Here is a 288,358-nt window from a genome sequence, read left to right on the forward strand (position 1 = left end):
ACCTTCTATCCAACTTCATGTGAAATAGACTGACCTTCATGGAAGATGTGAAATAGTAAAGCTATGGAAAGGAAAATAATCAGAGAGAAAAATTACCCCACCAGTTGGGGAAATATCCCAGGAAAGACCTGCAGGACAACTCCAAGGAAAACAGAAAAGGGAGGGTTGGCTGGTATTCCAGGAGCTACAGAAGGTGAGCCTGGTGCTTATCTCTAGGCCCAGATGTGAGGCAAAGAGAAGTTCTGAGCTGTGCCATGAACCTGCCTCCAGTGTCGATGATGTCAGGTGTAAAACTCCCTTTGTTCATTCTCTGGAGAGAACAGATCAAGGCTCTCCAAGGACTATGGCAAAACCCACTCCTTTCTTCTTCCACTCAGAAGGTTTACTTGTCACCTACTGCCTAGGCTTCTTTGGCATAAGGGCTGCAAAACTTAACCAGCAATATCATTACCTCTAGTGATTTCTCACTGTGTCCAGGAGTTCTGGGCCTGGCAAGGACTAAGAACCAAGACTGAAGATGGCCCCCAAGGCCTTAAACGATCAGGAGCCAGCCCTGAAGTCCAGTCACCTTGGCCAAGCCTCAGTGGCATCAGAGTGTCCCAGCTCATCCACAGGCCAGCAGATGATTCTCATGTACCTCCTCCTGGTAGGTAAGAGAAGAATAGGCCAAAAGGACCTGGGCCACAGAGACTGTCCCCTTAAGTTGTTGTTATTGACTCCCCAAAGTCTATCATAAGATAAATTTCTCCGTGAGGGCTGGATGAGCATTGCCAGACAGTTAAAAGAGTATATTTATCAACATGAGGGTTATTTATGATAAACAACACTGCATGGTATCACTTTTATGCATTTTCTTTATTTTTTGAAAATTCAACTTGTGATCCCAACGGTAAAGATAGTAAAAAAAAAAAAAAAAAAAAAATTCTTAGGTCAATACTAAATTTATTATAGTTATTATTCCAATAATTATCCATTGCATTAAAGCTATTTCCAAACCAGTTTTTGACATAGTAATATTGATAGTTTTTCCTATCAAATGAACATCATCTCCAAGACACTGACTTTTTCACCATTTAGATGAAATTCTTTTTGCGTGACGACAGAATCCAGATTTGAATTTATCAAAGAAAGGCAATTTCTCTAATTCACCAAACTCAAAGCTTTCAGATAATGATAAAATCATTTCTTCAAATATCTGAAGATATTTATATTCAGGGCTTCAGAGATGAGCTGATGGGCTAAATAAACTGGTAGATAAACCTTCTAGAAACAAGTTTTACCTTCATCTCTAAAAAGTAATTATTTTTAAATATGTTTTTCCCACAGGAATCTTAGAACTAAATTAAAATCTTTGTCTAAAATAAAGTTTTCAAATGAAAAAGCACACTGGAAAGTGCAGGCAAGATAAGAACCCAATAAGGGAGAGCATTGCCGAAAAGCACATTTCTTAAAGGGAAACAAATGCCCGCCCCCCGCCTGCGTGTCTACAGACTCAGATTGAAACCCTGCCGAGGGCTCATTGGTCTGAGGACCCAGTGAGGCTCACGGACTTTCTTAGACAACCAGCGAGTTTGTGTTATGGCCCAACATTATGGTCGATATTTTTAAGTTTTGTTTTCTGAATGGAAAGAGGGAATGCATAAATGTTTTACTGAGAATAAGACCCACACAGCCCTGGGCCCGGCTCCCTGGAGAGAAAAAGGGTGTCTCAGCTACTATATAAGATGGAATAGGAGCAGCTACATGCTATTTTCCAATTTAGAACTCCGGGGGTTGAAAGTACTTCAACCGAAGGAAATATTTTTCTAAAATATATATTGTTTTACTTTGTTCTCTGCAACGCTGGTGTCACACATCTTGAACAGCACTGGCAGGTTTTGAAAGGATTGTATTTGAGTAAAATTAGCAAGAAGACATTTAAACTTGGCCTTCTGGTGTTTTCCACACTTGAAATGCACAGGAAGCTGCCTGCCTGTCCTGCTGCGGTGGGTCCCGGCCCTAACTAGTGCTGTTCACACCTGCTGACCTTTCACAGCAGCTCCCTGGCCTGCTGAGACTCCATTCTTCCACTTAGCAGCTTCAACAAGCCCTCTGGGGCTTTGGGTCAAGATAACACCATTTTGGCAGCAACTGCCACTTGGCTTTGAGTCTCCCCACTCTCAAAGGTGGTCCTTTTGTTCCCCCCAAATTCAAAACAGAGGAGAATGTATCTCTGTCACCAAACAGAATAAGAACGAGGACAACCACTGAGTATACGTGCAGGGGAGTGGGGGAAAACGTCATCTAGAGCCATCCCAAATGCAGTATTCTTAATTTTCTTCTACGTTTCAAAGTTTATTGATTTTGAATTTTTAGGGGACATAAAAATGGAATTTCAAAAACATAAAACAGTGGACTCAGAGGAAATCCTAAGGGTATGTCTGTGACTTTAAAGAGTTACATAAAACCAGAAAAGTTTAGTAAATTATTCAAACACTTCTTATATCTGGTAGACCAAATATTGACATTTGGCTGAGTGGCTCCATTAGGTCCACTTTCCCAGGCCGTGTAAAAGCAGCTGTCACGGGTGCCTTCTTAAAGACTGTTACCAGGCATGAAGCCTCAGTGGGACCCACTGCCCCTAAGTAGGCCCTGTCTGGCTTGGAAGAGAAGAGCAGACTCAGGAAACCCCAGCGGAGTTGTCAAGTCTTCTGAGGCTTCCATGGGGAGGCCAGGTCCTTGTGGAAGAAGGGTTTATGTAAATAAGGGGAGAACTCATGACCTTCTCTGACTCCAGAGGACAAGGCAAAATCACTGCTTTGGGAAAGGCAGATTTCAGGCTGGAAGCTGTACTTATACAGGGGTTAAGGACCAGGAAGGAAGAATAACTAAACTTTTACCCACCACTTGAAACTATTCTAGTGCATGATCTCACTGCTTTGGGTTTTAATCATAAAACATTTGGCCTGTCCCATAGACAGAAGCAGTGGTACAGACCAGCTGGCCCTAGAAGATGCAGAAGGAACTCAAACCAGTTCCCTCCAGGCAGAGTGCTGGTTGCAGACAGTCCTGCCTGTGGGGCTGAGGATCTGTTCTGTCACTGACCAAGCCTGTAACCTCCAGACCTCACCTTTCTGGTGGGGCCTCACACTCCTGGCCCTCAGGGGTCCCTGCCCAGACCCTCGTCAGTCCCCAGTGCACCAGATCACAAGCACACCTGCGGGAGAAGAGCAGTGCACCTGTGACTGTACTTGGCTACCACTCTTCTGGGCTTAAGTGGACTTTGGCAATCCCCCAAAGAGCTCAAGTGCACACCAAAAGTGTGGCCGTGACGAGCCCTGCCTTGAACTTTCTGCCTTGCTCCAGCCTCTCACTGATTGTGTGTGTGTGTGTGTGTGTGTGTGTGTGTGTGTGTGTGGAAGATTGGCCCTGAGCTTGATGCGGGTTCGGTGAGCCAAGGAGTCGAAAGAAAGATTTCTTAGACTCTTAAGATCTGGCAGTAGTGCTCTTTTATTTAGGGAATAGTATAGAATAGCATGGGGACAGGACCCATGGGCAGTCAGGACTGCTGCTTGGGGACAGGACCCGCGGGCAGTCAGAGATGCTGCTGGCATGGCGAGCTGCTGCTGCCCCCGCTACTGCTGCCGCTGGCATGGGGAGCTGCTGCTGCTGCCGGCATGGGGACAGGACCCATGGGCAGTCAGAGCTGCTGCGTGGGGACAGGACCCATGGGCAGGAGGAGCTGCTGCTGCTGCGGTTTCTGCTGCCGCAAACATGGGTGGAGAGTAAGGCTAAATTTAAGGCATAGGTATGTGAGTTATCTCTTTACAAGACAAAAAAAAGCTAAAATGGTACCCCTGCCAGTAGGGTCTGGCCATTGGGCAGTCCCACAACTTTTAGATAAGAATCAAACCGGATTGAGTAAATGGCAGAAGCCACCGCTTAAATATTATCCTCAGCTAAAGACAAAGGAGGATTTTGGGGTGGGGGGTCGGTTACATGAGGTTGCCAGACAGTAAACAACTTAAGTTCTCGCCTTCCCATTAAGAGTTTCCAGAGATAAGGCCATCCCCTCTTCCTCCTGGCGCAGAAAGGGAGGCATGGAGATTTCCTTCACAAATGCAACTGTCTCTGATCAAAGGGCAAGCAAATTCCACTCCTCGGAGCCTGCTTCTCATCTGCATTTTAAAATTAACCAGCCTAAAATCCTCATCAAGCTAACGTCTGTTGCCAATCTTCCTTTGTTTTATGTGGGGTGCCACCACAGCATGGCTTGACGAGCAGTGTTATGTCCATGCCGGGGGTCTGAATCTGTGGATCCTGGACCACCAGAGCAGAGCATGCAAACCTAACCACTACACCACTGGACCAGCCCCCTCAATGATTTTTACTTCATGGTTCTTGGCATCCCCAGGTCACTGCAAACACACAAGCACAAATGCCATTATTGTGCAGGAGCAGCTCAGAAGAGGCTAGGGCAGGCCTTCATGTCTCTTCTAGGCAGAGAAAAATGATTGAGGAGAGCATGGCCCCATGCAGAGCTGGGAGACTTGACCCAGCACGTCTCTTTGCAGCAAGGTGCTCTCTGGGTCTTACCAAAATCGCTGCACGGGAATACCGGAGATAAGGCAAGGCTTCGTGAGTGCACCTGCCCACCTAGCACAAGTAGCCTAGTTCTCTCAAAACCTTCTATCTCCTTGGATACCCATGGCCCTCAGTCATGGAAGCCTCGTCCTCTCATTTTATGCAAGATTCTACATGACACTCACCTCTACAACCCTGTCTGCAGACAGGAAAAGGCATCACTAAGAGTGATCCCGCTTCTCCAGGGCCATGATATGTTGGTTCAAGAAAGGATGGTGTCAGAGACTACAGCATCATGTGTAGGGTTTGTCAGGGCTGCCATTTTTGGTGAAAGGTTGCCATTCACATAGTATTTGTAACTGGATTACTAGCCTGAGGAACATCGAGCAAAGACCAAGATGCAGCATGGGGTAACGGAGAGAGCCGAGGACTGGGGCTGGGGCCCAGAGTTCTGCTCCTGTCTCTGGGGCTGAGGCCACACCTGTGGCTCCCAGATTCTTCTCACATGAGGGAAGTTGGTCCAATGTCTTCTGTGCTCTTCCACTTCTGATATCTGAGTGTGTCTGAGTTGAAGGAACTGCTTGTGCACTAAAAAAGCTGTCTAGCTGGGGTGGGGCCTGGGCATTCCTAGACTGCTATTGCCCAGAAACCCAAATGCAAACTAACCCTGGAGGAAGGTTATGATTTCCAGAGGACATTGGCTCTCTCCTCACCCCTTCTATTTTTTCTCAGTTCCCTTTTCCATGGGTTTCCATTTTTAACAAATGATCTAAGAGGAATTTGATTTTGAGAATTTCCTAAATCTGTTTTAACGATCAATGATGTCTAGTGTGGCCAGGACTGGCACTCTCGAAGCAGAGGAAATTCCATTTGGGATTAAATATCAGTACAGATTCTCTCAATATAGCCTCAAAGAGCTCATCATGGTCCTGCAAGTAAGCTGGAGGGAGAGAGGGCAAAGAGAGCTCTCTGTGAAGAAGTAGGTGTAAGATGAAGAAAAGAGAGAAAGGCAGTCTGTGTGGTTGGTTCATAGACAGGGGCGGGAAGGGAGGATGCTGAGAGCCACCTTCTCTGGCCTAACTTCTTCAAGCAACAGCCTATAATCCCTAGCCTCAGGCTACAGGAGAAATCTTTATCCTGGCAAGCTCACTGATTTGTCCATGGCTCATGCCGGCTCAGCCCTGTGCTCCTGATAACATCAGGACAGAGGTGTCTGAAGAGCCTCTGCCCTCTAGTGGCTAAGGCTCAAACAAATATTTTACAAGAAATTGACTCAACGTTTGGGCCTGGAACATTGAGCTGATAACACCCAAGCAGGCACTCTCTGAGGACAGCAGGTAACCCCTCAGCTTTAAGGGGTGGGGCTCTGTTCTCTGTGGGCTCAATGTTCATAGGTCTCTGCAGAACTCTCTGGGGAACCTGTGCAGCAGAGACAAAGATAGGTCCCATGCTGGGGAAGACACCGAGCCTGTGTAAGAGCCAACTTTCCCACATGTGCTGACCAGCCCCACCCCTGGGGCCTACTTAGGAAGGAGTCCTGTGCGGGTGACTGTCCGGCAACATAATGTCATCTCCTGGCCAGCAAGTCTTCTCCAGCCGCAGCCACACCTTTTACACCAACAGAAGACACTAATCATGGCCATTTATCCCCATCAGTGTGGCTCATTAACCCGTCTCCCCTCTGTAGTCTGTCCACCCTCTACTCCCAAACCCTCCCCAAGCTGAGTGAATATCAGCAATACTTCAGAAGCTTTTGGCAGAAATGTGGTTTCCAAGTACTGTAGGAACAAACTCTGAATAGGCCATCTGAGCGCAACCAGCCACACCTGGCTTGTCCGGCATTTGACTAGTGTCAGGTAGGACCAGATATTGGCCTCCAGGGAGAATCAATTCCTAGGTAAGCCCCAGTGGGTTTCAAAAGCCAAACTAGAATGATCACAATGGCAGGTTTTGAGAGTTCTAGGGACTCTCTGGTGCGCATGGTTTTTATTTCAAAGGGCACACTGAGGCTATGACTGTTCCACCAGGCGAATGCTGGGCAGGCAGCTGTCGGTCCAGGGGCTGCGGGGAGACAGAGCCTGGCTCTTTGCTTCAGGCAGGGAACAGCACCACTGCCAGCCACTTGAGAGGATTCTGGCCAGAAGGCGTTTCTAGTACAGCACTGGGGAGTTGGAGGAGGACGGCCAGAACTGAGAAGACTGTGCACTGAGTAGACTCAGGCCAAGGGTGAGGGAGGAGGGTAGGAAGAGGTGAATGGGGGCGAAAGGAGCATCGTGGGATCTTCTCACTCATGTCAAATTATGGCGTTATTGATAAATGGAAAGGTTGGTGACACAGCAAAGGGTGTGTGGAGTCAAAAAGTAGCTAAAGTGTATCCAACAATGGTTGGCGATATCACAAGCATTTATATATGACTGTCATTTTTTTTGTTACATTTATGGGGACTTCTGGGGGTTCTCTTCTGACTCCCTATATTCTCACACAAATCTCTAAAGGTTTTAAAATGATTCCCCAAATATCTCATTAACCACTCAAAAAATAGAAACTTGCTTCAATAACCTCTTACCAAAAAATTCTCAGTCAGAAAACTCTTCTTAGTATCTAATTTAAATCTCTTCTACAATACGACTATTCCTTTTTATTACATCCTGAAACACCATTTAGTCCTCATGGAATTCCACAGACCACTCCCTATGGCTTCACTCCTACCTCCTTCTTTTCCATATAATCCAAAGATTTGAAAAGACGAGAGGAGCAAATTAATAAGAAAATCAATACATTGAGGGGAAAATTACACTACCTAGGAAAGGAGACTATTTCAAGTCCCCTGAGCACTTCGTGTTCACATACAAGCAACCCCGATCCTCACAACTGGATTCTCTTATATTGCTCTCTAGTTGTGTGGGATGTGTGTGTGTGTGTGTGTGTGTGAGTGTGAGTTCTGGTACATTATAAGCTCCTCGAGGGCAGGGCCATATCCTCTTATTTTTGCAGCACATTGGCTCAAGACTTCCATAAAGACATGGTAGCCATCACTTGGCACACTTATAAACTCTTCTTATTCTTTTCTAGCACTAAAACCAGTCTCCTAAAGAGTCTAGCTTTGGTTTTCCCATGTATTGAAAGGTACTAGCCTTGACTTTTTTTAACAATTACTTTGGTATTTCAGGCCCCCTTCTTCATTCGGTGCCCCTCCCCTACCCAAAGTGGTCCAAATTTTCGAGGTTTGATTATCCTTGCAAAGTTCTCCCTGGACACCCACCGTGGAGGCTGGAGGGTTCAGGTTTCTTTGGCTATCTCTCTGGGTCGGGGAAAGGTGGAAAGGAAGATGGTTTCCTCCTTGAAATGTGGAACGGCCTCTAGGACTTCATGGGGATGAAAATATGCTCACTATTCAGGGAAGATGAATTCTTTATAGCCTAAGAAAAAACAAGACAACCCTCAGACCCTGAAAAGTCCTTCCTAACCTTCTCTGCCTGTTAAAACTGTCCTTTCCTTGGGGTAACTTTGGGGCAAATCCCAGTGGGGGTGGGGGTTGCAGACAATGTTGGGGAAACCCTCAGAGATGGAGAGAACAGAGTGACATTTCCAAGACAGGGTGAAGTCTGTCCTCCACCCCTGGTCTGTCTGAGCAGGTCCCAAAGGACTCTTCTACTGGGGTCACTGGGGTGGGGTGCCCCTACACACTGTTGAGGCCCATGAACCTAGAGGACAGGGTTCCAGGAGCCATGGTCTGGGATGGTGCTGCAGATTGAAATCAGAATAATGAGCCCAAATTAAGTTACAGATGCTATTGCAGAGGCCAGCCAGGACAAGTTATTGCAACATGTCAGGATCCCAGGAGAGGCGGAGACACAGAGCAGCTGAGTAATACAATTAGGAGGCACCTCAGCTAATTTCGGAAGCCTGAGTCTAAATTTAACTATTTCACATGCTACGAAACGCCATGAGAATAAGTCTGTTTTTTAAAAAAGGATTGGATGGGGACAGAGAGGAGAAGGGAAAGTGTCAGAGAAAATATAAAAAGCAGATCCAAGAACTAAAATCTCTAGCTGTCCTCACCTGGTAAGTACCAAGGTGAATAGCTCTACGTACTTTAATAATCTCTGTGAGATCCCTGGACACAATACAATAGCTAATCTTCATAATGTCACCTTATGTCATTAAGAAAATAATAAATGTCTTTAAAAAGTAAAGTTCAAAATGAGAAGATTTCCATGAAAATATTTAAGGTTAAAAAAATGTTTTGACATTTTCCAGCAGAAAATTTGTGTTTTCTGAAAATTTGTTCATGAAGAATATCTCATTCTCTAGCAATAATAGAGAAATAAAGGGTCATGTCCAGAGCTCTGCATACCCTGTAAATCTGACACTTTTGAGGACGTGGTCTTCACAGGCATGGGGGATATGTTGAACCACAGTGAAATGACCTCACACATGTCCAGCTCGCTAAGGCTGGAGGGCATGAGCCCTTCAAAATACTGTAAGAGTTCAGGCCAATGCTACAATCCGCTAAGTGGGCCTTTCCAATGGAGCCGAGGTTCTTACATCATCCATGCCAAATTCCAAGTGTCTTTCAGAGAAGCTGTCAGGTGATTTGTCCAGGTGGCAAGGTAGGAGCATGATTTAGGTAACGGACAAGTTCTGGAGGCAAATATGAGCCCAGACCAGGAGGAAAGGTGCCATCATTTCAGGAGTTCATATAGGCAAGAGTGTGTGTCCAAACACGGTGCTGCGAACTGAGGGGGAGACATGTAGCAAAGACAAGCAGAGTAAGCGGAGTAGCAGAGGTTGGGTCCAAAGAAAGCTGCTCAATTCTGAGAAGCAGCCTTGCCAGCCAGAGGTACGCTTAACTTAAACTGCTGTCAGTGTGCCTGCCTCTCCATCGGGACTGTTTCTCGCACACCCCCTGCTCCTTTGCCTACCTTTGTTCATGCTATATAGATCTTAATTTAGATGGAACTTACTTGCAAATCCTTCTCTGAGCCTGAGGAATTTAGACTGTACTGGGGAGGAATTGGCAATCAAGACTTCTAAGCAAAGCTATGTATGTTACTCACTTACTTGAAACTCTCTAATTGTTCTTACTATAACACCTAAAATGTTTGGCACACCCTACAAACTTGGCGAGGTCTGGCCTCTGCTTATCCTGCTGAAGTAGATGCTGTGGCATGTTGCCCAAGTCTATCTTTTGGGACAAGGACACTCATTCACCAAGTTGTGTGAGTGTTGCCATTAACAGCTCACAGCTGAGTACCTCTCCAGGCATTGTCCTCGGCCAAAGGAAGCTGCCTCACCCAAGATTGAATATACACCCTTCCTCCTCAGGAACAGCCCTCATCCAAAGACTGCAAGATGTGGGAGTGCCAAGGTGTGGTCCCCTTGCCTCAGTTCTCGACATATCCAAAGGCCCTCCTAGTTCCAGAGTTTCTTGTGGGATCAATTGAGTCCTGTGTTACAACTACATCGCAGTGTAGTCTCTCTCTTTGCCCAATCATGCTTCATTCACCCCTCCTCAGGTACTGCTCCAGAGAGTACACCCCAAGAAAAGTCTTGCAGGCAAGTTGGTCTCAGAGTCTGTTTCCTGGGGATCCTGACCTGCAATACTCTCCTAGCCCCATCATTCAGTCATTGGAAGTTCATACAGAACTTTCGTCTGTTGCCTCAGGTCCACTAAGGTCTCATTTATGTGTCTTTGCACGTGCTATTGCTTCTGCCTAGAGCCTTTCCCACTTTGCCTTCCTGCTATCCACTTTATAGAGCTAATTCCTACTCATCCCTCAAGTCTCAGGAAGATATCACCTCCTTGGGGAAGTCTTCCCTGATTCACAGAGCTCAGGTGCTCCACCTTCATGCTGTCATGGCATTCAGTGTACTACCCCCATCACTGAAAAATTAAAATAATTATAAGCCAGTACAACTATGCATCTACGTGATTGTCTCCCCTACATCCTTTATGAGGGCACGGACTGTGTCTATCGTGTCTGTCATTTTATCCCTAGTGCACAGTCCAATACTTGCAACACAGCAGGTACCCCAAAATACTTGTTGAATAAATGAATAAAAAGTAGAAAATAAAGAAGCCCTAAGAAAGTAGAAGTAGGATAAAAGGATGAAAGAGAAGGGGACATAATGGATATATATTTAGGTGTTAAAGTTAATAGGTCTAGGGGCCGGCCCCATGGCCGAGTGGTTAAGTTCGTGAGCTCCGCTGCGGCGGCCCAGGGTTTCGCTGGTTTGGATCCTGGGCACAGACATGGAACCACTCATCAGGCCACGTTGAGGCAGCGTCCCACGTACTACAACTAGACAGACCCACAACTAAAATATACAACTATATACTGGGGGGATTTGGGGAGAAAAAGCAGAAAGAAAAAAAAAAGAAGATTGGCAACAGTTGTTAGCTCAGGTGCCAGTCCTAAAACAAAATAAATTAATTAAATAAAATTAATAGGTCTAGGTGACTAATTGAATAAACATAAGATTAAGAGAAAGAAAGAGTCTAGAATAATTCCTACCTTTCTGCATTTAGAAGTAGGTAGATGATGGTGCTATTTGCTGAGAGAGAACATACAGAAGGAAGTTTAAGTAGAAAGATAAATAGAAATAGCCCAAGTTTGAGTTGTCTATTCTATATCAAAGTACAAATGTCCAGTAGGCGGGTGGAAATAGGGTTTGGAGCTCAAGCCTCAGGCCTGGACTTGGAAATCACTGGTCTATCACCCAAGAAATTCCCTTATCAATTTACCTCTTGCCAGGGACATCTGCAGACCCCCACTGGAGTGTCTCCCCATTTTGTCCCATGTTGCCTCCTTCTGCAACTCAGTGGGTGCTCATGTGTTTGCTGGGCCAGCCATATCAAAGGACGACAGACTTGGTGGCCTAAACAGCAGAAATTCATTTCTCACACTCCTGGAGGCCAGAGGACCAAGATCAAAGCATCAACAGGTTTGGTTTCTTCTGAGTCTTCTCCCCTTGGCTTGCAGATGGCTGCCTCCTTGCTGTGTCCTCACATGGTCTTTTCTCTGTACACGCACATTGCTGGGATCTCTATGTGTGTCCAAATTTCCTCTTTTTATAAGGACACCAGTCAGTTTAGATTAGGGGCCCCCTCTTTCAGCCTCATTCTAACTTAATCACCTTTTAAAAGGCCCTATCTCCATAAACAGTCACATTCTGAGGGACTGGAGGTTAGGACTTCACCATATGAATTGAATGCAAGTGACACAATTCAGCCCATATCAAGGTTCCACTTCTTCTCATCCTCATTCCACACAGCTGCCCCAGAAGAAGCCAGCCCACCTCTCCACCACAGCACCAATGTCCAGTTGAGCCTTCCCCTCAAATTTCCAAGATCCGGACTTCAACGTGTTATGAAAATAGAGGAAAGAGAGGGTGATTCTGCCTGGGATGGAGGTAAGGAGGTGAAAGGAAGACCTGAAGGATGACTAAGAGTTCACTAGTTACAAAAGGGAGAGACACCCAGGCTGAGGGACCTGCATAAGCAAAGATACCATGATGTTAAATTTTATAGGGAGTTTGGGGACAATTAGGTGTGGCTCTTGTGGAGGTTGAATGTGGGGAATGGTAAGAGCTGAAGCAAGTGGGGTTGTCTGAGGTCACATTGTAAAGAGCTTTTCTTCTGGCATAAAATCAGCCAATGTTTTATCTAAAGAGACATAGGCAGGGAATTTGAGGCTGCTCTAATCACTCAGGCAGTAAACAATGCAATTTCTTGTAAAATGTTGTAAGACTGGAGGATGACATTAAGGCAAAGAGCTATTGGGGCTGGGGGTGGGGGCGGGAGTGGTGAATAAAAGATAAAATGAAAAAGCTGGAGAAAGAGTGGAGAAGAAAAAAGAGAAGGAGACATTGTGTTCTGATCTAAATGATGAATTCTAGTGTCCCAGATGGGACTCTGTTGAGCTGGGCTCTGCCTCCTCAAGAAGGCAGAGTCTCCTCCTCACAGACTTTTCAGAGTTGGCCAGCATCTCTTAGTAAAATGGAGGCTACTGGGAGCAGAGAAGGCTCTAGAAGTCAGGGGGTCAGTTAATATGGGGGCACAGCAGTAAAAGGAGCTGCCAGTGATTAAGGTGGGAGAATTCTAAGAGGACGTGGAAAGCTGGATGAGATCAGCCCCGATGGACTGACTGGTCTTGGCATTGATGTGTCCTGTTCTGACTGGTCATTCAGGGAAAAGAGTCAACACAGAGTTGGGCTTGCAGATCAAGGACTAGTGACCTAGATCCAACCACTCTGAGGAAGTAGTGGTGGCTGTCAAAGGGCTTAAGTTTCCTCTCTCAGGACACTAGGACAGGAAAGCAGAAGGGTCAGGCACTTGCTAGGGAGAAAAAGGAGGTCACTGTACTTGGCCTCTGTCCTCACTAGTGAGCTTACAGCAATGGTCAAGGCCAGAGGTTAAATGTAAGGAAGGCAAAGAGCCAAGCAAATGATTTTATCCCAACTGTAGACTAAGGTGCAACAAGCCATCTTTTTCATCCTCGCAACACAGCACCCATTGAGTAAGGCCTGCCCTGAAGAAGATGGCCACAGTTGGCTGCTGTATGTCAGTCAAAGCTGTGACTACTTCCAAAGTGATTTAATTTCTGTTTAGGAAACCTCTGGTGGCAAGAATGTGAGGGCTTCCACTTGGAGCCTGCAGGATGGCTCATCAATCCTAATGGGTTAGGGGAGCCAGCTGTGGGCTCTGCCATCTTTGGGATCAGAAAAGTAAAGTTAGTCAACTAAGAGCAGGTGTGGGCGGTTAGAGCAGAGAGGCCAGGCTTGTCCCTACGAAGCTGGTGACTGAAGAGACGGCGGTATGGGGCCTGAGTCACTAGGGGGTGGAGAGGGAACGCCTCCTAGGACTGGACTGAAGGGCTCTGAGGCCAAGCTCTTTGAAGTCCACTCCAGAGACATGGGGGCAACGACAGCCCTGGAAGCAGCCCGAAGACTTGTGCTGCTACGGAGACCTCCCACCGCATTCTCACTGACGCTCCAATGATTCTTTAGACTTCATTCGTATTGAATGTGTATTTCACTGTAAAAATAACGTAAACATGCTGTAGAAAACCAAGAAAAGGATTACCCACGATGCCACCTGCCAAAAGTTAATTGTGATGCAATCAGAGTTTTCCTCCACTTGACCTTATCCGTTTTAGTTCATACTCTCAAAGTTAGGACCTGAGGTGCTCGAGGAAGAAAATCAACCAGAGTACCTTTGGCATAAGACTTTGCTCTAAATCACCAGGCACAAGAAGTTTCCAAAAGAGCATTCTCACTTGGGGAAAGAGGATGAGTCAGGCAGTACTTTTTATGAGGATTTAAGAGGAGGGATTAGCTGAAGTTCAGCCAGTTTGGGAAATAGTTCAAAGATGGTTCTTGGAAACAGGAGGACTTATTCTTAAGGATGAGGAGCCATTGTTTGTGATTTTTGCCAAGGGAATAGGGAGGAACCATTAGGGACTAAGGTCACGTGGAAGAGAGGTAGAGAGGAACATCTAATGGGGACAAGGGTGTGCAAGGGCCACACAGTCTTTTAGTGTCTCTTGCAGGGACCAAATGCAAACCCAGATCTTCTGACCCATGGCCAGAGTTCTTCCCACATCCCATAGATGCCCCAACCTTCCCCACTTTGGTAGGTGATTGGGAAAGAACCCTGGGTATCCTGGGCCCACCCATGGAAGGAGAGGTTGAGTAAAGGCCTGGACAGCAAAGGCAAAAAATGGGAAGATTTCCCACGTTGCCCTAGGGATGTGATTTACCTTCATCTGGACCAGGCCTGCGGGAATTGAGTCCTATGTATTGCTGACCTACAGCTACAAGTGAAGGGAATTTTGCCACTGGGGACTGAGAACCTCAAGGACTTCCTTACACGGGTGTCCTATTTCCTGATGGATTGGCTCTGGAAGCATCCATAGCTGTTGCTGTGCCTCTTAACAAAACTCTTCTGAGCTCCGTCTTCAGATTTTTCAGCTATCAGCGCTGGGTGACCAGGCCTGTAGCCTATTGTACTTCTCTCCCCAAAGGGCAATCAGCCCTGTGCACTGGCTGTTCAGAGGCAGGGGTGTATCAGAGCTTTCATTTTTCCTTACTGTGCCTTTAAGAGCTGCAGGAATGCAAAGAGACTCTGGAGGAGGGGTGGGGTCTCCTCCCAACAGGACTTCTGGGAAAACGATCCTGGGAAATTTTGCCAGAGATGAAACTGAGATTCCAACTCTGAGAAGTTGGGGGTGGTGTGTGTTGGGTCAGGCCTGTGATTGGACTGCAGAGTCCACTAGGGAGAAAGAAAGCAAAAGGAAAAAAGAAAGAGCTGGGGAGAGGGGAGAAGCCCTCCTCGCCCCCACCCCAGTGAACACTCACCCGGGCCTGGAATAGGGTACCACCACTAGGCTTGGGAGGGCCAGTGTGTGTCAAAGGTGATGCCCACGGATGGACCGAGGGAGCTCTCTATCCCAAGTCGGCCTGCAAGGCCTCCAGGGACCAGCTTGCCAACAGCTGGACTTGATCACCAGCTTGCAAAGTGAGATCACGCATCTGGTAGAATAACAAGCGGACTCTGCTCTCCGGCAGTTTTTAGAGGATTTGTTACGGCAGCGTCTAGAAAGCAGGAGACCACCACTTGGACACTGGAGTCTTCTTCAAGAAGCACAGCCTAGAAGATTCCACCTCGAGTGGTTTCCAGGATGATGCTGTCCCTTCAGCGAGCTTCTGCCTTCCTGATTCTGTTCCTCGTGGCTTTTCTGCCCCCGCCACAGTGTGCCCAGGACCCGGGCATGGTGCACTACATCTACCAGCGCTTCCGAGTCTTGGAGGTAGGTGGCATCTGTGCACCTAATCCAGGGAACCTGCCTCCTGGAAGTCGCTTTACCTTATCCACGCTTCCCTATCTACTGGGATACATTTTTCCCGATAGTGAATGCTAGTTACATTGCTAAAGTTACACTTGAAATTTTTTATAGTCTCATGGTGTAGAGCACCAGCTCCAGAGCCCAGATTGCCCCACTCCCAGGCCCTGAGCGGGTCTTCCCTTTGAGCTCTGATCCGGCAGTTTTTCTCATCTGTAAAATGGAATGGTAATAGAATTTATTTCCCATGGCTATTCTAAACATTTAGTAAATTAATCCAGATTTAGAACACTGCTTGGCATGGAGATAAATGTCCAAAATGTTATTATTTGATAGTTCAATTTTTAAAATATGAAAATTAAAAATTTTGGTCACTTATGTTTTACTGTATCAGGATGATAGAGGATGTTAGCTTTTCTTTTCATCTTTTTATGATAAACCATTAGGTTACTGTAAAAAGTCATGATATTGTTGTACCCAGAGGCCACGTCTCAGCTTCTTTCGCTGAACTGGACTTGGATTTAGGAATGAGCCGATTTCAGCAGTGTGAAAACAGAGAAAGTGTTGGGGGCCTCCTCTCCAGATGTTACAGCTGCCAGTTCATTAAAACTTGCAAACCCAACATTTTTGCAGCACAGACAGGCTCCCAGGGACAACTGTAACCCTCCACCTCAGCCTTTGACATACCTCTGGTGTTGACTTTGACTACTTCATGCTTAATGCCTTGGTTTTGTACAAATTAAATGTTGATGAATTATCTTCTTTCAAAGACATTCTGGTCTTCAATACTTATTTTCAACATTTTCCTGAGAAATCTTCAAGTCCAAATTGTTTGGCTATCTAGTTACAGTCAGGATAAAATAATTCCTCAGAGCAGGCTAAGCACATTTCCTATGTAGGGGAGGAAGACATTTCCTCTTCCCAAATGGGGGTTCGTCTGGCCGGAGAACGAATTAAATTCACATGAGACAGAATAGCAAGAGAAAATTAAACAAAGCTTTATGAGGACCATGGCCTGTGGCCTTTCTTCCCGAAGGAAGAAAGGGCACGGAAGAAGTGGGGTGAACAGAGTGGTTATATACCCCCAAACAGGGTGTTTCACATATGATTGAAATGTCCCTTTTACAATAGTCATGAGGCTGCTCTGTCAGCACAGCTCTTGATGGAAATGGCAGATAGGTCTGCTGTCTCAGTGAACGCGGCAGGGTGGCAGGTGTGTTGCCTCGGGCTGGCGTGGGCGGGGGGGGGGGGGAGGGGGGTGTCACATATGAGCGCTGCAATCGGTTCCCAGCCTAAAGAAAGATGCTTAATCTTTAAGGAGATGCCAACTTTGGGAGGGTAAGGGAAGTCAGTTACAGGAGGTTACCAGACAAGCACAATAAAATGCAGATTTAAGTGCTTGGCTTTGGTATTGATTAAGAGTTTCTAGAGAGAAGGTCATCTCCTTTCTTCTTCCTGGTACAGAGAGGGAGGCACCTTTTACAGATAGAGATTTACCCTACAAATATAAACGTGTCCTCAGAGCCTCCTTCCCTGTCCCAGTTTATCAAAAGCAGTCAGCTTCAAATAATCGTGATGCCAAAGAGACATATCTTGGGGTGGCCAATTTCAGGTCCCTACACCTAACGTTGTCCAGCCAGCAGGCCGAGGCCTGGACGCAGTGCATGAGATGTTGCCAGGCCAGCGGCCTCTTACCGCTGCGTTACATGTTGTCTCCTGAGACACCTCATTTCCAGGCTCACCTCCTTACAAGTGCCAGCATTATGCTCAACCATGGGCCCTCTGCATTTAGCACCAACGTGCCCTGGGATTAGGGCCTGCAACTTTTCCTCACTACCTGAAGAGTTTGTCTGCAGACAAGGGTATAAAGTACAGACTAATACTTTCACAGCTGTGAACATGGATTTGAAAAAGATAGGGATGTGATTTGTACGGATCTTCCCACGCTGGTGGCGGTGCCCTGGAGGGGAAGCCAAGTCCCGGGAAGCACTCACTGTTGGCCAGTGTGGACACTTAGCAACAAAGTGATACTGTCTCCACCCTGAGGGATTTGTATCAGAGGGGTGAGAAAAAAGAGGATAGATTTAGGGAATTATTTTCTCTCTTTCTCTCTCATTCCCTGTCTCCAGCTCTCTCTCTTTCCCTCCTGTCCTTCCTCCCTCTCACCCCTCCTCTCGTCTCTCCCCTCACCCCTCTCTCACTCGCTCTTCTTCCTTTCAAAATGAACGGTCTTACATACTGCTGTTTGGAGTATACATTTTTACAATTTTTGTCGAAAGCATTTTCCTAAACTGTCAAATAAGTTTTATATATACATATTCTTCCACTCAGCAATCCCATCTCCATCCTTCATTCATTTATCCTTTCATTCAGTAAGTATTTATTGAGTACTACTGTGTGGTAGGTCCTGTGCCAGGTGCTGGGGATGGAGCTTACTTCTAGAAACCTAAGAAAGTAACCAGATAAGTACACGGAGATGTAAACACAAAGATTTTTTTAGCATTGTTTAAATGCCAAAAAATTGAAAACTACATAAACATCCATCAAAAAGAGTCTAATAGAATAAATAATGGGATATCAGTTCAGTGGAATTCTGTATCATTAAAATTATGGTATAGCTATGTATTAATTGGTATTGAAATAATGTTCACAATACATCAGCAAGTTAAGAATGTGTTATAGGGCCGGCCCGATGGCACAGTGGTTAAGTACGCACGTTCTGCTTCTCAGTGGCCCTGGGTTCGCTGGTTTGGATCCCGGGTGCGGACATGGCACCACTTGGCAAAAAGCCATGTTGTGGTAGGCGTCCCTCATATAAAGTAGAGGAAGATGGGCATGGATATTAGCTCAGGGCCACTCTTCCTCAGCAAAAGGAGGAGGATTGGCAGTAGTTAGCTCAGGGCTAATCTTCCTCAAAAATAAATAAATAAATAAAATTAAAAAAATAAAAATGTGTTATAAAAGATACATATAGTGAAATCACAATTTAAAATATGTATTTATATATGCATGACTATAGTCTATATGTATAACTATATATAGCAAGAGAAAACTGAAAATTTGGTAAAATATCAATAGTACTTTGAATTAAAGAATTATGGGTGATTTTTATTTTCCCCCTTTTTAATTGTTTGTATTTTTTAAAATCTTTTTCTATGAATGATAGCTACTTATATTATTTGGGCAATTTAAATACCTAGCAATAATTTGGGAATTTATTTTCTGACTGAAGCAAGGACTGGAAAAATGTACTGAAGCAACGAGGGCATACATTCAAGACTTCCAAGAGTTCTCCAAGAATATATCTGCTCTGCTGGGAAGGTGTCAGACCTACACAAGTGAGTATAAGAGTGCGGTGCATAACCTGGCACTGAGAGTTGAGCGTGCCCAACGGGAGGTTGACTACCTAGAGTACCTGCGGGAAGAGGACGGGTGCAGAGAGTCAGAGGACAAGACGCTGGCAGAAGAGCTAGTCCAAGAAGCTGAAGAAGAGAAAATGATCCGGACTCTCCTGAATGCAAGTAAGAGAACTGCCTCTTTTCCTACCCCTTCTCGGGAATCTCACACTCAGAGACACAGACTCAGCACACGTAGGGGTCTGACCGAGTATGAAAGTGAGACCTGGATGTGTGCTCTTGTGTGCATGTGCTGGGAGAGAAACCTTAGCAGGGAACAGGTGTCTGAAGGACAATCCATTCTCAGAAAGCAGCTTTCCTTTCACAGGATGTTCCTAAAGGCCCCACAGAAGGTCAGGGCTACAGTGCCAGGGGTCAGCCCAGGAAAGGCATCTCCTGCTAGACCTTGGTTTGGTGGGGCTGTATGGTCCCAGATCCTCCCAAGGAGAGTGGCAGATTGGATTCTCCCAGTGCCCTGGAGTAGGGAGCAGCTGCAAATGTGCCAGGCAATAGTCTGAAAGTGGAAATGGCAATAACAAACCTCAGGGCTGGGGACTGCAGTGAATTATTACTGTGTGTGCTGTCAGGAGAGTGGTGATATCCAGGGGATTTGTCTCCTGTCTTGTGATCTATCAGAATCACTTTCAAGCCATTAAAAATAGTGGTTATGAAGTGGCACAGTGGTTGAGTTCACACGTTCCACTTTGGCAGCCCAGGGTTCACCAGTTCGGATCCCGGGTGTAGACCAACGCACCTCTTGTCACGCCATGCTGTGGCAGGCGTCCCACATATAAAGTAGAGGAAGATGGGCACAGATGTTAGCTCAGGACCAGTCTTCCTCAGCAAAAAGAGGAGGATTGGCAGCAGATGTTAGCTCAGGGCTAATCTTCCTCAAAAAAAATAATAATAATGGTTAGGAGATCAAGTTATAATAAAAGTATCAAGCAACAGAAACATAAATGAAAAGGAAAATCTCCTGTGAATGAATCATTTTATTAAAACTAGGAGGAAGACAGCTCCCCCACCTCAGAGTCTATATTCTGAGATGGTTTCATTGCAAATAGGGAAACTTTATTTATATGCTAATTTTGTCTGCCTCAAATGAGAGAAACTCAATCAGGGAAACAAGACATAAACTGAGTGCCATCATTGTGCTGTGTGGTTTCACATATCTTCTCATTGTAATCCTTGTAAGAACTCCATGGGTCATTAGAAGAAGGGTCTTCCTAAATGAAGTGAGACTTGATCTGAGTTTTGAACAAAGATATCAGAGGATGAGCCAAGGGGAGAGCCAGTGAAGGTACAACATAACAAAGGCATGAGAGCACGTAACACTTGGACATGTCAAGCTGCAGATATGGTTGAGTGAAAGCTGTATGGGGCAGGTGAGTGTAGAGAAACAAGATTAAAGAGTTCAGCAGGACCCAGATAAGGAAAGACCTTGCGTGCTAAGCTAAGGAGGTTGAACTTGCCTGGAGAAACTAGAGAACCATTAGATAATTTTAAGCAGGGGTATGATGTGAAGGAAGAGGGCGTGACTGGACGAGAGACCAGTCATGGAAATACTGCTGTAAACTGGGCAAGAAGTGACGATGTCTGCACTCTGTGTCAGTGAGATGGAGAACAGATGGATCTGAGAGCCATTGAAAGTTGGAATCCACATGGCTTGGTGACTGACAATTAAAAGTGAAAAATGAATGAGAAAGATGAGTCCAGGATGCTTGCTGGGTTTTTGGCTTAGGTCATTGGGTGGTTGGTCTGAAATATGTTGAGATAAGAAACCCATGAGGAGTTGTGGAACAGTTACCTATTACTTACTATTTCCTTTTTTTTTTGAGGAAGATCAGCCCTGAGCTAACATCTGCCAATCTTCCTCTTTTTGCTGAGGAAGACTAGCCCTGAGCTAACTAACATCCATGCCCATCTTCCTCTACTTTATATGTGGGACGCCTACCACAGCATGGCTGGTGAGCAGTGCCATGTCCGCACCCGGGATCTGAACCAGTGAACCCCAGGCCACTGAAGCGGAATGTGTGCGCTTAACCACTGCGCCACTGGACTGGTCCCTACTCTACTATTTCTTCTGGGGGTGGGGAAGAGCACTTATTACTCTGAAATCTTCTAGTTCACTTATTTGCTCACTGCTTATTTTATTCCTCTCTATCTAGAAAGTCAGCCCTCTGGGAGCCTGGATCCTGCATTTTGCATTCAATGCCTTGTCCTAGTGCCTAGAATAGTGTCTATGTTCTACAAATATTTGTCAGTGGATAACTAAGTGAACAAATGAATGAATGGATGGAAGGATGTCAGCACAGACAGAGGGGTTATTAGGTTTTGATAGAAAAAAGAACATCTTATCTCTGATTCAGAAGACAGTCAGGAGAGTGCCGTATTTATAATATGAAGTAGTTAATTATCAAGTTGGTCAAATGGGTGATCCTTTTTAGCCCTGACATTATCTTGAGATGAACCATCCTCTGAGAGGGAGCAACTAAGGGTAAGCATGAAGTGAGGGAAGGGAGGAGAAGGGCAAGGATGAGGCAGTAGATGAATAGAGGCTGCCTAAAAAACTGATGGGTAGGTTTGGGTGCTAATACGGCCTGAGCTAGAATGTGCCTGAACTTTAGTGCCAGGGCTCAGGACCCCAAGCCTGAATAGTGGTGCTGAATTGGATCCCTGAGCTGCTCCTGATCCCTGGACTCCTTAAGCCCCTCAGGCCTTGAGGTTGCCCTTTCCACTTCAGCTAGAGTTCAGCAGAGGTTTTTTGGGGTTTTTTTTTGTTTTTTAAGATTGGCACCTGGGCTAACAACTGTTGCCAATCTTTTTTTTTTCTACTTTATCTCCCCAACACCCCCCCCCCCCGCCCCCGTACATAGTTGTATATCTTAGTTGCAGGTCCTTCTAGTTGTGGGATGTGGGATGCCACCTCAACATGGCCTGACAAGCGGTGCCATGTCCGCGCCCCGGATCCGAACCCTGGGCCGCCACAGCGGAGCGCGTGAACTTAACCACTCGGCCACGGAGCCTTCCCCTTAGCAGAGGTTTTGAGTCTGGACTTGCTGCTTATTCAACCCTCATCCTCTCCCTCATTGCTCAGACCTGGAAGGCCTGAAATATTTGCTCTCCCAGCTCCATGGTGAGTGAAAACTTTTCTTTTAACTTTCGTAGATTGTGGCTTCTATGCCTGTCGCCTCTGGAGCCCTCATTTGATGACTTATCAGTTTATGATTCAACAAACTCTTTTTGCCCTGTGCTGTAGGATGGGCCGTCGGCTACACAGTAGGGATAGAGGAATGAGTAGAACATGTCCACATCTTGCACGAGCTCTCTTGCTGCTTCTCTTGCCTCTGGTCTTGCCTCCCACAGTCTACCTGCTGTCACACAGACCTTCCCACAACACAAAATGGATCGTATTAGTCCTCTGTGTAGAACTTTTTTGTCATTTGCCATCAATTATCAACAACAAAAACATCCATTCAAATCTCTTAACCTTTTGTATGGGAAGGTCCTTCACAAAGTGGCCCAAGCTGAGCTCTAGCTGCTTCTTCTCTATAACTTACCTACATGCAGTTGCATTTAAAATGTATATATACTGTTTTTCCTACCTACCCTTTATGTCTCAAAAATGCCGTGGATACTCTGTGAATGCCCCCTGCCAGGCAGAGTGCTTCTGGAGTCCCTCATTCAGTCCTCTAAGGGAGCACTGACACTCTCTTCTGTGTGGATTTGACTCCTCAACCAGACCATGAACATGTTGATGTCTTCATTTCTGTGTTCACAGATCCTGGGTCAGGGCTTCCCATGGAGGAGGCTGTAAAAATTGCCTGTAGAAGAAATACTGATGGCAGAGGCCCCTCTGAGCCTAGTTTAGGGGAAGACAAACGTGCAAACAATCACACTTGTGATTAGCACTCCCCTGACCTACTATTTTCAGAGGTTCTCTGCCCAAGGATAGACTTTGGAATGCCAATTTACTCCCCAGCCATGCACGGATTTGTATTTTACATACTGTGCCCCCCACACACACTTTTTTGGCCATTTCTGTTAACAACCATTCCTATCTTAGTTTTCTAATGTTGTGTATCAAATCACCACAGATTTAGCAGCTTAAAACAGCTTACACGTTTATTATCTCAGAGTTTCTGTGGATTAAGAGTCCAGAGGCAATTTAGCCAGATCCTTTGTTCAGAGTCTCATGAGGGTACAGTCAAGGTGTTGATTGGACTACATTCTCACCTGGAGCTCAGGGTCCTCTTCCAAGCTCACTGAAGGCTTTGGCAGAACTCACTTTCTTGTGGTTTTAGGACTGAGGCCCTCAGCTTCTAGAGGCTGCTCATCTCTGCAGGCTGCTCACAATGTGGCTGTTGCTTCTTCAAGACTAGGAAGAGAGTCCCTCTCTTCAGGAATTGCTCAGTCTTTCTTTTAAGAGTTTTTATCTGATTTAAGTCAGGCCTGACCATAATAATCTTCCCTTTGATTAACTCAAAATCAGTTGATTTTGGACCTTAATTATATCTGCAAAATCCCTTTAGCTTTATCTTATAATGTAACCTAGTCATGGGGTGCTATCCTATCATATTGCCAGGTCCTGCCCTCATTCAAGGGAATGGGATTATGTAGAGCATGTCCAGCAGGTATTGGGCATTTTAGAGGCCATCTTAAAATTCTGCTGGGCCCAGCTGGTGCAACTCATTACCTGTACCCACCTTCGTCCTATAAGCTTCCTATCTTCCTATCTTCTAACCTTAGCCTCAGGGACTGAGCTAGCTATGAAACTTTCACTAAAATCCTTAAGACTCAAGTCAGCACCCTTGTATGGGCAAATGCCTTGGGATTATGGGTTAGGAATGGGTCGCCAGAGGTTACATCACAGAGTTTCATTCATACATACATGCTATCTTAGAAAGAGAGTTTCTTTGGAAAACCTGTACGGAAAGGATGATGGAACTTCCTTGGAAAAGTCAACCTTGGCGCCGGCCCTGTGGCTGAGTGGTCAAGTTCGTGCACTCTACTACTGCGGCCCAGGGTTTCCCCGGTTCGGATCCCAGGTGCAGACATGGCATCACTCATCAGGCCACACTGAGGTAGCCTCCCACACACCACAACTAGAAGGACCCACAACTAAAATATACAACTATGTACTGGGGGGATGTGGGGAGAAAAAGTAGAAAAAAAACAAAGAACATTGGCAACAGTTGTTAGCTCAGGTTCCAATCTTTAAAAGATAAAAGGAAAAAAAGAAAAAAGTCAACCTTATTGTCACTGCACAAAAATGGGGTTCTCCTACCCAATGCACATTAAAAAAGCCAATTATTACAACATCCGCTTTTGGGAAAAGAAATCAGCTTTATTGCTAGGTCCATCTGCAAGGAGACAGGAGGCATCAGATCTCAGATCTGTCTCTTCAATCCAGGTATTGGGGCAAAATTTATGGGATGAAGGACAGGGTGTTCTAAAGTGAGGAGATAGGTGATTGGAAGTAAGAAGAAGTGAGGTAATTGATGATCTGTGCAAGTGTAGTCAAGCTTCACGCCTCTCCACAGGATGCACGTTCACAAAATGGTGGTGTTAGTATGATCTGAGGGTGGAATTTTCAGCCCTTTGATGTCGGAAAGATCACTTAACAGGCATTTGCGGAGGCCCAGTTGATGTGTTGGTGGTCTCAACTGGCCTGAACTGGACGAAGGGTCTCAGTTCCTGAAAAACCACTCTTAATTACTCTGTTGGTAAGACGGGATCAGTTGAACTGGTCCTAGAGAGCCCGTGGTTACATTATGTCTAAGAAGACTTCCAGAAAATTCTAACATCAGTCTAAATGGTTCTCATTTATTCTTAGAATATTTCTCAGACAACTACAAACAGCCAAATACCAGGAATAATAAATAGAGTTGCTCTGTAATTAAGTCACTTCCTATAGAGCTGTTCTCAAATATTTAGCCTTTTTCTAGAGGTGATCCTCAAATGATGCTCATGTGGTGAAGGCCACAATCCCAGGGATGTTTTGGGGTTAGATAAAATTCTTAGAATCTTAACTCTAATACACACACTCTCTCTCTTTCTCTCCCCCGACTCTTTCTCTTTCACAAACACACAGCATAGAATGAAGTGAGTGAAAGTTACTTGAAAACAATCTAACTTATATTTAAAAATCATTCCAAGTCTTTGACTCTGCAACTTTTACTAGGAAAAAGAAATTTTGCATTGCCCTTGGCAATTTATGGCAAAGCATCATTACCTCTGATACCCAGATTGAGGATTTATCCAACTCATAGTCTTTGGCAGATTCCACAGGCTGCATTCTTGTGTGGATAGGAGTATTAACCTCTGTTTAACTTGTAAATAGCTTGTGAAGAACATTTCTCAAGGTAGTGAAAACAAGCCATTACAGCATATTTTATATTATTTCCTGTTTTAGTCCAGCTCGTTTTATTGCAAGGCTGAATGCAAGTTACCTCAAGTAACCCTCTCCCTGCTGAATTAAATAACTCATATCTTTTGTTAGATCATGTTTCAAAGAAGAAAGTCTGTTGCTGCAAATTTAAATGCCTGAGGGATCCGTTCAGGTAGTGTCGATGATGTGCAGGTCCCATATTCAAAGCCATTAAAAACAAACAAAACAAAATCCAAAACAAATAAGTGAACAAAGAAACCACTGGAAGCCAAATAAAACCTATCTGTGAGCCAGCTCCCAGGGTCCATTAGTCTGTGATGAGTGGAACAAAACATTAAGAGATGTAAAACTCTAATTTGCAACAGATGTATTTACCACAAAGGAGGGGCATGAGGGTTTACACACAGGTGTAAATGCAGGAGACTGTGACAGTGCTGGTGTGTGTGTGGCTTTAAGCATTTGGTATATCCTATTGGATTATATCATCTAACTCTCATAACAACCCTGTGAGATAGGTATTATAATTCTCTCCCATTTTATAGATGAGGAAATCAGTAACTGAGAGGATAAACAATTTGTGCAAAGTCACACCGCTAATTGATGCCAGAGCTGGGATTCAAACCAAGCCAGGCTGACTCCTACACACACTAACCTCTCTCCATCATGCCATTCTGCTTACTAGTGGGAAGCATGAGAGTGTCAGTCCTCACATGAAGGATTTAGGAAGGTCAATCTGGCCACAGTGTACAGAATAGACTAGCAGTAGGAGAGGTTGAGTGTGCGTAGGAGGGGGAGACTGGAGCCAGGCAGGCCATCTCCAGGGCTGTCACAGAGGCACTCCTGGTAGAAGCCCCTGTTCTGAAACTAGTTGCCTGGGCCCAGAAGTCTCAGTTCTTTCTGAGCTCTCTGTGGGACACACATGAAGACCATACCAGTCTCTTGATTGCTTTTTTATGATGATTCCTACTCATGAACAGTTTGGTTTAAATCATTATTTCAAATCCTGGCCAATAAGGGTCCGTTTTCTTCTTCCGCCTCCTTAGTTTTTAATTCTCTGCCTTTTCTCCATTTACTTTTAAACAATAATACTCCTCCATTTCCTCCCCTAGTCTCTCAGTTAACAGAAGGGTTCCACACACACTTTTCTGTGCTAGAAATCTCAGGAGCATCCCTTTGGCCCTCATGTGACCATTCATCACATCCAGTAGATTCTTCCTTCTGAATATCTTCTAAATTTATTCTTTCTATCTGCACTACTCTCTCATCATCTCTAGTCTTGATTACTGCAAGAGCCTCCTAACTGATCTTCCCATAATCAGTCTCTCCCTTTTTCAGGGCTTTATCTGATATTGCCACCATGGTTATGTTGATAGTGTTAACACGTCATTGCTTTATGAACTTTGATGGCAACAGCAACCTAGAGGGCAAAGCAAACCCCATGAAATAACGTAAAGAAAGACCTTTACAACCTGACCCCAACCTAGCTTTATTTAAATGATTTGTTTTATTTTTCTTTATGAAAGTAATACTTGTTAATTAAATAAAAACTATAAATATTATATGTACTCTATATATTGTATTTACTTTTATCGTAAAAGTAGATATCGAGCTAACAATTGGACACAGCATATTTGAACGTGTCTCAGCTCTGTCTTGTGCCACTACTGTCTGTCCCCATCTGCCTGATGCTCTCTGCTGTACCTGATCTGCTATTCTGGAAACATAAAATATACTTCATGCATCCGGTATTATTCGTGCTGTGTTCCCCAAGTTTACACAGTGCCTGGAACAGAGTAGAGATCAATATTTTCTGACCTTGTGGAGAAGTTTCTTAGAAAGTGGAGGCAACTATTTGCCAGGGATTGCATTAAGCCCTTTTGTCTGTCACCTTGTCCAATGCCCATGACAACCCTGATAGGTAGATACTATTATGACTTCTTTTCAGATGAAGAAACTGTGGCTCAGAATGTTTCATGCAGCACTGTCTTCTTCCCACATTCCTGCTGCATCCAGGACTACGCACCATCCTCTAGACACACTCAAGTCATCTCAGCCTTTGTATCTGCTCACAATACCCTCCCCCACATCCTGTATCATTTATCCAATTATCTGTTGCCACAACAATGCTGCATAACAAACCACTCTGAAACTTAGTGGGTTAGAACAACAATCATTGATAATTTCTCAGGAGTCTAGAGGGCGGCTGAGCAGATCTGTTGGTCTGGGCCAGGCTTGGCTACTCTTGGCAGGCTCCCTCATACATCTGCAATTAGTGGCTCATTGCCTAGGGGATGGCTGGTTGAGGATAACCTTGGCTGGGAGGGCTCGGCTCTCCTCCATGTGGCCTCTGATGTTTCAATAGGCGAAGTTGGGCCATTATGATGGAGGCAGATGCCTGAGAATAAGAGGGCACAAGCATACCATGGTCTGGTCATTTTACCACATTCTTTTGGCCAAAGCAGTTCCAAATCTGGCTCTGGAGCCCACCCTTCCACTAGAACCTCTAATGGCATCCATTTAAGGCTATTAGTCTTGACACTCCTGGAAATGGGCAGTAATCGAGATTGGTTTTTAAGTATGCAAATTTCTGTATGCAGTGGATTGGGCATTAGTGTGACTGATTGTTTTAAGGAAAGAATGAAGAACCACTGAGAAGGCCACTGCAAAGTTCAGGTTGAGGCAAGCAGACCCTAGCCTGTCACACTTTGAGAAAGGATGAAGAGAACAGGATGAAGTGAGATTTATCTCACAGGAAGAATCCATGGCGAAATGTCAAAATGATTGTTTTCTAACCAGGCAAATGGAAGAATGGCAGTACCATGCCTAGACATTGAGAACATTTCCATCCTTTTTATTTTGGTAAGAATATTACGGGAAAACAAACAAACAAAAACCAGTTCAGTCTTTAAATGAAAAATAAATAAAAGCAAAAAGTTCATAATTATAACCTTGGAATGCTTAAGATGTTGCAACAGTCAGATAATTGATGCAAAACACAGGCTGTTTGATCAGAAATTCCCCAGACGACTGCCCAGTTCATGCTTCACTTCACACGAGTGTTGACCAGCCTGGATTCTCTAGGATAGCAGTTCTCCAAATTTTGGTCTCAGGAACCCTTTACATCTTTAAAAATTATTCAGGATCCCAAAGAGTTTTTGTTGATGCAGGTTATATCTGTTGATATTTACCATATTCATAATTAAAACAGAAAAAATTGTAATATGTGCCAGGTGCTGTTCTAGGACAGGACACACAACAGGAATGTAAGAGATTAGATAAAGCCCTGCCCTCACGGGGCTTACGTTCTATTGAAGGGATTCAGACAATAAATATGTTAACAGATACACTTACAATATGTCAGATAGAAGATAAATACTATGGAAGAAAATCAACTATGGGAAGAGGTTTATGGAAAGCTGGCCTCCTCTGTAGGATGCATCTGAAGGAGGTTGACTGTGTTGGACTCCAAGCTGCTGGACTGCACCTGTAGAGACCCCATAGTGGACGCAGGCTGGACTCACACATCTTCCAGCTTCCATGCACGCCAGTGAAATTCTCAGCTCGATGTTGTTGAGCAACACACAGCCATGCCTTAAGTCTGTGCTTTTCCCCACGATCTATTGCTAATCACCAACAAGGGAAGCTGTCAGGGCTCTGTACTGGGTGCCACGGAATACTTTGAATTTAGTATTGGGAAGTTAGAAAAGCCTTTGATAGGATTTACTAAAGAGTTCTGTGGGACTCACCAAAACGTATACAGCACTTATTGTATGCCAGGCCCTGTGTACACCCTCCCCCTGGATTCATAGCCCTTCTGCAAAGCCAAATCCTCCCATGGCTTCCTGAGTACCATTTCATATAAGCTGGCCTTCCTGCCTTTCTGCCTTCAGCCACCCAGGCTCTTGGACAGTAAAATAGCACTTGCTAATGTCCATATGTACCTCTTGCTATCTGATTTCTAAGTTGGCATAGCATGAATTGGGATAGCAAGTTTGGATACTGACTAATACTGCATTATCTGAATCCAACCAATTCCTGAGTTTGGAGAGTAAGCAGTAAGAGTTGAATAGTGAGGGGGGATATGTGTTGTGTCCCAGGCACTGTGGATAAAAATACAAGTATGACACAGCTCCTGTCTAAAGTGCTTGCAGGGAAACAAAGTGAATATGCAGTTCCAATTCAGCCCTATAACTGCCATGGATGAGGGTAGCACAGAATGTTCTGGACACATAAGAAAGAGCAATTAACAGCTCTGCAGAAGTCAGAGAATTTTGCTTTGAAGGATGAGTAGACATAGCCCAAGTTAGCAAAGGTGAGCTAAGGAAAAGTATGGGCAAAGTCTAAAACTTGTGAGAGGCCATGGCAAATTTGATGACTAGCCATCAGTCCAGTGTGGAGGGCAAGTGACAAAGGAGGTCAGATTAGGGACCTGGGGTGCCATGCTGAGATATCTAAAACTTATACTGTGTGCAAAAAGTATGAAACGACCCTAATTTCTAGAACAAAGTCCACATTGACAATTTTGTCGTAATTTCTTGAAGCTTTATAATTGATTACTCACATTGACACAAAATAATCAATAAACCCTTCTATAGATAAGAGAAATAAGGCGAGTTTACTTGAGCCAGAGTGAGGATTATAACCTGGGAAAGCCTTAGAAAGTGGTCCGGAGAAGCATAGTTTCAGTACAGTTTTATAAGCTTTTAGAAGAAATAACATACACTAAACACACCCGGGATACATTCTCATCAAAATTTCAAAGAGCTATTCAGTTGCAAATTAGCAGGTCAGGAAAGGGACTGATCCTGGTGTTACCAATAGGGCTTAGGAGGAGAAGTCTGCATTCTTATTTTAAGAGAGTGCATTCTTTACTTAATGGTTGAGCAGATGTACAATGTATGTTTGATAGGCCATAAATCAGGCTTTTAGCTCAAACCTAATCAGTTTTGAACTAGAATAGTTACCCCATGAACCTCAACATGTGAAAATCTCTTGTCACTCATCTAAGAGGTGTCATCTTTGTCATCCCAGTGTGTAACGTCGTACCTGTCACTTGACAGGTATTGACAAATATTTATTAACATGAATACAATTCAGGTGGTTGAAAAAGTCAAGGTTTATAACAGAGAATTTCAAGAAGCAGTCAAACATACTCATGGTTTTATAGGAATTCTCTTCTTTTTAATGAATTCATCACTCTTCTTCCCAAGCAAACCTGCTCTTCCTTCCTTGTTGCTATTTCATGCATTCTGTCAACCCAATCTGGAGTCCAGTTTGTCACTCAGCTCCCTCAATCTAATCAGTTAACAAAACCTGACCTCTGTTTTTCTATTTCATGAATCCATACCCATTTTTTCATGCCCATCACTACTTGGATATCTCCCATCTAGATTATACTTACAGACTCTCTACCTGTCTCCCTGTCACCCACTCCTCCACCTCTAACCCCCTGTCCATTTTCTACCAACATCCAGAAGGAGGGGTCACTCCCCTACACAGGGACAGGTCTCACCAAGTCTAGAGAGTGCTGCTATTAAATAAGGGAAAAGTACTAAAAAGAATCAAATAAGTGATATTTGTATATGAATTCACTGCGAGGCCTTGGGCCAAATTCTGTCCTAATTGCTTGTCTGCAATTCTGCCTGAGGAGGAAATCGCAGATTTTCATTCTCTGGTTTGCAAAATGTCATTGTCTCTGTTAAATGCTTTGCATCTTGGCTGGACTCAGAGATTTTAAATTTATTTCCTATCATTCCTCTGCTTTTTCCTCCTGCTAATTATCTCTTTCAAGAGAAGCACAGCATGGAGTTTTAACTTACCCTTTTACTCAAACACTGTAAGTATATTCTCCCCAAATTCCAAAAGAAGCAGAATTTATAAGAATTATAGAATATCTGCCCTGAAAACACTATAGAAAGCATCCAGCCTAAACCCCTTGTTTCATGGCTGGGAAAGCTAAGGCCGGATTGACAAATGGACTTTTAGGGAGACACATAGAGAAAAAGAGACCTAGTACAGACCACTCAGGTCTCTGACTCCCAGTCCCAGGTTCCATCTACAAAGGAGAGGATAGGAGAAGCAGAGGGGAGCACAAGGGAAAATTCTCTGCTTCTCTCGTCCCGGAACTGTGTTTCCTTGATCCAAACCATCTATCAACATTCTCTTATTTTGCTATTTCTCCAAGGGTTCTGCATTACAAAGGAGGAGTAAAAGGAGAAAGAAGAATGTTTGTGTTAGTTTCTGCTGTATTTTAAATGAACATTTTCTCATGGGTAAGGCATTGAATGTGTCTGTTCTTAGACATAGTCCCTCTGTAGCTGGGCTGCAAGCCTGCTGACTTTCCTCCCAGAGGGATGGACAGGCTGGGGGCTTCCTAGTCAAGGCAGATTTCATATCACCCTGTGATTAGGTCCCAGGGAGTCCATTGCTCTCACCCATCCCTCTCACCCATCCCTCTCCAGGCACACCCAGACTCACACACTCTCCACCCCTTCCCACTCATACACCCATCCACCTTGACCCTGGCGCTAACTGCAAGTATCCTAACTGGCCCTGCCTCCAAGCTCACACTGAGCTCAGAGGATCCCAGAGCTATGTGGCCCATGCAAGTAACTTAACCTTGTCCTTAATTTTTTTTTTCACTTGAAAAATGGAGATTAAAATACCTACCACTTAGGCTTATTGTAAGAACTAGATAAGTTAATGTAAATAAAGTACCTATCATAGTACCAAGAATATTATACATATCTGCAGATATTTATTAACTTCTTGAAACTTTGCACTCATTCTGCAACAGGGAACAGTTTCTGAGCTTCTCTAATGTCCCATGGAACCCCCACCCTCTTCCCCACTAAAGGTATCTATGATCACATACAGGCTTAAACCCTCATTCATTCATTCTCTGTGATCACCAGCGAATGCAGGAAAAGCAGAGCATTCATATGAGACAGATTCAGTTTATGAAATGAAAAAAGATATCCTGGGCCCTGGTAAACAGGGCACCCCACTCCTCCCTCTTCCACATCATAGCCCATAGCCCCCAAAGCTCAGCGTGGAGGGGGATCCTTCTGTTAGCTCCTCCTGCCATGTGGATGAAGGACCTTGAGTGCCATGCTGAGATATTGGAAACTTATTCTAAGGGTGCCAGCTATCCCAGGTTTCTCTGCCTTCCCCAGGGGTTCACTTCCTATAATCCAGGTCAACCAGGATAAAGTTGACCCAGAGGCCACAGGGAAGCAATCCCTGAGTCTGGCAAAGCATGTCAACACGGGGATATGATGGCAACTGATGGCTGAGAGACTTCAACAACTGGCCCCAAAGTTTGGCCCTGGCCACACTGTGGGCCAGTCAAGGCCACCGGGAGCAGTCAATGAAGACATGCCCACTAAAATGACTTTTCCTGGGACTCAGCTCTTCTCAGCTAAGCTTGCTCCCCAACCCCACTCCTGCCGTATGTTCCCTTGTTGAGAGCCTTGTATTAGATTTTTAAATGAAATAATGGATTTGAAAGTATCTTAAAAGCTTTAAATTGCTTTACAAATTATTATTTAGTTAAGATAGGCCTGTGGTCAGAACTCTGGATGTGCAGCACTATTTAGACCCTAGAAAAACATCTGCTTGAATGAAGCTATTTTCCTCATTAATTCAATAGATATGTATGAACCCACAGGCCCTGAGTTAAGCAGTAGATACAACAGTCAATAGGAAGACAGGCCCTGCTTTTGCGGAGCTCATAGTCTAGTTGGGGAGAAGGACAAGAGCTAGTAAAAACAGATAAGATAGTTATAGAATGTGCTAAGTGACCTCAAGGAAATCAGAAAGATGCTATAGTAGGTCATTTTAAATTTAGATACAGTAGTCACGGGAAGCATCTAAAGGAGATGATATTGAAATTGAGATGTGCAGGATGAGTGGGAGCAGACGTGAGGAGATCAAGCAAAAAGCATTCCAGGTAGAAAGAATTCCACATGCAAGAGCCCTGAGGCGGAAATGAACTTGACATGCTCCCAGGATAGCAAGAAAGCCAATGAAATCACAACACTGTGAGCAAGAGGAGGAAAGGAAAGGAGAAAGTCCCAGAGACAGGGAAGAGCCATAGCATGGTGGTCCTTCAGGCTCAAGTAAGGGATTAGAATTTTATTCCAAGAGTGATGGGAGAAAGGGTTTGGCAGGTCAGTCACATAATTTATGTTTTTAAACAGATCCCTCCTGCAGCTTTGTGGAGAACATGCTGTAGGTAAACAAGAGTCAAATCAGGGAGACAAATTAGAGATTATTTTAGTGTCTAGGCAGGCGGTGAGGCTTCACCGAGTGTAGGGGAAGAAGAGGTGAGGAGAGGAGGAGAGTGATGTATTTGACGATTTTAATTTAAACATAACATCATATTTTAAAGGTAGGTTTTACTATCAGAACTTGCTAGTGATGGGGAGATGGAAGGAAAGGAACCAAGGATGACTTCTAGGCAAGAAACTTGGTTGATGGTTCTTGCCTGAAATGAGAAGAGTAGGGAGAAAGAGAATTTGGGGATAAAAGCAAGAGTTCTTCTCTAGAGGTTAAGTTTGAAAAGATCCAAGTAGGACATTGAGTAGGCAGTTGGATACATGAGTTCCGGGCTAAGTAGACATCCAGATAGGATGTCATTCCAGATACCAATTTTGAATTCATCAATATTTAGAATTCACAGGATTTTCAGAGCCATGAGATAGAATGAGGAGATTTGGAAAGTGACTGTGGTTAGAGAAAAGAAAAGGTCTGAGGACAGAACACTTCAAGGTAGAAGATGAGAAGGAACCAGCAGCAGATGCCAAGAAAAAAAAACCCAGACAGATGCGAGGGACAAACAAGGGGAGGGGTGTTCCAGAATCAAGAAAAGAAAGAGTTTCAAGGGGAGATAGTGATCAAGTAATCAAATTTTGCTGAGAAGTTGATTAGGATGAAGACTGAGAATTGACCCTTGGATTTGGCTACATGGAGGATGTTGGTGACTTTGACAAAAACTGATTCAGTGGAGTGGGCAGGGAAGTTTAGACCAGCAGAGAACTGAAGCTGCTTAGAGCAGTTTAGGGGATAATTGGAGGTGAGGAAACTCCTCTTTGAAGGAGTTTTATTATAAAGTGGAACCTAGGATTGGGGTCACACTAGAAAGATTTTCCAGGATGGATGATCTTACAGCCTGTTTGTTTACTGAGGAGAATGATTCAGTAGGGAGGGAGAGACTATTGAGGCAGGAGAAGGGAGATAATTTCAGGTATGAGGTCTGTGAGTAGGTGAGAAGGGACAAGAACCACAGCAAAATTCAAGGGAGCAGGAGGGAAGGAAGAGAAAATGGGTTCAGGTACAACTGGCTGTTAGATTTAGTGGTTGAAAAGTCATTCGTTCACTCATTTGTTCATTCATCAGCAAACTATGGCCTATGATGTGCCAGTTGCTATCCTGGGGGCAAGATATACAGTAATAAATGAAACAGATAAGACAAAGCTCATGCCCTCATGGAGTTTACATTCTATTGAGGGGAGTCAAGCAATAAATATGTTAACAGGTGAATTCATAATATGTCAGATAGAAGATAATAAGCACTATGGAGAACAATGAACTAGGTTAAGGAGGTTATGGAGAGCTGGAGAAGGGGGTTGCCATTTTTCATAGGGTGGTCAGAAAAGACTTTAATGATCAGAGGACATTTGAGAACAGACCTAGAGGAAGTGAGGGAGGAAGTCATGCAGATATCTTGGGGAGGATGGTTCCAAGCAGAGGGAACCAAGAGTGCCAATTTCTTGAGGCAGAGTATGCCTGGCACAATTTGAGGAATAGCAAGGATGCCAGTAGTGATGTGGGCTCGGCGAGCCAAGGAGTTGAAAGAAAGATTTCTTGGGCTCTCAAGGTCTTGTACTAGTGCTCCTTTATTCAGAGAATAGCATGGGGACAGGCAGTGAAGAGCTGCAGCATGAGGACATGACCCATGGGCAGTAAAGAACTACAAGCATGGGGACAGCACCCACGGACAGTGAAGAGCTGCAATGGTTGAGGGTAGGGGTAAATTTATAAGGCATAGGTATGTGAGTTATTTCTTTACAAGACAAAGGAAAGATCATGTAAAAAAGTCATTAAAATGGTATCAGTATAGGTGGGGTCTTGTTATCCGGTGGTCCTATAACTTTGGATACAAATCAGATTGAATGAGGTCAGGATGTCTTATACTTCCTGGAAGATGATATAGATTGGCATGTAGGCCAGGATGCCTTGGGCTTCTCTCTCTGGAGCAGCCTTGATCCACATCTGTATGGCTAAATAAAATGAACAAGGTGAGGGAGTTGTAGGAGACAAGGCCAGAGAGGCAGTGTGGGGACAGCCCATATATGGCCTGGAAGGTAAATACTTGAGCTTGACTCTGATTGAGACGGGAAGTCGCTGGTTTTGAGCAGACATGTGACATGATATGACTTACATTTTAAGAAGATCCTTTTGGCTGCTGCAGGAAGTGGACTGTGGGAGTCAAGGATGGAAGTGTGGCCACCATGTAGGAGACTATTGAAGTGATTCAGGAGATGATAAAGTTCTCTGATTGCTTCTATATTCTCAGAGAAATAAGAGGCAAGATCATATGAGAATGAGGTGGGTATGGTGGAGGCTTGAGGAGACAAGAAAAGGTAGGATAGTAGTGGGTGCTGAATTCATTAAGGAACTTAGGTAGAACTGCTACTCAAAACACTGGCAGTAACAAGCAGTTTGCTAAAATGTGTACTAACCTCAGAACCTCTGAAACTTCTCTGGCTGCTCACCTTTCTTCTTTGTGTCCCATTTCTCTCTCTTCACCCTGTTTCTTGTTCGCTGACTCTAGCTGGCCTCCAGTTCGCCTAGAAAACCCAAGCATTTATTAAGAAGAAAATGACAACTCACTGGCACTTCCAGCTTCTTACACCAAAGCCTTTGGAAGGACTTGAGGGAGGCCCCCAGAGTGCTCAGTTCTCCTTGAGAGACTGTTATATACCTGACATCATTCCACCACCTCACTGTGCAGTAGTCAATGAGGGAGGCCCACAGAGTTCCCAGCTCTTATTAAGACCATTCTCTCCTACCCATGATACAGACTTTGGTGGGATTTGAGGGAGACCCACAGGGTTCCTCAAGCTTCTAGTAAAGCCACCACTCCCTGCCTCCATGACGCTGCTCACCTCACAATTGACTGTCTAACAAGCAGTCTCAACAAGTCCATAATTAGAACTGATGACCCACTTTTCCCAAAATGACCAGTAGAACTAATTTCATCTTGACCTATATCCTCCTTAACTTGGTCACCATGAGAATTTCAAGACTCTAAGGTCATCTTGAAGATAGAATATTTAAGGGCCAGGTGGAAATGGCTTATACCATTTCTATCCACATCCCATTAGACAGAACCCAGGTTGATGGGTGCAGCCTAACTACAACGGAGGCTGTGAATGCGTTACTAGGGAAGAGGAAAATGAAATGACATTTGTTGAACACAGACATTGTCTCTGCCATAAGCTGTCAGAGAAGAAACAGGTAGGAGGCACAGACAGAGATAGTGGTGACACAAAGATCCAGGGAAAAGAAATCTTCAAGAAGGAGGAACTGATCAATACTGTCATGCTACAGAAAGGTCAAGTGAGATATGAACACAAAAGTTCTGAGTTTTCAGTTAAGAAGCCCCTGGTAACATTATGAAGGGTAGTTTCTGGAAAGTTATGGTGAAGTGAAAGAATGGGAGATGAAGAAGTAGATATAGAGAGTATAGACTTCTGTAGGAGAATCTGCTGTACAAAATGTCGGAAAGAGTGAAATAACTAGAAAAGGGTGCCTAATTGAGAAAGAATTATTTTTTTAATATAAGCAAGATGTTTACAAGCAAAGAACTAGTAGTGAAGGAGAAATCCAAGATAATAGAAAGGGGATAATTCATGGAGGAAGTCTAGAAGAAGCCGGAAGAGGATGAGACCAGAGCACAAGTGAATGTATTTGTTTTGGACAGGAGGAATGGCAAGGTCTCTTCTGAGATGTGTGGGAGGATAGCAAGGTTAGGAACAACTGAGGAAAGTTTATAAATGAGGAACAGGAAGTGGAGGGTATTTATTTTTTCAAAGGAGTTAATTTGCTGTTATGAAGGGAGTGGTTGGGTGGGGGGAGATTTAAGATAGCTGCTCTGTGGAAGATGGGGGGCTAACCATGGAAAGCAGTACAGTATGTACTACACAGGGCTCAGCTGAGGTTGGAGACTCCTGTGTGTAGTGGCACTAATATGCACCATTGTGAGATTTTCTCCACCAACACACAACTCTCCAAGGCGGAGGCAGATGTTCGAACCGATCCAGGACCGGGGATTTTTGTAGAGTGGATATTGTAGAATAACTAGGGGTTGGTGGGTGACGGTGTTGGTGAGAGAGCTATTGGGTGAGAGGGCTGACAGCCTGGGAGAAAGCAGAGGTCAAGGGACTGGAGGGCATGAGGAAATGGAAGAGCAGAGGAGGTGAGAGCAAAGGAGTAAGAAATAGAAGGATAAGATGTTGTTGTAGAGAGTAGGATATTAGAGTTCTAGATTTCTAATACAGAACAGTTCTGAGGGATGGGGGGACCCAGAGTATGGCCATGGGAGGGGGTTGCTAAAGTGGTTTGAAAGTAAGTTGTCATGGAGTTGAAGAGGTTGAAGTGCTCAGGCTTTTGATGCATATGGAGTAGTGTCCTGGACTACAGTCAATGGTTTAGGCTAGAAGGAACTGATAGTCTGAGATACAAAGCAGGAAGGATTTTTGCGTGAAAGTGGAAGAATAATAGTCTGAAGTGGCAGTGAGGAGCTAAAAAAATGTAAACCTCTTCTTTTCGCTTCATCTTCCTCCACCTAGTTTAGACCTTTATCATCCTGTTTGGATTATAGAAAGGCCCTCCCTATTGGTCTCTTTCCCATATATCCATCACATGTGTGACTGCCAGCTTAATGAATCTTGTAGAGCAGCCTTGACTATGTTTCACTCTTGCTCAAAAACTTCAATAGCTCCCTACCTGCCTATAGAATAAAATCCATATTCCTTAGCCTCACCCTCAATGTTCCAGGCACAGAGCTGGTTTCAATTTACTACTTTGTTTTAAGCACATAGTTTGAGGCAATATCAAGTATTTAGCTTGCATTGGTTGAAACTCTACACTACTTTACTAACTCTAATCTTGGAGGACTTTCCCAAGTGTAGTTTTGTTAACTGTCAGGAATGTTCTTCCCACAGGTCTCATAATCCTTTAAGGGCCAATTCAAATGCAGATTCTCCCCTGCCTCAAGTGACATCTCCCTTTTCTGTCCTTCTTTTGTAAAAATTTCACGTTAAGCTTTATATTCTAGTCAGTCATGCACCTATTAAGCAAGAAGCATTTCTAATTTATTATTGCACCCCCAGCTCATGACACGTAGCTCAGGATCTTCCCCTTTGTAGGTATCCCATGTCTGCTGACTAGATGCATGCATGCATTCATGAATAAATAAATGAATGGTTGAGTAGAACTCTTAGAATGTTCTGGTAGTGTTAAGGACCAGAAGCCATCATTAGAAGATGATCTTTTCAAGGTATAAGGTTGGTATTATATTTTTCATTCTTAATACTTAGCACTGTTCCAGGAAAGCATTGTAAGCTAAGTATACAGTAGATACCCAATAAAATCTTGGTAAATGGAATTGAATTAGGTGGATTCACACCTAAGTTATTGTCACTGTGTCAACCCCAATGCTCTAGAGGGTGACAGAGTCTCTGACCCAGCCAATAGCTGTTTCTATCACTTTGAAGAAAGTGCTCACTCTTATAACTGGATGGCAACTCCCTGAACAGAGATCCATTTATTCATTTAATTCTTTGATTCATTGAATCCTACAATAAATTATGATTGATCTTTGTGTGATAATTCTTTTTTTCGAAGAGAAGAATAGCCCTGAGCTAACATCTGCCAATCTTCGTCTTTTGGCTGAGGAAGACTGGCCCTGAGTTAACATTCGTGCCCATCTTCCTCTACTTTATATGTGGGATGCCTACCACAGCATGGCTTGCCAAGTGGTGCCATGTCCGCACCTGGGATCCGAACCAGCAGACTCTGGGCCACCGAAGCGGAACGTGTGCACTTAACAGCTGTGCCACCGGGCCGGCCCTCTGTGTGATAATTTTATTGTAGACACTAAAGGGGAAAAAAAAGCAATCTGTGAGAAAAGCAAACATCACATGTTTATAAAGTAACCTGTCCTTTTTCTCCTGTTTGGCTAGGCTGTGACAACATGCTAATGGGCATAAAGTCTCTGAAAATAGTGAAGAAGACTACGGACACAGATGGCTCCTGGATGAAAGATGCTGTCAGCGACTCTCCAAAGGTTTATTTCTTCATTGGATCCAGAGGCAACACTTTTTGGGAATTTGCAAACATACGGGCATTCGTGGAGGACAGCACCAAGCCAGCCCCCCGGAAGCTAATCCTAACACAATCCTGGCAGGGAACAGGCCAAGTGATCTACAAAGGTTTTCTATTTTTTCACAACCAAGGGACTCCCAATGAGATAATCAAATATAATCTGCAGAAGAGGACAGTGGAAGATCGAATGCTGCTCCCAGGAGGGGCAGGCCGAGCACTGGTTTACCAGCACTCCCCCTCGACTTACATTGACCTGGCTGTGGATGAGCATGGGCTCTGGGCCATCCACTCAGGGCCAGGCATCCAAGGGCATTTGGTTATCACAAAAATTGAGCCTGGCACACTGGGAGTGGAACACTCATGGGACACTCCATGCAGAAGCCAGGATGCCGAAGCCTCGTTCCTCTTGTGTGGGGTTCTCTATGTGGTTTATAGTTCTGGTGGCCATGGCCCCCATCGCATCAACTGTGTCTATGATCCACTGGGCACTATCAATGAGGAGGATCTGCCCAAATTGTTCTTCCCCAGGCGGCCGAGAAGTCACTCCATGATCCATTACAACCCCAGAGATAAGCAGCTCTATGCCTGGAATGATGGAAACCAGATCATTTACAAAGTCCAGACAAAGAGAAAGCAGCCTCTGGAGTAATGCCTTACAGCTGAGATGGACAGCACCACAGCCACGGATGCTGCTTTCCAGGACATTGAGGCCACAACCTTTTTGCAATATAGTGTCCCTCCAATCACATACAAGGATAGGGTCCAGAAGTGGGAATGCATATGCATCCTTTCCCAGATGTTATGGCCTTAGGGATCTTCCAAAAGCTTAGATGAGAGTCTATCATTCAGAAATTTTTCAACAACTTCCATTAACCATCCAAACCTCCTGGCTCTCAAGGCCTTCCACATTCTGATCCTGTTACTTCCAGCCTTTTCTTTTACTAGCGTTTACTTTAACTCTCGCCCTTCCTTAGCAATTAGAAATGTAGACCAGCCCCTAATACTCCTGGGTTTTCTCTCCTCTGGCCTTTTTGCTGAAGCTCTTTCTTCTTTCACAAATGCTTATTGATATTCTTCCATTTTTTCTTTGCCCAATGAAAGTACTATTTCTTATTGATGTTTAAGCTCCATTTCCCCTAGCTTTGCCCCTCCGCCAAGGTAGGTAGATAAAATAATAACATAGGAACGTTACCAGTTGAACACCACTTTCCAGTTACAAAGTGTTTGCCCCCACATCACGGCATTTAATTCTCATCTCACTCATGTGAGATATGCAGAACAATTCTTTATAATTCCCATTTAAAGATGAGGAGAGTTTAGATGAACCATTCAAAGTAACAGCTACAAAATGAAAGATGGAACTAGAAAATACTGCAAAGCTCATAGTCTTCCCATTGCCCAATGAAGTATCAAATTTGTATATTTCTTTGTTCAACCTTTTACAAGCAATACGTTCATTATTTCAGGCTAAAAATAATGATCTGTCCTTTTCGCCTGTTTTCATGTCTGCACAAGACCTTTGAAAAGGCCTTTCAAAAGCTACTTCTTCCAGAAAACCAGCCTAAGCGTGAAGACCCCACCTCTACCCTCATCTTGTCTTACTTTCCCCCGCTTTTCTTCTTCCTTGAAATACAATAAAACTGACACTCAGCAAATAAACCTCAGCAGGTTATATTTGCCTAGAAACCCTCAGCATCGATGTTTCAGGGAGGGCTGCCTATGCTTGGGTTTACTGTGAACCATTCCCAACACACAGAGGCCCCTGGTAAATATTCTGGAATCTGGATGGAAGCCAGATAGCAGGCAAGTGACTCCCTGCCACGGCAGGCGTGCCATGTGGCGCAGGGGACAGAAGGCAGCTGTGCCTGTCCAGAGGGGCTTCTTCAAAATCTTTCCCACGCGTCTGTTTAATCAGCCTGTTTGGGTCACAAGTGCAGGCTGTGGTGCCAGTCTGTATCATGTGCCAAGGCCTCTGTCCTTCCAGGTTGGTCACATGAGAGGGTTTGCTTTGTGCATTTGCAGCTGTTTTCGCAACTCTGCCAAGCCCAGCCTGGGACCACAGGCAGTGAAGAGAGTTCGTTTGTTTTTTCCCCGTAGCATTTGAGTAGATCTTTGGCAGAATGGAATTACTCACCCCGTGGATACAGCACAATTGCCCACAGTTCTAATAAAGTGATACGGAAAGCCCAAGTCCGTTGTGGAATGAGGCAGGTATGAATAAATAAACATGGTGATATTACCCACTCCATGGGTTTGGGGACATTACCTGCCCCACGGGTAAAATAGCATTACCTATTTCACAGGGAAAAAGGCATGTGGGCTGCCTCACAGAGGAGGGCGGTGTGGAATCATCAGCGAGTGGAATTACGTGCAGTTTCTGCACACAGACTTCCTTCGGAGGCTAGAGGAGAGGTTGCCTGTAACATGCAGTCTGCCTCTCATCAGTGGTATGCTTTCATTTGACAGTTCTGCAGGGCGTACCTGCCATTAGTAACCCACTCTGGTGCCTTAGATTCCTGCAGCTAGAATCACTCTTTTAGGTCAAGACATTTTCTCTCTGGGAAGCTCCAGTTAATGTGCCACTTTGTTTCCTGCGAACCAGAGCTGGCCAGCATGCAGGCCTGTGAACACTTCCTTGGGCTTCTCTCAGGTGAACTTTTCAGCTCCCCACGGATTTTAGAGAGCGTTGAAGTCCCTATGACCTATACCAGTGGTTTTTAAACTTTACTGCACATAAGAATCACCTGAGTGGCATTTAAAAATCCTAATGCCAGGCCACCCCCCAGACCATTAAATCTGAACCTCTGGAGGTGGGACCCAGGCAGTATTTTTCAAGTCCCCTCTCCCAAGGTGGTTACAAAGTGTCAATAAGCTTGAAAGCCAGTTACACTATTTTTTAAAGTAATATTTTGAAAGTAATTGTATAGTTTTAAGAACAGACTAGGGGCCGGGGTCAGGGAAGTGGGTTCACTGGGACAATAACATGTGCGACTTGGAAACACCCATGAACCCGTGTGAACTGTGACAGCCTCAGTCAACAAAGGCCTCTCTGCTGCTATTTTAAGGAAGTGAAAGAACTGAAGTGTGTCCTGTTGTAACACAACTCCTGTGGGCCCCAGCCTTCCTCTGCTGGCTTCGCCCTGGGTCTGCTTCTGGACGGGTTCCTGTGGTGACCAGAGTCTCATATTTGCCAGTGTGGCTTAAATTTTGTTCACAGGTAAAAGTCTTCTGGGCACCCTGGTAACTTCAGACCACCAGAGCAATTTGAAAGATGTGTCTTGTGGGATTTGTCAACACTCCAGCCTGTAGAAATTTAGATAAAAACTGAGGCCAGGACGCTAGTGACTCCTGCCAGAGCTGGGGACTATGCCAGAGTCCCTGGTGTCAATGCCATCTGAGGCCCACAGGGATTTTAATCAGGTGAACTGAGCAACTAGCCCTCGGAGGCCCAGGCAGGGCAACAACCTAGCAGTACAACCAAATGGGATTCAGGCCATACAGTGGGGAAAGGCATTGAACTGGGTCCCCAGGGCCCAGTCCTACCTTGATTCTAGAATTCATTCCTGTGGTCAGACATCGCCAAAGCTTTTCTTGAGCCTACGGAACCCCACCTTGGTGCTGGGCACAGGGGAGTGTTTCTTGCCCTCGGCTGTTCACAAGAATGGGCTCCAGTGTCTGTGGTTGGCACCGACCGCTAGAGGGACCTCCACGCCAGGTCGCGTGGTTCAAGCGACCGGACCCTAGGGTGTGACTCAGTTTTCCAAACTGAGGGGGTCACAGAGACAAGGAATGAGGCTGCCCTCGGGCCCACCTCAATTTGAACGGGATCGTAGGGGTCTGGGGAAGTCCGAACACCTTTGGGCTGCTGCGCTGCGTGTGCCTCTAATACGTTTTTTCCACGGCTTCTCTACTTGTAATTGTCGATTCAAGTTCCCTTTCTGCTTCCTCGCTTCCATTCTCTGAGACCGAGGAGCGGTACCGAAGGGCTAGAGAAGCCCAGGGGACTGGGAGGTGGAACCGCCTGGTGGCCTCCCCGTGGAAGGTGGCCCGGAAGGGTGCAGGAGGGGGAGGTGACAGGAGCGGGGAGGGCTCCAGGGAGTGGGCGTAGCCTCCCGAGAGAGGCGGGGCTTGAGAGACTCGGAGCACTGCCCAGGGGGCGGGGGCGGGGTCAGGGTCAGGGTAGGGGTCGAAGCCGGGGCGGGATAGGGGCTGAAGTAGGTTCAAAGAGGCGTGATTGTAAGGCCGGTCCCTACCGGCCGCAACGGTGCCCAAGAGAGAGGAGGAGTGGCCGAGGGGCCGTCCCAGAGGGGGTGGGGGAGCGGGCTCTCCGGGACGAGCCTCCCGCGGGTCCCCGCCCCCGTCACGTGGGCTCCAGACCCGGCCGCTGCCGGTCGGTCCGCTGGTTGGTGGGTCAGTTGGTCGGTGGGTCAGTGGCCTGCAGCTCGGTTCTCGGCCCTCATGTTCGGAGGTGGGAGGGACACGGGAGCGGCCCGCACACCTGAGCCGCGCGGAGAGGAGCCCTGCACCCAGGTCAGTGGGCTCTCCCCACACCCCCAGGCCCGCTGCGCTGTCCGGACTGGGAGTCCCCGCAGGGGCATTGCCTGGGGAACAGAGAGCCCCCAGATCCAAGAACCACTTGGGGCGTGCGGGTCAGTGCCGGTATGGGTCCCGGAGTGTGTCCTAGGCTCGAGGACGGGGACCCTCCCCCCCTTCTCTGGCTAGAAGATGGGAGGAGGGTATAACTCCTGTGGATTTGCTCCGAATCTCCAGCCAACCCTGCCCGGGATCTAGGGACAGTTCGCGGCCCTACAGGTGCCAGGATGCCCCGGAGATGCGCAGGGTGGTCGGTCAGCTCAGTTCTGTGTGGTATGATAGAGCTCTGGAGCAGCCGCATAATCTAGAGAGGCCAAGGTGGTGGGGAAGCTTACCGTCTGTTTGCCCAAGCAAATGTGTTTGCCAGAGCGTATGTCCAGACACAGGGCCTTGGCTGAGACCAACTCTACATTGTAATTGCGAAAATCCAACATGCCTGTCAAAATCTCAGGCCACTGCGTCCCTCTAGACTGCAAGGGGGGATGGTCCTGTTTGAAAGTGGGCTCCTCTCCCTCAGGACATCCTGTCTCCAGACCCCTGGCTTTTCCTCAGGTAAAAATAAGATTACGTATTTTAAGACCAGAACTTCCAAGTTTGGGTAGGATTGAAAGAGTCGTTCTAGCCAGTGTTTAATCCTCTTACAAAACAAATTTTATTTATATTTTTCGAGCAGCTGGATATTTGGTATAGATCCATCTCCCTTTCCATATTTTGGTCTACTTCCTGTCTCTTTCTTCATGTCTCCTCCCAGTTCCTTAATTGATTATGATACAGATCCGAAGTGTTTCCAAATTCTCTGTGTTTCCAAATAACACAAAATGTTATTTGATTTAGAGATTATTTCTCTTGGGTTTAAGAGAGGCAGCCCATTTGTATTCTGTTTAAATTGATGTTTAAACGACTTTGAAGTGGACGATGAGGGAGATTGGTGACTTTTTCACTTACTGCATTCATCCATGATTTTATTTAGTACATTATTATTATTATTACTTTGAGGTTCGTGGATGTGCCAGTTATTAGCTTTTTGCTACTGAGGAAACAGACTGAGAATCCTGGTCTCTTTTTTACTAGTAGGGTAGCTATGGCAGGTGCACTGATGTTAAGACTGCGTAGAATCAGATAAAGGCTATGAAGGAGGTAAGAGCAAAGAATTGTGGGCATTCCTGTCTTTCATCTGAGCAGGGAAAAGCTGGGATAATTTCAAGAAGCGGGTGATGTGTGTGTGATAGACCTCAAAGGATTTCTCCTGGGTTTCTCCAGGCAGAGGTGGGTGGAGGGTGACCTGGGTTGTGGGAGCTGTGTAGGCAGTCAAGCACTGGCTAGGCTAGCCATGAGAAGTGGCAAATGGTCCAGCTTGGCTCCTCTGGTGAGTGGTCGACAATAAAGCTGGTGAGAGGGATGAAATGTGGCCCCAGAGGGCCATGAAGGCCAGGTGCAGAAGTCTGGACTTTGAAAGCATGGGAATCAATAATGGGTTTCAAGCAGGGGTCGACTGATGGTTCTGTGAGTTTAAAGTCAGGGACCTTGGCTCTTGACCCTCCCAACCTCCCAAGGCTTAGTCTGAAATGGGGAAAATCCAGTAAATGTTTGTGGAATGAATGGTCAGGCAACACTTTAGAGCAGTGCTTCTCAGCCTTTAACAAGCTTAAGAATTGCCTGAGGATCTTGTTCAAATGCAGATTCTGATTCCTAGGTCAGGGGTGGGACCTGACATTCCGCATTTCTGCGAAGTTCCCAGTGGTGAGATCCCTTGACTGTGGATAGCCAGCATTAAGAGCAGTAAGTTTGCAAACCTAGCTATGCCTCAGAATCACCTGGGGAGCTTTTAAACTCTTCCAATAAAGTTACTCTGGGGATGTTTTTATGAAGTTCCCCCAGGTAATTCGGCTGAAGGCCAGGTGGGAACTGCCGTCCTGAACTCTGGCAGTGCGGGCAGCAAGGACCAGAGGGAAAAGACACTTGGGGGTGGAGAGGCCAGTTAGGACACTGGAAGGTCAATCCGGATAGAAGTGGTGAGGCCTTATGTTGGGCCTGAGAGGGTGGGACAGGTAGGAGAGACTCCAGAGAGATAGAATCAGTGGGCCAGAGCCCCAGGGAGTGGGCGGTGTCAGTTTCTAGACCCACTGGACAATGGAGACGTGAGGAGGAAGGAACAATTCTGGGAAAATTCGTGTTTGGACAAGGAATGGCCTGCCCTTTAGACTGTAACATTTGGGGTAAAATTTGGAAGTTGTTTTTCAGTCAGCCATCGGAAATTTTTTTTTCCTGAAATACAAATCTGTTGATGATGCTCCCCTGTTAAAATCCTCTGGTGGATTCCCGATTCCAAAATGTGAGAAGGAAGAGCTAAAGTGGACACAACCGATGAGGCATTTAAACGTTTGTTAAGTTTCCAGGCTGTGCACCCCCATTCAAGAGGTGACACTCAGGAAAGAAAAAAAAAAAGACGTGACACTGTCACCACTTGGTGTGGGCACAACCAGGCTGAAACGCTTGGCAGCTGTGTGTGTGTGTTTCCGAGTCACTATCTTTCCTGCTTCCTCGGAGCAGTTCCACCTTATGCTTCCTGGCATCATTCTTTGGTTTCAACACTTGATGGCACCGATGGGTCTCAATTTTCACAGAATCCACAGGTAGTCTCAGAAGGGTGGGCTGTATCATTTGTATACTCTGAAAGCCAGGTCTTGTTTGATCTTGGGGATCTTCACTAGGCCATTCTTAACTCACACACCTGGTAAATAATCTAGGAGGCGCTGTCCTAGAGCAATCTGTTTTGTTTTAGACCCAGAGCTTTTCGAGGACTTTTGAGGTTCAGGGGGCTGCTGATACTCAGCTTTGTCTTCAGGAAATTTATGATTTCTGTTTAGTGCTCCTGGGTAATTCTTGCTTGGGTGCTCCTCGTTAATTCTCGCTTTCATTTCCTCTCTCTGTCACATACACATTTATGCACACTGAGAACTGAGCATTCATTGTGCACGATGCTTTTAATCGCCATGTTCCATGTCGTGTAGTAATCTTGGCCTCTGTAACGCATGTGTGGATGGAAGGTCTTGACAAGATGGGTTAGGATTGCCTCTCTGAAAGGATAAAGTTTAAGATCCTTGTTTGGCATTCAAGGCTTTGCAGAGGCAGGCAATCATTTAGTTCCCCAGCTGTTTCCAGTGTTCCCCAAACTGAGTGGCTCAACAATTTCTAGGCTTTCTGCCTTTCTGCCTTTGCATACGCTATTTCCTCTTCCTGGAAAGCCCCTTAATCTCTGCTCTGTGAGATGAATGGACTCTTATTTTATTTATTTATTTTTATTTTATTGAGGTCGTATTGGTTTTTAACTGTGTAATTTCAGGTGTACATTATTATATATCAGTTTCTGTATAGACTGCAACATGCTTGCCACCAATAGTCTAAGTTTTATCCGTCACCATACATATGCACCCCTTTACCCCTGTCACCCACCCCCCAGCCCCCTTCCTCTCTGGTAACCACTCATCTGTTCTCTTTATCCGTGTGTTTGTTTATCTTCCGTGTATGGTGTTTGTCTTTCTCTGTCTGGCTTATTTCGCTTAACATGATACCCTCAAGGTCCATCCATGTTGTTGCAAATGGCACGATTTTGTCTTTTTTATGGCTGAGTAGTATTCCATTGTACATATATACTGCATCTTCTTTATCCAATCATCAGTTGATGGGCACTTGGGTTGCTTCTACGTGAATGAACTCATTAATCCTTCAGGATGCAGATGAAACTCTTTTTTTTTTTTTTAAAGATTTTATTTTTCCTTTTTCTCCCCAAAGCCCCCCGGTACATAGTTGTATATTTTTAATTGTGGGTCCTTCTAGTTGTGGCATGTGGGATGCCGCCTCAGCATGGCTTGATGAGTGGTGCCATGCCTGCGCCCAAGATCCGAACTGGTGAAACCCTGGGCCACCAAAGCAGAGCACGTGAACTTAACCACTCGGCCACGGGGCCGGCCCCCAGATCAAACTCTTGAAACACGTCTCCTCTCTCCACCCCTAAATCATTTTCACTCTGCTCTGTAATACTATGTTTGTATAGCATCAAATATAGATCTCTGCTCTGGTGCTTAGACACTTTATTTGCATGTCTGTCCGTACCCCCTCCAAACTCTTAGTTCCTCTAGGGCTGCATCAGCCTTTGTGTGTAGCCCTACACTTAGCAGAATTCCAGGAAGAGTTTGTGGTGGACATGGGCCTTGAGCTGACTGGCTTTGCAGTGTTTGCCTCAGTAAAGGGGGAATGGGGCAGGTTATTTTGTGCCAGAGATGAGGGAAGGAACAAGAGCAGAACCTGAAAGACTAGGACAAGCCCAACCAGGCGTGGCCCACATGGCTAGAGTCATAATGTGGCTTGGGGAGGGGACATTGGGAGAGGTGAGGCTGGAGTCTCAGGCTGGGGAGAGATCATGGAAGGCCTTGAAAGTGGAGCTAAAGAATTTAAATTTAATTCTGATGACATTGAAGGGGTATGGAAAAGACAGTGAAAGCTGTGCTTTCAGGGCTGGGAAGGACAGGTTGGAGGGACAGGAAGAAACTTGTGAGAATGCACTGTTGGAATAACCCATTGGGGTAGATTAGGACCTAAATTAAAGCAATCCAGTAGGGATGGAGAGGAGGAAATAGGCGAGTGAGCTTGCCAAGAAACCCTGCAGGATTTGGGGACTGATTGGATTTGAGGGAGAGAGAAAAGAGTCAAATTGGACACTGACATTTTGTGCTAGTTTGCTGGGGGAAGAATGAGGCAATTGTTAGCAGCATGAGAGCATGGAGGAGCTTCTTGGAAGGGGGAAGGGAAATGAGGGTGGTTGATTCCTTTGGAATCAGGAGAGAGCCTTGGGTAGTTTCTTGCATGCCCCTTATATTTTTACCCATGAGGATGGTGACGCCCAAAGAAACCTACCCAGGGTCACCCAGCTTCTGGTGCAAAACCCAGGCCACCTGGCCCTCTAGCCTGGGGCTCTACCCTTTGTAGCACAGTGGGTTTGGCCAGAGGAGAGCTGCCAGAAGGTCCAGATGGAGATTCCGTTAGGCAAGAAAAATGGGAAAAAGACCAGGTTTGGGAGGAATTCAGTCTGCAGAACAGATAAGGCTGGAGTCTTATAGGTCAAGGACTCAGAGGGGAAGTGTCTACTGGCAGCCATTGCCAATGGGGGTGTGAAGGCTCCTGAGTCCTTTCTGTCCTGTGGCCTACTGTACGTGGGCTGATGGGAAGTAGGGAGTGCTTTTATGGTATCGGCACGCTTACACTTGTTAGTGTTCAGGGTGGGTACGTGTGTATTAAATGGTTTTTCTGGGAGTGCAACTACCAATCTGTCAGCTCCATGTCAAGATGTATTCCAAGACTAAAACACCTTTTTTTTTTTTTTCCCAGACAAACTTTTAGGGACACGTCCAACCAGTCACAAGAAGTTGCCTGTGTAGTTCGGGAGTGGGGGTGGTGGTGAGAGCTAATCTGGGGAAGGCAACCAGGCGTGAGGACCTTTTCCAAGCGGAGACCTGGGTGTTGGGCCGGTGTCAGGGATCCAGATGGTTGAGTGAGGGCCACAGCTGTCAGATGAGAAGACAGGACCATATCTAGGATCTGCCCTGCTGCCAAGAGACTCAGTGGCCCTGAGGGTGGATTTCCTCCCCTCCTCACTCCTCCCTTTCACACCTTTCTGCCTGGCCAGGCTCTTCAGCCTCCTGCCTCGCAGGATGACTTCTGCCTTTGCCATGGCCTTTGCCGTGGCAGCTCTCCTTTGCTAAGGAGAGCTGGGTGCTAAGCAGAGCTGGGTGAAACATTTAGATCATTGCCTGGCATGTGGTAATTATCAAATGAAAACAAAGACACAAGGAATGCTGGGATTCAACTTTGAGGGGAAACTTGTCAAGCCTCTTAGCTCTTTTGAGCTGTGTATCTGGGTCTGGCAAGCTTCTACCTCATTTTGTTTTGAGTTTTCGTCTTTTGATTTTTTACTGCTCAGCCACAGTAAAGTATCAGGGTCAGCCATAGATTGCAGACTTGAGATTTGGTTGTCCATGTCTCAGAAACAACTTAAGCAGGAGCGAATGGGGACAGTCTACTAATAAATCTCTAGGAAGAGATTGTTAACCCAGATGAGGCTATGGGGAATGGGTCCTATCATGGCCTCCCAGCCCCTCCCAGCCTATAGCTGCTGTGACATTCTTAGGTGGCTCTGCTTTTGGTATCTCTGTTTCCTCCTGCTGGTGAGGACAGCCATAGGGGAGGAGGCAATTCAAATCCCAGGGCTGCTTCGCCTGCTTGGGGATAGCCAGTGCTTGCTGGTCACTGGGAGTGTTCTGCGGGCATAGTCAGAACTCCTGCTCTGACTCCCGGGTAAAGACATAAATCCACAGTGACTTGTGTGTGTGGTTGGAATGTACCACTCAGATGTAGCTGGGCCTTTCGGCTGGGCAGGGCCACTCCTGTGACTGTACTGGGGTGTCCCAAGAAGTCTTAGCAAACTTCTCTAAGAGAGGTAGAGAGAGAGTCTGTTGTAGGGATTAAGGGGACAGAGAAGGGCAGAGCCACAGCTCAGACTAGGTAGACCAAACATGGGTTACCTCTGTTCTCTGCATGCATACGTGGCAACTCCTCTCTTCAGGGCCAACAGTTTCCTTCCACCAGCGCAAGACCTTGTTTTCCCTGAATCAAAGATGTTTTCGCATGAATAGCTAGCTCGCTGGACTGCTTCGTGGAGGCAACAGAGGCGTAGCGGACTGGCCCCACAGAAAGCTGCCTCCAGAGAGAAGGATAGGGTGGAACTTTCGGCTTTGGTGGGTTTTACAAAGGGTTTGTCTCATGACGTGGGTAGTGTTATTCTCATTTTATGAGAGGGAAACAGGTGCCAGAGAAGTAAAGCGATATATGTTTCTTTTAAGATTCCAGAATATTAGATTTAATTTATTGTCCAAACTGGGACACTTTTGAGAGTGAAAGTTGGCGGACAAATGCTCAACTGGAGGGGATCCTGGGATGGCAGGACTATCTCGGGCCTACTGGGGCATGTGGTATCAAACTCCAAATGCAATAAGCAACCAGGGGTGGGTAGGGGTGCGGGGAATTGGGGAAAGAGGATGACAGTAGGGGGATGGGAGAAGTTAGAACTTGAATTTGGGTGGGAAAGGCAGATTTTTCCAATTCAACATTTTACTAAAGCAAAGAAATAGTTCTTGGCTCTGACACTTGACCTTGACGGGATGTCATGAAAAAGTTATATTACATAAGCTCTGCTTGCGACCGGCCAAGACATCTGGTTCTTTGATGCAATGCTGCTCACCCGGTAACAACAACAAGTGTCCTGTGTGTCTGTCTAGGTTTTCGCTGCCCAGCTCACTGGAGCTGCACAATGCCTCAGGCGGGGATTATTGTCCTGCTTCTGGAGAGGAGGAAACTGACTCCTCCTGCCCACCCCCGCTCCTTCCAGCATGGAAGGCAGTGGTTTCTCCACCATGAGGACTTAGCCTCCCTGATCTCTGAGGACTCTGGTAGCTCTAGAATGTGTACTTGGAATCAGACAGGCCTCCATTTAAATCCCGGCTCTACACAGACTAGCTCTTGCTACTTTGAGCAAGTCTCTACCTTTCTGAGCTTTAAGTTCCTTAGCTGTTAAATGGGAACAATAATAAGCTTATTTCCTTTGGTTCTTGTGAAGGTTAAATGAGATGATGCATATAAAATGTTGGCTACAGTGCTTAACACATCGACAGTGGTCAATAAATGGTAATATTATTGTTATCATCCTCATCTCAGGAAGCCTGGCAAAAATACTTTGTCAAGAGGATTGATTTACATCATCCAGAGGGCTTATTCTGAAATTTCAGTGGGGAGGTAACACGTTCTGAGCCTCCAGGTGTGACACAGAAAGGTGTCACACAGCCATGGTGAAGGTGAGCGGGAGGTCCAGGAAGCAGAAGTGCACAGCAGAGTGGGGAACAGCCTGGTTTCAGATGGCTGGTCACCAACGTACAGGATAAGGGTGACAAACAGAGCTCAGAGCCCAGACCAGCTTGATGAGACGTGGCAGGGTAAGCGCAAAGTCCTGCCCTCAGGCTCCAAAAATCAATTGGTGTGTCTCCTACCCGACCATGTGGAAAAACCCACATAAATTGGCTTAGCCTGGCTGCATTATTAGAAGTCCTGAGTTTAGACTTTGCTGGGGGATCATCCTACTTTTCCCTGCACTGGCCCAAACTGGCTATATCTGGAGGTTGTACCCTGGGCGCCACACTTTGGAAGCAGGTGGAGGAAGGACCCTTACTGCTGCAAAGCTGGAGCCCCTGTCCTGCAAGCTTTGGAAGGACCTGGGACAGACAGGAAGACAACAGGCTGTGATTGCAGTTTTCAGATGGGTAAGGGAGCTACCATGTTCTGTGTTACTCAGAGGGGGCAGAGTTGAGGGTCCATGGTGGTGACGATAGAGGGAATTAAAGAGAAGGCATATTTCAGCTTGATGTGATGTAAGAAATTCCAAATAACTGAAGCGTACCTCTAGGGCCAGGCAGCTGTTTTGGAGTGTGTATTGGAGTCTGCCTGAAGAGGGTATTGTCCAAGTGGTATTGACAAGAGAGGAGTTTGTGAAATAACAGGGGAGGCAGGGTTTGCTCAAAGGTAATAGGTCTAACTCAAAGTGCTGTAGGATTTTAGGGGGATAAATGGTGGCTTCTGAGCAGAGAGGTGACTTGCAGCAAATGTAAGGTGGAAGGAGGGTGGAAGGCTGGGGAAGGGCAGCTGTAAAGCTGGGCAGAAGCTTCTCTAGCTCAAGTTCCAGGCTGAAGTCCCACTCAGTAACGGGTTGTGGGAGAGAAAGGCTCTGAGGAAATGCCTTTGTGGGCTGAAACTCTGAGGCTATGATCCCGAAGAAGTGATTGTGCTGTGTGTGTTCTCTGCTCATGCCTACTTTGGCCCCGCCACTTGACGAGGGCATGAAGGCTTTGACAGACTCATGGGACACCTCCTGAAGAGTTTAAGAACACAGCGTCCTGGAGAACCAGAGCCATGTGGTCTGAGACACTGGGCTCACAGCAACCAAGAGGCGATGGTGAGTGTAGGAGGGAGTCAGCCAGGAGGGCATTGGGCACAACACTAGGAAGTCTGACTGTCTGTCTGTAGCCTGGGCCACAGAACAAGCTTCCAGCCCCAGGAGGAGGCAGGGAAGAGCTGTGGGCAGCAGAGCCTTGTTCAAGTAGGTTGAGGTTTTGGGTGGGGTGTGGATGGGAGGATGGAGAGTGCTGTGGTTAAGCAACATGGATGCCTGAGGGGCACACAATCCTGGCCTGGGTGGCAGGGAGGAGAGTCTGGCAAGGTGGTAGGAAGGGAGGCCATGGAAACCCCAAAGTCAGAATTGGCCCACTGGATCTAGAGAAACGCACCCTTTTAGGAGCAGAGGTAGAGCATAATTCTTAAGTATTCTAGAGTAAACAGACTTGTGACCTCATTTATTATTTCAGTCCCCAAATGATTTTTGAGCATCCTCTGTGCTGAGAACTTTGATGATGGGAACATGAGATGAGTAAGACATTCCTTGCTTGGGTGGAATTTAAGGAATGTACCCCTTACTCAAAATAGACAGTAATAACCACAGAGGAAACAGTGAAAATTCAGAGAAAGGAGAGGTTGGGGCACCAGGCGTGCTGAGGAGGTGGCATTTGAGGTGTGTCTTGAAGGAAAGACAGGGACCTGAGACACCCATTCCTATGGGATGAAGAGCATTTCTAGCAGAGGGAACAGCAAGGCCTAAAGAAAGGCATGGGATGGTAAATTAAGCAGCATGTGTGGAAAACAGCCAGTGGTTTGGTTTGGCTTGAACTGAAGAGTAAGTGAGGTTAAATGGGGAACAGGGATTGGAAATCATCATTTATTAAGTACCCGCTATGCATTAGGCACTGAGCACAAGAGTCATCTGTGCTTGCTTACATCTCATGGGAGCCTTTTAGGACTTTAACCAAGAAGGAAACTGGTTCAGGATAAGTGACTTTCCCAGGGTTCCCTAGCTGGTGAGTGGCTGAAATGAGATTTATGCCCAGCCTACTTGATCCCCAGACTCATATTGTTCTGTCTCTTGCCACCATGTTGAGAGTCCAGCTTATTCAGTCTTAAATTTACTACAAAGACCAGCTCCTCATGTTGAGGCAGGAAGATGGTCAGTCTTCATGTGTCAGATGACATTAACCTGTGAGAAGCACTTGGTGGATGTGGCCAGATTGTCATGATACACAGCCCCAGTAAATATTTATGTGTACACACACATACATATTTAGGAAGTAAATCTCTAAAATAGTTGGAAGTTGCACAGTTGTTCCTGGTGTTAAAGAAACTGTTACTTGCTGAGCGCTATAGGCAATTGCTGATTTCATGGCTAGAATCCTCTATTTTCTCTCCCTCTCAATAAATTATATTAGAATGGGGCAAGATAACCCTGAATCTTCTCTAACTTATACAAAAAGAGTTTTGGCTTTAGTTGCTTTATCATTAGGGACAAGTTACTTGCAACCCACCACACCTGTTGGGGAGCCCAGGGAGTCAGCCTTAGAGGGATGTTAAGCAAGATGGTGCTCTAGAGTGGGTTGGAAGGGTGGGGTGAGGGATGAGAGTCAGAGAACCTTGGGCAGTAACCCAGGTGGGGCTGTGGGGGTGGAAAGGAGGGGCTGGCACAGTTCAAGAAGCTTTTGCTTGGAGCCTGCCTGTGCAGGAGTGTGGAGTGGGTGCTGGGGTACCTGTGTGAAAGGAAAGCATTGTTTCCACAGTGGCATGTCAGGCTCTGAGCAGGTGGGTGCTGGTGGTGGCTATCTGCTGAAATTGGAGTTATTTCTTATCTTGTAGAGCTAGCCAGTCCTTATTGCTGATCAGGTCTGCCCAGGGCCCCATCCTCTGTCCAGCTTGGCCTCCCTTCTAGAGCTTAGGACCCACATCTAGCCTTGGCACCTGCTTCTGTCCTCAGGGTGGACCTGGGATCCTTCATGCTTCCTAGTGGGAAGGTTTCCCTCAGCCCAAAGAGAAAGCCTGAGGAGACCGCCTAGGAAGGTCATGGTGCCAGATAGGGTAGCATCTGGACTACGGTAACTTGGGACCTCATGTTAATAGAGGACTTCAGGTGGGATGAAGCTCTACCCCCATGTCCTGCTTACTAATCACAAGCACTTTGAGAACTGTTAAGGGGTGCTCCAGGGTCACAAATCTAGTCCTTAAATAAACCTAGTGACAAGTGAATGAGGAGTGGTGTTCATGAGGAGGATCCTACATGCTACCTGAGACATGCTTCTCGTGGCATCACTGTTACACACTGTGCATGGAAACCTTTCTTAAGTACCTCCAGGAGTCAGTGCCTGCTTGGCTCTAGGTGTTCTGTAAGAGTGTGGTGTCCACTAGGAGTAATTTCTGGCCTCTCTGGGACACAAGTACAACTTGGTCGTCTTCTGTTAAGGCCACCTCTGAGTTAATAAGGGATCTCCCGATGTCAGTGACCTGGGACCGGGAACCTCCTGCTTCAAGGCTGAAACCAGCTACGAATGTGGTCAGAATTTGGCCCTTCCTCTCCCCCACCCCCAGAGCCCAGCTTCAGCCTCCGTGTTTGGGGTCTCCCAAATCCATCTCCCAAGCTGTGACTTTTCTGCCAGGTGCCTGCCCCCAGGTACCCAAATGGCACATGAGCATCATAAACTCTGCCTGCTTGCTGACCCTAAATGGGGTGCCTGGTGAGACTCTGGCAGAATGGCTGAGGAAGGCGCCAAGGGGCTGTAAGAGCAGTCATGTGATCGACAGGAAACTTCTGCTCTGGGCAGCCTAGTGGCCCTGGCCATCCTGTCAGATACTGGAGGGTCACAGAAATCTCAGAGCAGGTGCACTGTGTTTGTACCCACAGCGTCCACCTAACTGAGGCTCAGCTCCCAGAGATTTGGCAGCTTCTCAAGGGGAGTCAATGTCATATTTTTCCCTGATCCTAACATTTAGGCCCTCATAAAGGGACCCTGATTAGGGTGTTAGCTAAATGTGTCTCTGTAATACTGCATGTTCTCTGAGAGGGGAGAGGCCGGGTGTCACATATTTACTGAGCTGCGTGGTTTCCTCTGTCCTCTTTCCTAACCCTCTGACCAGCCCTGTGTGAGGCAGGTGGTATTATCTTCATTACGTAATAACCTGAGAGGTTAATGCATGTTACTCAAGGTCAAAACTAACCCAGCTTGGGCCTGGCCCGGTGGCACAGCAGTTAAGTTCGTATGTTCTGCTTCTCGGTGGCCTGGGGTTCGCCGGTTCGAATCCTGGGTGTGGACATGGCACCCTTGACATGTCATACTGTGGTAGGTGTCCTGCATATAAAGTAGAGGAAGATGGGCACGGATGTTAGCTCAGGGCCAGGCTTCCTCAGCAAAAAGAGGAGGACTGGCAGTAGTTAGCTCAGGGCTAATCTTCCTCAAAAAAAAAAAAAAAAAACTAACCCAGCTTTACGTAGTAGAGCCAGGATTTAAACAAAAGTCAGTCTGACTCCAAAGTTTGGACTGTTCTATTGCATCTAGTTCCTCTCCTTTCTCAGGGAAATGAGAAAGGAGTGACAGAAGGCTCAGGGATGGACTGGGCTGAGGTGTGGGGACTCTGGTGTTGGCACTGCCTTCCGCTTCTGTGGCCCTTTTGAATCACACAGACTTCTACACCTTTCACTTTGAGGCTGAGGAAATGTTCGGGTATCTCCTGTGGGAACATAATGGCCCTGCACTGTGGAAAAGAAGAGATGAGAAAGATGGGAGAGAGGCACCCAGGAGCTTTTGCAGATGCTCCCACTCCCCGGGGGTCAGACTGACAGACTTTCAGAACAAGAGCTCTGGGCGCCCAGGAAGGGGAGACTAATGCAGTCTCCAGCTGGCTTGTCTTTGGTCTGCAGGACTGTGTGTGCAGATGGGGGATTCCTGGATCACTTTTCTTAGGAAAGTCCCTTAACCACTCTCTGGCTTAAGTGCTCTTAGGTGAGGGAAGTGATCCGAGTGGCAAGTGTCTTGTGACTGGTGACCTGAGGTTAGGGGCCCCAGCTCTGTCTCTCCCTCCCCCGTCGTAAGCTGGAGTTGTTGAATTGGGTTGAAGAGAAGAGGGCTGGGCCCAGGGCTCTTGGCTCCTTGAATGCAGCTTGACAGCTGGTCAGGCTGCGGGGTCTTGGGGTTTCCTCCTTGTAGTGTACCAAAGTCTGGCCTCACTAAATGGTCTTGGTGTCCAGGTGCGGCTGACTTAGAAAGAATATAGATAAAGGACCATTAGGAACTGTCCTTACCTGGTTGTTGTTTAAGGTCTGAAGATGTGAAGCAGTCTCCCTTAGACTGAGAGGGAAGGGAGATGCCAGTGGATGAGAGCAGAGGCCCAAGCCTATGGAGAAGAGGCTGCCTTCCTCCGATAAGCTTGCCCAGCCTGCCCAGCCATGTGTCCAGGATCAGACAGGGGTGTATATTAGTTTGCTAGGGCTGCCACAGCTAAGTACCACAGACTGGGTGAATTAAACAACAGAAATTTATTTTCTCACAATTCTGCAAGCTACACATCCAAGATCAAGGTGTTGGTAGGGTTTGTTTTTTTCTGAGCCGTGTCTCCAAGGCTTTTAGATGGTCCTCTTCTCCCTCTGTCTTCACATGGTCTTCCCTCTGTATCTGTCTGTGCCCTTATAAGGATACCGGTCAGATTGATTAGGGCCCACCTAATGACCTCATTTTAACTTAATTACTTCTTTAAAGAGCTTATTTCTAAATAGTCACATTCTGAGGTACTGGGGTTTAGGATTTCAACATGTGAATTTGAGGGCAGGGGGACGCAATTCAGCCCATGACAGGATCTTTCCAAAATCTTTAGTGGACAAGGTTCAATGTCATGGTGAGGGATGGAGAGGCACTTGCTGCTGGTCCTGCCAAGCGACCAGGAGAGAGGAAGGTAGAAGCGGCCCAGCTGGTGGAGGAAGCTTGATTGGCCTTGTCCAAAGGCTCAGCCCAGAAAAGTCCTGTCTGAGCTGTTGCCTTGTAGTCTGGACACTCTGGCAGCAATGGGTTCTGTGCAGTGTCTTCATCTGACTCCCGTGTGGCCCTCAGCCGTCCAGTGAAGACTGAGCTGCTAATTCCCTGCTAATACGCTCCTGCCCAGGCCTGCAGAGGAAGCCCGCTTCTCCTCTGACAGAGGCCGGGGCCAGGCTGTTGTTGCCAGTGCACACAGCCTGTCCTGAAGGAAATTCTTTGGTCTCTTACTGGTTTAAACTTTTTAATGCAAAGGGAAAACTGTTGCATTGATTCAAAATTAAACTGTTCAACAAATGTTGAAGTGAAGGTTCAAACTACAGAATAAATTTTGATTAATTCAATTAGTATTTACCCAGAGCCTGCCAAATTCTAGGGCCTGTGCTCCTCCCTAGGCAGCTTGGGAGGCTCGCAGAAGGTAGCTGGCTGCAGGCTAAAGCTATGCAGGGGGTCCCCGAACACTCTAGATGATAGAGAAAACTTGCCAATTCAGATCTGTGTTTTTTCTTGTTGCTTAGCATTCTAAAATAATAGAATGAGGAGAAATGCCTGGTTTTATCATCTGTTAGGGAAAGCTACATCCTCTTCTCCTGTTGGTCTTTTGGGAACATAATTACATTCATCAATTATGTCTCTTGCTCAGGCCAGGCCAAGCATGGCCAAACTCTGCTTATGGCAGAGCTGCCTTTGCCTCTAACTGTCAGGCTGCTAGAAAGGGGCCTCAGGTATGGAGAAAGCGAGACAGGAGAGGCTGTTGTGGACCACTCCCTACCTTATTCAGAAAGCTGGCTAAGCTCTATCTCTCTCACATGTCTCTTCTCCCTTTGCTTTCCACTCAGGTATACACACATTTCACATTTTGTGTCAGCCAACATTTATTGAGTGTCTACCTGTGTCAGGTTCGTTGCTGGGCTCTGAGGATAGACAGGTGAACAGAACGTACTCCTTACTCTCCGGCATCTTTTTTAGAAGGAGAGACAGACATACTGAGGAATCATATAAACAGAGCTGTAAGTGAGATGATAAAGGTGGGTACCAAGTGTGACAGGAGCAGAGTGGAGGCATCCAGTACCTTCAGGCACTGGAGGTAGTGGTGTCAGGAAAATTTGCTGGCATTGATGCATTTGGAGAAAGCCTTAGAATGGGTGGGATTTGAAAGTATAGATGGACAAAAGCATCCCAAACAGAGGAAATAGAGAAAACAGGAAAATCCTTCTGGATATAGAGAGTTGGAAGGCCTAGTGTGGCTGGACCTGAGAGTATGGTGGGAAGTCCAGCTGGCAGGGTGGATCTTACTGGAGGACTTTGATGGCTGAGCTACAGAATGTGGCTTTGTTCTTGAAACAGTGGGGAGCTATGGAGGGTTTGGGAGTGGAGGAGTAATGTCATGAGCTTTATGGAACATATCCTGCCTGCACTGGGAAAGATGGGTTGAAGAAGGGTCAGCTAGAAGTAGGCAGCCTAGAGGAGGCAGCTTTGGCAATCCAGGTGAGAGATGATGAGGATCTGAACGACAATGAGATGAGAGTTTGGTCAGATGTTAGGACCTTCAGAGAGTCTGAATGGCACTGTAGACAGCACCATATGAGACATCAAGAATTTAGCTTCAAATCTCTGTTCTGCTGGTCCCCAGCAAGGGAAGGTAGAAGCCTGTGTTCCCCTCTGGAAAAGCCCAGATTCTTAAGTAGTGGGGTTTAAAAAAAATCTTTTATTATAAAAAAAAAGTCAAAGATACACAAAAGTAGAAGGAATAGTATAATGGCTCTCCTTACCTATCACCCAGCTTCAACAATGACCCCTTGCCTGTTGTAGTTTTTAGGCAGTGCTTTTGAGATGAAGCTTTTTGGAATTATTCAGGTTCAGGTTGCATCTGAAGCATTTCTCTGACTCTGTCTATCCTCAGGTTGAGGCAGTGAATGACTTGATGTCCATTTATTCCTCCCTGGAGGTAAATTTGTGTGCGTGTGCATGCATGTGTTCTCTGCTGTGAGAAGGAGAATGAGGGTAGCTTTCATTGAAGGATGTGTTCTGGGGTTGAGGAAACACAGTGCCAGCAGGTTCCTGTCAGTGCAGTAAGGTCTGTGTGCCATGGGTGCAGGCGGGGTGTGGACAGGGGAGAGAGTGGAGGTGAGGATTCCTTAGGGGTGCTGTTTGCAGGGTCAGACACCCTCATTATCCATTCACTGAAGGGTGCTTGTGGCCTGGGGCCTGATTCATGCTGACCAAACTGACTAGGCTAGTCTATAAACCAGACACCAATGGGCTAATTTACTTTGGCAGGCGTTGTCCAGCAGCCACAACACAAATGCCTGCCTTCCCAGACTGCCTTCCTGGCATTTCCCTACCTGGGAAAGTGAATTACAGGGTCATTTGCAGGTTGCTGGGGAGCCAGGATCCCAAACGGAGGGTGCCATGTGGATGGTAGTGATGTCACCCCAGGATGATATGGGCCTTCTTGCCAGTGATCAGTACTCATACCCTCAGAGACAGTGTTTCAGTCACCAGAGTGCCACACAGACCGACACTGACCAGTCCTTCACTGAGAGTAACTCAGGATGGCTTGGCGATGTGGTGATTGTTTGTACTACTTATATACTCTTTGAATTTGGCAACAATTGAAAAATAAGACCCGGAGTCACACAGATGGAGACAAGATTTCATGTCTAGGGCTAGTCAAGGTGCTTAGAGAATGTGGCCAATAGGGTTCCCAATGCATCCTGTTGCTGAATTAGCATCCCTCCCTCTATCAGGGACCTGGATGAATGCAGGCTTCCTCTTGGGGCAGGCCACTTCCGTCTGGCAGGGCGGCTTTGGACAGAGAGGGAAGGATGGGGCTAAGCTGCACATGCTCAGTTCCTTCTCTCATTCTCACCAGTTAGATACTTAGCTGCCCCCAGGTGAGGAGGTCCTGGAGAGAGAGAATGTCAGTGTGCTCCCATTGGGTACTCCCATGGCAATATGAAACAAACTAAATGAAGGTGTGAGCAGTGCTGTGGGTCTCAGCAAAGGTCTCTTGGACGGGGAGGGGTGGGGATGCTGTCATAGAGGAAGGAGAATTATCTGGGCCTTGAAAAGTTAGTTTGGATGGGCAGAGACTGGAGAAGGGACCTTTAACTTGAGGGGACAGCATGAAGAAGGCACAGTAAAATGAGAATGCTCTCTGGCTGGAGTATCAGGAACCCAGAAGAATGCGGTTGGAGGTAACCAGGTGTGGTGAGGCAGTGTTGCTGGTTGGTTTGGAGCATAACTTTGGAGTCAGACAGTCTGGGTTCAAATCTCGTCTCTACTGCTTCCTGGATGTGTGATTTGACCAAGTGCTTAACCTCTCCAAGCTTCAGTTTCCTTGTCTGTACAATTTGGATAATAACAGTGATAATATCAAGATATGAGATGCATATAAATGCTTAACTCAGTGCACAGTGAGTGCTTAATAAATGTCAGCCATTATTATTACCACCATGTGTCCAGGACAATTTGGGGTCAGCTAAGTAATGCCTTGGATGCCGGACTCGTGAGTTTGGACTGCTGTAGGGGAGGCGAGGGGTTGCTCAGGTGAGAGGAGGCTCTCACTGCCTTGGTTCTCTATACCTGACCACAGGCTGGGGCAGCTGGAGTGGGAAGGGTGGGATGGAGAGTAGCGTCCCTCCCCATCCACAGGGACCTCTCTGCTGTTTGAAGGTGAAGGAGGGGTCAGGGAAGGGTCACAGGGGAATGCAGGGTATGTAGTTCAAGGAGGCGAGGAGCTGCCAAGCGAGGGCGGGATCATGCTGAGAGAGTTTCTGATCACGCTGAATCTCAGGGGCTGCCAGTATGCCGATGAATATTTGGATATTTTGGTCTGGAGCTTACAAAAGCAGTCTCTTTTATGAGTCATGAAGATGGAGATGAAATGTGGATTGTCCAGGGAGAGACTGTAGAAAGAAAAAAGACTGATCACAGAATCTGCCTCTGGGTAGTGAGTGGAAGCTGAGAGAGGACATTTAATGAAGGAGGAGGACCTGGAAGAACCCAGAGAGCACTTTGTCCCAATTGCTAAAGGAGGAGAGTATCTCAGGGGTGTTGGCACAGATGAGATGCCGAAGAAAGCAATCCACGCCGACAGTGATTGCGGGTCTTGGTGCTTTACTTGTATTAACTAATTTGACCTTCACAACCACGCTTTAAAATAGGTACTGTTATTATTCTCATCTTACAGAAGAGGAAACTGAGACACAGAGGGTATGCATCTTGCCCTAGGACACACAGCGAATGATGTCAGAAATAGGGCTCTAAGTGGGCGGGAGGAGGACGAAGGGGGTAAGTGGGTACGTGTGCACTGTGACGGATGGCAACTAGACTGCTGGTGGTGAACTCGATGCAGTCTATACAGAAGGCAAAATATGATGATGTACACCTAAAATGTATATAATGTTATAAACCAATGTGACCTCAACAACAACTAAAAAGAAATGGGGTTCTAACCCAGGCAGTCTGACTCTCCAGCTTACACTATGTTGCCCTGCAAAGACTAGAGCTGAGGTAGCTTGATAGATGAGAGCGCCGCATCAGTGCCCAGAAATGGGAGTCTCATCAACAGAAGGTGTCAGAGAGAATGGGAGGTGGCGCTCTGGCAGTGAAGCTAAGGAGAAATATGAGATGGTAGCCATGGGGGATGCAGGGACAAAGGAAGTGTTTTATGATAGCAGAGGCTTTGATATTTGTGGTTTTAGAGGAAGGAGCAGGATAGGCGGAGAGATGCAGATGCAGCTTAGAGAAGGAATGATTGAGAGGGTGGACCTCAGTGATGATAGATTAGAGGATCCAAGGGCAGAGGGGAGTTTTGAGGTGGAGAGAAAGGGAATTGAGGGATTCCAGTTCTCACCAAAGAAAGATGCATGGTAGCTTGCTGAGGAGGAGTCTGAGAGGAAGGAAACACGAGGTTAAAGATCTGGGTGCACGAGTGTCTGATGGTGCTGTATGCGTTGGTTAGCATCCTGGAGCAGGAGGAGGAAGAGACACCTGAACTTGCCTCCCCAGGCAGGGGGAGAGTCAGGGCAAGTCCTGACCAGAGAGGCAGAGCGAGCTGGGGAGCAGGTTCAGTGCAAGCTGCGGGGGTGGTTAGAGAGAGAGAGGTGGAGTTTCAGGTGATGATCCTGTGTACTGACTGCTGACATGCAGTAGAGCTGATGGACCTGGAGTAGGGAGACCCCATCCTTACTGTCCAGAATGAGGGGTTGGTGAGAGGGGAAACTGAGTTAGAGAAGTGTGGGAAGGGTGCCGGAGGGTTCCTGAGGTGGGCAGTTGGAGAGGTCAGGCTGCCATAGCCTGGTTATACACAGGGAGAGGGAATCTAGAGAGCCCGGCCAGGTCATCTGAGAAGAATCCCTCCCTCAGGTCCTTGCATCCTTCTACATTATTGCTGCAGGACAGTGGTGGCTTCCAGGTAGCTCCCTTTGGTGGTTCCCATTGCCTGATGGATAAAGCCAAGTTCTACGGGTGAGATTAGGTGAGAGACCCTTCACAAGCTGGTCTAAGCCTCATTTGCTGCCAGTCTTTCCCCGTTCTCTGGACACACAGAGCTCTATGCACCACCCCTGCTCCCCTCTAGATTCTTTCATACTTTGGGTATACTCTTTATTCCTCTTGCAATGCATTTGGATTTCTGCCTGCTGCCCATCTGGAGAAATCTCACTTGCTCTGTGAAGCCTTCTGGCATTTCCCACCCTTCACTGTCACTCATTCCTCCTCCTTCCACACCCTGAACGTGCTGAGCTTCCCTCTCTTGGGAATGAACCTCAGGCTGTGTTGTTGGGGTACGTGTGTCTCTCTCTCGGAATCCCCAGGCCTTTGTGGTGCCAGGCACCTATAATCTTCCCCTTGAATGTTCATCTACTGAATGAATGGATGAAGAGGTGAGTCTTATTGTCCATAAAATGATCAGCAAATGGTCAAGTTTTGAAACTCAGCTTGTCTTTGAAACTAACTTCCACGTGATGTTTTATGTATTACTTGCCCATTGAGCTGGTGACATCGTAGACTTGACATTAGCAGATAATTGCCATCTGAATTTAATTTAGAGTTGTTGGGGAGTTCAGGGAAATGATGTTTTTCTTCTCACAAAGGAATACCATGACTGCTTTAAAATTAGACTGTTAATTAATCTATGAATTTCTGAAGTCCAAACTGGCAAAAGCCAAAGTTCATTGGCTTTGATTCATGGATCCCAGATAGAGGCCCAATTCTACATGTGACCTTCAGATTCTAGTTGATGTGGATGAGAGACGAAAGATTTTTGGCTCTTGGTAGATAAATAACTTAGTCTTAGCATTCGTTTTTTTCCTCACAGCATCTACCACAGAGTTTTGCAGATAATAGGGGGCAAATAGTATTTGAAATGAATAAACAAATCTAAAAAATATGTATGTTGTTTTTTGTGGGTCGGGTATTTTTATGACAATTATTTTCTGTTAGGTGTATCTTTTTTCAAGTAAAATATCATCTTGTAAGAGATGAAAGGAGTTGGCAGTGGGCAGCGTCCCTATGAAGATAAGCTACGCAGGAGAGAGGTTTTAGCAAAGTCTCTTGGCTCCAGGAGTTTTGAGCTCTGTTTGGTTTGGACATGGAAACCAGCTTCCCTACACACAGCTCTTCACTGCTTTGGGCAAATCTGAAGGGCAAGGCAGTGTGTAGGGGAGAGCAAGCAGGGACCTAGGTGTCACACAGACTGGACTCCACGCGAGGACTTCAGCAGCTATGTGACTTTGGGCGATATCTTAACATCTTTGTGTCTTAATTACCTCTTTTGTAAATGGGGCTGATAATTACAATATATCCCTCACAGGATGGCCAGGAAGACTAAATGAGATAGAGAGGACAAAGTTAAGGTCCATGGCCCTGGTTATGGATTGTTGTGGCCTCTTTACCACAGTGAGCCCTTGAGTTGAACAAAAGGACCTGCTTGGGGACAGAATGTCAAGAGCAGAAATGGGAGGTGAGAATAGTCAGAGGAAGGTAAAGCACGTGTTTAAAAATACTAAGCAAAGACATTGTGGGAAACTCGACATCAGCTCTTCAGTGCTACTCAAGCCCAGGTCAGATGTGCTGTGTGGGTGTGAGCCGTGACAGCCTCAGACTCTCTCACACCCGTTTCCTGGCCAGACCCTGTGCTCCTCCTTGTGGGCTGGGCTCGCGGTGTCTCATGCTCCTGTCTTTGGAGTGGTGTTTCTCTTAAGAAGCCTGCATTTCAAGTAGGAGGGAGGATGTCGCTCCTGCTCCTGAGTCTGGGGCTCAGCTAAGCTGGGAGGGAGGCCGGCCCCACGGCACCTGGAGGTGAGGTGTCAGTATCTGGTGCTATTCGTTCATTCTTTAGCGAATGGTGTTCAGCTCTGTGATGCGTCCCCTGCTGTTATTACATGTTGGTGGAACTGCCGTTGGGGATCATGGAATCCTGTTTAAAGGTCTGTGGTTTGGTGAGAAAGGCCTGAGCTTTTTGGGTCAATGCTTAAGTGGAAGCATCTGGGTTTGGATGTGCCAAATGAGGCTGGTGGAGGAGCAGTGACATGTGACAGGAGCTGGCTGGGTTTTAAATGGAAGGTCCAAAAAGCAAAAGGACTCCTTCCAGCAGGTTCGGTAGAGCTGGGTTCCAGCACAAGTGTTCTTAGGGATCTTTTGGAACTTGTCCAACAGGGAGTGGCTGGGAATGCCCAGTGCGCACGACTCACTAACCTGCCACAGCGGGTAAAAGACGCTAAGCAAGAAATATTGCATTCGTCCCCTGCCACCACCCAGCACTGCCAGCCTGCACCTGGGCTCAGGGCCCTTTCAGCAGTTCTGATGGATCGCGGCCCTTCTGGTCTCAGCTGAACTGGCTGACTAATCAGAACGGCCTGATCCGGGATGTTTAGGTGGGAATGAGAAGCCTTGTGTGTGAAAAATATTTTGAAGCCAAAGCTTTAAACAAATGTTTATTATTGGGAGTTACTGATGCTGTGATTAGACAGGGACAAGTTAAGCGTGCTTGTTCCCCTTCCATGGCTTTCTTTTATTTTCTCCTGTGCAGTTTTTCTTAGGCTACTTAAGCTTCTATTCAGTGACAAAAGAAATCAAGGCTCCACCTCTTCGCTGTTATTCAAGTCAGGTATTCACTAAAGGCACTCAGCAGTTCTGATAGCAGCTTTCTCAGCATCTTGGGCCCTCTGTCCTGCTAGGACTCTCCATGGTCGTGAAAGGATGTCTCTCTGTGTCTGGCCCCTCTGACCCGATGACAGGTAATGCCTGTGGTCTTGTCCTTCAGTCCTGAGACAAAGTCAGTGTCTGTGGGCCCTGCCATTGCTCTCAGGCCAGGTGTGCTGCTTCTCTTCACCCCTGGGAGCCTCTCAGCTTCTAGTTTAGACCAGTGGCCTCATTATTTCTTCCATTTTCTCCCTTCTGAAATGGGAATGTCTATCATGTGTCTGTCCCATTGTAGATAGGTGGTTCTTTTCATCCATTCAACATACCTGAGCTGACAGCCTTCTCTGTGCCGGGTCCTGGGCTAAGCACTGGGCTCAGAGAAGTGGCCCTGCCCATGAGGAGCTTACCACTCAGACAAAGGAGTCACCCACATCAGTGGCCAGTGCTCTAGAGAGTTCTGGGTGCTGCAGGAGAAGTCTGTCATGGAAGGGGGGCAGTCACTTCCATCTGGGAGCTGGGAGAGGATCCCTGGAATCATGATGCTGGAATTGAGGAGTGGGAATTGAGCAGATGGAGTGGAGGTTTGGGCTAAAATATTGCATACTAACCTAGGCTTAGAATAAAATCAAGTGATGTGCAAATAGCTTGACTGTTGCATCTAATGGTTGGTGCTCAGGGTGGGGCCAGATTGGGTGAGGGAACTGTAACTGCCATGGTTATGAACTCTCACCAGTTATGTACAAAGGACTTCTACGTACACTGTCTCATTGAATGCCCACAATCCCACAATGTGTGTATCTTCCCCTACATTTTATAAATGGGGAAAATGAAGCTCAGCGATGCTAAGGAACTTGTCCAGGGGCATAGCCCATGCTGGGAAGAACCTGGATCCAAATGGCAGGCCTGACTACAGAGTATACAGTCTTGAGTGTCTCCTCGGCCCTTAACTTCCTCTCTGGGTCGTTTCCTGGGTGACAGGAAGCTGGTGAAGGGTTGGACAAGTACTGGGGTGCCTTGATGAGATTTGTGAAATAGACCTGTGGTCCTGGCAGCAGTGTGAGGATGAGGGGTGTGTGTGGGTGTGAAGCTGCAGGCAGGAAAACCAGCTCAGAAGCCACTGCAGTCACTCTGATGGGCCTGAAGCAGGACAGTTTAAGATGAGGGGACAGATCTGAGAGGGGGTGAGGACCGAGACTTTACTGGACATGGTGACCAATTGGATGTGGGTGAGAGAAGGGAAGGCCTGGATGACTCCCAGGTTTCTGGCTTGGGAACTGTGGTGGCATCACTGATGCGGAATAGAGAGCAGTTTGGGGGGACCATCTGTTGGGGTGCTGAATGTGAGGACATGGAGAGGGAGGTGGATGTTAGGTGTGTGGGGGTAATAGGGCACCCCCTGCTGCCACCTCCCCTGCCCAGCGCCCACTGTTTCAAGCTTTAGTTTCCCACTGACAATGGATAGTTTTATTTTACCGGTTAATCTGTAAAAGTTTCTTCACGGCTTTCAGAATGGATGCCCTCAGGCTCTCAGACACAGGGAAGGGTTGCAGGAGTTTTCTGCAAGTTTAAAGAGATACAGAGACCACAGGTAGGTGGGCAGGATCAAGTACGGCTTCCTGGAAGAACTGGCTTGAAGAGAAGATGGGAATTTAGCAGGGAAAGCTGCTGGTGTGGGCAAAACGCAGAGAAGCAACTGGTTCAGTCAAGTAACTAACAGAATCTGTCCACTGATGATAAGACATTTGGGATGGGGCAGAGGTTTGCCAGAGGGTTTGATGGAAGTTAAAGTTGGAACCGAGTAGATTGAGTCCATCCGGTAAAAGGCATGAACTCTACCCTGAGACTTTCCAAGCAGAAGAGTACCAGTTGGGGAGCTGTGTTTGCATTCATTCTGACTTCAGTTGGGCCTCTGTGCTTCATTAGCTAGCTCTCCAAGTGATTCTCATACACACCAAGGTGTGAGGACCATTGAGTCAGGCTAATCTTTACTGCAGGGTGAATGGAGAGGGCTGCCTGGAGGTGGGGCTACTGGTTAGGAGGCTGCTGCAGTCTCTCGGATGAGGTAACGCAGGGACAGGTGAGACTGTGGGAGCAGATGAAGTCACCAGCAGCGAGTGTGAAGAGAAGACAGTCTCTGGTCTGACTCAGCAGCACTTGGCACCCCTGGTTGCGTCCTCCATCCTGAACCTCTCAGTCGTTTCTAGGGCACCACCTTCTCAGTTCTCCTGGCTGCTGCTTCTCAGTCTCGTTTGTCGGTTCTTCTCCCTGACAGCTGCATGTTGGAATATTCTAAAGAGTCCTGGGACCTCTTCCTTTTTTTTGGTCTGTACTACTTAAGTTGCTTCCTGCAGTTGTTTAGTTGTTTTAAATACCATCTTTATGCAGAAGGCTCCCAAATTGTTATCTTCTAGCCTAGACCTCTCTCTCTGAACGTCAGACTCGGATTTCCAAATGCCTACTCAGCATGTCTTCCTAGGTGTCCCTAGATATCTTAAACTAAACATTTCCAAAACCAGTCTCCTGATTTCATCACCCCAACCCCCAGCCCACATTCTTGCTCCTGCGGTCCTCCCCACTCTCCCAGATAGAGGCTCAGGGTGAAAACCACACAGCCGTGTTTGACTCCTCTCTCGTATGTACATGTCCAATCTATCAGTATAGCTTACTGGTTTTCCCTCGATATATATCAAGGATTAGAACATCTCCCACTGTCATTCTGTTCTGGTCCATACTACCTTCATCTCTTGCCTGGTTTTCCTGTGTCACTGCTGTGTATACCTCCCTACCCCAACCTTGGGTCCATTTTAAAAGGTAAATTAGATCTTCAGGCAAATTGCCTAATCTCTTTGCTCATCTGGAAGTGGGGGGGATAATTCCTAAGTGGTGTGTGGGGATTAAGGGAGATAATGTTGGATAAACTTTTTTTTTTTTGAGGAAGATTAGCCCTGAGCTAACATCTGCTGCCAGTCCTCCTCTTTTTGCTGAGGAAGGCTGGCCCTGAGCTAACATCCGTGCCCATCTTCCTCTACTTTATATGTGGGATGCCTACCACAGCATGGCTTGACAAGCAGTGTCATGTCCACACCTGGGATCTGAACCAGTGAACCCCAGGCCACCGAAGCGGAAAGTGTGAACTTAACTGCTGCACCACAGGCCCGCCCCTGGATAAACTCTTAGCTAGCAGCTAACAGATACCTGCCCAAGAAGAGAAAGGGGCACCCATGAATTGAATCTCTACTCTATGCTGGGCGCGCCACACATATGATCTCTTTTAATCTTTTTGATTGTTTTTATTTTTATTACTACTATATATCTACACAATTGAGTCAAATAATTGTGTACCATTTGTTAAAACACCCGGCTCCCCACCTACCCATCGCCTGTGTCCTTCCGCAGATGCAGCCACTTAAAATTCTTTTAGTATTTTTTTAATCCATATCGCTGAAAAAAATGCTTGTTCTGCTACTTTATTATTTTTTTTCAGTAGTCCTTATCTAGTGACGTATGCGTGCCCACTCTGGAAGAGGAATCAGCTCTGTTTCCAGTGCTACCCCCACTTCTCACAAGCACTTTTCCGTCCCCCATTCTGAATGCCAGTACAGTTCAGGTTAGATCAGAGTGTGGTGTTTCATTGTGAGGTCTGTGATGACTCTTTTTGGTTTCGGTGGAGTCCTTTTGTCATTTGCCTGGTTTTCTATTTTCTTATCATTGAATTAAACAAATTCTTCACCAGTTATATAAACCTGTTAAGATGTTCAGATGCATCAGGTGTTGTGTTAATTTCATGTGATGGCAGAACTCTGTCCCAGAGCTCTTGGAAGCGCTCCAACGCGGACCGGCTGCCCTTCTACTCTTGCTGCATAGCTGTTGCCTTGGCATCTCCCTGATGTCCTATCACATTCTCCATGTCCTTGTGGGTTTATGTCTTTCAAAATAAATTCCTCTACTGTAGTTCCAGTGGGTAGCTAAATTAGATGTTTGGATTCAGTATGCTGTATTTACCTGAGGTCTATCTTGTTTACTTTCTCCCATAACAGTTTGATTAGTTTTATACTGATTGTATAGATGAGACGATTGAGGCTCAGAGAGGTTAAATAACTTGTCTGAAGACCCACAGTCATTATGCATGAGCAGAGCCCAGGTTTTAACTCAAGATTGCCTGGCTATAAACCTATGTGCTTTCTTCTTTGTCCTTTAAAAAGAAAGTTGTTATTGGTTGATATGGGATGTGATTGAGAATTTAGGCACTGCCATCAATTTCCTTTGTCTTTCTCCATCCGTTTTTTTTTTTTTTTAAATTCTGGAAATGGCTTGTTGGTCCCAAAGAAGTAAGTTTCCTATATCCTTTTGTGAGGCTGTCTACAAAGCTTAGGGATGGATAGCAAGAGCTATTTCTTAAAATAACCATTTAAGGGCAGCTGTGGTTTATGGGCGACCTGTAAATTATGGGGAAAAGGTTTTGGTTGTTGTGATATGGTGAGACTCTACCACCCATTGGCCGTTTAGGGAAGGGAATGGTCTGAGATGTTTGGTGATGGTGGGTTCATGGCTGAGGGTTCCCTCCTGGGCCTTGCCTTCTACTGGGGGACACTGGCCCCCAGCTGGATGCAGCTGCTGAGGCCCAGCTCTGGCACAGGAGACCCTGGAGGAGCAGGGGTGCTGGGGACTTTGATCTGTTCCTCATTCTTTCCTCCCTCCAGAGGGTGAAACTGCCCAAAGCACTTGCAACCCTAAACATTTTTACTGAGAGAAAAGTAGTTTATAAAGTGGAATGGAAGCTTATAATTTATTATGGGTGGGATAAGTTAAGGCTTACTTGGCCATGACTTATCTTAATCAGTGGTTCCTGCCTACTCCTGCTTTTCCTTTGCTGAACACAAGAGTATGATACAGTATCTAAATCCCTGCTTGCCTCAGAGTGCAGCAGGTGATGGGCAGCTAACTGTGCCTTATTTTCTACTTCAGAACACGTACAGATCCTGCACCCTGATCAAACTTAATGTGCCAAACTGGCCTTTGTGGGGTGCAGTTCATGTTGGCCATGACATCTATCACCAGACACTGTCATCCTGAAACCTGGCTGTTGCTTCTTCATTGACTGGTCTCAACAGCCACGGGGTCATTTTCCCCCTGGCTGGTAGCAAAGAGGAGGGTAAAGTCCTGTATTAGGGGGAGCCCCAGCCTCAGACACTGTCACAGATAGGAAGATGACAGCACCTAGAGAGGCCTGTGGGTGGAGGGAAGGATGAATGATGAGCAGACCACACCTTTTCTTAAACAACATTCCCTGCCTTATCTTTGTAGCGAGAGATGAGCCAGTTTCTTGGTATGAGAGCCTGCCTGCTCATCAAGCTCAAACTGTTACTAGTCTAAGTGTCCAGAGAGAATAAAAATGCTCTCAGCCAATATAACAGCTGTCACTACTGAGCACTTTAAGAGCAGCGGCCTCCTCTGCCTGCTCCTCTCCTTCTTGGGCTGGTGGGCACCCCTCCTTCAAGGCCGCGGGGCCCAGTGCCTATCCTCTGTCCTCCAGGCTGTGTCAGGCCCCTAGGCTGCTGCTCTAGCTCCTCTCTCATAGATCGGGAACATGGTTTCAGTTTCACTCCCACCACCTGCTTCGAGGTTGCCCTGCATTTTGCTTGTCTGGTTGGAGTTCGCCAGGGATTCTGGCTCTTTCCCAGTAGCTTTGGGTTCTTGGATCTTCCGGATGTGCACTCTGGCCTCTTCACCTCACTTCCCTCCAGGAGGCCTCCTGGCACAAGCTTCTGGAGCTTCGTGCACTTAAGCCCTACATCCCTGATGAACCCAGGCTCCTGAGGGAGGTGCTGTGTCTCTGTGGGGATGAAGAGACATGGAAGACACTAGACACACTGAATGCTGCCAGAGGACACATTTTCCTCTGAGACCCCACGTTCCTGGAGGGCAGGGATTGTCCCATCGTGTGTTACTGACGGGGAGCTCTAACCTCAACAGTGGGGAGGGAAGAAAATAGCTTTAGCTGCCAGAATGGGAATGGTTGGTGACCTCGCAGCTTTCCTGTTCCAATAAGAGTGTCCGTGTTCACAGAGGGAGAGGAGGTGTCACCCCCATGGTATATTTGCTCCTTCTGTACCCCACTGACGCCTCACAGTCACCTTGTAACAGAGGCTGGCAAGGCCCGTTCTTAGCCAGGTGTCCTATCATTGCCTCAGATTCAGCTGGTGTAGAACTGAGCTCATCAGTTGCCCAAAGCAGGTTCCCTACTCCCAAGTGCTCCCAATCTTACCAGCCCCAGGCTCCTGGGTTGTAAATATGATACACCCTTGACTCATATTTCTCTTTATGCCAGCTCCCACGGGTCCACCCAGCTTGCTGTTCGCCAGGTACAAACTCATCACTGGGCCGAGGGCCCATGGGCCATCATTTATGGCCCTTCTGTTGCAGGAGATACAGCCTGGGCAGTCTGGGCTTGGCACCTTCTAACTGCATTCCCACTTTCACCCTGGTGGTAAGGCTCCAGATGGGGCCAGTCTGCGGACATATGAGATCTTTCTTTCTAAAATCTCTGTTGTGTTTACATCTGAGGCCAGTTGATTTGTTGTGCACTGGTACCCAGACCCCTGAAGTAGTGGGTGTGATTCCCAAGCTCCTCTCATTAATTGCCCTTGTCAGGCTTATGTGAATCCCGTGGAAGGTTTTGACTCATCTGGAGCAGCTGGATGCTCCTGTATAATCTTGTCAACCAATCCTGCCCTTACATGCTTCTCTCCCTTTCCTGCACCGCCCCCTCTGCTTGGAATAGCCTTCTCCCCTTATCTCCTGAGAAAGCTGCTACTCATCCTTCAAGACCCAAGGAAACTGCATACCTGCCTCTTTCAGCACACCTCACCCTGTGTCATAATTGTTTGTTCATACTTCTGTCTTCTGCACTGGACTGTGTGGTCCATGGGACAGGGACTAGGTCTGATTTATCAATATCCCCCCAGGGCCCAGTACAGCAGGGTTCAGGGAATGTTGGCTTTATGGATTCATCATTTTATTCACAAGTGTTTCCTCATCAGCTTCCTTTTGCCAGGCACCCTGCTAGGTCCTGGAGACACAGGGATAAACAAGGCAGACAGGGCCCCCTGCCTCCATGGAGAGGGTTAGCAAGGCCAGTTAGCAGGAAACAAATATATGGATGAGAGACATTGGAATTGCTGTGCTGTGAAGGACCTGCTTTAGATCAGGGTGTGCAAGGAAGGCCTCTCTGAGAAGATACTTTGCAGGTGAGACTTGAATGATGAGAATAAATCAGTCATACAGAGACCTGGGGAAGTGAGCTCAGGGCGGAGGGGATGGCAGGTGTAAACTTGCAGAGGAGGAAAGGGTCCCTCTGTGCTGGGGGGCGGACAGGGGACCAGTGCTGCTGACGCATGAGGAGCAGTGGGGAGGGCCATGTGGGCTTGGCCTAGCCTGATCCTACTGCACCTCTTTCGTGGGTTATGATAAGGAGTTTGGAAATTTTCCTGGGAGTGATGGGAAGTCCTCAGAGGGAAGTATTCCCAGCTTTTAAGATCCCAGGTGGCTGAACAGGTGTGAATGTGCTGAATATGGCCCTGCTTGGCTCCCTCCCCCTTTCCTGCCACCTCTTCTTTCGTCTCCAGCAGGCTTGCTTCCGTTTAGACCCCAAGATTTGTATTGCTCCCCTCGTTTGCTCCGCAGCCGTCTGGGCTGCCCACCTCACTGCTGAGCAGCTCTGTTCCCCGTTGTCACCTTGCCTGGCTCCTGCCACAGTCCTGACGTGCCAGTGAGGCTCCCACCCATCCGCAAGCTCTGTTCTCATGCCCCTGAGCTGATTGTGCAATGGCTCTCGGCCTGCTGAGGCTCAGTGCCCTTTCCTGGCCCTTCCTCGGCCTTTGCACCTGTGAGTCCCTGCCCTCCCCCTCCTCAGTTGCTTAACTCAGTTGCTTATCTCTTTGCGTGCCTGCCTCCTCCAGGGGAGCCAACCTCCTGGGCTTAGCTGGGTTCACTCTCCTGAGCCTACCCCATTTTAAAGTCTCTCATCCAGTGAGCTCTCTTGGCACAAATGCATCCTGAGATTATCTCCTCACTTACAAACAGAAATAGCTAACATATATTGAGCTCTTACTATGTGCAAGAGAATGTACTGAGCATTTTCTACAAAATATTAATTACTCATTTAGTCATGACATCAACCCTGTGAGTTAGGCTCTCTTACTGTCCCCATTCTACAGATGGGGAAACTGAGGCTCAGCTCACACAGTAAACGGCAGAGCTGGGTTTGAACCTGGCCTATTTAACTGCTACTGTCTGATACAGTCCAGTGGGGTTCTTTATTGTCCTAAGATCCTTATCTAGAGCATCTCCAAAGCCACTTTTCTGTGGCTGATCACTTTCCTCTCTTCACTCTGAAGGTGCAAATTCACAGGGAAAATGAGCCGAGAGCCTCAGGACCTTATTTCCTGACCTGTGCTATTCTTGCTTGTGGGAGCTGGGCCTCTGTTCTCCGTAGCACCTATGCCCGTTGGGCACTCGCATAGGTGTTGCTGAATGAGTATAGACGTGAGTTAAGTCTTTTAGGATTACAAGTCCTGTTGTAAGTCCTCCCTGCCACCCAGGGAGGGGGTGGGAAGCAAGAAACTTGAGAAGAGGCTACAGGATGACAGTTTAGCTTAAAGACCTTTCTTAGAAGCAGAGTTGTCCAGAAATGGAACTAATTGCCGTCTCTCCGAGCAGAGGGGAGATTCAGTATGAGTGGCTGGACTCTGTATCCTGGGAGAAGTTTTCCAGGCTAATAAGGTAGGATTCTGCACCTTGAATGGTGCTGGGTAGAGTAGAACTAAAATAATAAGAGACAGTGCTCCTGGTTCCTGGGACAGTACTTGCCCTGCGACAGTGTGCCCACAGCCTTCCTAGGCCAGGCACATTTGACCATTTGAGAAGTAGAAGTGGCAGTTGAGGCCTCTCAGCCTGGATCTCAGCCCAGGGAAAGTGTTGCAGACGTGGGACAAATGCAGATATAAGACAGTTAAATGTGTGCTGGACCATCCTGATCCCCACTGCTGCACAGCACACCCTGATAGAGTCCTCGTTGGCAGTGCCGCTTCCCCCACATGACATGTAGGGGAGCCTTCCCCAATGGTGGCTGGAGCTTCTGGAGCCTGGGACTATAATGATGACAAGGAGTGGCATTCGCCGTCTTGCTGCTACAGGTCACTCTGGAGAGCCCTAGTGGCTTCTAATTACAGAAGTGAATGGAATCATGTACTAAAGATTTGTGGAAAAAGAGCACTCATGCCAGGAGGGAGAGGCCAGAGATGGCAGAAACCACAGGCTGGCTACTAGGATTCTTAGGAGAATGCGCTGTATGATGATGGAATAAGAGGGTTTTGCGGTCTTGTGTGCATAATGTGGAACTCTCTGTAATTTTTCCTTTGTTCTGTATCTGAATTTTCAGTAGGAGAAGGAAGATACTGAACGGGCAAAAGGAGTCATGGCTTCTGATGCTAGTCATGCGCTGGAAGCTGCCCTGGAACAGATGGACGGGATCATTGCAGGTATGGTCAGGGAATCCGAATGACTGACGCCTCGTCCTCCACACTTGAGAAACTGTTTTCTCTCATTTGCCTTTTCTTTCTTAGCACAGAGAGAAGCTCCTCGTTAGACTTATTTTATTGTGCATGCCATCTCTTTTTTAAGAGAACAAACTCGTAGAATCTTTGATGTCTAGCATGAGTTTAGGTCTCTGTTGAGACGGTGTGGATGTCCCCTATGTTAGCATGTCTGTAGCTCTGTTGCAGTTTGGATCCTGGCTGCCTGGCAATTTGGGTGCAGTGAGATTGATTTTATTGTAAGTTTTTCAGAGCTCATCATGGCTGATCACAGTCGAGTTGAAACTTGAAGTCTAGCAGACTTTGCTACCTGGTGCAGGTGTCAGCTCACTTCCCTAGGTGGGCTCGGTGCGTTTGGGAATCAGGAGGCAGTTTTGTATTAATTCAACTCATCACCTAAAGAATGTTCTTTATGCCATATTGTTTTGCATCCATCTCAACTGTTTGGCTTCATGTTTGCATTAGCCAGTTAGGAACATTCTCTAGAAAAGATCCAGCAAAATTGGTTAATTGGAAAAGACTGCCAGTGGGCAGTTCTGGCTGATTAACTCCTTGATGGGAGCAACTGTAGCCAGGATTGGTTAGAACAAACCTGGCATTGAAAATCTTTCCCAAAGGACACAGGTCTTTCTGTCCTTACCTGACACAGGTCAGTGGCCTTATTTGCTGACTCGTGTGTGTTTTCGGGACTTTGCCTTCATTGTGTGGAGCTACACCTGGAGGAGGAAGGTTTGGACCAAGTGCGGCCAGAACCCCAGACGTGCATGGTGTACCCGATGCTACCTCTTATCAGGCATTTGCTTTTCCTGCCATCCTGCAGAATACATCTGACTCACTGAGGGTTCTGGGTGTTCGCGTCTGCGGTTGGGGAAGTTGTCTGTGTGTTGAAGCTTCTTCATGTTATTGGTGGCATTATAACATGTTGTAGCTGTCATCCGTCAGGCTCTTAATTTCTCAGTGGACAGAAGGGAACTCTGGAGCCTTGACTAATGTCTCGCTTTTCAGAAGCTCCATAGATTGGGATGTCCTTATTGAGAGGAAACAGTCAAGAGCATGGATTTCCAGCAATCTTTTTAGAAGCTCCGAGGGGCTCATGTGCATCAAGATCAGAGCCACAGGGTCAAGACTCTTAGACTGGCTCAGGTCGTCAGCACTTCTGAGTCCCCATCCAAGGAGCAATGTGGAGACTCTGAGAGAGCCCCTGGCAGAGCACAGAGCTCTTAGATGGCTGTGAGGGATGAATGAGATACCTCCTAAAGAAGGCAGCCTTGTGCAGGGTCAGTCCTTCTGCCTGCCTCCTAATTTCTCTACACAGGCATTCCTAAAATGATGCTTCTGGCAAATCCCCTTTGATTTTGAGAGAGGATTACATGGCTGGATCCTCAGGGCCTTGCCTTGGCCCAGGATCTGCTGTGAGGATCTGTGATGGATTTAGAGGGAGGGGCCCTGGATGTGGGTGTGTGGAAGCCAGGGGACTCATCCTACCTTTCCAGCACAAAATTCTTCCTCCTTCTTCCATTTTCTTAGTCCTCCATCCTGGCAGGTTCTTTCTGGAAGGGCTCCCTGGGCTGGTCTGTCTGGAACAGGTGCAAGAGTTTTGTAAAGAGGCAGTCTAAGACATTCCAAGGCATTCTTTGCATATTGGTCGGGAGGAGCACCAGTCAGACTGCGTGGGTCAAATCTGAGTTCTACAACAAGTTTTTTGCATGATCTGGGCCTCAGTTTCCTCATATTTCAAATGGGAATAATAATAGTACTCTCCTTAGAGGGTTGCTGTGCTTATACTTATAAGGTGCTGAGTACGGTGCTCGCATGTAGTAAGCACTATGAAACATTAGCTCTTGATAAATTAATGAGGGACAAAAATCTTTATCATGTTATGTCTTCTCTAGGGACACAATGAAGTTCTTATTTATTCAGGCCCTTGTTTCACCCATTTGAGTTTTGTGGCTTTCATGAAAGGCTTGTGCATGCTCGCTAGACTTGCCTGGCGTCTACAAGATTAAGACATCATATTCCAAGTGGTCTCTGCTCTGCTTTTGCCCCTTATAGAGTATCTTCCACAGAATAATCCTTAAAACATCCATCAAATCATATCACTCCTCTCCCCAAAACTCTTCTATGGCTTCCCACCTCAGGATAAAATCTGAAGTCTGTGTCACAGCTAGCAATGTCCTAAGTGATTCGGCCTTTGGCTGCCTTTATGGCTGCATCTCCTACCACTTTCCTCCTGGCTTATGTCTCTTCTTCCACATGCACTGGTTGTCTTAGGGCCTTTGTGCTTGCTGTCCCCTCTGCTGGAATGCTGTCCTCCAGATTCACTCAGATCAGATCTCAGCTGAAATGTCTCCTTATCAGAGAGGCCTTCCCCGACCCTCTCTAATATAGCATTCCTCCACATTGCTCTCTGTCCTTGTCCCCTGTTTATATTCGTTTATAGCACTTATCACCCGTTGACCTACTGCATCCATATTTATCTCTTTGTTTAATCTCTGCCTCCTGCACCAGAATGTAAGTTCCATGAGGACAGGGGCTCTGCCGCTCCGTCTCCAGGGCCTCGATTGTCTGCAGCACATAATAGGTGTTTAATAAATATTTGTCACATTTATATTTTATTTACTTTTGTGAATAGGTTCACTTCAAGGGTTAGGAGGCAGTTACTGGTTTCTATTCATATCCTCTATGTGGCTGCAGACTAAACTTCATTTATTATTTTCTCTGTGTGTGCCTTTGTTTGGCTTATTCTTTTGGAATAACAAATCACTAATTTTTTTGAAGACTTGGTGGTTGCCATGTCCTGTGAACCATCTCTTAAGTAGTAATTGCCTCACACAGATGTTTGACAGGAGATATTTGACAGATAATTCAACCTTGAGGTTGTTAGAGAGTATCTGGGAGGCGTATGTTCTAGGCTATTCACGATGAAAAGAGTGATAATTATTGAATGCCTTTGAGCAGGACACTTTCCCTCAAGATGATTAATACCATCCTCACTTTTGAGATGGTTGGGCCAAACTGGACCAACGAGTTTAGGAATTTTTATGGTTGTTAATGTGGACTATGGAGTTAGACTGCTGGGGTTTGAATCCCAGCTCAGCCACTTACTGCTGGCTGTGGGATATTTGGGCAAATTCCTTGACCCCTCTGGGACTCAGTTTCTTCACATATAAGAGAGTGGTGATAATAGTTATTGGGAGGATTAAATTAATGCAAATAAGGCACTCAGTCAGTGCTCAACTGGTGTAAGCTATTGTGTGTTTTGTTGATATTAGTATTGACATTATTGTTTTTACCACCAAGGTCATAGTGCTGGTAAATGGCAGAATTAAGATTTGAGTCCAGGGCCATCCAAGTCTCTTCTGGGCTTCTTTCATTCCTGCCTTGTTTGTTTGTTTTTTTTTTTAAAGATTGGCACCTGAGCTAACAACTGTTGCCAATCTTTTTTGTTTTTCCTGCTTTTTCCTCCCCAAATCCCCCCAGTACATAGTTGTATACTTTAGTTGTGGGTCCTTCTAATTGTGGCATGGGGACGCTGTTTCAGCATGGCCCGACAAGCGGTGCCAGGTCTGCACCCAGCATCTGAAACCGGAGCGCGCAAACTTAACCATTCGGCCACGGGCAGGCCCCCTGCCTTGGTTTTATGATGATGTGTACTAGAGCCCTGGGGGCTCTGTGGGGCTATCTATGGAAGAAAAGAGTTCATTGGGAATAGGGTCCAGTTCTGTTCTTGCGCCCTATCCCTTAGCCAGAGTGGCTTTGCTCTCCTTTCTCTTACATGTCCCAAGAAAGGTTTCTTTTGCTTAAAGAGTGCCACAGCTAAAAGAAAGTTTTTTTGTTTTGTTTTTTGAGAAAGATTAGCCCTGAGCTAACATCTGCTGCCAATCCTCCTCTTTTTGCTGAGGAAGGCTGGCCCTGAGCTAACATCCGTGCCCATCTTCCTCTGCTTTATATGTGGGACGCCTGCCACAGCATGGCTTGCCAAGCGGTGCACTGTCCGCGCTCAGGATCCGAACCAGTGAACCCTGGGCTGGCAAAGCGGAACATGCAGACTCAACCACTGTGCTACCAGGCAGCCCCCTAAAAGAAAGTTTGAAAACTGTGGCACCACATCATAATACCACAGATCCTGCAGAAATTACGTTATTGTGTGAACGTTTAAATCGTCCTGTCCTTATTTCTATTCTCTAATTACAGTCACGCACCTCATAACAACATTTTGGTCAAAGACGGACTGCATATAGGACGATAGTCCCATAGGATAGTACCATATAGCCTAGATGTGTAGTAGGCTATACCGTTTAGGTTTGTGTAGGTTCACACAACGACAAAATGGCCTAAGGACACATTCCTGTTGTTAAGTGATGCATGAGTATAATTTGAAGTCCAACGTCGTCAAGTAGTGCCAACACCACTACCATACTACAGTTGCTTTTGCATCTGTTAAAGTACTCAAATGAGTACCCAAGGACTGTATTCTCTCACTATGAAAACACAATTACCACTTATTTCAATGGAAGAAATTTTAACGGGCTTCCTGCATGCCCCAAATAGCAACTTTTTATGCAAAAACAACCTGGATTCCTACTAAAACAGACATAAGTCCTTCAGTAATGATTATTCATAATCATAACACTGCATAACAAGCTATTTCCCTTTATTGATTACTCTATAGTATGATAGGCTCCTGTTCACTTTCCAAAACTCTTTCCGTAAAGAGTATCCTTTGGACATGTGACATTAATGTTTGTGTAATTAAACCTTTAATGCAAAAATGTATCCTTCTCCTCCAATCACTGTAAACAGTGTGGACAATACAGGAGATTATCACTCCCGTAAGCAATCAGCCCAGAAATACTCAGAGGGGACATCGTGGTGCCCAAGTGTCAAACATGCACCTCAGGAGCCTCAGTGTGGTGACTCTCATCTCAAGGCGCTCAGCGGCTCTGGGGTGTGAGAAACAGAAATGCCTTGTAAGCAGAAATAGGACCATTACATGAAACTTCTTGTAAAGTTGAATTCTTGAAACCTGAGTGGGTGTATCCCAGGTGTGACTGTACTTGACTGGAACCCTAGAATTTTATGCTAGAAAGTTGGGAAGAAGTGATTGTTAAAAACCTCAGGATCCTTGTAAAAAATGATTGTTTCTGGTACAAAAGACCATTGTAGCTTCCAGTAGGATATTAACCTTTGATCTGGTCTTTCTCCTGGTTAACCCCTGTGATGCAGCCTACAAATAATACCATAATTGAATTATATTGTTGACAATTGAAATTGAACTATGCATTGCCTAATTACATCTCTCTGGATGACCCAGAGCAACTGCCACATACGCTAATTTTGTATAGGCCTTGATTTGTGGGCTGCTCTGTGAGGCCACTGCTGTAATAGGACCAGAGAACCCCCTGGTCACAACACACTAGGCCACTTATTCTTCCTTCTTTGCTGTGGCAGGAGGTTACTTCTGTGGTTATCTGCAAGCTGTACCCAACAATGAGAAATAGTTAAAAGGAGTCTGTTTTAAGACAGTTAAAAAAGAGGTGGCTCTGTCTGGGCCTTTCTGCCAACTTTGATTAATGTCTGGGATTTCGTTTTTTTTTTTTTTTTTAAAGATTTAAAGATTGGGGGCAGAGAAAGTTCTAGTCAAGACTGAGATGATTCACCTTGGCCTATGAATGATTTCAGCTGTGACGTTAAAGGCTGGTGATGAGTCCATGCTCTGAACAGTTAATTGGTCTTGTTCACGTCCTCTCTGAGGGGTGTGAGCATATAGCAGTCATCAGTAACGAAGTGGCAGAACCTTAACTTGCCTGTTTCCCGTTCAGGATTCAGGTTGAAAGTTCCCTGCTATGACTTTGGCCCGAAGAGAGTGAGAGTGGAAGTTTGGAGGCGTCTAGTAGGGCTGAGATGTCAGACTGCCCTTTGTGTAAAAAGGTCGAAGTGGCCCATGGTGGCAAGCATTGTTCAACAGCCATCATTCTATTTTTGTTTTTTTTCTTGCTAGCAGAGCTCCCTCCCCCTGCCCCGACTCCTTTATGGCTGTATAGCCTTATTTTGTATTCTTTCACAGAGTTGGAGTAAAATTGTAAATATCATCTGTTCCTTAAATACTCGCTATGTTGTGGGTCTAGGAACTGACCTGTAAAACCTTGTGGTCCTAGTATTTTCCTGTTGGGAGATTTTCTTTGTTTTCAATAGTTATGGACAGTCAGGTTTTAATTTCTTCTCAATTGAGCTTTGGCAAGTTATATATTTCTAGAAATTTGTGCATTTTACTGAGGTTTTCAATTTGTTAGCATAAAGTTGGCTATCGTATTTTATCTTTTTAAGATCTGCTATACTTGTTATCTCTGTTTTTATTCCTAATACGGCTTAACCATGACTTCTATTTTTGGATCAATCTTGCAAGAGATTATCTTTTTTATCATTATTTCCAAAGAACTGGCTTTTGCCTTTGCTGGTCAGTCTCCGTTGTGTGTTTGTGTATATTATTTATTCTGTAAATAGATAAATATGTGTATGTAGTACTCTGGATTTTCCAGAGAAACAGAACCAATAAGGGTGTGTGTGTGTTTGTATGAATGCACTCACACGTAGAGCTCTGAGAGAGGGACTGACTGATGGGTTTTAAGCAATTGGCTCATGTGATGACGGGAGCTGGCAAGTCTGAAGTATAGAGAGGGTAGGCTGGCAGGCTGGAGATCTAGAGAAGAGCCACTGTTGCAGTTCATGTCCAAAGGAATCTGGTGGCAGAATTCCCTCTTCTTCCAGCGAGATCTGTCTTTTTCTATTAAGGCCTCGCACTGATTAGATGAGGCCCACCTACATTATGGAGGGCAATCCGCTTTTCTCAAAGTCTACTGATTTAAATGTTAATCTTATCTAAAAAATACCTTCACAGAAACATCAAGAATAATGTTTGACTACTGGGTACCATGGCCTAGCCAAGTTGACACATAAAATTAACCATCACAGTGTATATAGATAAATATGCATTATGTATCTATTTAACTTATTTGAACATCTGTTCTTTATCATTTTCTTCTCTACTTACTTGAATGTATCTGTTCTCTTTCAAAACCCAAACTGAAAAAACTATCAACAACGTATATTTTAAGTTGACTGCTAACTTAATTGTGTTGTGGTTGAAGAGGTCTCTGATACTTATTCTTTGGAATTTATTGATACTTGCTTTATGGCCTCGACTACAACATTGTCAGTATTTACTGATGTTCCGTGTGTTCTCAGAAGGTATGTGCTTTTTTCCAGTTGTCAGGTACAATGTTCTATATTTGTTCATCATCTCTAGCTTTTTTGCATCTTATCTATCATTACTGATTTTTTTTGTCTGCTTGATCTTAGTTTCTTAGAAATGTATGTTAAAATTATTCTACTAGATATTGGATTTTGTCTCCTTATAATTCTAGCTGTTTTGCTCTATATTTTTGAAGCTGTATTTTTTATTAGATGATATGCTTTTAGAATTATATCTTCCTGGTGAATGCTTTTATCATCATATAATAACCCTCATCATCTCTAGCAATGCTTTTTGCTTTAAAGAGTATTCTGCCTTAATGTTAATCTGTCTGATCCAACTTTCTTTTGGTTATTATTTTCTTGATATTATCATCTTCCATCCTTTTTCTCCCAACTTTTCAATGTACCTTTGCTTCAGGTGTATCTTTTGCCAGTGGAATATAGATACACTTTTACTTTTTAACTAATTTGACAATATCTGTCTTTTAACTGGCCAGTTTAGTCTGTATACATTTTTGATGATTAATTTATCTGACCATTCGTCAACTATTTTATTTTTTGATTTCTACTTGTCTCACTCTTTCTGTGCTTCCCTCACCTCTCTTTTATTGTTTTAAAACGTAGAATTGTTTGTGGGTTCCTATCCCAGATTCAAGGCCAAGTGTCCTTCTATGGGGTGGGTTTTTCTAGTTTACTGAGAGTATGGCCATTTTGCATCCTGCCTTTATGCAGACGTCTCCACCTGATCTCTCTCTTTGCTCAGGCCTTAAGCTTTGTCTCCTGTCCCCCTCAAGTGGCCCACTGCAGGCCAGGCATTAGGCCATCAGAATCGGCAGTGGCCTACAGGGCAAACACCAGCCCAATGCTCTCTTAGCCCTGAAGTTCTGTGCTCTGAAGATTTCTTTCAGTTCAGTTGCTTAAAAAAGTGTGTATGCGTGTGTTTGTATTTTTGGGTATTCTTGGAGGGTTTTCTCTGTACAGCTACTCTGCCACTGCCTGCCCTATTGCTGCTATAATGCTGTCACCTTCCTGGGCTCACAGTCCCCTTCCTCCATCTTCAAAGTCAGCAATGGCAGGTCAAGTCCTCACGTCACGTCTCTCTGAGCAAGTCCTCTGCTTTCCTCTTCTTAAGAGTTCATGTGATTAGTAACCCAGGATAACCTCCTCATCTCAAAATTCTTAACCTTAATCACATCTATAAAGCCCTTTTGCCATGTAAGATAACACATTCATAGATTCCAGGTTTAGGATGTGGACCTCTTTGTAGTGAGGTGTCATTATTCTGTTTACCACAATAATCAATATATAGCATCCCTTTATTCCCCTCCTTAGTTTTAAACCACTTGAGGAACAAAAGGGTCAGACAGAAGGAGACTAAAATATCAGCTTTATCATTAGTTCTGCTGATTAGGAAAGTTAGCGTCACCTGAAGCCACAATCAGGATCTTGAATATACCACCCATCCTACACACACACTTACACCCAAAATGGAACTTAATCCCAAACTACAGAGTTCCACCTTGCTGAGGCAGAGCTGGTCTCAGAAAGCTTCCTTGGAGGACAATGCTTGCATCCAGGGACAGGCAGCTCCGGAGAAAATCCCTTCTTTCAGCTCTGTCATCAGAAGAGGCCTTCCTCCACTGGGGAAAAATTGAGTGAGAGGAGGCAGGTGGAAACCACCCTCCCCTCTCACGGAAATATGGAGACAGGAATAGTACCCCCAATAACAATTCTTGATTTTTTTTTTTTTGAGGAAGATTGGCCCTGAGCTAGCTACTGCCAATCTTCCTCTTTTTGCTGAGGAAGACCGGCCCTGAGGTAACATCTATGCCCATCTTCCTTTACTTTATACATGGGATGCCTACCTCAGCATGGCTTTGCCAAGCAATGCCATGTCCACACCCGGGATCCGAACTGGCGAACCCTGGGCTGCCGAAGCAGAAAGTGCACATTTAACTGCTCTGCCACCAGGCAGGCCCCACAATTCTTGATTTTTGTTGAGACGTCCTGTATGGCCTCCTCAGGCGTCAGTTTTGAAAAAATGCTTTATGTGTGCTTGAACACGACTTGCCATCTCTAGTTGTTTGGGGCGTAGTTCTCTGTATGTTCTTTGTTGCTCTGATATATCATTACTTTATTTTTTATTCCCTGTTTGGGGCTCTTTGATCTGTCATTTCCCAAGGGAGGTGGTCACAGTGTGTTACCTTTTTTACGCACTGTGGGATTTGGTTTTGTAAATTCATGCTTAGGATTTGTATATTTAAGTTCATCACTGAGAAGGCCTATAATTTCTGTCTGTAGTACCCAGGACTGCTAAGTTGCACAATCCCAGGGGGCGCCATTCACACTCTGATCTACAAGTTGTACTGGCAGGCTTTCCTGATTGAGTGAGCTATGAGCCTTCCCTCCTTTACTATACTGAACAACTTGTAATTTTTCCACAGAAGCTAATCATCTACAGGGAATGTGTGTGGAATGTGGAATTGAGTCTTCTGGGCAATTTTTGCCTTTGCTAATGCTGGGCCTTAGGAGTTTCACCATTCTGGACCGTTTTTTGAACCTGTGTTGATATAAATTGCAAAGAAATAGAAATTAAAGTCTTTTATGTATACACACATTGCATGTAAAAATAGGCACAGATACACATGCACTCATACACATGTACACACATACACACACCATTTGAACGGTAGGGAAGAATCTCAAGGCTTTAGGTCTGGGAGGGGCCCAAAGAAAGGAAGAGACTTGTCCAAGGCCACAGAGCGATAAAAAGTTAGTGAAAATCTCAGTCTTTCCATCTACCCCTGGCCTGACTTATCCTACATTTATAAATGTGTGTGTGTGTGTGTGTGTGTGTATTGGAATGTGTCCAGGATGGAGAAAGATTGCTCAGCCATTATTTGGAGATTGGGAGTCTTGCTCTGCTTCTGTCTATTTTCTTCCCTGCAATTTGGCTGTGGCCCTTCCTAGTCAATCCTAAATTGGATTTGTAGGAGCCAGAATTGCTGAGCACACATCAAAGTATGGGTCATCGGGCAGTTTCCTAGCTCCCTAGAGTCACGGACTTGTTTGTGGGTTGTGAGCCATGATTCCCTCTATCCTCCACTTTCAGAAAGCAAACCAGCAATCAAACTGTAATTGTTTCCTTCTGTGTGGGTCTCTCATTCCAAAGACTGCCGTGGCAAGTAGGAAATTGGCTCTTAGAAGAATGGAGGGACTGGGAATTAGATGGCAGGCCGGCAGGGTAACCATGGATGTGGTGGCCCTACAGCCCACATTTTCCAGCAGTGGCCTGATTTCAAATATTTTATCCTGTTTGCCTTATAAACAAACCAGATGCCCTAGAAATTCCACCGGCTAAACCATATTTTCTAAAATGTTTCTAATTGCTGAAAGAGGCACAGAAATCCTTTGTCAGACTGTGTTGCCCCAGTTTTGGTTTGAAAAATATATTACTGTACTTATGCAAAGAAGACTTTTTTTAAGAAGTAGGGGTGGGGTTTAGAAAGGCAAAAAGAGTCCTATTTGGAACATATCAAATTAGAAAGAGCTGCCCCAATATCCCAGATCTCTGAGGCAATCTGAGCACTCTTCCTCTTAGCTCTTCATCCAAGCATATGTGCAGACATTCAGTCAGATTCCCCCTCAACATCTGGGCAAGGGGCATGATGCTCAGAACTCGGCTGACTGTGACCGGGACTCTGCCTGCAGAGACTTCACAGCCCATAATGGGTAGAGGCGATGAGGCTGTACATAGTAATTAATACAGGCTAAAGGGAATATAGAGATCTTCCAGCTGGGAGGATCCAGACAGATTCCAATTCACTAGACCGTCACCAGAACTGGCACGGTGTCACCTCCACTGCATTCTGTTGACCAGAGCGTCTCTAGGCTAGCCCAGAATCCGGAACCACCCCATGATGAGAGGAATGGAATGCACATAGAAAGATGGGAGGAAGTTTTGGTGGCCATCTGTGCAGACGGTCCACCACATTAACTTAAAAGAAAGCAGGTTTATTAATCCAAAAGCTGAAGAATGGCATCTCATTGTTTTAGCTAGCGTGTTTTTGGTCACGGGTGAGGCCTGGCTATATTTTCTCAGTTGTGTGAGGGTGGGAGCTTCCATATATCAGTTCCAATGGGCACAGTTATCCACCTCTGACAGGTCTCTTCCTATCATGCCCAGCCCAGGATTAAAGATGAGTTCTGCAAAGTTCACTTTGTAAGTGATTCTGCTGAGACAGAGGTGGTCTTCTAATCCATCCTTTCCCCCTCTTCTTTCATTACCTTTGTTGTTCACCAGTTCCTTGCCCATGGCATCCACCCTTCTCATGAGGTTCCTGCATCTCTCTTGTTCCAGGCACTAAAACAGGTGCAGATATTAGCGATGGTACCTGTGAGCCTGGACTGGCCTCCCCGGCCTCCTACATGAACCCCTTCCCAGTGCTCCATCTCGTCGAGGACTTGAGGCTGGCCCTGGAGATGCTGGACCATCCTCAGGAGAGAGCATCCCTCCTAAGCCAGATCCCAGGCCCCACAGCTGCCTACATAAAGGAGTGGTTCGAGGACAGCTTGGTAAGTAGGCCCATGGCCTGTTTGGGGAACCACTGGGGAATGTAATCATGGATCCTATGGAATGCCACTGCTGCCTGGGGCTGTTACTTCACGGGCGCACCTTCTAGCCTTTTCTGGCCTCCCATCCTGCTTTGGCCAACCCCCACTAGTGGTCTTTCCCAGCAGGAGGGTGGAGCCCAGTCCAGCAACTTAAACTACACAGTCAGCCCGCCTGTGCGCCCAGTCATTCTCTCCTGAGAAGGGGAAATTCTGGGCCACAGAAGAGCAAATATGAAGATTTTTCCCCCAGGATTATATGTATAACATACAACATTGGAGTTATATATATATATATATATATATATAAAATTTATAATTGGAGCTTGGCTGTACCCCCTACTCCTTGTTTGTTACAACAAACTAGAACAAACTAGAACCTTGTCACCTCATTCATTCCTTTACTGCTGCACCTACTCTTTAGACCTCCTTGCTCTAGAAATGCTTCGTGTCTCTAAAGTGGAATGCAAAACTGTAAGATAGTACATTTGTGTTGTTATAAGCCACTAAGGTTGTGGTAATTTGTTAAGGCAGCACTGGGAAACTAATAGAACCAGATGCTGCCCAGAGAGGATGGTGGAGAAGGTTGCTGGATGGGTCTCAGGTGGGTCTGGTAGTTTAGGCTTGAAAACCTGCTCCTCATCTCTTCCCCGGTGAAGACAGCCCTTGGTGGTCCTCTCAGACTTGTGCTGATAACAGACTGAGTCCTCATCTGCCCTTCTGCTCACTTTTAAGCATGATTGGGAGTTGCAGTGGGGGGTCACCTCAGTAGTTTAGTTTTCTCTTTCTCTTTCCCACAGCAGAGAGTTCCTCTTTGCCTCCCTCGCGTTCCATCAGGAACTCTCTAGCTGTTACTGTACTTCCAGCTTTACGATGCTGATCCTGGCCTCTCTCCAATCATCTCTGACCTTCTTTGCCCACCTCTCTGGCCAGCTGCAGCTTTCTACAGCCCACTTTACCCCAGGCAGGGACGCTGATCCCTCCTTCCATTCCTGCTCACTCTACTGACTCAGGCTGCAGTGTTTAAAGAAAATTTTATGAAGCCTCAAGAAAATTACAGGTCCATAGTCCCTCAATCTGAAACCATTGGGTCCAGATGGGTTTTAGAACTCAGAACTTACTAAACTTTAGGGAGGTGAGACAGTGCATGTGTATCATATAATATATACCTTCTCTAACAGCTACAGGGTAGGAGACACATTAACATTTTTTTCAGCAAAACTTATGAATATTTGCATGAAGTGAGATAAAGACTATAAATATTCTCCTGCCAGTTCAAGTCAGGTTTTGCTGCCAAATAAGTTAGACACCGACATTATTTTTTAATAAAACGAAAAAAGAAAACTTTTGGTTTTTAGAGCTTTTTTGTGTGTCAGAATTGCAGGTAAAGGATGGTGAACTTATATGAGGAATATTCCAATGCAATAAACAAAACTTAAAACCCAATATTGGATACCGGATGTCACACTCCTGATGTCCATCAGCCGTAATCCCTTTCTGAGAGTCACTTGTTGACTGTCTCTGTCCTGGGCTGGCCTGTCACCATGTGCCTGGGGCCCCTTGGAAACTCCCAGACAGAGCCTTCTCCACTGTTCCCTGAACCTTTTATCAGGCTGCAGAGCAGTTTAACACCTTCTTAATTTAAATGCCTTCTCTCACCTCTGCCCAGGACCTTACCATCACAGAACCAAGAGATTCACTGAAGTATATTCCCCAACAAAAGCCCAATCTGCCCAAAGTACAGAAAACGGCTCACTTTTATTCTTCTCTGTATAGTTTACAATGACTATGGGCTTTTACTTTGTGTGGATGTGCCTGGGTTTATGTGACCATTTCTTTAATACTGACATTTAAGTTATTTTTAATCTTTCACTAATATATGGCATTACTGCAGAGAATGTCTTTGTCCAGAAATTTGTCTTTATCTCTAGATATGTCCTTAGAATAAAGTCCTAAAAATAGAATTATAGAGTTAAAGTAGGATTAACAGACAGAATACAAGATGCTCAGTTAAATTGAGTTTTAGATAAGTAATGAATAATTTTTATAAGTATGTCTGACGCGGTTGATAAATCTGGCAAATCTAATCCAAAAGTATTAATCTCTTTAAGCCTTTTGATACATTTTTTTCCAAACCACTTTTCAGAAAGATTTTACTCGTTTATATTTTCACTGGCAGGGTTTGAGGTACATTGTGATCAACAACAATCACTAAGATTAAAAAAAACAGCTTTACTGGGGGCTGGCCCTGTGGCCTAGTGGTTAAGATTCTGCACGCTATGCTTCAGTGGCCTGGGTTCGAGGGTTCGAATCCCAGGCACAGACCTACTCTTCTTATCAGCTGTGCTGTGGCGGCACCCTGATATAAAATAGAGGAAGATTGGCACAGATGTTAGCTCAGGGCTAATCTTCCTCAAGGGAAACAAAAGAGAAAAATTGGCAGCGTATGCTAGCTCAGGGTGAATCTTCTTTACCAAAAGAACCAAAAAACCAGCTTAACTAATTCCATAGGAAAAATGTTTTCTTTTTATCATTTTTGTATTTCCTTGTTTAGTAGGAATGTTAAACATTTTTTTTCATCAGTTTATTAGTACTTATTCTTCAGTATGATCTCTAAAATTTTTTTTTTTTTTAAAGATTTTATTTTTTCCTTTTTCTCCCCAAAGCCCCCCGGTACATAGTTGTGTATTCTTCGGTGTGGGTTCTTCTAGTTGTGGCATGTGGGACGCTGCCTCAGCGTGGTCTGATGAGCAGTGCCATGTCCGCGCCCAGGATTCGAACTAACGAAACACTGGGCCGCCTGCTGCGGAGTGCGTGAACTTAACAACTCGGCCACGGGGCCAGCCCCATGATCTCTAAACTTTTGATCTCATACCCCTATCTGAAAAAAAATTCATCCTCCCTATATATATATTCACATACACAGTATTGTCCTCATATATGTAAATTACAAACCATAGTCCCAAATAGAGACTTTTAAAGGACAGGTTAAAAAATAGTTCTAACATTTTCTCCCCATACACCTCAGAGATCACTGTGGGTTCCTTGGGTCTGCCTACCCCACCCTGGGTTATTCATATTCTGTAATTTTTTTCTATTAGGATTGTAGTGCTTTTTAATATATATTTAAATTAGCCCTTTGCTTTATTTGTGGCATTTGTTTTCCTCACTTTGTTTTAAAATGTTGTTTATGGTGCTTCTTGAGATAGGGACTTTGAAAGGATTATAATGAGCTCTATCAGTCTTTTTTGTCTGGGTTTCTTCTTTTTCTTTCATCTCTAGAGAGGCCTTTCCCAACCTCAGATCAAATAATATTCAGCTGTAACTTCCTCCAGTAGGTTTATTGTTTGATTTTGTATCTCATGGTTAACTCGAATTCATCTGCAAGAATTTTTAGTGTGTGGCTTGAAATATGGATCTAACTTTTATAATTTACTGGAAAAAGATTCTTAAAAAATATTTTTGATCCAAAGGCAGTCAACTTGGTTGTTGGTTTTTGCAAGACGCATTGCAGAAAACAGCTTGCCTTCAGATTTGCAGGTCTGTTTGGGGGCTATTTACAATGATTAGGAGAATGCCTTCCTTGGGAGAGATTTTCCCAACAGTTTGTTGCATTCATGAATCTTTTAGAGTAATTATGGCCATCAGCAACCTATGCCTGGTGTACTTTTGAGGGGTCAAAAGTTCATATAAACATTCCAGGATCCCAGGGCTGGAAGTTAAGGTTTTGATTCTGGACAGAGAAGTCTGTGTGTATTTTGGGTCTTGCAGACCTGAAGTCGTTTTACAATCTGGGTGCACTCACATTCCTTAGGAGGTCTTATCTGTATGGAAATAGAATCCAGAGCAGTGAACAAACCGACTGGTATTTTTTAGATTGGCTTTAGATTGGGACTTTTAGTTAGAATCCCTTGCTACTCACATTATAGTCTACCAGCAGCTTTGGCATCCCTTGGTAGCTTGTTTAAAAAATAAAATTTGAAAAAATGAAAAATATGGACCCCCCCCCCCCACCCTTCACCCACTGAGCCTTCTATAGGTGATTCATATGCACAATAAAAAGTTTGAGGAGCACTTCTTTGAACCACTGAGACTCACTTGAATTACTTAAAAAATAAGCCAGGTGGCTTAGAGTTGGAACTGACACTAGTAAGAGAGCTTGAGGGATGAGGCAGGCAGTCCTGTGCTTTTTCATTCAAAATACCTGTGTATCCCTCATGTGTTTGCGCTATTCTCCTCTATAGACACTGGCTTTGCCATATACCTCAGAGTTACTGCTATGTCATACATTGGTCTGACATGGTCCAACTCTGCCTTGTGACATATCTGTCAGATTTTTTCTCCAGTAAAGTAACAAACAATAGGAGGTTTATATGTTGCTAACAAGATATCCAGAGGATGGTGGGGGGTGGGGTCCCAGGGTTAAATCAGTGGCTCTGGGATGACCTCAAGGGCTCTGGCTCGTCCCATCTTTCTGCCCCACCATCCTCAGGGGATTGGTTTTTCCCTAGGTGTGTCACCTAATAGTTGCAAGATGGCTACTGGAGCTCCAGGCAACGTGTCCTTGCACAGATACAACCATGTACAGAGGTAGGACATGTTGGTTTTCTTTCCTTAGGAAGGAAAATCTTTCTCAAAATCCTCCAGCCAACTTCTCGTATGGTCCCAGTGGTCAGCATTTGTTCGCATGTGCATACCCTAGGTGCAAGGGAGGCTGGGAAACCAGTATTGGCACTTTTATTCACCATAATGGGAGGTGGCCTCTGTCAGGAAGGACCCATGATGAAGTGGGGGAAATGAATTACCCTTAGGAAGATAACTCAGAGCAACTGCCACATGTCCTTGAGGTTTGATTCTTGTTGACTGACAAATTCTTTTTGTGTTTTCTCCTTGTGTGTGTGTGTTAACTCAAATTCCTGAAGGAGAGAATCTGATTCACCTAGCTCATAATTTTTGAGCTAAGCCCTCCAGGCCTATGAAGAAATGTTAAGTGCAAAGAAACAGAAATTAAAGACTTTTGATTTATGCACAGCTATGTATCAGCTGCCCTCAGGTCAGGTGTCCACCCAAAGGCCAGTCAGCTGTGGTGAGAGGGGAGGATCGTTGGTACGAAACAGAATCCTCTCCTGTTGCCGTTCATCAAGGACTTTAGTTCTTCAGGCACAGGTGCTGGCATCTGTGGTAGACACACACGCACACACACACACTCACACACACACACACACACACACACACACACGGGCTGCTGGAGAGGCAGCGGTGGGTGTCGGGGAGAGGTTGGTGTTAGAATAGAACAACTAGCAGTCAGGCTAGTTCTGAACCCTCATCTTTAGGTCTTAAATGGAGAGGGAGTTCCTGGTTCCTAGTGCATCATAGTCAGAAAGACTGTAGGCAGCTGTGTTCCTTTACAGTGGGTCTAGTTTCTTCTCTCCTGGGTGCTGGCAAGGCTGGGCACAGAATGGTTGGCAGCAGCAAGGACTCTGCCTAGAGATAGTTATAAACAGACCAAACTCATCCTGTAGACCAAGTAGAGGAGACCTGCCCAGGATTCAGTGGCACTAGGTTGTGAGTGAATTTCCAGGGCTCTGGGCCTAAAACGGGGTCCTGCCTTCCTTGGCCACCAGGAGAATGGGGAAAGGTGGGCTCCAGGCCTGGAAGGATATGTGTGGGTCTCTCTGAGCTGAGGACACCCTCTGGGGCTTCTCTGAGGAAAGCAACAAGGAGCCTCAATTTCCTTGTTCTAGGAGCAGTATCTTACTTGAATTCTGGGCCCATCCCCAGAAGGTCTGGTGGAGCACCAGGGAACTCTAGATGAGGTTCTTGTATAGGGAAAGTTTCCTGGAGTTCAAGGCAGACTGGGGCCTTGCCTGCAGAGAAGCATCAGTGAGGCTGTCCTCTGCTGTGGTACAGCAGAACAGTGTGACCCGCGGGATGAAAATTTGGTGCTTTCATGTTTGGCAGTCAGGGCCAAGCTCAGGATCAGTACTCATAGCGGATGGAGCTGAGGCCCAGGCTGGATGGCTGAGGCATCTCTCCTGTGATAGGAATGGAGCCAAGTTCCAGAAAGTGGCAGCCTCCTTCCCCTCCCTCCCTGTGGCTGCCTCCTAGACCTCTGGTGAAGTGTGGAATGATGCCCTCAAGGAGAGAGTAGCAGTTTCTGGTCAAGAACCCCTGAATCCCACCAGATGGTCCTGAAGGCTGGAAAGGAGAAAGATGCTCATCAGTGGCCCTGACAGACAAGAAGGGGCTGGTGGCACTTTGACCACTTCCAGGAATCTGGCTGTCCCTTGAGTGGGGCTTTTTCTTGGCCTGGAAGTGGTGTCACTGCTCCTCCACTCCTGCTTGGCTTGGCTGAGTGGATGCCGGTTGGGTACATCCATGGCTGAGCTGGAGGGTGAAGCCCATAGAGTGGCTAGTCTGCCAGCTTCCAGTGGGCCCTGCAGGGTTGGGGACAGCCAGCTAGTGAGGGGGAGTGGACCCAGTGATGCAGGTCTCTGGGCGATGCCCAAAAGATACCAGAGCCAGCAGAGTCTCCAGATGGAGCAGCTCTCGGTGCTTCTCTAATGGTCTCACACATAGACCCCTCACCTCCTACAAGGCGCCAGTCTGTCCTGCTATTTAGTAGCTTTGGATGTGGGTCAGGGGGCTCCTTGGTGAGGACCTGAGGCTTCAGGGGCTCAGGATGAAGTCCAAGGCAAGGCAGGCAAACTCAGCAGCAGCAGCGTGAGGGCAAGTCAGGGCAGAGCCCAGGCTCCAGGGTAGGAGAGGGGTTAGCAGAGAACCTGCAGAGGGGCTGCACTCTGGGCCTCTGTTTGGAAGTTGGGCTCATGGAGCAGCCTTGGCCACCCAGCAGGAACCCGTGCTTTTCTCTGCGAGGTTGCAGGTGTCCTGGTCATTGTGCCTGGGCGGATGGAAGTGCACTGAGCCGGGGTGAGGCAGTGTGGGAGGTAGGAATGAGTTAAAAGGCCAGCGCTCTGCCACTGGTATGTGTGGCTTTGGGTGAACCTCTTCTTCCCTCCTCTGGGACTCAATTTTCTTACTGGAAATGACAGCTGGTTTGACAATCTGTCTGCAAGAGCTGGCCAAGCATTCCAGTCCTGTCATTTGTGTAGGGGCTATTTTGAGCACCCTCCTGGTAGGCACCAGCCTCTGCCTTCCTCAGTCTAGACCTTTAGGTTTCCAAAGTGGAGACAGGTTAGGGAGCCTCTCTAGGTGCAGCTGCCTGTGTCAGGGTTCAGTGGAGGCCGACATCGCAGGAGCAGTGGAACAGGATGTCCTCAATGGGCAGCCTCTGCTGGGCCTGGCTGGGCTGGGAGATGAGGCCCCATCTAGGATATATGCTCATCTCTGACATCCTCCATAGGTTCAGGTGACCTAAGTTACCTTCTTAACTAGTCTCTTAAGAAACAAAGAAAGAGACCCAGGCCCAGGCGGCCCACGGCCACTCCCCTCATCAGTTCAAGCACCTTGTCACATATGGCGGCTTCTTCAGCTCCCAGCTCCTCAGACAAAGTACCTGTGTTCCTGCCAGATTCAGCCTCCACGCTTTCACTCTGGCCAAAGAAGCAAATCTGTTTACCATATTGAAAAGCCAGAGGAGTTGCAAAAAAGGTGGGGAGAGAAAGCTGTTTTATGAATTATAAACTGTGAGCTTGAGTTTCTCTTGCCATGTGATTCGTCTCTGGATCTCCATTCTCCACCCAGGACCTGGAACAAAAGACAGGGCAGGATATGTGCATGTTGAACATATTCCTTTTGAAAAGTTACAGAAAGGGATTTATAGGAAAATGTTTTTCTCTGGATGTTAGAAGAGAGAAGGGGAAATTTGGTGCTTATTTTTCAAGAAAAAAAAATTGAGCCTATATGAGCCAATTTCCAGTGTTTTTCACCCTCTCCCTATAGGTGTGAACAGGAATGAGAGCTCAGAATGTCTTAGGTGTCAGAGCTTTCCTTCCTGTGCTTCCCTCCAGATGGACTCACGCCCTGGGTGGGGCTGGGGCTGGGTGGGGTTCTTTGTGTCTGTGCAGTACTGGAAGAAGCCACTAGGTGGGAGCCAGGGACAAATTCTGGGAAGTCTAAATCCCAAGGGAGAAGGTATGGGCTTTACAGGAGAAAAATAGCTTTATTTAATTTAATTGGAAAGATGACATAAACACCTCCCACTAGTGAAGCTGCTAGACAGTATACCTGGGTCAGCTGGCAAAGAGAGTTCTTTCCCATTTTTCTTGGAACCCACTGGACAAAGGCTAGGCCTGGAGGCCCCACTGTTTCTGGTCAGGGAGGAAGACCAGAGGGCTGAGGGCTGGTTCTGGGAGCAAGGCCTGGTGTACTGTTGTTAAAGGTGAGAAGACCTCCCCCAACCCCTTAATTCTAGTGCCTTTCGAGGGATGATATTAGGACGGCTCCCTCCTTCCAGGAGGCGTTTCTTGACCCCCCAACCCCCACCCCTAGCTGCCGGGCCCTGCCCTAGAGAAGCCTCCTGTACTTTGGGAGATTTTGAATACATTTTTCCTGACACAGCATCCAAGATTGGGGGCATTTAGCTACTGTAAACTTAGCAGTTTTAATTTTCCTGGATTTTGGCTTTCCCCCACCCCCCACAGTAAATTGTACCCTACTAAGATCTAGAGATCTGGCTCCTTTCAGACCTGACTTGAGACTATTTCAGTCCCTAAGAACCAATGTTTATAAATGACCAAGTATGTGCAAACACTGGTGAATGAGCAAATAAATCCTTCCCCACTAAATTTCCTGCTCAGGCCCAGGGGACATGGGGGTGATGTTGCCAGGTTAGCATAACTTGAGGTCTGAGCATGTAGACACCCACCCACTCTCCACCCGCAACGAAGGCCTGCCAGAGCCACACCACCAGGAGCCTTCTGCCCTTTCAGGCACCCGCTAGTAGGTAGGCAGGCTCCAGAGGATTCGTGCTTCCAGGCAAACTTGCTCAGTACCCTTGTGCTTCAAGAAACTTCTGAAAGTGGTTTCCCAACCTCTTACTACTCAAATGTGGTCCTGAGACCAGCAGAATGAGCATCACCAGGGATCTTATTAGTGATGCCCAATTTCAGGCTCCATTCCCAACCTGCTGGGTCAGAATCTGCATTTTTACAAGAGTGCCTTCCAGCCCAGGAGATTCATTATAGATGGGGAAGCATTGTCCTAACCCAGGGGTCAGCAATCTATGGGCTGTGTTTGGCCCGCTGCCTATTTCTTATGCTCCATGAGCTAAGAATGATTTTTATGTTTATCAATGATTGATAAGAAATCACAAGAAGAATATTGTGTGATGTGAAAATGATATAAAATTCTAATTTCAGTGTCCACAAATAAAGTGTTACTGGAACACAGTCACGCTCATTGGTTTACGTGTTGGGTGTGGCTGCTTTTGCAGAGTTGAGAGTATGACAGAGACCATGTGGCCCACAAAGCGTAAAACATTTGCCATTGAGGCCTTTACAGGGCAAGTCTGCTGACTCTTGTTCTAGCCCATTTTGGAGGTGGGTTCTTGTGCTTGTGCACCATGGGGACTTGGGCTGTGGGGGCCAGGATGCCTTTTCACAAGTGGGTCTTGCTTGCCAGCCCAGAGTAGCAGTGTCCTCAGGCTGGGCTCTTCCCTTCCCAGCTCCGCGCCCAGAGGCAGACCCACTGCACAGTGCAGCTACTGAAGGACACAAGCCTATATCTCACTTACCAGGGGTGTCCTGGCTCTTTTCACTGTGGCTCAGAGGCCAGGGCTCAGGATGCAGGTGATAGGTTGGTAGAATGGCATGTGACCCACCAGACACCTCTCAGTCCACAGTTTGGCCCTATTAGATGCTGCTGATCCTGGCAGCCAGCAAGAGGAGCAAAACCCTTTTTGCTTGGGAACCCCACTCCCAGTCATTCCCACACATACATGGGATTCCAGCCAGGTGGGTGACTCTCCTGGGTTTCCCTTCTAGGCCCTGGGATGAGGAGGAGGGCAAGCTGCATGACTTCCCCTGTCCAAACTCTCCCATTGTGGCCTCTTAGCTGCATTTTGACCCCCCAAATGCTGAGTCTCCCAGTCTCCTGCCCTTTGCCCTCAGCTGGCTGCCTCATATTCCAGATAGTAATGACTTATGTCTGGTTGCCGGTGAGTGGGCTGCTTTGGGGTAGGCCCCGAGGGCTGTCAGAGTGGCTGTAATGATCCCTGGTTGTCTACCCTGTGTGGTTCTTGGGGACTTCTCTCTTCAGCAATGGATCCGGGGAATCCCTGAGACTCTACCTTACGGGAGCGGTATGATGGAGGCAGGAACCCCCCGACCCTCTGCCTTAATAAGGGCAGCCTAAACCTTTCAGAGAAACTGCTTAGGCCAGATAAAACCCAGGCTTCCAATCTTTTGGGAGTTATGGATCATTTTGATAATCTGATGAAAACTTGCTGAGAGAAATAGCGATTTTATACATACAAATAGTACTTTGTATATATTTTATGAACATATTCAGAGGCCTATATGATCCCCTGAAGCCCATCTGTGGACCACTGTGAGGTGCCCCTGGCTGGCTGACCTTCTGAGTGGGGTGGCATAGTCATCAGTTTGCCTCGCCAGCATGGTGATGGAGCTGCCTGGGCCAGCTGCCCCCTGGGGGTTAGCGAGTGAAAAGATGCCTGTTGCTCCTGTCTCTGTCGCGTCTCACTTAGCCCACCAGCCACTCACACATGCCCTGCTCCTGGGTCTTTTGGAGTGTTATTTTGTGGATTTTTGAGTTGAATTACAATATAAATAAAATGTACTTTGGTATTTTTTTAAAAAAAGGGCTGAGGTAAGAATTGCTACTTGAGGATACTATAAAAATATGTCAAGAATTTGGCTGCAACTTGGCCAGATTCCTCCCTCCCTCCTTCCTCTCTCCCTCCTCTCCTCCCTCTCCTGCCCAGTCGTCCTGCAGGAGTTGAGCTAATAGATGAAACTGGCCTTGTCCTTTCCTCTTTGAGTCGAGCATCTTTACTCTGGGGAAACAGGCCTTCAAGACTCATTTTCTCCAAGTAGAATTTTGGTCTTGTCTTGCCAGTCTTACCATTTGAGCCTCATTCTTTCATTCAGAGAATGTTTAAGTTCTTACTATGTGCCAAGAATTGTGCTAGGCATGGAAGTTAGGGCAGTGAATCAGGGCTCAGACGCAGTCCTCCAGTCTGGTGCAGAGGACAGACATGGAAACAGCTGTGGTTCAGTACAACAGGGAGGGGGCGAAGTGGAGAGGAACGTGGGTGCTGGGGAGGAATAAGAGGAGGGTCTGCCCCTGAGCTGCTCCCCATGGGCAGGTAGGAGTTAGCAAGGCTGAGAAGCAGCCATGTTGATGCCTTGTCACCTCTTTCCTTCTCTAGCACTGGAACCTACCAGAGGGTACTGAGCCCCCTCCAAGGGGAGCAGTGGCTGGGACTGTGCCCCACCTCTCCCAGTCCAGCTCCCAAGTCAGCTCTCCTGCCTCTTCTCCCTGGAGCCCCAGAAACACCTTTACCACATACCACGTGGTAATTCTTTGTTTGCCTGGGGCAGGAAGTCAGTTTCATTTGCCTTGGATGTTGGGCAAATGTGTATTGACCGAATGAATTCTTCATTTGACTTTCCCAGGCTTTTAGACAGAAGAAACTAAAAAGGCCCACCTACTCCTGCAACCTCAGAGGTATTCTCCGTGAACATATCCTATCATAGTTCTGGGGAGGGAACCCTGGCTGGGTGGAGCTGGGCCAGAGGTGGGAAGAAGGGTCTAGAGCTCAGGGCATGTGCAGCAGAGCTTGCGGTTCCTTTCTGGCCTCTGATCTGGGTGTGTCTCTGGGAATTTACTCCTCCTTTCATGCCAGCTGTTAGCCGGAGCTCTCCTCCTGCTGCCTCTGTGATCTCTGTGGGCTAGCCAGGCCAGCCTGTCAGGGACTGTGCTGCCAGACGTGTTTCTGCTGTCTCGGCCGGCCATGCTTCTGGGCCATGGTGGTAGATGTTGATGCCTTGCCGAGGGGTATGCTGACAGCCTTCTCTTCAGGCTGGGAGTTCCTGGTGACCCCCAAGGGCACTGGGAAGGCCCACACAATCACAAGATGTGCGTCTGCAAGTCATTTATGGCAGCAGAGCTCAGAACCCTTGCATGTAACCACAGTTCCCACTGCGCCCACATCAAAGATCGCTTTCATAATCACTCATAGCCAAAGGCCGCATGTTAAGGGCTGGGCAAGGGAGAAACACTGTTTTTAGGGGAGCTCACAAAAGAGGTAGGGGGCAGCATCTGGGAAGTGCTGGTGAGGCCACCCTGGAAAGCCCGCATGTGACCTGCCAAAAGGAAAACAGACACAGCTCCCTGTCTGCCAGCTACTGCCTTCCCAAGGCTCCTGCTTGGAGCTCTCCTTAAGTCTCAGGGACACACACACATGAAGTGGCCGTACCCTTTCCCTCTTCCTGGCTTGTGAAGCAGCTGGTCTGGAGTAGGGGACAGCCAGCGAGGCAGGTCTGGGACTTGATAGAAGCTGTACCCCATCTCGGCACAGAGTGCGGCCCCAGGAAGCCCTGTGGTGGTGGCTTACAGCAGCTCTGAGCCAGACTCCCCCTTGTGGGCGAGTGGCAGAGGTCTCCGAGGTTGCGGCAGTCTGTCTCTGGGGATAATGCCACCAGCGCCAAGGACGACAAACCCCCAGCAGTGACAAGAACCCAGACTGGAGCTGGTTCCGAGTCTGTTCCGTTTTGGAAACAACAGGCTTTCCTCAGGGCACAGCCTGACGCCGGCCTGGAAAAGGGGTAGGCGTGGGCTTCGGGGTGGGGGTCAGGCTGTGTGTGGGAACCAGCGGCTCCTCCAAGAGCAGCGCTTATTTTTAGTCTTCTCCCCAGTCCCAAATAAACTGAGAGCAGCTGGGAGCCTGTGAGTAAATGCAGAATGGAGCAGAGACAGGAAATCGGGGTCTCTTGGTAATGAGTTCCAGCCACTCCAGAAAGGGGAAGCCAGACAAGGAATTTTCTTCAAGACTGTTTCCCTCTGGCAGCCTCTGGTATTATCACCGAAAAGAATGTTCCTGTGTGTGTGTGTGTGTGTGTGTGGTGTGTTTACAACTCCTGTCCAAGTCTCTTTTTTTCCTACCTTTTTGCTGGGTCTGATTGCTCCGCAGACTCTGAATCCCAGAGCTGGTGCCCGTGTGTGCCTGTGGGGGCGGTGGGGGAGGATACTGGAGCAGCACAGGCTGGTCTGAGCTGCTGTGTATCTGAAACTGTTTAGGGAAAGGCTGAAGGACGCAGGCCAGGGAAGTGGGGAAATTTGAACACAGCTTGACGTTCTGAGGGGGAGGGGGCAGAGGCAAGGAAGAGGAGAGAGTTTGGTCTCGAGCCAGAAAAAGGGCTTTTTCAACCAAGGAATCTAACTGCTGAAATGGGTGCCCAGCATGGATGGGGACATTGACGTTTACAAGCATTTTGCGTGGCTGAAGAGGGTAAGTGACTGGCTGCTTTGTCTGGGTCTCCGTGGAGATGAGTGAGGGGTGAGATACTTTGTGGGGAGGTGACGTGGGGGGAGGTATTTGTCCGGCAAAGCCCTGTTGTGGCCAAGTTCTCCATGAGAATCTAATTATAGACACTGGGGAGAAAACAGTCAGCTGTCTTTGTTTCTCCTCTGATATTCTGCTGAATGAGCCTCTGTACAGAAAGGCAAGAATGGAGTGAGGAAAGTTAGTTATTTTAGCTTTGGCACTTAAACCGTTGGAGGCTCCAAGCACCGTGACCAGAACAAGGTGTCCCCTGCTTTTCAATTTGAGGACACAGAGAGGAAGCTGCTGCCATTCAAATGCACTGAATTCAGAAGTTGTTGAGCTGATTCTCTGTCCTGATGTTATCCAGTGTGGACAGTGGTTGGCTGTCAGCTGAAAGAGCTTCTGTCTCCAGGGGAAGGCTCTCGGGGAGTTCTCTTCTGAAGGCTCTGAGGCCGGGGGTTTAGGTTGCAAGTTCCTCGTGCCCCTTCTTTAGGGGATGAGCATGAGCGTGTGGTGTGAGCGAGCGATGAAAGCATGTTGGGCTCTGGAGTAGCATCTGTACCCACAGAACTCAGGCTCCTTCCTCTTCTGTGACCGTCTTTAAACTGGCTCTGATGGGTCTCCATCTATTTTCACACTGAGGCTGAATGTTTTTCAGAGGCAGGAAGGGCACAAGCAGCTGACAGATAAGAGGTTTGACATTGTAACTGGGGAAGAACAAGAGAGACAGGAAGTGTCCAGCTCTGGACGTCCCCAACCGCGATAACCAAACACTGGGCCTGCTGGCTTTTGTGTGTGCCCTGTGCAGCGCTCATTCAGCAAGTATTTATTGAGTTCTGGGTACTAGGTGTCCAGTGGTGAGCAAAGTAGAACCAGTGTCTGCTCTTGGGCATCTCCCATCTATTGCAGGAGATGAAGGTTAAACAGTCCCAGTAAATAGACTCGAAATTACAAATTGCTAAGTGCAGAGAGGAACAACGGAAGGCCCACGAGGGCTATTGAAGATTGAGAAGGAGCGGTCAGGGAGCATTCTTTGAGGAAGTAACACTTGACTGAAATCTGAAAGAGAAGTAGGAGTGAGTGAGGTGAAGAACATTCCAGACAAAGGGGATAGTATGTGCAAAGGTCCTAAAGCAACAGGGAGCCACGCAGTTTCAAGACTAAGAGAATGCCAGTGTGGCTGAGCTCAGTGACGGAGGGGAGACGCAGGCGGATGCCAGATCACACAGGACAGCAAAGGCTGTGGTAAAGGGTTTCTGGGAATGTGGTTTGTATAAGGGGGACTTGTAGCAGGGAAGTGACATGGGATATGTTGGGAGATCCAATTTGTATTTTAAGAAAATTACTGTAGCTGTGATGTGGTGTATGGGAAGCTGTGTTGTAAAAAGTGAGGCAGCTGAACAAAGGTAGAGAGGTTGAGGGCTTGTCAGGATCAACTAGCACAAACTCCTCCTTTAACAAAGCCCGGGAGAGGCTAAGAAGCTCATGGTTATTAGTCTTACAGCTATTAGCGGTGCAGCCTGATCTTGAACCTGTTCTCTCTCTCCCAGTCCAGTTCTCTTTCCTCATATCTTCTGCCAAATAGGTAGGCAATTATTGGTTTAGAACCCAGCAGAAATCCTGTCTGTGCTCAGCCCCTGCTCAGCTTTGGAATGGGGCATCGCAGCTCCGAGACAGCACGCTGAGGTGACCAGACGTTCTGGCAGAAGTTTCCATCCATCATCTTAAGCGTTTAAAAAGTTTCATTGAGGAGATACTGGGGGGATATAGGTAAGAACTGCGTTTCCCATCACTTAGTCTTAATTTTCCTGTATCCAAAATGAAGCTTTTTAACGAGGTGGTCTTCCAGCTGAGATGTGCCTGGGATCGTTTGTGCCGTGTCCCAGCCACTGGGGCAAATGTAACTCTGTACCTTGTGCAGAAGTTCTGTCTGTGCGGGGACTGACTCTGCCTGTGATGCAATGTAAGAAGGCTCTTTCTGTCCCAAGACCCAGGCTGTGAGCTCTGGCTCCTTTGGACAGTTGGAAGTCTGCGAAGGGAAGCTCTGAGCAAGGAGACTTCAGACCCCCCCCCCCACCCCCACCCCGAGGATGAGTCATAGCAAAACAAATATTTTTCTTCTACTTTTAGAATTTTAAGGAGCATTAAAAGAAAACAAAGCACAAAGTATCAGATATGTCCTAGGCAGTATAATCAGAATCTTTCCTATTCTCTGCCCGAAACACTCCTGCCAGATTCTTCTTTTTAAAATCTTCTTCAAAAAAGAAATCCCTTTTCTCTTGCGACCCTGATCATAAGTCCCCAGCCCCTGCCCTTAGTCTGGAAGAGAAAACCCAGGCTCTTCCGCCTGCTGGCCTTTGAGACCTTTTGCAACCCCCTGAACACTTAGCTGTTTAATTTCATCGTTTACTCATTTATATCTACTTTGACCTCCCAAGTATACCCCCTCCCTTTTCTCAGCTTATTCCCCAATGTCCTCCTTCTCCCTAATTCCCACCCACTCAGCTGACTCCATCAAGGCCCTCTTTTCCCTCAGTCATCATCTCTGTAGTGGGCTCCTGCAGCCTGGGTCTTCAGGATTTCCTGTCCGCCCCGCTCACCCACCCCTTCTCAAATGCTTCCTCAAGCCGAGGTGGCCTAGAGAGCAGGTTTCTCTCAGCCCAGGCTTGTGAAAGTGGAATCACTGTCTCCTTCATTTTCCCGGGCAGGGGTGGTTCTAGAAGAAGAGGTGGCTGGATGAGGTGTGACCTGGCACACAGGCCAGGAGCCTTTACCCTTTGACTGGTCCAAGAGGGCAATGCCTCAGAGCAAGACAGAGTCTTTGAATTTGGGGGCAATGAGGGCGATGCCTATAGCCAAGGAGGCACAGAGCTAGAGGGGAAGCATTTGCACAGAAAAGAGACCTTGTTCTGTGGCCTTTGGGAGATTGGATACTATGTGCTATTATAATTAAGAACATGCAGTTTGAGATAAGGCCAGGGTTGGAATCTTGGTTTTGCCGCACTTACTAGCTATGTGATCTTAGGTAGATTACCTCAAACCCTGGACTTCTTCGTCTGTAAAATAAGGAATAATGGTGCCTGCCACATATAGGTTTTGTGAGGATCAAGTAAGACGATGTATGTAAAATGCTTAGTGTAGTACCACACACACAGGGAACATTCAGTGAATGTTAACTGCTACTGGCCATTACAGGAAGGGAAAATTGAAAAGGAACAGGTGGGACCAGTTTGGTTTTCTCCTAGCAATGCATCTCAGGCCATTCATTCCTTCACCTCTAGGCCCCTTTCCATGTTCTAGGTCAAGGTCTCAAACCAAATATCTAGAAGAGGCAGCTGTGACCTGGTCCACCGTGAGTAACCAGAGGCTCCTGTGGCTGCTGGTTCTGGCCAGCTTGGCTGTGGCTAAGAGTGAAGGCTGACCAGGGCTGGTCCTCCAGCTCCTTCCCCAACAGACAAAGCCCAGGGACAAGGTAATCTTCTGTCACAAACATCCAGAGGGTCTTTGCCTCTCAGCTGTTTGGTTCCTGACTAACTCACAAACAGCTCACCCCTGCCCTGCTTTGAGATCAGTGGATCCAACCCACATGGTCGGGAAAGAGTCTCTAAAAATAGTTCCAGGCAGGGTCTGTGGGGCCCACCCATGCCCTCCGAGCTGGAGTTTATTTTCTCAGGAACAGAAATCCCAGCACTGTCAGCATCTTCACACTACTGCTGGCTTCTAGCACTCTCAGTGTTTAAGCCAAATTGCAACCCAAAGTCACAGAGAAAATAGAATCACCATGGATCCTCCATGCAATTGGCTTGGGTTCTGCAGTAGAATGTGAAATTAACTCAAGCTGCTAATGTGAGACTTTATTCTGTGTCATCTGGTGCTCAAATGGTTGGTCCAGTAGGTTGGCCGCTTGGGCCAGAAGAGCTGCAATGACAAATAGACACACAGGGATCCCAGCTACAGATATTGACTTGCCTTGCCTTCAAGTCGGACTGCAGTGAAAGCTAGAGAAGTAGGCAGCAGCTTCTGTGAAAGCTGTTCCTGCTGGCTTAGAGCACAAATCCTGGATCCAACTCCCTGGGTTCATATCAAGCTCCATGTGACCTTGGACAATTGATTTAACCTCCCTGGAGTTCAATTTCCTTGACTATAAAATATGGATAAATAATTCAATATATGTAAAGTGCTTAGAAAATGCACCATAAGTGTTAGTTATGTTAGTGTTAGTTAGTGTTATGATGACCTCGACCACAACTAACAGCCTCTGGTTACTTGAGAGCCATGTGCCCAACCTTGGATTCTGGGCAGAGAGATTTTTTAAGACCACGAGGAGAATGACAGTGGGTATGGTTACTCAAGGCTTTTAGCTGTCCGTAATTTCCTATAGGTAACTCCCGTTTTTAGCCAATGCACTCAACATGCCCACCCATCATATTCCCCATTATAATTTAGGAAGTAGAATTTTGTCATCTCTGACCTCTAGCACCTGTGACTCCTGTCTGCCAGCTCCTTGGAGAGGTCTTCAGGCCTCTTTCCCAGCAGGGTTTAACAAAGCGGCATTATACCAGGGTCATTTGCTGCCAGGTTGTGGATCCTCCAGAGCAGCACAGCCGTTGGTGGTTCTGAGGGCTGGCAGCAGTGCTTGGGGATCCCTGGCCTCGTCCCTGCATTCTTTCCTCTCCCATTCTCTGTAGCAGCTCTTTCACACCTTTCCATTTGTCCCCAGACTTACATCCCTCTCAACTATTGTCACTGCCTACTTCATTGAAAGAAAATAGCCACAAATAGATGAATCCCTCGTCTTCCCTCCCCTTCACCACAAAGTGTAACTGTTCATAGCCATCATTTTTCAACTTCCTTCTGTTTCATGGGCCAGGATCCTTTCTCTTGGCCAAGGCTATCCCAGTATCCTGTCCTCCTGACCCAATCCTCTTCCACCTCCTCTTGTTCCTCTGTTTCTTCTTTCAACTCTGCCCTGCCCACTTCTCCCTTGTCTTTGGCAGAAAATACTTCTTCTCGATTCCTAGGAAAAAACAAATCAAAACTATCTTTGACCCTGTACTTGCCTCTCCATGCTGCCTTATAACTTACCTTCCTTTCACCATCAGGAATCTTGAAAGAGCAGGCTAAAAACTTACCATCTCTACTCCTTCCTAGTCACTCCCAAACCTGCTGCATGCTGGCTTTGTCCCTAAAGGGCAGCTTTCAAATTCATTCTATAATGTTGTTCTTACTGCCCCTAGTTCCCAAGCAGCCTTTCCCGTCCATTTTTGTTGGAATTCATTCCCATTTGGGAATCTCGTAGGGTTAATGGCACTGTTGTGACCATAGGACCAGCTCCTCCTTTTGGCCCTCACCTAATCCCATATTTTCCACCTATGAATCTTTCTCTCATCCCTATTTGATTGTTGACTCCTCAGAGAGACGGTCTAGGCAGTCCAAGAGAAACTGGTCAGTTTACTTCTGATGCCTTCAGGTGAACTAAAACAGTCTCAGCGCCCCCTCCACCCTCAACCCCAGCACCTGATGCTGCCCCTCTGTCTCCGAAGGTGTTTTTAACAATAATGAGTCAATGTGTCTATTGAAGTTGGCAAGATGAGGAAAAAGCATCCCTCAAAGAGCCTCCTGCTTTTACTCTCCTCCTGGCTTTAATATCATCCTTTCACAAGCTACCAGCACACTTCAAATACCTACTTCTCCTATAGCCCAGGGCTGTAGGTCCCTTATGCATCCAGCCACCTGATCAAGAGAATTTAGCAGGGACAAAGGTTATCCAAGGCTGTAATTTTGGAGCAAGATCTTGGTAAATCAAATGCATTTCTCTCACTTCAAATCCTGCTCCCCAGGGTGATGACTCAGGAGCCCTCATGTGCATCACACCAGCTCCTCGGTTGGAGAGCTTATAGATAGACTGTCTTCAAGGTATCCTTTGTTTTCTGTGTTAGTTCTGGGAAATCAGAATGTCTGAAGGATAGTGATGTGGCTTCATGGATAGACTATCTGTATTGGGAAGACTCGTTCCAAAGATGCTATTCTCCCCTTCTCCTGGGGGAATACTTTCATAGCTTTCAAGACTCAATCATTCAAGTGGTGACTCTACTAAAAAGCTTCTCCTCTCCCTTTAAGGTGTAGTCCGTTTGTCCCCTATGCCACTGCTGCTGGCTTATATACAATTCTATGACAATGCATATCACATCTCATTGTAAGACTACAGAGCTTTTTGAGAGCAGGGACTAAATCATTCACTTAGCACAGAGAGTGGTACCTAGTAGGTGTTCAAGAATTGAGTCATTGAATAGATGAATGAAGCGTGATTACATGAACACTGTTCAACTAAGCTGTTTCATTTGCTATTTATGAACTTTGCTTTGCTCTTCCCTAAAGGTGGACATTTAGATAATTTGATAATGGCAACCTCACTTCCCCTTATATATACTTGAAACCAAGAGGTGGAGGGCAAAAGGAGGTCAAGGTCAGGATAGGATCTCTTGTTGGACTCCTGGTAGCTAAGGATCTGATTGCACTCTACTCTGCATTTGGAAGAAACTTCTTTAACTCTGTGCCAAAAATAGTAGATTAGCTTGACTATTCCTCTCCTAGAAAAAGTGGAACTGGTTCCGGGAACAACTGGTTTTATAATAACTGCTGGAAAGCCCTTAAACTCCTTAACCAAAGAATCTAGTGAAGGTTTTTCTATTTATAAGCACTCCTACTGCTTGGTCCTCTTATTTTTAAGGTCTACATTTTCTAGGTTTCTAAAAAGCTTGGTATGTGAGTGGCGCTTTTGAACTTAAAGTATAATCTTAGTGACTTTGACATCTGCCCTGTGCCCAGAAGCCATGGCTCACTTGAAATTGGTTTTTTGGATTTGATAAGATCCCTTGACCAGGCAGCCTGGAAATACTACATATTTTCTTTTGTTTTCTTTTTTAGCTGAAACACATGTCATCTATGTTTTTAGTGACTAAAGAAGAGGGAACCATCCCAAGACTTATTCAGGGCCAAGGCTTATCCACTGTGTTGTGTTCAAAATCTCAGTGTATTTACAGGCGAGGAGCCATCATATAATTTAACATGATCTGATCAGTTGGGACAGTGTTTATACTGTGGCCAAGATCCTGAGGGAACTGGAATCCATAGCTTATTAGAAGCACTGAAGGAAATGTGACTCTACCTGGTGAAGCCTGCAGACTTCGATATCAGAAAAAGGAGAGCAGCTGTGTTTTGAGGACCCCAAGGTAGGAGTTCTGAGAAGCAGCTCTTGGCTCTGAATAACATGATGGCTAGAGCTGTCACACTGGGAAGCTGACTGTCTTAGGTTTTTCTCACACTCCATGCTTGCATACCAAATGACACCCCCATGTCATCTGCCCCTCTTGACTGTTCTGGAATCAGTTCTTTCCCTGTGTTCAGTGAAGTTCAATGCTGACGAGGTCTCCCGGGATATGCCAGCCAGGGAATGCTGCAGAATTACCCTCACCCAGCATCCCTAAGAGTGTTCCAGAGTGTATGTGGAGGCCGTGTTCTCTTGGCACATGCTGGCCAGGCGGTGAAGGAGTCATACTCCTGGGGATTCTCCATGGCCCCTAGTCATGGCATCAAGTGCTGACAGCATCCAGAACTCTGTGGAGACCTAATATGACTGTCTCTTGGCCAAGCTACAATGGAGGGGCCAGGCCAAGAGTGAGCAGGCATCGTGGAATCTGACCAGCCACTAGAGTCAGAGAGTGATGGCTCTGAGGAGGCTGCCCGGGTGATTTGGCAGGAAGGCTCATGTTTAACCTAAAGTTGACCTGAGTTCCAGATTGGAACAAAAATGAAAATTCAGCTTTTTATGATTGGTCATTACTAGCTATTGAAAGTCTCTCTGTGCTCATAATAAACATGTTTGTAGCACATAGTACTTATAGTACGTAGTAAAATGCTCGTAAGGAGGAAAAAATTGTGGCCATTTAGATGTGACTCAAAACATGGCATCTTTTCAGGGACAATGGAAAAGCGAACACGTCCTCAGCTGTTTGTGCCACAGGCCTGATTCCAGGGCTCTTAGCTAACAGTGGGTTCTATGTGTCGCTCAGACATTTTTTTTCTTTCCAGCCTGAAAGTATTTTGGTATCGTTCCCTTGGGTTATTTGTACAGATCTTCACAGATGCTTCATAGGTGTCCTGATCAGAAACGTTGCTTCTTTTTGTTCTCTTGCACAAAAAGAATGACTTAATTAAAACTGTCAGTACAAGGGATGAACAGCTTCTAACTGTGATTTGGTCTTTTAGCTTAAACAAAGCCATTTAAATGATTTCCGTATTTCCACAATCATTCAAAAACTGTTTATATCACACAGAGGAAATGTTAGAGCATCCTGCTATAAAGAGCTTCCTGCACCTTTATTCCCACACGTTTTTGAGTTTAATTACCTGACTGACCCTCTGTGTCTCTCTGTGAGGTATCATTTTCTCTATTTAAAGCATGTGAAGCCCCAGCTGAGTTGGCCTACCTGAGATGGCACCTGGTTAGTGCAGCCCCGCCTCCTAATCATTCCGCGTTCTCATTCTCCAGCGAGCGTGGTGCCTTGCAGAGGAGGAGGCTGTAGGAATTCTGTACATGAATATGGAAGCCCTTCAACAAAGTCCCCAGGGATCTGCTGCCTTGAGGTCCAGCTGGGCAAAGGATGGGAAAAGGGAACCTGCAGCTTCCGGCCTCTCAGCTCCCAGGCCTGGCATTTGTACAGCTCTGTAGGACATGTTATTCTTTCAACATAACTTCTTAAACGGTAGTTTGTTTTCATGTTCTTATTATCCTTTATGTATTCATATCCCATTCACCCTTACATCTTTTAGCCCTACTTCAGCTTCCTATTTATTTTATTGTGTTTTAACTTATTTTTCTTTATCCCCCCTGCACACACACCCCTAGTTGATGCCCATGGGCTTCTTGCATCTTCTATCATTCCCTGTCTTAACCTTCTTGCTGTATGTGTGAAATAAGAATGGAGGCCAACAGGTGGTGGATAGAAAGCCATCCATTCCACACACAAAGGAGATAGTGTGCCTTTTTTATCCCAGTACATCCCACACAGACACACCCTAGGTCACAAAGGATATCCCCATTCGCCCTTGATAATCCTGGTTTTAAATATGGTTGGCTCAGAACTGACAATTCTGTCTTAAAAATTGTCAGTTCAAGCAAACCCAGCAACAGTAGGCAGAATTCCTTTGTAATTCAGTACTACATCCAAATAGCAGGGAGTTCTTTCTGGTAAGTCTGTTTCCAAAGGAGTAAATTTTAGTCGATTGATCACCCTTTGAGACAAATGCTTTAGCCAGGGCTTTGGTTGCAAGTAACAGAAACTCCATTTAAACCTGTGCAGGCCAAGAGGGGACCAATAAGAAGGGCAGGGATATATTGCTACTTTTAGAGAGCATGAACCAGGGATGAGAATGCTACCAGTGTCTCTATTTCTTGGCTTTCATTTGTGTTTCTATGCATATTGGCTTCATAGCTAACTCCTGCTGCAAACCAACTTCCTCTACAAGGAAGAGGACATGGTCACTGACAACATCAGAACCTCCTAGCACAACCATTACCATTTTATGTTCCTAAGTTTAAAAATTGAGAGGAAGGATTCCAGCCATCAAGGCTTTGATCAGGTGGCTGGGAGGGGTGAGAATATCTCTAAGAAGATGGCAGCCCTCACTTGTGCCACATGGTTATAGTAAAGGTGATGATCCCAGTCTATTCTGGACAGTTAGACAATAGATTCCAGGGTTCAGGAAAATTCTCTGTCTGTATTGGTATTCTCCATTCCCTTTCCTTAGCAAGAGAGCAAGGGTAAAAAGTTAAAACCTAGTCTGAGTTTTTTAAAAAATAGTGATAAAGTTTCTTTTCTCAGCCTTAAGTATCCCCTAATAATCTCATCCCTCATTAAAATGCAATGTTCCCCAAGATATTGAAAACCTACTTTACTTCTTGAATCTGCTAGCATCCAGCTCTTTGTGCATGAGGAACTTACCAAGAGTAAACTCCTTATTCACTGACCTGTGGGAGAGGTAGGGGCAGGACTCAGTTTAGATTGGCTGGTGTCCTTAGATAGCCTAAACTGACCTTTATGTAGAGACACTATCCATGCTGCAATCTTTTTGGTCAGTCCTGTCCTTCCTGGACACACACAGTCCTGTCCCCATCCTCTCACTGCCCTCCTAATTTCTGAGGCTGATTAACTATCATGACCAACTCCATGACCCCCAACCATGGAACACGCTGCGTGGTTGCTACGTCATCCTAAAGCTTCTCTCTTCCACTTAGGGATGGCTAAGAAAGTAGTCCCACCTTAGGCTGTTGATTGCTGGAGCTGTATATTAGGCCTGCTGAGCACCAGTAGCAATAGCATTTTGGGTCTTCTAGAAACAGATCCATAACCTGTAAGGGTCAAGGTGCTGTGTTGTCTCTGTTCCTGAGGATTCCCAGCAACATCATTCTCAAGGCTTGGGGAAGACTTTGATCTCACAATTCTGGGCTGTGTTTTATATTTGCCTGCAAGAGATCTGGGTCTTAGAGGATGGATTACTGCATCCAAGACTTTGCCCAGCCTCTTGAGAGCAAAGCTTTGATGGAGCAAAGTTGGTTTGGCTTCAGTAATCTTGGGTAAAATTTCTGAGTTATGATATATATACAAGAAGAACTCCCCATCCTGCTTTGGTTCTGTGATACAAGAGAAGGAGTACGTTTCACTGTGGAATTCTTCAGATGCAAGAGGACATGGAAATGGCAATCTGTAGTTGCCATTTTATCTCCACAGAGTACACAGATCGCTTGGTCCCTCATAATATACCAGGTAACTAACCTGAATTACAGATTCAGGAACAGCTCTGACTAAGGATAGTTTGGATGAGAAGATTCATTTTGCCCCTGTCACATTTGTAGAAATAACCATCAAAATAGAAGAGGAGAAAGTTTGACCAAATCTACGTATATCATACCATAGCACATCATTAGTCCATTGGACAGGTCTAGCCTAGGGGCTAACATCATTAGTTGAGTAAAGAGGACCTCTTTCTTATTTATAGTCATCAATAGGATGAGCATGCTTCATAGGGTAGAAGTCTCCTTTAAATTCACTTGCCATTCCAGAATGGGGAGGAATAGAAATTTAGCATCCTTCATAATTGCATTTGACCTCCTTTTCCTCAGCAGAAGCTGGCATGGTTCTCTCACTCTGACTTCATGCGTGGAGAGCTGGGCAACCGCTCTCACTGATTTACCTAGTAGAGAAGATGGATAAGACTTTTCAGAGATTGTCAAACCTGAATCACTCAGGCATCCTGATGTATGATCTCATCATGCATCAAAGCCTTCTATTACAATTCCATTCTTAGGATTATGGAAACAGGTGTACCTTCTGACAGAACAAGCTCTTTTTTAAAGTAAGACAGAACAGAGCTGTGTCCCAACTCTCTTTTTAGACACATTTCTAAATAATTGGAATGACATTTTCATAACCATGTGGCCTTTTATGCCCTGATGATACAGCCATTTTATAATCCAAGAATGACATTGGGAAGTCATTTGAACCTGTTGCCCAATTACTGGAATAAGGAGAATACATTTTTTCACCCAAACCCTCACCTTTGGCTGATGAATGTTGGCATTCAGCATGATGATTCTAAAATATTCTTCTTGACCCTGTTCACAGATGCTTTCGGGTTCTTCTCCAAGTGGAGGTGACATTTTATCCTGGTCAGTCCCCTGCTAAGGGACTGCAGTTTTCTTGAGAAGATGTCAATCTTATCTAGATTGTAAAAACATACGACTCTACACTTCACCAAAAGCAAAGGATGGTGATACTGCAGACTTCTGTCTGGGACATTATCTTCATTTCACTGCTGTGTAATACCTTTCAAAAGCTTGCTAGAGGACAACAGTGATTTTGGTAGACTGAGAGGAAGATGCTTTGTTATTCTACAACAGTGATTTGGGGAAAGAGAAGGACCCTTTCTGCCATGAGCATCACTGTTATGTGGGCCAGTGTGACTGCTGGGAGAGGAGGTGTCCTCAAGTCTGTTGTGGGAGGCAAATGTACAAGGAACCACTGTTCTAGGAACTCAGTGCTTCTAGATTTTAAAATGTATTTTAATTATTTAGGAAAATGTTTTTATAAGTAGCTCAAATATTATGGTTAAAGTAAAAGCTCACCTTGACCAAACCTCCCACCCACAACTTTTTGTAGCCCAGACATTTCCCCAGAAGAGAGCACTGGTAAGTGTTGTTATGTAACCTTCCAGACACTGGATCTATTTATTCTCATACTTTTATCAATACCTATGGAGTTGTAGAGTTTTGTTTTCTGTTATCACCCCGTATGATTCTTTGGATCTGGCTGTTATCACTATCCAGGATGCCTATTATTTCTGTGATGGTCCATAAATATCTACCCCATGTTTTAAAATGCTACAAATTGTCCATAGTATTGATGAACCGTAGTTTATTTAGCCACTCCTCTGTTAATGGACACTGAGGTTCAGACAGCGGTTTCAAACCTTATTTTAAGTGAATTTTCATACAATCCCAATATATAAAACAAAATTTGTACTGATCTGCTCCTCAATTAAGTTATAACAACACAGAGTTTACTAATTTAGTACACAGTAACTTGGGCAAGGTGGTCTAGTGGTTAATATTTGGTGCTCTCACTGCTGCGGCCTTGGCTCCCTTCCCGGTGAGGGAACCACACCACCTGTCTGTCGGCTGTCATACTGTGGTGGCTGTGTGTTGCCGTGATGCTGAAAGCTATCCCACCAGTATTTCAAATACCAGTGGGGTCCCTTATGGTGGGCAGGTTTCAGCAGAATTTCCAGACTAAGACAGACTAGGAAGAAGGACCTGGACGCTTCTGAAAAAAAAATGGCCATGAAAGCCCTATGAATGACAGCGGAGCATTGTCTCATACAGTGCCAGATGGTGAGAGGATGGTACAAAAATGCTGGGCAGGGTTCTGAGCTGCTATACACAGGATCACTGGGAGTCAGAATCGACTCGGCATTAACAACAAAACTTGTGCAAATTATCCGTTTGTACCTTGTTCATACACTTTGTGCCTCAGTTCCTTTATCTGTAAAATGGTAATAAAAATAGTACCCATCTAATGGGATTGTGGGAAAGATTAAATGAGTTAATGCATGTGAAGTGCTCTAAATAGTGCCTGGCACATGTGAGTGCTACATAAGTGCTTCCTGTGTATTTACAGCACTGTGCTGGGACCACATTGAGTTGGTCTCCATAGAATTGCTTTGGCCCTTGGCTCTGGTTCTCCATTAGCCTTTGACCTACTTTGAGGGCATCACAGGAAAGCAGTGAGTTCTACTGGGCTCTGTTTACTGTGAGGATATCATCATGGATGTTGTTTATCCTGTTACACAGAGTCTGTGAAAACAACGCAAGTTCTTCCCCTCCATAGGAAGAGTTCTGCTTCTCCTAGGCAAGCAATTGATTTTGCCATACTGATCTCTGCATCTTTTCCCTCACTGTGCTTCCCTTTTTCCATTGGCTGCTAGAGGGGATCCAGATTTTGCAGTCTACTTCTAGTATGTGTTATAGACTCAATGGCATGCATTTTGTGTATTAACTGAGCTTATGATGTCAACTTACTTTCTTACAGGAGTTTTGTGGGTTTTTTTGGTCAACTAGTAAAAGTAGCCACCTCTCTGGGTGGTTGTGTGGGTAGATCTTTTATTATAATGAGGAGCACACTGCGCTCCTTGACTGAGGCACAGTTGGTGTGGTGGCTTTCTGGAGTCTTGTGGAAGGAGTTTTCCCTTTGATCTTCTCTTCTTCAGCTTCACTGGCAGAAGTGGCAGCTGCCAGTGCTGAGTGCCACATGCACATGCTGACTCTGGCACTGGGTTTGGACATGCAGAGCTTCACATGGGTGCCTGAGTCCTTTTCTATCTTCTTTATCCCCTGAAAATCACCCTCGTGAGGTTTTGGTCAGAAGAATTATTTTCTTCTCTTTTCTTGTCAGGTTCTGAGAAAATGTAGGTTATAATTATATCCTCGCATACTAATCAGAGTTTGACCATGGGAGGACTGGAATATTAATTAATGTAACAACTATAAACTGCCATCAACACAAAGAGCCATCTGTGATTGTTAAGGCCTTTGTCTATGGTATGAAAGAGCTTCCATAACAATGAACAAGATGCAGACTGGAGAGAGGCTGGATTAAAAGGCAGTGGTATGGCAAGGTGCTGTGTCCTATCTAGCTTGTGCCTGGCACAGCCACCCTGGGAAATGGCCATTGTGCTCACCCTCCCCCTGCACCTTCAACAAACAGCCAGTGCTTCTCTCACAAGTGAGACTCCAGGTTTGGATGGAGAATGCTGGGACCAAGACTGGCTCTGCCACCCGCCCTCACCTGGGCAGTATACTGGGGAGGAGGTGAGACAAGGGAAGGAAGGAGGTGCCCTTTCTTAATAGGGAGGGGTTGGAAAGCCCATCTTAAATGTTGGAATGTGGGGAATGGACTCAGGAGAAGGGGACCACCCTTGGGCCCCTGTGCTTGGGCTCCTCTCTGACCCCCTTGTTTGCACAATCATGATTTTCCTTTGGAGTGGAAGATACCTGCTTCATGAACATTGAAACATCAGTTTCCCTGGACTAGCTCAGATTATTATGATTGTCACTTCCCCATTTAGCAGTAAGGTCTACTTTTTCAGACTGCCAGGTCCCTGGATGGTCTATGGTGGGCATTCCATTTAGCATGGAAGAAGGGAGTGTTGGTAGTGTTGGGCCAGCTCAGTTCTGTTAGCAGCTACCTCCCTTCTCCATTCCTGCAACCAGGTCAGACACACCCAGAAAGTGACAGCAGCTCCTGTCTCCAGCTCAGGACATGTTATAAGATCCTGCCTCTTACCTGCCATTTTAAATCTTCTCCTTTTCCTCTGTTTTCCATAGTTCTGGGTACTTTCCATTTCCTGTGTTTTCCCCCTGCTTAGCCCTTTGAGATCCCTCTGGCTGTCGTTTGGGTTCTTCTCAAGACGTTTCATCTCAGCTTTCTCAGCTTGCTTCTCTCAGCTCTAGCTCTGCAGAAACACAGCATGCCAGCCTGGCTGCCAGAGCCCTTACTGGGGGTGGAATTGGCCACTTCTGGAAGGGACGAGTGAGTAGCTGAAGGGCTGTGCAGGTGGCCTCCCCTACCCTCCATGTGTGAGCCATGTTCTGACAGGCCTCTGTGCTGTAAGGTGTGCCTTGGTTCTGGAGAACCCTGGCGTGAGAGTTAGGGGATACCAAGATCTGTGCAGGAGTTGTTCCCACATAGATCCTTGGTGAATGGTACCCGCTCCCCAGTCTCTCAAAGAGTAGACCCTTATTGCTGTTGGTACCTCTGGCAGGTTGTGCCTCCAGCTAAACCAGACCCAACGTGTCCAGTCAAGTCAAGCACCACTGGTTCTGAAGCTACATCAAGACCTTCCTGGCCAAGGGTGAGGTCATCCAGGGGGTGGTTTTGTGGTTTTGCCAACTTTCAAGACACACCTATCAATGGCATCTGGTCTGGTCCACCTTGTAGTAGTTTTGAAATCTTGTGGTTTCCTATTTAGGTGGGTGGTTTTGTACACATAATCAGTGAAACCATCCTCACAAATTGCATACTTCATTTGGAAGTTGGTAAGATGTTTTTCCAACCTTTTAAGTGTATTTTTTTTCTTCCCTTTAGTCCCAGGTAAATCACCACGGTGCTGCTAGTAATGAAACGTACCAGGAACGCTTGGCACGTCTAGAAGGAGATAAGGAGTCCCTCATATTACAGGTGGGTCTTTTTTGGTGGGAACCAGCTTATCCAGTTAGCTCCCATTCTGTAGCTGCCCTAAATAGGAGGGAAGTGCAAGGGGTTTTCTCTGTTGAATTTATCCTGCTCCCATAGTATATGTTTTTCCCCAAAGCCCCAGTATATAGTTGTACATCCTAGTTGTAAGTCATTCTATTTCTTCTATGTGGGATGCCACCATAGCATGGCTTGATAAGTGATGTGTAGGTCTGCACCCAGGATCTGAACCCGTGAACCCCAGGCTGCCAAGGCAGAATGTGCAAACTTCACCACTCAGCCGTGGGGCTGGCCCCTACTATATGTTTTTAAAAAGACTTCCTGAGACAAAGCAGAAAGCAGCTAGGGGCACAGTTTAACTCTGGACTTGGCTTTTGGGAGCCATGAATGCATTCATTTATTTATCATGGACACCGAGCTCTTGCTTCTATACACTGGAAGCTCTGTGGCCAGGCTGATTAATGAGACCCTGTCCTTCAGGAGCCCAGGAGTCTTACAAGGGAGATAAGATGTGTCCTTCTAATAAAACAGAACCATGAGCAATTTAGGCCTAAGGGTGGATACTAATGGGATCAGGCCCAAATCATCTGGAGCTGGATGTAGACTGATCTCTTGCAAATCCCCTGGAGCTGGTAACATGGGCTAATAAGCCTTTGATGACTCCTTTGCTTTGAAGGGAAGAACTCCAAAACTTCCCACGGAGAATGATAGTCAAAGGAACATTTTCAGTTCTGAAAACTTGCATTCCTTGGTAGGACATAAAGTTGAGCATTCTTATGGGAGAACTTTTGCTGAAGTAGGGGCTCTTTGCTGTGTTAGCTCTCACCTGCATCAGTCAAGCATCAATATCTGGTATGCATCAGACACTGTGATTGACGATTTGGAGAATAGTAAGGCTAACATCCCAATCCTAGCTCCTTAAAAAGCTTGCAGGGTGGGGACCGGCCCCATGGCTGAGTGTTTAGTCCGCACGCTCCGCTTGGGCAGCCCAGGGTTTCGCTGGTTTGGATCCTGCGTGTGGACATGGCACCACTTGGCAGGCCACGTTGAGGCGGCATCCCACATGATACAACTAGAAGGACCCACAACTAAAATATACAACTATATATTGGGGGATTTGGGGAGAAAAAGCAGGAAAAAAAAAAAGCTTGAAGGGTTTTGGACAAGACTGGTAGTAGAATGGAGGAGGAGGCAGGTAGGGTTCTGGAACTTTCGAGCACCAGAGTTAGCACTAGAGTTAAGAGGCTACAGTGTGTTTGTTTTTTTCCTTCTATTTTACCTTATTTCTTTTATTCATTTCACTTCATTTTATGACTATAAGAGAAATAAATGATAATTTTAGAAACTTTGAAAAGGTAAAAAAGTTTAACATTTTGGCCTTTTTCTCTATCCTTTTTTTTCCCCGTCCTGCCCCTATTTTAAATAATTAGGCTCAGACCAAATATATAATTATACAATTTTGCATCCTAGTTTTTTTTTTGCTTCACTTTGTTGATTTTGTTCATCATAAAATATTTGAGTGCCTACAACTTGGTGGACACTGGTTTTAGGTGCTAGGGATGCAGCAGTGAAGAAAACAGGCAAACTTCCTAAACCCTTATTCTCTAGTTTCCGTTTGTGTGGGTGTGGGTGTGGATAATAAACAAACCAATACACAAAATATTTCAGGCGGCGATAAATACTATGAAGGGAAATAAAGCAGGATACGGATTGTGTAGTCAGGGCAGACCTCCCTCATAGGATGAGACCTGAAGGATGCTAGGGAGAGAGCCACGTGGACACCTGGAGAAGCACATTCCAGGCAGAGGAGGTGGTCGGTCCAGCACACACCCTGAAGGAGGAGTGTGCTTGGTTTGTGGGAAGAACAGGAAGGGGCCCTGTGGCTGGAGTTGGTGATCTCAAAGAAGCCTGGTGGGAACTGCCTTCAGAGAGGAAGCAGGTGCCAGATTACATCTACAGCACAGTATAGCGCAGCCATTTTGAGGGATGTGTAATTTGAAACTCTACCCCAATGACATGATTGATGAAAGAGGGTCCAATTTAGAATTTGGCAGCAAGCAGTATGAAATTGCAAACTTTTGAACCAGGAAACTTCCTGGCTAAAATAACATTCCTATTTAGAGGATTGAGATTTAATGAAGTCCTATGTGATCATTTCTTTGACTCATTGTTTTCTAAAATTCCTAATTCTTGAATAATTCTTATTTAAATAATCCTAACACAATTGGGAAGCTATTTATCAGACAAATCAGAAGTGGATCCTAGTGGTTTCTTTTCTGCCAGGAGCTTGTGGACAGACTTTCAGAGTTGCTCTCATGTGATCACTGCTATTTCACGGTGGCCCCATGGAGCTGGTTAGACAGACCCTCAGCGTGGCAGAACCTCTTACTTAATTCACAAGGCAGCTCAGCTAGACTGAATTAATTGGAGCCCTTGGCCCAGAATGTTTTCCTGGGTTTGCTTGTGAAAGAACAAGGGAAATCACACACAACAAAATACTTTATTTCCAGGATTTGGTAAAACCAATTAAAACCAAAATCTTTTATATCATCATTAGTCTGTAACTTCTTAAGGCAAGGATCGTATGGTTTGTTTTCACTTCTGTATCCCCCCCATACTTCTGTATGCTGAGCATAATTTTAGAGGCTCCAAAAAATTTGTTTTTATTGAATGAAGGTCACATTCTAAGATCTTTAATATTTTGTCCCAATTTTCTACAACTCTGCATTCATAATGCTTAGGGTAAGTATCAAGGTTCATAAGGACCTTACCGCCCTGTGTTTCTTAAGTCTTAGGCCAGGCTGAGCTCCAAGCTATAGAATGCTAGAGATCACATATTATTGCTCTGGGTCCTGCCAGCGCGTGGCCCCAAGGCGTGGTGCAGACTATGCAAGTGTTAATCCTCATAATAGGATTAACCATAACACATCCTTCCCAAACAGAAACTTGGGAACCTGGGGAGCAATGGCTGCCCCCGGAATCCTGCCCTTTTGAAAGGAAAGTTAGTAGTTGAAAAGGCTAGTACTGCTGATAGTGTTGGGCAACAAGGAATAAAAAATGAAAAACCATAAAAGGTTTGTGTTCAAGATGGGCCTAGTTAACAGGTGTCCATTTTCAGATTATAATTGAAATGCTAGCACAGCATGCATCAACTCCGGGAATGTTTCAATAGTTCATTAATCACATGAGAACATAAAAATGGAAAGCTTAAAGTAGCCATATTAATTTAGGTTGGTTCCTCTGTAAAGGGGAGCTTTATAATTCATAAAGTTTATTTAAACACTCATAGCTGAGTTCATATTAACTCATGCTCCAGCTATCATTCCTTTATAGACTGAGAAAAAATTTATGATAATCTATATTTAAATGACAATGACTCAACCATTGGTTAAAAACCGAGTCCAAAGACTCTCAATTTACCAGTCATTGATTTCTTTATTTTTTGGAGGCCACCCATTTACTTTCTTCATCTTCCTACTTTTTCTTTAATAAAGAAAAAGAAAAAGGATCGTAGACAGTTCGCTAATACAGAAGGCTGTGATAATCCTCTCAGTATATATTTAGGGTATAATTTAAATGACATTGTAAATGAATTTTTATTAATAATTCCAATAGATATCCTCAGAGTTCTTCAGAAAGATGACTTTCTTCCTGCCACTGTATGTGCAACGCGGCTTGTGTATGTTTATGACTTAGAGTCATGTTTTGGCCTGTGAAGCACAAAAACCTTTCTGGAGCCAAGTTTTGTCAGTGCTAATACATGCCCTTTACGTCCCGCATTCCTTAATTGCTTCAGAACACTCGCCTGATAGGTGAGCAGTCCTCACAGCCTTATGAGAGAGGTAAGGTCATTGGTTAGTTTCCACAGAAGTTTGGATTGCTCTTCCACATGAGGTGGCAGAAGCCCTGGCAAGCCAGCTGAGGTATGCCTTGAGGTCGGGGCTGCCTGACTGAGCTGTAGAAGAGGAATAAGGAGCAAGAGTCCAGCCCGGAGGCAGCTCTCATGGCTGTTGGGTGTTTTTCTCTTGAGTCTGTCAAGAGCAGGAAATGTGACCAACGTCATTAAGGCGGTGACTGAGACTCCCTGGCAAGGTAAGAAAACAGCTGGAGTTTCCTTCATCCAGGACTCTTTCCCTACCTGCTACCCACCAAAAAGAAAAGCCATTCTTCTTCTATGAGAATCAGTGGTGTGGTTTCACGGCTCACCTCCAGCGGGGAGCCATTCCTGCTCCTCCACCATTGCTTTATTTCCTGGAACAGGTGAGTGTCCTCACAGACCAAGTGGAAGCCCAAGGAGAGAAAATTCGGGACCTGGAAGTGTGTCTGGAAGGACACCAGGTGAAACTCAATGCTGCTGAAGAGATGCTTCAACAGGTAAGGCCTGGTGGGGCTGCAGGTCCTTGGGTTCTACAGCAGCTCATACGTTAAAGCCCGTTTCTGCGTCCAGGGCAGCTCTCACTGCTTACTTTCGCATTCCGCCTGGGGGTAGGATTGACTGCTCACTGTGTTGTTTATACAGCAGGTGAAACCAGCCTGAACATTGAGAGTTACAGAGCAGGGAGGGTGGGGAAGGGCTGGCCTGAGACCTGAGATGAATAACCTGTTGGGCTGGTTAGACAGATTCCCAGGTGGCACTTTCTCTAGGCCTGGCTCAGAGAAGGAGCGCTCTTCTGGCGCTGTCACCCTCATCTTCTCACATGAACCACAGTTTGACTGTGGGTGGCATCTGGGGTTTTAGAAAGTCAATCAGCTTATTTTGTGCCCCTTTCTTCCCTCTCACTCTTCCCCTCTGACTCTGTGTAATTTTCTTTGATAAAACTTATTACATAATAATATTTTAATATAATTTAATACATATCAAAATGAAAAAACAACTAGCTGCTCTCCTACCATTCAAAAAAAAAAAAAAGAATCTCTTAAATGTCTTCTGCTCTTTCCTTCCCGTCTTCCTTGTTATGTGTACATATAATTTGCAAAGCTCTATTCACACCAGAGGTACAATTTAGTCCTCAGATTTTGTATGCTTAACATCAGAGAGTGAGGTTTTTTTCATTTTTAAATTTTCCTGTATAGTTGTCTTTACTCTTATTTATAGATTTTTTTTTGAGTGAATCATAATTGACTCTTCTACTCTTGAACAATTTTACCCTATTGTAAATAATGAGCTGCAATTTTTAGGGAGGGGTGTCAAGTTTTTATCAAAAGTCTTTTTAGAATCTGTTGAGAAGCTAATTAGAAATTTTATTTTATGAAATCTATTTTAATATATATCTAATTAATAGGTTTCCTTTACTTGCATCATTCTTGCATTTTCAGCTATTTTGAAAAATAAACCGTGACTGAAGTGGATGTGTGTGTGCTCTGTAGCACCTCGTACAGCACTTGACACAGAAAAGGTGCTCACTATTTAGGAACAAGTTAGTTCCTTAAAAATGAGTGGGTCCAATTAGATGACTTCTTATCATCTTTCCCCCAAGCTCTAACTTTTTTTTATTGCAGTGATCCAACGTAAAATTCAGATTGTTTCTCCACAGAATAGTAATGAACACAGGCTTTGAATTTGACCTTTGGTCTCAGAATAAATGCCTTAGTTTCCAGGTGTTTCTTAGTTTTGTTTGAGTGCATTTGAAGAACAAAAAAAAAAGTAAGCCAGTATTTTTATGCAAATATTTATAAAAACTAGTTCCAACAGCTCGGAAGCTGTTATTAGTTCATTATCTTTTCACTGCTGAATAATAAGTTACCACTTTCTTGGGTCCGTTTGATTTTCTATTTAAATCATGTGCCATTTCTCTTGCTCATCGTATGCCCTGAAAATCTGGAGTTGCAATAGAAGTTGAGTCTGTCTGTCTTTTTATTTATTTATTAAAGTTGATCTTCCTTTTGAAGACCCAGGAAAGAAATTAGCCTGATGGAAAAAATCTCAAATAGGAGGAGAGCATTTTCACCTGGAGTGCATAGGACGCCCACTAGACTGTATTTTAAAGGCTGCACGAGGTGTGGTTTTGAGGTGGGCGTGAGGGGGGAAGATGATGGAGTGTTACGAGAAAACTGAGAAAGAGACCAGGAAAATTTGCATGTGGAAGGGAACAAGTCAGAAAAATGTCAGAAAGTTGATGTTTCAGGAAGACAGTGCCTGGCGAGTGACCGTGTCATCAGAGGTCAGAGAATGGCTGCGTTGTAGTGCTGAGTTCTCTGACCACCCACCATGACTGCTTTTCCGGGACTGCCCTGGACCCATCTCCATGGCAGTGTTTCCACTCTCTTTTCAGAGTCTCTGTGCCAAGGAGTCTGATGTTGGTTCCCAGCACCACCTGGGGGAGGCTGTGTTGTCCTTCTGAGCATTATCCCTTGGACTGGATTTTAGACTTTTGAAAAAATCTTAAGCTCAGTTACCCTTTATATCTTGTTTATTCTCAATCTTCTTTCTTATGTGCTTTGGGTGAGGTAGCGGGCATGTGGTTTGCATGTACCATAGAGGTGGATGCCTTGGCTTGGTATATCTTGCAATGTGGTAGCTCTTATTTGCCACCTCTGGAGTTTAAAGATCTTCTTAAACTTAACCAAGTTGTTTTTATGCCCATAACTTTCACTGTGTTCTCTCAGTCTTTCACGGGTAAAATGAAAGGCATGGGGAATACTCCTGTCTTGGCAAATTCAGAGATCATGTCATAGGATGCATTTGATCCTCAGCTCCCACTCATGTGTTTACTGGGCTTGGTGGTGTCTGAGCCTGAGATCTTTGGGTTCCCAGCTCCAAATCCCAAGTTGAATGTTTCTGCTGTCCATGTTAATACTTTCCTGAAATCTTCTTGATGATGTTTGAAAAAACACTTAATTCTTGCACCACGGCGTCCATGCGATGCTATCTGTGGCTTGGATTACGTATGTGTCCTCTGAACTGGGGGCAGGCAGAGACTTGCCTGGTTTCACTGTGATATCCTGGACTTGAGGGCTCTTGGCTTCTCGTGGTGGGAGTAAAAATGACTCATGACCTTGAGGCAGAAAATGGAGGCAAAGGATTGCTTCTTTCCACCAGCTCTCAGAGACCATTTTTGCCCTGAGAAAATCCTGGCCTCCTGTTCAAAGGCTCGAGGAGCTCTGAAGAGGTCCTTTCACTGTCTCAACGTAGGACTTTCTGACTGCCCATTGATACTGCTTCCCTCGGGTGTGCTGCTCCTGCTGACGCTGTACACTGAAGGCCTGCTGTCTAAAGGAGGCAGCCACTACCAACTCTAGCTAACTGCCCATGTAGGCCCAGTGTTGCTAGATATTCCCATTTTTTGCAAGAAGCTAGAAATCCAGATTTAAGATGTCTTTCTTTTTTAAAGACGTTGGCAACTAATTTAAATAAAAAAAAATACTGTGTGACCCACATGATACACACCTTCAGGCCAAACCTGGTCCACAGACCTCTAATCTGCAGCCTCCAGTCTATACTCGGCCCCTCTGTGGCTGGAATAGCGCTAGGGAGACTGAAAGAAACCCAAACCCAACCAGCATAGCCCAACTCTGTGCTTCCATGGGCTCCAAACCCCACTGAGCTGTGTCTCCCACCAGCTGCTCTCCTGACCAGTGTTGGCCTCCCTCCAGGAGCCCAAGAGGGAGGGAGTTAGTTCTCCACCCAACTCATGAGCCACACACCCCCAAGCCTGGCTTCGCCCGGCCTCTGCTAAGCACTGATCTCTCAGCTCCATCTGTTTTCTTCTATATATTAACCCATCCAGTCTCTAGAAAGAGAGAGCATGAAGACCCTTGGAGTAGACAGGAAAACCAGAACCAAACAGAATCAGCACGCAGGTAGGTCCATATGAGTGGCCCATAGTTTATGGACACATTTGAGGGCAAAATATTTCTTGTCTGCAGCCCACTGCAGGATGCAGGTTGGGAAGGGGCAGCTAAGAGCATCTCTTGGGGCTGCCTATGGGAGCACCTACTCAGATATGGTCTCAGTCTCACTGAGCATGTCTGAATTCCCCAGGGAACCTTCCCCATTAGGAAGAGACATTTCCCAGGTAATGTACAAGTGGATCGTCAAAGGGCCAGAGCCAGAGTCAGTTTTCACTAGTCTGGGATAGTCTGAGCCACTGATGTGGGTCTAGAGCTCACAGGGCTGAGCCTTGCCCCTTGTTCCTTAAGCAGATCAAGGCATTGCCCAGCTACCCAGCTGCATCTTTGAGGGCTGCACACTAAGCTGTCCAAGCCCAGGGCCTAGAATAGCACCCCAGGAACACAGGCATGGACCAGCATCCTCCTTGTTGTGACTGGCTAAGACCATGTTGGCAACAAAATCTCTTGTCACAGGGAAGGTTCCCCATGGTCTGTTGCTGTATTTGAAGTCCCTGGTGGCTTTTACTAAAGTGGCCTCCGTGGGCTCTGTGGTGTTTAGTAGGTTCCTGCACAGCCAGCTCCTCTGCTCCTGATCACTGACCCTTCTCCAGAGGGTGACGGTTTCAGGGAAGAAGCTGATGCTCTTAGTGGATAAGGAGTTTTAGACAGGGCTGGCAGCCAAATGGAGCACTTTCCAGAGACTGGTTACTTACAGTGTGATCAATGTCAACAGCAGAAACAATCTTCAGTGCCAAAGAGTAGACAAGATGCAAACCTTCTTGTGAGGACACAACTCAGCTTTTGGGAAGCCTCGAAGGACACCAGGTACTATTTCAGTCCTCCTACCTGACCTAGAGCTCCGGCTGTTGGGTAGCCTCCTTCTTTTGGCTACCTTTTAGCTGAGGTGTGGAGAGTGACAAATTTAGGGGATTTGGAGTCAGTGGACATGACTTTCTATAGATTCACTACTTGCTGTTGATCTGGGAAAGCCAATGAACCTGTGTTCTTTTTTATAGAGAATAGAGATGACAATGTGGATTCTACATTGCCCGCCTCTTAAAGCTGTAGTACATTCATTCCAGTTTGGTTAAAATTGAACTATTGCACAAATGGCCAGTGTAAGTCAAGACACTGAGCAGGAGGATACAGACCTAAGACACAGGCCCACTTTCTGCCCCTGAGTTGAGTGAGGGAACAATGGGCCCAGATGTGTGAACTCGACAGAGCGTCATCAGCACCCAGCTGATAAATTTCCCAAGAGTACCTTTAAGGAGGTATTTCTGTCTCAAAAAGAATATTAAACAGAGCTATGCACACAGTCCTGTGGGAGCACAGATCTGTCTAAGGAGGCGAGACACTTGAGTCATGAGTGAAGAAAACAGGGATTTGTCAGTTATTCCCTAAAACTCCTCCTGGGAGATTTATAAGGCAGAAATAACTTCTTTCCTCAAGTGTATCTCATTTGGTGTTGGATCTCCAGACCACACTGTGAAGTAGCATGCTTTCCCCTTCTTACAGATAAGGGGACTGAGGTTCAGAGACATGATTTATTAATGGGGACTGAGTCTGGACTCAAACCCAGGTTGATTACAAGCCCCTCTGTCTGCAAAGAGTTATTCATGAAAGAGGCTTCGCAGTAAGGCCTAGGCCTCTTACTTCAAAGGGCAAAGGGACACATTTTTCCTTTCATGTCTTTCCATGGCACATTCTTTCATTCTGGTTTCAGATTGCCAGTCTGGCTCCGGTCCTCTGTCATTGGCCAGTAACTCCCTGGGTTATGTTCCACACTTAAAGATGGAGGTAATTGCTTCAAGATGTGGCCCTTTAAGGAGAGAATAAGTTGAAAGGCAAATTCTTTTTATCGGCTCCAGTCAGAGACTGAGCTTTGGAAAAAGGAAATGATGGTTCTCTCTCAGACGTAAGCTTTTTTTCATGTATTTGTCCTTCTGGAAGAGATTATTGGTAGTGGTAAAGTGAGAGGGGTAAGTGATAATTTTATTCATTGTTTTTTTTCCTAAATTTTCATTACCTAGTTTCATGGTCATTCATAGTAAGAGAAACAAACCACCCACCTCCCATGCCACCCTCTCCTAATCCCTTCCCCTCTCTCATTTGTATAGGCAACCTTGAAACACTTGGGACAGCAGTTATGCTATTATGCTCTCATGCTTTTATGAACCCTTTGCCGCTTTTCTCCAGCCCCCTGCCTCCCCACATATTATGGTAGCCGTATAATTCCGAGAGATTCCAGCAGGATCCCTCCCTACAGGTCTGAGGAGGGGCCAAGCCTTGCCTTGGTGCTCCAGATAAACAGGCTGGATCCAGAGATAACTCCAGTCTTGGTGATGAGAGCTAGGCATCCAAGAATGCTTTTCTTAAGGGTAGACAGAATAAAGGAAGCCAGCAAAGGAGATGGAAAACAAAAAAGAAAGGTCAGGAAAACCGAAAGGCAAGATGGGGTGGCAAGGAGTAGCTTATACTGCTGAGTGGATGAAGGGTGAGTCGGTTGAGAGCTGAGAAGTGTAAGTTGCATCTGAATGTTTGGACTTTGGTCCCTAGAGCTATTTCTGTGCCCTGGCTGGTGAAGTTAGAAGCTGGGTTGCAGACATACAGATGTCTTGTTGAGAAGTGACAGGAAGGTAAGGAAGAAGAGGCACCAGGGTTCAATTATTCCGTCTGGAGCTTGGCTGTGGAGGGGAAAGGAGGGGATAGAGAGAGCCAGCATTCACACACACGATGCACAGAGCACGCAGTTGCCTAGTGAGAGCACAGAGAGTTGATGGTGGTCATTTGAGGCGTAGGCAAAGTCAGGAGGGAAGGTTCTTTAGAATGTCAGAAATTTGATCATGTTTATAGCCTGAGGAATGGGAGCTGATGGTGAGGGAGAGATTAAATGCCTGTCAGAGTGGATGATTAATGGTCCTCCCCTGAAGCAGCACAGACTCGGTGGGAACTTCCTCAAAGGCAGGACAGAGGTGAGGGAAAGCCTAGGACCATGTGAGTAAGCGTCATTGAGTTACCAGTTAGTGGGAGAAACAGGACCAGAACTCAGAGAACAAAGCTAAACGCTAATGGTTAACCAGGGAGGTAACCTGAGGTTTCATCAAGCTGTGTGAGGATGGCGTGAAGAGTCTAGAGACAGAAATGGTCAACAACAGGAAGGTGAGTCAGATGGGGCAATTCAGGAGCAAACTCTAGAATCACTGTGTTCTCTAACGTATGCTTTTTATGTGCAACCTGGAAACTTACTGGGCTAGGCAACAGGCTAGGCAACAGTTCTTAAAGGGGAAAGAACCTGACAGAGAAGGTGGCCATGTGCAGTTGTGTCAGACTGACCTTGGGAAGGAGACGTGGGCTTGCTTTCTCTCGGATGTGGATTTCAGAGATATTAATGAGAGACAATTCCGGAAAACTATGAAATAGAAAGGATATAATTTCGAGTAATGATCAGATGATTTAAAGAAATCTTTTCAGTAAATCTGTGAGGTTATTTGAGGAGAGCAGAGGGATAGGGTGGCATTTAAGACTTGAGGAGTATGGAAAAGATTTGGAACAATCTCTGAAAGGAACCAGCCAGAGATGGATGCAAGTTTTGCCAGGCGGTATTAGAAGATCAGCTGTAACTAGATAGCGTAAATTTGTATGGAAACCAATTGGCATCATTAAGTGACTTTTACCAGCAATTCTCGGGCCATGGGGAGTAGAAACATAGGGAAAAGACTGAGGTTTGGCATGGATTGGGCTCTGGTAAAACAAATGCACTTTAGGTCTAGGGCAGGGATGAGTTGGATGAGGGATTTTCTGGTGCAGATATGATACAATTGAAATGACTAACCTCGAGGTATTGAGTGGATAAGGAGGCAAATATTGCTTAAAGGAAGTTGATAAACTAGGAAAATAGGGGTTTATTAAGTAACTAGTGACCACAGAAGAAGAAATTAAAGATTATTTGAGTGAGTAAACGGGACAGTTGAAAAGTGAGAGGATTGTGGCCAGAGGAGAGAATTTGAGTGGAAGATTTTAGAAGAGCAAATGCATTCTGGATAAAGATGAGGGCCACATTATGGCCATCCTGTGAAGAAGCTGAAATGAAGTAGAAGCAAAGCCTGTTGGTGGTGAGGTCAAGAAACATGAAGCCAGAGTGGATACTGAGTGAAACATTGATTAACAAGGATGTTGAAGCTACTGAGGAGATGGAATGCACCCAAAGTAAGAAGAGAATCTGTTGACCAAAAGACAAAAGCCTCAAGGAAAGTGGGAGACTGTCTTGAGTTCTGGATATTCGGGGAGAGTGTGATATAACTGAATGAGGAGGGCAGACGTAGACGATCAATAGGGACAAATAATGGTCTGGAAGCAATCTTGAAACAGGGAGAAAGGTGTTCTGTAGTAAGTTGTTGTTGGAGTAAGTTGGGTTGTTGGAGCAGAGTGATCTCCACTTGAGATGACTGAGAAGGATGTGTTGTATCATACAAAAGTCAAAATTCAGTTTATGCTGGAATTAGAAGGAGCAGTTGAGAATGTAGGGTAGTTAAATCCCACTAGGACACATATGATAGAGGTTACAGTACATAATACTGGCTGGAGGCCATGCCAGGCCTGGGGATGGGAAAGTGGAACTGGACTGGCGTAATCTTGTTGATGGCTGGTTTTGAGTTCAGGGAGTAGGACAGTACTTATTAATGACAAGGATGAGGGGTAATGATAATGAAATGTAAAGGCACATGCTAATAGATATAAGCTAGGAGAAAGTAGGTAAAAGTTTTGTTATCGGTGGACTATATGAAATTAAGCTTAAAACTTTGGTGTGTCCAACTGGAATGTCCACTTGGAATATTAGTGTAACCAATTGGAACCCTGGCATGACCGATTGGAATGGCTATTGGAACTTTAGTGCAACCAAGTAGAATATTATCCTGGTCAGCTGCAACATGGTGTGATCAATTATAGCCCAGCAGTTAAAGCAGCTAGAGGGGTTTTGGCAATAGTGGAAGTTGAGTAGATTCTTAGCTTTCAGGAGGGATAGATTCTGAGGCTTTTTTGAACCCCATGAAGGCAGTGACTTGAATGCTGGTCTGTAGACAAACTGCATGAATATTGTCTTAAGATACTCAGGCACTCAACAGGGGCTGTGTTTTTGTCATATCCCTAGGCCTTGGCATCTGGTAGATATTTAAAACATATTTGTTGAATAAATGATTGAAGTCTCATGCAAGCATATCTTCTCAGTTCTCAGTACTCCAAAGCAATTGTTATTATCTCATGGACCTTGATTTGTAGAATTGCTCCTTTTTCCCTTTGCACTGGTGGCTGGGAAGCTCGCATACACATTGTAGTCTATCTCTAGCTGTGTATAGAACTTTAGGGTGTGAGTTTTATACCAACTGAACTTTGGCTTCAACTTCTTTTCCTACCTGCTTTAGTTTTTATGATTTGTTTTTTAGCTTGAATTGTCTATTTTGCAAACTGCCTCCTCAGATCATTTTTGGAACAAAGCAGGTAGATGAAAGGATGGAGAGATAAACATAGAATGAAGTGGTGGAGGCAGAGAGGAAGGTGGGGAAGAGAAAGAAGGCGGTGGGAATGAGTGGGTGGTATCAGGGATTATATCTTAAGATACTCAAGACCCAGAAATTATCTTCTTCACCCAAGGAAGAACATTTTAGGGTCTTTTATAATCTGCATAGCCTTAGGACCAGGCCCTAGTAGATAGTATGTGCTCAACAAAATCTTGATCATTTGAGTGGCTATTTCCTGGGCCCAGTGAGTATTTGTTCATTGGCTTTTCTTGGCGTGTATTTTTGATTACCCTTAAAGTTGGGACTTCTTCCTCTGTTTGGAAAACAATGTGATGCATTAGACAGAAATGAGTTTTGGAATCAAACAAAGCTTGGTTTGAAAACTAACTCTGCTGTTGACTGACATGTGTCTGTGGCCAAGACAGGCTAATCTCTGTGTCTGTTTCCTCATTTGTAAAATCGAGAAGAACTATTTCCTATCGAATCACTGAGTGGGTTTATTCACAGGATGTAGGTAAAATACCCCACAGTGTCTGGCACTGAGGAGGCGCTCGGTGAATTGATGTCCTCCCCTCTCCATTATATTGGACACACTTATCTGGCTGACTCCTCGTGACCAAGTAGCCCACAGTTCTGGCTGGCAATGCTGCTGCCTCTGCTCTTTATGCCAGCTTCAAGTCTGCCTGGCCCAGGAAGAGCTGTCCTCCTCAGCCCAGTGCTCAGTGAGCTCATTTTGCTGAACTGGTGACTTCTAGATACTCATCCCCTCAGATTAGCAGATGGACGGTGTGTAGCCTGGATTTCTGAGGTACTGAGGGTCTTTGGCCTGGGGAATCATGTATTCCAAGTTAAAATCTCTGTCCTACTTGGTTTGGTTTATGATCTGAAGACTGCTCAGAATATGTGAAATCACAGCTATTGGGTCAGAATGTTGAGACCACCACTCTTGTGCTAGGGTTGGGTTGCCCAAGATGGTACAGAATGTTCAGACCATGGCAGGATATTGTATCTTTTCTATCTGCTCATTTGCCTGATTACTCTCCCAGTTGCCATATTATAGTCTCTTTGCTAGGATCTGTGTATCCAGTGTCTACCATGTGTCAGGATTTTGGAGCTCATGGAACATTGCCTTTTGCCAATGGAGAAACGTTGCCCCTGGACTTTGGGAAATGCTCCTGGTTTCTGAGGTCTTTCATAATTCCTGGTAGTTCTGAGCAGGTGTTTTGCCTTTCACCTTTATTTTTTGTCTTATTAAGTGTATATATTAATGGCAGGTTGTGGTCTACTACTGTTCAAGTGGTGGCAGGACTACTAATGACCTCTCCTGGTCCGTCCTCACAGTAAGGAAAGAATAATTTCTTGCTTACATCCCATAGTGGCCGGGAAAGATCCATATCACATAAACAGAATTCTAATATAATCATTCAGTAAATACTCATTGCATATCTACTGTATGCTCCAGCTCCCTTCTGGGTTCATTGCAGTGAGGTCTTACACTGGGATGTGTTGAAGACTGGGCTGAGCACTGATTTAGCCCAGGAGGTGATATGGAAATTTTGGTTTTGAAAAATATATTGTTAACATAACATGTAATATAAGATATATATTATGTTATGTTAACATAATATGCTGTTAACATAAGCTTGTTTTTTTGTTTGTTCTGGTGGAGAGCACCTGCTGCTTTGCCTTAAAAATAGAGATGGAGAAATTTAGCTCTTTGACTAGACCCCTCCATTTTTCTCTGCTAGGAAATAAAGAATAATGGTTTCTATGGACAAATGTGTTTTTTGAGAAATGTAGCTCCCATTGTCTCTCAGAGCACAGTGGATAGTAGCAGGGGCTGTGCTACCCATGAGTGACCCAGTATCAGCCCAGGCCTGTCCCTAATAGCCTTGTGGCTCATATGCAGCAATCTCAACTCTGTGTTGTCCAACACACAACTTAGAGATTGCCTTAGGCTGTGTGGCTGGAGCTAGCATTGTCCTTGTTGCCATGGAGGTTTATGACTTTGATATCTGTTTTTTGCTTGCAGGAGCTGCTAAGTCGTACATCTCTTGAGACCCAGAAGCTTGATCTGATGACTGAAGTGTCTGAGCTGAAGCTCAAGCTAGTTGGCATGGAGAAGGAACAGAGAGAGCAGGAGGAGAAGCAGAGAAAGGCAGAGGTGAGTGTGATGTACCAAATTCTCCAGGGACCCATACTATACTAAGCTGAGACCAGGCAACACTCCCCTAATGTGGACGTGGGCCATCTGGTCAACGCTAAGCCTGGCAACTGCTGGGTGCCAGAAACATGTAGTAGAGATGCAATGATCTGTTAATACCAAGTTATCAGGTTTTGCTGTGGCTGCAGATTTCAGCAGTACCCAAACCACCCAGTTTTGGCTCTAAAGCTTTATCCTCCCTCAAGCTGCTGACAAGGATAGAAAGAGAATCAGTAGTGGGGGAAGCATCAGACAAGATGTGGAGGGACACAAGATGTCTTCCGTGAGAGCCAAGGTAAGGACGGTGTACTTGGATGAAGTCAGCTGCCCAGCAGGCCACTGCCACTATATCCAAGGAGTTTGGAGACATTCTTTGATATGCATTTCGTTGACCCAGATGGAACCCTTAGATGATGTGTTTCTTTTCTCCTGATAGGCCATATGGTTGAGCCCATGCACAGGCCTTCTCTAAGAGAATGTTTTCCTATATCGTTTTTGTTTTCAGGTTCCATATGCCCTTCCATCTGTCTAGAGCATGCCAGACTTCTTTTTTGGATAAATATTTGGATGAATTTTAGGCTCAGAGGTCCCTTATTTGAGAGAGAACTCCCTGCTTTAACCTTAGATAGCCACCTTCCGTGTGCCTCTACCTACAAGTCCCTGTATTCGCACCTGGCCATGTGAGATGTGGAAAGAAGATAGGCTTTAGGGTGACAAACAGCTTTGCTCAATTATTGACCTAACTGCTTAATAGCTCTTTGAACTTTAACAAGTTAGCTACTTAATCTCTTTGGACTTCAATTTCTTTCTCTATAAAATGGGTAACTGTGTGGTAGAGTCCAAATAAAATTCAAAAGTTAAGTCCCTATCATAGTATCTGCATTTGGTAGGTACTTGGTTTATCTTCATTCCCTTCCTCCATTTAGGCATCTTCAAAATCTAAAGATGGGTATTGTTTCTTTCTATTAAGTGCTAACGTTGTGTACTGAAACCTATCATATTTCTGTGTTTACTGGGTAAACACTGGTGATTGAGGCATTTTTAATGTGTAGGCCATATGCCTTGCATTACTTTTGAGAACATGTTCATTAGTGAGAAGTATCGTTGCCAAAAGAAAGTATCTCCATTAAACAGAGGACAATATCATCTAGTTATTAAGAGTGCAGGCTCTTGAATCAGATTTCCTGGCTGTAATCCAAGCTCAGCTACCCAGTAGCTTTGTGATCTTAGGCAAATAATTTAACCTCCCAGACCTCTGTTTCTTCTTCTGTAAAATGGAGATAGTAATACTTTCTTGTTAAGCATGCTGGAAATGGAAATGTAGACTTACATACATTATTTGCATATAGCAAAGGTCATGCAGACTGAAAACTTATCTGTGTGAAGTATTAGTTGAATAGACTCTGCTTATTAAATGTTGAGAAAGAAGCAATTGAATTTTCTCCAGGTTTAGAGTTACTTTACCAATGTTTTAAGATGTGTGATTACATGTGAACATACATTAAGGCTTTGTGGGCAGAATTCAGTAAACTCTGTGAGAAGGCTTAAAGTGATAGTGACAACACAAAACCACTTAAATTAAAAGAAAAAAAAAAGGATCGAGGGTTATTAGATCACACAACTTGAATAATCCAGGATTTTGAAAGTCCAGTATTACTAGATCCAGGTGACCTCACGATGTCATTAGAAATCAGCCTCAGTGTATCACTTGGTTCTGTTTTAGACTTATTCTCAGGAAGGTTCTCCCCTTTGGTGACAGAGATGGCCATTAGCTTTAGATTTTACCAGCCTGGCAACCCTTGCAGAGAGATAGAGTTTCTCTTTCTCAAAGATTCCAGAAAAATCCCCAGGGTTGTGTCTGATTGGGCCAATTTGGGTCATGTGCCTGGTTCTGAACCAGTCACTATAGGGAGCATGGACCACACATGTGGGTGTGTGAGTGTGAAAGTCAATCCATCTGTGGAAGAGAGCAGCGTTAGTACCAAGCTGGGGCAGCTCAGTTTCTTTCTAGGAAAGATGAGAAGGAAGGACAGCTCCCACTTCTGGGCCAAGTATAGCTAAAGCAGTCATTTTGCTGTTTGCTTTATTTCTGTCTTTTCTGAAGGATTGTTTTTCAATCTGAGTTTTTGGTTTTTGTTTTCCATTAGGCTGTTCATGCATGAGGCAACATGGACCCTGAGCTGCTAGCCTCAGTCCTACCAGATAACAGCCCTTCCCAGTTGCTAATACAAACATTAGGTTTCCATGCAGAGGAATTTTTTAGACTGTTCAAACCTGTGATAATCAGTGAACAGCCACATGACCTGAAACAAATTTCTCGTGCTTGTAATTGAACATAATCTTTGCTGGTATGCCCAGAGCCTCCACCACCGTTTGTAACTATCTGGAGCAGCAGAGGCTTAAAACCACGCAGAGTGCTGCTTAAGCTGCACTTTTCTCACGTGCACAGAGATGTTTATTTTGAGGGAGACATTTAGCTAGCTAAGGTCACTAGAGGTTGTAGCTCCATGAATAAAGGGAATGCTGCCTCTACACTGCTCCTGGTTTTTCTAGTGAATGTGTTTAGCCTGAGGCCTGATTCCTTGTGGTTTGGAAAAGGCAGGACCTGTTTTGTTTTTTTTTTAAGGTAGGCAAATCTGAAATAAACTTCCTCCATGTAGCTCAGGCTTTATCCTCAAATTCCATTTTATGTTTCAATAAAAAAAGGATGCTGTTAAGAGCATGCAGACTGCTCTTTCTGTCTGGTTCTGATCTCAGGCTAAGCCAATCTCCTGCTGCTTGTTCTAAGTTGTGGAAGTGATTACGGATGGTTGTCTATAAACCTGAGGACTTTAACGTGCAGATTTCTTGTCAAATAGAGACAATCCTGACAGCCAGCCTTGCTCAGGAGTCAGTTAGTGGCACCCAAATGAGATATGGTGAATACTGGATTTCCTATGTACCTTTCTCTTGTGAGTGTTTTGCAGTGGTTCTGGGTCATTTCAGGGGACCCAAGAGTGGTTCACTTAGGTTTACTACTGAAAAGCAGGACTGCAGAAGAGTGACTGACATGGAAAGTAAATACCAGAATTAGGAGGATAGAACATGAAAGAAAGAGATCCAGAGGCAAAGGAAAACTTCTGAGTGGTGTGCCATATCAAAGGTGTGTCCCTAGGAGGGCTCTTCCTTGGTGAAGGGAGTCTGGCTTCCCTGAGCGCCGGGAATGCAGCAAAGCCTGTGACAGGATCCCTTTGTGAGATCCAAAGGGTTCGGCACGCACGCACGTAGCACCAGAGCAGCCTGTAAAGAGACAGCAACGATCCAGCATGTGCTGGGAAGTGAAGTCAGCCTAATTGATCAGGGAAATACACAAACATGAAGAGAACCAGAAAGAATCTTTAGGATTTTCTGGTAGAAAATATCTTAGAGCTCGGGTAGTGTTATCATCCCTTCTTTCTTCCAATTGTTAGGGAAGAATTGGAAGGGAGGGATTCTGATTTCTGAACCGGGGCGACCAGAACGATAAACTTGGAGTACAGACCAAGGGCTGGAAAGATTGTATTTGCTCAGAGGAGAGCTGGCCTGACTAGGGGAGTTTTTATATTTTGTGTTCTTATTTTATTTTATTTATTCATTTTTATTAGCATAGGAAGTATACTTCAACAATTCAAAAATCAAGAGTTCTAAAAGGTGTATACAGCAGAGTCTCCTTCCACGCCTGTCCCCCAGCCAGCAATCAGGAACGAATGTTATCAGTTTTTGTATCCTTCTAGAGGTATCTTATGCATGGACAAGCAAATTTTATGTGGAGACACATGCACGCGCGTGCGCGCATACACACACATAAGTATTCTTTCCCCCATTTTTGCACAAATGCACACTATTCTAGACCTTTTCTTTTTTTCAACTTAGCAGTCTTGGAAGTTGTTTCATACCAATTACATTAAAAAAGCCTCCTCATTTGTATTTATGTCTGCGTATTATTCCACTCTCTGACTATGCCCTTATTTAACCAGTCCTCTTTTGATGGGCATTTAAGTTGTTTCCAAGTGTTTACTATTACAAATAATGCTGCTTGAATAATCTTGTACATGTGTGAGGATATTGAAGTGGAATTGATGGATCAAGGGTACATGCACTTGAAATTTTGATAGATATTTCCAAATTGTCCTATGGAATATAGAGGTTATAGTCTCACCCGCAATGTGTAAGAGTGCAAGGACAGTGTCAAACTGAGCATGAAGGAAGAGGGAGAGAAAGAACTAAGTAAAATTGTGAACAATTTTAACAGGTATGTGGGGTGGGAAAGACTGTGACTATGGGAGATGCCCAGAAGTTTCACATAGCAAAGAACCATAAAAAAGAACTGTGAAGGTCGGCAAAACAGGAGTAATAAACAAAGCAGGCTGAGATTACAACACAGAACAGCAATTAGAACTTCATAAATGTCACCTGGACTTCATGGTGTGGCACCCAAGAATGGAACACAGCTGCAAAAGGCTCTGCCCATAAGAGAAACAGCCCTGTTAAGAGGGGAGATGGGCTAGCCCTGGAGAAAAAGAATTACAAAAGTAAGTTGAAATGCTGAGCCTGAGGATAGACAGACTGGAAAATACCATCACCACATGTATAGGGAGAATTAGAGGAGAGTGTCCCCGAAATGTAGGGATGCACCACATAGTCACACTGAGCAGAGGAGGAAAATAGATGAGCTCCTGATACAGGTCCCCAGATTGACTGGGGCAGACAAGGGGCAGCAAGAGAGGGGAGCAGCAATTTGGATAGCTCCTAAAAATCTCCCCCACCCCACTCCCCACTTGTTATAGCTTCTAGCGAGAGGGTAGAGAAAGAAACTGAGAAAAATGCCACTGTAGCTCTAATGGTGAAGCAAAGGGAGAAACTGGTTTATGAAGTAAAAGTGATGGGTCCCTTGAAGAGGGTGGTTATTGTTGTTTGAGAGTTCATGAAAGTGAGGGAGGGGAGAGTTCATAGACACGCACTGTAGACTTTGGTAAATCATGACTTTGAAAGTTCAGAAATAAAACAGAAGATGACTCATGAATATTGAACTACTTAACAATATAAGTCTGACTGTACAGTTTCACGAATAATACCAGTAAAAAGGAAGAGCTTAGAGGTACCTTGAGAGAAACTAGTTTTCAAAGGGGCTTGTACAAAAGATAGAAAGAACAAATAAAAATGCACCTGCATGAACAGCATCAGGAAGGGCAAACCCCAAACAAAAGGACACACTAAGGACAATAGAAAGACTTTTTAGAAAGTTACGTTCTCAATAAGAAGATCAAAGAAAGAATGGGCTCAATTCCACTGATGCCTCTGATAGGCGCAAAGAAGTTAGGACAGCAGTCTCCAAACTTCTTGCTGTAAGTGAATTTTAATGAATCAGGAAAATTCTAGCAAGTGAGTTGCTAGAAAACTGGAAAGTGAACCATTTTCTTCTTCTTTTTTTTTTTTTTCCAAAATGGGAAAGAAAGATGGATTCTATAATATTTAGTCTGTTGAGTTTGGGGTCAGCCCTATGATGGTTTGTGAGAAGCTGGAAGGCAAAGTAGGGATCCGTGTCCATTAAGAGTGAGTTATGTCACATTGACCTCATTGGTTTGGCCAGGAATACGTCTCGTCATGGTAGACTGGTAAACCTGCACTTTAGCGAGGCATTGTAAAAATGTTGCTTGGATAGTCTTGTGGATAAGATGGAGGAATATAGGATGAATGCTAAAATGGGTATATCGGTACCTAAATGATAAAGAATAGTTCCTAAGGACTAACTCTAGGAAGATTTTTTTGTAGAAGGCAGCAGTAATCTGCTCTTAGCCCTCCTGCCTGTTTAGCATAGTTAGTCCCTAATTTGGATGCTGATATAGAAGGCCTTGACGTTGTGATAACAGGAAGCCAAATAAAAACTATATGGATCAGTTGACATTGGAATGGATAGAAACCTACACAGACTGGAGTGATACATAGGATATTAGAAAGAGTGAAAGAGCCATCAGAAGAACCTGAATAGTGCAAAATTGCTGAAGGTGAGGAATGAAACACTTCAAGAAGGAGCCAAGCAGTTTGAGGACAGAGAACTTACCTGTGATTTGGCCAGGGGCGGGGCACAGAGGAGGAATGGTACCCTCGTATGGTGGAGACAGAGCTTTCTTCCTGGAGATCGAGGGCAGGGAACGAGGTGGTGAAAATCAGGGATGGCAGGTCTAGACTCTTCATTTGAGAGGTTTAAGGATGGAGGGAACAAGAGAAGGGAGAGGGCAGTGAAGTTCTGGAAACTTACGTAGGAGAGAAGAGCAGGCCTGAAGACAGGCAGGGCCAGTGGGGTTGGAGAGACTAGGGATTCAGGAAAAGAGCAACCAATAAGAGCATGCCAGGGCTGTGCGGAGGGGCTGGGCTTTTGTTGTCAGTGATCAACGTCACATAGGCCTTAACTGTGCCCCGTGACCTTCAGATGTTTTCTGTGGTTCTTCCACTTTCTTTTATTTCTTATGAAGCAAACACTTGATGGCAAAAGGAGAAGCAGTGCAGGAAAGTGAACTCACATTATGGGATGCCTCCTGTGTGCCAGGCACCCCACCAGGGGCTTTACCTGAGTCTCGCTTGATTTAATCCTCCCAAGAACCCTGTGAGGTAGTGAGACCCTCATTCTACTAATTTGAAAATCAAGTTTTGAAAAAGTTTCATAATTTGTCCAAGGTCACATACGAAAAATTGAAGGACTGGAATGAAACCCAGCAGCTGGACAAGTCTGAAGCCTATGCGCTTTTCCCTGTATCATGCTGTCGCCCATTATAGCTTAGATGCCTCTAACAGGCCGTCTCCCTCTTTGGGGAGATGATGGTCAGTTGTTACCTTGAGGAATTGCTTTTGACTCCATCCTTGATTAACCCACCATCCTTTTGCCCCAGGTTCTTGGTTGGAAGGTTAGATGTAAAAAAAAAATTACCTTTGTTCTAATTGACTTCCAGCCTAGGCTGCATCCTCCCCTCCCCTTCATATTGCTTTTCTCCACCCTAAATTTCCTCTTTTCATGTCTTACCGTCAGTCATGGCTCACAGTCACTATTCTAAATCTGTACCTGCTTTTGCTTCACTGGTGTGTCATTTTCCCAGGCAACCTTGTCTCTTCCCTTACATAGAAGATCAAGCCCATTAGGGAGGATCTCCCTCAACTTCCTGTTTCTCATCTAGAAACCTACCTGGACCGCAATTTGCTTTCACTTCTGTGCTTAGCTGATCCCTCCACCTGAGGCTGCTGATTCCAGCTCTCTCCTCCCTCTTTAATTCCTTCTTCTCCAGCTTCTCAGTCCTCGTCAGTATTCCTAGGGACCTACTTGCTAAACAATTAAAGCACTAAAAGACTTTGAGTCTTCTCAGAAGAAAAAGCATGAACAAACTAAATGTAGTTGGTCTTTTTCTCATGTGGCATCCCCCAGTGATGGCCAAGCCAGGAGCAGCAGAGATAGAGCTAGGCTGTGACTCCTAGTGCCTGGGGCCAGTCAGGCAGGAACCCTTTACCCTTGTCAGCATCTGAGCTAAGCCAGCCAGGGATTCACAATCCAGAGGGACACAGCAAAGGCCAAGTCAGAGCCCAGGGTCTGTACTGGGACTGCTGGTGAGAACCCAGAGGACCGGTATGGTCCCAGTCCATTGGTCAGTGTCCCATCAGGGTTCAGGACCAGGAGCAGTGCAGCTGGGTGAAGATCTGAGGTCCAGGGCACTTACTCAGGCTCACAAGAATCACCTTGATTTCTCAAACCAATCCTCTGGTCTCAGTAGAGAAATACCTTGTTAGCAGATGACCCTGGGGGAAGACAACCTGGGGCTGTCTGTGGGCTAACTCATGTGAGCCAGCTCAAGGGGAGAGTGGCTGAAAGGCCAGGGACCTGCTAATGACAGCAATGACTGCATAGCGGCTATCCCACTCTGAATGGTGTCACCAGAAAGGAGAGCAGACTGGCATGCGGGCCTTATCCCAGTGCCCTTTTAGCCCCAAGCTGCCATGCAGACTCTCAATTTCCCTTCTACATTGGAAAAGGAGGTTCACAAAACATCAAGACATGGGGTAGGACCTTTTCTTCTTTTAGACAGCACTGTCACTATTGGGGGTAGAAACCTCTTTCTAGCATGCCTGGGTGGTTCCCATGGTACCAGTGGGCAGACCTCTCAGTCTGAGATGCAGAGCTTAGAGTATCAGTAAAGGTGGGCAGGGAGGGGCTAAAGAGTTTAATTGGCTGCCACCCCACCCAGCCATGGCTCTGTTCTGCTCTATTGCCAACTGCCCCCTTAAAGTCATATCACTGCCGCACAGGCTGCCCATGGTCTTCCCCAGCCTCTGAGGTTCCTTGCTGCCATGAGTAGCACCATCATGTACCCTGTTACCCAGGCCCATGACTCTTCATCTCCTTTATTCCCACACCCAGGCAGGGGGTCTAGAATGTGCCTACTTGACATCACTTAGACTCACCCCCTCCCTTCCTCTTGACCCAGGCAGAATGTCACTCACTGCTCCCTGAGAGCACTGTGGTATTCTTGGCTGTAGCACTTCCACCTTGTTGTGGTTATTTGTGTGTCTCTCCTCACTCACCAGTGAAAGCCATTGGGTCTCTGCAGAGGGACACTAAGTGTCTATGGAGTAGACAAAGGAAAGCCCAGTAGAGCTGCTAGTGAAAGGAACTCAGAATTGAGGAAGTATGAATTCCAAGAGTTGCAGTTATTTTTCAAAGTTGCCATAAAAGGTCAAAATGTTCTTGAGGCTACAAAGAAGTCAGGTTTGGAGGGGGAAGTGAAGGAGTCAGGTTTGTTATAGGGTGTGAGGGAGAGTTTGGGGTTGGGGATATATTAGCATGCATGAGCGTGGTGTATGTCACCTGTGTGTGGATGTTGACATGTTTAGGGTGGAGTTGGCATGTGTAGCATGGGCGTATGTGTAGAGGGGATGTGTCCATCTGTGCACCCATCTCTGCTATTGCTAGACTCCATGCCTCAGAGATTGACATGAGGGACGATCCCCCAGGATGGCATAAAGGAGCTGCTGGGGGTTTGTTCAAACTACAAGACAGGCCTATGGATGGGGCAGGCCTCAGGAAAAATGCCATGGCTTTTGTTTCCTGTGAAGAAACCAGGTGGTCATGGACAGTGACTGTAGGGTGCCACCTGTCGCTCATTCTCTGCACACTTCCTCCCCTCCATGCTACTCTCCTAAGGAGTTCTGTGTCGGAGAGCTGACTGACCCTGAATGCTTTTTTTCTCCTTTCTCTCCTTCCTACAGTCGGTTCTGAATGTGATCAGTGAGCTGCAGGAGCAGATGTGTAGGCTGCAGCTGGACATCCACAGGCAGATTCAAGAGCGCTTCTTACTCAGTAGGGACAACCCTGAGGAGGTGGTGGCTGGTGATGGTGCGGCCGAGCCCCAGCCCTGCAGCCAGGACAATGCCTGTGGGGAGGGGTCACCTGTAGGAGCCACACTTAAGTATATCAGAGCATGTGTGTGGGGCATTTAACTGGTGGAGGGGCTGGGGTTTCTCCTAACCAGAACAGAGTGCCATGGCTTAACATGGATCTGTTGTTACCTCTGGGCACAGCTTGGGACTCACCCTCTCAGGACGTGAGCTGAGCTCTCTGACCCTCACGAGCCAAGTCTGAGCAAATGAGGCCAACACTCGGATAGGCGGCAGCTCTCATCTCACTCTGGGCTGGGAGTGAGGTTGTCAGGTGCCCTGAGTGATGGGCATTTATACAAAAGGAAGCCTCAGAATTCCCCATCCTATGTACAATTCAGACACTGATTCTTCTCCCTGAGCTGGGAGATTAAATGAAGTTTCATGTCACGTGATTTTTTTTTTAAAGAAAAAAATAGCATCATGAAAGAATTCTTTCAAATTTATTTTTAAAGAGGTTTATTTCTGGTGAGAAAATAGAACACAAGTTTCCATTTGCTGTGACAATTAAGTCATCTTCTGAATTTCCATGAAAAATTCCCCTACATAAACATGCTAGAGGGATTTCATGACCTCTGGGCCTTGTGGGCTATATCTGACTAGGATTCTGGACTTGTCCCCTCACACTGGTGTGACTGGGTCCTGTGTGACCTGGTTGAGGCCTGGTGATGGTAGCTACACAGACATGAGCCTGCGCCTCCAAGGCCCGCCATCGAACAGGACTTAGAAGCCCAAGGGAAGGTCAATGTCATGGTAGCCATGAGCACTGCAGAGGGTCTGCCTTGGTTCTGTCGGAAGTTACCACGATCCAAACTCAACTATAGAACATGTTGAAGATCTCTACCCAGACTTAGGCATTAGGGGAGGGGCTCAGTGGGGAAAATTTCTGTCTACGTTAAAGGATAAGGGGAATAAGTGAGAGTCAAGATATAAGTGTAGATTTGGATAGGAAACTCCTGAGAGGGTGCTGGAGTGTGCCCCATGTTGAGTGGGGTAACCTAGAAAGACTGCTAAAAGTGAAAATTTACACCAGTTTTTAGAGCTGATGATGGACAACAAACAGCTTAGGAGGAGAACGTGCCAAAGAGGTCACAAGACCCTGGAGATCATCAGGCTCTGTGTCCCCATAGTGGCAGCCCCTTGGGCAATAACCTGCACATTTCCGGTCCTGCCCTCAGCAGACCTGGCGCTCCCTTAGGCAGGGCCAGAAATGTTCTCAGAAAGTGACCTTGGATCTGCTGCAGGTCACAACAGGCCTTAGAGTCTAATGCTGCGGATCTTGGATGCAATAACCTTAGCTTAGAAGACATTTTTTTTTTTTTAAAGATTTTATTTTTTCTCCCCAAAGCTCCCTGGTACATAGTTCTATATTCTTTGTTGTGGGTCCTTCTAGTTGTGGCATGTGGGATGCTGCCTCAGCGTGGTTTGATGAGCAGTGCCATGTCCGCGCCCAGGATTCGAACCAACGAAACACTGGGCCGCCTGCAGCGGAGCACCCGAACTTAACTACTCGGCCACGGGGCCAGCCCCTAGAAGACATTTTTTTAAAAGGGCATCAACAAATACTGACCTCAGCTGTAAGAAAATATTAATATATCACCTTACAAAATTCAGTTGTAAGCAGCGTAACTTCCTGATGGATTGTCTCAGAATGCAAAGACTCCAGGCATGTTAAATGATGACCTGAATTTCATGTGTGCATTCATCAAGAAATAATGCAGACCTACTAGCTAGAAGTTAGCAAAATGGACTTGGAGTTAGCAAAACTCCTCACGGAATTTACAATATAGGAGGAGAACTAGCCACTGGCAGTCATACTAGTTAACGTTTAATTGCAAATGATGTAGAAGATATACAGGATGCCACGAGAGAGTATAGCAGGGGAGCTTGATGGAATGTGGAGGTGGGGATAGCTTTGCTCAGGGGAGGCCTGAAGGATGGGCAGGAATAAACCTGCAGACGGTTCCAGACAGAGGGAGTGGCAATTGTAAGGGCCTAAAAAGTATCCGGTGTGGTTCGAGCATAACCAGGGAGAGATAGTAATACAAGAGGCAGGCACTGGGGCCGGCCTGGCGGCATAGCGGTTATGTGCGCATGTTCCGCTTCTCGCGGCCCGGGGTTCACTAGTTCGGATCCCGGGTGCGGACATGGCACCGCTCGGCATGCCATGCTGTGGTAGGCATCCCACATATAAAGTAGAGGAAGATGGGCATGGACGTTAGCTCAGGGCCAGGCTTCCTCAGCAAAAAGAGGAGGATTGGCAGCAGTTAGCTCAGGGCTAATCTTCCTCAAAAAAAAAAAGACAAGAGGCAGGCAGGGCCTGAGTCAGCCCAGGCTGTGTTGGTCCTGAGTTCAAGTTTATGAGCTTTGAGGAGCAGGGAAGTGCTGGGATCAGATCTGTGTTTTAATTGTATTGTCCCCTGGATGCTGTGGTGGTCAGTGGATTCAAGAAGGGCAAGACGATAAAGGAGCATCCAATGAAGAGACCATTCAGGCTATCAACACTAACTGCTAGATCAGAGAAGTGGTGGTAGAGTTGGAGAGAAATGGAGATTCAAGTTATTTCCTTGGAGGTAGAATTAACAAGGCTTGGGGATGAATTGTGTATGTAGGGGAAAGAGAAGGAGATGTCAGCGGTGGATCCCAGGTTTCTGGCACAGGTGATGAGGCGGATGGAGATGCCACTTAGTGGAACAGGGATGTCTAAGAGGGGGAATTAAGAGTTGCACTGGCCATGACAGTTGTGAGATGCCTATGTGCCATCCACGTGGAGATCTTAAGTAGGGAGTTTGTTATATGAGTCTAGAGTTCAGAAAGTCTATGGAACTAATCACTTTTATGCTAATTCTTTTCTGGTAGGAACCAGTTAGCAAGACCAATTGTCCGTTAAAGGAATCTTGGTTTGGGACAAGGGTGGTTTTGTCTTTACTGAAGGGGTAGTTTAGAAAGCAGGGGCCCTGGAGTCAGAAGAAATGGGCCTGAATTCCAGCTTCACCCTGGGCAAGTTGTTTAAATATCACTTCCCAACTCAGCAACCTTCAGTGCTCCCTACCGTCCAAAGAATGGCAGCAGAACTCCTGATGTTCTCCTCTAAAAGCCTTTTCAGTAGGGCCCCTCTTCCTCCCAGCCGCATATCCCACCACATGCCATTCATCCTCTGCTCCAGCCCGACAGCCTATTCCCTTTGGCCCCTGCCTCTGCCGTCTCCCTGGATGCCTGCTCCCTCCCTCCTTACTTCAAACCAACCCCCTCCCCTGAATGGAACTCCCAGACTGGCCTCTGCATTTGATACTTGGCATTTCTTCCCTTCCTGTTTTCTTTCTTTCCTGCTGGCTGTCACTTCCTCTGTGAAGCTTTCCAGGATCATGGACCCTCTTTAGGTTCCTTGACCCCCAGCACAGAGAGATGCTCCCAACTAGCCTCTTCTGCTGCTTTGTAAGAAACTGCCTCCTTTAGCATCTCTGTTCCTCCAGATCCCAAGTCTTGTCTGTCCTGCCCCCTACACATATGTGCATGATTTGGGCACACCCTGCAGAGGAGGTAGATGTCAGAGATGGGTGGGCAGAACAGGTTCTAAAAATAAGAAAAAGTTTTCTCTTTCTTATGTCTGAAACTCCCTGGCTTTGTTCTTTAACGGCCACACAGCTTTTCCTGAAATGAGAACCATGTTTCAAGATTTGTGCTGCATTGTGGAGCGTGATGTGGTTGCTCCCGCCTCTGGCATCTTCTGTGCATGAGCTTAACCAGGGCTGTAGATCCAGGGAATGTGCTGCTCTTTAACCATCAGAACTTCGTTTTTCTCTCTCATCCCTCTAGGAGTTACTGCAAGAGCTCAGGCACCTCAAAATCAAGGTGGAAGAGTTGGAAAATGAACGGAATCAGTATGAGTGGAAGCTGAAGGCCACTAAGGTAAAAATCTGTTCTGTTGTTTACGGAGTGGTGTTGATGTTCATTGGGGAGAGTCTGTGATCAAGCTCTGGGTTTGCAGTAGCCTAAGCTTGAGAATTGCAAATTGACCCTACTGCGTGCACTCGCAACAGTGGGCAGATGGTGCAGCAGACAGATTTGATCCAGGAGGGCTCTTCTCATGGGGAAAGCCTGTGAGATTATGTGCTGCTGAAGTAACTGAGTCTCTTTCCTCTTGCTGTGTCCCGTGGCACCACCAGGCCCATGTTGGGCCAAGAAGGGGCTCTGTGAGTGAGTGCTGAGTCCTAAGGCAGAAGAATGCCAGTGTTATATTGGCTGCATCATTTTACATTTAGCAGTCCCCCTAATAATCCATTTTTAAAAATACGCATGCTTTATTTTTAGCAATGAATGTATTTCTAAAAAATGATATATATTTTGAATATTTTTTAACCAAATCATGTTTTCTGTGGAACTGGGGAGCTTGCTATTTAAAGGATGCCAGCGATAAATTCTTTTGTGCAATAAATATCTTCCCTCCCTCCTTTGTTTCTTTCTTCATTTCCTCTAATAGATGAGATGATTCAGCCCACACAATTATTGTTTTGGCCAGAACATTGTATTTAAAAGTGTCAAATTAGCTGTCACTTAAGCTTCAGAGAATTTCACATTAAAATAGAGTTAGGCTGCCCTGGGGGGTGGGGTGGGGTCGGGGGAAGTAGGGTGGGGAAGGAAGCTCTAACAATCCTGGAGCAGCATTTCAGCTTGAGGGAGCCTGGGCAGGGCTGCCTCTGGGTGGGGTGCACACCTGCCATTTCACTAAGGTCTCTGCAGCGCCACCCATGGGTGCTACCTGGTGGCCCCTGTAGGCATTTTCATTTTCGCTTCTTAGAGTTTTTTATTTTTTATTTTATTTTTTATTTTTTTTTAAAGATTTTATTTTTTCCTTTTTCTCCCCAAAGCTCCCCGGTACATAGTTGTATATTTTTTTGTTGTGGGTCCTTCTAGCTGTGGCATGTGGGACGCTGCCTCAGTGTGGCTCGATGAGCAGTGCCATGTCCGCGCCCAGGATCCGAACCAACGAAACACTGGGCTGCCTGCAGCGGAGCGCGCGAACTTAACCGCTCAGCCACGGGGCCAGCCCCTCATTTTCGCTTCTTAGAGTTTTTAAACATACTTCTTATTGGAGTTTTATTAACTTCTAGTTTGTACTTTTAGTTTTATTTTTTCTGCAAGTTATTGTTTTTATAATCATAAAAAGTTAATACTCATTATAGAGAATTTTTAAACCATAAAAATATTAAAGGAATAAAAATCACTCATATACCACCCAGGAGCTACCACTATTAATATTTCCTTCCAGGCATTTCATTGGGGGGGGGGGGGGTGGTCAGTCTCTCTCTCTCCCTCTCTCTCTCTTAATTTCCAGTGTTGATAATTTATATACAGTTTTAAATCACACTACTAAAAGAAAATTCTGAACATGATGTTTATATCTATATAATATTACATAAATATAAAATAATTTTCTTAACCATTTTACAGATGAGGAAACTGAGGCACAGAGCAGTTAAGTAACTTTCCCAAGGTCTTACAGCTAGTCAGCACCAATCGTAGGCAATCCAAACACATTTATCCACAGCCCCGTTTTTGTTTACCTGTACCCTTATACATTCTATGCTTCACAGTCACCATTAGGAGCAGTGTTTTCCTCACATAGCTCAGAACATTCTATCAGAGTGCTCCACTCAAGCGAGTCCTGTCTTGGTGAAACCCCTGAAGTTTAGCATACACCTTCTCCTATAAAAGCAAACAACTCTTTTCTTTTTAAATCACCTAAGCTCTTTGCCTTGGCATGTAGATCTTCGAGATACGGCGGGTTATTTAATAACCACCAGGTGTGGAGCACCTCCTATGTGCCAGAGTGTATCAACCCCTTTGCACACATCTTCCCATTTGATGCATAAAACTACCTAGCAAGGCTTATTGGTTTATTATCCTCATTTTACTGGTAAGGAAACTGAGGCTCAGAGTGGCCCTGGTGAGATTCAGATCTGGATCTGTGTCATTCTAAAACTCATGATTTTTTTCCCCCACCTCATCCTGATTCCCTGCAGTAAAAACCTGTACTGTTTGAAAGTTCTTTAGTTTTCTGTGTAAAGCTTCTGGGTCCCTAAAGGTGGCTGATCTTCTGGTGCAGCGACAGTGGGTTGTGGTCCCTGGGTTTAATGAGGCCCAGCAGCCAGAGTGCCCACCTCTGCCTGACACCAGTCTGCATGTCTTTGTCTCAGATCTCTTGCCACCCAGCCCTAGCCTCAGTGGCCTTGGCAGTAGCACACATTGCCCTCATGGTCAGGTAGAGAGCCTCTGGGCTGTGGTGGACTTCCCAGCTATGGGGACAGCTCCCACTCTAAGGATAACGGAACACCTGTCATTTCTGGCCTATTCTGTGGAAATTGGCACACACAAGGTTGGGCCTTGCCACTTGGCCTGTAGGATTTTAAATAGATGACCTCACCCAGAGGCAGGCCTGGGAGAAGAGAGACCTCATCATGCCATGCTCTGTGCTCCGCCTCCGTAGGCCTTCATCACTGGCATCCACTGCGGATGAGCATCAGGCATCCAGGCTCCTAACAGAGACCAGCTCTCACCCTGTCTGCAAAGAAAGGGAGAAATGGGTGTGGAAGGTGCAAGAAAGTTTACGAGAATATCTTCCAAGAATAGTCTGGCCCTTGTAGAAATGAAAGGCATTTGGATTGAGAGTCCCAAGGCCAAGCACCTCAGAAGCCACTGACGCCATTAATCGTCAGCCCATGGGCACTGAGGCCCAGAGTGAGCTATGAAAAGCTGCTGCTTGCCTACGAGTCTCAGCAAGCAATTTGGCACAGCTGGGCTTGGCGCTCTTGCCTTTGTGGGTGGAAACCAGGGCAGAGAGGCAGTGGCTCACAGGGAACTTTGGAGTAAGGAAACCTCACCCCTTGCCATCTTTTTTTTCTTTACGTGGTCATTTCTGTCCCATTTTGGGGAATGTCAGGGAAACTTTATTCAGAAACCCTCGAGGTGGGCTCAGGGAGCCCAAGCCCTATAAGAGTGGCTGTCATCTGAGCTCTGAACTCAGATGCAGAAGGGGTAGGGTGAGTGGAGCCCTGGCTTTGGAGCAGGCGGGTTTGCATCCTGGCCTGGGCACTGAAAGGGTCTGTGACTTGGACTTGAGTCCTGCACCACTCCTGTTTTCTCCCCGGTGACATGCAGGGATGTTGCTTCCTCCCGTAGTTTCCTATGAGGATTGAGGTTTGATGTAAGAAAGCAGTGAGCACAGGGGCCGATGGAGAGTGGGTGCTCCGTCAGTGTGTCCTAAAACTGAATGCAAGGCCTGTTTGGTGGAGGAGCCAACAGCAGGGCCTGTGCTCATTTGCTTACTTGGAGTTGTTCAGAGATTAACTCGGGCCTCAGTGGGAAAGGACAAGCCCATTGCATAACCCTGAGAGATGAAGGAGGGACAAGATTGGGCTACCACACGGGGAGGGGGTTGACTGGCTGGGGGTCAGTTCTCACCCCCTTTCTTAGTCTGATTTGTTGCTCAGAGGACTAGCTCATTATCTATAAGGGAAGAAGGAGTAGATGAGAGCAGCAGTAGTAGTACCATTTATTGAGCACTTACTACCTAGCAAACACTAGGCTAAGTTGTTTGTGATCATTATCTTATTTAATCCTCACTACAGCGCCATGAGGTAAATGCTATTTTTCCTATTTTATACACGATCCAAGACTCAGAAGTGTTAATTCACTTTCCCAAGGTCACCCAACTGGGAAATGAGAGAATCCAAGTTTGACCCCCAAAGCCAGTGTGCCTTTTGGGATGGCACCTCCACAGTTCTGATCTTCTAATGACTATGGGAAGGGATGGACAACCATGCCTGTTATGTGTGAAATTTAACTGTTGTACTTAGTAGAGATGTGGGAACCACCCAATGCAGCTCCCCATGTGTGTACATATATGAATGTGTGTATGCACTTCTGTGGCTGTATTTACATGCTTTGTTTATAAAAGTATGTATGCTCAACCCATCTGAATGCTTGCATGTAATTACATGTGGGTGAGGGTTCACAGGTCCCTGGAGGTTGGGCAGAGGCAGTGACTATGCATAAAGGGTGGGAGAGTGTTTGAGGCAGGGGACTCTTGCCTCACTCTGTCTGTTGGTGGTGATTTGATTTCCACTGTGTTTCCTGTATGGGGTGGAAAAATGAAAGATGCAGACGCTTGTTACAAGTGTGCATACATGCCATTGCAGGAATATCTTGGGAGAAGGAAGACCATGTCCAGAAAGAGAATATCCATCTTTGGATCAAGGGCAGCCCTCCCATTGTGTGAGGAGCACACAATTGCAGCTCCTCGGACCTCAGTGGTGTTTGGGCTTCAGAGAGCAGGGCAGGGAAATAGCCTGGTCAAGTAAGAGGATGCAGGAGAAAAAGCAGGTGGATGGCCAGCGCCATGGGCAGGTCCAGATTGGCCAGGAAGAGTGAGTTCATTCGGCAGAGCTCCACCTTGTGGGGAGGGTAGTGAGCACCTCTGACTGCTGACCTCTGGCACCTCTGCTGCTAACTTCCTAACATGTCCTAGGACTCGTTGGTCCTGGGCTCTGATTTGAAGCACTTTATCATGGTCTGTTAGTAGGGATCCTCTGTTGTTCTTCCAGGCTGAGGTAGCCCAGCTTCAAGAGCAGGTGGCCCTGAAGGATGCAGAAATTGAGCGTCTGCACAGCCAGCTCTCCCGGACTGCAGCTCTCCACAGCAACCATGCAGAAAAAGGTACCTAGCTTGACTGTGACAGAATGCAGTGGCCCCTGGGCCCTCTCTTCTGTGTGTCTATGATTGAGTATGTGTATGCCGGTGTGAGTAGGCATGCTAATGTGCATGTACATGTGTATGCATGTGAACGTGTCCAAGTGAATGGATGCATGCATGTGTGTGCGTGAATGGCCCATAAAGCACAGCTCTATTGCGGAATCATTGCCATGAACCCCTGCCCTGTCCAGAAGACAGCTCCGAAGGCTTTTCTCAGATGCAGTCTGATCATTGAAACTCTGTGCAGCCACCTCTGGAGTTTTTACTCTTTCACTTGATTGAAAGGATTTGTTTTTGTGTCATCACTAAAGGGGAGGCTGTGGCAATTCATTCAGTCATTTAATGGATCCCTGCCTGATACTCGTATAAGGCCCTAAGGTTACAGAAACAAGTCAGTTATTTCTCATTCTTTGAATCTCAACTTAAATGTTACCTCTCAGAAAGACCTTTCCTGGCTACCCTACCTCAAGTAGGTGCCCCCAATCCTATTTTTCTCTAACTGAGCACTCTTTGTTTCCTTCATAGCACTTTTTATAATTTATCTGTGTTATATTTGGGGAGATCTCTTTGAACAGACTGCTGACCTCACTCTGGGTCAGGAACTGTGTCTGTCTTGTTTAAGACCATATCTGCAGAGCCTAGCACAGTGTTTGGCACATGATAGGCTCCTAAGAAGTATTTATTGAATACATGAAAAAATAGTGAATGGTCCTTGAGGAGTTCCAGTCTTGCTGATTAAAAATAGAGGATAAATCCTCAAATACTCTTAACACATATTTAATATTTACAGCTATTTGCCTTGTATACAAAATGATGACACACCTTCTAACTTCTCCTCTTACCACCAGGCTGCAGAGCTGGGGGAGATTATGTAGCCCTGTGGGTTGGCCCCACTACTGAGTCTCGCCTTCGCTTCAGCACTGCTTAGCTTGGATCCCTGACTCAGATGGCAAACCATGTAGCCATGAAACAATGGCTTAAGCTGGAGATGGAAATTAGTGACCAATATGCTCATCCCATCGCTCAGCCTTTCTCAGTGTCTTTCTAGGTCATTGAGTGTGTCATCTACCTTCCAGGGCCTAATGTGGAAGTTGGGTCTCCCTAAGATACTCTAGCCTCTCTGTGCCAGAGAGCACTCCAGGCCATGACTTCTGGGCCAGGCAGACTTCCCACAGCACCCCATGCTTCCTTACAGTCTAAGCCTTCCAGGCTCTATGCCATTCCATCATCAGACATCTCTTGAGCTGTTTTTTGTTTGTTTGGGTTTTTTTTTTTTTGGTCATTTGCTGCTCAGTTGGGTCTTGCCCAAAGCATCAAGGTTTGCCAGTCTTCATCTGGAGCTTACGGCTTCCCCCTAACCCCAAACTGGGCTGCAGAGCTGATCCTTACTTTCCTCTGAAAATGAATCCCTACAACTATTCACACAAAGCCTATAAATCTGTTCTTCCTATTCTTGTTGGATGTGGCAAGCATCCGAAAAGGAAATGGGGTGCCTATACTTCTGTTCCCTTTTCTCCTGTACTTTTTTATCGAGGCATCTTATTCTCTTTTTGCAATACCCAATTTGGGGATGGGTGTAGGTCCTTTTGGGAAAACTTAACTATGTGCCAATTTCTAGACCTACAAATATTTGGTAGAATGACCTCCAGCTCCTTTCGGCATTGGCCTTTGACCTGACTCACTAGACTAGTTTGGGAAGAAGTCAAGAGAGTCCTTGTTGAGTCTAAAGTGAGAGAATGCCATGTGTTGTTCACCACAGACTGACACAGATCCCTCATCCCATAGGGAAGTTCTTTAGGTTTATGATGAAATAAGATTGTTTTCCTTAACCGTAGGGCTTGTTTTAATATATTTATAGATGCATCTAAAGATTTGTTAGTCAATTCTGACTATACCTCTAAATTAGGCCAAGCATCCAACCCTTTTACATAGTCACTTTTCCAGTCTGTGTTCAGCTGTAGACTTTTTTCCCCTTATTTTAAATTCTCCTCTGCTACAATCCATGGGACTTTATGATTTTCCCTAAAACTAGTTAGCAGCCCAGGTATATGCCTACTCAAGTTATAAAGGATGAATGTTTGTTTTCTTGTGAGCTGTTGGTTGTGAAATATTTGGGGGTTTTTCTGTGTCACTTTTGAGCAAATGGCATTTTGATTTTTTCCCACAAATGTCTATAAAGAGAAGGCAAAATATTAGCTCCCTTCACTGAGTATTCCAACAAATATTTCATGAGACTGACTCTATGTCAGACACCATCATGGGTTCTTTAAAGACATAAAGGAGACCATGTCAATTTATTCACATGGAAAGTCTTCACATCTTAGCATGTGGGGATAGTTGTCTGCATTTATGTAAGTGATTCTTTCTACACCTAAATTCTTTTAGACCAAGAAATTCAACGTCTGAAAATGGGGATGGAAACTTTGCTTGTTGCCAATGAAGATAAGGTAAGACGGTCATTGGCAGCCCTGTCCTTTCCCTGCTGACATCCTTGGCTCTGTTTGGTCCCTGCTTGTCTCTGATATTTTGGACAGGGCCATGCCCATCAGGCCAGTGGCTCAGGGATGTGTCAGAAGAACAGCCTTTGTCTACCAGAGACTTGGCTCAGCCACTTGTTTTTGGCTTTGATGCCTGGGAACTTTGCCTAAATGGAATCTCCCAAAGGCAAATTAAGGCTGTGCCTGTCCGTGCTGGTGTGAGGAAAAAAATACCACTGTGGTTACTGCCAATGTCATAGCTGCTGCTTAGACTCCTGGAAAAACTCAAGAACAGTCCACCAATCTCCCAAGTGCACGATCTAGTGATAGACCCATCATAGAGACACTGGGCAGCATGCAGTGTTTCAGTTTACTGTGTCTTCATATATTCTTTGCATAATTGACATTCTTCCTGCATAATCATAAAACAGCTGCCTCTGTGACTATAGAGCACCTCATATCAACTGTGAGGATCACAACCCTGCATTTTAATTGGGGAAACTGAGACTCAAAGTGCTTAAGTAATTTTGCCCAAGGTTGGGTGACAGTAGATGACAGGGCCAAAATTCACACCTAACTTTGTCTAACGTGAAAATCTGTGTGGCCTCCCAAGTCCCTAGGCCTTTGCTAAAGGAAATAATCCCCTCTAGGAATTTCCTCTGTTGTAGAAGAAACCTCAGACTCCTAAGGAACAGGTGAGGATATTGCAATATGTACAACAGCTTTATCTGAGTCTTTTTATGAGTGTAGCTCCAGAGGGCAACGCCCAGATCAGGAGGCAAATTTCAATGGCTACCTCAGGAGGGTAGGGAGACAGTGAGTTTCCTCCTTCTGGAAATGTGTAAGCCTCTTGAAGGCAACGTCCAGCAGGGATTGTTTTATGGCTGAGAGCTGGACTGATAGCCTTCAGGTAGATGCAAGAGTGCTGCCTGCAGCTGCCTAGGAAGCAGACCACTGAGAACCCAGGCTCCAGGAAGGGGCCTGGACACTGTGTTTCCTTTTGGAACACTCCATTTTCCACACAGCATTTCTTCTCACTGTGCCCAGAACATAGCCTGGGCCCCAAAATGAAATCACCTGAGGTGGCAGTGGTGGTGTTGACATATGCTTCTCGCACTGTGACAGGACCGTCGGATAGAGGAGCTTACAGGGCTGTTAAACCAGTACCGAAGGGTGAAGGAGATTGTGATGGTAACTCAAGGTAAGAGCAAGGGGGAGCCTACCATTTTCTCCCAAAGACATTCATTCCATCTGCTGTATTAAATCTAGGGGCAGTCCTGCCAGAAGATTCTTCATCTTCGTTTGGAGAAGATTCTCTGCTGGAGAATGGAGCTGGTTAGAGTGTTCTGGATAGTGGCAAATTGGCAGCTGTTGATTTCCAAAAATTTTAAATGGCAGTCAGTTCAGAACTCCCAGGGACTATCCAGATCACCAAGAAAATAAAGCCTTCAACTTGAGCCCTTGGGAATCCCTACCCTTGAAGATTTTCTCTGTATCTTCCCAGGAAACCCCTCAGATTCAGTCAGTGTGGTCAAACCTGGATTGCAAATCAGTTCAGTACCCTCATTGGGGATTAGATCTTGTCTGCCTCCCAGAGAATCTACAAGCTCCCCCAGTAGGTTCCAAGTGCTTTGAGATCTTCTTGGAGTCTCTGGGTACCTGGTTCCCCACAGGAAGTCACAGGGCAGGGAGAACCGTATGTGTTTATGTCTGCTGCCCAGACTGGATGCAACACGCATGCAGCGTTAGTCTTCTTATGGGCCTGGTGGGGCATATGCCAGGCTACCTGCCTTGTTCAGGCCATTGACCTGGGCTCTCATCACAGATTCCGGGAAGCAGATGTTACACGGGAGAAGGCTGCTTTGAGGGTATTCAGCAATCTCTGATTTCTGGCTTCTGGCTGAGTTTCTGCCTCATCCTGGGGAGAAGCGGAGTCCCAGCCTGGGTTATGACTGACTGGTCGCCACCCAGGGCCACTTCTGGCCTCACACACACACATTGCAGCAATGTTTTCTCTAATACTTTGGGTCAAGTTGGAGCCTGATTGCCTGTGGCCAAGGAATGAGAAGGTTGGAGAGGAATACTAGGGGGTACCGTCTCTCTGTTCCACATGAGCTTTCACCTTGAGATGACCCTTAAGGCAGTCCCTGCTCCACTGCCCTGAAAAATGTTCCGAATTACACTCTTAATGTCCCTTTTGTGTTTTTTTGGGAAACAATGTTAGGGTTTTCTGGTACAATTACAGGTTTCTAAACAAATCATATGGTGGTGATCATCCTCTGCATTGATGCTTTCAGGGCCTTCAGAAAGAACTCTCTCAATCAATGAGGAAGAACTGGAAGGAAGTTTCAGAAAGTGGAACACTGCAAATAAAGGCCCTGAAGACTTATTTAAGCCAGAGGTGCTGTTTCCATCCATGCTGTGGGGTTTCAGGAGACCCTAGGAGCTTATGCTGAGGCTGAGGGAGAATCTCGCAGGTACCTGTCAGGTATAAATCTTGACAGGTGAAAAGTTAAATCAATAGAGTTGCCCCAGAGGCCTTGGGGAGAGAATTGAGGTGGAAAGGGCCTGTCATCTGGTCAACAAGGACAGCATAGTGGATACTGGCCTTTCAAGGATAGGAATTTTCTTTTTTAATACAGTTGCTTATATTTTTTTTTGTCTTTCCTCTCTGGAATGTAAGCACAGACCAAAGGTGGTGTTCGTTTTTTTACCACTATTTCTGCAGGGTCTGCAATAATGCCTGATTCCCAGTAGAATTCAACAAATATTTGCTGAATGAATGAGTGTGTCTTCCTCAATTAGAGAGAGCACTGCAGCTCTTGAAGTGGTCCACGCCTAGTTCTCAGACATCCCCTCCAGCCGCTGTAACCAGCATACAGATTTTCTTTCTCTTTTGCTTGTTTAAAATTTGATCCTATTATTTGCATCTCTCTGGACGTAGGCTAGATACAAATAGCAAATAAACTCGTAGATACAGATCTAACGTGCAGAAGGGGCTTCAGCCCAGAATCTAAAAGGTTTGTGAAACTCCAGAATGGTCAAACTGAAAAGGATCTTTGTGGTCCAGCTCAACCTTTTTAATCAAGGGGAGAGAAAAAGTGTCACCAAGTGACCCCGTTATCACATCAGAACAAGCATTCCAGATTACTCACAATAATAAAATAGTAGTAACTGACGCTCGGTACCTCTGCGTGGGCACTGTGATGAGCACTGTTCATAGCTCACTTCGTTTACACCTCATGACACCCCATTGGGATCCTTATTTTATTGTGGTGAAGCTGAGGCTCAGAGAGGGTAAGTAATCTGCTCTTGGTCACGTAGCAAGTGGATAGCAGAACCTGGAATTCAACACAGGTCTATCTGACCAAAAAGCCCAGGCTTTTAACAACTGTATTATAATGCCAGGGTTCTTCCTGTAGTGGCCCAAAAAGGTACTGGGCTCTAGAGAAAAGAGGTGGTCTTTGCAGTTAGTGCAACGCTGAAGACACCAAACTGTGTCCTTATATACCACCATTAGCTCGTGTTCACTCCGCCTGTAATGCTCTTGCCTTTCTTGCCTTTTTGCCAAGCCCTTCTCATTCCTCAAGATTCAGCTCGAGTGCTCTCCCCTCTGAAGCCTTCCTAACCTTCCCACCAATGAGAAGTATTCTCTCTCCCCTGTATCCCCATATTATGTTCTCGGTATCAGTGCCATAGCACATGTTACATTGATCTTTTATCGTAATTAATTTATCTGCCTTCCTGGTGTGGGAAGTGCTTGCTCCAGACCTAGCACAGAATCTGGCAGGCAGTAGATTTTGCTCCTGTTTGTTGAGTGACTATGTCGATCACAGTGTTGCTCATTGCAAACTACTCTGGCTAACCTACGCTAAAAAAGAAGGTTTTTGAAAGGGTGTGCAGTTGCTCACTGAATGAAAGGCAAGCTGAAGAACCAAGCTCAGAAAGGGTAGGGGCGGCCAGAGCCCCAGGGACTCCGGTCTCAGGGCTCTACTTCCAGGATGTGAACATAGGCCCAAGAAGGAGAGACAGGTTGGCCCACGTTGTTCACTATGCCCACCTCCTTGGCATCTTGAAAGAGCAAACCACCTTTATTGACATAGCCACCATGACTGTACCCAGGGGCAGAAATGTAACTCCTCAAGAGGAATCGTCCAAAGAAGGGGAAAGGATGTGGGGGGTCTCCACACAGTAACCGTCTTCTACAGTGACTCCTTTGTTTCTGGTGCAGATGCCTCCGAGATGTAGTTCTCCCACAGTGGGGCCACCTCCACTACCGCAGAAATCACTGGAAACCAGGTAGGAGGCCCGAGCATTTCCCTGGAGCCACTGTGCCCTCAGGCTCCTCTCGGGGTCCTGACATGGCAGGGACTGGCCGTGCATGGTGAGCACGGCCACCATGTCCTGGGCACACCCACCCTTCCATTGTCAGGGCATCACTCCAGGCCCCGGCAGTGGCCACAGTGGGGCCCAAACCATGGAGCACTCATGAACCATGCCTACCTCCCCTGGCCGCAGAGTCCCTTCCAGGGACCCAGGCTGAGGGTCTGGGTCATAGTCACTGAGAAGAGATCTAGCCAGAGGTTGCAGCCTCAAAGTAGAGGTGGCTGCAACATGTCTGTGCCCTCCAGTGGCTCCTTGGAGCTGAGAGCATCCTGTGCCGTGTGTCTCTTGTTTCTCTCAGCCTCTCTGGAAGGAGGCTTCCTGGTCTCAGGGTGATTCTAGCCCTGTGACAATCCAGGCCATCTAAGGGGAGTCATCTCTCCTACAGGGAAGTTGGTCCATTTGTGTTGGGGAGGCTTCACATGGCAATGAACTTATAATGGGCCGGCCTATGGAGTCATTTGGCTGCCACTGGTTCCCTCTAAAATGAACCTATTTCTAGTTCCCTATGTCAGCATTTTCAAACTCATTTCCAAGGTAGGCCCCCTGTAATGGAGATATGGAGGCCCCACCGCCAGGAACAGGCTGCCTTTCAGCCAAGGTGTCTGAAAAAGATGGTCATAAGCATGATGGAAGCTTCCCCAGAATAGTGCTGAGTCTCTAGAGCTCCTACACTCTCAGAACCCCACTTTCCAGAGAGCCATTGTTCCCCTGAGCCTTTAGCCCTAGAGAAGTATGGTAGTGTACAAGAGAACACTTGCCCAGTTAATTTTGTAGAATAAGAAATTTGGTTTATGCGTTCACTCAGGAGGAAGTCAGCATTGAGTAACTCATACTGACCAGACTCACAAGAGACTAATGTACTACCAGATACTGATTTAGTCGTATAAACTGAGAAATATCACTGCCAAGGAGACTTATCGCAAGGTAACCCTTGTGACCACTGGTGATATTGCCTGTTCTCTATCTAATTGGTGCCCTTCTCTGCAAAACAGCCCATGAGAAAGTAAATCCCTCTGAGCAGATTAGTCAGGGCGTACAGAGCCAGAGCAGAGGGTTGGAGAATCCTCGCAGGTGATGCTTTGGAGCTGTGGAGGCTGATGTGCTCATCTCCACTCTGAGGTGGCGCAGCTCCCTCCTCCCTGGATTACTCTTAGGCTCACAGACAAGGCAGTGTTGGCACCTTTCCTCTCTTTTGACTGCGAGTCTTCTTTTACGACCACACAACAGTCAGCTCCCACTGAGGCTCGAATTGAGTGTATTCTAGATTTTCAAGGAATGCCAAGGACTTCTGATTTGGAATTAAGCGATGCTCTCATGCCCTCGCCAACACATTGTCAGACCAGACTATTCCCCCAAGATGGGCCAGCCTCATCTCATGTGTAACAGTTATGAGGAGAGTGTGGTTTTTTTCCTGACCTTGACCCTAAGCCCACTTAAGAGACTCCTGGTTAAACATTTGGAATAAACTCTGCATGAACGATAGATACCATATACCTCCTTCTCTAGTAACTGTTTCTTCACTTTCTTTTGTGTTTTTCCAGGGCTCAGAAAAAACTCTCTTGTAGTCTAGAAGACCTGAGAAGTGAATCTGTGGATAAGGTCAGCCCATGTCTATCCGTAAAGATTACCGAGTTACTTCTTTGTGCCCAGCAGTGCTGGGATATACAGGAGAGGTCCTGCTCCCTACTTTGTAGAGGGTTTTATAAAGTTGATGGGGAGGCAGGAATTACATGAAGATTTTGAGAAAACCAGTCAGGTGCAGCCCAAGGCATCCCAGAGCAGGGCAAGTCAGGAAATGCTGCCTGGAGCTGGCAAGAGAAGATGGTGAGGCAGGCACAGGCAGATTTGGGAAGTGGTGGGGAGCAGGAAGAGGTAAGTTCAGAGCCAGAAATCAGTTCAAGCCTGAGAGGGTCTTGAATACCGGCCCTGTATCCCCAGAGCACTGGGAAGCCTTGCAGAGATTTTGAATGAGGAAGTAATGTGGATACAGGAGATGATCACAGGAGCGAGTTATGGAATGATTTACAGGATGGAGAGAGGAAGCTTTTTTGAGAGTCTAGAAAGATATGAGGAGGGCTTTGTCGCCACTTATAGGGGGTAGCCATTGATCAATGGCTGCCTCAGGCCTAACACACGAGGACAGCACATAAATAGAGGCACAAAAAATATCCTGTGCCCAGGGCCTGGAGTGACAGTAATGACTACAAGAGCAGTCAATACCCCTGTGCTGGAGGGAGGGTCGCAGGGTCTTGAGTGAGGTCGTTGGAGACCAAGGAGTCCCGCCCTGACAGAGCCCCTTCACTGAGACCTGCGGCACAGTCTCTGGTCTCTAGCAGTGCACCAGCCCTCGTGATACAATGGAACACCATAAAGGCTGGAGCCGGCAGAGCCACGGGCCCATTCAGTGGCTTTGCTCCCATCGTCACGTGCCTCTTGCTCCCCCCATTAGACTGCTGGCAGCTGCCCTGGGCATCCGTCCATGATGTGGGCTGTGTTTCCTTCATGGATATTGGTTCCCTGGCATAAACATGGGGAGGGAGGGGATGAGCCTTGTAGATTTAAGCAGGCAGGGGGTCCTGAGTTGTTGTTTGTGACTAACACAGGTCTCTTTCTCTCCACATAATTGACATCCTTCTTGCCATTCCACAGTCTGTCGATGGGAACCAACTCTCCCCAGTGGTAGAACCCAAGGTATATTACCTGCATGTCCCTGTCACGTATTTGTGGTTACATTGTTTGCTAGAGTGTTTTCATTTGATGAGTTACAGCTTTTGTACCTTTAAAATACGTTAACTGTAGGGGGTAAGACAGCAAGAGGAAAGACAAAACTTCTTCTCCCATTTTCTTCACATGTGCACCCAGCTGTGTAATGTGCTTTCACCTCCATTATCTGTGGGGTAGGATTTATTCTTATCTCCTCCATTTTATAGGCTCAGAGAAATTCATCTTTAACAAGGCAGTGTAGATCTGATTGCTGGGAAGGGGGATATTATGATCTCAGCATACAATTAGAGGAATATGACAGCTCTCATCCTTTCTGTGCTGATGTGTTGTGTTTAAAAAACACGGGAGTGCACTCAGCCACAGGTGCAAGAATCTTTCTGCAGCATCCCTAACGTTGGTGTCCGGCCCTTGCTTTGTGGGCCTGAGAGCTCGTTCCATTGTAAGATCCCCCCTGTATTCTTTTCCAGCTCTGTCTATTCGATACGTCTCTGGACTTCCCTAAAATGTACATCTGCTGATCCTGGCTCTCCCTCGGGAGCCCATGCAATAAGTCAGTCTGCCCTGCTCCTCCCAGCTCTAGAATTTAAGTCTCTCTGGCCCTCTCTGAGTTAAACATCCTCTTCTCATGTGCACAGATCACAAGCCTTTACAGTTTCTATCCAGGGTCCTTAGGATCAGCACTGGTTTCTCAATGTCTCCTCTAACTTGTGCCCTGGACCACACTTGAATGTGACATTCTAGATGGGGTCTGACCTGTGCCTTCTTTCATCTGGGGACTGCTCTTGTAGTCATTGCTGTCACTCCAGGCCCTGGGCACAGGATATTTTTTGTGCCTCTATTTATGTGCTGTCCTCGTGTGTTAGGCCTGAGGCAGGAATTGTTGTTCCCTATTTAGAAACAATAATACAGAGGTTCTGAGAGGCTAAAGAGAAAGAGTTTTGCCTCAATCCGTCTGATGCAAAGCCTGTGCTGTTCCTACTCTGTTGTGCTGACTCTCTCTGTGCTAAGTTAGGACAGCTGGGTCATCAGTTACATGCTGCTCTCTGGCTGGGGTTTCCATTTCCCTATAACCAGGCTTATTCTTCTTGGGGAAGCAGAAGCAGACCTGGATCCAAGCATTTCTGATTCCTCTGTGTCACATCCTGACATTGCACGACCTTCTCCGGCAGTGAGTCCTTCCTTTCCAGCTTTTCTTCTGGGCTGAACAGAGTGAAGAGCCCTTTCTGTTGCCCTCAGTTCCTTCTGTTTTTCTGTTCTGTCTTTCTTACAGGTCTGGGCCACCTTTTGAAGCCCATCCTTGGATTAGGTACTGCCCTGTTTACATCTCAGCTCCTCAGCGAGCTTCCAGGGCAGCCCACTTCGGTGGCCTTGGTGGTCTCTGCCCTGTCTTAGGTGGGCATGTGGGATGACTCAACCGGAAATCTGTTTTTGAGAGCCCTTCCTCTCTGCCGTACTTCCTGTATAACATCGAATGTGGAGTCATGCCCTTCAGTTCTCTAGCTTTTTGAATGCTGCCTTCCCTACAGTCAGTGATTCCTGGGTCTGACTGTGCATCAGAGTAATCTGAAATGCTTGATAAAAATACAGACTCCCAGGGGGGCTGATTTGTGGGATCAGGTGGAACCTGGGAATTTATATGGTTTTTGTAAGTGTCCCAGGTGATTATGAAGCAGCTGGTGCATGGACTAGCATTTGGAATTCTTAGCCACATGTCTGATCAGGTCCAATCTTGACCTCATGAGTCATCATGAACTTAAAAACTGTGTAGTCTCCATCTCTCAAGGATCTGATTATTTCTACTTCACTAGCCAGTTTTTTCAGAATTCCTTGAGAATTTAGTCTACTTTTCCCATGTCTCTCCTTTCTGAGCTTATTAAGAGGGGGTTAGTACTCCGTGTTCAGCGAATGAGTTGGATTTCAAACAATTTCTAGGACAGGCATTTATAAACAAACTGAATTCAGAAATTTATTGGGCACTGGGCTCTTTACTAAATGAGACTTCAAAAGATACCTCAGTCACTGAAACCTCCTATGACTTTTTTGACTTGTCAGTTTTGAAATTGGTTTTGTCTTTCGTGTTACTTTTCCTCTGGGTCCAATCAAGTGATCCGCAGTTGATTCCCTCGGTAATGCTACTTCAATTTCTCTCTTATTTTCACTCAAATGCATTCCACTGGGGTTGAGGGGCCATTATATCCTTCTTGACCGAGTAAGTGCAGTTCCTCTTCCCCTTTACATCGACTTCTTTCTTTGGGACCCTTTCACGTCCAGGGTCTGAGCACAGGGCCCCTTGCACTGGGGCTGAACCGCATGCAAACTCTGATCCCAAGTTCCTAAGGGACCTCTGTGTGAGCATGTAGCTCTCTGGCCTGTTTCCTGTTGTCATCTCCCCAAGAGTGCGCATGTCTTCTGAATTTGCCTTAACCTGATATTTTTCAAAATAACTATTATCATAATCCATAAATAAAATTAATATATAATGTATAATATTATATAATATAAATATGTAATGAAGCAATAGGTATAGTTTGATTAGAATTCTGATTTATATATTCAAAGAACTCAAAGGGTAGTTCATGGCTGTCAGTTCATTGGGCTTCTGAGCAGCAGGCTAAATGGCAGTGTCTTCCTTTGCAAGACGCCTCACTTCCTGCTTAGGGCTAGTTGCAGGCAGCTCTGGATTTAGGCTTGACTCTGTCCCTATCTCACCGTGTGGCCTTGGGGAAGTTTCTTCCTTTCTCGGAACTCTGGTCCCCTTTCCTGTCCTAGACTAAATGATCTTTGAGGGGTCTTTGAGTCGGCCTGAGTGAAAAATGGCTCTTGGAGAACAGGGAGTGGTTCCTGCATCCAAAGATTTCCTAACTGGGATGGGTCTGAGACTGACGGCTAATTCAGCATCTCTCTCTCTCTCCTCTTCCCATAGGACAGTCCTTTCCTGGTAGAGCACAAATACCCCACATTACCTGGGAAGCTTTCAGGAGCCACGCCCAATGGAGAGGCTGCCAAATCTACTTCCACTGCCTCCCAGCCTGACCCGGCAGGGAGCAGCCTGCTGAAGCTGAGTGAGTGTCCAGGCCCCTACGCTGGCAGCCCCGGAGCAGCAGCCTTAGCATTTCCAATTATTGCACAAGATCCCTGTGCCCACCACTGAGCCCACAATCAGAGAATGGTGGGGGTGGGGTAGATGGGACAAGTCGTCCTGCTTTCAGAGTTGATGGCTCACTGACTGGTGCTCTGTTTCCTTCAGTAAACGCTTTAGAGCCCCAGCAAACTAGGGTGTGTGGCCACCCTCGTTTTTTTCCAGCTGCAAGTAGTCCACTCTATTTTTCCTTCTTTTTCAATTTCTCCTTTCTTGACCCCTTCCTGTCTTCCCATCATTCCTCTTTTCTCTCCTCTTTAGACACCCTGTTCCCTGCTTCCTGTCCCTCATTCTTCCTTCCTCTGTCGTCCTGATCCTCTCTCTCCTGTCTCTGCTTTCCTCTCTGCAGCCTCCCTATTACCAGTAGGATGATATTATGCACTCTTCCAAGGGAGAGCATTTCCTTAGAGAAATGGAGGCAGTGGCCAGTGGGCAAGGATGTCAGTCCACAGGGATCCTTTTGGTGTTTAGGACCTGAAACCATGGAGGGTTTTGCTGCTTTTCATGTATCATAGGCTATCTTTTCTGAACAGCAGCAGACCAGTGTGGCCCAGGAAGGAATGTTCTGGTCCAGGCAAAGCTCTTCCTACCCCTGACTTCTCATCCCTGGCTCTTCCCTGTCCCAGCCCAGGTGTTGGCTTCTTCCCTTGGCCAGTTCTGCCTTTGGCTGCAGGAACTCCAGATAAGCCCTTGGATGAGTATGGAGAATGTCCTCGTGACACTCAGACTATGCACTTGCAGCAGCTTCAGACTATTCTAGTCTGATCTAAGTGAGCCCAGCACCCGCACAAGAGCTGCGTGTGGCCCAGTATATTCAGTCCCTGCTACTCTCCCTCCCTCTCCCTGCATGTGGATCCCTCAGCCTGCCAGGAAGTGGCACCAGGAGCATTTGGTCCCCTCACATGAGGCCTCCTCACTGCGCTGACCCTGTGGGCCGAGCTCAGTCACCTTTCCCTCTATCCTTCCTCGTGGGATTTTTTTTTCTTTCTGTTTGAGTTTTTCTCTCTTGCTCGATGACTCTTTTGTTTATTTCTTTGCCTCCCTATAACTCTGGTGGGCTGGACTTTGGCCTCTCTTGCTTCTTCATGTGGCTTCTCTGCTTCTTGGTTGGCTGGAGATCGCGGCCGGAGTGTCAGTGCCCCTGTATTAGGTACTGTACCCTTCCAGGTGAGGTGGAGAGTGAGAAAGCCCCTGCTTCCCTACCCTGACACCCTCCCCTCCCAAACAGTCAGCAGGTCCCCCTCCTGCCTGCATGTCCGCATCTCCCCTGGGGAAAAGAGAGCAAGCTCCTTGTTGGAGTTACCTACCAGTACTGGGACCCAAAACCCTTAGAATTCGAAAACATTAGCTCACCAAGATTTGAAACCTTAAGCTCACTGATTCCTCAGAGCCAGAACCTGGACAGTGCATGAGCCTCTACTGAGGTCTTGGTGTAAAGTTCTGCCCTAAAGGCAGAGCTGGGCAGACTCCTCCCAACTCTCCCTGGAAGATGGCCTAGGCTTCGGGGAGAAGGTTTCTAGAGGGTATGTCCCTTCCTCTCATTCACACATCATTACATTCTTTCAATCTCAGGAGACACAGAAAGTGGTTGGGACGACACTGCCATGGCCAATGACCTCTCATCCACGTCATCTGGTACTGAGTCGGGCCCCCAGTCTCCCCTGACACCAGATGGTAAACGGAGTCCCAAAGGCATCAAGAAATTCTGGGGAAAGTAAGTTGGTGGTGATGATCATAATTATATTCCTGGGAATTACTCTTCTTCTTGACTGGCCAAAGAGTCTGTATAAACCCTTGTTCAATTAAATGTTGGGACAGCAGTGAAAACAAAGTTGTCATGTTTAGAGAGAAGAATTCAAGTTATTTTTTAGGGCCCAGAGAAGGAGAACTATGAAAGGCATCTATTAAATATAGCCTCTTGCCTTACATGTCATTCATTCCAGGCATCCATCCCACCCATCCCTCAGACCCTGAACACATTCTCTGCAGCTTACACCACATGTGCTTTAGGACAGACACATGGATGAGACCAAGTTCTTCCTTCTTAGGGGTCAGTCTGTGTCTTGAGAAATCTTTGAAGACTGGGGCCTCCTACCAGGCATCAGCCTTAACCTTGATGCCCATGGGGAGTAGCCCAAATCCTAGAGGCAGGATTAGAATTGAGGCTTGGATCTGGCCAAGGAGCTTGTCTCAGGTCATGATCCTTGACCTCTGGGGAGGCACTAGGAGGCAGAGCCATCAAGAGTTCTAGGTCTGTCTTGCGTAGCCCTGTGTAGGAGGGGGTGCGGTGACTTCGTGCTTGCAGACTGTCCCCTGACAGTCTCCATGGATGCCTCTCCACACAGAATCCGAAGAACTCAGTCAGGAAATTTCAACACTGATGCACCCGGGATGGCAGAGTTTCGACGAGGTGGCCTCCGGGCAACCGCAGGGCCACGACTCTCTAGGACCAGAGACTCCAAGGGTCAGAAAAGGTAAGGCTCCTTCCAGTCCATCTACAAAGATCTATATGAAATCCTGGCCAGGGTGGAGTGGGTACTAGCATCCAGAGATGGAAAGCAGGAGCCCCTAGTGCAGAGCTTCTCAACCTTTCCCGTTTGACATGAGTAGGTACCATCATGTTTGTAGGTACACTGAGAAAAAGACAAGAGGCTCCCTACATCAGAGGTGGCTGGGGTGGAGGTGGACCCTCTGCCTTCTCTGAGGACCTCAGCAGCTCTGCACATCTCTATCATTCTCAGCAGTGCCTTTGCATGCTGGATTGAGAAGCTCTGGTGCAGCCACTGAGAACACAGATTCTGGAACGACAGACCTGTTCTTAAGGTCTCACCCACTTCCTAGCAGTGAGCCCTAAGCCAAGTTACCCAAGCTACATTAGTTCTCTATGCCCCAGTTTCCTCATTTGTGGAGTAGGGGGTCAAAAACAAGTACGTTGTAAAAGTTCTTATGAAGATTATATGAACTACTGCATGTGTAACCCCAAGGGCAGCTGTCAGCCATTCAAGGTTCCCCTTCCTCCGGTATATTTGGGAAAGAGCATCCTCTCTCCTGCCTCTGCGTCAGTGCCCTCCTCAACACAGACCTCCACAGAAGGTGTCGCTGGAGCAGGCAGCACCTACTGTTGTACCTCATAATACATTGTACCAAACTTTCCTGAAGTGTGTTGACTGAAGAGGGTGCAAAGGGATGAAAATGGGAAGTTTCTCATGACTGTCTCATCATGTCCTAATGAAAAAGGATAAAAGAATTAAACTTTTCCAGAGATTGCCATGACGGGCACCCTCCATCCAGTTCCTAGTTTCAACCCCTTTCCTTAGATCTCCCTGTTCTGAGAAGAGCGTCTCCCTTCAGACCTGCCCAAGGCGAATCTTTACTTCTGTGTTTTGGAGAACTCCCTTTCCATGTCCTCTGGTCCCTTCGGATAATCCCTCCTATACATCATCTCCAGCAGAATATCTCCTAAAGTCTCAGTCACTCAGCCAAGATCAGGCTTCTGGGGGCCTTCCTCAGGGTTGGATTGTGACATTTTAAATCTAACCAAACAGTGAAAAGTAAGGTTTCATTCTCTTAAATTTCATCCCTTTGAGATTGCCATACACCAGTGCCAAGTGCAGGTAATTGCTGAGCAAGATTTGCACAACTCAAATATTAATTCTCAGAAACAATACAGTCTAGATCCCAACGAAGGAAGAAGAGTGTGTCCCTGGTGCACCTGTTGTTCACAGACCTGCACCGTGGAAGAGAGCACGTGGATGCACGCCCCCCTTCCCCACCCTGCCGCCCTCAGGTTTCTAGGCTTTGCCAGGTGCTCCCCTGTACACACACACACACACACACACACAGCCTTTCTAGATCCGTCTGTGCTTTGATGGGTGTCCCCAGATCTATCCTCCAGATACCTTGCAGAGAAAGGTGAGGATGTGTAGACCTGTACCTGCACCTGCTCCCCTGGGATCAAGGAGTCACTGTTCATTCTCCTCAGCACAAATGAAACTGCTCAGTAACTGTCAGCTTTCAGAGGCAAGAGAATCTAAGGAGAAGGTCTGAGAAGGCAGAGACCAACTCAGAGCCATTAGAAAGTGAGCCAAAGAAAGCTGACCTATATATTCTATGATAGCAATGTTCAAATTTACTTAGCAATTTTCAGAATTTCGACATTAATGTTTCTGATTTTTCCGAAATGAAAAAATAAAGCTTGAATAATTAATTTTTGTTCCGATTCTGGCTACTTCTTTGGGACTGATTCTTGAAGGGGAAAGATTGGTCAGTATAGAAGAACTTTTCTAAGACCCTTGGGCCTTTTTTCTCAGAGCAGGACTGCATGGTTAGGGAGCCCTTTACATTCTGCCAGTCATTCTGGCACCGGGTAACCGATGTCAGCAACTTTCTCTGCCAGATGGAAAAACTGCAGTTACAGCCACAGGGCTGCTTTGTTTAGACGTCTTTGTGCTTTGTTACCCATGACAATGGATGATAAAGGGAATGAAAATGAAGAAGTCCTGAGGAGATTGTAATGTTTATCACAACAGTGCTTGTGGTAACAAAATGAGTTTGCTTGTGGAAAAGAAAGGCCTTTATATACTCTTAAGCAGAAATTTGACATAATTATATGCTAATGTCCTCTGGTGTTTATAATTTATAGATATTCAGATATAGCCTTAAGAAAATATTGTCACCAATATTCCTATAGCAAAAGTACTTTGTTATTGAAAGTCTCCAGGCCCAATCCTCTTTTTTCCAATGAAACAGTTGTTTTTTAAATTTAACATTTGATAATGACATTTTGTAGGAACGAACTCTCAGGTTATAGACAAATGAATTTTATTGTCTTTTTTCCCCCACGTAAGGTTTTACTGATTTATATTCCAGTCAGCACTGCTGTACAGCGAGTGCCTGTTACACCCACAACCTTGTTCTTAGCATTAAGTCTTTATAGGTTTTCTTTGTTTAAACTTCCTCAGTTTTATAGACCTTCAAAAACTACATTTTTATTGTTAATTTAGTTTACATATGTTTGTCATTTTATTTCTTCTTTTGTGAATTGTCTGCATTTTTGCCCATCTTTATTTAGTTATGAATGTCTTTTATTTAGTTATTTAATGTCTTTCTTAAAGGTTTCTATATGTTCTCTATATATTAAGATATGAAGCCATGTCTAATAATTGTGACAAGTTATTTTTTAAGTTGCAGTTTTACTTTGATATATGGAATTTTTAGATTTATGTATAATGAGATTCATCAACTTTTCCTGTGTAATTTCTTTCATTATTTTGTTTTACAAGTTTTCAATGATCTTTTTAAACTACAATTTTGAACTGTGAGTTTAAAAAAATAATGTTTTAAACTTTTTTTTGCTTTTGGTGAGGAAGATTCACTCGGAGCTAACATTTGTTGCCAAATTTCCTCTTTTTTTGCTGAGGAAGATTATCCCTGAGCTCACATCTGTGCCCATTTTCCTCTATTTTGTATGTGGGGTGCCACCACAGCATGGCTTGAGAAATGGTGTAGGTCCACACCCAGGATCCGAACCTGTGAACCTGGGCCACCAAAGCAGAGCACACTGGACTTAAACACTACGTCATGGGGCAGGGCCCTGTTTTAACTTTTAAAATCATCTATTTGGGGATTTATTTTGATATGTAATGGGAGTTCTGTTTGTTTCAAGAAAAAGCAGTAGATGTAATCTTTAAATCAGGCAGACACTGAAGCCACATGATGGGATCCCATCTTTGTTGGAGGGATTGTCAGAGTTGGTCTCCTGAGTGTATTGCCCTTGGGGGCTTTCTGAGAGTCTCCAATCAGACTGCTTCCCTGCCTCTGGCCCCTTTTTATTGCCTTTCTCCCATATTCATGGTCAGCATCACATTTATCATGAATGTAAGGAAGCTTAAGCTGCAAGGTCCCTTACTTGCATGGGCCCCTTCCAGGGTCCAGAGAGGGTCCAATCAATGTATTGACAAGGCATGTGTTTTGAAAATTTTTCATAAGTATTTTTTGTTTCTTTATTTTCAATTATTTTATTGAGGTCATAAAGCTTTATAACATCACATAATTTCAGGTGTACATTATTGTTTATTAATTTCTGTATAGACTGCATTGTGCTCATCACCAAAGTCTAATTTTTACCTGTTACCATACATATGTGCCCCTTTACCTCTCTTGCTCACCCCCAAGCCCTTTCCCCTCTGGTACCCACTAATCTGTTCTCTTTATCCATGTGTTTGTTTATCTTGCACATATCAGTGAAATCATACCGTATTTGTCTTTCCCTGTCTTGCTTATTTCACTTAACATCAGACCCTCAAGGTCCATCCATGTTGCTGCAAATGGGACAATTTTGTCTTTTTTATGGCTGAGTAGTATTCCATTGTTATATATATATATATACCACATGTTCTTTATCCATTCATCTGTAGAAGGGCACTTGGGTTGCTTCCACATCTTGGCTACTGTGAATAATGCTGTAACGAACATAGGGGTGCATAAATCTCTTTGAATTGTTGATTTCAAATTCTTTGGATAAATACCCAGTAGTGGGATAGCTGGATCATATGGTATTTCTATTTTTAGTTTTTTGAGAACTCTCCATACTGTTTCCATAGTGGCTGCACCAGTTTGCATTCCCACCAGCAGTGTATGAGCATTCCCTTTTCTCCACATCCTCTCCAACAGCTGTTATTTTTTGTCTTGTTAATTACAGCCATTCTGACAGGTGTAAGGTGATATCTCATTATAGTTTTGATTTGCATTTCCCTAATAATTAGTGATGTTGAAGATCTGTGCATGTGCCTGTTGGCCATCTATATATCTTCTTTGGAAAAAATGTGTGTTCATATCCTCTGCCCATTTTTTGATTGGGTTGTTTTTGTTGTTGTTGTTCAGTTGTGTGAGTTCTTTATATATATTATGGAGACTAACTCCTTGTTGGATATATGATTTGTAGATATTTTCTCCCAGTTGGTGGGTTGTCTTTTCATTTTGTTCATGGTTTCCTTTGCCTTGCAGAAGCTTTTTAGCCTGATGTAGTCCCATTTGTTTGTTTTTTCTTTTGTTTTCCATGTCTGAGTAGACACGGTATTTGAAAAGATGCTACTAAGACCGATGTCAAAGAATGTACTACTTATATTTTCTTCTAGGAGTTTTATGGTTTTAGGTCTTACATTCAAGTCTGTAATCTATTTTCAGTTAATTTTTGTATATGGTGTAAGTTAATGGTCTACATTCCTTCTTTTACATGTGGCTATCCAGTTTTCCCAACACCATTTATTGAAGAGAGTTTTCTTTTCCATTGTATGTTCTTGATTCCTTTGTCAAAGATTAGCTCTCCATAGATGTGTGGTTTCCTTTCTGGGCTTTCCATTCTGTTCCATTGATCTGTGTGCCTGTTTTTGTGCCAGTACCATGCTGTTCTGATTGCTATAGCTTTGTAGTATATTTTGAAGTCAGGGATTGTGATGCCTCCAGCTTTGTTCTTTTTTCACAGGATTGCTTTGGCTATTCATAGTCTTTTGTTGTTCCATATAAATTTTAGGATTCTTTGTTCTATGTCCATGAAGAATGTCATTGGGACTCTGATTGGGATTGCATTGAATCTGTAGATTGCTTTAGGTAGTATAGACATTTTAACTATGTTTAGTCTTCGAATCTATGTGCATAGAATATCTTTCTGTTTTTTTCTGTCTTCTTCGATTTCTTTCACTGTCTCATAGTTTTCAGTGTATAGGTCTTTCACGTCCTTGGTTACATTTATTCCTAGATATTTTATGTTGAGGTCCTTTCCTTCTATACCTATTTTATTCAGAGTTTTTATCATAAATGGGTGTTGGATCTTGTCAGATGCTTTCTCTGTAACTATCGAAATGATCATGTGATTTTTTATTCCTCATTTTGTTAATGTGGTGTATCACATTGATTGATTTTTTGATGTTGAACCATCCTTGCATCCCTGTTATAAATCCCACTTAATCATGGTGTATGATCCTTTTAATGCATTGCTGTAGTTGGTTTGCCAATATTTTGTTAAGGATTTTTGCATCTATTATTTTCATCAGCGATACTGGTCTGTAATTTTCCTTCTTTGTATTGTCTTTGTCTGGTTTTGGTATCAGGCTGATGTTGGCCTCATAGAATGAATTAGGAAGCATTATGCTTTCTTCAATTTTTTGGAACAGTTTGAGAAGGATAGGTATTAAATCTTCTTTGAATGTTTGATAGAAATCTCCAGAGAAGCCATCTGGTCCTGGACTTGTATTTTTTAGTAGGTTGTTGATTACTGTTTCAATCCCTTTCCTTGTGATTAGTTTATTCAGATTCTCTATTTCTTCTTGATTCAGTTTTGGGAGGTTGTATAAGTCTAAGAATTTATCCATTTCTTCTAGGTTATCCAATTTGTTGGCATATAGTTTTTCAAAGTATTCTCTTATAATCCTATTTCTGTGGTATCTGTTGTAATTTCTCCTCTTTGTTTCTAATTTTATTTATTTGAGCCTTCTCTCTTTTTTTCTTAGTGAGTCTGGCTGAGGGTTTGTTTATTTTGTTTATCTTCTCAAAGAACCAGCTGTTAGTTTCATTGATCCTTTCTACTGCTTTTTTTAGTCTCTATTTCATTTATTTCTGCTCTAATTTTTATTATTTTTCTCCTTCCGCTGACTTTGGGCTTGCTCTTCTTTTTCTCGTTCTCTTAGGTATAGTTTAAGATTACTTATTTGAGATTTTTCATGTTTGTTGAGGTGGGCCTATATTGCTATGAATTTCCCTCTTAGAACCACTTTTACTGCATCCCATAAGAGTTGGTTAAGTAACACAACCAGTCTTAAGTCTGCTGACTCTTTACTCCAACTTTCCCTTGGTCTACACCTTCTCTTCTGTCATGTGATGTTGGAGTGGCCATGGTATTTTTAGGATCTGGCTAAGAAGAAATTGAGTTGGGGATCCATTTAGCTTTGGTTTAGTAGGATATGTGTATGTGGTTTGCAGCCACTTCATCTTTAGTTAAGTTTACTTAGGTTTAGTTAACTAGCTGTCTTATGTAAAAATGGCTTCCAGGATTACATGTATTTCCCAATGTGCCACTTTGCCCAGCATTGTGATACAAAGATGCAAAGTCTGAGATCATGTCCCAGTATGAACGTGTCCCCTGGCACTCAGTATCAGCAGTATGGGGTAGTGGAAAAGAAACAACATTTGAAATGTACAAACCAGAAGCTAGTCTGTGGAAATTCTTTCCAGTCTTCAGATCTGTAAAATCCTAAGCAGATTTGGTTCTCTTGGATGCTTAATCAAAACAGAAGTTTTCCCTTGTCAGAAATACACTAACTAATGAAGTGTATACAATGATAAATCCACCATATATTCTCCCTCTACCACGGGAAAGGTGTATTTGATAAATCTCAGTTGCCACATTTTAACTGAAATTTGGAAAGATCTTTTGGTTCATGTCAATAAAACAAGTGGTTTGGCTGTACATGAAAGGTACCTTCTCTTTCATCTCTAAATTGCTTAATGGTGTGTTCAGCCATGGCCCTGGCTGAGAGTATGGGAGACCCTGTCACAGAGAGAACCTGAGGCGATGGAGAAGCTGGGTCTGATGCTGTGAGAACAGCACTGGCTTAGGAGGGTGAAGGTAGTTCACAAAGTAGGAGATAGGAAGATGCTGAAGATGAGCATCAGAGCTCTGGGATGTTTTGAAAAGGTCTACAGGACAGAGGTTTTCAAATTATGATCTCAAAAATACATTTCCCTTTCAGAACTGAACTATCCCTATGATAGAGAGAATGTTTGTCTTTCCTAATTCCCAGAAATCAGAAAATGAATGAAATAAATCTAATAGAATATGAAATAACAGTGAGAAAATGAGTATCAAAATTAAGAGAAATTATTCTGCCATTAAGAAAAAATATATAAACAAAAAAATTACAGATCATACCACAAGCAGTAATTCACTAAGAACAAGAGATAAATTCCAAACAAAAATAGTGAATAGATTCCTAGATTGTTGTCCATATAGAGTGAATCATATGAATACATTTGAAAAAAGATTAAAATTTCTTGCTGATTTTGCACAATAGACTGACATCAACAAACATCACATGAAACTCATAATATGCAACAGCCACAGGGACATCAAATAAATGTTATCGGTTGAGAGAATATTTAAGATTTTCCAAGAGCACTAGAAAACTTGAATGCTATGTAATTTTACAGCTCAAATCTAAAAGACACTTGATAGAGGTTTTCCTAAATTTGATGATTCTAAAAATTCACTTGACAATACCAATTATAAATTATGGAAAAATTTTTAAAAACTATCATAATAACAAATAAATATTGATCAATCATGCTAGAAGAAAGACGTAACCTCCTGTTCTCATAGAAAATATTATAGTGTTGTTGACATATGAAAAAGAATGAAAGTGTATGTACCCAAAATATGAAGGTAAAAAACTAGTTAGAGATATATCTAGGAGTTAATTAATAAATATATCATTTTTCTGGATTTCATCATGTTTTTCCATTTGATCCAATTTGTAATTTTTTGTGATTTGTTTTTTCATTTTAAATATTCACTTTGTTCCTAATTTTATATTTAAGTTTTATACTTTTCTTAAAGAGGGCTCCCCAAATTTTATAAGTTCTAGGTCTCACAAAACCTGTATCTACACCTATTCGTGGCTCATGAAAACCCTCACTCCAGGCAATGAGTGACCAGCACCTACTCCAGGGTACAGGTCATCTGTAGCATCTGTTCTAGAAGGAGGCTTTCTTGTCATTCTGGCCCGTTAAGGAATTTCCTCACTTAAAGAACAACTCAACTAGGCATTCAAAAAAATTTTTTTTAACTAGCATTTTAGGGGTACTTTCCTGGAAGGAATCTTTTGAAATATCTTCTATATTAGTAGTATTCTAATAGTCTTCTGTATTCCATAAATCCCTGTTTATTTTAAAAAATGAATATAAAGTTGGTTTATCACTCCCCCCCCAAAGGCTCTATTGGGATTTTAAGTGTGCCAGTATATTCACACTTTAAATGAAAAATTGATGTCTTTAAGAATTGATGGCTTTGGGATACCCAGTCATCCTGTCTAGGAACGTGATCTAGCTCTTCACTTATTCATGTCTTTCTTTATGTCACTCAGTTAAGCATTACAGTTACCACCCCCCACCCCCCAATCCCCACACACAGTTACACAAGACCCACACAGTCCTTGTAATGTAATGCAGCTCCTAGATATTTTATAATTTTGGTTGCTATGAGTGGGATTTTTAAGTTATTTTAAGAAAAGCTAGTATCTCTGCATTGATGGTATATAGAAAGTTATTGATTTGTGGGACCGGCCTGGTGATATAGTGGTTAAGTTCATGTGCTCCACTTCAGTGGCCCAGGGTTCACAGGTTCAGATCCTGGGCGCAGACCTAGACACTGCTCAGCAAACCATGCTGTGGTGGCAACCCACATGCAAAACAGAGGAAGACTGGCACAGATGTTAGCTCAGCGACAATCTTCCTCAAGCAAAAAGGGGAAGATTGGCACAGATGTTAGCTCAGGGCCAATCTTCCTCACCAAAAAAGGAAAGAAAGAAAGTTGTGGATTTGTGTATGTCATAAATATTATGTGTGTGAGTATTATATCAGTAGCTACCTTACTGAGTTCTCTTGGGTTTCCTAGGTTGGCAGTCATATCATCTGAAAAGAATGGCTTTCTTTTATTTCTCCCTTTCTAATAGCTATACTGCTTGTGTTATTTCATCTCTTCTTATATTGGCTACAACTCTCAGACCAGTATTATTAGTACTGGTAAAAAATACTGTCTTTTTATTGACTTTAATGTGAATGCCCCTAGTGTTTCATTAATAAATAAGGTATTAGCTGATGTTAATTGGTGGTTTTATTTATTTATTTTTACATGTTAGAGAACTGACACCTTTTCCTATTTTCTAAGTGTTTTCCTAAAAATGGTGTTGAATCCTGTTGAAAACATGATTCAGTTGTGGATCTTCATCCTGATGGGCCAGGACTCAGGGCTTGTGGCACATGTGCACGTGCACATGGACTGACAGCACACATAAACACAGCCTCATGTGGATCATATAGCTGCCCCATGCTCTCAGCAGCTGCAGATTTGAAATTGAGGCCAGGCGTTATCACAGGAAACTCCAGAGTCAAATGGAGTCAAACCTCAACTGATTGTGTTGTAGCAGAATTTTGCTCAACAAGATCCCACGATGGGGGTTGTTTGTTGAAATGTACTTCCCTTTTTTGTGAGGATCTGTTATGTTCAGATCGAGCCTCAGCTCCTCCCACTAACAGGGACATGCTGTTCTCCTGCTTCCCAGTGACGCCAATGCCCCCTTCGCCCAGTGGAGCACAGAGCGGGTGTGCACATGGCTGGAGGACTTCGGCCTGGGTCAGTACGTGATCTTTGCCAGGCAGTGGGTGACTTCTGGCCACACTTTACTGACAGCTACCCCTCAGGATATGGAAAAGGTAAGGGCTGAGCCCTGGGTGAGAAAGCTCCCATTTCTCCCCAAACCAATGCCTGGGGAGGTGAGGCCCCCTGCTCCTCCACCCCCTGCCCAACACACACAATGGATGGAGGAGCCCAAGAGACTCCCTCTGTCACTCCAAGTTCATCCCTGGGGGCTGTGCAGAGGTCCCTTGCCACACTCCACCCAGGTGGAATGTCTACACTCAGACACGGCATCCTCTGGGGGCCAAATTGATTTCCAAAATTTCACATCTGTCTTCATATTCCAATTTCAGGAGCTAGGAATCAAGCACCCTCTTCACAGGAAGAAGCTGGTTTTAGCAGTGAAAGCCATCAACACCAAGCAGGAGGAGAAGTCTGCACTGCTAGACCACATTTGGGTGACACGTAAGGACAGGCATATGTTAGGTTTCTGGCAGCTCCTCAGGGTAGACAGAGTTTCCCTGTGAATGAGTACTTCAAAGACAGCTGTCTTCTTGGGAAAGGCAGATGGATTATTAAACCTTATGGGGAATACAGCTGGAGCTTCAAAATGATAATTTGATGACTTCTTTTTTTTTGGCATCCACATTCTCCCATTCTCATGAATCTTAACACACTTGTTTCTTCCTGTTTTTGTAGGTTGGCTCGATGATATTGGCTTACCCCAGTACAAAGACCAATTTCATGAATCCAGAGTTGATGGACGAATGCTGCAATACTTAACTGTGGTGAGGATTTCTCCTTTCAATATTTCACTTGTCCCTGTGGGCATTCAGCTCAGGTGTCCCTATAGTGGTTACTTTAAACTTGATTCCACCACCTCCCTCATATTTTTAAGGTCTTAAAATAGCATCGTTTGCCACATAAAGAGGTCCCAAGTAGCAGAGTACAAACCCCTGTGCTAAGAAAAGCTGTTGGTGTGTCCATGTGCACCTTCCTGAGATGTGGTAGACTTGTCTGTGTTTGGTCTGGGAAGGAACCTCAGGGGTCTTTTGTCACTTTGGAAACTCTGGTTCATTAACCAAAACTTTCCTCTTCCAGAATGATTTACTCTTTTTAAAAGTCACCAGCCAACTACATCATCTCAGCATCAAATGTGCCATTCATGTGCTCCATGTCAACAAGTTCAACCCCCACTGCTTGCACCGGAGGCCAGCTGATGAGGTGAGGGCAGCACACTACTACCCATCCAGGTAGCCCTGAGCCAGGACACCTGTAAGATTGGGTGTGAGAAAACAAGGATGACATCATCATGAAATGGCTGCATTTCAGACCACAGTGCTTGGGATTCTTTCATTTGCTAGTGCTTCCAGGTGCCCCAAACACCTCTGTGCCCTGTACAATATGACCCACAACAGCCACTAGACCTCCAAGCCCCCACCTTCCTTGGCAGACACATGCTGTGGTTCAGAGGGTCATAGCAGCGAGTCTTTCAATGCCATCATAGTGATGAAAGGAGAGGAGGAAATGGTGCAAAGGAGAGGGAGGGGAAAGACGAAATGGAAAGATGGGTGTCAAAGTAGGCAGAGGAGAGGAGAGGAAGGAGGAGCCCATACGGAGCCAGACATTTTGGAGTAGTTCTCCCTACTGGTAGATATAAAATTAACCAACCTCCAGTGCCAGGTGCACAGGGTATCCATGAGCAGGTTTTGCTAGAGAAGAAATAGTGTAGGTAAACATGGCAACCCAGATCCTGGAGGATCCTTGATATTTTCCAGGAACTCTGGAGTTTTTGGTGGGCCCTCAAGCTAAAGGGTTATCAGTCATACCTCATCTCCTATATTCTAAGGAACTAAGTCTAACCCTGCTGTAAGATTAATTTAGCTTCCTGAGGGATTAAAATCTCATATCTCTGCCCTCCATCTCCTTTTTTTCCCCTATTCAACAAATATATTTTGAATGCCTTCTATATATCAGGCACAGTGCTGGGCATTTTCAAGACCCAGATGCCACTTGAGGGCACTTAGGCACAAGGATCTTAATGTATGCCCTCCTAAAATATTTGCCCACACCAGGAAGATCTTTTATCTATAAGACACTCAGCTCATAATTGATAGTCCTCTTTATAGTTCTGTTGAATCATTGAATGAATGATTATATGCCTTTAGGGACTATTAGTTCCAAAGTTAACCAGAGAATTAGGGAATAACAGGATTCTGGAATCAGATATCTCAGTGTAGAGGGTCCTGTAAGATTCACTGGAGAGCTCTTTTTCCTTGGAAACTTGGAAGGCTCTCAGGCAGCTGGTCTGGCTGCCTGGGTCATTTGACGTGAGGGTCATCTGGCGAGGCATCTGGGGCAGGCTTATTCACAGGGGCTGTCTCCACGGAGAACCATGGTAGGGCCTGTTAGACCTAACATCTACACTCTCCTTCTCCCTCTCACAGAGTAACCTTTCTCCTTCAGAAGTTGTGCAGTGGTCCAACCACAGGGTGATGGAGTGGTTGCGATCCGTGGACCTGGCGGAGTATGCGCCCAACCTTCGTGGGAGTGGTGTCCACGGAGGTCTCATTGTGAGTGGCTCTTTGGACTAGCCCATCTGTCTTGGTGCAAACTGATGTCTTAAGGGCTAGACATAAATCCTAGAAAAAACACTGATAGTTCATCTGAAACCCTTGCATAAATTGAAGTCTCAAAGTATTTTGATAATTTGTGGTTAAGAATTAACAGACTTCATGGACACACAATGGCTTCTGAAAGGACTTCCCTGGCAGCAGACCCAGAGGATTCCAGGACAAAGGGGTTGCATGAGAATCCACCCTTAACAAGGCAGCTCCGCCTGCTGCCAGAGGAACATGAGGGCTGGGGAAGTGGGGGCCGGGGGGCACCAAAATATAACTTCCTGCTTGTCATGATAGGATCTGTACTGTCACTCAGATCTGTCAAGTGGCAGAGTCAGCAGGGAAATGAGGAAGGGGTGGCTTGGATGTCCTCCAGAGTGGACCCTGGGAGACAGCCTTATCCACCAGGTCACAGTTCGCTGCTCGTCTGTGAAAATGAGGTAGTCAGTCAATAAATGTGCTAGTGTCTCCTCAGAGCCAGACCCTATGCCAGGTAGAGAGAGGAGTGGGACACAGTATAAGTGGACGAGCTTCAGCCCTGCCCTGGAGGGATACCCGGGCCCACAGGGGCCCATTTCTCAGTGTCACTACCTGGAGCTATCTGAGGTCACCACTGAGTGGCTTTGTCTGTGGTTTCTTCTTAGATCTTGGAGCCACGCTTCACTGGGGACACCTTGGCTATGCTTCTCAATATCCCACCACAAAAGACGCTCCTCAGGCGCCACCTAACCACCAAATTCAATGCCCTGATTGGTCCTGAGGCTGAACAGGAAAAGCGTGAGAAAATGACCTCACCAGCTTACACACCACTGACCACCACAGCCAAAGTCCGGGTGAGTTGCCATACCCTTTCTGGGGTAGTCACAGAAGCCTCCCTTCTGGCGCTCATGTTGTGCAGCAGCTGACCCAATACCTAGAGCCAAACCAGGGTGTGCTGCCTGGACAAGGAGGCTCTTGGCTTCTTCCTTGGGACCTTGTTCTCATTGTCTGTTAATCTTTGTCAGGCCAGCTCCCTGCCACTCCTGAGCCTAAGAGAGTGCAGGTTTCTTTACACAGAAACTATGTGTAGGAAGCATCTGTTCTCAGGCAGCTAGGAGTCTGTCCTCTACCCCAATACTGCCTTGACTTATCTTACAAAGCAGATGAATTCTTGAGTCTGCTTCTCTTCAATCAGGCCCATCTTCATGCCACACTGCCCTGGGGGATCTTTGTCAAAGCTGTCCTGCCAACGCAGACAGTGATCCTCTTGCCAGCTGCCCTGGTAGCTTTGTAGCTGTCCAGAGGTCCTGAGGTCATCAAGTACCAGCACCACTCACTGGGGGTCTCTGAATCCCACAAAGCCCATTCAATCTGCCTGAGCCACACCATCCTCAGACCCTGGCCTTCCCAGACTGCAGGCCCACTGACGAATCTCTGGAGCCCAGACTGGCCCTGTCCTCAGCAGCATGGTGATGCCTCAGGTCCAGCTAGAATGCAGACTTCCCCAGGCGAGCAGGACAGGAAGCGTGTCTGGGGCAGACAAGCAGACACAGTGCTGGGTGAAGTTACAGCAAGGAGGAAGGGCCACCTAGGGCTGTCCAGTGTGGCTTCCTGAGGGCACGAGGCACTATGAGTGGAAGGAAGGGAGTGCTCCCCCGTGTGGTGGCAGCAGCTGTGGTGGGGCAGGTCTTCTAATGTGGCATCCTCTAGGAATTCCCCGTCCCCTTGGGGAAATAGGAACATGATCAGTTGGGACAGAAGGGCATGAGGTTCAGACACAGTCTTGGAAAAGCAGCTTTCCTTGTTCAAGATTATTTATCTGTTGATCTTTGCCCAGCATAGAAATTGCTTCAGGAGCTCTGTTTTGTTAAACAGAGTTTTTCTAGAAGCAGTTTGCCTCATGGGGCTGCTCTTAAATGTATTGTCAGTCATGTCTGCACACCAGCTTGATAATCTCCTTCTCATGATCTTGCATTTGCTGTGTTTTAGCCAAGGAAACTAGGATTTTCACATTTTGGAAATATAAGAAAAAAGAAGTTTGATGAATCGACAGACTACATCTGCCCGATGGAGCCCAGTGACAGTACTGGTGACAGTCACAGGGTCTACAGTGGCTACCGGGGCCTCAGCCCCCTTGATGCCCCTGAACTGGATGGGCTGGACCAGGTGGGACAGATTAGCTGATGCCCTTGTCACCTGTCCTCTCTGTGCACACTGAGAGCTCACAGTAACACCATGTGTGTCACCATGTAACTGCACCTCACCCCCCGCACAAGTGCATGCCTCGCAGAGAACATTCCAGCAATTGTGTACCCCTGGGCCAGTCTCTCTCTGAACCCTGAGGGTGGCCAGGGTATGGAGTTGCACTTTTGCCAAGGGGCCAGGCTTTGGGGACTGTTGCCAAAGGTGGACTCAGGAGGAAAAACACTTAAAGATGCGCGTACATTTTTAGTAATTCTTAATGTCCGTCTTCAGCACCAGTGGAAACACACAGACTTGGACACAGGTCCAGAGACCATGGACGGTCCCAAGAGGCTCAGCTCTCAGGCCCCTCCGCTGTGTTTCAGTTAAGGGACAATCTCAAGTGCCTTAGGCCTGTGGCCACAGAGTCTTGGCTGAGACCCAAGGGACAGCAGCAGGGATTTCTGTTGCAGTGACAATGTAACTGTCTTGTGCCTTACTACAGAGGTGGTCACTTCTTTCTGGTAATAAAAACAATATTTATGTAGAAAGCAAACAGTGCAGCATATCTTTAATCTTGTTGGGGAAGACAGCTGGACACAGCTGGAGAGGAGTCCTGCTCACTGTGCAGCTTGAGAGCCGACAGCACTGAGCCACTGCACACGCAGGATTGGCCAAGTGTCGTGGACAAGGGTTTGGAGTAATGAGGGACCTCCGGGTCCTTCACAAGAGGTCTCTGGCCTCACCACTTCAGGCTCCACCTCCCTCTGTGAAGCCGAGGGTAACCTCATGTCTCGCGCACATCCTGACTGTAGATCACATCTGCGGTACAGACCCCAAAGTTGGTTTCCATTTCAGCGGCATGAGCCACCTAGTGAAGGGGGTGGTGGGAGACAAGAAGGAGGCCTTGCTGGAAAGACCTCTTCTTACCATGTGTTTTGCCAGCTTCTCTGTTATTGAACTAGCTGGCCCATAACCCTTGGGGGTTGGTCTGTTGGCAGCGCCGGAACAGACCTGTCCTCCTGCTTTAGAGGCTGACTAACTGATAATGGGTCTTCCAGATGGGCCCTGTCTGGCCGAGGAGGGAGGGAGAGACACGCCTTGGCAGTCTGGGCTCCTGCTCAGCAGATTCCTGCTTGTCCCAGGGCAGCTTTTGGCTCCACTGGGTCCTCCTGGGCCTTATCTGCCGAAGCATAATAGCAGCATCATAACTGGCGGCTGGGGCAGGGCCTGATGACCCCATAGAGGGCTCTCTGACTCTGTCCCAGATGGAGGCCATGCTAAGATTTGCTTCTTAAACTACCAGCAGCTTCAAACGTGGCCTGTAACCTCAGGCCATGGCCTCCTGGCCTTCCCTGAAGTTCAGTAGTGAGATGTGGACACAAGCTGGCCGGTGTTTGATCCCAGTGCCCAGGACCTCTGCATGACAGGTGCTCCTCAAGGCTGACACCTGGGCATTGCTGTTGTAGAGCCACCATCAGGGCAGCTGTGTCCCTTATTTCTTATCGTGTCCTGGGGAGAATCCATGCATGCTCCGGTTTTCCAGCTCTGAATGGAATTATCTCATTAATTCTTTGTTCAGTCTCAAGCAAGGCCTCTTGGCCTTTGTGTCAGTTTTCCTGCCTGTAAAATGGTTATACTTGATGCCCTCAGAGGATGCTTCCAAATCTACACAATCTAAATAGGTTTAAGGAAGAAGGAGCAGGCCAGCATTACCTGAGGAGGGGAGTGAGGGCAGGTCCTGGCAGTGAGGAAGCTCCATGAGCAGCTCCCTGAGGATGCCCACCTATACCTATACCAGGGTATCAGGGTCTGGAGTCATGCTGGTGCCAGAAACTGCCAGTGTATTCAGCATCCTGAAGGCCTTCATCCCTTCCTCTCTACTCCTGGAATAGCTGGAGCACTGAACACATGCTAAAGGGCTGTTTCTGATATGCCTGTTTGTGCCCTGCCCCGTGTATCCTTAGTGTAGGTACTGCAGTGGGGCCCCCAGAGTGTGTGTGCATGGCAGTGTGGGATACTGTGCCCCTAGGGAAAAAGCTGTTTTCCCCTAGGGGCAGAAGCAGCATGTGCTTCACCTGTCATTCTTCAGGGCCTGGCCCATTCCTTGCCCACTCCTCCAGGGAAGCATGCCTGAGCAGGACAGAACTTGCATGCCATCTCTGCAAATGACAAGCTGAGTCTGTGTGTGCTGACTGGGCTGCTGCCCATTTTACAGATGGCTCCTTCAGAAGGCACTGTGACGCAGATAGGGCTCCTCTCCCAAGACATTCACCGCCTCACGGTAGGACTCTGACCCTCTCTCCATAGTAGGACAGGTGTCAGGGAAGCACCCTGGTTTGGTGTGGTCGTGCACAAGGCCTGGGACAGCCCTGTCCCTACTACAGAGCCTATATCATCAGCACTTCTGCTAGGGTAGAGCAAAGGATGGTGCTGGTGCTGGGGCCAGTCCTGAGAGAGAAAGTGGCTCAGAGGCCTCTGTTGGCACATTGTTGGGCCTTGTGCTGCCAAGGGCATTGGGAGGGGTCATGGGGCTTGAGCTGAAGCTAGATCTCAGGTCCTCTTCCCAGGCTTAGAGCTGGTAAGGAAATCAGCAGCTCTGGGTCACCTGCCTAGTCATCTTTGGCCTGGGGACACTATTCTGCCCTCTCTGTTAATGAGACACACGTATTTCCTATTACGCCTCTGACTCCTTGGATATCACAGGAATGTGAGCACATCCTGGCTTCCCCACTGAGGACAGACCATACCATGGGGGGGCAGCTTGGTCTCAGGGGGAGAGGAGCCACTCTGGAGTGAGGCCAACCTTGTTTAAGCCCCTGCCCTGGGATGCAGGCAAGTCCTCTCTCTGAGCCCTGGCTTAGTTATCTGAAAAGCAGGGCTAATATCCTCCTTGCAAGACTCACAGGCAGACTAGAGCTGGCAGTAAAAGGCCAGTGACAGAGAAGGTTCACATTTTTGAGGCGGTATACCTTCCAAGGGCATTAGTTCCTGGACTGCCCCATCACTAAGCCCACTGGCTGGAGTGACTGCCCCCATTGAGGCCCCCATCACTGTGCTTTGCTTGTTGATCTATCGAGGCATATTAAGAAAGCTGTATCCAAGGGCAAGACCAGGGGGGTCTCTTAATCCAAGCAGGATCACTTTTATTCAACTTTCTTTTCTTGGCTCACACACTGAAATGAGTCCACCCAGCCTTGCCCTTATCACCTCAAATAGACCTTTGGTGGCCCTGACATAGCAACTTTACCTCTAAGCTATGAGCAATCTATCCTTATCTTGATAGCGTCTATTCTGACTCAAAACGTGGGGTCCCTGGGACACCATGAACTTACAGGGTACTGTCAGATGGGACCACACCCAGTGCCCTGCTGCTTCCCACGTGGCTTCCCACGTAGGCAGCCTTGACCAAAACCCTGTTCAACTGCCCCTTTGACTGTGTCCTTTCAGACTATGCTGAGCCAGGACCAGCTGCTGAATGACTCTCGCCTGGTTGCTCCCAACTGTGAGGACTGGAGATGACTTTCTTCATGGCTGAGAGCCCAGACAGGCACGTGTGGGGGCCTTGAGCCTTTGCTTCAATGGGGAACTGGAACACAGCCACCTCCAGAGCCCAGGCTGTGGCTGGCAGGGCATCTGGGACATGGGTGTTGGCAGGAGTGAAGCGGGGCTGTGGAACAGACGTCCAGGAGGGGGCCCCAGTGTCCCTATGTGTTTTCAACCATGCTGTGCTCCTCACCACAGCTTTTATACCTTTTGTACTTTCATACGTGGACTGCAGACCACTCTTGTGGGAAGGGCAATGTGACATCAGCACAGACTCAATGGCTTGTGCTGTTCCTGGTAACAGCTACAAGGCTCTTACACCAAAGGGGAAGGGCTAGTAGTTCATAAAAGCTCTGCTGGAAGAAGGTTCTGAGAAAATGTTCTGTAGTGACTGAACTGGGTGGAATGATACTAGGGAGCCCCTCCTGTGCTGCTTCCATACAGAAGCACATATTTCCCAAGTGCACAGAAACCTGGCTGAGGTGAGGGTGTTTAGGGTGAGAGGAGGGAAGGAGCAGTGAGACTCCTTCCCACTGTCCTGGCTGCCCTGAGTCTACCCTCCTCTACAGTGGGTGTCTCCGGTTCCTCAGTGCTGTAGGCCTCCAGCATCTGAGCAGAGGCGTCTCCAGCAAACACGCGCTCAGGGCCTTCTCCTTCCCCCATAGCTGACACATGGAGAACAGTCTCCAAAGCCTTCCCCCCATCAGCCTCAGATGATCAAACAGCTCCCCCTTGTGGAAGGCCCTTGGGCAACCCAAGTCATTTCCACCACAACTCACCATCTCCCAGACAAGCCTGGTACCTCCCTCAGGGAGGGTCGCCCACACAGTCCCCTCTCAACCAACCTTCCCCTTTAGTGACCAGCCCCTTCCTCTTCCTCCCTGTGAAGGCTCTGGCCCTAGGCCTCATCTGATTTCCACAGCTGGTCTCCTCCAGACAAAGTACCCCATCCCCAAAGTTGACCTTCCCAAAGCACTGTTTTAATCCTGTTAGCTTTCTGCTGAGAACTCCTCAGTTCCAGAATTACCAGAGTAGAGTTCAAAACTTTAGTCAGCACCTGAGGCTTTCTGACTCTTTCAGGCTTCATGAACCTGCACTCCAGCCTCTGCTCCTGCTTTTCCCTCACTATGGGATGTCTTTTCCTCCTCGTCTCTGTCACAAGGCCAAATCCTGTCTGTTGAGGCCCAGAAAAGACATACCTTCTCAGGAAGCCTTCACTGGTGTTTCATTTGCAGGTCTGTGTCCTACAGTGCCATTTGCCCTTGAGCCCGAGCTCACCTCGAAGTAATGTGTCGTCTTTCTCCCATACCATATGCACCTTCAATGCACACTCAGCAAGCACCTGCCACAAGTGGGCTCCTATACAGATAGGAGTAAGACCCAATACTGGTCCCCATGCTGCTATGTTCCCAGCCACTCACTCCTTCAAATGCGCAGGTTAAGTATGTTCCATGCTGGGCTAAGGAGGGCTAGAGATATAGGCACGATGCCAAGAAACACAGTTGGTGATGGTCTAGTGGGGGAGACGAGTGCACTGAACGTTACAGATGCTCCGGAGAAGTCTCCACAGCTCAAAACAGCAAGTTGTCATTTTTAATGGAGGGCTGGGGGCGGAGACTGAAAAGGCTTCAGTGATGAGGTGATACTTGCATTTTGAAAGATGAATCAGGTTCCCCAAGGGTGCCGGGGGGAAAGGCACTCCAGGAGGCAGACCTGAAACATCCCGGCACATCCTAGGAAGTGCCCAAAGTGGGTGTGATTGGACCGAAGTTTCTCAACCTCAGCACTGTTGTCATTTGGGCTGGATAATTTATGGTGGTGGGGGCTGTTCATGGGCTGTAGGACATTTAGCAGCATCTTTGGCCTCTCCCTCTAGATGCCAACAGCACCCTTCCTCTAGCTGTGACAACCAAAAATGTCTCCAGACTTTGCCAGTTGTTCCTGGGAGGGGCAAAATCACCTTGAGTTGAGAAGCATGGGGCCAGAGAATAGGGTCAGAGTGGGAGGCTTGGAGAAGGGAAAAATCTAGTGAGGTCAACTGTAGCCAGATCAAGAAGTGCCTTGTAAACCAGCCTCCTGGAATTTGTCCTGGAGACATGGGCGGTCGGTCAGGTGGGGACCAGGGTGAAAAGCAGTGAAAGGGGATAAGCATGGTAAGATTTGTGTTTATGAAAAATATCTGAGGATTAAGGTCTTACTTTGTGTGCGGTGCCCAGCAGAGCCTCTTTCTCCAAGTAGGGGATTCACTGAGGATGAGCTCACCAGCAGATGGATGGCGGCTAGCCGCCTCCCAGCACCCCCACTCTGCTGGCCCTCTGTGAGGCCATCCCTGGTTTGGCATCCTGTGGACACTGTACGGCTGTAAGTCAGAGAGTTCTCTAGAGCCATGTTCTTCTCTCTCTCCTGTACCCCCCCCCCCACACACACACACAGACATACACGTTTAGAGAGAGATCCAAGCAATGCTGCTACTATGCCAGTTTTTGTGAAAAGGGAATGACTTGGAATTAAGCAGGCCCAGGTCTGCTCCCTACCAGCTGAATGACTTGGGGACAGTAACTTCATCTCTGACCCTCAGTTTCCTCATCTATAACTTGCAGAACAAAATCCCCACAGAATCCCTGGTTTCTGAGAATTATATGAAATAAACCGCAAAAGTGTAAAAGCAGTTCTACCTACTCACAGGTAACACAGAGCGGCAGCGTATCATCCTGGCCAAGAACGGCAGAGGCGATAGTGGTTACCTGTATCACTCGGGTTTAGTGGTATGAAGGATTTAATGAATAGCTTCTGGGACCTAGTTCTGTTTGCAAGTTCAGAAGCTTCTGTACGTATCCACCCCTACCCTGGCATACCAGAATGGGGCCTGGCATTTAGAGGATGCTGAAAACAAACAAAAAAAATGTGCCCCTTGCCTCCATTTGTTGTGCAAGGTACAGGGAGTCTAGGATTCTTGAAGCCCAACTACCCTATGGCTTTACTACTGCCCTGATGTGTGTGTTTTCAACACCATTCCCATTTCAAGGGCCTCCCACAAGAGAAGGAAGAGCGCACGTGGAGGGTGCCTAAGCCTTCTAGTAGGCTTAAAAACAGAACACTCTGGAGAGCGAGGTTCAAGAGAGATTACTGGGAGTTGATGTGACCCCACTTGGATTCTTCTGGAATTCTGCCCTGGCACTTTTGCTAGTTCTGACCTCCCATGGACACACAAAAGCCAACTGATATGGAGGACAGGCCTTCAAACTGCCTAGTCGGTCCCCCACAGAGCCACACCTCATGGGCTGTCTGCTTTGTACTGAAGTTTATTTCACTAAACTAGAGAAAAAGATACTGAAATGGAGTTCCTTCAAGCCTCCCAAGCAAGGAGGCCTCAGAAGCCACTTTATCTCCAGCTCCTTGAACCCTTCTTCTTAGGCCCTCACCCAACAGAGAGGAGTGCTACTGTGCCCAAGGGTACATCACAGGGCACTTTTGAACACATGCCAGTTTAACATGCTGAAACTGAACTCACTTTGAAACAGATGAAAGAGACCAGGCAAGTTTGCAAAGAGTGAGGGAGGTGCTAGTAGGTGAAAATCCTGTCCTTGGTATAACCCAGTGTCTCCAGGTTAGGGTGAGCAGCTGTCTGGATCAGGGCTAGAGGCCCACACACCAGGATGAACGTTGACTTCCCAGGAGGAGGGAGGTGTTCCTTGATCATGTCAGCAGTAATGAAGCCTGAGCTGTACTTCCAGCCTGAGATTAAGCAGAAGCAGAAAAAGCTGGGGGGCGGGGAAGGGCAAGTTCCTGACCCCTGGCCTCCCTCCCACCCTCCCTCACACCAGGGAGAGGGAGGCAAGGCTGCTCTCCATGGCTTAGAAGTCGGCACCGCTGTTACCTGCAGAAAGCTGGGAAGTGGAGGACATGGGGGTGCCCAGGCAGCCCTCTTCAGTGTTCTCCTCAGATTCCAGGCTCACTGCTGGTGTCTGCCTGCAGTAAGCACTGGCGAGGATGGGGATCATGACAGTGAGGTGCGATGTACTGAGGTGTGGTGTGAATCAAGGCAGTGAACGGGAGCTGTGCAGGGCCGTGTGCTGTGGGGTTTATGGACTGGCTCAGTCAGGCAGTGCCCTCTGCTGGGCAGTGGGCTGGTTGACAAGGTGGTGGCCATGTGGGGTGTGGTGTGCATGGTTGTGGCTGGGTGCTGACTGGGGCTCAGCATGTGAGGAACGGCTGTCCAGATGAAGGGGTCCATGGCTGTGTTAGACAGTGTGTGTGATGGCTGTGGGATGCCGTGTAGAATGCAGTGTAGGATAGCTATTCTGCAGGACCCAGTGCTTCAGTGTCCCTCCTGATGTTCACTGCAGTGTGTGGAGTGCTGCTGAGATATCAGACACCTGCCCCAGACTGCCCTTACCAGCAGGTTGTCCCAAATCCTCTCTCCCTCAAATTCCTGCATTTCCCACAGGGAGACAGAGCCAAAGGTCTCAGCCCCTAAGCTCAGTCCTAAAAAGCAAACCAACAAACCTAGGGACTAGTTTCTCAGGTGGGTCAAGGGTTGGAGCTGACCCACAGTGGGGACAATGGGGATCGTACCAACTGGAGGCCTATCCAGGGTGTACCACAGTTTGAACTGGTCTGGATGAGTTCTGGCAACTTCTTCAAGCTCCTTCCTCACCAAGATATCCTCCTCTGTCTAGAAAAGAAGCAACATGAGCAAAGCCCCTGCAGGGCCATCCTGCTTGTTCCTCAGACTGAGCACACAGGTCAGCACATTCCTGCCCAAGCTGCCATCACTCTAGCCGAGTGCTCGCTGCAGACCCCCAGGACAGAGGAGAGCTCTGCTGTGGCTCCTGCACAGCAAACCCTCTCCTCTAGGTGGAGGAGTTGGGAGGCTCCCGCAGAGCTGCAGTGTCTGCCCTCCAGCTCGAAGGCCATGGCTGAGCCCACAGGGTGGGGTGGCTTCACTCAGAGGTCCCAGCCCTACCTCCTACATCCATACTGAGCACCAGACATGGCAGACCCCCTGGAACAGGCTTAGTAAGGGCCCAGGACCTTCTGCAGGGCATGTGAGGGGCTAAGGCAGACATACATAGTATAATATAGAACACAACGGCTGGAAAGTTAAAGGAGAGGAAAACAAAGGCTGGAGCCTCATTGGGGAAAAGGGAGCCAAAGCCAAAAGGAACTTGTCACAGGCTCAGAGATAGTGCACAGAAGACCTGGATCTTAAAACTTCACAATGCTTGTCCCAGTAATTCCACTTCTGGGATTCTGTTTAAGAAAATAATCTAAAAGTCATCAAGCCTAGGCACAATATTCATCACTCTATCACTTATAACTGTGAAAACTGAAAACAACCTAAATGTAGAAGATTAAGTAAATTATGGTACAACTTGATAGACTATGATGAAAATATTTATAGAGTTTTAATGAGAAGAAAATGCCTATGTGGTAATGTTGAGTGAAAAAACAAAACAAAACAAATATATATATATATAACTGTAAATATATAGCATGTATACAAACAAGATAAAAAATAAATATATGCTTCTGTATTTTCCAAAATTTCCACCAAGGGCATCTATGATTTTATACTCAGAAAAACACAGAACGATCTATTAAGGAAGGAAGAAAAGTTTAGTGCATAGGGTTAGCTGGGGAGACAGAAAGTTAAAAAAAAACAAAAACATGGAAAAACAGGCCTGGATTCAGCCTTGCCTGAGCTGAGCCTATGAAGCCCTGGCACGGCCGCAGGCCCCTAGCAGCCTGAGCTCCGTCAGTGGGAAGGAATGAATGCTCAGCAAACATTCCATCCTGCCCCTCCTGGCGCAGGGCTGACTCAGCAGAACTGACCTGGTTGGCAAAGATGAGGGACATCGTGGTCGTGTCACTGGGGTTCTTGGTGATGTGGCGAATGAGCTGCAGCATGGGGGTAATCCCTGGAACACAGTTAGGGGGCAGGCCAGCTTTCCCTCCCTTTCTGACGCCCACAGTCCCTGGTCTGTAGCAGCTTATGTTTTCCTTGGCCCCAATTCTACCTTTCTCACTTCTGTCCCCAAAACTCAAAGTGAGGAACTGCCCTTCATTTTGGTCTTTCCTTCTAACACAACAATAAATCAAAAGCCCTTTCTCATTTTCATGCGGCAAGACGGAAGCAGCACTGGTTTTGGAAGTTGAACTGGATGTCACACCCAGTGCCCTTGCTGTCTGACCAGGGTGTGTCAGGTACTCGTCTGAGCTCTGCAGTGCCCTCACTTGTAAAACAGAATTAATGAAGAGTAAATGTGGTAGTTTTAAAAGTGACTATTATGGTGCCTGGCACGTTGTAGGTCTCCTTACAAGTTTGTTCTCTTCTTTCAGGCATTCATTTTCAAAGGAAGGGGAGTCAGGCTTGAACAGGATCCAGGAGCCCTTGGGGACCATGTGTGGGCCTGCCCAGTCTGGTCCCCAGATTCTTCCATGTTCCCCAGCCTGACTTTCGAGGCTCCCCATGAGTTCCCATCTCAAACAGCCAGGGAAGGAATCTCTCACATCACACCCTATAGGATCAAATGACTCCAAAGTCAGAAACATCTCAGGGCTCACCCTGTGGATGAAGCCCCCAGAAGCCTCTTACCTGTGCCCCCAGCAATCATTCCCAGGTGATGGGCCAGCTTTTTTTCAGTCTCACATGTTTTCTGTGGTCTGATTGAAAACTTCCCTGGAAACACAAGAGGATACATCTGACTTCTGCAGCTCTTGCCTGAGAGCCTGCAAAAGATCACTGACTTTCCTTGGGACGCCCAGGAAAGGAGAAAGGACTCCTCCTAAGGAAGTGGCTCCACCATTCTAGGTCAGAGGAGCAGGCCAGGGTAGCCTCCATTGCCAGCCCTGTTGTACCAGTGCACAAAGTGGGAATAGAGCCTGGACCTCCTTGGGGAATCACTGGCCCTTTCCTTCTGAGGGAGGGAAGCACACTGAAGTTAATATAGAGCCTCACAGAACACTCCCACTCACAGCAGTCAATGAGTGAGTAAATGATGAATATGTGAATAAATGAATGAGCATGGACCCATCCATCCATCCATCCATCCATCTTTCAGCATTAGCAGGCACCTTTTATATATCGAGCATTGTGCTGGAAATACAGTGATGAGGGAAAAACAAGTCACTCCCCTACCTTAATGAGGCTTACAATCTTGTAAAGTGGGTGTGTGAATGAATGTTGAAGACTTTAAGGATAAGTCGATGGGACTCAAATCTGAGGAATTTTCTAGAACAATGGAAGAACTGCAGGAATCTTCTTCCTCCCCAGATGGAGGTCCAGTATGAACCCCCCACCGCCCCCACCCGTACCTAGCCCATGATAGAACAGGCGCCCAGTTGGCCCTCGAAAAAAGATGGTGTCTCCAATTTTCATGTTCTCCAAGTACTGCGTCATCTTCCCCCCTTCTGGATAATTGGGGTGTACGTTTTTGAAGTAGATCTGAAAAATAAGGCAGCACAGTTTTCACACCCTCAGACCACAGCTGCACACGACTCAAAAATGCGTTTGACACTGGAGCTATGCAGAGAAAATCCTCTGCACTCATAATTGCTGTAAGCAAACCCCAAAGACATCACCAGGTTGACAGCTTCACTGTTAAATGCCACTGCTGGAAAGCCATGTCCAGGACATGTCCTTTCTCCACCCTACCACCCTTAACTGGCTTGTGAGGGTGAGGCAGCTGGACATGGTGGGCATCATTTACCTTTATAATTAAGTCCACAAAGCCTCGATCATCATCACTGGACACAGGCGTATAAGCCCTGACCACCATAACACCATCAATTGTGGCTAAGAGATGGACATAGTTACCTGCAGAAACGGCATCAAATGTTAAGTCTAAGCATGGCCGGCCTAAACAGGACCCAGGATTCCCGTAAAGGACTGAGCTTCAGGGAGGTGGGTGCATAGTGTGGCAGGTGCATGGGAGGAGGGCCAAGTAGGGAAGGAACCCAAACTCAGGATGCCTGGGTCCTAGGCCTGCCCTTGTCACTGTGTGCAAGCCTGGGCAAGTCACTTCACCTCTCGGTGAATGGGGACGGTAAACCTGCCCTCCCTCCATCATAGCGTAGTTGTGAGTTTCACGTACAGGAAACCAACTGCCCGTACGTGCTTACTGTGTCAAAGTATGTTGTGGAGCAGGAAGGGCTAATTAAAGTTGAAGCCTGAGTATTAAAAACTACAGAAAGGAGTGTTTCCTTCTTAAAGCAAAATATATTGCCTTCACAAAGTCATTTCTTCCTAAAGCGGATGTATCACTGGGGTCTATGAATGAGTCACAGCCCCCTCATCTGTATCCTGCTGCCTGGTACAGAACAGGCCTGGGCTCACAGGTATGCAGGCCCCCAGGATTTGGACACCCATGGACCAGGAGTTCTAGAAAGAACATTGTCTCTTCCTCACCTGATGGCTCTGCTGAGGGAAAGCAGTAAAGTTTGTTTTTTTTTTAATTTTTTTTTTATTTTTAAGATTTTTATTTTTTCCTTTTTCTCCCCAAAGTCCCCAGGTACATAGTTGTATATTCTTCGTTGTAGGTCCTTCTAGTTGTGGTATGTGGGACACTGCCTCAGCGTGGTTTGATGAGCAGTGCCATGTCTGCGCCCAGGATTCGAACCAACGAAACACTGGGCAGCCTGCAGCAGAGTGTGCGAACTTAACCACTGGGCCACGGGGCCACCCCCGAAAGTTTTGAACCATGTAATTCTGCCCCTCAAAGGTAGAAATGAATGGATCAGCTATGGCCTGAGAACTACAGATCATGACTACATCCCAGTGTCACATGATGGGCTGGGCCGCTCAGATTTCTGTTGCATCTAACATGGGAGCCTTCAGTGACTAAGGCAGTTAGTGGTGAGGGCAGAAGCTGCAATCAAGAGCTGCTATGAGACAGAAGCAAGAGGAAGTTCTGCGCCAGAGTACCTGAGGGAGTAGAAACTGTGTACGCACAAGATACGCAGAAAGAAGTGAGACATTTGGGGGGCTGGGGAGGGGGAGGAGAATGCTGAAGGGGCCAGCCCTTCCAGTTGCTTCTGGAACACAAGCCTGCCTTTGAGGACGCATTGAAGCCTGAGGTGCAAACACTCTGGGTTAAGAAAGGACAGGCTCATTGACAGGCACCAGGGATACTCAGGAATAAATGCCTGAGGCAGCTTCCCTGTGAGAACTAATCTGAAACTGCAAACCTTAGAAAGGCTCTTTTAGATGCAGCCAACCTAGGCCTGGGGTGGCAGTGTGTCCAGAGAAAATGGGGCTGCCTTAGCCGGTCCCTTAGGCCCCACCTCTAACCAGCTTCATTTCAGCAGAGCTGGGAAGCATCTGCAATCTCTGAGTCCTCAAAGCAGCCTCGCCGAGATGCCTCTAAATTACCTTGACTCACTAACTTTGCACTGCCTACACCAGGGCTGAGGAGAGAGTGGGTCTAAGTGGCAGATTCTAAGAAATTCTTTTTCTCAAAGTTTTCCTTCTTTTAGCCTCGTTGCTAACAGGACTGGTCCCACAGGTCAGGCAGAGGACTGGAAGGCAGGCTGACACAGCTCTCACGGATGGAGAAAGACAGAGGAAGCAGCAAGGAGGCTCAGGGGCCAGGCTGGCTGCCTAGTGTGTAATTTCATCACCTGCTAGAGGTAAGGTCGAGGTTTTGTCCCATGCACACAGGACAAGTAGGCCATGGATTAGGATCTCCACCAGGCAGGAGAGTAACACTAGCAGTTTGTACAAAGCTCTGGATCCCCAGGCTGTGGACCTAGCAGAGGTTTACTACTTCACTAAGACTGACTCAGCCATCTGTGGTGTTGCAGACTAGAAACGAGATAACTCAGAACTCTAGGAATGCTAGGGCTGGTATTCACAATGGGTCCCTTCTTATGTGGATATGAGGCCCCTGCTGAGAATCCACGTGATGGTGGTGGGAGGCACCTGATTCCCTCCTGCCTCTCCACACATTCTGGGCTTTTCCCGACTGTAGGGGAACATCAGTTCCTCCCATCCCTCCCAATGTGCACAGTACTTTTGCAGTTTCTGAATCTTCACATCCCTCAATCACTTTACCCTCACAAAAACTGAAATGGCAGGCAGGCCTGGGAAACCCTCTTTCATAGCCTGAGGCTCAGAGAGGAAGGACTTGCCTAAGATTGCCCAGCAAGGAGCCTGCAATGAGATCTTAGACCCTCTTACTCTAGACTCACTTCTTTTCAATGCTCATTGAGATAGCACTTTTGTATCAGTCCTAACTGAACAATGAGAAAGGGAATGGACTGTCCCCAAGCCCATCTCCCTAGTTCTCTGAGTTCATGTGTCTCAGGAAAGGTTATCAGGGTAACCCCCGCACCCCAGCTGAGTTTCTGGTAGCAGCAGAGTGCCTGCAAGGCCCCAGTCCTGGTGATGACACCAGACCCCACTCACCTACAGGAAGCCCTAAGACGTGATCTGGCGAGGGCAGTCCAAAGCGGAACCTCCGGGTGTTGTGACTGATTTGCTAATAAAACAGAAAACAGAGGCAGGCTCTGTCAGCTTTCTAGAAGTCTTGTTGGGCAGTTCAGATGCCTGGGAAAGGAACTCCATTTAGTGCTATCCCAGCGTGTACACACACACACAATGAGTGGGGAGCAAACTGGAGGCCATGAAATGCTTGTCCCACTGCCCAGCCTTCCTGGCGACCACATTCCCCACCACTCTTGCCTTCCTCTCTTTCACCCACTGACAGTGGAGGGGGTGGGCTGACCAATTACCTCCTTCTCAATCAAGGGCAGTGGGTACTTGGTTTCAGGGTTCTGTAAGGTGATAAGACGTCTCCTTCTTGAGTTCATGCTCTTCAGGGTGAACAGGAGCACTGTAACCCCGATAACGGTGATGGCAAGGAGCAGGGATGGGTCCTAGCCAGACACAATGTGAGCAGGGCACCTCAGGTCCTGACTGCCCTAGGCAGGGTAACTCTCAAGCACAGCGTCACCCAACCCACACGGAAGGCAGAGAAGAAGCTCGGCTGTGCCTCAAAGAAACTAGGCAGAAGGAAAGGTACTTAAGGGGAAGGCAGGCTGAGTCTATAGTGGACCTGAAGGGTAGGGAAGGGTCAGCTGCAGTGAGACAAGGCTGGATGTTGCAGGTCTCCTGGACCAGTCCAGGCAGATGGCCTCGGAGTACTAATGTCACCAGGCTTTTCCTGCCCATCTGCCTCCACCCTGGCTAAAGCCAAGGGTGCAAGCCCTGGGAGTCTCCTCCTTGAGGTGGAGCGGGTGATGGCATTGCTTCTAACACAATCTGGAATGAAGGCCCCACCCCGCAAAGACAGAACTAGGTAGGGGGATGGACACCGTGTCCTCCCAGAGGTGGTTGTGGCTTTAAGCTGGGCCAGGGATGGGGCCCACCACCCAACTCCCCCATCTAGGTCCGACTAGGGCAGGGGTTGGGGTGGGGTGAATAGCTCTCACTAGGGGATGCTCCAATACCTTAGCGCCTCGGGACATCAACACCCTCCAAGGCAGAAGAACTCACCGCTGTGAACTCACCTACACACGGCTCGACCAGCCTCCCGTATCCGCCCCCAAGCCCGCCACCCCGCCACCCCGCCCCGCTAGGCGGCCTGCACGTTTCCGACACCAGCCAGACTCGGCGGGATTCGGGAAAGGTCCACCAGCCCTCTTCTTACACCAGGCGCCGAGATAACCGGCGCCGCGATAACCGGCCCCGCAGCACGCCCCTCCAGCTCCGCCCGGGGCCCGCCCCGCTCCCCGCCCCGCTCCCCGCCCCTCGCGGCCCGCCCGCACCCGACGCGACGCCGGCCTCCCGGGCCTCTTTCTCCCTTGTCCCCCATTCCGGCGCCACGGGGCCCTTCTGGACTTTTCCCGGCTCCCGCCGCCTCCGCATCTCGGGCTTCGTCCCGTCGGGCCGTCCCGACTCTGGGGACCCACCCGCAACGAGACGCCGAACATGTCGTCGAAGTGGGGCGGCCGGGAGGCCGACGCGCGTCTCCCCACCCCGCAGCTCCGCCTGGCGGACGGGAGAGCCTCGCAGACCGGCCGGCCGACGCGCGCGCAGGACCGCGGGGACGCGCGGCGGACACGCCTGCGCCGACCCGACCCGCGAGGGCCCAGGGTCAGAAGGTTGTTTCTCGCGGGACTCTGGCTCTCCTCCCGCCCTGCCCCAGCGCCGCGCGCAAGCCGGGGGCTCCCACCGCCGGCCTGAGGTCCCGTGTGCAGCAGGGGCGTCCTCGCTCCTGGTGAAACATCCTTTGGTATTACGTGGCCCCTTCTACATCCTGGTCGTCTCCTCAAACGCTCTGAGCAGCCGTGGCGGAGGACTCTCGCCCCTTAGCTTGTTTAAATTGTGGCAGAACTGGAGGAAGGGAGGGGCGATCGAGTGACTGCGAGGAATGGGATGCTGGTGTAAGAAATGGGCATTCAGCCTCCCTCAAAGAGCGTATAAATATATTCATTAGACGTACATATGAGTTCCCACTCTGAGCCTGGTCCAGGGCCAGGTGTTTGCGGGAGTGGGGAGGGTGTAATCCGGCTAAAGAAGACATTCATTCAAAGCGCTAATTCATTTCTTCTCTTTTGGGAGAGAGATGACAAGACCCAACACTAGACCAATTGGAGGCAAAATGGCAGGCATAGACGGTTATGGGGGTTCTTCAGAGTACATTTCAGAACCTCGCCTTCCCCCATCAGTTCTTCCATTACCGGTGGCAAAGGTAAATCCCTGCCTGCTAGGCCTGAGTGAGACTGAGAAGACGAGAAAGAGATTCCCACCTACCCCCATCCCCCAAATACACGTCACTGCGGGCACATGCGTGGTGGACACCTCCCCTAGCACTCGCAGGTGCCACAATATTATTGTCAGGTGTCTTAATTTTTTACAATCTAGTGAGTGTAAAATGATGGCTTGTGAACCTAATTACATTATCTAATTGCTAAAGACGTTGAATATCTTTCATATATTTATTTCCTATGGAGATTCCTTTTCTGAAAAAAATGCCTGCTCCTGACTTTTCCCCGTTTTTCTATTGAGTTGTCTTTTTCTTACTGATCTTTAGGAGTCTTTTATATATATACTGTAGAGACCTCTTATTTGCCAATTATATCAGTTACAAACGTTTTCTCCCGGCATGCAACTTATTCTACCTTTCTTTCCTTCTCCTTCCTTCCTTTCTTCCTTCCTCCCTCCCTCCCTTACTTCCTTTCTTCTTTGATGAATAGAAGTTTGTAATTGCAATGTAGTCAAATGTATCAATCTTCAATCTTTTGCCTCTATGGTTTGTGCTTTTTGTTACTTGTCTTTTCCTTTTTTTTTTTTTTTTTGAGGAAGATCAGCCCTGAGCTAACTACTGCCAATCTTCCTCTTTTTGCTGAGGAAGACTGGCCCTGAGCTAACATCCATGCCCATCTTCCTCTGTTTTATACGTGGGACGCCTACCACAGCATGGCGTTTGCCAAGCGGTGCCATGTGCACACCCGGGATCTGAACCGAGGAGCCCCAGCTGCTGAGAAGCGGAACATGCGAACTTAACTGCCTTGCCACCTGGCCGGCCCCTGTCTTTTCCTACCCAAGGTCATAAAGGTGTTCCATATTTTCTCTGACAAGACCAAGTTTTTCCTTTCACATTTAAGTCTCTCAACACCTGAAACTGATTTCTGTGTATGATGTGAAACCGGGATCCAATTTCGTTTTCTCTGTATGGATAACGTGTTGTCTTGGTGATATTTATTGAATTACTCATACCTGCAGGCCACTCACCTGCAATGCCACCCCTGTCATATGTCAGTTTTCATATATGTACGAATCTGGTTCTGGTCTCCCTGTTCTCTTTTATTAATCTAGTTGCCCAAATCCTGTGGCAATACCGCACTGCTCTAATTACAATAGTTTATAACAACTGTTTATATCTCTCACTCTTATCCATTCTTTGGGTGTCAGTTCAAACATCACTTCCTTAGAGATGTCTTCTCCGGTCTGCCTATTTAAGTAGATGTACACATTACATTCTATTCATAGCTTTTATTTCAGTTTGTAATTATACATCCTGAATATTTAATTGTTAAATGGCTGACTCTCACATTAGTCTGGAAGTTCCATTATGGCAGAGACCTTGTTTCCCCAGGGCTTAGCACAATGACTGTCACATAGATGACGTTCAATAAATATTTAACAAATGAATGAATGAATTCATCCCTGCCCTGCAGGATTTAGCACACTCCCTGGCACATGGTAAATGCTTCATAAATACTGAAGAGAGGAACGATCCTTGCTGTCAGTACTCCATGCCCCTTCCTTGCTTAATTTGTCTCCGTAAGAGATATCACCAGATGACATATCACATAACTTACCTACTTGCTTACTGTCTGTCTCTCCCCACCAGAATGTAAACTCCATGGGGACAGGAATTGCTTTGTCTCTTTTAACTCCTGCTGTACCCCAGACCTAGAACAGTGCCTGGCAATTTGTAGATGCTCAATAAATATTTATTGCATGAATGCATGAATGAATGAATAAACTTCATTTTCTTCTTTTGATTCAATCAAAAGTCTTTATTTTTGGCTTTAGGATCTAAGGGTGCCTCACCTTTTCCTGTGGTTTTGTTAGTACTTGCCTCTACTCTCTGTTCTCCTATTTTCCCTGCACAGTCCTTCTGTGTTACTAGAAAGGCAGACAGCATATTCTCCTTTATTAATCTTGGAACAGGATAAAAGGCAGGCATTTACTGGGCTCCCAGTAATTTCGAGAGGGCATGATTCCCCTCTCTCCTCAGCACTCCTGCACACTTTGTACCTGTCCCTCACATGCTCGTGTGCTGCCTGGGTTTTGGCTCATCTTCTACTAATCTCCTGAAATAGACCGTGAGCACAGGTCTCACTCTCTAAATCCCCAGCTTGGTCATAGTGCCTGACAAAGAGTAGGGCCTCAGCAAGTGTTTGCTGAAAAAAGAAAGAATGAGCGTCTGTTGTCACTGTTTGTGCCTGTATGAGACTCTGCCCCCACAGGACAGCTTCTCCTGTGGGGGACCAAGCCTCCCTCACTGCTGAGATTCCCCTTGGGGGAACCGATGCCATGACCAAGTTGATCCTCAGTGTTTGTTCTCTAAACAATTTCTAGGCTGTTGTGGCCTTTTCTTCGGCTTTTAACCTTGAAAATGCTTTGTTTCCATTTTACCCCCTGAACAAATAACCATCTACGGGATCCTCACTGTTAAGCCCAAATTGTGGTAGGTTGAATAATGGCCCCCCAAATATACCCACCTCCAAAATCCTGGAACCTGTGGATACTGCCTTACATGGCAACAGGGGCTTTGTAGCTGTGATTAAGTGAAAGATCTTGAGATGGGGAGACTATCCTGATTGTCCTGCGGGCCCAATGTGATCACAATATTCTTTATAAGAAGAATGCAGGAGAAGATAGAGAGGAAGATGATATAAAGATAGAAGCAGCAACTGGAGTGACAAACTTTGAAGATGGAAGAAGGGGCCACAAACTAAGGAATGCAGGTGGCCACCAGAAGCTGCAAAAGGCAAGGAAAAGGAAAAGGATTTCCCCTCAGAGCCTTTGGAAGGAATCCGCCTGGTTGATTATGTTGACTTTAGCCCAGAGAACTGATTTTATAATTCTGGATTCCAGAACTATAGGAGAATAAATTTATGCTGTTTAAAGCCAGCAAATTTGTAGTAATTTGTTGCAGCAGCAATAGAAAACTATTACACTAAAAGAGCTTGTATTTTTGTTTCTTAGGGCTTATTTAATTATCCCAGGATTTATTGCAAAACTACATTTCCTGTGATCTGGATGAGAGAAGCCAGGAGGTGGCCCTCCTCTCTGGTTCTGATCCTCTCCTTGCTGTAGTTGTGGGTCTTGTTTTTTAACATGAATGACCTCCCTCAGCAGCCTCCTGCTGCCTGGCCATGTCTTCAGCTTGTCTCTGAGAGGCCACACTAGCAGCCTGACCACTCCATCCCTTCCTCTTCCTTCTGACTCTCGCCTTTCCTTTGTGTATTATGCGAAAATGTCATCCTTAACAAAGGATCTTAGCAGACAAATCTGGTTGCCTGGGGTGAGCTTTATGAGAGTACATTGATGGAGCACGTAACCCACTCCAAGCACTCAACACCATGGCCAAGGCAGAAGATGTTTTTTTCTTTTTTCTTTCTTTTTATTTTTTGAGGAAGATTAGCCCTGAGCTAAATACTGCCAGTCCTCCTCTTTTTGCTGAGGAAGGCTGGCCATGAGCTAACATCCGTGCCCATCTTCCTCTACTTTATACGTGGGATGCCTACCACAGCATGGCGTGCCAAGCAGTGCCATGTCCGCACCTGGGATCCGAACTGGCGAACCCCAGGCTGTCGAGAAGCAGAATGTGCGCACTTAACCGTTGTGCCACCGGGCTGGCCCCAAGGCAGAAGATTTCTTAAATTGGAAGTTCCTTGGTTTTCCTCTTCAGGGATTTTAAACAAAAGTATGTTGATGCTGCCTGATCAGAATTCCTCACTGAGCACTGCAGATGGGCATAAAGCAATGGTAACACTTTGCTTTTTGGAATGTCTTCAACCTTGAATTGCACAACAAAAATATAGCATGTAAAACCTTGCATGCTCCTGGCAATGTGGGACTGACATAGGCCTGATGGAGTAAGACTGTAAGGCAAGAGGCTGGAAACACCACGAGTGACCAGAGTTCGCCAGAAACAGTGTGTTTGGGAAGAGTCAAAAGAACAGCTTGCAAAGTCCTATTCCTGTCATCCTTCCCACACCCAGGGGAATCCTTTCTGAACAGTTATGTCTGCAGAGCTACACCAACTATGCTAGTTAAGTTTCCTACCAATATTTACAGCAGTAGCTTCAACTCTTCCCAAACAGCATCTGTTGTGGCACCGTCTGGGTTAGAGCCTCCAGAAGGTAGGAATTGTGAATTCACAGCTTGGGCTGTGGAGACAATAGGGAGTAAGTAGGGCCAGCAAATTCAATTTCTGAGAGAGAGTTCCACCTTCACAGATGGGGTGTGGCTGCCAGGCTGGGGCTGCGAGCCTCAGACATATAATAGGAGAAAGGCCGGCCTCCAGGAAGGGAGAAGGGGAAAATGTCCAAAAGAAAGAAATGAAAGGAAGCATTCATTGGAACACAGCTAAGAGTTTGGGTGTTCACTAACTTGCCCCCGCCTCTGTTTCCATGTCTCTTATAGGGACAAAAGCAGGAGTTTTTCAGAACAGAGTTTTGTTTGTGGGGACAATTTCTGTCTCTTGTTTTTTTTTTTTTTTTGAAAGCAAGAACAAGTGAAGATAGAGCAAGCTGGACTAAAGCCTCCATTCTGAGAGTAATTATGAAACTTTCATTTTCATAGAATTATGGAGTTTATAAAGCATTTCCTGGAATGGAATACATTCCTTTGAAATTGTTGTGATCCTTTTATAACCACTTTAATGTGGAGAAAGAATGTCAGAGAGATTCCATGCCTTGTCTATGGTCTCAGGGCTTGAAAATAGCAAGGCTAGGACGCATGCCCATGTTTCCGACTCCAGCCTACTGTTCTTCCCCCTAGACCACGCCAACCTGTGGTGCAGTCAATGCATACAAAACATTTTGTTTGTGATGCCACGCTAAATTAAACTCAATTCCTGACTTCAAATTTAAGGAAGTGCTCCATTTTCAGCCAACAAAGCTGAGGCCCAGAGATGTGAAATGATGCTTTGGAGGAAGGGTGTGATCAATTGTATTGAGGGGTCAGTCTTTCACAGCCTGCATTTTGATGAAGAGCAAGTGTAAGTTTCTTCCATGGTGGAAGAGAATTCAGGAAGTATAGAAATAGAGAGAATACACCTCTTTTCTCTGTCCTGTTACTGTGTCTCACCTGCCATGTTCCCATCTAGCCAAATGCTTCCTGTATGTGCTAGTTCTTGTCCCCTCTTACCTGCTAAAGAACTTTCCCCAGCAATTCTTCTCTCTTTCTCTCATTATCAGTTCCTTCTTTCTCCTTGATAACTCCTACTGTATACATATGTGCTGTAATTTTTCCCATGTTAAAAGAAGGCCTTCTCTTGACATCCATATCCACCTCTCGGTGCTATTCCATTTCTCTGTTCCTAGCGATGATAAAATTTATTGAAAGAGTTATCTATACTTGCCGTCTCCAATTCTTTCCATCAGATTCTCTCAAATCTACTCCAGAAAAGCTTTCACTGCCACCACTCCTTTAAAACTGCCCTTGTTGAGACACCAGTACCCCACACTGCTAAATGTAATGGTCAGTTCTCAGTCAATTCCTCCTCACATCCACTCCCTGTAAATGTTGGAGCTCCCCACGGCTCAAATTTCAGACAGCTTCTTTAATGATCTCGTTCTGTGTCACAAGTTTAAATATCAACAATATGCTGATGGTTCTGAAGTTTATATAACCAGGCTGGATCTTTCCCCCTGAACTCAACATTCGTACATCCATCTACCCACTTGACATCTCCTCTTGAATGGCCACAGGCAATTCAAACTTAACATTATCAGATACAAACTCCTGATCTTCCCCCAGAATTCTGGAATCTTAGTCATCTGAGGAAGTCATCTCAGGACGAGGACACCTGAGATTAATATAGTTAAATGAATAGTTCGAAGCCTTCCTGTGCCACATTTGTTAACTCACACGGTTCAAAAATTCGAATTTCGGGAAATGGCACATCATACTTCCAGTTGCTCTAGGCAAACCACTGGGATAATTTTTGACTTTTCTCTTTCACACCTCACATTCAATCTATTTGGAAATCCTGTTGGCTCTGACTTTAATGTATATCCAGAATCTGACTTCTCACCCTGTCCACTGCTGCCATTAAGATGTCAGTTTCTTGCCTTGAGTAATGCCCTAGTCTCCAAGCGATCTCCCCGCTTCCTCCCTTGCCCTCTCCCACAGTAGTTTCAATATAGTAGCCAGAGTGATCTTGTTAAAATGAGTTTAGGTCCTGTTTCTCCATTTAATGTCTTCTCATTCCACTTGGAGTAAAAGCCAGTGTCTTTACATTAGCCCATAAAGTCCTGCACAAGCTGCCCTTCGCACCTAACTTCTCTGATTCCCCGATGTCCATGCCTCTCCAGACACACTGACCTTTGGCTGATTTTTTTACACATCAGGCACGCTCCCACCTCAGGCCTTTTGCACTTCATATTATCTGTGCCTGGAATGCTCGAATCCCCGATATACGCATAGCCTTCACCCTCTCCCCCTTCAGATCTTTGCTCAGATGTCTCCTTAACAGCTCTTCCTTGAACATCACTTTTTTTTTTATTTTATTTTTTCCTTTTTCTCCCCAAAGCCTCTCAGTACACAGTTGTGTATGTGTATATATATATTATATACACAGTTGTGTATGTGTATATATATATATTTCAGTTGTGGGTTCTTCTAGTTGTGGCATGTGGGAAGCCGCCTCAGCATGGCTTGATGAGCAATGCCATGTCTGCGCCCAGGATTTGAACCAGCGAAACCCTGGGCCGCCAAAGCTGAGTGCACGAACTTACCCACTTGGCCACGGGGCCGGCCCCTGAATGTCACTTTTTAAAATTGCTAATACCCCCCTATCCAGCATTCACTATCCCTCATCTCCGACTTATTTTTCTCAGTATCATTTATCACCAATTGCTATATTTTTAACTTCTTTGCTTATTATCTTTCTCCCTGCCCCAATTAGACTTTTGTCTATTTTGCTCACTGAAGTATCCCTTGTGCCTAGATGCCTGATGCATATAGAGACACTTGCAAATGTTTGCTGAATAAATGAAGAAATAAGCCTAATAAGAACCTAAAGAACACCCATATCCTGTCCACCCAGAGAAAATCCTTATTAGCCCCTTTGGATACATCCTTCTAGAGCTCTTATTTTTGGATATTTATATTCTGTGTTGGACGTAAATGAGTTGCATAAAAGCAAGTCAGTCCCTTCCCCTGCCTTAAATTAGGGAAAATGGACCAAACTTTTGCAAGATGCAAAAAGAGATATAAAATGCTCTAGGGTGTATTAAAATGATCAATAAAAGGCAATGGTTGGAAACACTCATTTTTGACCAAACTTATCATTTAAACTAAATTGTCCTGTTCACAATCTTGTTTCAAGTAAATTTGGTTTCAGTTAAATCAATTTGGAACCACAGTCTTGTTAGTATGGGTTTCGGATGAGAAAACTTGAGATTGCTATAGTCATATATCAATAGTTCAAATCCTCCCTAAGCCACATTTGTTAATTTGTTCAAAATAAACACATTATTCTACAAAAAACAGAATGTCTGCTATGTGTGTTGATTGTATATAGGGGCAAACTCACATGGCCCTAGAATTTTTGAGTATGACCAAGAATCAGAGCATAATGAATGAGACTAGCTTTCTGTGATAGGTATGGCCTTATTAGCAACCATTGGTTGAGTGCCTACTATGTGCAGGCATTGGGATAGCGTTATAACAACCCAGGACATTAGTTATAAATACATGATTAAGTATATTAGGAATACCTGTGTCTGATCACATTGTTTAGGTGCAGTAGTCTGTGGATGGCACCACCATGTGTCTATAGTTAAGAAATCAATGGTCTGAACCATTGTAGTATAGTCTACTCTGAAGATAGACAGTGTTAACATGAGATAGGTAAGCATGGAGCCTGAAAGAAGAGAAATCAGAGAGCAGGACTCAACGCTGGTGTTTGCTACCCTGCCCAGCAGTCATGAGCATTCTGCTTACTGGAGAGGCGATGGGGAGAATGCTTCTACAGGTCTCTCTCATACCTGGATGAGATGCTCCTGAGGATGATGCCTGATCTTTGCTGCAATACACATTTTGGTGAGCCATTCATCCATTGATGGACACTTGAGTTGCTTTCATCTTTTAGCTCTTAGGAATAACGCTGCTGAGAACAGGGGTGTACAAATATCAGACTCATCCCAAGGAAAGAAATGTGAGGTCTTTAAATCAAAACTGAAAGAAGTGTTTCACTAAAGTCCCTATTAAACAGTAGGGCCTGAGCAGTGCTCATGGAGGGTAGCATTCTGCTTCATTTCACCAAAGAACATGACAGTTTTGACTCCACCAGGGATCCAGTAACTCAGTGGTGGAGCTGGGAGGAGAGTGGGGCACACAGAGGAGTGTAGTGGCGGAGGCCCTGAGGAGGGCTGAGCAGGGAAATGCAGTTCCTGGTGGACCTAGTGTGGGAGGTAGAAGAACCGCACTTCCGCATGGGAGCAGACTTGTTCCCAACTACATGTGAGACACCTCTTAGGGCTACAGGACATTAGAAGGGCATTTTGCAAGGATTGAGATCCTTCACAACAGGTGGAACAGGAATAAGTGGAACATGGAGTGTTATTATTAAGGTGGTTCTGTTTCTATCCGTAGGCTGATGAGACCTGGGGAAGCTCAAATTACCTTCTACACCTACAAAAAGTTTTAACTTGCATAATAAATTTGTTAAATATTAACAAGTACGTCGACCAAACATATTTTCAGAAAAATTTCCTTAGGTTGTCCAGCAGACCCAGTCCTTCCCTCTCTATGCAGCATTTTTGTATCACTCCAATCCATTGTTTCTACCTGCTCTGGAACAGCTCCCACCAGATGTCCAGGCACAGCTCCTGCCCATGACCATACTCTGTCTTCCATTATTCCCTGATTATTGCATTTATCAATAATAATTATCAATAAAAGGATACATTTATCCTGAGGATATTAATTAATATTATTATCAATAAAAGGATCCATTTATCTTATGCCTCCAGTGAAACTGGGCAGCTCTTGAGGCAGGGACGTATCTCTGCCTTCTCTTGTACTTATCCAGCTTGCCTGGGCATATCACAGGTGTTTGGTAATTACTTGCTGATTGCTTCCTTTACAGAGCTAGCTTTCCAATTATACTCAATGTAGATGAAGAAGGAAACTCTAAGGTGTCTCAGTGGTTCCTTGGAGTGTCCTTGGAGAAGGAAATTGACCCAAAGGCCAGCTCTTAATTCAAAAAATAATTCTTTTGAACTGAACTGAACATGGGACCTACTTGCTAACAGGATTTCTTAGACAAAGGTCAGTGTGGATCCTCATTGTATGGCCCAACCATTCTCATACTCAGATTCATCATCTGCTTGTTGGGGATGCTTACATCAAGAATGCCTACCTGAGAGGCAGCATAGCGCTGTGCCAGACTCTGGTACCAGACTGCTGAGGTTCATATCCCTGCTCTAACCAATTTATGAATGATCTGACTGGAAATTATTTCTGAACATTTCCATGCCTTGGTTTCTCCATCTTTAAAATGAGGATGATACTGATAATAATGCTTACCTCGTAGGGTTGTATGATGATTATATAAGTTAATGTAAAATGTTAAAATAAATCCTAATACATAATAAGTTATAGATTAGTATTAGCCAATATTATTCTTAAAGAAGTTTTGATGAAAAAAATGAATGTAAAATACCCATAACAGCAATTGTCACTTAATATGTGATAGTTTCCATTTCCTCATGATGGACAAGCAAATACTGATAGATTTTTAAAAATTATCAAAACAGCAGAGGAAAAGAAGAACTCTCATTCCCACAAATAAATTTATCTACACTGAGCATGATCCCAGTCTGCAAAGTATTGAACATCCTTGCTAATATGAAGAGAAATGAGTTCTATATGGCGTCCCTTGAGACAGTAGTCTTCAAGGCTTCCTTTGAGACCTGTGGGGAGATAGGCCAGTGCCATCTTTGTGGAGAACATTATGGGAAGGAGTTTCATCAACTCAGAAAACTTATTCTTTTAAAGTTCCGTTGTCATGGAGGTGCAGGCAGAGCCAATCATAGATGTTCATGGATGCATTTGGGTGGTGAATCAGTCTATAGCCCAGGCTCTAGTTGGTTATCCCAAAGATGGCATAGTGCCCAGAAACTTCCAGGAGGCAGACCTAGGGGCCCCTGGAGCCATTCTAGAATAGAAAAGGGCTTGATCAAGCAGCAGCACTAGTGCTCACCATGGTGAAATGTGCAAGCTCTCCTCAGATGGTGAAGGGAGAAAAAAATAGGACCAGGTGGTGATGATCCAGAAAAAGAATAGAAAGAGGTTCTGGGAAAGGACAGGAGGGTATTCCTGCTGGGGTTCAGGATGGTTGGACCCTTGAAACAGCTGATTATGCCACAGCCTTCTCTCTGCAAACTGACAAGGACCCCTGATCACAGTTAGGGGTTTGTGGGCCATCAGTCTTGATATGTAAACTGTAGATTTAATCTTGTGATAGACTTTGTCTGCTGATATAACTTCTTTAACTGCATGTTAATAATAAATGTGGTGAGGGTTGAGGAGGAATAAAGAATGTATGATACATTAACTGTAGTCCACTTCCCCAAATAGGATGAGATAGATCTTTAGAAACTGTAGAGTTGCCTGCCCTACCTCAGTCCATGACCAATAGTGATTCAAATCTGGATGCAAAGAGAAAGGAAACACAAATCCTGAAAATATAAAAGGAGGACCTTTTTCCTTAATTTCTATGTAGGAATAGAATGTTTCTGAACAACCAAAGGAAGCTTTTTTTTTAAGAACCATTCAATTCTCAAAAGAAGGTTCTTAAAATTGTCTATATTGGGCCCCTCAGGATCCTGAAGATTCTAGCCTCTCCCATTGTCAAAGCAGCTCCAGTAGAGGCCCTCTTGTCAAGCCACCAGGTGATAACCAGAATATTTCCCACAGGCTGCCAGCTCCCTAGTCCCCCACAAGCACTGTGAGAGAGGAGAGAGACGGTGGGTAGAGAGCTTTCTCAGCAGGAATCCTTACCTCCCTCAGGAAGGGAGTCAGCACCCAGTGCTCTCTGGAGCATCCCTAGAGAGAGGGATGCACAGCACTCCTGGCATGCATCAGAGGCAAGGATGCGATGTTACGCTGCAGTAGCTTACTGGACTTCTCTCCACCTTGAAGGCAAGGCATCTCTTTTGTTAAAGTCAATTAAGGTCCAATAAAGAAAACCAAAAACAGAATATTATTTCAGGGGATATTTGGGTATGTTATCCACATAGACAAGAGGAAAGTGGATTCTACTATGTGGTTTAAAAGGTATGTGATGTTTCTGGGCAAGCTGTCAAAGAAAATTATATTATCAGAAACATTTATAAGAAATGATAGCTGTGGGAATAAGAAAGAGGAGCCTACTACATGACTTTGAGAAAACATAGTCCCTTTGAAGACTAAGGCTGAGAAATAAATTGTTATTGGAAGCATGCTAGTATATTAGTACCTGCATCCATGACTCCTGAAGCCCAACAGCATCAGGTGGCAGAGCCCCGAGGCTGCAGTTGTGCTGGGGACCATTCTTCCTCAAAGTGAAATCTATTTCTGTTGTTGCCTCTTTGCTTCCTCCCATCCACTCTCCATTTTTAGCAATCAGACCATGGAATCCTGACTTACTGAGATTACCCGCAACCTTCCAGTGACCAAATCAAAAGGCCTCTTTTTTTTGTTCTTATATTAGTAGCTTTTGTCCAGCATTTTACAGTAGTGACCCTCTCTCCTTCTTGAAACCTAAACTCTCTCCTCAGCTTTCATGCTCTCTCCTGGTTCTCCTCCTCCCCTTCTACTTGCTCCTTTCAGCCTCTTTCTTCGAGTTCTCCTCTCGTCCTTGTACTCCTTTTCCTCTGAAAATTGCCTTCTTCAAGGCTGCAACTCTCACTCGTATCTGCTATCTCCTAGATCATCTCATCCCAAGCTACACTCTTAACCCTTGGACATCTGTAGCTGGAAATCCCACGGGTACCTCAAAAAGTGAACAGATACAAACTGAATTCATCTTCACCCTCTCACACCGTCTCCAAATCTACTACTGCTGTGATAGTCTCTTTTTTTTTTTGCTTAACAGTAGAAGTAGATGCAGTATGGTATAGTGGTTAGGAGCATCAGTTTCTTTTGACTTCAGACATTCCGGAGTTTGAATCCCAGTTAGGCCAGTTGTTTTGGCAAAGGAATTGATCACTGAGCTTCAGTTTCTTCATCTGTAAAATTAGGGTTAAGGATAGTACCTATTTCTCACATTTACTGAGAGGATTGTACGAGATCATGCATGTAAAGGATTTGGCCCAGAGTAAATAATAAATTCTAACTATTATTGCTATTAGCTTTTAGCTATGCAATCACTGGAGTTAGACACCTGGGAGTCATTTTTGTGTTCATGTGACTTTTTCTTTCCTCCATTTAAAACATAATTGTCATTGAATCTTGTTGATTCTGTGAACCTACTTTCTCCTCATTGTCACTCTTGTAGTCCTCATCATATTTTATTTGGGCTCTTATATCTATGCATCTCCTCAACTGTTTCCTGCCTCCACTCTCGCTCTATCCATCCATCCTCTTGACTTCTGCTAGACTGACTTTTCTTTAGTGCAAGTCTGATTAATTTTTTTCTCCTCTGCACTCAAACGGCAATAGTTTCCATCACTTGACTGCAAGATAGGGTCCAACCTTTTTAGCACCAAAATAAGGCCTTTCACAACTGGAACCCAAGCTGTAATTTTAAATAATTTCCCCTCCATTCTCCCTGTCAAAGCACCAGCCACACAGATCTGCCCCCTTGGCCCTCAAGATCCCTCTGCTAGACTTTCTGATCCTTACTTCATGCTAATTCCTCTGAATGGAATGCCTGCCCTCCTGTTTACCCGAAAAACTTCTGATTCTTTTAAAACACAGTATAAATGCTTACTCCTTAGTAACCCCTTCTGTGCTATTCCTATGATGTCACTCGCTTCTCAGCATTTCCTCTGAACTTATTGCTTACATCTATTATGGCGTTTATCACCTTCTACTGGGAGCAGCTGCACTCAGTTCTCAAATCCTAAGCTAGGGGTTGAGTTTTATTGGCTTTTGCGGCCCAAGAGCCTAATAGATAGTCTGGCAAGAAGATGGTACTCAGTGAAGACTTGCATGTGATCATCTGAAAGAATGAATGAATCAAGTGATTAATCATAGGGTAGGGAAGGGCAACATGGCATCAGGATGGTGTAGAATTATTGGCTCATTCTCTGAGACAGGTAATGTGGGGGCAGCAGAAAGATTACTGCGCTTAAGGTGAATCTAGTGCAGGCTCTGTCTCACCTAGCAGTTGTGTCACTGTCACTTCAACTTCAGAAGTCTCAGTTTCTTTTATTTTTTTTGAACATGGGGTGTCCTCACCTTTTCACCCCACAGGGGCAATGTGAGAGGCAAGTGAGAGGAAGTGTATAAGTAAGGAGTCTATGAAGTGCTGCAGAGATGTAAGGTTTCAAGGACACCAGCGTGAGAGCTGATCACAGACCTGGATGACGGGCCCCATCCTGTGACTGTGCACACCCTGGAAGCAGGCGGCCCTTGGCCTGTATCAGGCAGCCAGGCCAAATGAACACACCAATTGAACTGAAGCAGATGGGCAGCTGCAATGGTGCCAACTCATAGGCCACAGTAGGAGGCAGGGTGGATTATAATGCACTTGATGGACCTTGTCTGATAAGTCAAAAGGAGCATTAAATAGATCCCCTGAAGAAGGAAGGCACATGGAGCTTGGGTGCTTGAATTCCCCTAAAAGAGGTACCTGGTGACCCTGTGGGATGGTGTCTGACTCACCCTTGTATTGCAAGTGCCCAGCATGGCACCAGGTGGACGTGGGCCTCAGGAAGAGTTTCCTAAATGGCCTTTGCTCATTCTAAGTCTTGTTGGGGCTGGAAACAAAGAAAGGCTGGCCCACAGACAATTCTTTAGTGGTAGGTTTCTGGAGAAGAAAGGGCCTCCATTGTGAAGCTAGACACAGTGGACAAACTTGGAAGTGGCTCTTGAATCACCCCACTCCCATGTCTCTACTTATAAAGAGAAAAAAATTCAGTCCAAATTTTGTACCCCATGATAGAAACATCTATGACCAACCCCTAGCTAACACTGCGAATTACACAATCAAGTCAGGCTGTGGCAGTCATGGCTAGTTGGAGAGAAGGGAGGCTCAGGGGCCTCTTACCTGGGGAGAACCTTTAGCCAATTCATGGACGCTTGCATTCACCACTCAAGCAGCTGCATGCTAGTCCCCAGAAGGTGAGAGGAAAAGGAATCTCAGATATGGCCTTACTGAAATATGTGAAGTTAGAAAGTGGCTCTCTAAGGAGCCCTGGGATCAGAGGGAAAGCAAAGCCACCATCTTGACCATGGCAATGAAAGCAGCAGCCAACCCTTCCACCAGCACAGCAAAGCTATAGAGAATGTTCTCTCTTCTTTGTCTATAAAAGATTCTAGGGCTCAGAAACATGAAGCAATCTGTCTGACATCACTCAATGGGTTAAGAGCTCTAATGGGAACATAATCAAGTCTTGCAGCGTCATTTTGCTGTCAGCACAGATTATAGCTGTGCCCATCGGCCATTGGCAGGAAGTATCTCAAAGCCTCGGTCTCTGGCCCTGTTCAGCTTGCCTGTCCAGGTCAGCTGAAATGACTCAAGAGTGTGCAGTCAGAGGCAATAGGTTCATTAAAAAAATTTGAGTGTTTTCTAGAATAAAAATAAAACCTCTGTAAGATGACAAAACACTAGCTAGTCTAATTTTAAAAAAAGATTTTAAAAATACACAAAATTAGGAAAGTGGAAAATATCACAAAGACAGAAGGTATTAATTATAAGGAAATGTTTTGTACCACTCAAAGCAGTTAGTAGGAAAATCTGAACTATTACTAGGAGATTATAAATTATCAAAATTGACTGAAGGAGAAATTTTTAAATCTAAAAACCGATAATACTGAAGGAAATTGAGAAAGTTACCACTGAGCCTTCAATGAATAGATGTTTAAAATATGTAATTGCATGACATTACGTTTTATTATTCTCACGTCATAAATTGTATGCAAAATATAGAGCAAGAAGGAAAACTCTAAGAGAAAGTTGCTAAGAGGGTAGATCTTAAAAGTTCTCATCACAAGGAAAAAAAATTATAGCTATGGTGTGGTGATGGATGTTACTACACTTATTGTGGTGTCATTATGCAATATATACAAATATGAAATCACTATGTTGTATACCTGAAACTAATATAATGTTATACATTAATTATATCCCAATGAAAAAAGAAGGACATCTCTTTAGTTCTTTTCATGAATAAAACTGATATTCATCTCACAAAGGCAGACAATAACAAGAAAACCATAGGGCAGCGGTTCTCAAACTTTTTAGTTGCAGGGTACCTTTACAGTTTGAAAAAATCATTGACAATTCTAAAGACCTTCTCTTCCTGTGAGTGATATTTACCAATAGTTAGCATATTAGAAATTAAAGCATAAGTTAAAAGAAATATTTGTTAATTTACTTAAGATAACCATAATAAAAATATTAAGTATTAACATGAACAACATATTTATTCAAATAACTACATTTTCGAAAAGAAAAAATTTAAATAAGACTGGTATTGTTTCACATTTTCTTGAAACTGTTTAATGTCTGGCTAAAATAGAAGACAAGCGGGATTTTCTGCTTTTTACATTCAGTCTGTTGAGATATCACAAGTTATGTAGCCTTTGGAAAACACTGTACACTTTTGAGAGAATGAGAGTAAAAAGGAAGAATGATGTCTATGCATTACTAGAAAAGTAGTTTTGACTTTGCTGATCCTCCTGAAAGGATCTTGGAAGTCCCCAGCAGTCTCCGGATCACATTTTGAGAACCTCTGCTATAGGTCTATCTCAATTATGAATATTGATGCAAAAATCTAAGTGAAAATTAGTAAACAGAATCCAGCAGTATGTCAAAAGATGAATGCATTATGTCCAAGTGGGATTTGTTTCAGGAATGTAGGAATGTTAGGAATTCTATTAATATGGATTTAATACATTAATAAATCAAAGGAGAAAATAACTTAATCATTTTAGTAGATGCTAAAAAGTGTTTCACAAAATTCAATATTAATTCTGATTGAAAAATCATAGGAAAGTGGATACGATAAAATAAATATATCTCTATCCAACAGCCAGCCTCATGTTTAGTTAAAATATGGCAGAGACACAATGAGGGGGCAAAACTTTCCTGAGCACTCTGGGAGCTCAAGTTCTGCCTGGGGAGATGGATTGCCCATCACTGTGGTGAACGGGGAAGTAGCAGCAGACCCTGATGGATGTTGGAGGCGGCAGCTGAAGAATGAATGATTACCTAGTTTAAACCATCAGCTCCCACCATGTTCCATTCCCTGAGTGTACTTACATATTGGTGCAATGAGCAGTGGTGACTACCCAGGTCTTCCCAAGGATGGTCCCTCCACAGAGATGCCTGGTGGCAATCTGCAGACTAACCTACATTGGCCAGGAGCTGGCTGTGGCCTCCTTGCCTCCCACAATCTGGCTGGAAAGTAATCTGGAAGGGGACGGTTAAGCAGCTCCGCAGAGGCCACCTGGGAAGGGGCCAAGAAGACCCATGTTTATTACTCAGGGATCCTCCTCACCATCAAGCCCGGATTACAATCTCTGAGCATCACCCTTGTGCCAGGCACTCTAATAGACAACTCGGATTAATTAGAAGTACCTATTATATTCTAGAGAGATAAAAAAAATATACACACTACTGAAAGTGGGTGTTATATCCAAGAAAACCACTAAAATTTCAGGCTCACCCTTGACATCTCCCTTTTTTTGCTCCAACTATGCAGTCTCCAAACCCTTCAGATTCTATACCTATATATCTTGCATCCACCTTTTACCTTTGGGCTCAGATCCTCCATATTGCTCACCTGGACTACTCTCCCTGCAGTTAATCTTTTCCTGTCCTCCTCACACTCCCAAATCAACCTCCCCAAAGTGCTGTTTTGGTTGTGTCACTCCCTTGATCAAAACCATCCAAGGTTCCCCACAGCACATGGAATCATGTTGACATCCTACTTACCCTTGCAGGCCCAAATCAAATGCCAGTTTCCTAATCATCTCATCCAGAAGTTATTTCAGTGTCTTCTTGTATTATGGTTTTCTGTACACTTTTTAATTTTGTTGTGAATTTTATTGAAATATTACATACACACAGAAAAATACTCAAGTAGTAAAGTACTTTGAATGAATTTTCAAAAAGCATAACCAGAACGCAGATCAATAAACAGATTAGCAGAATCCCAGAAGACCCATCAAGAGCTGTTCCAGTCACTCCTCCTCCGAAGGGTAATTGCTCTCTTGACATCTCACACTATATGTTAGTTTTGAATGATTTTAGTTTTAAGTAAATGGAAGTCATACAATATCAACTATTTGTACACCTAATTTTCATTATTAGGATATAAATTCCTTGAAGATAGGCACTATATCTTCTTCCTCTATGCACCCTCCTCCCCTATGCCCTAGAGATTTGTACAGAGAAGGCACCAAATGAGTAGTAAGCCGGTGTGACAGGATGTCAACAATCGATGAATATTAGTGAAGGATAAATAGGTGCTCATTGTACTATTCTTTCACTTGTTTTGTAGATTTGCAAAATTTCAAAATAAAAAGTGAAGGATAAAATTGCACATTGAATGACTTACGTAACCCAGGTTAGGTGTGCTATTTAAAACAGGGCACATGTAAACTCTTTTTCTTGTCCTTCTCAAGTTGTTATGTGTATTTGTACAAAGGGAGAAGGCCCTAAAGTAGGTGTGAGTTCAGAGAGAGAAAATCAGGAAAGTCTCTCTTACTGAGGTTTTGTATCAGGAGCTATTCGTGGACTATTTAATTTTACTCACCAAATATTTATTTGGCATCTACTGTGTTCTGGGCACTGCGGTAGGTGCTGGGGACAAAATGATGAATAAATCTTGCAGAGTGTTGTAATGAGACTCCTTAGAAAATATTGTGCTTGGTTTAAGCTGAGAAAAGTGACTTTGCTGACTGTACCCCCACGGTGGCAAGAGAAGGAACTGCGGCAGCCACACTTTACCAGGATTTTATACTCAGGGCATCGATGTATCATGAGGTCCAAGAAGCCAGAACAGAACGACTCAGACTGCATCCATCTCTTCTCATTAAAAGGAATATTCACCTTCCATACTCTCTATTATCCTGTGTTTTACATGTCAGATACTTTGTAAAACTAAAAAAAAAAAAATTAAAACTAAAATTAAAAATAATGTGCTAGATCTTTCTCTTGACAAACTATCAAAATGACAAACTACAAAAGTTTCTGTACCCTCATCCTCTGCCTGCTCCCCTCACCACATTGTCCACATGGACCAAGATCTTGCACACATATATCAGTGGATGTGATGGCGGAAACAAGAAGAGAAAGTTCAGCACTTCTCAATGGTCATTTCTTAATGTCATTTAATGGCATTAAAAAGTAGTGGTATCCTCACTGTTTTTCAGTGGATGGATCTTATGAGTCAAGCCACAATTTGGCACGTGATTTAACAATTCCCACCAAATGAATGACTTGGGATGGGAATTTTGATTCTTGTAACTGGAAATATTTCAGCATTGCTTTGAGCAAGAGGGACAATGACCACAGCCCACAGAGCTCTATGCAATGGCTCTTTTGATGTGTCAACTTGGCTTGGCTACAGCCCCCAGTTATTCAATCAAACTTTAATCTAGATGTTGCTGTGAAGGGATTTTGCAGATGTAATAAAGGTCCCTAGTCAGCTGACTTTAGGTGAGGAAGATTATCCTGGATAATCTGAGTGGGCCTCACTTAATTAATTAGAAAGGACTGAAAAGCAGAGCTGAGTCATCCCCAAAAGAGAGAAGAATTTCTGCCTGTAGAGAATAGCTTCAGCCCACGCCCGGGCAACTTTGGTGTCCTTCCCTTTCTGACTGCCTGCCCTATGGATTTACTTCTTAGTCAGCCCCCACAATTGTGTAAGCCAGTTCCTGGTGTGTTAGTTTGCTAGCCCTGTCATAACAAAATATCACAAACTAAATGGCTTAGAACAACATAAATTTATTGGGTCACAGTTTCGGAGGCCAGAGGTCTGAGACCAAGGTGTTGGTAGGGTTGATTCCTTCTGGGGGTGGTGATGGAGAATCTGCTCCATGCCTCTCTCCTAGCTTCTGGTAGTTTATTGGCAATCTTTGGCATTCCTTGGCTTATAGATGATGCATCACCTGATCTCTGGCTTCATGTTCATATGATGTTCTCCCTGCGTGTGTGTCTCTGTCTGCATCCAAATTTCCCCTTTTATAAGGACATCAGTCAGATTAGGTCCACACTATTGACCTCATTTCAACTTGATTACCTCTATAAAGACTATGTCTCCAAATAAGGTCACATTCTGAGGTACTGGAGGTTAGGACTCCACCGTATCTTTTTGGGGATTTCTGGTTGAACCCCGGCTGATACACTCTGTGTGTATCTCTTGGTCCCATTCCCAAAAAGAGCTTACCAGAAGCATTGGGTTCTTCAGATAGTACATTCTGTGTCTCCACAAACATTGACTCATCCTCTGATCTGGAGATGTTTAAATCTGGATGTAAGCATAATACAATTGCTCAGATCACAGACAAGGCCAGTATTTGGGACTTATCAGAAAATTATTATTGTTAGGATTCTGGGGCATCTCAGTCAGCTGAACTCTATGGGTATTTTAACTGTAAAGTGCAGTATTTTAACTATAACCTTGCTTTGCCATAAGCAGTTGCTTACCGCCTAACAAGAATGAACAACTTGAGAAGCCGATAACTGGCTTTGTGGAATTTGGACAGAATGCTCATGGGTGTGAGGGCGTGGAAGGAAGCTGTGTAGCTCAGGTGTTTAGGGACTGGGGGTTGGTGAAGATATTTCGCATTTCTGAGCCTCTGTTATGTGGCCAAGCATACCCTAACTGAGTTGATCCTCACTACATTCTTACCAGGCATGTATTATTCTCCCATTGGAAGGTTGAAGAAAATATCTTAGATGACTCTTTCTTAGATCACACATTTATAAAAATAGGCCAAGATTCAGACATATAGTTGATCCTCTTTCTTTATGGATTCTGTATTTGCAAATTCATCTACTCGCTAACATTTATTTGTGACTCAAAACCAGTACTCATGGTGCTTTCACAGTCACTCATGGACATGTGCAGAGCAGTGAAAAATTTGAGTCACCTGATGCCCGTGTTCCTAGCTGAGGTCTAACGAGGTGACACTCTGCCTTCTTGTTTCAGCTTTCATACTCTAAACAAGTGTTCTTTCCATGGTCTGTTTAGTGCCACCAATTTTTTTCTTGCATTTTTGTGTTTTTTGTTGGTGATTTGGCTGTTTAAAATTGTCCTAAACAGTGCTGAAGTGCCTCTCGTGTTCCTAAGTGTGAGGAGGCTGGGATGTGCCTTATGGAGAAAATAAGTGTGTTAGGTAAGCCTTGTTCAGGCACAAGTTATAGTGGTGAGTTCACTATATTGGCTGTGAGTTCAATGTTAATGAATCAACAATATATATTAAATAAGGTGACTTTAAACAGAAACTCATATAAAACCAGGATCATAGGAACCTAGCTCTGTTTTCCCCCCAAGGAGCAGTGGCTCATATTCACTAATTCAGTGTTCCTGGTGGCTTCATAGAACAGAACTGCTGCCAACAATGAGAATTGACTGTACCCATGTTGGGCTCTAAAGGCTGCCCTTTATTACCACATTGTGAGGATGAGAATTGAAACCCGAGGCATTGGTGCCCCATCTTCTTACCTTTTTCAGGAATGAACGAGACTGTGGCCTGAAAGCCTCTGAAGGTCACATTTCCATCCGACTGGAAACTGATGAGCATTACACCGGAGGAGCTCAGCACAGGGGCGGGTGCATCAAAGCCACACAACCGAGCTGGATCAAACCCAGCCCAGGCAAGACAGGGTCAAGAGTACAGCAAGTAGATACGGCATTGGATAGAAGAAAAAATTTGTCCTTCAGGTAATTGTTGAGAAATAAATTTTCTGGTGGGCGTCACAATTCATTTTCAAAATAGAAAAGCAGTTTGCTTCTTCTTAATATGTATTTAATCCCATCAACATTTCAATTCTGTTTGTCTACCAAATGCTCCCACTGGGAATGCCACTAAGGGAATTGGTTCTAGCCACTGGGTTTATCTCAATGGCACTTTCCCCTTGCAGCATGACCCCTAGTTCATTGTGGCCTTCCACATTTTCTGTTCAAATGGTTCTTTGATTCTCCATCTCACTCTTCCTGGCCCTGATGTGGGAGAAGGAATGGTGATGAGACCATAGGGAGGGATGGAGGTAGTGCAGAGGAATGAAGGAAAATTGAGCCAGATCCTTTTTATCCTTGGAAAGGAATGGGTCCAAATGCAAACTAAGGAAGCTGAGGCTCTAGGGGAACAAACCTATTTCCGTCTTCCCTTCTACATCCCTGTGCACTGTCACAAAGTCGGAAGAGCAGTCTCCACTTTCTTCTATTTCCAGGCTCTGAAAGGAAAGCTGAGAAGACTCAATATTACATCCAGAGTAAATAATATGAATGAATTACCTGATTTTGATTAATCAGAAAAATGTGGATTGCTCAACTTGCTCTGGAATGTGACCTCAGATGAGCAAGTGAGTGGGGCATTCATGAATGGGTTAAATTACTTAGGAAAAGATGCTACATCATGGGCTCCCAAACCTTCTGAGATATCTAAGCTACCAAATATGGGCTGAATATAAGGGTGGGGAAATGTGCAAATATTTGAGTTCCCTCGCAGCTCTAAGAGACCAGAAGAGCCATCCCATGGAGATTTTTCACTGGAAGCAACTAGGCTTTGGGTTATACAAGAAATCTGTGAACACCCAGCTGCTTCTCTGAACATCTTACTGTTGTACACTTGGTTCCTGATATTTCATCTTGAACCTCCAGTTCTCCTGAATCAAGACTGAAGGTGGTTGTTCCCCTTGGAGACTGTGTCTTTCTACTTGGCAGGATATATTTGGCCCCTATTCCCATGCGCCTTGTCTTGCTGCCAACAAATCTCTATGACTCACTGACAAATTCTGATATGGCACAGATATCAGTGAGTGTTGAGTGCTGATGTAAAACAAAAGATCATCTGAGCTACTAAGAGCATTTGCAAAGGTGGTCTCAGAGTCAACACAGAAAACTTTGAGAAGTCATGGACATGTGTGAAAACGGAAATCCTAGTATGGGTTAGAGACATTTGATTTTGGATACTAAGCTTAAATGTAAACTTCAGCAAAATTCTAGAGTAGATTCTTAAACACATGATGTGTAATACTCTAGAAAAGAAAGATGATTACTTGGGACCAGCCTGGGCTCACCAAGAATAAATCATGACAAATCTTATTTCCATCATTTCTATAATTATAATATTGAATGGTAGCATAATATTCCATTTATCTCTATCCTTGAACAATTATGAAAATCCCACTGTTTTTCTTTCTTAAACATGTGAATATACTTATACACTTGCCTTTTCCTTCTTTTATATTATTTCCTGAAAGGGGAGCCTGTTCTGTGTTAGGCAAAGGGAAGGGAAGTATCTAGATAGAGGGAGCCATGTGAAGGAGGAGAAAGGAAACAGCAGAGAGTGATCTTTGAGCAATTTGGTAGCACTGGCAAATTGAATTTGAAGTGAGGAGCCATGGGAGATGGGGCTGACAGAGTAGGAGTTTGGATTTTAAACACACAGATGACGGGGATACAGTGGAGCCTGAGCACTTGGCAAAAGACACAGAGGACTGCATGGATGGGACAAAAGTGGAAACAAATGATCATTAATGGTGAATATAGCCATGGAGAGAAGGAGATGCATCAGAAACAGGATTTGTTCAAACATTTCTTAAACTTTTACTGGCATACTTTCCAGAAATAGACTTTTTAATCTCCAAGTCAAATGATATGCACGTAGTTATGACTTTGATACTAATTTCCAAATTACTGTCTTGGGTGAGTCTTGCGAGATGATGCTGTCACAGGTATGAGAGCATCATTTCACCCAGGCACAGCACTCAATGTATATTCATTGAATAGATGCTTTTGAATCACTTCCAGCTCTGGCATGTTCAGATTTTCAACTAAATTTTCTCTTCTTTCTCTTTCCAGAAATACGCTCATACTTAAACTTTTATCCTCCATCACAAATAACAAATCTTCCCTTAATTCTGCTTCCTCCTGAAATTTCTGCCTCAACTCTGTTGGGATTCAGAAGCTCTTAGAAAGAGAAGATCTATCCTTGCATCCTCTGTGGCATCTTCTCCCACTCACTTGTAAAACCTGTGTGATCTTTTGTCTGCTCTTAACATCCAACTTAACTTGATATTTCAGACACCACCACTCCCCCCTCCTGTCTATTGTTCAATTGTCCAATGCAATTATTCCACATTTTTATTGGGGGATGAAGTGGGGACTGGACAACAAATGATCAGTTTCATCTTCTTTAAATTCTAACTTTTTGTGCTAAATCCAAACTAGCGGCCACAATTTTTTGTTTGTTTGGTTTGTCTTGTTTTAAATTAAAGCCTCCATTTTCTGGACTGCCATAGCATCATACCAATTTGCTTCTCCTCCTGTGTCTCAGATGTCTTTTGGCCTCTTAAATATACGAGAACTTTGAGGTCTTGTCCACCCTTACTCCTCTCCCTTTATTTTCTGCTTTACTTTCTCTCCTTCATACACTCTCTAGCTTTCAATTATTGTTTTAAGAGAAAGACTCCTAACTAAATGCCTGGTTCCAACCTCACTCTGGCTGCAGTCTCACCTTCAGCTCTCTAGGAGCATCTCTCTGCAGATGGCCCCCTAGGGTTTAATGAACAAACAAACAAATGACCACAAACACTAATCAGATGCTGAATAAACCCTGGATCCTGCCTTTCCAAACCCTTTATACTTTAACCTCAGCCTCACTTTCCACCACCCCTCCAGGCACCATGTGATTCCTACACCAGCAAGTCCCTGAACCTGTTCTATGCTGGCTCCTCTGTGCTTGCCCTGTCCCCTCTGCTTGGAAAGCTTGATGATTTGGGCCTTATTGTCATCGAATTTTGTTATCCATTACTTACAAAGTGTTTTGTCAGCAGTTTAATTAATAAAGAAGAATTGCTTGTTTCTAGAAGTGACTAGACATTGATAAATTACCAAGTACACAGATTAAGGCAGCACTCCCGCAAAAAGTAAAGTGCTCTGTTGCCATCTAGTGGTAAGTGTGGGTAGTTACAGGGGAAAATAGGCTGGTCTGTTAAGTGCTTACCCAGAGTCTTGTGTGCCGGATACTAGGCACTAGGGATCCAGCTGTGAATCAATCAGGTAAAAATCTCTGCCCTCATAGTGCTTATGTTAGGTGTTCTGTGGAGATACCACAGCAAAGTAAAGGTAACCAGAGTCAGTACCTTAATTAGGTAATGTTTGGGGGCTTGAAAAATCCAGTTGCAGTCGGCCATGTTAGTGTAGTCCTCAGGATAGTGAAGACTCTGTATGAGGCCTTCTTCAAAAAGGACAGTTAAGGAACTGCAACCTGAATCTGAAATACAAGGGAGAACGTTCAAACAATGGCATCATCCAAGCAAAGAGGAATCCTCTTTATTCTCCCTCCTGTCTCCCACGAATTATGCCTGAGCTGAATTCTCAGGCAGAGCCACCAAGCAGGAAGACATTGTGCACTGATTTTCCGGAACTCATTAGACACTCTTAACTCATGAGTTAGCAGGACCGTAGGAGAAGTGCCCGCGTCCGCACCGCGCTGACCTTGTGCTTCTCTCCACTATAGAGCCCAGGGGGACTTGGGAGAGAGCTCCCTACCTCTCACCTAATTCTTATGGGGCCTCAACTTCTACAAAAGACCTGGAAAGTGTGTGATAGAAGTAAATGGTTTTACCAGGAAGGTAGTTTGGTTTAAGAGCTTTATAGGTGAGATTAAACCCAGCGGCGTAATCTGTGGCGTCAGAGCTGAACTTCAGCCTGATAGAGTTGGCGCCAATGAGAACTGATGAAGTGAGGCTTTCTCCACAGAATTTCCCTGCAACATAAGATGGAAGATTTTTTGTTCAGAGTCTAGGAAAGAGCACTCATTAAAAGACTTAAGGAGAATGGAACCTGTCACAATCGTGCAGGATTGCCTAAACAGGGTTTCTCAACCTCAGCACTATTGAGATTTGAACTGGAACATTCTCTGTGTTCAGGCTGTCTTGAACATTCTAGGATGTTTTGCAGCATCCCTGGCCTCTACCCGCTAGATGCTAGTAACACTCCCTCCAGTGTGACAACGAAAAATGCTTCTAAGACATTGCCAAGTGTCTACTGGGGAGCAAAATCACCTCCAATTAAGAACCACAGAAACGCTCCTCCATTTCTGTTTCTTATGTAAGTAGCCTTTGGCTCCTACTCATGGTTATGCGTTGGTATTTTTTCTCTTAGCTGCTTGAGGCAGGTAAAGGTCATTTTCATGTCTAGGAAAGCAGTATTCTGCCTGGGAGGCCCCAAGAGGCCCTGCAATATGTCTACATTTTACACCTGAAGGGCTCCAGGTCTGACAAATGAGACTAGGGGCCTGGTTCCATGGGTAGCAGATGCAGCAAATGAAATACACTGGGGCCTTACAGCCATCAAACAGGCTCTGATTCAGTTCCTTTCCACTGTCAATTCTGAGTCTCAAAATTGCAGACAGGAAGTATGTTGTTTGCAGATGCCTCAGTGCCAGACATATTGTCACCAGGCCTCATTAAGCCCTCCTGACACTAATGTCCATTTGATGATGTGAAAATCCACTCACCAATAAGTCTGTCTTCTAAAGAATATATTGACAGGTGATTGTGGTAACAGGACTCTGCATCCAAATGGGAAAAGATGAGTAACACATGCATTGCCTCTGGTACCAGCAGCGTCCAGACACACAGTCTGCGGCAGACACATTGAGAGGGTATTATGTCTACACAGAAAATGGCTGTCACAGTCCAGTTAATGGGCTCAGTCAGACTCGGAGTGGGAGTCAGCAGAGGAGAGGCAGAGGGGGCTACTCACTGCTTGCTTTCATAATATAGGTAGGAGGTTTCTGGAAAGTGCAGCTGCCCCTCAGAATTGCTGACCACATGATCCTGCTCACTGCATGAGGCTGGAAGGGAAAGCCAGGAGAATCAGGGCTGACAGTGATGCCTAGCCACAACAGTCCCCTCCTTCCAGAACCTGCGCAGACACTGGAAGCTCCTGGTTCTTCTTTATGTGCACTTCCTGTCTTCACGGAACCTCTTCCTGCATTCGCGTCTATGATGCCTTATTCTTTTTGTTCCATTTAGATCGTGCCTAGTCTTGAGATTTACGGTTTCTTCTCCTTCACTCTTCTTTCTCTGACTCCATAACTCCACTCTATAAATACAGGTATTTCCCAGATTCTATCCCTGGTTTTCATCTTTCTACACGATCCCTCTGACCAGCCTCATTCATATCCTCGGTTTCAATTATTATTGTCTCTACGTTTCCGAACTTCAGACCTGATTTTTCAACTGTCTCCTAGATGGCTCCCTTGAAGCTTAACATGTGACAAGTGGAATTCCTCTGGGTCTGCGAAACTGCCTCCACTTTTGACTTGATTACTTTTATGTGCCCTTTTCTTAGTCTCTCATGCTCAAAACTTTGGTACCATCCTTGATTCCTCCCCCTCCCTCACCACCATTCATCTAAGCGACCACCAAGCCCTCATTCTTCTGGTTTCTATTCTCTCCTTTTCATTCTCCGGCCATTGCTCTAGTTCAGGCCACCATTTCTCATGCACAATCTCATAAATCCACCTTCAATTATTTCCCCTCCAATCTATCACTTATCCCCCAATCTAGTGCTGTTCTTATATCACTAAAGGATAGCTCTACTTATCTAATTAATCAACTTCCTATTACTCAATAAAGTTCAAACTTTTTTGACTGGCATTCAAAATTTCCACAATTTGGTCTCAAGTTAGCAATCTAATCTTCTCCCCATCACCTATCTTACACTTCAGCTGCTTTGACTAACGTACTGGCCTCTGTTAACATCCTAAATTTTCCCATCTTTATCCTTAATATTCCTCCTTTGATACGGATGATTCCTTGAGCTGGAACAGTTTTCTTTACCTGTATCCCATTTCCACCTGATAAAATCCTACTCGTCCTTTGTCATTTAAGGTTCAGCTTAAAAGATGTCTGTGCTCAAATGCCTCCCCTGTCTTTTTTTTTTCAGCTAGAAGCAGCTGCTCACTCCTCTGAGCTCTCAGGGGGCTCTTTTCCCACATTACTTATTTGTATATAGTTCCAGAGACTCACAGAACCACTGAAGATTTGAGCTAAAGATGCCTTAGATACAATTACAATACAATTACAATACAAATCCCAACTCTTTTCTTTATGGATGAGGAAAGTGAGGTCCAGAGGTGGGAAGGAGCTTACCCAAAGTCACAGAGTAAATTCATTGCAGGCTTGCAATGTAACACCCAGGGTGACTGAGTCCCCTGTATAAGGAAGGATACTTTCAGGGTAAGGTGGACAGTTTATGGACCACATTCTTACCACCTCACCCTCCTCCCTCGAGTCTCTGATCCAAAGCTAGGATTTGGCAAATGTTTACTGAATTGAGATGGAGTTCTGGATTGGTAAGAAGTGAGATGAGAGGGAATCTGGGGCTCCTGCTGGGCGAGGGACTGCCCTGGCTGGCAGGGAATGCTGTAGGTGCTTCAAGAGGTGGTTTTACGAGCAAGCAGAGCTCTTGCAGAGGAAAACTTTTGATCACAAAGGGAACAGATATTCAGAAATGCTAGATATTAATTCACGCTCTTGGAGCAAGCTTCAAGAAACACCCACCTCTGGAGATCTTTCTCCGCTTCCCTGGGAAAGAAAAAGAAAGATACAATTCAAGGTTTGTGGTATCCTGAACAATATTTCAAGAAGTTAGCATTTCCCTGGCTCAAAAGTGCAGAGATTTTTAAGTCAATATGCAGCTAATGAAAATCTAATCTGTGGGACCGGCCCTGTGGCTGAGTGGTTAAGTTCATGCGCTCTGCTTCGGAACCTGGGGTTCTCTGGTTTGGATCCAGGGCACAGACCTACACACTGCTTGTCAAGCCATGCTGTGGCAGCATCCTACATAAAAGAACTAGAATGACCTACAACTAGGATATACAACCATGTACTGGGGCTTTGGGGACAAAAAGAAAAAAGGGAGAAAGATTGGCAAGAGATGTTAGCTCAGGGCCAATCTTTCTCACCAAAGTAAAAAAGCATACCTTAAAAAAAAATCTAATCTATGGAAAGAACAGAAGGGATAAATTGACAGAACAGGAGAGTGGTCTTGGTGTTTTAGTGAGATGACTAAAACACTCTTTATTAAGTGGGCTAATTAAGAATCAGGCCATGATTAGCTTGGAGGTTATGCAGATCAGGAAGGGGTCATCTGTTCTACCTCTCTCATTTCACATGAGAAGAGAGACTAGTGATGGAAATAACTCTCCACAATCACAAAAGCATTGCTGGGATAACCACAAATTGAAGTGAGGGCTTGGATACCTGCCACTGTGCCATACACTTGAAAATAAACCCAAGTTCTTATGGAACGAATTTGAATTAATTTAACTAATTGAATTTCCCTCTTTGGGAAAGAAGTCCTATTGAGGCTGGAAGCCACCAGTTAAGAAAAGAGTTAAGTTGAATTTGGAAGCAGAAATCAAATTGCAATTAACTTACTGGTCAATCTACTAGACTGGGTCTTTTCAGACTTGCAGTACTTAGGCCTATGCCAGACCTTCTCAACCAGAGCATTACTAACATTTGGGGCTGGATCATTCTTTGTTGTAAGGGCTGTCCAGTGCATTATAGGATGCTTAGCAGCATTCATGGCCCCCACCCACTAGATACCAGTGGCATCCCCCTCTCCCAGTTGTGGCAGCCCAAAATGTCTCCAGACATTGTCCCTTGGAGGACAAAATTTCCCCTGGCTGATAACTGCTGATTTATGCTATAGCTTGCTGAATCTTGCTGGCACAGTCGAGAAATAAGTGGTGAAAACATATCACCAGAGGAGATAGTTTCAATTAAAGGCAAATTTGACAAAGTCTAGGATGGATATATTCATATTTCATTGAATATTTGTATGCTGTACCACACGCCGTATTTTACTCTTGCTTTGGACTTAGTAAATATCACAATCCTTATGTGAGACACGAAGAGCAGAAGCAGAGCCTGTCTGCTCAGTGGTCCTCACTTGTCTGGACTCTGCTGATTCTCTCTCCGTCCCTAGCTTGTTAACCTTATGTGCTGGCTTCATTACCAATTTGGACGTGTTTGTGGACCCAGGGAAGCACTTTACTAAGGTCTGTGAAGATCCCAGGGGATCCTTGATCATCTTTCTGTACATTGTTTCTCCAGCCTCGACCACAGCCCAAACCCCAGGAAGTCACACCAGCCAGAGTCCAAGCCCCTTTCTTATTTCGACACATGAGGGAACCTCCTGAATCGCCCTGTAGGGGGAAAAAGCCTCAGTTACTATCATTGCCAGTGTCTGTTCCCCAAAGCACTCAATCCTTTTCCCCCACAAAGATGTTAGGTAAGAATCAATGATATTTCTTCATTTCTAATAATTTGGACTCAGGAGCCTGGAAGAATAGCCAACTACAATTCATAATAGCTGCTCAAATATCATTGGAGCCTATCAATTCCACCTCCTCCTCCCCCATCCTAGGCTTTCATCAAACAGATGTATTTCCCTCTCCTGTCTCATCCTATAGACTCAGAGAATTCTTTCCCAGTAGTAAAATTGACCTCGGGTCTTGGTCAGCAGGAAGAATGGAGGGAAAGTAAAGTTCCCATTATAGACAAACTGGATATCTCTATAGAGGAAAGTGCCAGGCATCTTTCAGCAGGGGAGAACCCTGAGCTCATTGTTGGCATTATGTCTATGATTTCGTCTTTTGGAAAAAGCAGAAGACCTCCTCTGAATTCATACTGCCTGGTAAAAACAGGTTGTTTAAATTGTCCCTATATTTTGACTTGACTTTCCCTGTCACTTCTGACCCTTCTTTCCAGAATCTAGTCTTACCTACAGCCTTCTTTCAGTCCCTCACGTGATGACAAAGCTGAGGGAAGCCCTGTCAGGGACCTGTCAGCTCAGCCACTCCCACCTACCTGACAAGCATCTCTCCCTCCATCTGGAAAGCCTGTGCAGAGAAAGGTCTGCCCACTGATGGGTTTCTTTAGGGTTAACAGAGCTGCCACACACTCCTCCTGGGTCAAAATGGGCAAGTTCACTTCCTGCAAGACTTGCGAGAGGATGCCGTCTAGAAAACACACAGATGAGAGCCCCAGCGAAGCACTCTTTCACCATTTCTGAGTTGAAGATGCCCCATTCAGGCTTGTGTCTTTTGGAAACACCTGAATTTCTAAGCACCATGTGATATTCTCTGTTTTTAAAAATGTTTACACAATTGTTTTACAAGAATACAATACAAAGAAATTTATGCACCGCTATGTTCATTGCAACATTATTCCGACAGCCAAGATATGGAAGCAACCCAAGTGCCCATCAACTGATGAATGGATAAAGAAGATGTGGTATATATATATACAATGCAATACTACTCAGCCATAAAAAAAGACAAAATTGTGCCATTTGTGACAACATGGATGGAACTTGAGGGTATTATGTTAAGCGAAATAAGCCAGGCAGAGAAAGATAGATATAGTATGATTTCACTCATTTGTGGAAGATAAACAAACACCTGGATAAGGAGAACAGATTGGTGGTTAAGAGAGGGGAAGGGGATGGGGGAGTGGGTGAAAGGGGTAAGGGGGCACATATGTATGGTGACAGATAAAAACTAGACTATTGGTGGTGACTATGAAGCAGTCTATACAGAATCTGATGTATATAGTGTATACCTGAAATTACACAGTTTTATAAACCAATATGACTTCAATAAAATAACTAAAAAAATTCTATTTTCTTACTGTCTACCAGAAAGTTCTGACGTCTGATTAAGAGTAGTGGCATAGAAGACCTTACCTTCAGTCAAGCGGCCCCAGCCTGCAGTTGTACAAATAAATCCAGCCTCAAATCGTTCCCCTGGTTCTGGAAGACACACGGGCCGCACAAACTGGCCTAAAGAAAAGAGCAAGGTAGGGCTTGTCTCATCCATGGAGGAGAGGACACCATAAGCCACTCACCAATTGGCATCTAGGTGGTTCCCCAGAGACCTTGTAAGAGTTGTGATAGTTTCGCCTGGAGTCTCCAGGGGTCACTTTTCAGACAAAGAAAGACCCTCTCCTGACTCCATGTAATACTATATCTGAAGCCACAAGCAAAAAGAGTTTCAGATAGGGAAGCCTCCACTCCAAATCTCTATCTTAAAGTCCATGACCCAGAACTGTTGGGCATATGCTACATAATATATACTGTAGGGAATGTGCTATGGAACAGAAGTTATGGAGAACATGGGATAGACAATTCAGAGTTGGCCTCAAATGTTTACCGAAATTGAAGGCTCCAGTCATCTTCAAAAGAGCAATATCGTAGTCCATTGGTTTCTTGGTGGAGAAATGTGGGTGTACAATGATGGTTTCAATGGTGAGAGTTTGCTCTCCTGGCTCTGTGTGGTTCAAGTCATATTCTCCAGCAGTAACATTCAAAGTTAATGCAATATTTCTATGAAGAGGAAGCAGTAAAATGGTGGATTTCATTGAGCCTCTGAGTATAGATGAAATGGTTGACAAACTGGCCTCTTCAAAATGACATGGGTAGATAATGAGGGGTGTGAGGCTGCTAAACAGAGAAAGTGAGAATGATTCCAACACTTTCAGTAAAAATGCAGAGTTTCCCAATTCAAGTGGGATACTAATAAAGAGTGGCCTCATATAGAGCCAATGATATGATAAATTGAATACTTAGCAATGTTATTTGTAAAATGTCTAAAAAAGTATATACATTGCAATTTAGGGGTCTAAAGCTGTTAGCGGACTTTATTCAGCATCTCTGGGGGTTAGTCTGGACTGACTATCAGTGAGATCCTTTGGGAATGATTTGTGATGCACACTAGGTATGCTGCTTTAATGTCAGAGATCTAATGCATAATGTATATTGTGAAAGACACAAGAGCACCATAACACTTATGTCCCAGATAGCATGAATACTCAGGGATTTGGGACAAATTATAACAATGGGAGGTAAGGATCCTTAACTCCTTTATGTTTGTAACTTAGAGCCCCGGCGCGACATGGGAAAACCATTCTACTACCTTTTTTCCTGCAATAAAGTTGTCTGAAAGGAACTTCGTAGGATGCATTGAGATGTATTAAGAGCTCTGGGCTTGCCATCTTTTGGGAGACTTCATTCCCAGGAGTGATGATTTAAATAAAATTAGAAAGGGTATAATTTTCTCTTGATATGCTTCCCTGGGCTCGTGGCTATCGTATGTACCTAACCTAAAACATAGCATCTCTCTAGCCTAACCACCTACCACATTGTGTGAAATCATCAGTTGACTCTTCCTTAGACTATCAACTCTCTGGGGGCAGAAATTCTGTATTACTCATATTTTTATCTTTGGTACCCACTAGTGTCTAGCACCAAGTAAATATCCAGGAGATGTTTGCAGACTTGAAATGAAAGAGAGAAAATATGAGGGCATGATCTTGGTTATAGCCTGGTGAGTAGCAAGAGCCCTGACAACAGTAGAACTTTTGGAGCACATAGGAAATTGGATCAAGGATGGAAGTTGTTGGAATGAAGCACAGAGAGGCAGGATCAAGAGGAAAGAAGACATGGAGAATTCTTTGTGTTTTACTGGCCTCCCATTTTTTTTTTTAATCCATTTCTTAAGATACATAATGAACTGGATAATTTTCTTTCTGTGAAATTTAAGAAAACTAGGAAAGAACTTTCACAAATCTATCTTTGTGTTACTTCTTTTCTCAATTAGATATTATCCTTTATTAACTTCCAGTCATGTTAAGTAAGTAAAGTATTCTGCTCCTTCAAGGGATGTATGTTTTCTACCAAGTTGAGTATCCTCTGACAGTGTCACTGAGCCCTATTTGTGTTATGAAGTTAAGATATTCCCCTACTACAGCATATGTCACACAGATGTATGTTTTGATAGAGTTGTTGCTGCTGATGCCAAGGGAGAAGGGTAAACTGTCCTTTATCCGTGGCTCGGCCTTCCCCTACCTGTTTGCAACGCAGTGAGCAGCTGTAATCACCCACTGTGGAGAGATGATGGTCCCACCACAGATATGCTTCTGCCTTCGTTTCAGTGACACCTGAATTGCAAAGACCTTAAATGGGAGCAAGTTAATGCCTTGGGATCCCCCAAAACCTGGAAACTGAGCATATTCTGAAAAACAGATCTGGATATCTTATTCATAAATATCAGAAACCATGGACTGTGAAGCAGAAAAACCCACCTCATCACAGCTCAGAAAAATAGCAGTGCTGGAGATAGAACATTCCCAACCCTGGTCCCCAAGAGAGGTAGTTAATTTCAGATGATTGGCTATAAGGTTTCAGTAGAGTTGATGGTAAAAATTGCTGGTATCTATCTATCTATATATCAATCAATCATCTATCTATCACCTATCTATCTGTCTATCTAATCTATTTATTTTTATAATACTTTTGACCCAGACTGTTACTGTAACAATATTAACAATATCTGTGAGTGAAGAGAAAGGAAACAAAGCATAAGATACAGTAGAGTCCAGATGAAGACGTTTGGGAGACAGGCCAGGTAAGAGCTAAGGGTGTCTTTCAACACAAGCTCTAATTCCTCCAAGCATCTTAGAGAAATAGTATGCACCTACAAATTTCTCATACTCTTAACTATTTGACCTCTACAACTCCTATAGGCCTGTTTTTTAAACGTTATTTTATTGAGGTCACACAGCATTGTGTAAATTTCAGGTGTGCATCATTAAATTTCAGCTTCAGTAAAGACTGAATTGTGTTTACCACCAAAAGTCTAGTTTCCATCCAAGCCTATTTTTAAATCTCCCTCTACAATATACTTTTTATCTTTGGTTTATCTTGTTTATGAATTTGATTTCACTCTAAAACAACTTACAGGATACAATTACATACTTTTAAATCCACTGTTGAAATTAGAAAAGATGCGATTTATTACAATTGTCTCCTTTTCGAACAAAAATTATTCAATGAGCAATATAAAATGATATTCAATACAAGATAAAGCCTAAGAATGGAATAAAGAGCAAGTAAGTAAAAGTCAATGAGTCACCCCTATGATTTGAATATGGACTTCTGAATTGACTAGCCAACCAATTGACCAAGTAAGCAACTGATCAATCAACTCTTCTACCAAATAATCAATTCATCAGTTAATCAAATGACAATGATTCAGCCATTCAATCAACCCACTGAACACAAACTCAAGCAACCAACAATTACCAAATATCCACTGCCATAAAGTTAATATGATTGACTCAAGGAAGTAAATATAAAGAGCTATCCCTTTACTTGCAAAATTAAGAAGCAAGAGTATGACATGGCTCCCATGATAAAGAAAGTTTGGAGACTTTCAAAGGCAGTACATGTAAACACCATAGGCTAGGTGCAGAAGCAGAAAGGCCTTTCTATGGCATGGGAGGACCAGAAAATTAGATTGAGTCAGAATTCTTAGGACACTAGCTATTAAGAAGGTGGTACTCTTGACTATTCCCTGAGGAGTCCTATGGTATAGGTACAAGCCTTATACCCAAGACATAAAAAACAGACTTATGGATATGACATCTTTGTCTTTCCTGGTTGTCTTAAACTATACTGAGACACACATATTTTAAATGTATATATCGAATCAGAAAACTATTTTTTAAATTGTAAATTCAAAAGTTTTTCAGCTCTTGAAGTGGGATTTCTGTCTTAGGGGTTGGAAGTTTGGGATGGCATTTCTAATTTTTGGAGCAAGCCAATAGTGCATGTGGCTACTCTAAATACACCTTTTCTGGAACTCAACTGGTACACATCATGAGGGAATTGGCCTTGCACACACTCATGGAATCTCTGGTGATGAGCTGGGCAGAATGGAGTGCACTGATGGGCAGAATGTGACTCTGGGAGATCCAATCCTAAGACAGCTTATAGTCCACCCACAAGAGAATGTTCCCTGGGACTTACCTGCCAGGGGTAGGAACCCTTTTCCACTTGGCTTCCCCCAACAATGCGACTGAAAATGTTAAAGTAATTCTGAGGCCGTGCCTTCACCAAACTCTGCCCACAAGTGGGAGCTGGGAAAAGAAAAGAGAAAAATTTAGTAATTAGATAGTTCCTAGCACTCAGGGTACAGGAAACTTTTCTGAGCAAGAAAAAACTGTAGGACATGGAGTATGTATAAAGATTACAAAATGGCTTTAAGTTAATTGTGGAATTTGCCGTGATTTGCAGTATAGGGGATTGTTCAGCTTTTGTCACATGGAACAGGCATATTGTGAAGAGATCTACTTCTCTGATAAGAAGATTAAGGGCCTCAGATGTAGATCTCCACTAGGTTAGCAGGGATGCAGCCTCCTTGATTCTGAGCACTCTGGCCCCTTAGAGATTCCTCGCAGCACTCTGTACTTCTATGATATCTATCACGGGTCTTTATGGTTATTTCTATGTCTTTCAATCCAACTAGACTGTGGGCTCCTTAAAGAAAGAATCTTAATGTTAGGAATGTCTATAACCTCAATATCTAGCACAGTTCCCGATGCATGGAAGTTGCTCAATTAATTGGTTGAATGGATGATGCCATAGACTGTAACACCTTAGACTGTAAATGTGTGTACATCTTCTTCTCAACTTCACCCAGGAGACTGAGACAGAAACCATTGTCTATGCTGCCTGGCACACAGTCAGATATTGGATTTAATTCTCTATGAGGGTGGAAAGTGGCAGGTTTTTCAAGGAGAGTGGAGTAGAGAGAAGACATTGTCCTGATTCACATACCAGAGTAGTGTTAAGGTAGAAGGATTGCCAGGTAATGGAAGAAAGAGCTCTTTCCTCTTTGTGGAAAAGACTTTACCCCTGAAAACAGTGCCTTTACTTGTTTATCCTCAATGGTTTTTTTTGACTACTCATCTAATAGATGGGCTAGATTAAAGATATTTAATGACTCCTCAGAAATTCAAGGATGACACATCTTCTGTTCCTACTGCAGGTCATTCTTTCCTACATGTTTTCTAAGAGGGCCTAGAAATACCTGCCTCACAATCAACCCACTTTTTTTTTTTTTAAGAGATTGGCACCTGAGCCAACATCTGCTGCCAATCTTCTTCTTCTTTTCCTTTTTTTCTTCTTCCCAACCACCTCCCACCCCCCGCCCCCCGCTGCAGTACACAACTGCACATTCTAGCTGTAGGTCCCCCTGGCTCTGCTATGTGGGATGCTGCCACATCATGGCTTGTTGAGCAGTGCTAGGTCTGTGCCCAGGATCGGAACTGGTGAAACCCTGGGCCACTGAAGCAGAGTGCGCCAACTTAACCACTTGGTCATGGGGCTGGCACCTCAACCCACTACTTTACCTAGCGGAATCCTCTAATCCTAATTCTTCAAGTTTAAAGATCACCTCAACTAAGAAGTATTCCTTGATTTCATCAAACTGTGCTAAGTGTCTCATCCCTGTATGTGTAGTACTCTTTCCTCTCCCTTTTTTTTTTTTTAAAGATTTTATTTTTTTCCTTTTTCTCCCCAAAGCCCCCCGCTACATGGCTGTACATTCCTCGCTGTGGGTCCTTCTAGTTGTGGCATGCAGGATGCCGCCCCAGTGTGGCCCGACTAGCAGTGCCATGTCCGCGCCCAGGATTCGAACCAACGAAACACTGGGCCGCCTGCAGCAGAGCGCGCAAACCCAACCACTCAGCCACGGGGCCAGCCCCTCTTTCCTCTCCCTTTTTATGGTTTTTGCCATGTAGTATTGTGATAGTGAATTGTTCATCTGTCTCCCTCACTGGACTATGAAATACTTGAGGAAACAAAACTATGTCTTATTCATCTCTGTATTTCCAAAGTTTAGTACTATTGCTAGCATACAGTAGACACTTAGAAGAGTTGAATGGATGAACAAAACGTTTTTCTTGAGAAGGTATCATTGAGAGCATAATTATTTAGATCAATACATTAAAATATACAAAGCTCTTTCAAATAACTTCTCATTTAATCCCCATTCTATGCTTATGAATCAAGCTTTATTATCCCCACATTACAGTTGAGACAACAAAAGATCAAAGAGATGCACAGCTAATTAATGGCAAAGCATGGATGTAAAACCAAGCCTTTTGATTCTGAACCCAGTGAAGGCATGACATTGGATCAAATATTTATTTTTTAACTGTTTCAGTTGAAAAAATCACAAATACCTTAGAAACAGAATTTACTGTTTTCTTAACTCATTTAAGCAAGGATAGAAAACATGATGATTCTTGGTACCGGCACAAATATGACTATGGAGAAGCCTGCTAAGAACTGTTCTCAGCTTATGTTACTTGAGGAAACAAAGACCACTTATAATACACCACAGTGAACATGCTTCATATTTCCCAGCAACATAATTTTCTAAAAGACTACAAATGTTTCCAAATTTATGCTTCTTTCTAGAATTTGTTCCATGAAAGAGGATGGGATTGTATAGCGTGTCCAAATAATTGAACAATCCTAGTTTTCTTCAGATCAATTCAACTTTTCCAAGTTATATTCCATAAATGTTTCACCCCGTTTCATATGCTGACTGCAGGACAGAACGTCAGAAAAGTTACATTAAAATAAGTTAGATCTCCAAAATACATTTTCTTCTCCTCTTTTCCCAAAGGAATATAGAGTGAAGACGTGATGCCCATTGCCAGCAGAGGCTATTCCTTCAGGCAAAGGTAGTTATAGAATTTGTGTGGAACTTACCTTTGGGGAGAGACAGAGTTGCAGATTTCCCTTGTTCCAAACAGATCATTCCAATTAGTAAAATCAGCTTATTCTTGCTCATAGGCATTTTGAGACTCAGAGTTTTTCCCTGAAATTTTAGAGAGACTGAGGAGAACCAAAATAGAAAGCCTGTGAGACCAGCAATAAGCCAATTTAAAAGAAAGTTATTCATTAACCAAGACTTGAGGCATTCAACCATGTCTATATGATGTTTCTGAATGTGGTTTCTTGCAAAGATCTTTGCAAGATGTGGGAAGTCAACCACAGAAGCAAAGTCTTGATAAAGCAATATTACATGCCCCATTATACCCACATCAATATGTTGCTTCACTCAGAGTGTATCTGGCTAGCCAAGTGGTTGGTGGCTAAGGCTTTTATTTGCAAACATCATTTGCCACTTAGTACAGGTTAATATAAGAGGATTGAATATCAAATTTGTCCTTGTTTTCAAGATTAGACTTTCCGACATGCTTGCAGACAACTCATCAGAATGAGCTGAAGCATTTTTCTTTTTCTTATTTTCCAAATGTAAATGGATAGTTATACCATGTAGTAGAGAAGAAGAGATGAGAACAGATAATTTGGTAGCACACTCAGGATGTCATGCTACTAGACAGTGACTTAGGATACGGTCCATTAGGGCATTTGTGAATTTGCGTTCTCTCACCATTTTTTGTATTTACAGAAAGTAAACACTAAATATCCTTTGCTTCTACACCTGGTAGATGACGTGGCACAAATAGGTGGCTTTGATTAAATGCCAGTCTTCTTCTTCCCTGGCTGAGTTCTTGGCCCATGGTCAGTGTGTGAGCAACACTTGTAGATTGGCCAACGCCATCTCTGACCACACAGGAATATGAGATTTTTCTGTCAACTGTTACAAATTAGCTGCCCAAAACAGCAAATGTCAAACCAGAAGCTCCTAACTTCTTTGTGGCAAATTTTTCCCGAGTACAAAATAAATCTATAAAAACACAACAGATACAAATAATATAAATGCAAAACAAAGAAGTTCTAATAACTAAAATTTGTGAGAACTGCAAATTTAGGCACCAGTCAAGATTGTAGCTTTACATAAAGGACACTCAAATCCCTGATTGAGGCTTTATCCACAAATACTTTAATTCTGTAGCTGGGAAATTTTGACTGTTGATATGGGAATTGATGTCAGTCCTAACGAGTAATCAATCAAAGTCCAAACTATAATCAAAATCTCAATCTTTGTTTGACAACAGATGATCTGGAAAGTTCTATTATATCTTATCAATCACTTTCCAGAGCAATTTGAATAGGAATATGGCCCTCCTGACGCGAAATTCACTATATTCTGTCCATATATTGTGTGCTACTAATGTAAAAATTAGAGAAAAGTTTAGCATAGGCCTGGGATGTGCCAGGTTGATAAGCCTAAAGTAGAAATAGAGATTCATTTAAAGCACAGAGCCTTCTGAGCTTTTGACCTACTGTTGGTTTCCAGTATCATAGAATAAAGAAATTTGACTGTAAAATGAAAAATTATGAGTTTTCCTGTGTCATGCAAGAGGGGGGCATTTTTATTGGCTGCTACACATAAATGTGATGGGATCTTGCTTATTCCTTCAACTCAACACATATCAAAACACAACCATCAGTATATATCAATGCACTCATTCACATCTCTCATCTCTTGAGAGTGTAAGCTCTGATCTCCTTGCTGTTAAAATCTTTCATCTTCAGAGAGAGTATACCAGGTTCTGGGATACCAAGTTTCTGTGAGGTCAGCTACCCAAGCCTTGCAGAGTTCTATAAATTATAATTGTATATAATAGTCACTTGCAGAAAGGGATATAGTGAAGTATTTGGCATGGTAGTAGAAAATCAGTTTTTCATTTGTAAGACTGGTAAATTTTTTGGAGGGTGAAAAATCTGTCTTGGCAATTTTGGACCAAAGTCTGCACCAAACATAGCTTTAGGATTCAAATTATACTGTTTTCCTTATCTGTACACCTTCAAGTTGAGAAATTCGTATCAAAATTTATCCTGAGCTAGTGATACAGATGGCAGCTGACAGAAATAAAGAACAGAACTTATTTGGAGGACATACTCTCAATCCAGGCTAGACAAAGGTAACACTCACTAAAGAAAGAAGGGCTCACAATTTAAAATCATAAAACAACAAAAAACAAAAATGAACAGAAAAAAACCAAGAGTACATCCACAGACACATTAAAGAGCAGATTTAAGCCATTAAGAACTTCAGAAAATAGAATGACCTAATAGACATAATATGATATCTGTTAATATTTTTAAAAAGTAAAAGAATATGAAACTCAAGAAAGCAACTATTTTTTTTAAAGAAAGGACCAGACAGATTTGGGGGTAAAAGACAAAGAGGCATTCTAGAAATAAAAAATATTCTCAGAAAAAAATAGATTACACAGTTGGTTATATATAACTGGAGAATTAACGAGCTGGAAGATAGATCTTTGGAATTACCCAGAATATCATACACAGAGACAAACAGATACATAGAATGAAAAAGAATTTATGAAATATGCAGAAGAGAATGAGAAAGTCCATCATATGTCTAAGAGAAATAATAGAAGAAGATTATAGAAAGAATAGTGGACAGGCAATATTACAAAACATAATAGCTAAAATTTTTCATAACTAATGAAAGATATTAAGCTTCAGATCCAAGAACAAAAATTCCTAAACAAGATAAATAAAAGCCCCAATTTACTGTGAAACTTTATAACAACATGGCAAATAGAGCTCCTTAAAAACAGCAAGAGAGAAAGACAAATTACCTATTAAAATATATTAGACTGACAAATGATTTATCAGTAGCAATGGAAACTAGAAAATATCTTCAAAGTGCTGAGTAAAAATAACTATCAATTTAGAATTTTATGCCCAGACAATTGATTGTTTAAGAATAAGAGTGAAATGAAGATATTTGCAAGGAAAAACACTTGAAAGAATTTAATATCAACATACCATTGCTGAAGGAGCCACTAAATGAAGAAATCAAATCAGAAAAAAGAAATTAAATCCAGAAGGAAGGAGAGGGATGCAAGAGGCAATGATGAACAAAGAAAAAAACTGATAAAGATATATGTAAATCTAACCAAGTATAAAGTACTATGGTGGTCTAGTCTTTAAGATTTGGTGCTCTCACTGCCACAGCCTGGGTTCATTTCCTGGTCAGGGAACCACACTACCTGTCTCTTGATTGTCATACTGTGGCAGCTGCATGTTACTGCGATGCTAAAAGCTATGTGGCAGGTATTTCTCATAGCAGCTGGGTCACCCGTGGTGGACAGATTTTAGCAGAGCTTCCAGACAAAACAGACTAGGAAGAAGGACCTGGCCACCCACTTCCAAAACATTGGCCATGAAACCCACGTGAATAACAGTGGAGTATTGTCTGATACAGTGCTGGCAGGTGAGAGGATGGCACAAAGACACTGGGCCCAGTTCTGCTCTGCTGTACACAAGGTCGCTAGTAGTCAGAATCAACTCAGAGGTACTAATAATGACAAAAATAAAGTGCTAGCAATAGTAATGACTACTCACTTTCTGTGTATCTTTCTGAATGAAGAGAGAGAGAGAACCTAAGGGGACATATGAAACACAAGAAGCAGGAGTGATCAAAGGGACAAATAAAAGTAATTTATTAGTCTAAATAATTGTTGATCAAAAATAGTAGTTTGTAGCTAAATTTCTTAATGACTTAACAAGCGAGATGGGGAGTGCCGAGAGAAGGAAGAAAGAGAAGTAAAGGCATGCTCGGATTCCTTTCTAACTTGAAGGTTGATGTAGAAAGAAATTAATTCCAGAATTGGTAGGAAATGTAAACATTGAAGAGTTAAAATTATTAGAAGAGTATAAATAAGATGCATACACTCTGTATTATTAGATTAAAAACAGTACAAAGAAAACTGATTTAATCTAACTAAAGCAAATAACGACAGGACAACAACAAAAAGAAGAACAAGGAAACTGCAGTAAGTAGAAAACTTGAATTAGATCACGTTGTTTATTGCAAATGAACAAATTTGATAATATCAAAGCTTAACTAAGGAGTGAGAGAATATGTACTCTCAGATACTGCTGGTGGGAAGTAGATTGACACAGATATTTTTAAAGGTTTTATAAAAATAAAAGGTATAATTTACATGTAATTTATAGCAGTCTTAAGTATTTATATACCTAATAACACAGCGTTGAAATATTTAAAGCAAACTCTGATAGGAATTTGAGAAATTGAAAAACCCATAATCATAATGCAAGACTTTCAGAAATGGGTAGGTACAATAAACAACAAAATGAGTTTGATAGAATAGATTGTTAACATGAAACATCATTTTAAAAATGATGCTAGTTTTCTTTAAGTGCAATTTGGTAGTAACTATTAGAATTTAAATTGTGCAAACCTTTTGGCCCAGTAATTCTACTTCTTGGAGTACATCCAAGAGAACTACTAGTGTACAAGCACAATGAAGTGTTAGGAGGGATATTGTTCAATAAATACTAATTAAATACTGTAGAACACTATGAATCATTACAAAGAATGAAGGAGATTAATAAATACACAGAATTATCTAAAAAAGATTTTTGAGCGAAAAAAGCAAATTTGCAAAATACAAACAATAACTCACGTGTAAAACTACATGGAAATTAGAAACAAGGAAGACACTGTTGGCTTACCAGAAAGGGAGGGATGGGATAGAGATAAATATGGGTCAGGGAAAGGAAGAAATAACTTTAACTCATCTCGTCTACTTAAAGAGTCCAGGATTAGGGAGGGGCTGTTTATGATAAGTGGGAAATGCTCACGCTGAATTAAATCATGGGTCACTTTCACATAGAGAAAGCATCATGGATTTCCTGAATCTCCCTAAGGTGCCACTAAATGTGAATCACAGGAGAGAGCTCAAGAAAATAGTTTCAGGCACCCGGTCATGGCTGCTTTTCAGAAATACCACAGAAGATCAAAACATAGTCCACATTAATTATGTTGGTCCAAATCAAGTTTCAAAACTAATTAGATTATGTAGTTTTAGAACCTACGTACAAATAATGACAAGAATAAATGAAGCCCCTGAGACCTTAATGAACATCTCAGCTAGCATAATTGTGCAGGTAGATGTAAACACATGTAATTTTCTCAATCTCAATGGATTTTCTTCCACTGGATTTTCAATAGGATGTCAGCAGACCTGTGCATATCTGATGCTGAGGTACTTAAGGTCTTATATTCCAAATGGTCCTAAATCCTGCATAAATAAGCTCTGCTGTACAGGTATGATTCTTGGAGTCTGTCCCATCATAATATTTGAACAGCAGATAACGTTCATTCTTTGTTATGGATTTATAAATGACTTTCGTATTTGTAGTAGAAGCTAATAGCTGCATATTTGAAGTAGATTCTCATTTATGGATTATTCATTCATTGCCATCCATTGCTAGGTGTTTTAACATACATCATCTCACTTAACACAACGACCATGCAAAGTAAACATTATCATCTCAATTTTAAAAATAAGGAAATTGAGTCTCAGAAGGGTTGTGTAACTTTTCCAAGATCGCTTAGCTAGTAAGTGGCAGACCTGGAATTTATATCCAGAGCTTTTGGCTCTGAAATATTATTTTCATTGCAGCTCTGTATGCCATGCTTTCTATATCATACTGGCACTCCTATCATATTTTGAATTCATTTGAGTCTTTCATGTATATATTTTCTTATAAAAATATAAGATTTGTTTCAGATTTATGCTTTTTAAACCTCTGACATACTCCTCAGACTAATTAATGAAGCCAGAGATTTAGCATTCTTACGTTATTTTATCAAGTTAATTCATATGAAAAATTGATTAAATACATTGGTGTAATCATCACCACATAGAGAACAAGTTTTTCATCCTAAGATTGACTGAGAATAGGGTACTGATAATTATTATTATATTTTGTAAAAAAAAATTTAATGTTGAGATCTCTTAAAAAGTAGCAAACATTCCGTTTGGAAATTCAAGAGTCTACACATGGTCAACTCTGTTCCTTTCAAAAACAATGACATTTTTTCTCCCTCAAGTTGCAGGCTTCTGATATTTGATAGTACTTCTGAAGTGTTATTTGATGTTTCAAAGTTTTTTTGATTTGATAATACTTGCTGATTCTTTTCATTGTTTGGTACTTGCTTTTCCGGTGTTCTAGCTTGTTTCTTACTGGGATGCTGGGATGACCTCAAAACTAAGGTAGTTGCAGTTTAGTTGAGCTCCTTATTTTTTAAAAAATTCCTGGGGCTGGCCCTGTGGCCGAGTGGTTAAGTTCTCGCGCTCTGCTGGGGCGGCCCAGGGTTTTGCCAGTTCGGATCTTGGGCGCAGACATGGCACCACTCATCAGGCCATGTTGAGGCGGTGTCCCACATGCCACAACTAGAAGGACCCACAACTATAAGTATACAACTCTCTACTTTGGGTATTTGGGGAGAAAAAGCAAAAAAAAAAGAAAAAAAGATAAGCAAGTTGTTAGCTCAGGTGCCAATCTAAAAAAAAAAATCCTATGTTGGCATCATCTTCACATTTCTCTTGCCTCAGTGACAAATTCCCCTCTAATACATTAAATATTTCTCTGATCTGTCCACTGTTCTCAATCTTTATTACTGCCACCCAATACAGCACCATATGCACCTGGACTACATTCTGACATGCCTTTCTGTTAATTGTTTTACTCTACAATTTAGTTCCCATAAGGTAGGGAGTTATCTTATTATTATGTAAATTAGATCATGTCATTCTGTTTAAAACTTTGCATTGTCTTCCTCTTGCACTTAGAATAATGTTTAAACTCTTTATCGTGGCTTTCAAAGCTGTAAATGATCTAGCTTCTGCCTAATTTTTGAGTTAATCTTGTGTCACTCTATCCACATTGGCTTGCTGTTCTTTAAATGTACGAAGCTATCACGTACTTCAGAGCCCTTGCACTGGCTGTTTAGACTATAATGTTCTTCCCCTCTAACTTAGCGTGGTTTGTTTGTTTGTGTCACTTAGGCTTTCTTTTAAATGCCCCTTCCACAGAGAGCTTACTCGTGACCAATTTAAAATTAGCCACAAAGACTAAATCAAATCACCTTAAGTTTCTGCATAGCATTTATCATTGTCTAAAATTTTCTTGCTTATTTACATTTCGTTTTACTCTTTTTGAATTGTCTGCCCTCCACTATAGAATGTATGACACATGAGGGCTATGTTCTTGTCTTATTTAGCAGAAACTCGTAAGTACATCCAGAAGAGTCTGATAAATAGAAAATGCTCAATGAATATTTTTAAATGAAAAATAATTTGTGCCTTTGGATTTTTCCCAGATATAATGAATTAAGTGTGCATTCTGATATTTGCTTTTCTTCTTTGGACAATTGCATAGAAGCTATGTGCTGTTCAACTGTAGTCATCAATCAGGGAAAGAAATACAGGTTCTAGTTTCAAGCTTAGTTATCAATAATATATGCAATAGTGATAAAATTTTCTAATCTCTGTAGGCCACAATTTACCCACTCTTTATTAAATATGAGGTTTCAATGGAAAGATAAGAGAGTAAATTTACTAGGAAAATATCATGTAACTGGGCATCTATGTAGGCTCACTTGAAATTTGTGGTCACAACTTAAAGTAAGATCAGTCAGTATTTTTCTCCAGACACAATTTGGTCTAAAAATATAAATGTAGAGTAAGCTGAAAGTTACATTTAGCCAGAAGTCACTTTTGTTAGGTGAGAACAACAGAGAAGAGCAGCAAGAAAATTGAGGAGTAACCAAAGGAATAGTTATAATGATGGTTTGTGAAACCCTAGCTGGGTAAGTAGAGATGTGGAAAACTAATAAGGGATGGAGACAACTGTGAACATATGCTTTCATCAATGATTGGTGCTTCCAGTGGGGTCAAAGAAATTTTGAATAATAGACCTGTAGGTGATACTGAGAGAGTGAGATATATGAAGTGTTATTATGGAGTTAGTAAACATTGGTAATGACAAAAATCTATGGAATGATCATGTGAATGAATGGGTGTGAAGAGTAGAAGCCTTTTCTCTCTTATGACTCTTTGTCTCTTTACTCTCCTCCATTTATAACATAATTGTCTTAAGTATTTCTTCTGCCCGTATTGAGAACCACATCAGACAGTGTTATAATTTTTGTTGTGATCATCAAACATAATTTAGAAAACTTAGGGGAAGAAGAAAAATGTATTGTGCTTATCTGTATTTTTACTTCTCCTGTTTTACTTTTCTTTTTCCTGATGTTTCAAGATTCTTTCTTATGTTAATTATTTTATGTTTAAAGAACTTCCTTTAGCCATTCTTCTAGGGTGGATCTGCTGGTAACCAATTCTCTTAGTTTTCTTTCATCTGAGAATGTCTCAATTTCCTCTTCATTCCTGAAAGGTATTTTTGCTGGATATAAAATTTATAGTTGACCCTTTCCTTTATTAGCACTTAAAAGATTTTCTTTTGACCTCCATGATTTCTGATAAGAATTCTGCTATCATTTGAATTGGTTTTCTGTTTATAGGTAAGGTGCCATTTCTTTCTTACTGCTTTCAAATTTTTTCTTTATCCTTAGTTTTCAGAAATTCAATTATGATGCATCTTGATGTGGATGTCTTTGAGTTTATTCTATTTGTCATTTTCTGTAACACTACTGGAATACGTAGGTTTGGGTCTTTTGCAAAATTTGAAAAATTTTAAGCCATTATACGTTTGAGTACTTTATCAGCCCATCCTTTTTTCTTCTCTTTTTCTGGGACTCTGATGACACAAATGTTAGATCTTTTGTTGTAGTCCCATAGTTCCCTGAGTCTTTGTTTACTTTCTATCTATTTTCTCTCACTGTTAAAATGGGTTCTTTCTTTTGTTCCAGCCACAATGTTACTCATTTTTTCCTACGCCTTCTCCATTCTGCTGTTGAACCCACTCATTAAGTTTTTTGAGTTATATTTTTCAGTTCTAAGATTTCCATTTGCATCTTATTTGTATTTTTTATTTCTTTGCTGAGACCCTCCTTTTACAGCCAATCTGTAATTATATTAAGCATGTTAGGTGATATTATTCTCTTCTAACAAATTAACTCTGGAAACTCAATGTAGTATAACATAACATAGATTTATTTTGCACTTCCAGTATATTTCCAGTATAGTCTCTGCTCTCCATAGTCCCTCAAATCCCAGGCTGGTGGGAAGTATCACTATCTTATAGTCATGTCATGCAGAATATGCTACTGTGGGAGAGGAAGAGAGAGTTGCCAACTGTAATTTAAATTGACCTAGAAGAGACACATGATATTTTCTTTCATAGCCCATTGGAATGTACTGTTCAAAGTCTCATTTAACTGCAAGGGAGCTTGGAAGTGAGGTTTCCAATATGACCAAGAAATAGAAGAAAATTGGATATGGCTAAACACCAGCGTAAGGTCAAGCACTTTGACCATTCTGGCTCTCAAAACATCATTATTGTAAGTGTTCAATCAACAACCTAAATTAATCAAATGATGTAAATATGAATGCTAACTGTTCTGATCTGAGTCATTGGTCCCTTTGTGAATATCTTTGGCCTCAAGATAATGGACATTAACATCCTCAAATCATGCATAATGTAAATGAGTTTGGAAAAATTTTGTAAGGTGTAAGCATTAGACAAAAGTGAGATCTATATTTTGGTTTTTTAATAGACTGGATGTGAAGTAAATATATGAGATCATTCGATTTATTCTAGTATCCACTGATTTTTTTATTTAACAGACATCATTCGAAACAAGATGGGGACTGGAAACCACACAATGGTGACAGAATTTATTATTTTGGGGTTAACAGAGAATCCTACACTTTGTTCCATCTTCTTTGTGGTTTTTCTCGGAATCTATATTGCTACCATATTGGGCAATATCAGCATAATCATGTTAATCCAAAGAAGCCCTCAGCTTCACAATCCAATGTACCTTTTCCTCAGCCATTTGGCCTTTGTGGACATTGGGTATTCCACATCAGTCACATCTATTATGATTGTTAGTTTCCTAAGAGAGAGAACTACTATCCCTGTTGCTGGCTGTATAGCCCAGCTTGGCTCTGATGTTATCTTTGGAACAGCTGAGTGCTTCCTGCTGGCTGCTATGGCCTATGATCGCTATGTGGCCATCTGCTCCCCACTTCTCTACTCCACCCACATATCTCCCAAGGTCTGCATCATCCTATTGGTTGCTTCCTATTTGGGTGGATGTGTGAATGCTTCATCAGTTACCAGTTGTTTATTGAGCCTGACTTTCTGTGGACCAAATAAAATCAACCATTTCTTCTGTGACCTCCCACCACTAGTGAAGCTTTCTTGTACCCATATTTATGTTGCTGAAATATCTCCTGCCATCTCAGCTGGGTCAATCATTGTAATCACACTGTTTATCATAGTTGTTTCATATCTATACATCCTCCATTCGATTCTGAAGATGCACTCTACCGAGGGAAGGCATAAGGCCTTCTCTACCTGCACTTCCCATCTCACTGCAGTCATGTTGTTTTATGGGACAGTTACATTTGTTTATGTCATACCAAAGTCGAGCCACTCACCTGCCCCTATTAAAGTAGTATCTGTGTTCTACACAGTCGTAATCCCCATGTTGAACCCTCTGATCTATAGTCTGAGGAACAAAGAGGTGAAAGAGGCTATGAGAAAACTGATGGCTAGAACACACTGGTCATGTTGAAGGAAAGCCGATGTTGTTTCAGAAACTGCAAAATGATAGCTCCAGGAACATGTGACAGATATTTACGTCTTCTATTAGTCTTATCATTTTATGTGAAGAACTATCTTAAATAAAAAATGTCAGTATGTTGATTAATGCCAATTTTAATTTATAATTTTCTAAAGTCACAAAATATATCATTTTCATGAAAATTTGCTGGATCCACATTACATGTGTATAGTTCAAGGCCAGGATACTTGGAGAATATAGTTTCACTTTTTCTCTTTTTGTTCATTATTTAGGAAGTCTGTGATTAGAGAGGGTTTCTTTGTCTTCTCTTAAGTTACATATTTTTAAAATGTCATCTTGTAAATTAACATCATGTCTTAGAAAGCATCATATACTCAATGGAACTGGAATTCATGGTAGTGTTGACAGTCCACGTCATTTTTCTCTGGAAGATCTTGACATCTCGTATACAAGATTATCATAATCTTTGGAAATAGAGATGCTGAAGTCTTACAAAAGTTTCATTCCCATCTAATTGGGGAGTGGTAAGAGTTGGGGATTAGGGCACAGTGGAACTTTCTTTCAGCAAGCTGGTTGGTATTACTAGGTCATAGAATTATGGATTAAAACACCCAGGCTGATGCAGGCATGGAATATACTTGCCAAAATCCTTCTTTGTAGTATCTATCAAGATGGTGTTCATTGCTACTTCTGTCACTGCTTTATTTTACATGTGTACTGTAAGGCTTGAGGGTTGGTTTCTTTTTTGTTTGTATTGCAAGTGCTGCCTGACTTAAGCTTTGATTGCTGAGGCATCCACTTCAAAGACTGCCATCCTGAATAAACACATTGCTGGCCACAGGACTAGACAGAGACCCAGGGAGACCCCCACCCCTAGGTTCCTTAGACAACTGACCATTTGGGCATCTAGAGTTTTCTCTTCCTGTGCTTTAAATTTCTACTCTTATGTTATAAGTTCAGTAGTAAAGAATGAGTCTGCTAAACCTCAGGCTCCCACATTCTACACCAAAAAAACTAGGACGTTAGGCCCACATACTTTTTCTCTCTCTGCCCCTGACTAAACTCTGCAAGAAAAAGACACAGAGTAGCTGAATGGGTAAAAAAAAACAAGATCCAAGGGCCAGTTCTGATTGTCTAGTGGTCAAAAATTTGGCACTCTCACCACTTCAATAGCCCAGGTTCATTTCCTGGTTGCAGAACCACACCATCATCTGTCAGTGGCCATGCTGCGGCAGCTGGTCACATAGAAGAACTAGAAGGACTTATAACTAGGATATACTATTATTCTCTGGGGCTTTGCGGAGGAAAAAGAAAAAGGAAGGTTGGCAACAGATGTTAGCTAAGAGTGAATCTTTCCCTGCAAACAAATAAACTAACAAAAAACCAAGATGCAGCTGCATACTGTCTACAAGAAACTCACTTTAGAATCAAGGACACACATGTACTGAAAGTGTAAAGTTGCAGGATACAAAAATCAGGTGCAGTTCTATACACTGATAATGAACTATCCGAAAAGGAAATTAGGAAACAATCCCATTTACAATAACACCAAAAAGAATAAAATACCTAGGAATAAACTTAACTAAGGAAGTGAAAGACTTGTTTACTGAAAACTACAAAATATTGAGAAGAGAAATTAAACAAGATGAAAACAAATGTAAAAGCACACTGTGTTTTTGGGTTGGAAGAGTTAATATTGTTAAAATATCAGTATCCATACTACCCAAAGCAGATTCAATGCATTCATATCAAAATCCCAATGGAATTTTTTACATAAATAGAAAAAACAATTCTAAAATTTATATGGATCCACAAGGGACCCCAAATAGCCAAAATAGTCTTGAGAAAGAAGAACAAAGCTGTAGGCATCACTCTTCCTGACTTCAACATATGCTACAACATACATAATACAACATACATAATAACATACAGCATACAACATATAATTAAAACAGTATGGTTCTGGCATAAAGATAGATATATGAACCAATGAGTAGACTAGTGAGCCAAAAAACCCATGCATATACAGTTGACTAGATTTAGACAAGGGTGACAAGAATACACAGTGAGGAAAGGATAGTCTCTTCAATAAATGGTGCTGGGAAAACTGGATATCCACATGCAAAAGAATGAAACTGAAACTTTATCTCATACTGTACACAAAAATCAACTTGAAATAGATTAAAGACTTAAATATAAGACTTAAAACTGTAATTAAAAAACCCTAGAGGAAAACATAGTGGAAAACCTTCATGTCATTGATTTTAATGATTTCTTTGATATGACACTAAAAGCACAGGGAACAAAACCAAAAATAGACAAGTGAGACTACCTCAAACTAAAAAGCTTCTGCACAGCAAAAGAAACAAGCAACAGAGTAAAAGGCAACTACAGAATGGGAGAAAATATTTGCAAACCATGCATCTGATAAGGGGTTAATTTAAAATATATGGAAAACTCATATATCTCAATAGCAAAATAACTAATAACTTAATTAAAAAATGAGCTAAAGACTTGAAGAGACATTGCTTCAAAAAAGACATTGAAAAGGCCAAGAGGTTCATGGACAGATGCTAAACATCACTAATAATCAAGTAAATGCAAATCAAAACCCCAATGAGATATCATCTCACATGTGTTGGGATGGCTATTGTAAAAAAACCCACTAAAGACAAGTGTGGGTGAGGATGTGAAGAAAGAGGAAACTCTTGTACACTGTTGCTGGGAATGCAAAATTGTGCAGCCGCTATGGAAAACAGTATAGAGCTTCCTCAAGTAATCAAAAATAGAACTACCATATGATCCAGTAATCCCACCTCTAGATATTTATCTAAAAAAATTAAAATCAGTATCTCAAAGAGATATCAGCATTTCCATGTTCCTTGTAGCACTATTCGCAATACCAAAGATATGGAAGCAATCTAAATGTCCATCAGCAGATAAATGGATAAAAAATTTGGTATATACATACAATGAAATATTATTCAGTCTTAAAAAAGAAGAGAATTCTACAGTACGTGACAACGTGAATGAGCTTGAAGGGCATTATGTTAAGCGAAATAAGCCAGTCACAGAAGGACTAATACTGCATGATTCCAGTTTATGAGGTATCTAAAATAGTCAAATTCATAGACTCAAGAGTGGAATGATGGTTTCCAGGGGCTGATGTTAGAGTGAAATGGGGAGTTGCTAATCAACAGGCATGAAATTTCAGTTAATTAAGGTGAGTAAGTTCTAGAGATCTGCTGGAGAACATTGTCCCTATAGTTAACAATACCATATTGTATGCTTAAAAACCTGTTAAGAAGATTAGTCTCATTCTAAATGTTCTTAACACAATAAAATAAAAATTTTTAAGTAGATCCTTCATTTATTCACTATTCATTCATTTAGTATTGCTGTGCACTAGGCACTCTGCAATGTTTTAAGAATGAAGTGTTGAACAAGGCAGATGTGACCCCTCACTCTTGGAAGTTGTAGGACAGTAGGCAAAAAAAGATATTGAGCAATAACATACAACAGTACCTGTATAATTAAAAGTGTGATAAGTGCAAAACATATTTCATGGTTATCTGAAACTGTTCACCAGGAGAATATAACTTAGTCCATGATATCAGGAGGGGCTTCAATGGTGAAATAAACTTAAACCCAGAGATCTAAGGTAACAAGGAGTTAGTCTTCCATTGGAAGAGGGTGGAGTAATGAATATGACCATAAAATGGTTTGTAGTTGAGTAAAAATAAGGATGTGGGACTACCTATTTATCTTTAGTTCATAGCACTGTGTCTGATACATAGAAAGATTTTTTAATGGTTTAATACTAATTCAACAAATATTTAGTGCCTCTTATATTACCAGCACTGATCCATTAAAGAGGGATACAAAAATAATTAGTCATAGACACTGTACCTTCACACCAGGGGAAGAGCAAGATCTTCAACTATATTGGGTACTATCAAGTGGTGTGAACAAAACGTTAGGAAGAGGACAGGGTGAAAGGGATCTAGTTCTCCCAGATGTGATCTGGGAAGTTTTTGTGGAATCAATGGCCACCTATTTGTATCATTCATTAGCCACAGTTGGGCTTCCTTAACACGTAAAGGAATTGTCTTTCTAGGAGAGGTGGAACCTCACAGCATGTCCATTTCATAATTTGTTGGACTTGAGGTATTTGAGCTGTCAGATCCTTCTAATGTGTATTATCAAGTTTAGCTTTGTTCTGAAGCTCCCTCAATCCCAGAATCAAAGGAACCTGACCTTCAACCTAGAGAATGTTCTGCTACACGGTCATGGTTCAGGAACACAACCAGAAACAATTATGGCCATGTGTCTCTGACAACCTGCCAGTCAGCGAGGCAGCTGTAGGTGGCAGAGTCATAAGAAAAATGTTAGTGTGAGTTTCATTGTTATATTAGAAGCGTCAATGTTGGTGGATCAGAGTTGGTAATGGGGAGAGGGAAGAGCATGTGTTAGAGAAATATTTACTCCCAACAAGCATGGTGTGTTTCTCAAGTGTCGTAGGACAAATCTATAACATACGTATAAAATACATATGATTTTTTTAAAATGTATATCACTTACCATGTTGAAAATAATATTTCAATTACATTGGATGCATGTTTATAAACCAAACTCTACTAGCAAACCCAAATTAACTCTAAACATAGGTTATGTGAAAAACTGCACCACTGAATATAGCCACATTTCAGAAATGCTACAAATTGCCACAGCCATATTAGCCATGTTAATCTAATGATAAATGTCAACGTCAGTAAAATGTTATGATTTTTTTCAATTGAATTAAGTTGAAACTTTCAATTTTTCATTTAATTAAAAAGTAAATGGAACCTCAGGGTATTTAGAAAATATTTCATGCATACACTTTTACATAATCATGTTTACATGTTATTTCTCGGTCCCAACAGATGTGTACATGTAATTTCTCTATCCCAATGGATTCTCAATGTAGTTTTCCAAAACAAGGGAGGTAATTAATTTGTAATTGTAGGTGAAGTAAATGATTTGAGCCTTATCTCAAATGACATAAATCCCTCTTAAATACGGCATTGCTGTAGAGTAACAATTGCTTGGAACCTATCCCTAGTGTTGCAGTGGATGTGTCACTAGCTTATACTTGTTGCTTTTTAAGGATACGGAAATATTTTATTCTCTCATATATACCAGAAGTTACAAGTTGATTATTTCACGCAAATTATTAGTAATCGAGCATTTATTTGCTGGGTAAACAGGGCTTGGTGTTTCCACCCAGATCATATCATTTAACACAAGAATCGCATGAGGTATGTATTATTATCCTCTTTTTACAGATAAGGAAAGTGAAGATCAAAAATTTTTGTAACTTGCCTGTGATTCCATAGACAGTGAGAGGCACAGCTAGAGACTGATCCCAGGTTTGCATGGCTTCAAGCCCATGATATTTCTGCCCATCACTTTGCCTTCCACGCTGGCAGTCATATCCAACTTTGAAAACATTTGTGTCTGTCGTACATCTGTTTTCCTTAAAAATATGAAATCTATTTCAGGTTTGGGTCTTTTTGTCATTAAAAAGTCAGAATTTGAGAACTCAGATACATAATCCTAGGACTATTCATACCATTGTCATGATTCACATGTAACATTGAGTAAAATGTGCGTGGTTGCTAACAGGTATGTATGTATGTTTTCTTAATTCTTCTTCAGATGGAGGTTCTTGAGGAAAAAGCAGATTATTCCTAAGAATATGTTGGTCTTTAAACTGAAGGAGCAATGGGAATGACTGAATGTGACTAGTATATTCTCCTTGGCCTTGATTCTGTGCTCTAGTTTGAATTAAGGGAATATTATTTTGAAATGCTCATCTTTCTTTCAATCTAATTCCCTAGCTTTCCTAGCTGGCTGCTTCCATCCCTACCTCCCTGACTATTCCCCCTTTCCCTATCACATGGCCCCTCTTATTTCCTTATAGTTGCTTAACAGATTGATGAAACCAAAATTTATGTAATGCAGGTCCCCAAATGTTTCAGTTTACTATTCATTTAATCCTAGTCAATGAAAATATCTAGGCTACTCTTATTGCTTCATGCAATCCTATAAATATGAAATTCTATGGTATAGGAGATAAGCCCTGGAAGGTTTTGCAAAATGGTCAGGATTTTTAACTCATAACAACAGTATAAATTCTATTTGGCTTTTTCATTTTTAACACGGACACTTTCTAGCCCTTAGTGTCAATTATTATAACTAAGGATGTGATTTCTTTTTTATTTCAGGAAAAGAATCAAGTAAGAAAGAGATATCAAAGTTGAGATCATATTTTTTGTCCTGATCAATTGGAAAATGGAGATAGCATTTACTAAGACGGACATTATAGGGTAGAGGCTCATTTGGCATGGGGATGGAAAATCAAGAGCTGGCTTTTCTATGACCAATTAGTTTATTTACAGTTTATGTTATTAAATCAATATTGCTGTAAACATTCTTTTACATATCTCTTGTTCACAAGGGAAAGACTTACTCCATGGTATACAAATATGAGTAAAATAGGTGGGTCCTAAGGTAATTGTGTCTTCAATTTTAAGCTTTCCATGGAATTTGAAAAGAAAATTTGTGTGCGCAAAATATTCTATAAGTGAGACAAATTTACCATTTAAAACTTTGTAAGATTATGTTTAGGTACATACGTTAAATGCGGTGTCATTTCAGCCAGTTTAATCTCCTCTGGTTCTGATTTCAATAGGCACCATTAAATGGATAAATGGAGACTGAAAACCATACAACAGTGACAGAGTTCATTATTCTGGGACTAACAGATAATCCCACACTGCGTGCCATCTTCTTTGTGATTTTTCTAGGAGTTTATATAGTTACCATAGTGGGAAATATTAGCATAATCATTTTAATCCGAAGCAGCCCACAACTTCACACCCCAATGTACCTTTTTCTCAGCCATTTGGCCTTTGTGGACATTGGGTATTCCACATCAGTCACGCCAATCATGCTTATGAGTTTCTTAAGAGAAAGAACTACTATCCCTGTCGCTGGCTGTATAGCCCAGCTTGGCTCTGATGTCACTTTTGGGACTACAGAGTGCTTCCTGCTGGCCACCATGGCCTATGATCGCTATGTGGCCATCTGCTCTCCCCTGCTCTACTCCACACAGATGTCCCCCGTGGTCTGCTTCCTCCTACTGGGGGCCTCCTACCTGGGTGGATGCATGAATGCTTCATCTTTTACAGGCTGTTTGATGAATCTATCCTTCTGCGGACCAAATAAAATCAACCATTTTTTCTGTGACCTCTTCCCACTTTTGAAGCTTTCTTGTGGTCATGTTTATATTGCTGAAATCTCTCCTGCCATCTCCTCTGCCTCAGTCCTTATAAGCACGCTGTTCACCATAATTGTGTCCTACAGCTACATCCTGCACTCAATCCTGAATATGCGATCAACTGAGGGGAGGAAGAAGGCTTTCTCTACCTGCACGTCCCACCTCACAGCAGTCACTTTGTTTTACGGGACAGTTTTGTTTGTTTATGTGATGCCCAAATCGAGCTATTCAGCTGATCAGGTCAAAGTGACATCTGTGATCTACACAGTGGTGGTCCCCATGTTGAACCCCCTCATCTACAGTCTGAGGAACAAGGAAGTGAAAGAAGCCATGAGAAAACTAATGTCTAGAACACGTTGTTTTTCCTAAATTAAATCAGATATAAATCTGTAAATAACCAACCAATGATTTTGGGAACATTCGTGATGGATATCTTAATGATATTTCTCATTAACTTTATCACTTTTATAGTGAAGAACTCCCACATATATAAGGAACCAATGTTTACTTCCATTTATAAAGTTAAATATATCATTAATATGGATATCTGCTTGATTTCAATTAAATATAGATTTTTCAAGGTAAGAATACCTTTGGAAGATAGTTTCTACTTAAAAACCTCATTCACCGATTATAGAGTCCTATTTAAATAGAGATATATTTCAGCCAAAGATCACATTTCATTGAATTCTCTCTTGTAAAATAACACTTTGGAAAGAAATTTTTCCACAACAGACATGTACTATTGACAAGTCAGGCAGTTCAGGTCACTTCCTTTAAAGGTACTTCCCTGTCTTGGTCGATGGATCTTTAAACTTTTGGAAACATTGATGCTAGTGTCTTAGAAAAGATTCTGTTTATTTTCACTTTATGTAACCAGAGCAAAGATCATGATCTTGTATGACCACTAAGAGCTCCAACCCTGATAATACAGAAGAAACTTTGTATAAATCTCAGCTGACTCTTCTCACAATGTAAGTCTTACCACATGACTACTAGGGTAGGATTTGGAAGCTGGCATTTCTTTGGAGTAGGATCCTGGGACGGTGGGACTTCCTTTCAACAATAGTTGATAGATAGGGGGCATGAAATGATGGTTCAGGCAAAGAATATATCTACACACATTTTGTAATGTCTCCTAAGGAGGTGTCCACGGTACTGCTTCTTCTGCTGACCTTTTTGAAGGTGCTTGTGATCCAATCTGGTTATGGCAATGGCTTCTAAATTGATTCCCTGCCCTCTGCACTCCATTAACAATGATTCATGATTAATATTTTAGCTAATATATTTTATTATTAACGTGTTAATAGTGTCAGACAAATTCTGAGACAGTTTTGAGGGAACACTTTACAAGCTGACCTCGTATTCCTGGGTTCTTCACTGACCAGAGGAAGGAAACCTCCTGCTTTCCTGCCTGGAAGTCACTTTGTGGAATTTCTCTGGTTCTGTTTCCCTGTTTGTATCTCTTTGCATCAATTATGGGTGTATAATCCAACCAGTGCAATAACTTTGGGCTAAAGTCAGTGTAGACATGGCCATTTGTAGAGAGAGGGCATTTAAAGGTGTGACTCCAGTCTTGGAAAGTGCTATCTTAGAGTTGTGGTGGGAGCTCTGCACTCTGGAGGTTGAGGTTTTCATTCACTGTTTCTAGTACTCTTCCTCTTTATCCTTCCCCTTATACGTTGCTTTTCACCAGGGTTCATTCTCTGCCCTCTACTCTTCTCCCCATCACCCATGGTCCCCTTGGGTAACCTCATATTCTCCCATGAACTCAGCTGCTATCTGTATGTTGACAGTATGCTTATCTCCAAATACAACCTTCTTTAGAGGACAGATGAACTTCTTCACGGGCCTTTTCCCAAGACTCTCAAACTCAGTGTGCCCCAACTGAATTTATCATATTTATCCTCAAGCTATTCCTTTCCCAATAAATGGCAACTCTTTGTGAAGTCTAGTATTCCAAGAAATTTGGGGCAATCCTCACGGCATATCCGTCAAAATGGTCTGCTTTCCTCCATCTCTTTCCTTTTCTCACATGGAAGGCATGTCGCATACTGACCACTTCCTTATCTAAGTCTCTTTTATCTAGGGGCTTCAAGACTCCCAAGTTAATTACGATAAGTCCAGGCAGAGACTTTTCCTTTGTATTTCCACTCTAAGAGATTCAGATAATTCAATCACCTGGATGTAGAAGGTGTGGTGTGGCACTGTTAGAGTCCTTATTGGAGAGGGCATACGTTGATAATCATTTTCCGCTCCCAAGTTCTAAATCAACTGAGGGAATGACAAAAAAGAGAAGGTACATAGGAGAGCAAATATTACCTGTACAAACGAAAGAGCTGATATTAGAGAATGTGGCACACATGTGTGGACTCATGTGTTTTTGTGCTCTGGTCCCAGAATTTGATGCTCTTTCCTTCTCTGTCACTGGTGGTGCTGGAAACACTTAGGTCTCTCCAGTCAGACTAGGCCTTTGCCCATCAGCTTCCAGCATGGCCAAGAACAGCCAGGAGCACTGAGGACAGGCTCACTATCAAGAGAAAGCAGGAAGAAGAAGGCCTGGGATTGCTGTTATGGGTTGAAATTGTCCCTCAAGAATTCATGTGTTGAAGTCCTAGGCACTAATACCTCAGAATGTGACCTTCTCTTGGAATAAGGTTGTTGCAGATGTAATTAGTTAAGATGAAGTCCTACTGGTGTAGGGTGGGCTTCTAATCCAATATGACTGATATTCTTCTTTTAAAAAAAGGGAGAATTTGGACACAAACAACACACAGGGAGAATAGAATGTGAAAATAAAGACAGAGATATGGGTTTTACTTCTGCAAGCCAAAAAACTCCGAAGATTGCCAGCAAACCACTCGAAGCTAAGCGAGAGGCATGGAACAGATCTCATAGCCCCCAGAAGGAACCAACCCTGCTGACACCTTGATCTTGACTTTCTTGTCTCCAGAACTTGAGACAATAAATTTCTGTCATTTAAACCACACAGTTTGTGGTACTTTGTTACAATTTCCCTGACAAACTAATACTATTGCATTGGATATTAGATTCCCCTCCAATTTACCATCAGCTAATCTAATCCTTCTAGGGGAGGAGGGAGTGAAGGGTTAGAAAGATGTCAGGTGTGTTATACTAGTGGATGTCTCTCCAAAAAGAGGCTGAGGAATATTAGGAACGGTAAAAAGCATATTCCCCCAGCAGTGTGTCAAAAAATAAGGATCGAGGATATCTCTGTGGGAACAATCAAAAACTCCTTTCATAAGACTTCTTTTTGGAAGTTTCCTGCTTACTATGGATTGCAGATTGCTTCTTAGAAGGCAGGGATTTGAACTGGAAGAAATTGTAAAAGATCTTAAACTGTTGTGTTGTTAAAAGGTTCTCAGTCTATATAAATTGCAGGAAAATTTTCTTCTTCTGAAGTGGATTGGGACTTATGGAGTCATTGACATTTCTCAGGTTCTGTGAAGCACTTACCTGTAGTGGAGTTTTGGAGAAGAAATTGAAAGCAAAGGGACAAGAGGTAATTCTTGGGGGTGAGGAAATCATTGTATATTGTGATTGAGGTGGTGGTTATACAAGTGCATACATTTGTCAGAAGTCATCAACCTGTATACTTAAATTGTGTCTCTGTAAATTATACTTCAATAAAATTGCTATTTTAGGAGATTCTACAAGAGAGCACTCTTTCTTTCTCATTTTAATCTGAGACTACAGGCAGTAGAGACAGTATCATCATTTACCTCTCGATGTAGACTGGTTCTATTTCTTAATTATTCCTCAAAGCTGTTCCCTCACCTCTTGGACCTCCTCTAGTTTCCCATATATTTATTTTTCGTGCCCTTCATTCCTTTCTTTAACTCTATGCCTATACCAGCATTGATTTTTCTTTTGCTTAAACCATTCTTTTTTTTCTTTTAATGCAGATTTGCTGGTGATGATTTTTAACAGTATTTTGTCATAAAAAGTCCTTATTGCACTTTCATTTTTGAGAGAGATTTGTATATGGGGTAGAATTCTAGGTTACAAGCTAAAAGAATTGAGCACTTTTAAGATTCAGTTGTTTTCTTGCTTCTATCATTTCCTTCAAAAACTCAGCTATCAATCTTTCTTCTTTCTCTCTCTCTCTTTTGAAGGGAATATGTTTTTTATTTCCCTCTGGAAGCTTCTAACATTTTGTTTTGCTTTTGGCTTCCTGTCGTCTTTTTATGATTTTCCTCTGTGTGGTTGTTCTTATCCTTATCATGCTTGGAATTTGCAGAGTTTCTTGAATTTGTAGCTCATAGTCTTTGACCAGTTTGGAAAATTATCACTGAATATTTCTTCAGAAATTTCTTCTACTGCTCCTTTTTTACTTGAACTTCAATTACACATATGTTAGATCTTTTCACAATTTCCTATATAGCTCTCATACTCTACTTATATTTTCGATAATTTTTCCCTCCATCCTATAATATATATGTTTTCTACTGACCTATTTTTCAGTATACTAATTCTCCTTTTTCATCTCTCCAATCTACTATTAACCTATCTGCTGAATTCCTAATTTTATTCTTCATTTCTAAGACTTAAACTCGATTCTTTTTCTTTTTTTTGTTTTTCTTTTGTAGTCAGTTCTCTGGTGTGATTCTTCATTTTATTCTTCTATTTTTCTTAGATATATTTTTAATATTTGTTTTGAAGTACCTGGTTTTTATTCTTTTGGTCCTGTTTATTGACATATCTTGTCATTTATTTTTTAGTGAATGATGGACAATATGGATAAAAATTGTAGAGTCTCTAGATGAGATTATTTTCTTTCAAAATGTGTTCAATTTTATTTTAGCAGGAAGATAGAGCACTGGACTGATCCTTTTGAGGAAATGTAAATAAGAACTGATGTCTCCATGTCCAGTATAACCCCTGAATTTGCATCCTAGTGGAATGGTGGTGGTGTTTTCAGCGTAGGTTGGGGGTTGTGATTTGTTGGGGATAATCTATTTCTGGTTTGACCTTATTTCTGGGATGTAGCAATTTCTCCTAAAATGTGGTCCTTCAGGACTCTCAAATAAAAGCACAACATGTTATGGGTCCCCTCTAACTTAAATGACCTATCTATTAAACTTTTTCAAACGAGCACTGCAAAATGCCAGAATCTCTGCTAAGATCTTCAGCCTCCCACAGGCTGATTTCCATTTGGTGTTTTGATATTTCATCAGACCGTGTGCAGCTTGGGACTAGTCAAATTCATTAATGAAAAATTACACATAGAATTCCATGCTTACTTCTCTACTTCACTTATCTTTTTTCTTCTCCAGAATCTTGGCCTCACAAGTCTTAGCTGCCTTGGCATTCTTGACCTCAAGTGAATATATACTCACCCTGCCACACTGCCTAAAGCCCCAGGCTGTAGCTCTTTTCTCAGTCTCTGTTCCTCATATATCATTTGGAAAATGCATTTGTTTGTGAGGCTCAAGGAAGCCTTTACTGGGGAAATGACATTTAAACTGAGACATAAAGGAAAATAGGAGTAAAGTGGTCATTTAGAGTGGGAAATGAAGTTGTAGAAACTTTGGTGAGTGGGTGAAAGTAATGATGTGGGAGGTTGAACTAATTGTCCTTAACTCAAAGTACAGCGTCTGGTACAGAGCAAGCATTATACAAATATCTCTTGGTTAAACATTAACTCTAATTGAATGAATATTTGTTTAGTGTCCCCTTTATTCCTAGCACTAGGTTGTGAACTGAGGAAACGAATATGTCATGTGCTTTTCTTTCAAGAATTTCACAATAATCCAAGAACTGTTTCTTAAAAATTACAATGGTTTCCATTCAAATGATATGAATAAAGTTCTAGTTGCCATGTTTTCTTCAATCTTTAAAAGAATTTTAATACATTTTTATTTTTTAATAAAATTGCATACATTTAAGGTGTACAACATGATGTTTTGACATACATATATACAGTGAAATGATTAATATAGTCAAGCTAATCCATCTCATCAAATAGTTACCCTTTTTTGGTGTGGTGAGAGCACCTGAAATTTACTATTTTAGCGAATTTCCAGTATAAAATACAGTATTATTAACCACAGTTAGCATGCTGTACATTAGATCTCTAGAATTTATTTATCCTCCGTAACTGCAACTTGTGCCCTTTGACCAACATTTCCCCATTTCCCCTACCTACTCAACCCCAGTTGACTACCATTCTATTCTCTGCTTCTATGAATTTGACTTTCTTAAATTCCACATATAAGTGAGATCATGCAGTATTTTTCTTTCTGTGTCTGGCTTAATTCACTTAGCGTAATGTCTCCAAATACGTCCATATTGTCACAAACAGCAGGATTTTCTTATTTTTTATGGCTGAATAATATTCCATTGTGTAGATACGCCACAACTATTGACACGACCATGCCTTTTTTATCTTTCATTCTATTAATGTGGTATATCACATTGACTGATTTGCATACATTAAACCAAACTTGCATCCCAGGGATGAATCCCATTCGGTCAAAATTTAGACTTAAAATAATTAAAGAAATGAAAAATTTTAAGGTAATTATATGAGGAGGTAGAGACTTTCACACTAAGCAGGGAATGTTTGTGAAAACGTAATTGTGAAATTTTTGAAATGGCTGGTCAGGAAACTTCTAGCCAAATTTTAATTCAATGTTGAACAATGAATGAGACCTGGAGACCCAATAGACTCTGACACCACCTCTGATCAATGTAGCTGTGATTTGAATCCCAGTTGCAAGCCCTTCGGGAACTCTCCTCACCTGCATTCACTTCAGCACAACTCTATGCTTCCTCTCTTTTGACTTTTCTTTCTTCGTGGGATTTCTCCTAGCATATTTTGCTTTCATGCTGGAGTCTTCTCTCTATTTCATCCATCAGCTTTTCAAAGAGTACATTCTCTACCTCTTCATCTTAAATAAACCTGGTTGTCCAAGAAGGGCACATCTGTTTCTCAGCTCTACCGAAGAGAAGTTGCTCAATTCCCTGTTTTATAGGCACCAATAAACAATGCTGACATTCTCCTATCTCCTTACCATATTTCTAAACCATTTATTTACAATCTTCATGACAGAACAATTCACTCATTGACACCAATATTATCCCGTTATGAAACATTACACTATTTCCCTCAGAGTCCTTTACTGACTATTCAGTTTCTTCTTCTCATTTATTAAAGACTTTGCCACTGGCCTCTTGACACTTTTCCCCATCTCAGTCCCTCAGTCCTGCCACAGTGTTGATAATTGCACTTACCATATGGATGCACCATTAGACAATGTGACCTCAAAATGCCTAGACCTCCTTATAGCATCTAATATCTTCTACAATCCATGTGAGAACCTTATTACAATGGCCTCAGTTAGATTCAGTTGTATGTAGCACCTTCCACTTCTGCGGTTTCCATAAATTAGAAGCTATTTATCTTTATCTGTGCTTTAACTCAAACAATATTTGAATTATTTGCTTTTTGAGGACTTGAAGAAGTTAATCATGAAGCCTACTCCTTTGTTGGGGAATGGGAAGAAAAGCTATTTGACAAACTTTTCAATACTATTCTCGGAATTTGGTATATTAAAAATGCATATTTCTTTTCCAGTAACTTTCATCAGTTTATTTTTCCAGAAATTCATACATTCCCATCTTGTTTTCATATTTCTGTGAATAGAATTGAGCAAGGTATTTTCTTAAACTTCTTTGAAATTTTTCTGTATTTCGGTATCTTACACATTTCAAGTCTAAATTTTTGTGTTTGTGCTTTCTCTTTTTTTGATTAAGTAAATTAGTGATCTTTCTCTTTCCTCTCCTCTCTCTTTCTTTCTCAGTCTCTCCCCCTTTATTTCATTCTTTATCCTTTTCCTTTTTAATATAATTTTCTTCCTTCTCTAAAGGCAACCAAAATTATGAAAATACAGTGTTCCGAACATTTTTTGATATGTTTACTACATATATAAGTACATGTGTGTGTATGCATATATACGTGCAATAAACATTTTTAAATATTTTACTTCATTTTAAAATATTTAAAAACTAAACTACATCTGGGTTTTTAGTAGGAAAGGAGTGAGATCAGGCTATATTAGGCAATTAGAACATATTTTAGTGATGATTTTTATTGGAAGTACTCCACTTTTATTTATCAATGGTCTAAAATTTTTAAACAAGAGTTCAGGGCTCTTTCATTTACCATCTGAGGGAAAAAACTACATTCCTTGCCTAGTACTTTCCCTAGGACTATCTGCATTTCTTTGTTTCTTAGACTGTAAATGATGGGATTAAGCAGAGTTGTCAGCACTGTATATGTCACAGCCGTCAGCATATCTTTATGGAATGAGTCACTGTCTTTGGGCCTCAAACAAACAAAGCAGGAAAATCTATAGTGCATGGACACCACAGTGAGGTGGGAGGAGCAAGTTGTGATGGCCTTATACCTCCTCTTTGCAGAAGGCATCTTCACAACTATGGACCCAATGAAGACATAGGAAATCATAATTAAAATAAAAGTTCCCAGCAACACAAAGGCAGTGAATGCAAGAAGAACCATTTTCTGAAAAAAGGTGTTATCACAGGCAAGAGAGACCACAGGTGTGATGTCACAAAAAAAAGTGCTGGATGGTGTTGGAGTATCAAAAAGACAAATTAAAACCTATAAGGGTGACATCCAGGGTCACCACAATCCCAATAACATATGAGGCCATCACGAATTGAAAGCAGATTTTTTGGGTCATCAAGATGGGATAGTGCAGTGGGTTGTGAATGGCAGTGTAACGATCATAGGACATGGCAGCCAAGATGAAGCACTTATTGGCTCCCAAGCCAAAGGAGAAAAACATCTGCATGGCACACTCAGGAGAGAAATGGTCTTGCTGTCTGATAACAAGTCCACGAACATGTGGGGGTTGATTACCATAGCGGTACATGTTTCTGAAAAGGACAGGCCACAGAGGAAAAAGTATATGGGGGTGTGAAGGTTGTGACTGAGGTTGACGGCCACCATTATGGACAGATTTGTAGCTGAGATGGTCACACAGGAGAAGAACATCACCACAAAGAGGAGACTCTGCAAGTCTGGGAAACTGGAAAATCCCCACAGAAGTAATGCGCTCATTGCGGTGTGATTGCCCATCGTCTAGTAGCCTCAGTAACTTTCGGCCACAGGTGCAGATGTTCTTGAGGTCAATACGCTGATAAGATTGTAAAAAGTACTGATGTCACTTAGTTTTTAATCAAGGGCCTGTGGGCAAGGGCAGGACAACCCTTAATGAGAGAGCCTGAGAAATGGGAGCTAAATTCACCTGAATGAATTCAAGGTCAGGACTCAGAGTGATAAGGAGAAAGTTTCTGTAGGAGAATCCGTATAAATGCCATGAAGTAGGCCCAAATATATTCTGGGAACCCCCTCAGTTATCACCCCTTTCCATCCTCTACCGTCAGAATCTGTATGAATGAAAGAGTGAAATATGGAAAAAAAACCCTTATTTTCTCACCTACTAGAGTATGAAGAGCAACAGGTATAAAATGTTTATGTGTCATCTAATCACAGGCTGGCATAAAGAAGTGACTAATAACATTGACTGAATCAATACCAACTTAAGGAGAAGTAAGGAAAAATTTTTGAATGGCTTCCAAACGTTCTTGGAAAGTAATCCTATCTTCAGAGGTGTTCCCAAGAAGGCAGTGGTTGCTCGGCTAACAATTATGGCAATGAGTAGACCTAATACATGAATTTACCATTTTGAATTTGTGCTGGTTTCCTATCCATGACAATAAGTTAAGGCTGGAGGTATTCACTAACAGTCTCCCATTCAGACAGATCTCGGAGGCAAAATGGTTATGGAGAGACTAGCCCTGTACTGGATGGCTCATTTATGTTCATGATGTCCTGATCAATTCTTGAACTTTCAGGAAAACTTCGAGGATATTTTCTAACTGATATACTGGTGGAAAGGGCTGCTTAGGAGCACAGCTCTTATAAGAACTAGAGTGCCTTAGGTAATTTTCATCACTTCTTAAAATATCCACTCTGTGTGTGAGATGACAGCATGAAAGTAACACAAAGACTTTCCATACAATATGGGGTTTGGTTTCAAGAACCATTGTTGGAAAAGGAAAGGAAAACAGTGAAAAGACATGGGTGTGGAGTTGAGGGACTGGGGAAAGCAGGGTAGAGACACACTGGAAAGTATTTTGTAGGATCCACAAAGCTTGAAGAAAAAAGAAGAAAATATACCTTTAGCTGAAAAGTTTGTGTGTTCTTTACATACTGAATTATTGGGCAAAAAACATACAACAGGCAAGTCAGGTAACCAGTATTTACTTAACATCTGAAATGTGCTGGTCAATATGCTGTGTATTTGATAGAATTTTCTCACTAAATTTCTCTCAACAACTTTATGAGGTGGATATTTCAATCCTGATGTCAGAAAAATGAAAACTAAGGAATGGGTTGCTTAATTGACTATCCAAAGCCAATGTATTAATTCCACAAATATTTATTTAATGTCTATGATGTGTTAGTCAATTGTATGCATGGAAAATATAACATGGGGTGAGAAACATATGAGCTCTCCTATCTTACATAGAGAAAAATGCTATGAGGAGAATTAGTAAAGTGATAAGAGAGTGAGGGACTAGGTGGCTACTTTGGACTGTAGAGTTAGGAAAGTCCTTTCTATGGAACTGACACTTTGTGATTGGAATGCAGGAAGCAGCCCACCATTTAAAGATCTAGGGGGAAAGCACGACAGACACAAGAAATAGCGAGTGCAAAGACCCCATGGTGGGAATGAGCTTGACACATTCCAGGAATATCAGGACAGCCAATGTATCCAGAACACCTCTCTTATGTATCCTTTAAACATCTTATGAAACAAATAGTAGTATTGTGCCCATGTTTGAGATAAGGAAACTATGGCTTAGGCAGTTCCTTCATTTGCGAAGGTGATAAAGTTTGTTAAAGGAAGAGCTCGTATTTTCACCAGGCAGAGTGACTCTGGAGAAGACCTTCTCAACTAGTAGATTAAAGTGTCCCTGTAAGTGTAAGTGCCCTAGTATAGCATCCAAGGTCTACCTGTCCACCTGCTCTTCTGCCACCAACCTCCCCTACATGGGAAACAGCCCATTGTCCCCAAGCATAGCATGTCATGGGTCTCCTACTATGCACACATTGTTTCTCTATTTGCAGTGTTCTTCCTGCCTTTTTCTATTTCTTAAACTGCAGTCTTTGTTTTAAACCTGATTCAAATGTCACCTTCCTAGAAATCCATCCCCAATCACTCTGAGGGAGTTAATGAAATCTGTGTTCACATCTTATTCCATCATGATGACATTTCAACATGCCTGACTTATATATTAGTCAGTAGAGGGCTTTTTCACCATTTTGTCCACACTACTTGCAGCATAGCCTGGTAAATATAAAGGTTTGTGTCATGAGAACCCAGCGAACGAGTTGTCATCTTCCTTAAGAAACTTCACTTTGTCTTTTTTTTTAGGTGCACTGATTAATTCTTCCAAACTATCTTATTTTCACCGTTTAGCATTTACTTAATTTGGACATGTACTAAAGGTTGTTGGCTGTTTCTTCTAATACATTTAAAGATTCATTAAGATACAACCACATCATCTAGAAATATAATAATTGCATATCGATATTTAATACATGCCTGTTTAATGAATAAAGTGTATTCCTCCCCCTCCAAAAAGAGCCCCATCTAAACTCTAGGAGTGTTTGGAACAAACAAAGCAAACCAAGCAAAACAAAGCAAAAAGAACTATTATATTCTGGAACAAATATATTGGAACAAAGCAAAGAGAACTATTATATTCTGATCTAGACAATATACTTCACTTTCTGTGGTATCAAATAACACATGATTGCCATAACTGCTCCTACAATAGGGAGCATATCATGATCACCAGGAGATCCTTCTCAAGAGTTACATATCTTCATTCAAATCCATCCCAAGTTTCTAGCAGGTCTTTCCAAGAAGAGAAAAGAAAAACTTCAGGAGAAATTGGCACACCTAGGTTTTGAAACTCTCACTGTAATCTGTTACTTCCTTTTCCCATTTGTGTGGATAATAAATCCTACTTTCTTCATAATACTCAAGGGAACTAGTAATTGAGAATATGCCAATATTACATAGTTCCCATTACTTCTGGTCACTCTCCGAGGGACAGAGGGTGATATTTTCTGACCCAGCATTTTGTGATAAATTCACCCACCTTGGGCTATACCACTTCTCTAGACTGAAAGGGACATAATTATTTCTTTCCCTGAAAAAGCCATTTCCAAGTTTATCCATACCCCTACCCTTGAGGAGAGATCTGGTGGACTTAGCATGTCTAATTTCTTTGAAATAGAAACCAGACCTGCAGGAATTTGCACTGATTCTTGAAATAAACCAGTTTGCAGACTCTCTTGTCCCATCACTATATCAGAACAGTGGGCAGTGGACACTGTACATCAATCTACCTCCCAAGAGATATGTCAAAACCATGGCCGGGCTGAGGATGGCTGGGACCACCATGTTACTCATCATTCCCCACTAGACTGAACTGGAGGATTTTTCTGGCAGTCACATTTAGTTTCTGCTCATGGAGCAATGTTCAAAGGTGGAGAAATGGTGACTATCTATCACCAAGTCTTTGGAAAAGTTCATTTAACTTTCTTCCACTCCAATCAGAATAAAAGTCAGCTTTGAGTCAGCTTTTCTATAATTTTCAGAAAAGATACTGATATTTTTAAAGGAGAAATAAAGGAATATGTTTTGTTGAGTTATAGGTATGAATTCCAACAGGAAATTTAACAAAATTTACATAGAGATTCATGAAGCTCATGTTTTTCCTAGTTGTAAGTGGCTTTCTAAGGTCACATATATATGAAAACTTATTTCTTTAGTTCTTTCAATGGTCTATATTAGATCCACAAAAATACTTGTTATTTTTATAAGTCACAGCTGCATAATTATGAAATCAAATGGTCACACTGAGTAACCAAAGGAAAAACAGAGGGAAACATACAAAGAATCAAATTGCCATTGGTTTATAGTGAAATTTACAATTAAATAATGGGTGAAATATGAAAATTGTGGAAGGATTTTGTACACGTTTTTCTTTACTCTTTCCTGCTTAATTCTTTTGATACACCGAAATCACCTAATTAGCCTTGAGATTAGACCTGGAATTACACTGGAGTCTATTTTGTTATGAGCTAGAGGATTGAGCAGATTTACAGGGGCCTGTGCTCAAATCCAAGCTCTTCTTCAATTAATATAAATTACATACAGTAATGTAACCTCTCTGATAACCATTTTTCTCCTCTGTAACATGGTCTTAAGTATACCACCTTGCAGAGTGACAATACTGTGCATATAGACCTATCAGATAATAAGTGCTTAGTACTTGCTAGTTCCATTCTCATTTGCTAAAATAGCACATGGTTTATGCGTAACTTTTCCTACAGGTGCTTGGCGATACTTGCCTGCTCACAAGATGCCTATAACGCTGTCCTGCTCTTCTACTTGGTTGGCTGTGTGAAATTGATACCTCTTGGCATATTTCTCCACGATGTACACTTTTCAGTCCTGTTCTCAGTTTGCAGCTTTCTAGCCTCCCCTCAGTGCTGTTGTCTGTGTCCTAAGTATGCCAGGAAGAGGAAAACAACAGCATTTATCTTTGTCCAATTGTATGCTTAGTATTTTCACTACCTTCTGTTGATTAACACCCATATCTACTTGGCCATTAGTGGCTAGAACACAATGTTCATGGTAAATAGGCATATAAAATAAAATTCCAACCTTATGGCAAAGAAGAATCGCTTTCAATCTCTTAAAAAGAAGAAAACATTAGTCTGTCTACTCACACTGCTCATGTGCAGTTTTCTAGAGTTCTTTCTGAAATATCGTGTAGGGATGAGTTCTAAGTCATTTTGTGCTTTGAATGCCTGTGATGCATTCACTCTATGTCTGAAATTACAAAATCTCCCATAACAATAGGATAGAGTCTTCTCTTTTCCTTGTGGCTGGAGCTGAGTTGCATGCACATTCCAATGAGAATTTCATGCTCACCTGAGAGCATTATCCCTTAACACTACTTGGAGTTACTTCCTTTCCATTAGTTACCAGGAAGAATGTCCTCTGTGGACCTAGAACTCATTGTGATATCCGCAAAACATTATTTTTATTCTGCCATAGCACCATGATTATTCAGTGAAATTTGTTCTTATTTATCCAAAAAAAAAAAATCAAGTAATTGAAATCCAACTTATTCAAATACAGCTTGGAATGTGGATAATTCTCTTAGGTATATTTTACTTTCTACTCACTAGCATCTATTTTTTTTTTTTTTTTTTTTTTTTTTTTTTAAATATTTTATTTTTTCCTTTTTCTCCCCAAAGCCCCCCGGTACATAGTTGTGTATTCTTCGTTGTGGGTTCTAGTTGTGGCATGTGGGACGCTGCCTCAGCGTGGTCTGATGAGCAGTGCCATGTCCGCGCCCAGGATTCGAACCGACGAAACACTGGGCCGCCTGCAGCGGAGCGCGTGAACTTAACCACTCGGCCACGGGGCCAGCCCCTAGCATCTATTTTATAGTTCTGAAATTTTGCCAAGTCCCATAAGTCTTCTGTCCTATATACAGGGCTAGAAGGAGGGTATCTTACAGGCTACTGTCCAGGGAATCAGTTAGAAGAAAGCTAGAAAAGAAGATGAACACATCAAATGATTGTTGTGACTGCTTTCTCATGAAGTAACTCTTCTGTAGAAGGCCTTGCTGAACAGGAAAATCCACTGTAATCAAAAATCTCCTTTCGCCGCAGCACCACTCAAAATTTTTTTCCCAGTATTTCATGAAATTTTTAAAACATAGAGCCATGCTGAAACAATTATACTGTTAGCATCTGTGTATCTACTGCTTAGATTGTTCTGAGTATCTACTGTTGTATAATAAACTACCCCAAAACTTAGTGGATTTAAACAACTGAATTAGTATAGACAGAGCTCTATAGAGATGACAGAGACATTGAATGTTTTGTTCATTCTAATATGATTGTTTATGCTGGCTATTGTCTGAGACCTAAAACAGGGATTCAGCCTTTCTGCATTGTGCGTAGTGACTGGGCTCTGCGAGTGAGCATTCCATGGGAGCCAAGTGGATGCCATACAACTTTTATGCCCTACCTCACTTGAACTGCATTCTTTTCATTCAGACATCTATAAAGTATCATCCAGGTTCTAGGAGTTGGAAATATATTACAACTCTTGATGGGACAGTGACAAAGTTCTGGAAGAGTCTATGGGATTAGAATTATTGCTGTCATCATTTCTGGAAAATCCATTATGCCATCCATTAAGATTTTACTATATTTGCTTTATTACATACCTCTTTGTACTTTGTCCGTCTATTAATCATCTTATTTTTTATGATACACATCAAAGGAAATTGCAGGCGTAAGTACACTTCCTCTTAAACACTTTTGTACACATATCAATAACTAGAGTTCAATACCTTTTACATGTTTCGTTATATGCAAGTTTATGGAAATTTACATAAAGTGAAATATACAAATATTAAGTGTACAATAACTACATATTGGTAAATGCATTGGCCTGTGTAACTCAACTATCGCTAATCATACAGTATATTAGCATTAGCCCAGGAACTTCCCCCCTACCCCTCCCCAGTTAGTCCTAGCTCCTCCATATAGAGGGACCCATTGTTCTAATTATTTTTCCATCATGGCATAGTTTTGCAGGTTCTAGAATTTCATACAAATGGAATCATACAGTATGCCCTCTTTTATATAAAGTTTCATAATTATTTTAGTATATACAAATGCAACTGATTTTTGTATGTTGATTTTGTATTCTGTAACTTTACTGAATTCATTTATTAGTTTTAATAGTTTTTTGAGTAGTCTTTAGGATTTTCTGTATATTAGATCATGTTATCTGAAAACAGAGACAATTTTACACCTTCATTTCCAATTTGGATGCCTTTTATTTCTTTATCTTGCTTAATCACTCTGGCTAGGACTTCTAGGACTATATTGAATAGAAGTGGCAAGACTGGGCATCTTTGATTTTTTCCTGATCTTAGAAGAAGAGGATTTCAGCTTTTTACCATTGACTACGATGTTAGCTGTGGGCTTGTCACTTATGGCCTTCATTGTGTTGAGATACATTGCCTCTGTATGTGATTTATTGAGCGTTTTATGTCATGAAATGGTGTTGAATTTTGCCAAGTGCTTGTTCTGAATCTATTGAGATGATCATATATTTTTACCCTCCATGCTTTTAGCATGGTGTATCCTGTTATTAGTCGACAAAATGAAAAGGCAACCTACAAAGTGGGAGAAAATATTTGCCAACCATATGACTGACTAGGGGTTACTATCAAAATATATAAGGAACTCAAAAATAGATAGAAAAAACAGACAAACCAATAACCTGATTAAAAAGTGGTTAAAGGAACTGAAAAGACAATTCTCCAAAGAAAACATACAAATAGCTAATAGGGTTATGAAAAGGTGCTCAACATCACTAGTCATCAGGGACGTGCAAATCAAAACCATAATGAGACATCACCTCACTCCTATTAGAATGGCTAGTATAAAAAAGACAAGAAATAACAAGTGTTAGAGAGGATGTGGAAAAAAGGGAACTCGTACACTGTTGATGGGAATATAAATTGGTGTATCCATTATGGAAAATAATATGAAAGCTCATTAAAAAATTAAAAATAGAACTACCATGTGAAGCAGCAATTTCATTCTGGGTATATACCTGAAGGAAGTGAAATTAATATCTCAAATAGGTATCCACATTTCCATGTTCATTGCTACATTATTCACAATAGCATAGATACAGAAACAACTTAAGTGTCCTTTGATAGATGAACAGATAAAGAAATTCAGGTATATAAAATATGGAATATTATTCAGCCTTAAAGAGAAAAGGAAATCTTACCATTTGCAATAATGTGGATGAACTTGGAGGACATTATGTTAAGTGAAATAAGTCAGAGACAGAAAGACAAATACTGAATGAAATCTATGTGAAATCTAAAAAAGTTGAACTTAGGGAAACAAAGACTAGAATGATAGTTTCCAGGGTTGAAGAGGTGGGAAAAATGGGTTGGTGTTGGTCATAGAGTAAAAACTTCCAGTTATAAAGTGAGCAAGTTCTAGAAATCTAATGTATTATGTGTAACTATACTTAACAATAATGTATTGAATACTTGAAATTTGCTAAAGGAGTAAATCTTAAAAGTTCTCATCACAAGAAACAAATTTTTGTAACTATATGTGGTGATAGATGTTAACTAGACTTATTCTGATGATCATTTCACAATATATACATATTTCAAATCATTATGTTGTACACTTGAAACTGAGATAAGGTTATATGTCAATTATACCATAATAAAAAATGACTGCAGGGTCTTCCTGGTGGTGTGGTGATTAAGTTTGTGTTTTCCACTTCAGTGGCCCAGGGTTTGTGGGTTCACCACTCATCAAGCCATGCTGTTGCAGTGTCTCACATACAAAAGACAAGAAGATTGGCACAAATGTTAGCTCAGCAACAATCCTCCTCACCAAAAACAAAAAAGACTGAATTAAGAAAATAGGAATAACTCAAATAAACTACCTAACTTTACATCTCAAAGAATTAAAAAAAGAAGAACAAAAGAAGCCCAAAATTAGCAGAAGGAAGGAAATGGCAAGGATAAGAGAAGAAATAAATGAAATAGAGACCAGAAAAAAAATAGAAAAGATCAACAAATCTAAGAGCTGTTTCTTTGAAAAAATAAACAAAATTGACAAGCCCTTAATTAGAGAGTAACTAAGAAAAAAGAGAGAAGACTCAAATAAAATCAGAAATGAAACAGGGACATTACAACTGATACCACAGAATTATAAAGGATCATAAGAGACTACTATGAACAACTATATGGCAACAAACTGAATAACCTAGAAGAAATGAATAAATTCCTAGAAAGATACAACCTAACAAGACGAAACATGAAGAAATAGAAAATCTGAACACCAATAACAAGAAAGGGATTGAAGCAGTAATCAAAAACCTTCAAAGGAGAACCAAGGACCAGATTGTTTCACTGGTGAATCCTACCAAACATTTAAAGAAGAATTAATGCCAATCTTCCTCAAACTCTTCTCCAAAATTGAAGAGTAGAGAATGCTCCCAAACTCATTTTATGAGGCTCATATTACCTATATAGCAAAGCCAGATAAGGACATTGCAAAAAAGCAAATTACAAGCCAATAGCCTGATGAACATAGAAGCAAAATTCTCAATAAAATAGTATCAAACTGAATGCAAGAGCATGTTAAAATTACCATAAATCATGATAAAGTGAGTTTTATCTCTGGATGTAAGGATGGTTCAACAAATGCAAATGTTAAATATGGTACACCACATTAATAGAATGAAAGATAAAAATTTTATGCTCATCTCAATATGCAGAAAAATAATCTACAAAATTCAACATTGTTTATAATAAAAACACACAATATAATAAAAACACACAAATTGGGCATAGAAGGAACGTACCTCAACATTATAAAGGCCATATATGGCAAGCCCACAGCTAACATTATACTTAGTGGTGAAAGATTGAAAGCTTTCCTTCTAAAAATAGGAATAAGACAAGAATGCCCACTCTCATTACTCCTATTTAACATAGTTCTGGAAGTCCTAGACTGAGCAGTTAGTCAAGATAAAGAAAGAAAAGAGATCCAAATTAGAGCAAAAGAAGTAAAATTGTCTCTATTTTTATATAACATGATCTTATATATAGTAAATCCTAAAGACTCACCAAAGAACTGCTAGAACTAATAAACAAATTCAGTAGAGCTGCAGGGTACAATATCAACATACAAAAATCAATTGTGTTTCTATACACTAACAATGGTGGATTATGAAAATATAGTGTTGAAAAACACGTTTTGATTTGTTTTCTACATGCATATATGTGTAAATACAAACATACATGCATGCACACAGACACATATTAAAAATATTTTACTATTTTTTTTTGAACTAGAAAAATGGTGATGCCAGGACAATTAGATAATACTTCCTTAGGGCTTCCGCATTTCTTTATTTCTCAGGCTATAAAGGGTGGGATTAAGCAGAGGTGTCAGCACTGTACGTGTCACAGCCATCAGCTTATCTTATGGAATGAGTCACTGTCCTTGGGCCTCAAATAAACAAAGCAAGCAAATCCATAGTGGATGCACACTACAGTGATTTGGGAAGAGCAAGTTTAGAAGGCCTTATATTTCCCTTTTAAGAAGGCATCTTCAAAAATATGGACCCAGAGATCTCTTCAAGATGGTGGCATAGACAAACTCTGAACTCAGCTTCTGCCATGAACACAACCAGGTTACAGTTATTCTTGGAAAAATTATCCCAGAGAGAGAACCAAAAACTGGATAAAAAGAACCCCAAAAAAGGGACAGTCCTGACTGAAGTGGAAGAGGCAGAAATTCCTTCTGGAGAGGAAAAAAAGCACCTTTGTGAGTGGTAGAGCTTCAGAGCCAGCTAGGCGGGAGACACCCTAAGGTATACAGCCTTCCCTGGAGAAGTGGGGACCTGAGCAGGGGCACATTACCTCTATATGCATCCTTCAAACTCAGCACAACTGAGAGCAGTGTCATACTATCTGGCTTTGCTTGCTAACAATGGGGAACACCCCCAGAAAAGCTATCAATATAAGAGGAATAAAGCCAGCACTTAAAGGGCCCACACACAAATTCATCTGTCCCAGAGAGTAACCCAAAATCACCATAAAGAAAGGCGAACAGTCCTTTGGTGAAAATAGACTCACCTGGTAGGCTCTGGGTGCATTTAGGTGAGAGGTGAGACCTCTCTGGAGACTGAGACACTGGTGGTAGTCATTGTTGTGACCTAATACAGGTGTGCTGACACAGACACTAGCAGATGCCTTTGGAGTTTTTCCTCTGGCCTGTTAGCCCAGGGGTCTGCCACATCCACTAGAGTGCAGATTTAATCCAGTTCAGCCAGGGTAGGCAGCATACCCTGGGGACCAGCCCCATACAATAACAAGCCCTTGGGCAACTTTTCAGCCTGCATAGACTGGGTGCCTGGATCCTCTACAGGCAGGTGAGTGTGTCTGCCTCTGTGAGAGAGGGCCTGTGTGAGTACCAGGTGAACTGTGGGTGTGGTGGTGGAGAGGTGGGGGTCTCTGCAGTGGGGTGACTGGGTACACTCCAGGGGGTCAGGAAGTGTGCATGGGCCAGGACTGTGTTGACAGTGTGTGTGGACATGTAGGGGGTGGGGTTTATCAGTGGCAGAAGACCCGTTCTTCACAAACAGCCATAAAGGGGATTGGCCTCACCTTCCAAAGCCTGAAACAATTGGGTTCTCCCATGCATGGGGTCAGCCCTACACAGCTGCAATTCTAAGAGAGCTGACAACAACTGTGCAGGCCTGATGCCTACAGCAACTTTAAGCCCCTGAGCCTAGCAACCAGCTACACTGGGTGCCTACTTATTTAACAGGAAAACTGCAACAGGAGTGTGCTATTAGACGTTGAAGCAAATGGTGCTGAGGCTCCCAAACCTGATTTACAAACAGCTAGTCAGGGAAGGAAAGCATAGACTCCCTGAGTACCTGCAGTAAGAGCAACCCTGCCACAGCAGAAGGACACAAGTAGCCCACACAGGCGTCACTTGGAACATTTGGACTGGTGATAAGAGGGAAGCACAATGCTGGGCCTCAAAAGGCATCTCTTACATAAGGCTAATTCTCCAAGAACAGGAGACATAGCTGACTCACCTAATACATAGATATAAGCACAGAGAAAGAGATATAATGAGGAGGCAAAGGAATACGTTCCAAGCAAGGGAACAGGAAAGAGCCTCAGAAAAAGAACTAAATGAAACAGAAACAAGCAATCTACCTCACAAAGAGTTCAACAAAAACTCATAAGGATGCTCACTGATATTGGGAGAAGACTAGATGAACACAATGAGAACATCAACAAAGAATTTGAAAATATAAAAAATAACCAATCAGAAATGAAGATTACAACACTGGAAATGAAAAATTCACTAGAGGGACTCAATAGCAGAGCAGATAATACAGAAGAATGGATCAGCGAGCTGGATAAAAGATTAGGAGAAAAACCCCAGCTGAACAGATAAACGCTAAAAGAATTAAAAAGAATGAGAACAGTCTAAAGAAACTCAGGGACAATGTCAAGCCCACTAACATTCGTATTATAGATGTCCTGGAAGGAGAAGAGAGAGACAAAGGGGTAGAGAATCTACTTGAAGAAATAATAGGTGAAAACTTTCCTAACCTAAGGAAGAAAACAGATATGCAAATATAGGAAGCACAGAAAACACCAAACAAAATAAACCCAAAGAGGCCCCCACCAAGACACATTATAATTAAAATGTCTAAAATTGGGGCCAGCTCCATGGCAAAGTGGTTAAGTTCATACGCTCCACTTCAGTGGCCCAGAGTTTCACCGGTTTGGATCCTGGTCGTGGCCATGGCACCACTCATCAGGCCATGCTGAGGCAGCATCCCACGTGGCACAACCAGAAGGACCTACAACTAGAATATACAACTATGTACTGGGGAGCTTTGGGGAGAAAAGAAAAAAAAAGATTGGCAACAAATATTAGCTCAGGTGCAATCTTTGGGGAAAAAAAGTCCAAAATTAAAGATAAAGAAAAAATCCTAAAAGCGACAAGATAAAGGCAACATGTGACATACAAAGGAAAGCCCATAAGGCTATCAGAAGACTTATAAGCTGAAACTCTGCAGGCTAGAAGAGAGTGTCATGACTTATTTAAAGTGCTGAAAGGAAAAACACCTACAGCCAAGAGTACTCTATCCAGCAAGGTTATCATTCAGAATGGAAGGAGAGAAAAGAGTTTCCAAGACAAGCAAAAATTAAAGGAGTTTATCACCAAGAAATCAGCTCTACAAGAAATTCTGAAGGGACTTATTTAAGTGGGAAGGAGAAAACCACAAATAAGGATAATAAAATTATCAAAAAAAAAAAAAAAACAGTCAATAAAACCACTGGTAAAGGCAAAATACAGTAAAGGTAGCAGATCAACCACCTATGAAGATAATATGAAAGTTAAAAGACAAAAGTAGTAAAATTACCTATTTTAATGACAAGAGGGTAATGGATAGACACACACAAAATAAGAGATTAAATATGATTTCAAAAACATAAAATGTTGGAGGAGGGGAGTGAAGGAGTACAGCTTTTAGAAAGGGGTCAAACTAAAGAGACTATCAACTCAATATAGATTACTATGTATGTAGAATATTACATATGAACCTCATGGTAATCACAAACCAGAAACCTATAATAAATGAACAAATAAGTAAGAGGAAAGAAATCAAACATATTACTAAAGAAAGCCATCAAACCACAAGTGAAGAGAGCAAGAGAAGACAAAAGTAACAGAGAAGAACTATTAAAACACCCAGAAAAAGTAACAAAATGGCAATAAATACATATTTATCAATACCTACCTTAAATTTCAATGGACTAAATGCTCCAATCAAAAGGTAAAGTCTGGCTGATTGGATAAAAAAACAAGACCCATATATGTGCTGCATCCAAGAGACACACTTCAGACCTAAGGACAGTTACAAACTGAAAGTGAAAGGACGGAAAAAGATACTCCATGCAAATGGCAAAGAAAAGAAAGCTGAGGTAGCAACACCTATATCAGACAAAATAGACTCTAAGACAAAAACTGTAGCAAGAGACAAAGAAGGGCACTGCATAATGATAAAGGAAACAATCGAACAAGAGGATATGATACTTGTAAATATCTATGCACCCAACATAGGAGCACCTAAATATACAAAGTAATTATTAACATACATAAAAGGAGAAATAGACAGTAACACAATAATAGTAGAGGACTTTAACACCCCACTTACACCAATGGATATATCATCCAAACAGAAGATCAATAAGGAAACATTGGCCTTAAAGAACACATTAGACCAGATGGACTTAGTAGATCTATATAGAACATTCCATCCAAAACCCACAGATGCACATTCTTTTCAAACGTACATGGAACGTTTTGCAGGATTGATCACACATTAGGCCACAAAACCAGTCTCAAATTTAAGAAGATCAAAATAATACCAAGCATTTTTTCTGTCCACAACAGTATGAAACTAGAAATCAACTACAGGAAGAAAATCAGAAAAGCCACAAAAATGTAGAGATTAAACAAAATGCAACTGAACAATGATTGGGTCAATGAATAAATCAAGGGATAAGTCAAAAAATACCTGAAGACAAAAGAAAATGAAAATATAACATGGCAAAATCTATGGGATACAGCAAAAGCGATTCTAAGAGGGAAGTTTATAGCTATTCAGGCCTACCTCAAAAAACAACAAAAATCTCAAATAAACAATCTAGCACTGCACCTAAAGGAACTGGAAAAATCAGAACAGACAAAGTTCAAATTAGCAGAAGGAAGGAAATAATAAAATTCGGACCAAAAATGAACTAAATAGAGACTAAGAAAACAATAGAAAAATCAATGAAACCAAGAGCTGGTTCCTTGAAAATATAAACAAAATTGGCAAACCTTTAGCTAGACTCACCAAGAAAAAAAAGAGTGAAGCCTCAAATAAATAAAATCAGAAATGAAAGAGGAGAAATTACAACGGACACCTCAGAAATACAAAAGATTATAAGAGAATACTATGAAAAGCTATATGCCAACAAATTGGATAATCTAGAAGAAATGGATAAATTCTTAGAATCATACAACCTTCCAAAACTGAATCAAGAAGAAGTAGAGAATTTGAATAGACCAATCACCAGGAAGGAGATTGAAACAGCAATCAAAAACCTCCCCAAAAATAAAAGTCCGGCACCAGATGGCTTCCCTGGTGAATTCTATCAAATATTCAAGGAAGACAATATCTATCATTCTCAAATTCTTCCAAAAAATTGAAGAGAAAAGGAAACATCCTAACTAATTATTTGAAGCCAATATTATCCTGATATCAAAACCAGGCAAGGACCACAAAATAAAAGAGAAAATTACAGACCAATATCACTGCTATTCATTGATGCAAAAATCCTCGACAAAATACTAGCATATCAAATACAACAATACATTAAAAAGATAATACACCATGATCCAGTGGGATTTATTCCAGGGATGCAGGAATGGTTCAGCATCCACAAATCTATCGACGTGATACACCACATTAACAACGTGAAGAATAAAAATCACATGATCATATCGATAGATGGAGAGAAAGCATTTGACTAGGTATAGTATGCATTTATGATAAAAACTCTAAATAAAATGGGTATAGAAGGATGATACCTCAACATAATAAAGGCCGTATATGACAAATCCACAGATAATATCATTTTCAATGGAGAAAAACTGAAACCTATCCCTCGAAGAACAGGAACCAGACAAGGATGCCCACTGTCATCACTCTTACTTAACATAGTATTGGAAGTCTTAGCCAGAACAATCAGGCAAGAAAAAGAAATAGAAGGGATCCAAACTGGAAAAGAAGAAGTGAAACTGTCACTCTTTGCTGACAGCATGATTTTATATTATAGAAAACCCTGAAGAATCCACTAAAAAATGTTTAGAAATTATAAGTGAATAGAGTCAAATTGCGGGATACAAAATCAACATACAAAAATCAGTTGTGTTTCTATATACTGTAACAAAGATGTAGCAGAAAGAGAAATTTAAAATACAATCCCATTACAATTGAAACAAAAAGAATAAAATACCTAGGAATAAACTTAACCAAAGAGGTGAAAGGCCTATATACTGAAGAACACTGTTGAAAGAAATTGAAGAAGACAGAAAGAAATGGAAAGATATGCTGTGCTCTTGGCTTGGACGAATTAACATAGCTAAAATTTCCATACCTCCCATAGCAATCTGTAGATCCAGTGCATTCCCTATCAAAGTTCCAACAACGTTTTTCACAGAAACAGAACAAAGAATCCTAACATTCACGTGGAACAATAAAAGACTCCAAATAGCCAAAGGAATCCTGAGGAAAGAACAAAGATGGAGGTATCACACTCCCTGATTTCAAAATACACCACAAAGCTGAAGTAACCAAAACAACATAGTTCTGGCACAAAAACCGACACACAGATCAATGGAACAGAATTAAGAGCCCAGAAATAAACCCAAACATTTATGGACAGCTAATTTTTGACAAGGGAGCCAAGAGCATACAATGGAGAAAGGAGAGTGTCTTCAATAAATATTGTTGGGAAAACTGGACAACTACACGCAAAAGAATTAAAGTAGACCATTATTTTTTACCATGCATAAAAATCTACTCAAAATGGATTAAAGACTTGAATGTAATACCTGAAACCATGAAACTTCTAGAAGAAAACATAAGCAGTATGTTCTTTGACATCAGTCAATAGAAAAAATAAGCAAATTGCACTACATCAAACTAAAAGCCTTCTGCACAGCAAAGGAAACCATCAACAAAACGAAAAGACAACCTAGCAATTTGGAGAAGATATTTGCAAACCATATATCAAATAAGATGTTAATATCCAAAATATACAAAGAACTCATAGGTCTCAAGAACGAAAAAAACAACAACTCAATTAAAAAATGGGAAAAGATCTGAACAGAGATTTGTCCAAAGAAAATATATGGATGGCAAACAGGCACATGAAAAGATGTTCAACATCACTAATTATTAGGGAAATGCAAATCAAAACTTCAATGAGATATCACCTCACTGTGGTCAGAATGGCTATAATTAACAAGACAGGAAACAATAAGTGTTGGAGAGGGTATGGAGAGAAGGGAACCCTCAGACACTGCTAGTGTGAGTGCAAAGTGGTGTGGTCACTATGGAAACCAGTATGGATTTTCCTCAGAAATTTAAGAATAGATCTACCATATGATCCAGCTATTCCACTGCTGGGTATTTATCCAAAGAACTTGAAAACACAAATGCATAAAAATACATGCACCCCTATGTTCACTGCAGCATTATTCACAATAGCCAAGACTTGGAAGCACCCTAGGTGCCCATCAAGCAACAAATGGATAAAGAAGATGTGGTATATATACACAATGAAATACTACTCAGCCACAAGAAATGATGAAATCTGTCCATTTGTGACAACATGGATGGACCTTGAGGGTATTATGCTAAATGAAATAAGTTAGAGGGAGAAAGTCAAATACTGTATGATCTCACCCATAAGTAGAAGATAAAAACAATGACAAACATATACATAGAAACAGAAATTGGATTAGTGGTTACCAGAGGGGACAGGGAGAGGGAGGAGGGTGAAAGGGATGATTAGGCACATGTGTATGGTGATGGATTGCAATTAGTCTTTGGACGGTGAACATTATGTAGTCTACACAGAATTTGAAATATATTATGAAGTACACCTGAAAGTCATATAATGTTATAATCCAATCTTACTGCAATTAAAAAAAAAAAGAAAAAGAAAAAAGAAAAAAATATGGACCCAATGAAGATATAGGAAATCCTAAGTAAAATAAAGCTGCCCAGCAATACAAAGGCAGAGAGCACAAAAATAGCCATTTCATGATACAAAGTGTAATTACAAGCAAGGAAGACCACATGTGAGATGTCACAGAAGTGCTGGATGGGTTGGAGCCACAGCAAGACAAATTGAATACAGTGATGATAACGCACAGAGAAACCAGGAAGCCAACCATCCAAGAGGCCAACATGAGCTGAAAGCAGATCTTATGGGTCATCTCGATGGCATAGGGCAGTGGCTTGCGAATGACAGTGTAATGGTCATAAGGACATGGCAGCCATGGTGAAGCAGTTATTGCCTGACAAGCCAAGGAAGAAAAACATCTGTGTGGCACACTCAGGAAGAGAAATGGTCTTGCTGTCTGATAACAAGTCCACTAACATTTGGGGGAGGATTACCACAGTGGTATAAGTTTCTGAAAAGGACGGCCACAGAAGAAAAAGTACATGGGGTGTGAAGGTTGTAACTAAGCTTGATGGCTACCATTATGATACACTTGCAGCTAGGATGGTCAGTTGCAAGAAGGAAATCACCACAAAGCGTACACTCAGCAGTTCTGAGATACTGGAAAATCCCCATAAAAGGAATGTGTTCACCTTGGTACGATTGCGCATCTTCCTGGTGGGCACAGCAACTTTGCTCCAAAGGTACAGAGAGTCTTGAGGTTAAGTCACTGAGATGGTTGTAAAAAGCTCTTGCTGCACCAAAGTCACCTAGGTTTAATCTTGGGCATCTTGGAAATTAATTGTAAGGCAACTGTTAATGAGAAAGCCTGAGAAAAAGGAGCTAGATACACCTGGATGAAGTCGAGATGATGAGTCTGAGTGGTAAGGAGAATGATCCTAGCATTAGAAAATGTATAAATTACATAGAGTGGGCCTAAATATTCTCCTGGTTTCTACTCACAAAAGCACTCTTTATGTTTCTCTTTTCCAACCAGGATCTGCATCTAAGAGGGAAAAAATGAATAAAATTGCTTTGTTCTCACTCACTGGATTTTGTGTTGCCACATTTTTCAAATGCTTTTTGTGATCTAATGATACACTGGCACTCAGAGGTCCTTAATAAACTCTTTATTGAATGAATACAATATTTCATAAATTTAACTAATTTTAAATTAATATGCCATTTAAAAATTATGGAGTAGTAAGTGAAAATTCCCAAAAGAACTTAAACATTTCTTTCAAGGCAACACTATCTTCATCAGTGTCCCCATGATACAGTGGCTCCAAGGGTGATAACTGTGACAATGACTAGACTAGATAAACGAATTTAACACATTATAACTTATGCTGGGTTCCTATCCATGGTAATAAATGAAGCTTGAGATATACAACATAATTAGTTCTTAATACAATAGTTCTTGAGACATACCAATAATTTTTAAGTTCGTAATAACTTTCATAGAACTTCTTTTCCAAATGCCAAATATAATATTATGTACTAATTTAGAATCAAAATAATATTTTTTTGAGGAAGATTAGCCCTGAGCTAACATCTGCCACCAATCTTCTTCTTTTTGCTGAGGAAGATTGGCCATGAGCTAACACCTGTGCCCATCTTCCTCTATTTTATATGTGGGATGCCTGACACAATGGCTTGATAAGCGATGTGTAGTTCTGCTCTCAGTATCTGAACTGGCAAACCCCAGGCCACGGAAGTGGAGCATGTGAACTTAACTGCTGTGCCACCAGGCGGACCCTAAAACCAAAATAATTTTGAAGACACTATCTCATTCTACAATGGCTTTTCTGGTCATTATGTCAACTTTTGAGTTTTTAGAAGAAGCTCTAGGACCTTTTCTAGCTGGTATACTTGTTACATGATTTGCTTTGAAGGACAGATCTGAAGAGAATCAACTCAAATTCCTCAGATCAATTTGGCAAGTCACATTTCTATTTCAATTGTTTATTAAACACCCAATCTTGTAGGAGGTGAGGGCAGAAAAGTTATATGAAGGACTTTCCATAGAATTTTGATTTTTAACTTCAGTCACTGCTAAAGTTGAAGAGAAAGAATAATAGTAAGGAATCCTAAACAGTATATTTGTTCAGAATTATGTATAGTGTCTGCATGGCACGTAAGTCCCAGATGACAAGCGTCATCCTCTTTATGGTAAAAGGTTAACAAAATCCTTTGACTTTTTTAGACAAAAGTGATCTTTTTGAACTTTCTTTTCCCCCTAAATCCTGACAAAAATGGAATGTCAGCTGTGTTACATACAACATGGCTTATAACAAAAATGATTCTTTAATTGTAATATGCATCTGGACTGGAAAGACAATATACGAAATATATTCTTCCCTGAGTGCAGTGAACTGGAAACAATGCTTGCAGGGACTCTGAAATTATATCTGACAGTTACAGGATATATCGGTCCCAGTTATGGTCATGAGACTTCTAAGGTAGAATGGCTCCTCTGCCTGAGCTGTCTTCTGGGATCCAATGTGAAAACCTGTGAGGATTATCCTTGCCAAAGAGAAATGCACAATACAACTGCAGGCACGGTGAAATTTTCAGTTATGCAGTTCTACGTGGGTGTTTTGTACATTATTTAGTCATCACTTTTGGTTTTATATGATTGTTCCCATTTAAAGTTTCACCTTGCTGCTAGCAACCCCTTCCACTGGCATTCCGTGTCTGTCCCAAACTCAGAAGCTTGCATTACTAGAAGAGTGCATGAGAGTATGGGCAGCATCTCCAGCAACTCCTCACATTTCTGCTTCCCTTCATTTACCCACTAGGCTGCCACTGGCTCCTTCAGTAGTGGGTTCAGAGAAGGGACAAGAGGTAAGCAACAGCAAAAGCTATACTTGACCAGAGATCCAGCCATCTTCTCAATGTTAGGCCTTTTCAGGCATGAGTCAGATGTCATTCCTTTGCATTCCAGGGCTTACATGTCAAACTTGGAGTGATTCTGAGATACTTCCTTAATTGTTTTGTGATTGGGGATGGGGCATTTCTGTCTTAGTTTGAATTTCCTGGAGGGCAGAGCCTGAGACGAGGATTTGGCATGAGGCACTTTATGAGGGAGGTGACCCAAGGAAGCAGGAGTGAGGAAATAAGAGCAGTGAGACAGGCAAGGAGCAAAACCCAGCACAAGGTCACCGCTGTAGCAACAGTGGCTTGATTCCACTGGGACATGTGAGAAGTCCAGAGATTGCCTTCCAGAATTTTTAAATTGAAGAATGAGGAAGGATGTCTATGCACTGAATTCCAGCCTCCATTGATTAGGGGTTACCTAAGGGTTTTAGCTAGTCCCCACATCTTAGATGTGCTTGCATGTGGACTGAGCAGGCTACTACTGACTTCCCAGAGGGTCTTAGGCTTCAGAGAAGGACTGGGACATTTAGTGGAGACATTAGTGGTTAACTCTTGAAGAGGGAAACTGACAACATGAGTTATAACCATCCATATATGCTCTTAAAATCATAATTGAGGCAAGAGCATGTGATATAGGTATCAAGTGTGTGCAACATCTCCCTACCCACACCACCTTATCCAAAGGTTATGGAAGGGACAATGCCACTCCAACAATTCATTCTATAAATAAGACCACTCTAGAAATTACTCCCCTATACATATGCTCTAATATGTCTTTGAACTGCATAATTAGTGAAATATTGTTGGACTGATCTTATTTTTTGTCTTTTTTGGAGGGCGGGGTGGGTGAGATCACACTGAGCAAGCCCTGACTTGGTGTTCTTCATCAATGTTGTCTTAGATCAGTTCTCCTAGAAACAGATCCTGAGAAGGTTTGTTTTAAAGTGATTTATTAAGGAAATGCTCCCAGGAGAAACTGGTGAGGGAGTCAGGGACGCAGGACAGGGAAAGGGAAGAAAGCAAATAAGGGTGCAATTACAGGAAAAGTCCTGGTTCTCCAGTGAATATTATTTATATAGTTGTAACAGTATAAAGACTTATTTACTTTAATATTTTGTAATCAATATATAAAATTTATAAAACAATTTTAATTACAGAATGCAGTGCCAAGGTAGAGGGGACTGAAATATGGAAGCCAATTTTGGGAAAAGAGCTGCAAAGAAGTGTAGGTGTACAGATATCTTTATCCTCATAAAGTAGGGGGTCATAAGATATTTTCTATAAAGTAAAACAATTAAATGTGAAATGTATATTACATAAAGTTTCAAAGTTTTAGAAAATCAAAATATGATTATATTGAAAGGATAGAAAGAATGGAAGACGTGTGTATTTATGTGAATGGTGGAAGTGTACAGAATGTCAATAGATGAATATATAAAAATTCTGGATAATAAAAAAGGTATAAACTGTAGAAATAAAAGCTTTAAATTCCAAGTTATTTAACTTAGCTTTGATTAAAATTAGAGTTACAACCAGAAGACTTATAATAATAGCTGGAAACTTGAAAGATTTAGAAACTGAATTTTTAAGTAACATAGACTAAGATGACAATGAACTTAGTTAACCATAAAATCTTGTTATAGAGATATGGGTAAAATGTTGGAAAAAATATGTATGATAGTCAATTAAAGAAACTAAAAACATGGTTTTTTGGGGCGTAAGATTTATATTTATCCTCTACTTCGCTAGAATGAAATTGAGTTGCTTATTAGTAATAAACTCACTTGTGAGATTCCACTTTAAATCTATCTGCTTATTGTTATGTAACTTTCAAGATACCACCACATTCTATTGCCTGTTAGCTGTGAGAAATGATTAATTTTTATCTTTTCAATAATATATTAAATTAAAATTTACTCTCTTTTTTGGTATTTAACTCATTGATTATTCTGTTCTGACTTTGTTATAATAAATTCAACAAGTAATATCTGTAATGATCTTCTCAGACTTGGAAAAACCACTGATTTTCTCCTTGTATGAATTATTTTCAAATTAAATAAATAGTTGAAAACTAGCAGGAACACAGAGAGAAATTCTAGTTTTTCTTCAATAAAGCACATTATTTACAGATACTGAGGCATCTTAATCTTGAAAGAGTCAAGAGTGGTTCCCTGTTGGGAAGTGGACTTTGGACTTTTAAAGAATGGGGAAAGTATCATTGTTTTCTCTATGAGCCATTTTAACTACATGCATGTAATTATTTGATAGCGCTAAAAATGAATAATACTAAAAATTTTAAATTAATAGCTCATTCTCACTGTTGTGCAGAAGACCAATCGTACATATAAGAAAATCAATTAGTACAACTATGGCAGGTTTGAGATAGAGAGAAATGGACACATTAGGTAGGAATATAGGAGGTAAGATCAACAGGAGTTGGTCATTGGTGAGCATAGGAGAGGAAATTAGGATCCTGAGTACTGACCTAGTGCTCGGCGCCAGACTGTAGGGCTAGTCAGTTTTAGGAAAATAGGCAGTGTTGAGGGTGGAGAGAGGAAACTATGAATCAGAGACTAGTTGGGAACCAGTGGTCATCACTTAGCATTTAGGTCTTGAAGCTGACTAGACGACAGCAGTAATGAGGAGTACACATTCCAGTATTCACTCTGATCTGAATTTTAAAGGTGGATTTAATTCAACCAGTTGAGAACATTTGGACAGCTGTCTTAAAGTAAGCCTCAGTTCTCTGTCTGTAAAATTAGGATAATGAGAATACTTAGCTCACTAAATTATTGTGAGGATTAAATAAGAAAATGTAAGTAAAGTGTTAAGCGTGGTGCTTGGCAAAGAGTAAGGTCTGAATGAAAGTTGGTTGGTATTATTAGTGCAAAGACCATTTAAGGGCGCATCAGGAGGGTGAGCTAGAATTTTCTATAACTAGAATTAGTGAGAGAATTAGATTGAGTCCTCAGGTTGAAGATAGCTGTTTCTCCCACCATCCATATAATCAAATAAGCCACTAGCCAATAATCATCACTTTGAGGCTTGTAGACTAAGTCTGATCGGGAAGTCATCCAAAGCTCTTTTTATTTCACAGTTCTCTATTGACACAACTTTAAAGATATTTATTTTATACTTTTTGCTAAAAAAATATACACATCTTAAATAAATGTGTTATTTAAAATTCAACTTTACATGGCATTCCACTCCATTCTGCAAGGCACCTAATGGAGTGCCTTACATATGCCACGTAAAACACTTATGAAATGGACACATAAAATGAATGAAGCTGAGGTTACTTTTTTATATGTAAAGTTTAGTGTCCTTAACCTGAAATATCAAAGTAAACTTAGAACTGATATTTAGCTATGAGATAATATATTATATTATACCACAACAATTATCAAATGAAAGTGCGCCAACACCTAGATAAAAAGAAAAAAACTGACCACTTGAGAATTGACAAAACCCTTCAAGATTAGTTATGTTTGTGTGAAGTGAACTGCCCAATATTCGCTTGAGAATGTGTAATGATCCCCAGTGATTTTGAATTCACAACTGAATCTTTAGAATCTTCAGAGATTTATACTCAAATGCAAACAATAATAAGATAGCATGGCTGCTATATAACAATGACTTTGAATTTATTGCTGTCAGATGAATGCATTCTTATTTCAAACGGTAAGATTTTGGCTTTTGTGAGTTAATCTGACGTACTGATTCTCGTTTACCATTTGAGAAGAATTTGGTCTCTAAAGTTTTATCTGTACTCTCAGGCCATAGTTGAGAAACAGTGCAGATGTAATTCACCATCAGCTAGCAAGTAAAGCTAGCTGAATTAGCTTGTTTTTAGTCTATTCAGTGTGTATAAACAAGCACAATTCAAGGTACCAGCATCCTCATTTTTTCACCTATAAGACCAGAAACTCACATGATATTTCAATATTTTCTAAACTTGGCACTCAGTCACAATGTTAATAAATTCAGTAGCTTTGAGATGCGTTGAGGATTTACGATTAGTAAATATCTTGTGGAAAGACTTCGTTTGTTTATTGTTTTGAATGTTTTAGCTTACAGGCAACCAGATACGTGGGACAAAGTCAGGAATGTAAGGTCAGAACACTTGGAGATGAGGTTTAACCTGGCCACTCTCTGGGTGAACTTCAGTAAACTTAACTTTTTAGGCTGGAACTTTGTTCAGCTATGTATTATATTGAAACTAATATTATTTCATTCTGTTATACTCCAATTAGAAAACAGTGTTACATTAAGAAATGATTTGATTTATTCAAATAAATGTACTCTAATTATGTCTTAGATATTAATGACATAATGTTTTGCATAGTAAATGGATTGGTATTTCAAACTACTTGACAAAACAATATTTTAATTGTAAATATTAAACCTCTGTAACAAATTTTGAATAGATGACTTCATTCATAACTTTAATTTGAAATTCTTTTCTATTTCTTCTTTGTCCTATGGAGAAAATTGTATTTCTCCTTTTAAAAAACATTCTTATTTTACTGATAGAAATTGTAAACTTTGTGATTAACTAGGCACTTCTTTTATACATTAGCTATCAGAAAGTAGAGAATAATTTGCTGTCCACCCATTTCCAAGAGACTCAACTTTACCATAAGTATTATTTAGTTTCATTTATAACATAATTCCTACAGAAATGGACTGGATTCAAGCTGCCTTGGATTCACATCTTGATTCCACCACTTGCTACATAAATTTAGATAGATAAATTACTTAACATTGTCAGTTTCTTCATTTATAAATAAAATAAAACTACTCAATATTATTACATGGAAATTAAAATAAAACTACAGGTATAAAACTCTTAACCCTGTGCCTGCAATTTAGTGATCATTCAATAAATGTTAGCTATTACCCAAGTCTCCATTACATAATCCTATATTTATATATTTTTTGTTATACTTATCATTTTATTTTGTTATTCTCATAATGCTTATATTTTTCAATCTTTATATTTAAAGGCAATTTAAGAACATTTTATAAGTATATAACACAAAAAAGATATACATTATCTGAAGTAGATTTTCTAGTGTTTCTACTAAAAGCAATTTTTAAAATATAGAAGACTCACTACACATAAATATATAAACTCTAGACTCTGAAGTAAAAGAAAAGTCCAAACGCAGCTTGAATTATTTGTTCATAATAGTGTCTATGTGTATTAATGAAAATGAAACCATCAAATTTACAACTTCTTTTATATAATGTTTCATTGCAGGTTCATTTTGGTAGCAGGTACATTTTGTGTCATGGATGCCTTGGGCGATGGGAACCACACTTCAACGACAGGGTTCATTTTATTGGGCTTAACTAATGACCCGATCCTTCGAATCATTCTCTTCATGATCATACTGTGTATCTACCTGGTGACCATATCTGGCAATCTCAGCGCGATCATTCTTATCAGAATCTCTTCTCAGCTCCATCATCCTATGTATTTTTTTCTGAGCCACTTGGCTTTGGCTGACATAGGCTATTCATCATCTGTCACACCCAATATGCTCGTAAACTTCCTGGTGGGAAGAAATACCATCTCCTATTTTGGATGTGCCACCCAGCTTGGTTCAGTTGTTTTCTTTGGGACAGCTGAGTTCTTCCTCCTGGCTGCCATGGCATATGATCGCTTTGTGGCAATTTGCAGCCCACTGCTTTATTCCACCAAAATGTCCACAGAAGTTTGTGTCCAGTTACTTGTAGTGGCTTATATAGGTGGTTTTCTCAATGCTTGCTCTTTTACTATTTGCTTTTATTCTTTAGTCTTTTGTGGACCAAATCGAGTCAATCATTTTTTCTGTGATTTTGCTCCTTTAGTTGAACTCTCCTGTTCTGAT

The 288,358-nt window shown here is 43.8% G+C and overlaps 7 protein-coding genes and 2 pseudogenes across 65 annotated transcripts in view; 5 read left to right on the forward strand and 4 right to left on the reverse strand.

Moving 5' to 3' along the window:
• Positions 1 to 14,676: 14,676 nt before the first annotated feature.
• Positions 14,677 to 41,780, forward strand: OLFML1 (olfactomedin like 1). The gene is made up of 3 exons (XM_008514530.2): positions 14,677 to 15,377; positions 18,643 to 18,931; positions 39,449 to 41,780. The coding sequence occupies exons 1-3, from the start codon at positions 15,249 to 15,251 to the stop codon at positions 40,237 to 40,239; spliced, it is 1,209 nt and encodes a 402-aa protein (XP_008512752.1). The 5' UTR covers positions 14,677 to 15,248; the 3' UTR covers positions 40,240 to 41,780.
• A 1,962-nt stretch (positions 41,781 to 43,742) lies between these two features.
• Positions 43,743 to 189,929, forward strand: PPFIBP2 (PPFIA binding protein 2). 50 transcript variants are annotated; one of them, XR_011541597.1, is made up of 28 exons: positions 43,802 to 44,120; positions 75,771 to 75,867; positions 87,536 to 87,750; positions 116,956 to 117,048; positions 121,324 to 121,437; positions 132,445 to 132,576; positions 141,883 to 142,065; positions 145,867 to 145,959; positions 150,654 to 150,765; positions 153,187 to 153,248; positions 154,404 to 154,479; positions 155,576 to 155,679; positions 157,510 to 157,577; positions 159,206 to 159,263; positions 160,314 to 160,355; positions 163,312 to 163,450; positions 164,645 to 164,677; positions 165,100 to 165,241; positions 165,873 to 166,001; positions 175,860 to 176,010; positions 176,287 to 176,398; positions 176,633 to 176,721; positions 177,035 to 177,157; positions 178,400 to 178,506; positions 179,199 to 179,387; positions 180,523 to 180,699; positions 182,933 to 182,998; positions 184,165 to 184,638. XR_011541597.1 is itself a non-coding variant. In XM_070626174.1 (28 exons), exons 1-28 carry the CDS (start codon positions 44,049 to 44,051, stop codon positions 184,234 to 184,236), a joined length of 3,069 nt encoding a protein of 1,022 aa, XP_070482275.1. In that variant the 5' UTR covers positions 43,802 to 44,048; the 3' UTR covers positions 184,237 to 189,807. The 50 variants fall into 50 exon arrangements, 46 of the variants coding, with proteins under 46 accessions (XP_070482290.1, XP_070482275.1, XP_070482278.1 ...); XM_070626174.1 differs by having other exon boundaries at positions 178,381 to 178,506; positions 184,165 to 189,807; XM_070626179.1 differs by having other exon boundaries at positions 43,944 to 44,120; positions 75,768 to 75,867; positions 178,381 to 178,506; positions 184,165 to 189,807.
• On the reverse strand, positions 187,543 to 196,354 carry CYB5R2 (cytochrome b5 reductase 2). 4 transcript variants are annotated; one of them, XM_008514500.2, is made up of 9 exons: positions 196,174 to 196,354; positions 194,995 to 195,138; positions 194,669 to 194,741; positions 191,973 to 192,079; positions 191,578 to 191,707; positions 190,859 to 190,942; positions 190,096 to 190,181; positions 188,836 to 188,935; positions 187,543 to 187,995 (listed from the first exon to the last, which is right to left on the reverse strand). In XM_008514500.2, exons 1-9 carry the CDS (start codon positions 196,192 to 196,194, stop codon positions 187,823 to 187,825), a joined length of 918 nt encoding a protein of 305 aa, XP_008512722.1. In that variant the 5' UTR covers positions 196,195 to 196,354; the 3' UTR covers positions 187,543 to 187,822. The 4 variants fall into 4 exon arrangements, with proteins under 4 accessions (XP_008512722.1, XP_070482329.1, XP_008512729.1 ...); XM_070626228.1 differs by having other exon boundaries at positions 196,030 to 196,321; XM_008514507.2 differs by lacking the exon at positions 196,174 to 196,354 and adding an exon at positions 195,712 to 196,012.
• A 17,838-nt stretch (positions 196,355 to 214,192) lies between these two features.
• On the reverse strand, positions 214,193 to 278,086 carry OVCH2 (ovochymase 2). 7 transcript variants are annotated; one of them, XM_070626221.1, is made up of 21 exons: positions 278,028 to 278,086; positions 266,557 to 266,711; positions 259,838 to 260,060; positions 255,255 to 255,347; positions 251,114 to 251,267; positions 234,988 to 235,113; positions 232,234 to 232,343; positions 230,272 to 230,363; positions 228,578 to 228,750; positions 228,112 to 228,207; positions 227,235 to 227,386; positions 226,381 to 226,570; positions 224,919 to 224,942; positions 223,114 to 223,204; positions 222,866 to 222,990; positions 221,972 to 222,112; positions 221,487 to 221,617; positions 218,492 to 218,573; positions 217,843 to 217,974; positions 216,562 to 216,642; positions 214,193 to 215,273 (listed from the first exon to the last, which is right to left on the reverse strand). In XM_070626221.1, the coding sequence occupies exons 4-21, from the start codon at positions 255,306 to 255,308 to the stop codon at positions 215,257 to 215,259; spliced, it is 1,971 nt and encodes a 656-aa protein (XP_070482322.1). In that variant the 5' UTR covers positions 255,309 to 255,347; positions 259,838 to 260,060; positions 266,557 to 266,711; positions 278,028 to 278,086; the 3' UTR covers positions 214,193 to 215,256. The 7 variants fall into 7 exon arrangements, with proteins under 7 accessions (XP_070482322.1, XP_070482324.1, XP_070482323.1 ...); XM_070626223.1 differs by lacking the exon at positions 255,255 to 255,347 and having other exon boundaries at positions 278,028 to 278,079; XM_070626222.1 differs by lacking the exon at positions 255,255 to 255,347 and having other exon boundaries at positions 230,272 to 230,378; positions 278,028 to 278,062.
• Positions 244,459 to 245,673, forward strand: LOC103547558 (olfactory receptor 5P4-like). Its single transcript, XM_008514813.2, is given in 2 exon segments — positions 244,459 to 245,626; positions 245,629 to 245,673. Coding segments are annotated over 2 exon segments (870 nt in total). The 5' UTR covers positions 244,459 to 244,801.
• LOC103547309 (olfactory receptor 5P4) lies at positions 252,498 to 253,493 on the forward strand. The gene has a single exon (XM_008514431.2). The coding sequence runs from the start codon at positions 252,504 to 252,506 to the stop codon at positions 253,440 to 253,442; it is 939 nt and encodes a 312-aa protein (XP_008512653.1). The 5' UTR covers positions 252,498 to 252,503; the 3' UTR covers positions 253,443 to 253,493.
• On the reverse strand, positions 261,214 to 262,200 carry LOC139084040 (olfactory receptor 10T2-like; annotated as a pseudogene).
• A 1,347-nt stretch (positions 278,087 to 279,433) lies between the features above and the next one.
• Positions 279,434 to 280,273, reverse strand: LOC139084204 (olfactory receptor 10T2-like; annotated as a pseudogene).
• A 7,503-nt stretch (positions 280,274 to 287,776) lies between these two features.
• The window catches only part of LOC103547303 (olfactory receptor 5P76-like), a 945-nt gene continuing 363 nt past the window's right edge, over positions 287,777 to 288,358 (forward strand). Inside the window, exon 1 of the mRNA XM_008514418.2 lies at positions 287,777 to 288,358. This exon is cut by the window's right edge and continues 363 nt beyond it. Coding sequence (XP_008512640.2) covers positions 287,777 to 288,358 — 582 coding nt within the window.

This window comes from Equus przewalskii, chromosome 6, assembly GCF_037783145.1.
Source record: "Equus przewalskii isolate Varuska chromosome 6, EquPr2, whole genome shotgun sequence".
Classification (NCBI taxonomy): Eukaryota; Metazoa; Chordata; class Mammalia; order Perissodactyla; family Equidae; genus Equus; species Equus przewalskii.

Bases quoted from the DNA above. Each gene is read 5' to 3' on its own strand.
- OLFML1 (XM_008514530.2), top strand. From the start codon at position 15,249: ATGATGCTGTCCCTTCAGCGAGCTTCTGCCTTCCTGATTCTGTTCCTC. The intron at 15,378-18,642 runs GTAGGTGGCATC...TTCTGACTGAAG, and splicing joins AGCGCTTCCGAGTCTTGGAG to CAAGGACTGGAAAAATGTAC. The intron at 18,932-39,448 runs GTAAGAGAACTG...CTGTTTGGCTAG, and splicing joins CCGGACTCTCCTGAATGCAA to GCTGTGACAACATGCTAATG.
- PPFIBP2 (XM_070626174.1), top strand. From the start codon at position 44,049: ATGTTCGGAGGTGGGAGGGACACGGGAGCGGCCCGCACACCTGAGCCG. The intron at 117,049-121,323 runs GTGGGTCTTTTT...TTCCTGGAACAG, and splicing joins AGGAGTCCCTCATATTACAG to GTGAGTGTCCTCACAGACCA. The intron at 176,399-176,632 runs GTAAGGACAGGC...CTGTTTTTGTAG, and splicing joins AGACCACATTTGGGTGACAC to GTTGGCTCGATGATATTGGC.
- CYB5R2 (XM_070626228.1), bottom strand. From the start codon at position 196,194: ATGTTCGGCGTCTCGTTGCGGGTGGGTCCCCAGAGTCGGGACGGCCCG. The intron at 190,182-190,858 runs GTAAGAGGCTTC...ACTGTGTTCCAG, and splicing joins AATGATTGCTGGGGGCACAG to GGATTACCCCCATGCTGCAG. The intron at 187,996-188,835 runs GTACGATCCCCA...GCTTAATCTCAG, and splicing joins CCTGGATAGGCCTCCAGTTG to GCTGGAAGTACAGCTCAGGC.
- LOC103547309 (XM_008514431.2), top strand. From the start codon at position 252,504: ATGGAGACTGAAAACCATACAACAGTGACAGAGTTCATTATTCTGGGA.
- OVCH2 (XM_070626220.1), bottom strand. From the start codon at position 255,308: ATGCCCTCTCCAATAAGGACTCTAACAGTGCCACACCACACCTTCTAC. The intron at 222,991-223,113 runs GTGAGTAGCCCC...TGTCTGCCGCAG, and splicing joins CTATATTATGAAAGCAAGCA to ACTGTGTGTCTGGACGCTGC. The intron at 221,618-221,971 runs GTAAAACCATTT...CTTGTATTTCAG, and splicing joins TAAACCAAACTACCTTCCTG to ATTCAGGTTGCAGTTCCTTA.